At 47.9% G+C, this 288358-nt stretch overlaps 4 protein-coding genes across 7 annotated transcripts in view; 2 read left to right on the top strand and 2 right to left on the bottom strand.

The window, feature by feature from the left end:
- The window catches only part of LOC144504260 (cathepsin B-like), a 43944-nt gene extending 32410 nt beyond the window's left edge, over positions 1-11534 (top strand). The window contains exons 4-8 of the mRNA XM_078229352.1: positions 8220-8305; positions 10167-10310; positions 10531-10647; positions 10810-10938; positions 11046-11534. Of these exons, the coding sequence (XP_078085478.1) occupies positions 8220-8305; positions 10167-10310; positions 10531-10647; positions 10810-10938; positions 11046-11143 (574 nt within the window). The 3' untranslated portion in view covers positions 11144-11534. The remainder of the gene's footprint in view (positions 1-8219; positions 8306-10166; positions 10311-10530; positions 10648-10809; positions 10939-11045) is intronic.
- A 17670-nt stretch (positions 11535-29204) lies between these two features.
- fdft1 (farnesyl-diphosphate farnesyltransferase 1) lies at positions 29205-84056 on the bottom strand. 3 transcript variants are annotated; one of them, XM_078229345.1, is made up of 9 exons: positions 83810-84056; positions 67870-67967; positions 67406-67589; positions 59504-59632; positions 54039-54230; positions 53383-53559; positions 53060-53212; positions 30251-30447; positions 29205-29507 (listed from the first exon to the last, which is right to left on the bottom strand). In XM_078229345.1, the coding sequence occupies exons 1-9, from the start codon at positions 83900-83902 to the stop codon at positions 29456-29458; spliced, it is 1275 nt and encodes a 424-aa protein (XP_078085471.1). In that variant the 5' UTR covers positions 83903-84056; the 3' UTR covers positions 29205-29455. The 3 variants fall into 3 exon arrangements, with proteins under 3 accessions (XP_078085471.1, XP_078085469.1, XP_078085470.1); XM_078229343.1 differs by lacking the exon at positions 83810-84056 and adding an exon at positions 71360-71696; XM_078229344.1 differs by lacking the exon at positions 83810-84056 and adding an exon at positions 71360-71696 and having other exon boundaries at positions 29205-30447.
- Positions 84057-117697: 33641 nt separating this feature from the next.
- Positions 117698-134677, bottom strand: LOC144504261 (endonuclease 8-like 2). Its single transcript, XM_078229353.1, has 3 exons — positions 134337-134677; positions 125490-125686; positions 117698-118104 (listed from the first exon to the last, which is right to left on the bottom strand). Exons 1-3 carry the CDS (start codon positions 134615-134617, stop codon positions 117821-117823), a joined length of 762 nt encoding a protein of 253 aa, XP_078085479.1. The 5' UTR covers positions 134618-134677; the 3' UTR covers positions 117698-117820.
- A 13354-nt stretch (positions 134678-148031) lies between these two features.
- On the top strand, positions 148032-240778 carry gpn1 (GPN-loop GTPase 1). Of its 2 annotated transcripts, none has more exons than XM_078229320.1 (14): positions 148032-148175; positions 180161-180254; positions 180531-180570; positions 182135-182201; positions 182587-182624; positions 191386-191464; positions 208192-208286; positions 215181-215226; positions 216454-216600; positions 234872-234954; positions 236968-237007; positions 237139-237235; positions 239895-240008; positions 240317-240778. In XM_078229320.1, the coding sequence occupies exons 1-14, from the start codon at positions 148062-148064 to the stop codon at positions 240400-240402; spliced, it is 1140 nt and encodes a 379-aa protein (XP_078085446.1). In that variant the 5' UTR covers positions 148032-148061; the 3' UTR covers positions 240403-240778. The 2 variants fall into 2 exon arrangements, with proteins under 2 accessions (XP_078085446.1, XP_078085445.1); XM_078229319.1 differs by lacking the exon at positions 148032-148175 and adding an exon at positions 158499-158655.
- The last annotated feature ends 47580 nt before the right edge of the window (positions 240779-288358 follow it).

The following is a 288358-nucleotide window of genomic DNA, read 5'->3' as shown; positions in this document are numbered from 1 at the left end:
TGATAGTAAATATTCATCATGGAGTGCGGTTACAAGTGGTGTACCTCAGGGATCTGTTTTGGGGCCACTGCTGTTTGTAATATTTATTAATGATCTGGATGAGGGTATAGTTGGGTGGATTAGCAAATTTGCTGATGACACCAAAGTCGGTGGTGTGGTAGACAGTGAGGAAGGGTGTCGTAGTTTGCAGGAAGACTTAGACAGGTTGCAAAGTTGGGCCGAGAGGTGGCGGATGGAGTTTAATGCGGAGAAGTGTGAGGTAATTCACTTTGGTAGGAATAACAGATGTGTTGAGTATAGGGCTAACGGGAGGACTTTGAATAGTGTGGAGGAGCAGAGGGATCTAGGTGTATGTGTGCATAGATCCCTGAAAGTTGGGAATCAAGTAGATAAGGTTGTTAAGAAGGCATATGGTGTCTTGGCGTTTATTGGTAGGGGGATTGAATTTAGGAGTCGTAGCGTTATGTTGCAACTGTACACAACTCTGGTGCGGCCGCACTTGGAGTACTGTGTGCAGTTCTGGTCCCCACATTACAGGAAGGATGTGGAGGCTTTGGAGAGGGTGCAGAGGAGGTTTACCAGGATGTTGCCTGGTATGGAGGGGAGATCCTATGAGGAGAGGCTGAGGGATTTGGGATTGTTTTCGCTGGAAAGGCGGCGGCTAAGAGGGGATCTTATTGAAACATATAAGATGATTAGAGGTTTAGATAGGGTGGATAGTGATAGCCTTTTTCCTCTGATGGAGAAATCCAGCACGAGGGGGCATGGCTTTAAATTGAGGGGGGGTAGTTATAGAACCGATGTCAGGGGTAGGTTCTTTACCCAGAGGGTGGTGAGGGATTGGAATGCCCTGCCAGCATCAGTAGTAAATGCGCCTAGTTTGGGGGCGTTTAAGAGATCCGTAGATAGGTTCATGGACGAAAAGAAATTGGTTTAGGTTGGAGGGTCACAGTTTTTTTTTTTAACTGGTCGGTGCAACATCGTGGGCCGAAGGGCCTGTTCTGCGCTGTAATGTTCTATGTTCTATGTTCTAACACTCCCAGGACAGGTACAGCACGGGGTTAGATACAGAGTAAAGCTCCCTCTACACTGTCTCCCATCAAACACTCCCAGGACAGGTACAGCACGGGGTTAGATACAGAGTAAAGCTCCCTCTACACTGTCCCCCATCAAACACTCCCAGGACAGGTACAGCACGGGGTTAGATACAGAGTAAAGCTCCCTCTACACTGGCTCCACCAAACACTCTCAGAACAGGTACAGCACGGGGTTAGATACAGAGTAAAGTTCCCTCTACACTGTCCACACAAAACACTGTAAGAGTTTTAACAACACCAGGTTAAAGTCCAACGAGTTTATTTGGTAGCAAATACCATAAGCTTTCGGAGCGCTGCTCCTTCGTCAGATGGAGTGGAAATGTTTCCATTTCCACTCCATCTGACGAAGGAGCAGCGCTCCGAAAGCTTATGGTATTTGCTACCAAATAAACCTGTTGGACTTTAACCTGGTGTTGTTAAAACTCTTACTGTGTTCACCCCAGTCCAACGCCGGCATCTCCACATCATGACTGCCATCGACAGCGCAAACTGCCGGCTCCAAGTGGAGAGGACCTCCAAGAAGATCGCGCATATCGACACAGACATCAAGTTTCTACAAACATGCAAGAAAGCAGACAAGATACCAAAAGGACTATGGATCACGAACCCACTCAGGTCAACCTATAACACAGACTACGCTGAGAGACTTTGCCGTCGCACCTCTCTCACCCTCCTCAACCACCTCATACACCAACTCTACAGCAAACGCCGCAGCCTGGAAACCAAGATCGAATCCATATTCTCAACTTGCGCTCAGGACGCAGACCAGCTGCGAAACTCTGCCGAGCAGACGAGGCAAAGGAACTACACCATCTACATGCACACCAAGAACAGGAAACTTGAGAAACTCGGCATCACCACCAGCAGCAACCAAGCCTCCCCCGGTACCACAGTAGAAAACAGTACCACTGCAGGGAAGTCCATTGTCAACTTGTCGGACTACACACTTCAACCAGATGAAATCGAAGTTCTCAGCCGAGGGCTCAACTTTTGCCCCACTACCAAAATAGACCCCATCAGTCTCGCAGCAGACACAGAGGAATTCATCAGGCGGATGAGGCTGCGGGAGTTCTTCCACAAACCCCAAGAGGCCAACAGCGAACACAATAAGACAGCCAATGAACCGGAACAGCAGACAGAGAGACCCACAGTGCAACCGAAGAGGAAAGAGTCGAATTGGACTCCTCCGGAAGGCCGCTGCCCTCGACTTGACATGTATGCCCAAACCATCAGGAGGTGCGTCAACACCAAATTCATCAGCCACACTCACAAGACAGCACCGAACATCACCCAAGCACAACGCAACGCCATCCACGCTCTCAAGACCAACCGCAACATTGTCATCAAACCAGCAGACAAAGGAGGGGCCATCGTCATACTGAACAGAACGGATTACTGCAAAGAAGTGTACCGACAACTGAACACCGAGGAACACTACAGACAGTTACCCACAGATCCGACCAAAGAACACACCTGTCAACTCAACACTCTGATCAAAACCTTTGATCCGGACCTTCAAAACACCCTCCGTGCTCTCATCCCACGTACTCCACACGTTGGAGATCTCTACTGCCTCCCAAAGATACACAAGGCAAACACACCCGGCCGTCCCATCGTTTCAGGCAATGGAACCCTGTGCGAGAACCTCTCCGGCTATGTCGAGGGCATCCTGAAACCCATTGTACAAAGAACCCCCAGCTTTTGTCGCGACACTACGGACTTCCTACAGAAACTCAACACACATGGAGCAGTTGAACCAGGAGCACTCCTCATAACAATGGATGTCTCGGCACTCTACACCAGCATCCCCCATGATGATGGCATTGCTGCAACTGCCTCAGTACTCAACGCCGTCAACTGCCAGTTTCCAGATGCAATTTTACAACCCATCCGCTTCATCCTGGACCACAATGTCTTCACCTTCAACAACCAGTTCTTCATCCAGACACACGGAACAGCCATGGGGACCAAATTTGCACCTCAATATGCCAGCATCTTCATGCACAGGTTCGAACAAGACTTCTTCACCGCACAGGACCTTCAACCGATGCTATACACTAGATACATCGATGACATTTTCTTCCTTTGGAGTCATGGTGAACAATCACTGAAACAACTATATGATGACATCAACAAGTTCCATCCCACCATCAGACTCACCATGGACTACTCTCCGGAATCGGTTGCATTCTTGGACACACGCATCTCCATTAAGGACAGTCAGCTCAGCACCTCACTGTACCGCAAGCCCACGGATAACCTCACGATGCTCCACTTCTCCAGCTTCCACCCTAAACACGTTAAAGAACCATCCCCTACGGACAAGCCCTCCAAATACACAGGATCTGCTCGGATGAGGAGGATCGCAACAGACACCTCCAGACGCTGAAAGATGCCCTCATAAGAACAGGATATGGCGCTCGACTCATCGATCAACAGTTCCGACGCGCCACAGCGAAAAACCGCACCGACCTCCTCAGAAGACAAACACAGGACACGGTGGGCAGAGTACCCTTCGTCATCCAGTACTTCCCCGGAGCAGAGAAGCTACGGCATCTCCTCCGGAGCCTTCAACATGTCATTGATGAAGACGAACATCTCGCCAAGGCCATCCCCACACCCCCACTTCTTGCCTTCAAACAACCGCACAACCTCAAACAGACCATTGTCCGCAGCAAACTACCCAGCCTTCAGGAGAACAGTGACCACGACAGCACACAACCCTGCCACAGCAACCTCTGCAAGACGTGCCGGATCATCGACACGGATGCCATCATCTCGCGTGAGAACACCATCCACCAGGTACACGGTACCTACTCTTGCAACTCGGCCAACGTTGTCTACCTGATACGCTGCAGGAAAGGATGTCCTGAGGCATGGTACATTGGGGAAACCATGCAGACGCTACGACAACGGATGAATGGATGAATGAACACCGCTCGACAATCACCAGGCAAGACTGTTCTCTTCCTGTGGGGGAGCACTTCAGCGGTCACGGACATTCAGCCTTGGATCTTCAGGTAAGCATTCTCCAAGGCAGCCTTCACGACACACGACAGCGCAGAGTCGCTGAGCAGAAACTGATAGCCAAGTTCCGCACACATGAGGACGGCCTAAACCGGGATGTTGGATTTATGTCACATTATCAGTAACCCCCACAGCTTGCCTCCTGGACTTGCAGTCTGTCCTGTCTGGAGACAATACACATCTCTTTAACCTGTGCTTAATGCTCCCTCCACCCACATTGTCTGGATCTTTAAGACCTGGTTGACTGTAGAGATTCGCATTCTAATCAGTATTCTGTAACTTGATTTTGTGTCTCTGTGCCCTGTTTGAGAGCAGATTTCCACTCCATCGGACGAAGGAGCAGCGCTCCGAAAGCTAATGGCATTTGCTACCAAATAAACCTGTTGGACTTTAACCTGGTGTTGTTAAAACTCTTTCTATGATTGAGCCAGTTCTGTATCCACCATGCCAGCTCACCTCTGATCCCATGCGACTTCACCTTCTGCACCAGTCTGCCATGAGGGACCTTGTCAAAGGCCTTACTGAAGTCCATGTAGACAACATCCACTGCCCTACCCTCATCAATCATCTTCATCACTTCCTCGAAAAACACGATCAAGTTAGTGAGACATGACCTCCCCTTCACAAAACCATGTTGCCTCTCGCTAATACGTCCATTTATTTCCAAGTGGAAGCAAATCCTGTCTCGAAGAATCCTCTCCAATAATTTCCCTACCACTGATGTAAGGCTCACGGGCCTGTAATTACCTGGATTATTCTTGCTACACTTCTTAAACAAAGGAACAACATTGGCTATTCTCCAATCCTCTGGGCCCTCCCCTGTAGCCAGTGAGGATACAAAGATTTCCCTCAAGGCCCCAGCAATTTCCTCCCTTGCCTCTCTCAGTATTCTGGGGTATATCCCATCAGGCCCTGGGGACTTGTCTATCTTAATGTTTCTCAAGAACCCCAATATCTCCTCCTTTTTGATCTCAACATGACACAAACTATCTACATACCCTTTCCCAGACTCATCATCCACCAAGTCCTTCTCTTTGGTGAATACTGACGCAAAGTACTCATTTAATACCTCGCCCATTTCCTCTGGTTCCACGCATAGATTCCCTCCCCTGTCCTGGGCCAACCCTCTTCCTGGCTACCCCCTTTCTCTTTACATATGTATAAAAAGCCTTGGGATTTTCCTTAATCCTGCTGGCCAATTACTTTTCATGACCCCTTTTAGCCCTCCTTACTCCTTGCTTAAGTTTCTTTCTACTTTCCTTGTATTCCACACTTGCTTCGTGTGTTTCCAGCCTCCTGGCTTTGATAAATGTTTCCTTTTCCCCTTTGGCTAGGCTCACAATATCTCTCATTATCCAAGGTTCCCAAAACTTGCCATACTCATCCTTCATCCTTACGGGAATGTGCCGGTCCTGAATCCCTATCAACATACACTTGAAAGCCTCCCACATGCCAGATGTTGATTTGCCCTCAAACATCTGCCCCCAATCTACATTCTTCAGTTTCCGTCTCATATTGTTGTAATTAACCTTCCCCCAATCTAGCACCTTAACTTGAGGACTACACTTTTCTTTATCCATCAGTACCTTAAAGCTTACTGAATTGTGGTCACTGTTCCCGAACTGCTCCCCTACTGAAACGTCGACCACCTGGCCGGTCTCATTCCTCAATACCAGGTCCAGTACGGCCCCTTCCCTCGTTGGATTATCTACACACTGTTTCAAGAAGCCCTCCTGGATGCTCCTTACAAACTCTGCCCCATCCACGCCCTTAGCACTAAGTGAGTCCCAGTCAATATAGGGGAAGTGAAAATCACCCAGCACAACAACCCTGTTACTTTTACACTTTGCCAAAATCTGCCTACATCTCTGTTCCTCTATCTCCTGCTGGCAGTTGGGAGGCCTATAGTAAACCCCCAACATTGTGACTACACCCTTCCTGTTCCTGAGCTCTACCCATATTGCCTCGCTGTATGAGTCCTCCAAGGTGTCCTCCCGCAGTGCAGCTGTGATATTCCCCCTAACGAGTAGTGCAACTCCCCCACCCCTTTTACATCCCCCTCCATCCCACCTGAAACATCTGTATCCTGGAATGTTAAGCTGCCAATCCTGTCCTTCTCTTAACCAAGTCTCTGTAATGGCAACAACATCATAGTTCCAAGTACTAATCCAAGCTCTAAGTTCATCTGCCTTACCTGTTACACTTCTCGCATTGAAACAAATGCACTTCAGTCCACCAGACCCTCTCTGATTAATGTTATGCCGCTGTTTAAAAAAGGAAATAGACAAAAGGCGGGTAACTACAGGCCGGTTAGCTTAACGTCTGTAGTTGGGAAAATGCTGGAATCCACCATTAAAGACGAAATAGCAGGCCATCTGGATAAGAATGGTTTGATTAAGCAGACGCAGCATGGATTCATGAAGGGAAAGTCGTGCTTGACGAACTTGTTGGATTTTTATGAAGATGTGACTAGTGCGCTTGACGGAGGGGAACCAGTGGATGCGGTGTTTTTGGCTTTCCAAAAGGCGTTTGATAAGGTGCCTCACAAAAGGTTGCTGAAGAAGATTGGGTCACACGGAGTTGGGGGTAGGGTGATAGCATGGATTGGGGATTGGCTATCCGACAAGAAGCAGAGAGTCAGAATAAATGGGTGCTTTTCTGGTTGGCAGATGGTAACTAGTGGCGTGCCGCAGGGATCGGTACTGGGGCCTCAACTATTTACCATTTATATAGACGATCTGGAGGAGGGGACTGAGTGTAGGGTAACAAAGTTTGCAGACGACACAAAGATAAGTGGAAAAGTGAATCATGTGGAGGGCGTAGAAGGTCTGCAGAGAGATTTGGACAGGCTGAGTGAGTGGGCGAGGATCTGGCAGATGGAGTATAACGTTAACAAATGCGAGGTTATTCACTTTGGAAGAAATAATAGCAAATTGGATTATCTAAATGGAAAGAAATTACAACATGTTGCTGTGCAGAGGGACCTGGGGGTCCTTGTGCATGGGACGCAAAAACCCAGTCTGCAGGTGCAACAGGTGATCAAGAAGGCAAATGGGATGTTGGCCTACATTGCGAGGGGGATAGAATATAAAAGCAGAGGTGTCTTGCTGCATCTGTACAGGGCATTGGTGAGGCCGCATCTGGAATACTGTGTGCAGTATTGGTCCCCTTATTTGCGGAAGGATATATTGTTCTTATGATTAGCAACCCCACCATGCCTGCTGTTTCTCTGAGTCTTACTGGTCCTACTCTCTGGTTCCCCTTCAGTTCAGTCACCTTAGCTTTGGTTCCCACCCCCCTGCCACACTAGTTTAAATCCCCACGTTAACTCGGGCACCATTGTGTAGTGAGGAGGAGGAACTGAAGAACATGAAAGAATATCACATCCCCTGATCTCTGCACCCCCCAACTCTTCCAAATGTACAGAACATATCAGCGGGTGAAAGTATTGTGGGGTGATCTCTCCCCCCCCCCCCCCCCCCCCCCACCCCCCCCCCCCCATCCCATCCACCTCGAGTGATTTCCCCCCTCGAGTGATTTTCCCTCTCGAGTTGATTTCCCTCCTGAATCTCACTCCATATAAATTCCCCAATTCATTATCGTGATGCCACCTTGATCATGCTACTTCCGTCTTGCCAATCACCAATAAGATCATCTCTGAGCCTTTCCTGGTATCTCTGTCCCCTCCCTTTTTCCAATCCAATTTCCTTAAGTCCACCCTGGAAAATCTCTAATTCACTGTTAACTACACTTGCAAATTCTCAGCCTTCCAGTGTTTTGCTCTTTATTCCAAATGACATTTCTGCAGCTGTTGATTCACACAATATCACACTTACCACCACCTTTCACTTCCTGACATAATATTCACCATTCGGCCCATCAAGTCTGTACCAACCATAATCCTGTAACCCCCCATATTTACCCTGCTAATCCCCCTGACACTAGGGTCAATTTAGCATAGCCAATCCACCTAACCCGCACATCTTTGGACTTTTTGTTAACATTTCTATGAAGCACCGTAGAATGTTTTACCACGTTAAATGCACAATACAAATGCAGTTTACTGTTGTCTAACTTTGGTTCACTTTTCACCAGTTGCAACGGTGGCTATCCGTCTGGAGCCTGGGAATTCTGGACCGAAGATGGTCTGGTATCAGGAGGGCTTTACCAGTCACATATAGGTCAGTATCTGAGTTTAGGCATGGGGGTGGTTAGTCATGGGCAGTGCTCAATGTTAGGTGTGAGTCAATGCCTGGGGCTGAAAAGGGGTCAGTACTTGGTCATGGATTAGTGTCTGTAGTTAGATGTCGGAGCCTGGGGTCGAGGGGAGGCCGGGGCCTGGGGTCGAGGGGAGGCCGGGGCCTGGGGTCGAGGGGAGGCCGGGGCCTGGGGTCGAGGGGAGGCTGGGGTCGAGGGGAGGCCGGGGCCTGGGGTCGAGGGGAGGCCGGGGCCTGGGGTCGAGGGGAGGCTGGGGTCGAGGGGAGGCCGGGGCCTGGGGTCGAGGGGAGGCCGGGGCCTGGGGTCGAGGGGAGGCCGGGGCCTGGGGTCGAGGGGAGGCCGGGGCCTGGGGTCGAGGGGAGGCTGGGGCCTGGGGTCGAGGGGAGGCCGGGGCCTGGGGTCGAAGGGAGGCCGGGGCCTGGGGTCGAGGGGAGGCCGGGGCCTGGGGTCGAAGGGAGGCCGGGGCCTGGGGCCGAGGGGAGGTCGGGGTCAAGGGGAGGTCAGTGCCTGGGGCGAGGGGAGGTCGGGGTCAAGGGGAGGTCAGTGCCTGGGGTCAAGGGAAGGTCGGGGCCGAGGGGAGGTCGGTGTCTGGGGTGAAAGCATCTGCAGATGATACAAAGCTGTGTGGGAGGGTGAGCTGTGAGGAGGATGCAGAGATGCTTCAGTGTGATTTGGACAGGCTGAGTGAGTGGGCATCTGCATGGCAGATGCAGTAAAATGTGGATAAATGTGAGGTTATCCACTTTGGAAGCAAAAACAGGAAAGCAGATTATTAACTGATTGGCTGTAAATTGGGAGAGGGGAGTGTGCAGCGGGACCTGGGTGTCCTTGTGCACCAGTCACTGAAGGTAAGCATGCAGGTAGGGGAGTCTAAAACTAGAGGGCATAGGTTTAAGGTGAGAGGGGAGAGATACAAAAGTGTCCAGAGGGGCAATTCTTTCACACAGAGGGTGGTGAGTGTCTGGAACAAGCTGCCAGAGGTAGTAGTAGAGGCGGGTACAATTTTGTCTTTTAAAAAGCATTTAGACAGTTACATGGGTAAGATGGGTATAGAGGGATATGGGCCAAATGCGGGCAATTGGTATTAAAAAAAGGGACGGCATGGACAAGTTGGGCCAAAGGGCCTGTTTCCATGCTGTAAACCTCTATGACTCGAGGTGCAGCAGGCGGTAAAGAAGGCAAATGGAATGTTGGCCTTCATTGCGAGAGATTTCGAGTACAGGAGCAGGGATGTGTTGTTACAATTATACAGGGTCTTGGTGAGGCCACACCTAGAGTATTGTGTGCAGTTTGGGTCTCCTTTTCTGAGGAAGAACGTTCTTGCTCTCGAGGGAGTGCAGTGAAGGTTTACCAGGCTGATTCCGGGGATGGCGGGACTGATGAAGGAGCTGAGACTGATTCGGTTCGGATTGTATTTGCTGGAGTTTAGAAGAGTCAGAGGGGAATCTCATAGAAACCTATAAAATTCTAACAGGACCAGACAGGGTAGATGCAGTAAGGATGTTCCTGATGGTGGGGGGAGTCCAAAACCAGGGGTCACAGTCTAAGGATATGGGATAAACCATTTAGGACAGAGATGAGGAGAAATTTCTTCACCCAGAGAGTGGTGAACCGGTGGAATTCATTACCACAGAAAGCAGTTGAGGACAAAACATTGTATGTTGGATATGGGGGGGAAGGCAGAATCAGGCTATTGAGATGGATGATCAGCCATGATCATAATGAATGGAAGAACAGGCTTGAAGGGCCAAATGGCCTCTTCTATGTTTCTATGTGTACAAGATTTCATCATTGGTCTTGCTTTGACTCTCAACCCTTCTATAGGTTGTCGTCCATACTCAATTCCTCCGTGTGAACACCATGTTAATGGCTCTCGTCCAGAGTGCAGTGGAGAGATTGAGACTCCCAGATGTTCCAAGAAATGTGAGGCTGGTTACACCCCAAACTACAGCAGTGACAAACATTATGGTAAGTAGAGCCAGAAAAGAGACAGTAACAGTCACGGGATTGTCAGATACATCAGGATTAGAACGCACCAAGTGCGGGATGTTTGACTAGCGTTTGCATGTGTATTTGCACTAGTGTTTGCAGGGATATGCATGTCTATCTGTCTGTGTGTGTATTATTCTGGCTGTTCCAGATGCTGTTTTTGCAAGTCTGGAGTAATTGAGCAGACTCTCTTCTTTAGGCAGTACTTCGTACAGCGTTAGTTCGGATGTTACTAAGATTATGTCGGAGATCTACACGAACGGACCAGTGGAAGCTGCCCTCTTAGTCTACTCTGATTTCCTGCACTACAAATCAGGTAGGATTCTGCCCTTTAATGCTCTTTGCTAAAGAGGAAAGCGACCAATGTTCTTGGAAGGATCACTCTGCAGACTTCTGGTTTACTGAATGACCTATGATTCTATGATGGGCTAGATAGCCTTGTCCTGTCATTCACTGGATTGTTAATCTTCCTTTCCAGGTGTTTACCAACATAAGGTTGGGGAGTCGATTGGTGGTCACGCCATCAAAATTTTGGGCTGGGGTGAGGAGAATGGAACCCCCTATTGGTTGGTCGCCAACTCCTGGAACACAGACTGGGGGGATAATGGTGAGTGACATTTCATACTTTAGAGGTGCTCCACAACAAGAGGCACATTTGACTGATAGGCTCTCTGTTCACTCTCAATATGTTTCATTCGTGTCTTTGCTTTGCAGGTTTCTTCAAGATTTTGCGCGGCAGCAATGAGTGTGGAATCGAATCGGAGATTGTAACTGGAATCCCCCGCAGCTTCAGCCACACCAACTACTCCTGAGATGCTGCTCCCCTCACACATTCCTCACTAGTGAGGCTCTGAGCATGCACTCAATGCATCAATGGTGTTAACCAGGCTGTGGCGCAGGACTTAAATGGAATGCTCACAGTCCACTGCTGCCTAACTAACCAGGCGGGTTGCACCTCCGGGTCGGAGAACCTCAAAGCACAGAATCACCAATCTCAAATTATCTCAATCAGTCTGATTTTAACAAGCTCTCTAAAATACACAGGAACTGGATCTCAGCTGTGACAATCTCTTTTGCTTATCACTGTGTTTCTTTTACCATTTCTCTACTTAATATGCTTTTGGAAATGTGTTGATGCTCACTAACACACTATTTTAAACAAACTCAAAATACATTTCATCCAAGTAAAAACTTCTGAAATTTCTTGTCGCTTTGATTGAAATTATTTTGAAAAGTAACAGTTGTAAAAACCAGTAGCCAAGAAAAAATGCCCAAAGTACATTGGGTCAGACATGGTACATGGACTTAGACAGCATCATAATCCAAATTGACACAGTGACGCAGTGCATGTTGTGAGGCAGCATACTAACCACTGTGCCACCATGCCACAGAGTGACACAGTGGTTAGCACTGCTGCTTCACAGCGCCAGGGACCTGGGTTCAATTCCCGGCTCGGGTCACTGTCTGTATGGAGTTTGCACGTTCTCCCCGTGTCTGTGTGGGTTTCCTCCGGGTGCTCCGGTTTCCTCCCACACTCCAAAGATGTGCTGGTTAGGTGAATTGGCCATGCTAAATTACCCCTTAGTGTCCAAAGATGTGTAGGTTAGGGGGATTAGCAAGGTAAATAAGTGGAGTAAAGGGATAGGGGAGGAGAGTGGGCCTGAATAAGAGGCTCTGTCACAGATTTGGTGCAGACTCGATGGGCTGAATAGCCTCTTCTGCACTGTAGAGATTCTATGAAATACTGCTGAAATTGTGTTTAAATTGTTTAAATCCTTATTTTGAACACTAGGAATTTCAGTTATTGGGTGAAAAACAGACAGAATGAAAATTTCCAGAAAGCATTTTGGGTGGCAGCTAAACTGTAAAAGGAGCACCACCAATCAGGGACCCAAAAGGGAATTTACACACACACGGGCAAGGGGAGGCCACTCGGCCCCTCGAGCCTGCTCTGCTGTTCAGTAGATCATGGCTGCTCTGATTGTAACCTCAACCCCACATTCCTGTCGACCCCTGATAACCCCAACCCCTCATTAATCTGGAATCTATCTCGCTCCGTCTTTATAATATTCTGAGACTGTGTTTCCACTACCTTTTGAGGAACAGAGTTCCAGAGACTCATGACCCTCAGAGAGAAAGAAATTCTCCTCATCTCTGTCTTAAATGAGTGACCCATTTTTAAACAACCCCTGCTTCTAGATTCCCCAACGAAAGGAAACATCCACTCCACATCCACCCTGCCAATACCCCTCAGGTCTCAAAAGTTTCGATCAAGTCGCCTCTTATTCTTTTAAACTCTAGCAGATATAACCTTAACCTGTTTATATCTTATGTCCTCATAAGACAACCTGCCCATTTCACGTATTAGTCTCATAAATCAGCCATGATCTTATTGAATGGCGGAGCAGGCTCGAGGGGCCAGATGGCCCACTCCTGCTCCTCGTTCTTATGTTCTTAAATATTTTCTGAACTGTTTCTACCGCATTTACATCTTTCCTTAAATAAGGAAACCAATACTGTACACAATACTCCAGATGTGGTCTCACCAATACCTGATACAACTGGAGCATAACCTCCCTACTTTTATAATCAATTTCCCCTCACAAGAAACAATAGCTTTCTATCAGCTTTCCTAATTACTTGCTATACCTGCATACTTGCCTTTTGTGATTCATGCACTAGGACACCCAGATCCCTCTGCATCTCAGAGCTTTGCAATCCCTCACCATTCAGGTAATAAGCTTCTTTTTTATTTTGTCAAAATAGAAAAATTTTCATTTACCCACATTATACTCAATTTGTCAGATTTTTGCCCACTCACAACCTGTTAATGTCCCTTTGTAGCCTCCATGCACCCTCTTCACAATTTACTCTCCTACCTACCTTTGTGTTGTTGGCAAATTTAGCAACCATATCATCAGTGCCTTTATCCAAGTCATTTATATAAATTGTAAAAAGGCACTGATCCCTGTGACACACATCCTGCCAACCTGAAAAAGACCCATTTATGCCAACTCTGTTTCCTGTTAGCCAGCCAGTCTTCAATCCACATCAACATGTTACCCATATAACATAAGCTTTTTTTGCTGCAATAACTTGATGTGGCCTTCTAGAATTCTAAATTCAGTACATCCATTGGTTTCCCTTTATCCACAGCACTTGTGACTCCTTCAGAGAACTCTAATAAATTGGTTAAACACGATTTCCCTTTCACAAAACCATGTTGACTCTGCCTGATTACGTTGAATTTTTCTCAGTGCCCTGATATTACATCTTTAATAATGGCTTCTAACATTTTCCCTACAACAGATGTTAAGCTAACTGGCCTGTAGTTCCCTGCTTTCTGTCTCCCTCCCTTTCTGAATAAAGGAGTTACATTAGTTACATCTGGTGAACTGGTGCGATGACAATAATCTCTCCCTCAATGTCAACAAACGAAGGAGATTGTCATCGACTTCAGGAAGTGTAGAGGAGAACATGCCTCTGTCTACATCAAAGGGGATGAAGTAGAAAGGGTCGAGAGCTTCAGGTTTTTAGGGTCCAGATCACCAACAACTTGTCCTGGTCCCCCCATGCTGACACTATAGTTAAGAAAGACCACCAATGCCTCTACTTTCTCAGAAGACTAAGGAAATTTGGCATGTCAGCTACAGCTCTCACCAGCCTTTACAGATGCACCAAAGAAAGCATTCTTTCTGACTGTATCATAGCTTGGTATGGCTCCTGCTCTGCCCAAGACCGCAAGGAACTACAAAAGATCATGCATGTAGCCCAATCCATCACGCAAACCAGCCTCCCATCCATTGACTCTGTCTACACTTCCAGCTGTCTTGGCAAAGCAGCCAGCATAATTAAGGACCCCACGCATCCCAGACATTCTCCCTTCCACCACCTTCTACCGGGAATAAGATACAAAAGTCTGAGGTCACGTACCAACCCACTCAAAAACAGCTTCTTCCCTGCTGCCATCAGACCTTTGAATGGACCTACCTTGCATTAAGTTGATCTTTCTCTATACTAGCTATGACTGTAATACTACATTCTGCACTCTCCCATTTCCTTCTCTATGAACAGTATGCTCTGTCTGTATAGCGCTCAAGAAACAATACTTTTCACTGTATGCTAATACATGTGACAATAATAAATCAAATCAAATATCAGTTATCTTCCAATCTAATGGGACCTTCCCCAAATCTATGGGATTTTGGAAAATTAAAATCGATGCATCAACTATCTCACTCGTCACTTCTTTCAAGACCTGTGGGTGAAGTTCATCCGGACCCGGGGATTTGACAGCCGGCAGACCCAACAATTTGCTCAATGCCATTTCCATGCTGGTTGTAATTTTCCTGAGCTTCTCCCTCCATAGAATCCCTACAGTGCAGAAGGGGGCCTTTGGCCCATCGAGTCTGCACTAACAGTCTGAAAGGGCATATTACCCAGCCCACCTCCCACCTCCTGCCCTATCCCCATAACCCCATTCATTTACCAGTCTAATTCACCTAACCTACACATCTTTAGAGACCAAGGAGTAATTTAGCATGGCCAATCCACCGAACCTGAACATCTGTGGACTATGGAAGGATATAGGAGTACCTGGAGAAAACCCACACAGATGGAGAATGTGCAAAATCCACACAGTCACCCAGTGCCAGAATCGAACCTGGGTCCCTGGCGTTGAGGCAGCATTGCTCACTGCTCTCCTTCCTTTCCATTTCCTGATTTACATTCTGTGGTGTTACTTGTGTCCTCTATGGTGAAGACCGATGCAAAATATTTGTTTTCTTCATCTGCCATAGCTCTGCTTTCCATTATCAATCCCCCAGGGCCAACTTAACTTTTCTTATTTAAATATCAATGGAAACATTTACAATCCATCTTTATGTTACTAGCAAGCTTTCTCTCCTACTCTAGTTTTTCCATCCTTATCAATCTTTTTGTCATTGTTTGATTATTATATTCTTTCCAATCTCTCCCTCAATGTCAACAAAACTAAGGAGATAGTCATCGACTTCAGGAAGCGTAAGGGAGAACATGCCTCTACCTACATCAATAGGGATGAAGTAGAAAGGATCGAGAGCTTCAAGTTTTTAGGTGTCCAGATCACCAACAACCTGTCCTGGTCCCCCCATGCCGACACTGTAGTAAAGAAAGCCCACTAATGCCTCTGCTTTCTCAGAAGACTAAGGAAATTCGGCATGTCAGCTACAGCTCTCACCAACTTTTACAAATGCAGCATAGAAAGCATTCGTTCTGGTTGTATCACAGCTTGGTATGGCTCCTGCTCTGCCCAAGACCGATGTGGAGATGCCGGCGTTGGACTGGGGTAAACACAGTAAGAGTTTTAACAACACCAGGTTAAAGTCCAACAGGTTTATTTGGTAGCAAATGCATTTGCTACCAAATAAACCTGTTGGACTTTAACCTGGTGTTGCTAAAACTCTTACTGTCCACGACCGCCAGAAACTACAAAAGGTGCGAATGTAGCCCAATCCATCACACAAACCAACCTCCCATCCATTGATTCTGTCTACACTTGCCGCTGCCTCAGCAAAGCAGCCAACATAATTAAAGACCCCACGCACTCTGGACATCCTCTCTTCCATCTTCTTCCATCAGGAAAAAGATACAAAAGTCTGAGGTCACATACCAACCGACTCAAGAACAGCTTCTTCCCTGCTGCCATCAGACTTTTGAATGTACCTACTTTGCATTAAGTTGATCTTTCTCTACATGCTAGTTATGACTGTAACACTACATTCTAGGAGGGAGTGCAGAGAAGATTCACCAGGTTGATACCAGAGATGACGGGTGTAGATTATGAGGAGAGATTGAGCAGATTAGGTTGTACTCGTTGGAGTTTAGAAGGCTGAGGGGTGATCTTATAGAGGCATATAAGATAATGAAGGGGCTGGACGGGGTAGAAGTGGGGAGATTATTTCCACTTAGAAAGGAAACCAGAACTAGAGGGCACAGCCTCAAAATAAAGGGGGGTCAGTTTAGGATAGAGCTGAGGAGGAACTTCTTCTCTCAGAGGGTGGTGAATCTCTGGAATTCTCTGCCCGCTGAAGTGGTGGAGGCTACCTCGTTGAATATGTTTAAGTCACGGATAGATGGATTCCTGATCGGTAAGGGAATTAGGGGTTATAGGGATCAGGCGGGTAAGTGGAACTGATTCACTTCAGATCAGCCATGATCTTATTGAATGGCGCGGCAGGCTCGAGGGGCTAGATGGCCTACTCCTGCTCCTATTTCTTATGTTTTTATGTTCTTATGCACTCTCTCGTTTCCTTCTCGATGGATGGTATGCTTTGTCTGTATAGCACGCAAGAAACAATACTTTCCACTATACACAAATACATGTGACAATAATAAATCAAATAGAATCAAATCCTAGAAGGGTTCAAAATTGAAAAGGAGAAAGTGTTGAGTAGACTGTTGGTACTGAAAGTTGACAAGGCACTGGGACCTGATGAGATGCATCCAAAAATATTGAAGGGAGTGAGAACGGAAATTGCAGAGGCACTGGCCATAGTTTTCCAGTGGATGTCGTCAATGTGGATTTCAGTAAGGCATTTGACAAAGTCCCACATGGCAGGTTGGTTAAGAAGGTTAAGGCTCATGGGATACAAGGAGAAGTGGCTAGATGGGTGGAGAACTGGCTTGGCCATAGGAGACAGAGGGTAGTGGTCGAAGGGTCTTTTTCCGGCTGGAGGTCTGTGACCAGTGGTGTTCCGCAGGGCTCTGTACTGGGACCTCTGCTATTTGTGATATATATAAATGATTTGGAAGAAGGTGTAACTGGTGTAATCAGCAAGTTTGCGGATGACACGAAGATGGCTGGAATTGCGGATAGCGAAGAGCATTGTCGGGCAATACAGCAGGATATAGATAGGCTGGAAAATTGGGCGGAGAGGTGGCAGATGGAGTTTAATCCGGATAAATGCGAAGTGATGCATTTTGGAAGAAATAATGTAGGGAGGAGTTATACAATAAATGGCAGAGTCATCAGGAGTATAGAAACACAGAGGGACCTAGGTGTGCAAGTCCACAAATCCTTGAAGGTGGCAACACAGGTGGAGAAGGTGGTGAAGAAGGCATATGGTATGCTTGCCTTTATAGGACGGGGTATAGAGTATAAAAGCTGGAGTCTGATGATGCAGCTGTATAGAACGCTGGTTAGGCCACATTTGGAGTACTGCGTCCAGTTCTGGTCGCCGCACTACCAGAAGGACGTGGAGGCATTGGAGAGAGTGCAGAGAAGGTTTACCAGGATGTTGCCTGGTATGGAGGGTCTTAGCTATGAGGAGAGATTGGGTAGACTGGGGTTGTTCTCCTTGGAAAGACGGAGAATGAGGGGAGATCTAATAGAGGTGTACAAGATTATGAAGGGTATAGATAGGGTGAACAGTGGGAAGCTTTTTCCCAGGTCGGAGGTGACGATCACGAGGGGTCACGGGCTCAAGCTGAGAGGGGCGAAGTATAACTCAGATATTAGAGGGATGTTTTTTTACACAGAGGGTGGTGGGGGCCTGCAATGCGCTGCCAAGTAGGGTGGTGGAGGCAGGCACGCTGACATCGTTTAAGACTTACCTGGATAGTCACATGAGCAGCCTGGGAATGGAGGGATACAAACGATTGGTCTAGTTGGACCAAGGAGCGGCACAGGCTTGGAGGGCCGAAGGGCCTGTTTCCTGTGCTGTACTGTTCTTTGTTCTTTGTTCTTCTCTAGTTTCCGGGGGGGCAGAGGACTGGAGATTTGTAAATGTTACACCCTTGTTCAAAACATGTTGGAAGGATAGCCCCAGCAATTACAGGCCAGTCCATTTAACATCAGTGATGGGCAAGCTTTTAGAAAGTTATTTGGAATAGAGTTTGGTGGTCACATGGAAAAACGTGGGTTGATTAATGTGGATTGGACTTCTTACATTGATTAAAAAGAGCCAGCATGGATTTCTAAAGGGAAAATTGTGTTTAACTAATTTGCAGGAGTTTTTTGAGGAGATAATTGAGAGGGTAGATGAGGGTATTGATGTTGGTGTGGTGCACATGGACTTTCAGAAGACATTCAATACAGTGCCACACAACAGACTTGTGAGATAAATTATAGCTCATGAAATAATAGGAACAGTAGCAATGTGGATGCAAAATTGACTGGAAAATAGGGAGCAGAGAGTAATGGTCAATGGATGTTTTGTGGGCTGGAGGAAGGTTTGGTGTTCCCCAGGGGTCAGCATTGGGACCCTTGCTTTTTCTGATATATATTAATGATCTAGACCTTGGTGTTTACAGGACAATTTCAAAGTTTGCAGATGACACAAACCTTGGAGGTATTGTAAACTGTGAAGAAGACAGTGTAGAGCTTCAAAAAGACACAGACAAGTTGGTGGAGTGGGCAGATAGGTGGCAGATGAAGTTCAATGCGGAGAAATGTGAAGTGATGCATTTTGGTAGGAAGAACATAGAGAGACAATATAAAATAAAGGGTTAAATTCTAAAGAGCATGCAGGAGCAGAGCGACCTGGGTGTCTATATGCATAGGTCATTGAAAGAGGCAGGACAGGTGGAGAGAGCAGTTTTTAAATCATATAATATTCTGGACTTTGCCAATAGAGGCTGAGGGTGCAAGAGCAAGGAGATTATGCTGAACCTAAACAAGACACTAGATAAACTAGATAAACTTAAGATAGATAGAAAACTGGTTGGCACACAAAAAACAAAGATTAGGAATAAACGGGTCTTTTTCCAAATGGCTGGCAGCAACTAATGGGGTACAGCAGGATCTGTGCCGAGACCCTAGTTATTCACAACATATATCAATGATTTAGATGAGGGAACAAAAGGTAAAATCTCCAAATTTGCAGATGACACAAAGCTGGGTGAGAGTGTGAGCTGAGAGGAGGATACAGAGATCCTTCAGTGTGATTTAGACAAGTTGAGTGAGTGGGCAACTGCATGGCAGATACATTATGTGGATAAATGTGAGGTTATCCACTTCGGTCGCAAAAACAGGAAGGCAAAGGCTATAAATTGAGAGGGGAATTGCAATGAGACCTGGGTGATCTCGTACACCAGTCGCTGAAGGTAAGCATGCAGGTGGTAAAGAAGGCAAATGGTATGTTGGCCTTCATTGCGAGATGATTCGAGTACAGGAGCAGGGATGTCTTTCTGCAATTACGCAGGATCTTGGTGAGGCCACACCTGGAATAGTGTGTGCAGTTTCGGTCTCCTTATCGGAGGATGTTCTTGCTATGACGTGCAGCGAAGGTTTACCAGACTGAGATGGCGAGACTGACATATGAGAAGAGATTGAGTCAGTTAGGGTTCATAGAATCCCCACAGTGCAGAAAGAGGCCATTTGGCCCATCGAGTCTGCACCAACAACTATCCCACCTAGGCCCTATCCCCATAACCCAGCCTACTAATCCCTCTAACCAATGCATCCCAGGACACTAAGGGGCAATTTAGCATGGACAATGCACCTGACCCACACATCTTTGAAGTGTGGGAGGAAACCAGAGCACCCGGAGGAAACCCACGCAGACAGGGGGGAAACATGCAAACTCCACACAGAAAGTGAGCCCAAGCCAGGAATCGAACCCAGGTCCCTGGAGCTGCGAGGCAGCAGTGCTAGCTATTGCGCCATCGTGGTTATATTTGCTGGAGGGACATCTCATAGAAACTTACAAAGTTCTAATAGGACTAGAGAGGGTAGATGCAGGAAGGTTGGTGTGGGAGTCCTGAATCAGGATTAACACTCGGAGGATACAAATAGACCATTTAGGACTGAGATGGAGAGAAATTTCTTCACCCAGAGTGGTAAACCCATGGAATTCACTGTCGAAACATCATATGGTTTCAAGGAGTTACATATAACTCATGGGGCAAAAGAATCAAAGAACAAAGAACAGTACAGCACAGGAAACAGGCCCTTCGGCCCTCCAAGCCTGTGCCGCTCATTGGTCCAACTAGACCATTCGTTTGTATCCCTCCATTCCCAGGCTACTCATGTGACTATCCAGGTAAGTCTTAAACGATGTCAGCGTGTCTGCCTCCACCACCCTACTTGGCAGCGCATTCCAGGCCCCCACCACTCTCTGTGTAAAAAACGTCCCTCTGATATCTGAGTTATACCTCGCCCTTCACACCTTGAGCCCGCGACCCCTCGTGATCGTCAACTCCGACCTGGGAAAAAGCTTCCCACTGTTCACCCTATCTATACCCTTCATAATTTTGTGCACCTCTAATAGGTCTCCCCTCATTCTCCGTCTTTCCAGGGAGAACAAGCCCAGTTTACTCAATCTCTCCTCATAGTTAAGACCCTCCATACCAGGCAACATCCTGATAAGCCTTCTCTGCACTCTCTCTAAAGCCTCCACGTCCTCCTGGTAGTGCGGCGACCAGAACTGGACGCAGTACTCCAAATGTGGCCTAACCAGTGTTCTATACAGCCGCAACTCCAGTTTTTATACTCTATACCCCGTCCTATAAAGACAAGCATACCATATGTCTTCTTCCCCACCACCTCCACCTGTGCTGCCACCTTCAAGGATTTTTGGACTTTCACACCTAGGTCCCTCTGTGTTTCTATACTCTTGATGGCTCTGCCATTTATTGTATAACTCCCTCCTACATTAGTTCTTCCAAAGTGCATCACTTCGCATTTATCTGGATTAAATTCCATCTGCCATTTCTCCGCCCAATTTTCCAGCCTATCTATATCCTGCTGTATTGTCCGACAATGTTCATCACTATCCGCAAGTCCAGCCATCTTCGTGTCATCCGCAAACTTGCTGATAACACCAGTTCCACCTTCTTCCAAATCATTTATATATATCACAAATAGCAGAGGTCCCAGTACAGAGCCCTGCGGAAAACCACTGGTCACAGACCTCCAGCCGGAAAAAGACCCTTCGACTGTTACCCTCTGTCTCCTGTGGCCAAGCCAGTTTTCTACCCATCTAGCCATCTCTCCTTATATCCCATGAGCCTTACCTTCTTAACCAACCTGCCATGAGGGACTTTGTCAAATGCCTTACTGAAATCCATATAGACGACATCCACGGCCCTTCCTTCGTCAACCGTTTTTGTCACTTCCTCAAGAAACTCCACCAAATTTGTAAGGCACGACCTCCCTCTTACAAAACCATGCTGTCTGTCACTAATGAGATTGTTCCGTTCTAAATGCGCATACATCCTGTCTCTAAGAATCCTCTCCAACAACTTCCCTACCACGGATGTCAAGCTCACTGGCCTATAAGTACCCGGGTTATCCCTGCTACACTTCTTAAATAACGGTACCACATTCGCTGTCCTCCAATCCTCAGGGACCTCACCTGTGTCCAATGAAGAGACAAAGATTTCCGTCAGAGGCCCAGCAATTACATCTCTTGTCTTCCTGAGCAGTCTAGGATAGATGCCATCAGGCCCTGGGGATTTGTCAGTTTTAATGTTACCTAAAAAACCTAACACTTCCTCCCTTGTAATGGAGATTCTCTCTAATGGGTCAACACCTCCCTCTGAGACACTCCCAATCAACAAGTCCCTCTCCTTTGTGAATACCGCTGCAAAGTATTCATTTAGGATCTCCCCTATTCCGTTGGGTTCTAAGCATAATTCCCCTCCTTTGTCCCTGAGAGGTCCGACTTTTTCCCTGACAACTATTTTGTTCCTAACATATGAATAAAATGCCTTAGGATTCTCCTTAATCCTGTCTGCCAAGAACATTTCGTGACCTCTTTTTGCCCTTCTAACCCCCCGTTTGAGTTCTTTCCTACTCTCTCTGTATTCCTCCAGAGCTCCAGCTGTTTTCAGTTGCCTGGACCTAACGTACACCTCTCTTTTCTTTTTGATCAGATCCTCAATTTCCCTGGTTATCCACGGCTCTCGAATCCTACCAAAGGATGGAGGGCAGGGGCAGAGGTGCAGGAACAAACTATTGTGTTGGATGATCAGTCATGATCATAATAAGAACATAAGACCTAGGAGCAGGAATAGACCATCTATTAGGAGAGAATTAGGAAACATAGGTTGGACTAGGAGATTACAGGGACTGGGAACGTCCGACATGTGGAGTTTTTTCAAGGAGCAGCTACTGCGAGTCTGTGATAGGTATGTCCCTGTCAGGCAAGGAGGAATTGGTAGGGCTAGGGAACCGTGGTGCACCAAAAAAGTTTCTTTGTTGGTTAAAAAGAAAAAGGAGGCTTATGTTCGGATGAGACGTGAGCACTCGGGTAGTGCACTAGAAAGCTTTAGATTGGCTAAGAGGGAGTTGAAGAGCGAGCTTAGAAGGGCTAAAAGGGGACATGAGAAGACTTTGGCGGATAGGGTTAAAGAGAATCCTAAGGCGTTCTATAGGTATGTCAAGAACAGAAGGTTGGTTAGGGCAAGTTTAGGGCCAGTTATAGATGGCAGAGGGAAGTTATGTGTGGAACCGGAGGAGATTGGTGAAGCATTGAACCAATATTTCTCTTCGGTGTTCACGCAAGGGGACATGAATATAGCTGAGGAGGACACTGGGTTGCAGGGGAGTAGAATAGACAGTATTACAGTTGATAAGGAGGATGTGCAGGATATTCTGGAGGGTCTGAAAATAGATAAATCCCCTGGTCCGGATGGGATTTATCCAAGGATTCTCTGGGAGGCAAGAGAAGTGATTGCAGAGCCTCTGGCTCTGATCTTCAGGTCGTCGTTGGCCTCTGGTATAGTACCAGAAGATTGGAGGTTAGCGAATGTTGTCCCATTGTTTAAGAAGGGGAACAGAGACTTCCCCGGGAATTATAGACCGGTGAGTCTCACTTCTGTTGTCGGCAAGATGTTGGAAAAAATTATAAGGGATAGGATTTATAGTTATTTGGAGAGTAATGAATTGATAGGTGATAGTCAGCATGGTTTTGTGGCAGGTAGGTCGTGCCTTACTAACCTTATTGAGTTTTTTGAGAAAGTGACCAAGGAGGTGGATGGGGGCAAGGCAGTGGACGTGGTATATATGGATTTTAGTAAGGCGTTTGATAAGGTTCACCATGGTAGGCTTCTGCAGAAAATGCAGATGTATGGGATTGGGGGTGATCTAGGAAATTGGATCAGGAATTGGCTAGCGGATAGGAAACAGAGGGTGGTGGTTGATAGTAAATATTCATCATGGAGTGCGGTTACAAGTGGTGTACCTCAGGGATCTGTTTTGGGGCCACTGCTGTTTGTAATATTTATTAATGATCTGGATGAGGGTATAGTTGGGTGGATTAGCAAATTTGCTGATGACACCAAAGTCGGTGGTGTGGTAGACAGTGAGGAAGGGTGTCGTAGTTTGCAGGAAGACTTAGACAGGTTGCAAAGTTGGGCCGAGAGGTGGCGGATGGAGTTTAATGCGGAGAAGTGTGAGGTAATTCACTTTGGTAGGAATAACAGATGTGTTGAGTATAGGGCTAACGGGAGGACTTTGAATAGTGTGGAGGAGCAGAGGGATCTAGGTGTATGTGTGCATAGATCCCTGAAAGTTGGGAATCAAGTAGATAAGGTTGTTAAGAAGGCATATGGTGTCTTGGCGTTTATTGGTAGGGGGATTGAATTTAGGAGTCGTAGCGTTATGTTGCAACTGTACACAACTCTGGTGCGGCCGCACTTGGAGTACTGTGTGCAGTTCTGGTCCCCACATTACAGGAAGGATGTGGAGGCTTTGGAGAGGGTGCAGAGGAGGTTTACCAGGATGTTGCCTGGTATGGAGGGGAGATCCTATGAGGAGAGGCTGAGGGATTTGGGATTGTTTTCGCTGGAAAGGCGGCGGCTAAGAGGGGATCTTATTGAAACATATAAGATGATTAGAGGTTTAGATAGGGTGGATAGTGATAGCCTTTTTCCTCTGATGGAGAAATCCAGCACGAGGGGGCATGGCTTTAAATTGAGGGGGGGTAGTTATAGAACCGATGTCAGGGGTAGGTTCTTTACCCAGAGGGTGGTGAGGGATTGGAATGCCCTGCCAGCATCAGTAGTAAATGCGCCTAGTTTGGGGGCGTTTAAGAGATCCGTAGATAGGTTCATGGACGAAAAGAAATTGGTTTAGGTTGGAGGGTCACAGTTTTTTTTTAACTGGTCGGTGCAACATCGTGGGCCGAAGGGCCTGTTCTGCGCTGTAATGTTCTATGTTCTATGTTCTATGTTCATCTGGCCCCTCGAGCCTGCTCTGCCATTCAATAAGATCATGGCTGATCTTTTCGTGGATTCAGCTCCACTTACCCGCCCGCTCACCATAACCCTTAATTCCTTCACTGTTCAAAAATTTATCTATCCTTGCCTTAAAAACATTCAATGAGGTAGCCTCAACTGCTTCACTGGGCAGGGAATTCCACAGATTCACAACCCTTTGTGTGAAGAAGTTCCTCCCCAACTGAGTCCTAAATCTGCTCCCCCTTATTTTGAGACTATGCCCCCTAGTTCTAGTTTCAATAATGAATGGTAGAGCAAGCTCAAAGGGCCAAATGGCCTACGGCTGCTCCTATTTTCTGTTTCCAAACTTTAGCTAGAATATTGTGTACAGTCTGAGCACCATACTATAGGAAGGATGTGAACACATTGGAGAGAGTGCAGAAGAGGTTTACAAGATTGGTCCAGGAATGAAAAGCTTCATGTTTTGAGTATAGCTTGGAGAGGTTGGGGTTATTCTCCTTGGAGAGAAGGCTAAGAGATTTGATAGCGATGTTCAAAATCATGAAGGGGGCTGGACAGATCGGGAGAAACTGTTCCCATTTGTACAAGGATCAAGAACGAAAGGGTACAGATTTGAAGTGATGAGAAAAATCTTCTTCCACACAGTGATTCGGATCTGGAACGTTCTGCCTGGAAGCATAGTGGAGGCAGGTTCAATTGAGGCATTCAAGAAGGCTTGAATAATTGCCTGAATAGAAAGAATGTGCAGGGGTACAGGGAAAAGGCAGAGGAATGCCACTGAGCCGGTGCAGATATGATGGGCTCCTTCTGAGCAATAACAATTCTGTAATTCTGCTGGTGATGAAATAACTCAGCCCGAGTCAGAATGATCAGGGGATGGTTTTGCGTTATAACAGTGCTGTTTGTGGTGACATTCAGGATTTTATATCCCAACTGTTTGTTTCCTCTCACTATTTGGAGATGTTTCAGTTCCCTCTTAAGAGCAGGTGCAATCTATGAAGCTTAGTGTTGCTTCTGTGGCTCAGTCCAATTCAGTCTCCCTGGCACACAAACACTGCAAATTTTAAACTGTTGGCCCCTCAGCAACTCTCACTATTTTAATCACATACCATGTTTAAACAAATAGAGATGTTTCTGTTCATGAGACATGAGCATTGCTGGCAGTCTGGCATTTATTACTCATCCCAAGTTGCCCTTAAATGTTTTGCTCGGCCATTTCAAGGAGCAGTTAAGAGTCAGCCACATTGCTGTGGATCTGCAGTCAGATGTAGGCCAGACCAGGTAAGGATGGCAGATTTCCTTCCCTAAAAGGACATTGGTGAACCAGATGGGTTTTACAACAACCGATAACTTTCATAGTGATCATTACTGAAACGACTTTTATATTCCAAATTTACTCATTTAAATTTCACTGGCTGCCATGGTGGGATTTGAACTCATCTCACCAGAGCATTAGCCAGGGTCTCTGGATTACTACTCATCTCACCAGAGCATTAGCCAGGGTCTCTGGATTACTACTCATCTCACCAGAGCATTAGCCAGGGTCTCTGGATTACTACTCATCTCACCAGAGCATTAGCCAGGGTCTCTGGATTACTACTCATCTCACCAGAGCATTAGCCAGGGTCTCTGGATTACTACTCATCTCACCAGAGCATTAGCCAGGGTCTCTGGATTACTACTCATCTCACCAGAGCATTAGCCAGGGTCTCTGGATTACTACTCATCTCACCAGAGCATTAGCCAGGGTCTCTGGATTACTACTCATCTCACCAGAGCATTAGCCAGGGTCTCTGGATTACTACTCATCTCACCAGAGCATTAGCCAGGGTCTCTGGATTACTACTCATCTCACCAGAGCATTAGCCAGGGTCTCTGGATTACTACTCCCTCTATTTTAGGCAAATTTAGGAGTTTAGAAGAGTGCGAGGAGATCTCATAGAAACTTATAAAATTCAAACAGGGTTAGATAGGGTAGATTCAGGAAGAATGTTCCCAATGGTGGGGGAGTCCAGAACTAGGGGTCATAGTTTGAGGATAACGTGATGCCAGTGTTTAAAAAAGAAGGTAGACAAAAGGAGGTGAATATAGGTCGGTTAGCTTCACTTCTTGTGAGAGGGAAAATGCTTGAATCTATCAAGGAAGAAATAGCGAGTCATCTGGATATAAATTGTCCCATTGGTAAGATGCAGTATGGATTCATGAAGGGAAGGTCATGTTTGACTAACTTGGTGGAATTTTTTGAGAACATTATATGTGCAGTGGACAATGAGGAACCTGTGGATGTTGTGTATCTGAATTTCCAGCAGGCATTTGACAAGGTGCCGCACCAAAGACTGCTGCATAAGATAAAGGTGCACAGTGTTATGGGTAATGTATTAGCATGGATAGAGGATTGGTTAACTAACAGAAAGCAAAGAGTGGGGATAAATGGGTGTTTTTCTGGTTGGCGATCAGTGACCAGTGGTGTGCCTTAGGGATCAGTGTTGGGACCGCAATTGTTTACGATTTACATAGATGATTTGGAGTTGGGGACCAAGTGTACTGTATCAAAATTCGCAGATGACACTAAGATGGGTGGCAGAGCAAAGTGTGCAGAGGACACAAAGTCTGCAAAGGGATATAGATAATCTAAGTGAGTGGGCGAGGGTCTGGCAGATGGAGTACAATGTTGGTAAAAGTGAAGTCATCCATTTTGTAGGAATAACAGCAAAATGGAATATTATTTAAATAGTAAAAAATTGCAGCATGCTACTGTGCAGAGGGACCTGCGTGTCCTTGTACAGGAATCTCAAGGAGTTGATTTGCAGGTGCAGCAGGTAATTAAGAAGGCAAATGGAATTTTGTCCTTTATTGCTAGAGGGATGGAGTTTAAAAACAGCGAGGTTATGTTGTAGCTGTTTAAGGTGCTGGTGAGGCCACACCTGGAGTACTGTGTAGTTTTGGTCTCCTTACTTGAGAAAGGATATACTGGCACTGGAGAGGGTGCAGAGGAGATTCACTAGGTTGATTCCAGAGTTGAGAGGGTTGGCTTATGAGGAGAGACTGAGTAGACTGGGGCTATACTCATTGGAATTCAGAAGAATGAGGGGAGATCTTATAGAAACATAAACGATTATGAAGGGAATAGATAAGAAAGAAGCAGGGAAGTTGTTTCCACTGGCGGGTGAAACTAGAACTAGGGGGCATGGCCTCAAAATAAGGGGAAGCAGATTTAGGACTGAGTTGAGGAGGAACTTCTTCACACAAAGGGTTGTGAATCTGTGGAATTCCCTGCCCAGTGAAGCAGTTGAGGCTATCTCATTGAATGTTTTTAAGGCAAGGAGAGATACATTTTTGAACAGTAAAGGAATTAAGGGTTATGGTGAGCGGACAAGTGGAACCGAGTCCACAAAAAGACCAGCCATGATCTTATTGAATGGCGAAGCAGGCTCGAGGGGCCAGATGGCCGACTCCTGCTCCTAGTTCTTATAAAGGGTAAACCTTTTAGAACTGAGGTGAGGAGAAATTTCTTCACCCAGTCGGTGGTGAATGTGTGGAATTCACCACTACAGAATGTAGTTGAGGCCAAAATGTTGTCGGATTTCAAGAAATTAGATATAGCTCTTAGGGCTAAGGGAATCAAAGGATATGGGGGAGGGGGGGGAAGAGAGAAGAGGGAGAAATCAGGATATTGAATTCGATGATCAGCCATGGTCAAAATGAATGGCAGAGGAGGCTCATAGGGCCAAATGCTTCTAGTTTCTAAATCAAATAACCAATCAAAATAAATCAGTAGATTATGGGACAAATTAAAGAGGGATACTGGAGGGATACTGCTTTAAACAAATGAAACTGAAAACAAACTAAAGTGTGACGGAGAGGTTTGAGAAGGCACCCCTATCCCCACCAGGCATGGAAAGTCTCAGTTGTACTCATGGACTCCACATGCTCCCTCTCCAGGGACACCCGGCCCTGAATGTAGCCACGGTACAGGGGCAGACAGTCAGGTCAGACAACCCCCTGGATCACCCGCTGTCTGGACCTGTTGATGGCGAGTTTGGCCAGGCCAGCAGCAGGTTCACGGGGAGGTCCTCCCCCTTCCCCACGCCCCCTCCGCACTGGTGCCCGCAGATCAGGAGCGTGGGGCTGAAGTGCAAAACAAAACTGCAACAAAAGGTTTTTTTAAATAATTGAGAAGGGAATGCAGTCTGAAACAACCTCTGTAAACATAGTGCCCGCACTTCACAAAAACAGGCCGGTATTTTGAGAGTCTGTGAACCAAAGCAATCTGCAGTTGTGTGGGACTGCTGCGTGCAACACCCTCCACACCAGGTCGCCGATGTTAAGGGGGAGGGACCTCTACTGAGGACCTCCTCCTCCGGACAGCTCCAAGACATGTCTGGGCATGGGTATAATCTCAGAATCTTGCAGCACAAAGAGAGGCCATTTGGCCCATCATGTCTGCATTGGTCTATAACCTTGTACGCTAGGCTGTTTCAAGTGCTCATCTCAATGCTTCTTAAATGTTTTGCAGAAACTTTACCATCTGCCGTGAGGGGGATTCAAACCCAAATTCCCTAAGCATTACCCTGGGTCTCTGCAAAACTAGTCCAGCGACAGTACGACAATACCACTATACCACCATCGTTTAGCATTCCTCTTGGTTTTAAGAGTGGATGCAAGACACAAGGGGCAGTGACAGATAAAGGACAGTTACTGAAACAGACAGACATGTAAACTCATTTATTAAATTCTGAACAAAAATTTGACCATCAGCAAGGTTATGTAAAATGCCTAATCACCAGGAACGGAAGCTTCCCATAATCATGCTATCCATCATCCACCAAAACTGACAGCAGTTGGTGAGGTGAGGGCGTGGGCACAGACACTGAACTTCATAGAGGAGGTCCGCACACACACACACACACACACACACACACACATCTCGGGGGTTGGTTTCACCTCACAGACACGAACGATCATCGTGGGTCGAGAGGAGCCTCATGGTTGTGAACACCCAGCAAGCACTCCCTGGACAGGTACAGCACAGGGTTAGATACAGAGTAAAGCTCCCTCTACACTGTCCCCATCAAACACTCCCAGGACAGGTACAGCATGGGGTTAGATACAGAGTAAAGCTCCCTCTACACTGTCCCCATCAAACACTCCCAGGACAGGTACAGCACGGGGTTAGATACAGAGTAAAGCTCCCTCTACACTGTCCTCATCAAAAACTCCCAGGACAGGTACAGCATGGGGTTAGATACAGAGTAAAGCTCCCTCTACACTGTCCCCATCAAACACTCCCAGGACAGGTACAGCACGGGGTTAGATACAGAGTAAAGCTCCCTCTACACTGTCTCCGTCAAACACTCCCAGGACAGGTATAGAGTTTTCAATCTTGTGGCTAAGGGGCAGTCTTCTACAGAGTTTGCTCCAGCCGAGTCTGTGTAAACTCATCCCATTCGAAGTCTGACAGGAATGGAAAGATCCTGCATGCTCTTCCTTTGTCAATGTGCTCAGTTTGAACCGCAATGTGTGTCTGGCCACAGAACACAGCTGGGGTCCTGAGCTGGAGCTATCAGCTTGTAGTCAAGATGTGTAGATTTACTGCATTGATCGATCGAGAATGAATTCTTTTAGGAAACTGTTGGCCAAGTGTCCTCTTGAAGTGAGCGCGGCTGTGGTCACAAAGTCCTCTTGTTCCCCATGTAGAATGAGAATTAGCCCAAGATAGAAGCAGAAGAAAAACTTTTCATTGCCCATGCACGTACTTCTCTGAGCTGCAAGTCAGGGTCTGCCAGTACTGCCAGCTAACTGCAGCCAAGAACATGGCCAAGGAAAGGTAGATTGGTGAAAGGTGGCTGCGGGACATCAGTTCCCTGTCGCACTGACTCAGAGATTCCACCTTCACCACAATCTGCTGTGTCCTGGCTCCAGAGCTCCCCGCACCTGGGACTTTTTGTCCAATCTGAAACAAAACAAGAGGGGGCAGGTATTAAGACAAATATTCTTGACAAATATTAGACAAGGGCAGACAGGCACAACTACAAAGTTTGCAATGACACAAAACTTGAAGCATTGTGAACCGAGGGGAGGATCATGATACATTTCATGAGGAAATGGAGGTGCTTCCGGGAGCGGAGCCGGGCCGGGACAGATAGAGACACAGCCAGGTAACGGTAGGAGTATAAATACTTACCTCGGGGATTCGCGGCCTTCATTATGGGAGCGAAGCCGGGACGGACAGAGAGACAGGAAGCCGGGACGGACAGAGAGAGACAGGAAGCCGGGACGGACAGAGAGAGACAGGAAGCCGGGACGGACAGAGAGAGACAGGAAGCCGGGGCGGACAGAGAGAGACAGGAAGCCGGGGCGGACAGAGAGAGACAGGAAGCCGGGGCGGACAGAGAGAGACAGGAAGCCGGGGCGGACAGAGAGAGACAGGAAGCCGGGGCGGACAGAGAGAGACAGGAAGCCGGGACGGACAGAGAGAGACAGGAAGCCGGGGCGGACAGAGAGAGACAGGAAGCCGGGACGGACAGAGAGAGACAGGAAGCCGGGACGGACAGAGACAGGAAGCCGGGACGGACAGAGACAGGAAGCCGGGACGGACAGAGAGAGACAGGAAGCCGGGACGGACAGAGACAGGAAGCCGGGACGGACAGAGACAGGAAGCCGGGACGGACAGAGACAGGAAGCCGGGACGGACAGAGACAGGAAGCCGGGACGGACAGAGAGAGACAGGAAGCCGGGACGGACAGAGAGACAGGAAGCCGGGGCGGACAGAGAGAGACAGGAAGCCGGGGCGGACAGAGAGAGACAGGAAGCCGGGGCGGACAGAGAGAGACAGGAAGCCGGGGCGGACAGAGAGAGACAGGAAGCCGGGACGGACAGAGAGAGACAGGAAGCCGGGACGGACAGAGAGAGACAGGAAGCCGGGACGGACAGAGAGAGACAGGAAGCCGGGACGGACAGAGAGAGACAGGAAGCCGGGACGGACAGAGAGAGACAGGAAGCCGGGACGGACAGAGAGAGACAGGAAGCCGGGACGGACAGAGAGAGACAGGAAGCCGGGACGGACAGAGACAGGAAGCCGGGTCATGGTAAGACTTTGTTTGTTTCATAATTTGAAAAAAAAATGGTAAAGTAAGGTCACAGGAGACTGTGACCTGATTGGCTGGGCTAAATTTGAAAATCTGAGTTGTTGATTTAAATTACTGATTTTAATTTCATTTCAGATCAAGAGGAATAAATAATCAGTTTTGAAAAACTAATTAAATATTATAGGAGACGAGTGTATTGAGCTATTAATATTTGTAGTGGAAATCTAGCACCAGCGACTGTATAGCTAATTATAACCTATATGTTTTTTAAAGTGTTTTATTTGTAAATAAATTAATTAGTGGTATAAATGTCAACAATGGGGTAAAGTGCTTCGTCTGTGAGATGCGTTCAGGGCAACTACATCTGCAGGAAGTGGACCCAATTGCATCTCCTCACAGACTGCGTGGATAGGTTGGTCATGATGTGGAGATGCCGGCGTTGGACTGGGGCAAGACTGCTCTCTTCCTGTGGGGAAGCACTTCAGCAGTCACGGGCATTCAGCCTTGCATCTTCAGGTAAGCGTTCTCCAAGGTGGCCTTCACGACACACGACAGCGCAGAGTCGCTGAGCAGAAACTGATCGCCAAGTTCCGCACACATGAGGACGGCCTAAACCGGGATGTTGGATTTATGTCACATTATCAGTAACCCCCACAGCTTGCCCCCTGGGCTTGCAGAATCTCACCAGCTGTTCTGTCTGGAGACAATACACATTTCTTTAACCTGTGTTGAATGCTCCCTCCACCCACATTGTCTGTACCTTTAAGACCTGGCTGGCTGGAGAGTTTCGCATTCTAATTAATATTCTGTAATTTGATTTCTGTGTCTGTTTACACTGTTTGAGAGCACATTTCCACTCCATCTGACGAAGGAGCAGTGCTCCGAAAGCTTATGGTATTTGCTACCAAATAAACCTGTTGGACTTTAACCTGGTGTTGTGAGACTTCTTACTGGATAGGTTGGAGCAGCAGTTGGATGCACTTAGGAGCATGAAGGTGTCGAAAAGCATCATAGATAGGAGCGTTAGAGACATGGTCATACCCAAGGTGCAGGCAGAGAGATTGGTGATCGTTAGAAGGGGCAGGCAGTCAGTGCAGGAATGCCCTGTGGTCATCTCCCTTATGAACAGGTATACTGTTTTGGATATTGTTGGGGGGATGGTCTATCAGGGGAAAAAGCAGCAGCCAGGGCAGTGGCACCATGACTGGCTGTTGTTCAGCATTGAGGGACAAGGCGCAGAAGAGGCTTGTTACAGGGGACTCTCTAGTCAGGTGTGCAGACAGGCGTTTCTGTGACCGGGAAAGACTCCAGTATGGTATGTTGCCTCCCAGGCCAGGCCCAAGGATGTCTCTAAACAGGCATGGGACATTCTGAAAGGGGAGGGCGAACAGCCAGAGGTCGTGGTACACATTGATACTAACGAAATAGGCAGGAAGAGTGACAAGGTCCTGCAAGGAGGGTTTAAGGGAGTTAGGTAGTAAGTAAAAAAAAAAGGACCTGTGGGGCAGGTGGGACCTGTACAAAAGGACGGGTTAATATCCTGGCAGGTAGATTGGCTAGTCACTTGGGAGGGTATAAACTGGTATGGCAGGGGGGTGGGAACCAGAGCAGTAGGACACCAGGAGAAATAATTGAGCTAAGACAAAGGCCAGTAAGATAAAGAGGAAGAGCACTGGGACTCACTTAGTGCGAGGGGCATTTGACTGGGACTCACTCAGTGCTAGGGGCGTGGATGGGACAAAGTTTGTAAGGAGCATCCAGGAAGGGCTTAGAACCATAGAAAATTACAGCTCAGAAACAGGCCTTTTGGCCCTTCTTGTCTGTGCCGAACCATTTTATGCCTAGTCCCACTGACCTGCACTTGGACCATATCCCTCCACACCCCTCTCATCCATGAACCCGTCCAAGTTTTTCTTAAATGTTAAAAGTGACCCCGCATTTACCACTTTATCCGGCAGCTCATTCCACACTCCCACCACTCTCTGCGTGAAGAAGCCCCCCCTAATATTCCCTTTAAACTTTTCTCCTTTCACCCTTAACCCATGCCCTCTGGTTTTTTTCTCCCCTAGCCTCAGCGGAAAAAGCCTGCTTGCATTCACTCTATCTATACCCATCAAAATCTTATACATCTCTATCAAATCTCTCCTCAATCTTCTACGCTCCAGGGAATAAAGTCCCAACCTATTCAATCTCTCTCTGTAACTCAGCTTCTCAAGTCCCGGCAACATCCTTGTGAACCTTCTCTGCACTCTTTCAATCTTATTTACATCCTTCCTGTAACTAGGTGACCAAAACTGTACACAATACTCCAAATTCGGCCTCACCAATGCCTTATATAACCTTACCATAACACTCCAACTTTTATACTCGATACTCCGATTTATAAAGGCCAATGTACCAAAGGCACTCTTTACGACCCTATCCACCTGTGACGTCACTTTTAGGGAATTCTGTACCTGTATTCCCAGATCCCTCTGTTCAACTGCACTCTTCAGAGTCCTACCATTTACCCTGTACGTTCTTCTTTGGTTTGTCCTTCCAAAGTGCAATACCTCACACTTGTCTGCGTTAAATTCCATTTGCCATTTTTCAGCCCATTTTTCTAGTTGGTCCAAATCCCTCTGCAAGCTTTGAAAACCTTCCTCACAGTCCACTACACCTCCAATCTTTGTATCATCAGCAAACTTGCTGATCCAATTTACCACATTATCATCCAGATCATTGATATAGATGACAAACAACAATGGACCCAACACCGATCTCTGCTAGTCACAGGCCTCCACTCAGAGAAGCAATCCTCCATAACCACTCTCTGGCTTCTTCCATTGAGCCAGTGTCTTATCCAGTTTACTACCTCCCCGTGTATACCTAGCGACTGAACCTTCCTAACTAACCTCCCATGAGGGACCTTGTCAAAGGCCTTGCTGAAATCCAGGTAGACAACATCCACCACCTTCCCTTCATCCACTTTCCTGGTAACCTCCTCGAAAAACTCTAATAGATTGGTCAAACATGACCTACCACGCACAAAGCCATGTTGACTCTCCCTAATAAGTCCCTGTCTATCCAAATATTTGTAGATCCTATCCCTTATCACACCTTCCAATAACTTGCCCACCACCGACGTCAAACTTACAGGCCGATAATTTCCCGGATTTCTTTTGGAACCTTTTTAAACAACGGAACAACATGAGCCACCCTCCAATCATCCGGCACCTTCCCCGTGAATACTGACATTTTAAATATGTCTGCCAGGGCCCCTGCAAGTTCAACACTAGCTTCCCTCAAGGTCCGTGGGAATACCCTGTCCGGTCCTGGGGATTTATCCACTCTGATTTGCCTCAAGACAGCGAGCACCTCCTCCCCTTTAATCTGTAAAGGTTCCATGACCTCCCTACCAGTTTGCCCTATTTCCGTAGACTCCATGCCCGTTTCCTCAGTAAATACGGATGCAAAACAACCATTTAGTATCTCCCCCATCTCTTTTGGTTCCATACACAGTCTACCACTCTGGTCTTCAAGAGGACCAATTTTATCCCTCACTATCCTTTTGCTCCTAACATACCTATAGAAGCTCTTTGGATTTTCCTTCACTCTGTCTGCCAAAGCAACCTCATGTCTTCTTTTAGCCCTCCTGATTTCCCTCTTAAGTAGCTTCTTGCACTTTTTATACTCCTCGAGCATCTGATCTGTTCCTTGCTGCCTGTACATTTCATACAACTCTCTCTTCCTCTTAATCAGTGTTACAATCTCCCTCGAGAACCAAGGTTCCTTATTCCGATTTACTTTGCCTTTAATACTGACAGGAACATACAAACTCTGCACTCTCAAAATTTCTCCTTTGAAGGCCTCCCACTTTCCATTTACATCCTTACTAGAGAACAGCCTGTGCCAATCCACACTTCCCAGATCCCTTCTCATTTCATCAAATTTGGCCTTTTTCCAGTTCAGAACTTCAACCCGAGGACCAGATCTATCCTTATCCACGATCAGGTTGAAACTAATGGCATTATGATCACTGGATCCAAAGTGTTCCCTCACACTCACATCCATCACCTGCCCTAACTCATTTCCCAATCGGAGATCCAATATCGCATCCTCTCTAGTTGGCACCTCTATATACTGATGTAGAAAATTCTCCTGAACACATTTTACAAACTCTACCCCGTCTAAACCTTTAACAGTATGCGAGTCCCAATCTATATGTGGAAAATTAAAATCCCCTACTATCACAACTTTGTGTTTCTTGCAGTTGTCAGCTATCTCTCCGCTGATTTGCTCCTCCAATTCTCGCTGACTATTGGGTGGTCTATAATACAAGCCCATTAATGTGGTCATACCTTTCCTGTTTCTCAGCTCCCCCCATAGGGCCTCTGTAGACAAGCTCCCTAATCTATCCTGCCTGAGTACCGCTGTAACATTTTCCCTGACCAACAATGCCACCCCCCCACCTTTTATCCCTCTGCCTCTATCCCGCCTGAAACATTGGAACCCTGGAACATTGAGCTGCCAGTCCTGCCCCTCCTGTAGCCAAGTTTCTCTAATGGCTATAATGTCATATTTCCATGTGTCTATCCACGCCTTCAGCTCATCTGCCTTCCCCACAATACTCCTGGCATTGAAATAGACACACCTCAAAAAATTATTTCCACCACACTCTACCCTTTCATTTGTGATTTTGCTTGAACTAACCTGTCTTTTTATCCCTGCTCCACTATCTGCTCTGGCACTCTGGTTCCCATCCCCCTGCAAATCTAGTTGAAACAATATGTAGATAGTCCAACTAGGGAAGGGGCCATACTGGACCTGGTATTGGGGAGTGAGCCCGGCCAGATGGTCAATGTTTCAGTAGGAGAGCAGTTCGGGAACAGTGACCATAATTCGGTAAGCTTTGAGATACTGATGGATAAAGAAAGATAAGTGTAGTCCTCAAGTTAAGGTGCTAAATTGGGGGAAGGCTAATTACAACAATATTAGGCAGGAACTGATGAATGTAGATTGGGGGCAGATGTTTGAGGGCATGAGGGAGGCTTTCAAGTGTAAGTTGATAGGGATTCAGAACCGGCACATTCCTGTAACGATGAAGGATAGGTTTGGCAAGTTTTGGGAACCTTGGATAATGAGAGATATTGTGAGCCTAGTCAAAGAGGAAAAGAAAACATTTGTGAAAGCTCGGAGGCTGGGAACACACGAAGCAAGTGTGGAATACAAGGAAAGTAGAAAGAAAAACTTCAGCAAGGAGTAAGGAGGGCTAAAAGGGGTCACGAAAAAGTATTGGCCAGCAGGATTAAGGAAAATCCCAAGGCTTTTTATACCTATATAAAGAGCAAGAGGGTAGCCAGGGAGAGGGTTGGCCCACTCAAGGACAGGGGAGGGAATTTATGCATGAAGCCAGAGGAAATGGGCGAGGTATTAAATGAGTACTTTGCATCAGTATTCACCAAAGAGAAGGACTTGGTGGATGATGAATCTGGGAAAGGATGTGTAGATAGTTTGGGTCATATTGAGATCAAAAAGGAGTAGGTATTAGGGTTCTTGAGAAACATTAAGGTAGACAAGTCCCCAGGACCTGATGGGGTATACCCCAGAATAGTGAGAGAGGCAAGGGAGGAAATTGTTAGGGCCTTGAGAGAAATCTTTGTATCCTCACTGGCTACAGGGGAGGTCATGATGTACCCTCTCCAAAGTCTCCATATCCTTCTGGCGACCAGAATTGAACACTATATTCCAAGTGCAACCTAACTAAGGTTCCCCATGACTCACTTGATGAAGGGGCAGTGCTCCAAAAGCTTGTGCGACCAAATAAACCTGTTGGACTTTAACCTGGTGTTGTGAGATTTCTTACTGTACAGGGGAGGTCCCAGAGGATTGGAGAATAGCCAATGTTGTTCCTTTGTTTAAGAAGGGTAGCAAGAATAATCCAGGTAATTACAGGCCCGTGAGCCTTACATCAGTGGTCGGGAAATTATTGGAGAGGATTCTTCGAGACAGGATTTATTCCCACTCGGAAATAAGTGGACGTATTAGTGAGAGGCAACATGGTTTTGTGAAGGGGAGTTCATGTCTCTCAAACTTGATTGGGTTTTTCGAGGAAGTGACGAAGATGATTGATGAGGGTAGGGCAGTGGATGTTGTCTACATGGACTTCAGTAAAACCTTTGACAAGGTCGTTCATGACAGACTGGTGCAGAAGGTGAAGTCACATGGGATCAGAGGTGAGCTGGCAAGGTGGATACAAAACTGGCTCGGTCAAAGAAGACAGAGGGTAGCAGTGGAAGGGTGCGTTTCTGAATGGAAGGCTGTGACAAGTGGTGTTCCTCAGGGATCAGTGCTGGGACCTTTGCTGTTTGTAATATATATAAATGATTTGGAGGAAAATGTAACTTGTTTGATTAGTAAGTTTGCGGACGATACAAAGGTTGGTGGATTTGTGAATAGTGATGAGGACCATCAGAGGATACAGCAGGATGTAGATCAATTGGAGACTTGGGCGGAGAGATGGCAGAAGGAGTTTAATCCAGATAAATGTGGGGTAATGCATTTTGGAAGGTCTAATACAAATAGGAAATATACAGTAAATGGCAGAACCCTTAAGAATATTGATAGGCAGAGGGATCTGGGTGTACAGGTACACAGGTCACTGAAAGTGGCAATGCAGGTGGAGAAGGTAGTCAAGGCGGCATATGGCATGCTTGCCTTCATCGGCCGGGGCACTGAGTTTAAAAATTGGCATGTCATGTTGTAGCTTTATAGAACCTTTGTTAGGCCGCACTTGGAATATAGTGTTCAATTCTGGTCGCCACACTACCAGAAGGATGTGGAGGCTTTGGAGAGGGTACAGAAAATATTTACCAGGATGTTGCCTGGTATGGAGGACATTAGCTATGAGGAGAGGTTGGAGAAACTTGGTTTGTTCTCACTGGAACGACGGAGGTTGAGGGGCAACCTGATACAAGTCAAAGATTATGAGAGGCATGGATAGAGTGGATATGATGTGGAGATGCCGGCGTTGGACTGGGGTAAACACAGTCAGAGTTTTAACATGCGCAATGTTAACCTGGTGTTGTCAAAACTCTTAGAGTGGATAGTCAGAAGCTTTTTCCCAGGGTGGAAGAGTCAATTACTCGGGGGCACAGATTTAAGGTGCAAAGGGCAATGTTTAAAGGAGATGTACGAGGCAGATGTTTTACACAGAGGGTGGTGGGTGCCTGAAACTCGTTGCCGGGGGAGGTAGTGGAAGCGGATATGGTAGTGACTTTTAAGGGGCGTCTTGACAAAAACATGAATAGGATGGGAATGGAGGGATATGGTCCCTGGAAGGGTAGGGGGTTTTAATTAAGTCGGGCAGCATGGTCGGTGCAGGCTTGGAGGGCCGAAAGGCCTGTTTCTGTGGTGTAATTTTCTTTGTTCTTTTTAGCAGGCAGGGAGTAGATGTTGAACACAGCGGGTCTGGTGGTCTGAAGTGCATTTGTTTCAATGCAAGGTGCAAAACAGGTAAGACAGATGAACTTAGAGCTTGGATTAGTACTTGGGACGATGATGTTGTTGCTATTACAGAAACTTAGTTAAGGGAAGAACAGGATTGGCAGCTAAACATTCCAGGATACAAATGCTTCAGGTAGGATAGAGGGGGATGTAAAAGGGGTGGGGGAGTTGCATTACTGGTTAAGGAGAATATCACAGCTGTACTGCGGGAGGACACCTCGCAGGGCTCATACAGCGAGGCAACATGGGTAGAGCTCAGGAATAGGAAGGGTGTAGTCACAATGTTGGGGGTTCACTATAGGCCACCCAACTGCCAGCGGGAGATTGAGGAACAGATATGCAGACAGACTTTGGAACTATGCAAAAACAACAGGGTTGTTGTGGTGGCTGATTTTAACTTTCCCTATATCAACTGGGACTTACTTACTGCTAGGGGCTTGGATGGGGCAGAATTTGTAAAGAACGTCCAGGAGGATTTCCTGAAATAGTATGTAAATAGCCCACTCGGGAAGGAGCCATTTTAGACTTGGTATTGGGGAATGAGCCCGGCCAGGTGATCGAAGTTTCAGTAGAGCATTTCGGGAACAGGGATCATAATTTTATAAATTTTAAGGTGCCTGTGGACAAGAATAAGAGTGGTCCTCGGGCAAAGATGTTAAATATTGGGAAGGCAACAACATTAGGCAGGATCTGGAGTGTGTAGATTGGGGGAGGCTGTTTGAAGGTAAATCAACATCCAACATGTGGGAGTCTTTCAAGTGTCAGTTGATTGGAATTCAGGACTGGCACCTGCGAGGATGAAGGATAAGTATGACAAGTATCGAGAACCCTGGATAACGAGGGATATTATGAGCCTTGTCAAAAAGAAAAAGGAAGCATTCGTAAAAGGGTTAGGACAGATGGAGCTCTTGAAGAATAACGAAAGTAGGAAGGAACTTAAGGAAGGAGTTAGGAGGACTAAAAGGGGGTCATGAAAAGTCCTTGGCAAATAGGATTAAGGAAAATACCAAGGCATTTTCTACGTATGTAAAGAGCAAGAGGGTAGCCAGGGAAAGGGTTGGTCCATCAAGGATAGTGGAGGGAATCTATGCATGGAATCAGAGGAAACGGGCGAGATACTAAATGAATACTTTGCCTCCGTATTCATCAAAGAGAAGGACTTGGTGGATGAGGAGCATAAGGTAGGGTGTGTAGATATTCTGGGTCATCTCGATATCAAAATGGAGGTGGTATTAGGCATCTTAAAAAGCATTAAAGTAGATAAGTCCCCAGGGCCTGATGGGATCTACCCCAGAATACTGAGGGAGGCAAGGGCGGAAATTGCTGGGACCTTGACAGAAACCTTTGTATCCTCACTGGCTACAGGTGAAGTGATGTGGAGATGCCGGCATTGAACTGGGGTGAACAAAGTAAGAGTTTTAACAACACCAGGTTAAAGTCCAACAGGTTTATTTGGTAGCAAATACCATTAGCTTTCGGAGTGCTGCTCCTTCGTCAGATGGAGCGGAAATGGGCTCTCAAACAGGGCACAGAGACACAAAATCAAGTTACAGAATACTGATTAGAATGCGAATCCCTACAGCCAACCAGATCATAAAGATACAGACAATGTGGGTGGAGGGAGCATTAAGCACAGGTTAAAGAGATGTGTATTGTCTCCAGACAGGACAGCCCGGGAGGCAAGCTGTGGGGGTTACTGATAATATGACATAAATCCAACATCCCGGTTTAGGCCGTCCTCATGTGTGCGGAACTTGACTATCAGTTTCTGCTCAGCGACTCTGCGCTGTCGTGTGTCGTGAAGGCCGCCTTGGAGAGCACATTTCCACTCCATCTGACGAAGGAGCAGCGCTCCGAAAGCTAATGGTATTTGCTACCAAATAAACCTATTAGACTTTAACCTGGTGTTAGAAACATAGAAAAACTACAGCACAAACAGGCCCTTTGGCCCACAAGTTGTGCCGAACACATCCCTACCTTCTAGACCTACCTATAACCCTCCATCCTATTAAGCTCCATGTACTCATCCAGGAGTCTCTTAAAAGACCCTATTGAGTTTGCCTCCACCACCCCTGATGGTGGATGGAGCTATTACAAGGGGGCATAACTATAGGGTTCATGGTGGGAGATATAGGAAGGATATCAGAGGTAGGTTCTTTACGCAGAGAGTGGTTGGGGGGTGGAATGGACTGCCTGCAGTGATAGTGGACTCAGACACTTTAGGAACATTTAAGCGGTTATTGGATAGGCACATGGAGCACACCAGGATGATAGGGAGTGGGATAGCTTTATCTTGGTTTCAGATAAAGCTCGGCACAACATCGTGGGCCGAAGGGCCTATTCTGTGCTGTACTGTTCTATGTTCTATACGTTTGGCCTCAGCTACTTTCTGCCCTGCCGTACGGCCCTATCCCTCTCCATTGCAATAACAAAAGACACCGAATTGTGGTCACTATCTCCAAAGTGCTCTCCCACAACCAAATCTAACACTTGGCCCGGTTCATTTCCCAGTACCAAATCCAATGTGGCCTCACCTCTTGTCGGCCTATCCACATATTGTGTCAGGAAACCCTCCTGCACACACTGCACAAAAACTGCCCCATCCGAACTATTTGACCTACAAAGGTTCCAATCAATATTTGGAAAGTTAAAGTCCCCCATGACAACTACCCTGTGACCCCCACACCTATCCATAATCTGCTTAGCAATTTCTTCCTCCACATCTCTATTACTATTTGGGGGCCTATAGTAAACTCCTAACAACGTGACCGCCTCTTTCCTATTTCAAAATTCAGCCCATATTACCTCAGTGTGCAGATCCCCCTCGAAGTGCCTTTCCGCAGCCGTTAGACTATCCCTGATTAACAATGCCACTCCTCCACCTCTTATACCAGCTTCCCTACACTTACTGAAACATCTATACCCCGGAACGTCCAACAACCGTTCCTGTCCTTGTTCTACCCACGTCTCCGTAATGGCCACAACATCGTAGTCCCAAGTACCAATCCACGCCCCAAGTTCATCTACTTTGTTCCGGATGCTCCTTGCATTGAAGTAGACACACTTCAACCCACCTTCCTGTCTACCGGTACCCACCCTTGACCTTGATACCTTCCCCAATACCTCACCACCCTCAACACTGACTTCTGGACTACAACTCCTTTTCCCACTCCCCTGACAAATTAGTTTAAACCCCCCTGAAGAGTTGTAGCAAATTTCCCTCCTAGGATATTGGTGCCCCTCTGGTTCAGGTGCACCCCGTCCTGTTTGTACAGGTCCCACCTTCCCCAGAATGTGTTCCAATTATCCACATATCTGAAACCCTCCCTCCTACACCATCCCTGCAACCACATGTTTAACTGCACTCTCTCCCTGTTCCTCAACTCGCTATCACGTGGCACCGGTAACGTACCAGAGATGACCACGTTTTGTCTTGGCTTCCATCCCAGCTCCCGAAATTCCCGTTTTAAATCCCTGTCCCTTCTCTTACCTATGTCGTTGGTACCAATGTGTACCACGACTTGTGACTGTTTCCCCTGCCCCTTAAGAATCCGGAAGACACGGTCCGAGACGTCACGGACCCTGGCATCCGGTAGGCAACATACCATCCTCGAGTCTCTTTTGCTGCCACAGAACCTCCTATCTATCCCTCTAACTAACGAGTCCCCAATAACTATTGCCCTCCTGCTCTCCCCTTACCCTCCCGAGCCACAGAGACGGACACAGTGCTGGAGATCCTCTCACTGCGGCTCACCACTGGTATGTCGTCCCGCTCAACCGTATCCAAAGCGGAATACTTGTTGCTAAGGGGAACGACCACAGGGGATCCCTGCACTGACTGCTTCCTCCCAGCCCCTCTCAGCGTCACCCATCTATTTTCATTCCTCGGAGTAACTGTATTCCTAAAGCTTCTGTCTATGGCCACCTCTGCGTCCCTAATGATCCTAAGTTCATCCAACTCCAGCTCCAGTTCCCTAACATGGTTTTGGAGGAGCTGCAGATGGGTGCACTTCCCACAGGTGTAATCAGCAGGGACACTGACGGAGTCCCTCACCCCAAACATAGTGCAAGAGGAACATAGCACTGCCTGCACACCCATCCCCTCTAGATACCTTGCCAGTACCAGGTAGAAACAGCAAAAATGAATTAAACTCATCCCTGCTCGCCCTTTCCCCCGAAGCCCTGTGAGCCAAAGCCCTGACAGCTTTCACTCAGCTTCCCACTCACTCAAGCCCTGTGAGCCAAAGCCCTGACAGCTTTCACTCAGCTTCCCACTCACTCCGCAGCCCGCTCCCGACGCTGCCCGCTGTATAGAGTGACTTTTATACTAAAAAAACACAATCTCCCAGAATCCCCTGCAGCCGACTCCCACTTCCTCAGAGTTTAAACCTTTGAAAAAAGCCCACGAAAAAAACGGATTAAATAAATAAATAAATCACAGCACTTTACTCACCCTCAGACCTCCTGCTATTCTTAGGGACAGGATTTACTCACATTTGGAAACAAATGGCCTTATTAGTGATAGACAGCATGGTTTTGTGAAAGGGAGGTCGTGCCTCACTAACTTGTTTGTGTTTTTCAAGGAAGTGACGATGATGATAGACGAGGGAAAGACAGTGGATGTTGTCGACATGGACGTCAGTAAAGCCTTTGACAAGGTCCCTCATGGCAGACTGGTACAAAAGGTGAAGTCACACGGGATCAGAGGAGAGCTGGCAAGATGGATACAGAAGTGGCTTGGCCATAGAAGACAGAGGGATGCTTTTCTGAATGGAAGGCTGTGACTAGCGGTGTTCCACAGGGATCAGTTCTGGGAACTTTGTTGTTCGTAGCATATATAAATGATTTGGAGGAAAATGTAGTTGGTCTGATTAGTAAGTTCGCAGACGACACAAAAATTATGGAGTTGTGGATAGTGAAGAGGATTGTCAGAGGATACAGCAAGATATAGACCTGTTGCAGACTTGGGCGGAGAAGTGGCAGATGGCGTTTAATCCAGATAAGTGTGAGATAATGCATTTTGGAAGGTCCAATGCATGTCGGGATTATACAGTAAATGGTAGAACCCTTAGGAGTGTTGACAGGCAGAGAGATCTGGGCGTACATGTCCATCGATCACGGAAAGTGGCAACGCAGGTGGATAAGGTAGTCAATAAAGCATGCTTGCCTTCAGCGGCCGGGGCATTGAGCATAAAAATGCTGCAGCTGTACAGAGCCTTAGTTAGGCCTCATTTAGAATATTGTGTACAATTCTGGTCGCCACCCTACTAGAAGGATGTGGATGCTTTGGACAGGGTACAGAAGAGGTTTACCAGAATGTTGGCTGCATGGCCAAATTCCGCTCCAATTCGATTTTCAAGTTTGCTGATGACACCACCGTAGTGGGTTGGATCTCAAACAATGACGAGACACAGTACAGGAATAAGATAAAGAATCTGGTGAACTGGTGCGGCAACAATAACTTCTCCCTCAATGTCAACAAAACAAAGGAGATTGTCATCGAGTTCAGGAAGCGTAAGAGGAGAACATGCCCCCGTCTACATCAATGGGGACGAAGTAGAAAGAACATAACATAAGAACATAAGAACTAGGAGCAGTAGGCCATCTGGCCCCTCGAGCCTGCTCCGCCATTCAAGAAGATCATGGCTGATCTTTTTGTGGACCCAGCTCCACTTACCCGCCCGCTCACCATAACCCTTAATTCCTTTACTCTTCAAAAATTTATCTAACCTTACCTTAAAAACATTCAATGGAGGTAGCCTCAACTGCTTGAGGGTCGAGAGCTTCAGGTTTTTGGGTGTCCAGATCACCAACAACCTGTCCTGGTCCCCCCCATGCCGACTCTATAGTTAAGAAAGCCCCACCAACACCTCTACTTTCTCAGAAGACTAAGGAAATTTGGCATGTCAGCTATGGCTCTCACCAACTTTTACAGATGCTCCATAGAAAACATTTTTTCTGGTTGTATCACAGCTTGGTATGGCTTCTGCTCTGTCCAAGACCGCAAGGAACTACAAAAGGTCGTGAACGTACCCCAACCCATCACACAAACCAGCCTCCCATCTACTGACCGTCTACACTTCCCGCTGCCTCGGAAAAACAGCCAGCATGATTAAGGACCCCAGGCATTCTCTCTTCCACCTTCTTCCGTCGGGAAAAAGATACGAAAGTCTGAGGTCACGGACCAACCGACTCAAGAACAGCTTCTTCCCTGCTGCTGTCAGATTGTTGAATGGACTTGCCTTGCATTAAGTTGATCTTTCTCTACACCCTAGTGTAGACTGTAACACTACATTCTGTACTCTCTCGTTTCCTTCTCTATGAATGGTATGGTTTGTCTGCGCTTCGCGCAAGAGACAAAACATTTCACTGTAAATACATGTGACAATAAATCAAATCAAAAGTTTGGAGGGCCGAAGGGCCTGTTCCTGTGCTGTACTGTTCTTTGGTGGAGGAGGATGACATGTGGCAGATGAAATTTAATGCAGAGAAATAGAACATAGAACACAGAACATTACCGCGCAGTACAGGCTCTTCGGCCCTCGATGTTGCGCCGACCAGTGGAACCAATCTAAAGCCCCTCTAATCTACACTATTCCAATATTATCCATATGTTTATCCAATAACCACTTGAACGTTCTCAACGTTGATGAGTCCACCACTGCTGCAGGCAGGGCATTCCACGCCCTTAGTACTCTCTGAGTAAAGAACCTACCTCTAACATCTGTCCTATATCTCTCACCCCTCAATTTAAAGCTATGTCCCCTCGTGCTAGCCATCACCATCCGAGGAAAAAGGCTCTCACTATCCACCCTATCTAATCCTCTGATCATCTTGTATGCCTCTATTAAGTCACCTCTTAACCTTCTTCTCTCTAACGAAAACAACCTCAAGCCCCTCAGCCTTTCCTCATACGATTTTCCCACCATACCAGGCAACATCCTGGTAAATCTCCTCTGCACCCTTTCCAACACTCCCACATCTTTCCTATAATACGGCGACCAGAACTGTACGCAATACTCCAAATGCGGCCGCACCAGAGTTTTGTACAGTTGCAGCATGACCTCCTGGCTCCGAAACTCAATCCCTCTACCAATAAAAGCTAACACACCGTACGCCTCCTTAACAACCCTATCAACCTAGGTGCCAACTTTCAGGGATCTATGCACATGGACACCCAGATCCCTCTGTTCATCCACATTACCAAGTATCTTACCATTAGCCCAGTACTCTGTATTCCTGTTACTCCTTCCAAAGTGAATCACCTCACACTTTTCCGCATTAAACCCCATTTGCCACCTCTCAGCCCAGCTCTGCAGCTTATCTATGTCCCTCTGTAACCTGCCACTTCCCTCCGCACTGTCTACAACTCCACCGACTTTAGTGTCATCCGCAAATTTACTAATCCATCCTTCCACGCCCTCATTCAAGTCATTAATAAAAATGACAAACAGCAGTGGCCCCAAAACAGATCCTTGCGGTACACCACTAGTAACTGAACTCCAGGATGAATATTTCCCATCAACCACCACCCTTTGTTTTCTTACACCTAGCCAATTCCTGATCCAAACCACTAAATCACCCTCAATCCCATGTGTCCGTATTTTCTGCAAAAGCTTACCATGGGGTACCTTATCAAACGCTTTGCTGAAATCCATATACACCACATCAACCGCTTTACCCTCATCCACCTCTTTGGTCACCTTCTCAAAGAACTCAATAAGGTTTGTGAGGCACGACCTACCCTTCACAAAACCGTGCTGACTATCCCTAATCAAATTATTCCTTTCTAGGTGATTATAAATCCTATCTCTTATAATCCTTTCCAATACTTTGCCCACAACAGAAGTAAGGCTCACCGGTCTATAATTACCAGGGTTGTCCCTACTCCCCTTCTTGAACAAGGGGACAACATTTGCTATCCTCCAGTCTTCTGGCACTGTTCCTGTAGACAATGACGACACAAAGATCAAAGCCAAAGGCTTTGCAATCTCCTCTCTAGCCTCCCAGAGAATCCTAGGATAAATCCCATCCGGCCCAGGGGACTTATCTATTTTTACCCTTTCCAGAATTGCTAACACCTCCTCCTTATGGACATCAATCCCATCCAGTCCAACAGCCTGCATCTCAGTACTCCCCTCAACAACACTGTCCCTCTCCAGTGTGAGTACCGACGAAAAATATTCATTTGGTGCCTCTCCTATCTCTTCAGACTCCACGCACAACTTCCCACTACTGTCCTTGACTGGCCCTAATCTTACCCTAGTCATTCTTTTACTCCTGACATACCTATAGAAAGCTTTAGGGTTTTCCTTGATCCTACCCGCCAAAGACTTCTCATGTCCCCTCCTCGCTCTTCTTAACTCTTTCTTTAGGTCCTTCCTGGCTAACTTGTAACTCTCAAGCGCCCTAACTGAGCCTTCACGTCTCATCTTAACATAAGTCTCCTTCTTCCTCTTCACAAGAGATTCAACCTCCTTAGTAAACCACGGTTCCCTCACACGTCTGCTTCCTCCCTGCCTGACAGGTACATATTTATCAAGGACGCGTAGTAGCTGTTCCTTGAACAAGTTCCACATTACAATTGTGCCCATCCCCTGCAGCTTCTTTCCCCAACCTATGCCAGCTAAATCTCGCCTAATCGCATCATAATTTCCTTTCCCCCAGCTATAACTCTTGCCCTTTGGTATATACCTATCCCTTTCCATTGCTAAGGTAAACGTAATCGAATTGTGGTCACTGTCACCAAAGTGCTCACCTACCTCCAAATCTAACACCTGGCCTGGTTCATTCCCAGTACCAAATCCAATGTACAAAGAACAAAGAATAAAGAACAATACAGCACAGGAACAGGCCCTTCGGCCCTCCATGCCCGTGCCGCTCCCTGGTCCAAACTAGGCTGCCTTGGAGAACGCTTACCTGAAGATCCAAGGCTGAAGATCCAAGCGGTCATAGGCATTCAGCCTCGGATCTTCAGGTAAGCGTTCTCCAAGGCGGCCTTCACGACACACGACAGCGCAGAGTCACTGAGCAGAAACTGATAGCCAAGTTCCGCACACATGAGGACGGCCTAAACCAGGATGTTGGATTTATGTCACATTATCAGTAACCCCCACAGCTTGCCTCCTGGGCTTGCAGAATCTCTAGTTGTTCTGTCTGGAGACAATACACATCTCTTTAACCTGTGTTTAATGCTCCCTCCACCCACATTGTCTGTACCTTTAAGACCTGGCTGGCTTTAGGGATTTGCATTCTAATCAGTATTCTGTAACTTGATGTTGTGTCTCTGTGCACTGTTTGAGAGCACATTTCCACTCCATCTGACGAAGGAGCAGCGCTCCGAAAGCTTATGGTATTTGCCACCAAATAAACCTGTTGGACTTTAACCTGGTGTTGTGAGACTTCTTACGATATATTTCCAAGTCAGGATGGAGTGGCTTGGAGGGGAACCTCCCGGTGGTGCTGTAGGTATCTGCTGCTGTTGTCCTTCTAGATGGTAGTGGTCATGGATTTGGAAGGTGATGACTAAGGACCAGTGCATCTTGAAGATAGTGAGTTGGTGGCGGAGAGACTGAACGTCTGAGTGTTGAACAAGTGGGATGTTTGTCCTGGAATGTGCCAAGCTTCTTGAGTGTTGTTGGAGCTGCACTCATTCAGGAAAGGGGAGAGTATTCCATTACATTCCTGACTTTGGCGTTGCAGATTATAGACAGGCTTTGTGGAGTCAGGAGGCAAGTTACTTGCCACATAATTCCTAGCCTCCAACCTATTCTGATAGCCACAGTATTTATAGGGCTAGTTCAGTTCAGTTTCTGGTTAATGGCAACCCCCAGGATGTTGATAGTGGGAGATTCAGCAATGGTAATGCTCTTTTGTTGGAGAAGGTCATCACCTGGCACTTCTGTGGCACAAAGGTTTCTTGCCAATTTCAGCCCAAGCTTGGATCTTGCCCAGGTCTTGCTGCATTTGGACACAAACTGCTTCAGTATCTGAGGAGTCACAAATGGCGCTGAACGTGCAACCAGCAGACACCCCTACTTCTGACCTGAGGAACTCCTGCAATGATGTCCTGAAACGGAGTAAACTGATGTCCAATAACTATCATCTTTTTTTCCAGATGTCTCCAACCAATGGAGTTTTCCCCTGATTCCCATTGACTCCAAGTTTTCCCAAGCTCCTTGGTGCCATACTCGGTCAAATGCGACCTTGATGTCAAGGGCAGTCACACTCACCTCTGGCATTCAGCTCTTTTGTACATGTTTGAACCAAGGCTGTAATGAGGTCAGGAGCTGAGTAGGCCTGGCAGAACCCAAACTGAGCATCAGTGAGCAGGTTATTGCTGAGTTAGTGCTGCTTGATAGCACCATTAATAACCCCTTCCAACACTGTACTGATGGGGTGATAATTTTCCAGGTTGGATTTTTCATGCTTTCTGTGTACAGGACATACCTGGGCAATTTTCCACACTACCAGATAAATGGCAGTGTTGAAATTGTACTGGAACAGCTTGGCTAGAGACACAACAAGTTCTGGAGCATGTCTTCATAGCCTTTGCAGTATGCAGTGCCTTCAGCTGTTTATTGATATCATGTGGAGTGAATTGATTGGCTGAAGACTGACATTTGTGATGCTGAGGACCACCAGAGAAGGTTGAGATGGGTCATCCTCTCAGCACTTCTGGCTGGAGATTGTCTTGAGTGCTTCAGCCTTATCCTTTGCACTGGATTCCTGCATCGTTAAGGATAGGGATATTTGAGAAGACTCCCCCTGCGGCGAGTCGTTTAATTGTCCTCCACCATTCATGGCTGAATGTGGCAGGGCTGCAGAACTTAAATCTGATCTATTGGTTATGGAATTGCTTCTATTACTTATGCTGTTTGGTACACAAGTAGTCCTGTGTTGTTGCTTCACAAGGTTGACACCACATTTTTAGGGATGCCTGGTGTTGCTCCTGGCATGCCCTCCTGCATTCCTTGTTGAACCAGGGTTGGTGGTAATGGTAGAGTGGGGGATATGCCAGGCCATGAAGTTACTGATTTCTGTTGAGTACAATTCTGCTGCTGCTGATGGTCACAGCACCTCATCATTGTCCAGTCTTAAGCTATTAGATCTGTTCGAAGTCTATCCCATTTAGCACGAGGGCAGTGCCAAACACAATGGAGGGTATCCTCAATGTGAAAATGGGACTTTGTCTCCACAAGGACTGTGCGGCGCTCACTTGTACCGATATGGTCATGAACAGATGCATTCGTGGCAGGCAGTTTGGGGAGGACGAGATCAAGTATGTTTTTCCCGCTTGTTGGTTCTCTTACCACCTGCCGCAGTCACAGGCTAGCAGCGATGTCCTTTTGGACCCGGCCAGCTCAGTCTGGGGCTGTATTACCGAGCCACTCTTGATGACAGAGAGTGCAGAAGAGGTTTACAAGAATGATTCCAGGGATGAGAAACTTCAGTTACGAGGACAGATTGGAGAGGTTGGGACTGTTTTCCTTGGGGAGAATGTGGCTAAAAGGGGATTTGATAGAGGAGTTCAAAATCAGGAAGGGGCTGGACACAGTACATAGGGAGAAACTGTTCCTACTTGTAAAAGACCGAGAATGAGGGGGCACAGATTGAAAGTGATCTGTAAAGAAAAAGCAAATGTCATGCAAGAAAAACTTTTTCACAAGTGGTTAGAGTCTAGAATACGTTGCCTTGAAGTGTGGTGGTGGCAGGCTCAATTGAGGCACTCTTTTTAAAAAATATTTGTTCATGGGACATGGGCATCACTGGCTGGGCCAGCATTTGTTGCCCATCCCCGATGACATGTTTTTTTTTAAAAAAAGAGTTAACCACATTGCTGTGGCTCCGGAGTTACATATAGGCCAGACCAGGTAAGGATGACAGATTTCCTTCCCTACAACAAACAACAATGGTTTCCTTTTCATCATTAGACTTTTAATTCCAGATTGATATTCAATTCAAATCTCACCATCTGCCATGGCGGGTTTTGAACCTGGGTCCCAAGAGCATTACCCTTGGTCTCTGGATTACTAGTAGCTGACTGCACCAACTGCACCACTGCCTCCTCTAAAGAGATACCGGATGATTATTTAGTTGGAAACAATGTGCAGGCGTGCCGGGAAAATGGCACTAAGTCATAATGCTCATTTGGAGAGCATGCAGAGACATGAGGCAATGAATGGCCTCCTTTTGCACCGTAACAAGGCTGTGCTCCTGCTCCCGGCTTACAAGCAAAAACTGAAGTGGGAGAATCCGTTAAAGAAAGTTGTGCAATGTTGGTCTGAAGAATCAGATGATCTCCTACGAGACTGCTTAGAGTCAGTGGACTGGTCAATATTTAAGAACTCAGCGACCAACCAGTACGCCACTACAGTAACACACTTCATTAAGTGTGTAGAAGACTGTGTGCCAAAGGAGCAAATCTGTGTGTTCCCCAACCAGAAACCATGGATGAACAGGGATATTCACTGCTTGCTGAAGTCCAGGTCTGAGGTGTTCAAGTAAGGCGACTCTGACCTATACAAGAAAACCAGATGTGATCTGCATCAAGGATGCTAGAAGACAATACCGGACCTAAAATCCCAGGATAGCCACGGACTTCCACCAACTATAGTAAGGTCTGCACGACATAACAGACTACAAGGTGAAGGCATATAGAATTGCCGGCAACAATGCACCCTTCCCTGATGAGCTCAAGGCATTCTACACTCGTTTTGAGCAAGAGCCAGCAAGAGGACGTTCTCCGTCCCAGAAGCCTCAGCTGAACCGGAATCTGAGGTATTCATATCAAGATTCCGTTGCAATTGGAGATAACTTATGGAGGACATGCCGCTGTCTACATGGATGAAGTAGAAAGGGTCGAGAGCTTCAAGTTGCTCGGTGTCCAGATCACCAACAACCTGTCCTGGTCCCTCCATGCTGATGCTATAGTTAAGAAAGCCCACTAACACTTCTACTTTCTCAGGAAGCTAAAGAAATTTGGCATGTCCACTATAACTCTCACCAATTTTTACAGATGCACCATAGAAAGCATTCTTCTGGACGTATCACAGCTTGGTATGACTCCTGCTCTGACCAAGACCGCAAGGAACTTGGGCGAATGGGATCAAAGGTTATGGGGAAAAAGCAGGATTAGGCTATTGAGTTGGACGATCAGCCGTGATCGTGATGAATGGCGGAGCAGGCTCGAAGGGCCGAATGGCCTTCTCTTTACTCCTATCTTCTACGTTTCTACGTAAATGGTTGTGAACGAATCCCAGTCCATCACGTAATCCAGCCTCCCATCCACTGATTCCGTCTACACTTCCTGCTGCCTCAGAAAAGCAGCCAGCATAATCAAGGACTCAATGTATCCCGGACATACTGTCTTCCACCTTCTTCTGTCGAGAAACGATATAGAGGTCTCAGGTCACATACCTACCGACTCAAGAACAGCTTCTTCCCTGCTGCCATCAGACTTTTGAATGATCCTACCTTATATTAAAGTTGATCTTTCTCTACACCCTAGGTATGACTGTGACACGACATTCTGCACCCTCTCCTTTCCTTCTCCCCCTATGTACTTTATGAATGGTATGCTTCGTCTGTTGAGCGTGCAGGAAACAATACTTTTGACAATAATAAATCAAATCAATTCTGCAATTCTGTGCTGGAAGGCTCGAGAATCAGCAGACACTAATTTAAGGTAGTGAATTGTTTGGATCTGGAATGCACTCCCCTGGGGGCTTGGTGGAGGCAGGTTCATATCCTGACTTGGAAATGGGCAAAGTACCTGAAGAAAAAATAACATGCAAGGTTGCAGGGGAAGGGCCGGAGAATGAACCAGCTCTTAGAGAGAGCCAGCATGGTTTTGGCAAGTTGAATGGCTTCCTACATTGCAACGAGTTCTATTCAGCAAGATTCCTTCTCCGGTGTGGATCTAAGGGCATATTCAGTGAGATTACATTGCACCCCCCCAGTTGAAACCAGAGCATTTAGTCAGATTCTCACCACTTGAGTATACTGCCGAATCATCCCTTTCACAGCCTCCATATTGGTCGCCTCCAACATCAGAGTCACAGCCTGACCTTTCCGGATCTTCACCACACCACGGAAAATCTGTGGGTTGTTATAACAGGCAGCCAACGTGGCAATAGCCATCACCTGAAACATACAGGCAGACTGTCAGACATGTGCAGATCCAACATGTGAACATAACAGAGGGACAGAGACTCATGGAGATATATAGCACACAGGTGACAAAGACAAGAGTCAGGTAGATTCTGCAGGACTCTCTCCACTCACCAATCTGTATTTGATTGGAGAATCCCTACCTGTGGTATAGCACAGAAGTTGAAGACACTCTGATTGTGGAGCCGAGACAAGTACTTGATAACATCTGGGACATGTTGCAGGGCGTTGGTTATCAGCTCATTCAAGCACTGCAGCGCTGCCTGAATATTTGGGGGTTTGGTGAAGTCAGACAGTTTCTCTGCATACTTGCTCCAGACCTGAAACACACAACAGGCAGCAGTACCAGTAACATTGTGCCTAAACAAAAGGACAGCACAGGAAGCTGTGACAAAAGGTCACAAGGAATGTCTGGCCAGAAAGATTGGGGGAAGCAGGATTCAGCCAGCTTTAGAAAATATGAAGGAAATGAGTAAAGCCTAGCATCTGAGGGAAAGGGGGATGGGGGGGCTCAGTCAGTGAAAGGATTCTGGAGACAATGGCCTTCATCCTTGCTGTAAAATATGACTAGTTCAAAATTGCAGAATTGAGGTGGTGAAACTTGGACAGATCGGCTGCAGGGGGATAGATTTCAGTCCAACTTTCAGGGAGAAAAGCAAAACAGGGCTTTTCCCGCACCCCAAATCCAAAGGAACTGGTGCAGGAAGGGTATACTGGACAGATCGGTGTTTGGACTGCACCCCATGAAATCCTTGCCTGTCCTGCCCCTACCCTCCGACTGATAAGTTAACACACTCACCTCTTGCGGCCAGAACTCCCGACCTTCCTGCTGGTCCTCCAAGTAATCCCGAATGATGTTGGTTTTCTGCAGGAAAAGGCCCATGGAGTTGGCCAGCTCAGTGTCTTGCCCAACAACTGGATCCTCCAGCTCAGAGGCTGAGAAGAGACGAGATAAGCCGATTCCCACAAGCCCTGCCACATAGTGACAGTACTGAAAACAAAAATGCAAAAAGAACATTCGGGAGGGCTCACAGGAACAGAGTCAAACATGCCACTTCCATTATCCAGTGCACTCCACTGCTGGAGTATATGGCTGCATCATTATCCATGTTCAAACATTCAAACCTTCTGCAACAATCAGTTGATCTATCCAAGGCGCAGGCAGGAGCAACACAGAACTTATGAAACTGAGGCGACCATTTGGCCCTTTGAGTTTGCTCTGCCATTCAATAAGGTCAAGGCTAATTTCCACCTCAACTTCACCTTCCTGCACTATACCCATATTCCTCAATTCCCTCAGTATCTAAACAACTATTGAGCTACTGTCACACATACATACCTGTCACAGCCTGTGGTCTAACTGAAAACTCACCAGCAGATTGTGGCTTCGTGGTAATGTCACTGGACTAGTATCCAGAAGTCTAGGCTAATGTTCTGGGGACAAGGGCTCAAACCCCACTGCGAGTTCATTAATGCCTATTAGGGAAAGAAATCTGCCATTCTTATCTGGTCTGGCCTACATGTGATTCTGGACCCATAGAAAAGTGGTCAACTCTTTACGGCTGCCTGGAACGGTGCGGCAAGCCAACACAGCTCAAAGGAAAATTAGGGATGGACAACAAACGCTGTCCTTGTCAATGACACCCGCACCACATGAAAAAAAAGAAAGGCTGTACCTGAACACAAACTTCACTGAAACAAATCCTACCATCCTCACTCACCACACCCAACACTCCATATGATACACATAGAAACACAAAATAGGAGCAGGAGGAGGCCATTCAGCCCTTTGAGCCTGCTCCGCCATTCATTATGGATTATGGCTGACAGCCTGATTCCACCCCCCCCGCCCCCACAATATCCTTTGATCCCCTTCGCCTTAAGTGCTATATCTAGCTGCTTCTTGAAAACAAGAAACAAGGGCGAGCAGGGGTGAGTTTAATTCATTTTTGCTGTTTCTACCTGGTACTAGTAAGCTATCTAGAGGGGATGGGTGTGCAGGCAGTGCTATGTTCCTCTTGCACTATGTTTGGGGTGAGGGACTCCATCAGTGTCCCTGCTGATTACACCTGTGGGAAGTGCACCCATCTGCAGCTCCTCCAAAACTGTGTTAGGGAGCTGGAGCTGGAGTTGGATGAACTTAGGATCATTAGGGACGCAGAGGTGGCCATTGACAGAAGCTTTAGGAATACAGTTACTCCGAGGAATGAAAATAGATGGGTGACGGTGAGAGGGGCTGGGAGGAAGCAGTCAGTGCAGGGATCCCCTGTGGTCGTTCCCCTTAGCAACAAGTATTCCGCTTTGGATACGGTTGAGGGGGACGACATACCAGTGGTGAGCCGCAGTGAGAAGATCTCCAGCACTGTGTCCGTCTCTGTGGCTCGGGAGGGTAAGGGGAGAGCGGGAGGGCAATAGTTATTGGGGACTCGTTAGTTAGAGGGATAGATAGGAGGTTCTGTGGCAGCAAAAGAGACTCGAGGATGGTATGTTGCCTACCGGATGCCTGGGTCCGTGACTTCTCGGACCGTGTCTACTGGATTCTTAAGGGGGAGGGGAAACAGTCACAAGTCGTGGTACACATTGGTACCAACGACATAGGTAAGAGAAGGGACGGGGATTTAAAACAGGAATTTCGGGAGCTGGGATGGAAGCTGAGAGCCAAGACAAAACATGTGGTCATCTCTGGTACGTTACCGGTGCCACATGATAGCGAATTGAGGAACAGGGAGAGAGTGCAGTTAAACATGTGGTTGCAGGGATGGTGTAGGAGGGAGGGTTTCAGATACGTGGATAATTGGAACACATTCTGGGGAAGGTGGGACCTGTACAAACAGGACGGGGTGCACCTGAACCAGAGGGGCACCAATATCCTGGGAGGGAAATTTGATACGGCTCTTCAGGGGGGTTTAAACTAATTTGTCAGGGGAGTGGGAAAAGGAGTTGTAGTCCAGAAGTCAGTGTTGAGGGTGGTGAGGTATTGGGGAAGGTATCAAGGTCAAGGGTGGGTACCGGTAGACAGGAAGGTGGGTTGAAGTGTGTCTACTTCAATGCAAGGAGCATCCGGAACAAGGTAGATGAAATTGGGGCGTGGATTGGTACTTGGGACTACGATGTTGTGGCCATTACGGAGACGTGGGTAGAACAAGGACAGGAACGGTTGTTGGACGTTCCGGGGTATAGATGTTTCACTAAGTGTAGGGAAGCTGGTAAAAGAGGTGGAGGAGTGGCATTGTTAATCAAGGATAGTCTAACGGCTGCGGAAAGGCACTTCGAGGGGGATCTGCACACTGAGGTAATATGGGCTGAATTTTGAAATAGGAAAGAGGCGGTCACGTTGTTAGGAGTTTACTATAGGCCCCCAAATAGTAATAGAGATGTGGAGGAAGAAATTGCTAAGCAGATTATGGATATGTGTGGGAGTCACAGGGTAGTTGTCATGGGGGACTTTAACTTTCCAAATATTGATTGGAACCTTTGTAGGTCAAATAGTTTGGATGGGGCAGTTTTTGTGCAGTGTGTGCAGGAGGGTTTCCTGACACAATATGTGGATAGGCCGACAAGAGGTGAGGCCACATTGGATTTGGTACTGGGAAATGAACCGGGCCAAGTGTTAGATTTGGTTGTGGGAGAGCACTTTGGAGATAGTGACCACAATCCTGTGTCTTTTGTTATTGCAATGGAGAGGGATAGGGCCGTACGGCAGGGCAAGGTTTACAATTGGGGGAGAGGTAATTATGATGCGATTAGGCAAGAATTAGGGGGCATAAGATGGGAACAGAAACTGTCAGGGAAAGGCACTAATGAAAAGTGGAACTTTTTCAAGGAACAAATACTGTGTGTCCTTGATAGGTATGTCCCTGTCAGGCAGGGAGGAAATGGCCGAGTGAGGGAACCATGGTTCACGAAAGAGGTGGAATGTCTTGTGAAAAGGAAGAGGGAAGCTTATGTAGGGATGAGGAAACAAGGTTCAGATGGCTCGATTGAGGGTTACAAGTTAGCAAGGAATGAGCTGAAAAAGGGGCTTAGGAGAGCTAGGAGGGGACATGAGAAGTCCTTGGCGGGTCGGATCAAGGAAAACCCCAAGGCTTTTTACTCTTATGTGAGGAATAAAAGAATGACCAGGGTGAGGTTAGGGCCGGTCAAGGACAGTAGTGGGAACTTGTGTATGGAGTCAGTAGAGATAGGAGAGGTGATGAATGAATACTTTTCTTCAGTGTTCACCAAGGAGAGGGGCCATGTTTTTGAGGAAGAGAGGGTGTTACAGGCTAATAGGCTGGAGGAAATAGATGTTCGGAGGGAGGATGTACTGGCAGTTTTGAATAAACTGAAGGTCGATAAGTCCCCTGGGCCTGATGAAATATATCCTAGGATTCCTTGGGAGGCAAGGGATGAGATTGCAGAGCCTTTGGCTTTGATCTTTGGGTCCTCACTGTCCACGGGGATGGTGCCAGAGGACTGGAGAGTTTCGAATGTTGTTCGTCTGTTTAAGAAAGGGAATAGAAATGACCCTGGTAATTATAGACCGGTTAGTCTTACTTCGGTGGTTGGTAAATTGATGGAAAAGGTCCTTAGGGATGGGATTTACGACCATTTAGAAAGATGCGGATTAATCCGGGATAGTCAGCACGGATTCGTGAAGGGCAAGTCGTGCCTCACAAATTTGATAGAATTTTTTGAGGAGGTAACTAAGTGTGTTGATGAAGGTAGGGCAGTTGATGTCATATACATGGATTTTAGTAAGGCGTTTGATAAGGTCCCCCATGGTCGGCTTATGATGAAAGTAAGGAGGTGTGGGATAGAGGGAAAGTTGGCCGATTGGATAGGTAACTGGCTGTCTGATCGAAGACAGAGGGTGGTGGTGGATGGAAAATTTTCGGACTGGAGGCAGGTTGCTAGCGGAGTGCCACAGGGATCAGTGCTTGGTCCTCTGCTCTTTGTGATTTTTATTAATGACTTAGAGGAGGGGGCTGAAGGGTGGATCAGTAAATTTGCTGATGACACCAAGATTGGTGGAGTAGTGGATGAGGTGGAGGGCTGTTGTAGGCTGCAAAGTGACATAGATAGGATGCAAAGCTGGGCTGAAAAATGGCAAATGGAGTTTAACCCTGATAAATGTGAGGTGATTCATTTTGGTAGGACTAATTTAAATGTGGATTACAGGGTCAAAGGTAGGGTTCTGAAGACTGTGGAGGAACAGAGAGATCTTGGGGTCCATATCCACAGATCTCTAAAGGTTGCCACTCAAGTGGATAGAGCTGTGAAGAAGGCCTATAGTGTGTTAGCTTTTATTAACAGGGGGTTGGAGTTTACGAGCCGTGGGGTTATGCTGCAACTGTACAGGACCTTGGTGAGACCACATTTGGAATATTGTGTGCAGTTCTGGTCACCTCACTATAAGAAGGATGTGGGAGCGCTGGAAAGAGTGCAGAGGAGATTTACCAGGATGCTGCCTGGTTTGGAGGGTAGGTCTTATGAGGAAAGGTTGAGGGAGCTAGGGCTGTTCTCTCTGGAGCGGAGGAGGCTGAGGGGAGACTTAATAGAGGTTTATAAAATGATGAAGGGGATAGATAGAGTGAACGTTCAAAGACTATTTCCTCGGGTGGATGGAGCTATTACAAGGGGGCATAACTATAGGGTTGATGGTGGGAGATATAGGAAGGATGTCCGAGGTAGGTTCTTTACGCAGAGAGTGGTTGGGGTGTGGAATGGACTGCCTGCAGTGATAGTGGAGTCAGACACTTTAGGAACATTTAAGCGGTTATTGGATAGGCACATGGAGCACACCAGGATGATAGGGAGTGGGATAGCTTGACCTTGGTTTCAGATAAAGCTTGGCACAACATCGTGGGCCGAAGGGCCTGTTCTGTGCTGTACTGTTCTATACGTTTGGCCTCAGCTGCTTTCTGTGGTAGTTAATTCCACAGGCTGACCACTCTCTGGGTGAAGAAATTTCTCCTCATCTTAGTCCTTAATGATTTACCCCATATCCTTACACCCGCAACATCGGGAATATCTACCCTGTCTAGCCCTGTTAGAATTTTATAGGTTTCTATGAGATCCCCCTCATTCCTTTGAACTCCAGCGAATACACTAACCGACTTGCTATCTACTCATACATCAGCAAGAGCATCCTTCCTCAGATAAGGAGACCAAAACTGCGCACAATATTCCAGGTGTGGCCTCACCAAGGCCCCGTATAATTGCATCAAGACATCCCTGTTCCTGTACATAAAACTTACCAACAGCCAGACTGTTTTGCCTTACCATGTCCCATTCCTTGATAGATCCAACTTTTTTTTCCAAAAATTCAGCCATTCCAACTCCCATTTTCAGGCAGATATTTGCAATCACATCCTGATAGACCTTGGCCAATGAGCGGAACTCCAAGGATATCTAGGTCAGAGAGCAATAGTGGAAACCAGAATTAGAAGTGGCCTAGAGACAGAATCATAAAACGCAATGAGAGTCAGTGCATGTGGGACCCGTACCCCAGTGAGCGTCAGTGTGTGTGGGACCCGTTCCCCAGTGAGGGTCAGTGTGTGTGGGACCCGTTCCCCAGTGAGGGTCAGTGTGTGTGGGACACGTTCCCCAGTGAGTGTCAGTGTGTGTGGGACCCGTTCCCCAGTGAGTCAGATTATAAGAAAAAGCAGCAAAAGTAGGCCAACTGACCCACAGATTCTGCCCGGCCATTCAATAGAACATAGAACATAGAACATTACAGCGCAGAACAGGCCCTTCGGCCCACGATGTTGCACCGACCAGTTAAAAAAAAAAACTGATCATGACTGGCACCAGTATTGGGGAAGAGGGGACCTGTTCCGATAGGACGGTCTTCATCTGAATCAATGAATCATGCTGGGATCAGAGTCCTGGCGAATTTCATAACTAGGGCTGTAGATAGGGCTTTAAACTAAAGGCGGGGGGTATGGTTGTCAGGCTAATTATGAGGACTTTCAACTAGTAACACCGCTGTTTAAGAACAACAAAGAACAGTACAGCAGGGAGGCAGCAGGTGGGAAGTTATAGGCCAGTTAACCTGACTTCGGTCATTAGCAAGATTTTAGAGTCCATTGTTAAAGATGAGATCGCGGAGCACTTGGAAGTATATGATAAAATAGGACTGAGTCAGCACGGCTTTGTCAAGGGGGAGGTCATGTCTGACAAATCTGTTAGAGTTCTTTGAGGAGGTAACAAGGAAGTTAGATAAAGGAGAACCAGTGGACATGATTTATTTAGATTTCTAGAAGGCCTTTGACAAGGTGCTACATAGGAGACTGTTAAATAAGTTAAGAGCCCATGATATTAAAGGTGAGATCCTGGCATGGATAGAGGATTGGCTGACTAGCAGAAGGCAGGAGAGTGGGGATAAATGGGTCTTTTTCAGGATGGCGGCCAGTGACTAGTGGTGTGCCTCAGGGGTCAGTGCTGGGACCACAACTTTTCACAATATACATTAACGATTTGGAAGAAGGAACTGAAGGCACTGTTGCTAAGTTTGCTGATGATACAAAGATATGTAGAGGGACAGGTAGTATTGAGGAAGCAGGGGGGCTGCAGAAGGACTTGGACAGGTTAGGAGACTGGGCAAAGAAGTGGCAGATGGAATACAATGTGGAAAAGTGTGAGGTTATGCATTTTGGAAGGAGGAATGGAGACATCGACTATTTTCTAAATGGGGAAATGCTTAGGAAATCAGAAGTACAAAGGGACTTGGGAGTCATTGTTCAAGATTCTCTTAAAGTTACCGTGCAGGTTCAGTTGGCAGTTAGCAAGGCAAATGCAATGTCAGCGTTCATGTCGAGAGGGCTAGAATACAAGAGTAGAGATGTATTTCTGAGGCTGTATAAAGCTCTGGTCAAACCCCATTTGGATACTGAGAGCAGTAGGCCCTGTATCGAAGGAAGGATGTGCTGGCCTTGGAAAGGGTCCAGAGGAGGTTCACAAGAATGATCCCTGGAATGAAAAACGTGTCGTATGAGGAATGTTTGAGGTCTCTAGGTCTGTACTCGTTGGGAGTTTAGAAGGATGAGGGGGGGATCTTAATGGAGCTTACAGGATACTGCGAGGCCTGGATACAGTGGACGTGGAGATGTTTCTACTAGTAGGAAAAACTAGAACCAGAGGGCACAACCTCAGGCTAAAGGGACGATCCTTTAAAACAGAGATGAGGAGGAATTTCAGCCAGAGAGGTGAATCTGTGGAACTCTTTGCTGCAGAAGGCTGTGGAGGCCAGGTCATTGAGTGTCTTTAAGACAAAGATAGATAGGTTCTTGATTAATAAGGGGATCAGGGATTATGGGGAAAAGGCAGGAGAATGGGGATGAGAAAAATATCAGCCATGATAATCGTGGATAGTCTGGAGGGATGTCAGAAGTTACAGAGGGACATAGATAGGATGCAAGACTGGGCGGAGAAGTGGCAGATGGACTTCAACCCAGATAAATGTGTTGTGGTCCATTTTGGTAGGTCAAATGGGATGAAGGAGTACAATATAAAGGGAAAGACTTTTAGTACTGTAGAGGATCAGAAGGACCTTGGGGTCCGGGTCCATAGGACTCTAAAATCGGCCCCGCAGGTGGAGGAGGTGGTTAAGAAGGCGTATGGTGTGCTGGCCTTTATCAATCGAGGGATTGAGTTTAGGAGCCCGGGATTAATGATGCAGCTATATAAGACCCTCGTCAGACCCCACTTGGAGTACTGTGCTCAGTTCTGGTCGCCTCACTATAGGAAGGATGTGGAAAAGATTGAAAGGGTGCAGAGGAGATTTACAAGGATGTTGCCTGGATTGAGTGGCATGCCTTATGAGGATAGGCTGAGGGAGCTCGGTCTTTTCTCCTTGGAGAGACGAAGGATGAGAGGAGACCTAATAGAGGTGTATAAGATGTTGAGAGGCATAGATCGGGTGGACTCTCAGAGGCTTTTTCCCAGGGTGGAAATGTCTGCTACGAGAGGACACAGGTTTAGGGTGCTGGGGGGTAGGTACAGGGGAGATGTTAGGGGTAAGTTTTTCACACAGAGGGTGGTGGGCGAGTGGAATCGGCTGCCGTCAGTGGTGGTGGAGGCAAACTCAATAGGGTCTTTGAAGAGACTCCTGGATGAGTACATGGAGCATAATAGGATGGAGGGTTATAGGTAGGTCTAGAAGGTAGGGATGTGTTTGGCACAACTTGTGGGCCGAAGGCCTGTTTGTGCTGTAGTTTTTCTATGTTTCTGTGATGGAATGGCGGAGCAGACCCGATGGGCCGAGTGGCCTAAATCTGCTCCTAGGTCTTATGATGTGATTATCATCTTAACTCCACTTTCCTGCAAGTGCCCCATAATGCTCAAATACAGGAATTGGGACGTCTTGTTGAGTTGTACAAGACATTGGTAAGGCCACACTTGGAATACTGTGTACTGTCCTGGTCACCCTATTGTAGAAAAGATATTAAGCCAGAAAGAGTGCAGAAAAGATTTATTAGGATGCTACCGGAACTTGATGGTTTGAGTTATAAGGAGAGGCTGGATAGACTGGGACTTTTTTCTCTGGAGCGTAGAAGGCTGAGGGGTGATCTTATCGACGGTCTATAAAATAATGAGGAGCATAGATCAGCTATATAGTCAATATCTTTTCCCAAAGGTAGGGGAGTCTAAAACTAGAGGGCATAGGTTTGAGGTGAGTGGGGAGAGATACAAAAGTGTCATCGTTTAAGACTTACCTGGATAGTCACATGAGCAGCCTGGGAATGGAGGGATACAAACGATTGGTCTAGTTGGACCAAGGAGCGGCACAGACTTGGAGGGCCGAAGGGCCTGTTTCCTGTGCTGTACTGTTCTTTGTGTCCAGAGGGGCAATTTTTTCACAGAGGGTGGTGAGTGTCTGGAACAAGCTGCCAGAGGTAGTAGTAGTTGCGGGTACAATTTTGTCTTTTAAAAAGCATTTAGATAGTTACATGGGTACGATGGGTATGGAGGGATATGGGCCAAATGCGAGGTTGGTTGCTTTGGGGTGCTAAAAAAAAAGGGGTGGCATGGACAAGTTGGGCTGAAAAGCCTGTTTCCATGCTGTGAACCTCTATGACTCAATTGTGTCAAAAATCTACCGAACTCAGCTTTGAAGCTATTCAGTGTCACAGGTTCCACTGCTCCCAAAGAAAAGGAATTCTAAAGACTAACAAACCTCAGAAGTAGTTCTTCCTCATCTCCAACTCAAATGATATCCCATATTTGTAAACGGCACTTTAAATTTCCCATGAAGGAATATCCTCCCAACAGAGTCTGCCAAGCCCCCTCAGAACATTTAGAATCATGCAGCGCAGAAGAGGCCCATCGAGACAACACCAACACATTAGAAACATCTGAACTCCCACCTAATCCCATCTGCCAGCACTTGGCCCATAGCCCTGAATGTTATGACGTGCCAAGCGCTCATCCAGATATATTTTAAAGGATGTGAGGCAACCTGCTTCTACCACCCTCCCAGACAGCACATTCCAGACCTTCACCAGCCTCTGGGTAAAAAAGTTTTTCCTCACATCCCCCCAAACCTCCTGGCCCTCACTTTGAACCTATCTCTCTTCGTGACTGACCCTTCAACTGAGGGAATAGCTGCTCCTTATCCATTCTGTCCACGTCTCTCAATCTTGAACACCTCAATCAGGTCGCCCCCTCAGTCTTCTCTGCTCCAACGAAAACAAGCCTATCCAACCTCTCTTCATAATTTAAATGCTCCATCCCAGGCAGCATCCTAGTGAATCTCCTCTGCACCCCCTCCAGTGCAATCACATCCTTCTGATAATGTGGCGACCAGAACTGCACACAGTACTCTAACTATGGCCTCACTAAAGTTCTCAACAACTCCAACATGACCTCTCTGCTTTTGTAATCTATGCCTCGATTGATAAAGGCGAGTGTCCCAAATGGCTTTTTCACCACCCTAGTAAACACCCTTCCGCTTTCTGAGATCTATGGGCAAACACGCCAACGTCCCTTTGTTCCACAGAACTTCCTAGTATCCTATCATTGAATAATTTCTTGTCAAATTACTCCTTCCAAAGTGTATCACCTCACACTTTTCAGGGTTAAATTCCATCTGCCATTTATCCACCCATTTCACCATTCCGTCTATACCTTCTTGTAGCCCAAGACACTCTGCCTCACTGTTAACCACTCGTCCAATCTTTGTGTCATTTTATGTTTTAATAAGCTCACCTCTCATTCTTCTGAACTCCAATGTGTAAAGGCCCAGCCTGTTCAACCTTTGCACATAAGACAACCCCTTCCTGTCAGGAATCAGCCCAGTGAACTTTTTCTGAACTGCCTCCAATGCAAGTATATTCCTCTAAGTTGAACAAAAATGTACGTAGTGCTCCAGTGGTGCGGTCTTATACAGCTGTACCAAAACTTCACTACTTTTATACTCCACCAACCTTGCATTAAAACCCAACATTCCATTGTCCATAGAACCATAGAAAAGTTACAGCACAAAAGGAGGCCATTCGGCCCATCTTGCCCGTGCCAGCCCGAGGACACCCAAGTGCCCTTTCTAATACCACATTCCTGCACCTGGCACATAGCCCTGTAGCTTACAGTGCTTAAGGCGCAGATCCAGAAACTTTTTAAGAGTTTAGGGTCTCTGTCTCCACCATCAACTCGGGCAGCGAATTCTAGACACCTTCCTAATTATTTGTTTTACCTGTATGCTAACTTTGTACTACATGTTCTGCAATGCCCCTTCATTTAAATAATAAGAACAAAGAACAATACAGCACAGGAACAGGCCCTTCGGCCCTCCAAGCCCGTGCCACTCCCTGGTCCAAACCAGACCATTCTTTTGTATCCCTCCATTCCCACTCCATTCATGTGGCTATCTAGATAAGTCTTAAACGTTCCCCGTGTGTCCGCCTCCACCACTTTGCCTGGCAGCGCATTCCAGGCCCCCACCACCCTCTGTGTAAAATACGTCCTTCTGATATCTGTGTTAAACCTCCCCCCCTTCACCTTGAACCTATGACCCCTCGTGAACGTCACCACCGACCTGGGGAAAAGCTTCCCGCCATTCACCCTATCTATGCCTTTCATAATTTTATACACCTCTATTAAGTCTCCCCTCATCCTCCGTCTTTCCAGGGAGAACAACCCCAGTTTACCCAATCTCTCCTCATAACTAAGCCCCTCCATACCAGGCAACATCCTGGTAAACCTCCTCTGTACTCTCTCCAAAGCCTCCACGTCTTTCTGGTAGTGTGGCGACCAGAACTGGACGCAGTATTCCAAATGCGGCCGAACCAATGTTCTATACATCTGCAACATCAGACCCCAACTTTTATAGAACCATAGAAAATTACAGCTCAGAAACAGGCCTTTTGGCCCTTCTTGTCTGTGCCGAACCATTTTATGCCTAGTCCCACTGACCTGCACTTGGACCATATCCCTCCACACCCCTCTTATCCATGAACCCGTCCAAGTTTTTCTTAAATGTTAAAAGTGACCCCGCATTTACCACTTTATCCGGCAGCTCATTCCACACACCCACCACTCTCTGCGTGAAGAAGTCCCCTCTAATATTCCCTTTAAACTTTTCTCCTTTCACCCTTAACCCATGCCCTCTGGTTTTTTTCTCCCCTAGCCTCAGCGGAAAAAGCCTGCTTGCATTCACTCTATCTATACCCATCAAAATCTTATACATCTCTATCAAATCTCCCCTCAATCTTCTACGCTCCAGGGAATAAAGTCCCAACCTATTCAATCTCTCTCTGTAACTCAGCTTCTCAAGTCCCGGCAACATCATTGTGAACCTTCTGTGCACTCTTTCAATCTTATTTACATCCTTCCTGTAACTAGGTGACCAAAACTGTACACAATACAGTTATGCCCCGTCCTATAAGCATGCCTTCTTCACCACCTTCTCCACCTGTGACGTCACCTTCAAGGATCTGTGGACTTGCACACCCAGGTCCCTCTGAGTATCTACACCCTTTATGGTTCTGCCATTTATCGTATAGCTCCTCCCTACATTATTTCTACCAAAATGCATCACTTCGCATTTATCAGGATTGAATTCCATCTGCCATTTCTTTGCCCAAATTTCCAGCCTATCTATATCCTTCTGTAGCTTCTGACAATGCTCCTCACTATCTGCAAGTCCTGCCAATTTTGTGTCATCCGCAAACTTACTGATCACCCCAGTTACACCTTCTTCCAGATGGTTTATATAAATCACAAACAGCAGAGGTCCCAATACAGAGCCCTGCGGAACACCACTAGTCACAGGCCTCCAGCCGGAAAAAGACCCTTCCACTACCACCCTCTGTCTCTGTGACCAAGCCAGTTCTCCACCCATCTAGCCACCTCCCCCTTTATCTCGTTAGAATATTAATATTCTCGTTAGAATATTAATATTCTCATTTTCCATTACAGCTGCCAATTTTAACTCCAACTCAGTTATCCATCCCTCTACAGACTCTTTGCATCCTCTTCACAACTTGCTTTCCTGTCTATCTTTATCAGCAGCAAATTTGGCGACACTACAGCCTGCCTCTTCATCCAAGTTATTAGTACATATGGTAAATAGTCGAGGCCTCAATATCGATCGCTGTAGAGTTCCACTAGTTACAGTTCGTCAACCTGAAAATGACCCATTTACGCCAACTCTCAGTTTCCTGCAAAGTAGTAAATACTTTATCCATGCTCATATACAACATAAACATAAGAACTAAGAGCAGGAGTAGGCCATTTGGCCCTTCGAGTCTGCTCCGCCATTCAATAAGATCATGGCTGATCTTTTCATGGACTCAGCTCCACTTACCCACCCTCTCACCATAACCCTTAATTCCTTTACTGTTCAAAAATCTATCTAGATGTGTTATCTTGTGCAGCAACATTTTTATCACCAATTTATCCAAGGCCTTTTGGTATTCCAAATCTAGCACCTATAATATCCCAGAGAGAGTCAGCGCGCATGGGACCCGTTCCCCAGTGAGAGTCAGCGCGCGTGGGACCCGTCCCCCAGTGAGAGTCAATGCGCATGGGACCCGTTCCCCAGTGAGAGTCAGCGCGCGAGGAACCCATACCCCAGTGAAAGTCAGTGGAGAACCCGTACCCCAACGGTCAATGTCGCTGGGATCCATACCCCAACGAGAATTGAAATCATAGCCTCCATCACACTCCTGACACAAGGTTACGTACCGATGGGAAATCCTGTAGTACCTGACGATCCTTCTCCTGACTCTGGTTGTAGCTCCACTCAGGCTGGTACAGGTAGGTGTGGAAGTTCTGCAACATCGGGATCTTCACTTCCAAGGGAATGGACATGTCATCTTCCACTGTGTCCAGAGCCCGCAATACCAGGTAGAAGATGCACACGGCCTGACTGCAGTGAAAGCACAGCATGAATGCAGGCCACAGGCTAGGTCCCATCCTGGTTTCCTTCCTCCCAACTCCAGCAACCCTAACCCTCTTCACTTCACTCATAACCTAACCAACCCTCTCCTGCCCACGGCAACTGCTTCGTACCCCGAACTCACCAGAAGCCCAACAGCAATGCACCTTCCCCACCCCCAGAACCACTCCTTCCCCTTGCCAACAATTTAACATTTCCGTGGTGTCGCACTAACTGGTTGGGTCCATCCTATGGATAGAAGCTCTCTTACCGTAGGTCACCATCCAGTGCCTGAATGACAGCAGCAAAGCTGCGGCTCGTCTGGTTCAAATAAACGTAGCATTTTTTCAGAGTTTCACTCATCGAGTCCTGGAAAACAGGCACATCAGATTACTGACTCCATTCTGACTTCATCCAATCACTCCTCACACTCTCCAATCCAAGAGACACGGACACTTGCTCTACCAAACCAACAACCTGCATTTATGTAGCACCTTTCAAAGAGCAAAACATCCCAAAGAACATTGACGAAGGAAGAGCGGTGGATGTGGTCTATATGGACTTCAGCAAAGCGTTCGATAAGGTCCCCCATGCAAGACTTCTTGAGAAAGTGAGAGGGCATGGGATCCAAGGGGCTGTTGCCTTGTGGATCCAGAACTGGCTTGCCTGCAGAAGGCAGAGAGTGGCTGTGGAGGGGTCTTTCTCTGCATGGAGGTCAGTGACCAGTAGAGTGCCCCAGGGATCTGTTCTGGGACCCTTGCTGTTTGTCATTTTCATAAATGACCTGGATGAGGAAGTGGAGGGATGGGTTGGTAAGTTTGCTGACGACACCAAGGTAGGTGGTGTTGTGGATAGTTTGGAGGGATGTCAGAAGTTGCAGCGAGACATAGATAGAATGCAAGACTGGGCGGAGAAGTGGCAGATGGACTTCAACCCGGATAAGTGTGTAGTGATCCATTTTGGCAGATCCAATGGGATGGAGCAGCAGTATAAAATGAAGGGTACCATTCTTAGCAGTGTAGAGGATCAGAAGGACCTTGGGGTCCGGGTCCATAGGACTCTTAAATCGGCCTCGCAGGTGGAGGATGCGGTCAAGAAGGCGTATGGCGTACTAGCCTTCATTAATCGAGGGATTGAGTTTAGGAGTCGGGAGATAATGCTGCAGCTTTATAGGACCCTGGTTAGACCCCACTTGGAGTACTGCGCGCAGTTCTGGTCACCTCATTACAGGAAAGATGTTGAAGCCATTGAAAGGGTGCAGAGGAGATTTACAAGGATGTTGCCTGGATTGGGGGGCATGCCTTATGAGGATAGGTTGAGGGAGCTTGGTCTCTTCTCCCTGGAGAGACGAAGGATGAGAGGTGACCTGATAGAGGTTTACAAGATGTTGAGGGGTCTGGATAGGGTGGACTCTCAGAGGCTATTTCCAAGGGCTGAAATGGTTGCTACGAGAGGACACAGGTTTAAGGTGCTGGGGGGTAGGTACAGGGGGGATGTCAGGGGTAAGTTTTTCACTCAGAGGGTGGTGGGTGAGTGGAATCGGCTGACGTCGGTGGTGGTGGAGGCAAACTCGTTGGGGTCTTTTAAGAGACTTCTGGATGAGTACATGGGATTTAATGGGATTGAGGGCTATAGATAGGCCTAGAGGTGGGGATGTGATCGGCGCAACTTGTGGGCCGAAGGGCCTGTTTGTGCTGTGGCTTTCTATGTTCTATGTTCTAACCTCACAGGAGCAATAATCAGGCAAAGTCTGACACGAAGCACATCAAGGTAGTATTAGGTCAGATGACCAAAAGTTTGGTCAAAGAGATAGGTTTTAAGTAGCATCTTAAAGGAGGAGATTTTGATTTGATTTATTATTGTCACATGTATGAACAGTGAAAAGTATTGGTTTTTGCGTGCTATACAGACAAAATATACCGTTCATACAGAAGGAAACAAGAGAGTGCAGAATGTAGTGTTACAGTCATAGCTAGGCTATAGAGAAAGATCAACTTAATGCAAGGTAAGTCCATTCAAAAGTCTGATAGCAGCAGGGAAGAAGCTGTTCTTGAGTCGGTTGGTACGTGACCTCAGACATTTGTATCTTTTTCCCGAAGGAAGGAGGTGGAAGAGAGAATGTCTGGGGTACGTGGGGTCCTTAGTTATGCTGGCTGCGTTGCCAAGGCTGCAGGAAGTGTAGACAGAGTCAATGAATGGGAGGCTGGTTTGTGTGATGGATTGGGTTACATTCACGACCTTTTGTAGTTCCTTGCGGTCTTGGGTAGAGCAGGAGCTATATCAAGCTGTGATACAACCAGAAAGAATGCTTTCTATGGTGCATCTGTAAACGTTGGTGGGAGTCGCCGCTGACATGTCAAATTTCCTTAGCCTTCTGAGAAAGTAGAGGTGTTGGTGGGCTTTCTTAACTATAGCGCCGGCGGGGGGGGGGGGGGGGGGGGACCAGGACAGATTGTTGGTGATCTGGACATCTAAAAACCTGAAGCTCCCAACCATTTCTACTTTGTCCCCTTTGATGTAGACAGGGGCATGTTCTCCCTTACGCTTCCTGAACTCGATGACAATCCCCTTTGTTTTGTTGACATTGAGGGAGAGATTATTGTCACTGCACCAGTTCACCAGGTTCTTTATCTCATTCCTGTACTCTGTCTCGTCATTGTTTGAGATCTGACCCACTATGGTGGTGTTATCAGCAAACTTGAAAATCGAATTGGTGAGGAATTTAGCCACAGTCATAGGTGCACAAGGGGTATAGTAGGGGGCTGAGAATACAGCCTTGTGGGACACTGGTGTTGAGGATGATCGTGGAGGGAGTGTTGTTGCCGATCCCTACTGATTGTGGTCTGTGAGTTAGGAAGTTCAGGATCCAGTCACAGAGGGAGATGCAGTGAGGTTTAAAATAGGAATTCCAATGCTTAACATGTTTGAAGTTGAAGGAACATCCATAAAATGGTGGAGGGATTAAAACTGGCAAAATACAAGAGGTCAGAATTGGAGGGATGCAAGGCTGGACAATATTACAAAGATAAAGGCCATCGAGGATTTGAACACAAGGATGAGAATTTGAAGAATTGACACACAGGTAGAGCAGGAGCCTGTGTAGATCAGTGAACACAGTAAGAAGTCTCACAACACCAGGTTAAAGTCCAACAGGTTTATTTGGTAGCAAATACCATAAGCTTTCAGAACGCTGCTCCTTCGTCAGATGGAGTGGAAATCTCCAAAAGCTTATGGTATTTGCTACCAAATAAACCTGTTGGACTTTAACATGGTGTTGTGAGACTTCTTACTGTGTTCACCCCAGTCCAACACCGGCATCTCCACATCATGACTACCATAGATCAGTGAGCACATGGGGTGATGGGTGAATGGTGGGGTGAGATCAGAGTGTCTAGGGTGAGCTTGAACTAGGCAGAGAAGGCGAATGGCGAGCCAGGAAAACCTTGATATATTGAAGTACAGAGTACAAAGAGCCCGAATTAAAGGGCTGAGCTGAAGCAGGGGTAGAGACTGTGAGGGGCAGGTGGGAAGGGCAGCCCGCGTGAGGGGCAGGTGGGAAGGGCAGCCCGCGTGAGGGGCAGGTGGGAAGGGCAGCCCGCGTGAGGGGCAGGTGGGAAGGGCAGCCCGCGTGAGGGGCAGGTGGGAAGGGCAGTCCGCGTGAGGGCTCTAGTTTGTCAGCAGTGTTGTTGGGCCTGAGGGAGTGGCCTGGAGACACAGACCCCACCAAGCAGGAGGCAGGCTCCGGCTCAGGCCTCACCTACCAGGGAGGCGGCTGTGAAGAACTTTCTGGGAGTTGCCACATGCAGGAAGTGCCCACTGGCGATGTCCCGTCGGAGCCAACACGAGAGACAGGGCGAGCTCGGCCTGCAGCGAGACACTTGGCACGGGCAGACGGTGCAGAGTAGAGTGCGGGGCTGAGGTACAGCCGTGCGCCGGGAGTCACACTGCATGGCCCGCACCGCCAAGGGCCACACACTCCTGGCTGCACAGTACATGTCGCTCCCCGGGCTCAGCTCTCCACCGCTCCCCCCGGCTCATCCCCACCCCCAGGCCCTTCACTCCCAACACAACCCGCCAATCAGAGCACCGGCCCACAGCGGAGCCAATCAGAGCACCGGCCCAGAGAGAGCGGAGCCAATCAGAGCACCGGCCCACAGCGGAGCCAATCAGAGCACCGGCCCACAGCGGAGCCAATCAGAGCACCGGCCCACAGAGAGCGGAGCCAATCAGATCACCGGCCCACAGAGAGCGGAGCCAATCAGAGCACCGGCCCACAGAGAGCGGAGCCAATCAGATCACCGGCCCACAGAGAGCAGAGCCAATCAGAGCACCGGCCCACAGAGAGCGGAGCCAATCAGAGCACCGGCCCACAGAGAGCGGAGCCAATCAGAGCACCGGCCCACAGAGAGCGGAGCCAATCAGAGCACCGGCCCACAGAGAGCGGAGCCAATCAGAGCACCGGCCCACAGAGAGCGGAGCCAATCAGAGCACCGGCCCACAGAGAGCGGAGCCAATCAGAGAGCAGGCCCACAGAGAGCGGAGCCAATCAGAGCACCGGCCCAGAGAGAGCGGAGCCAATCAGAGCACCGGCCCAGAGAGAGCGGAGCCAATCAGAGCACCGGCCCACAGAGAGCGGAGCCAATCAGAGAGCAGGCCCACAGAGAGCGGAGCCAATCAGAGCACCGGCCCAGAGAGAGCGGAGCCAATCAGAGCACCGGCCCAGAGAGAGCGGAGCCAATCAGAGAGCAGGCCCAGAGAGAGCGGAGCCAATCAGAGCACCGGCCCAGAGAGAGCGGAGCCAATCAGAGCACCGGCCCAGAGAGAGCGGAGCCAATCAGAGCACCGGCCCAGAGAGAGCGGAGCCAATCAAAGCACCGGCCCAGAGAGAGCGGAGCCAATCAGAGCACCGGCCCAGAGAGAGCGGAGCCAATCAGAGCACCGGCCCAGAGAGAGCGGAGCCAATCAGAGCACCGGCCCAGAGAGAGCGGAGCCAATCAGAGAGCAGGCCCAGAGAGAGCGGAGCCAATCAAAGCACCGGCCCAGAGAGAGCGGAGCCAATCAGAGCACCGGCCCAGAGAGAGCGGAGCCAATCAGAGCACCGGCCCAGAGAGAGCGGAGCCAATCAGAGCACCGGCCCAGAGAGAGCGGAGCCAATCAGAGCACCGGCCCAGAGAGAGCGGAGCCAATCAGAGCACCGGCCCAGAGAGAGCGGAGCCAATCAAAGCACCGGCCCAGAGAGAGCGGAGCCAATCAGAGCACCGGCCCAGAGAGAGCGGAGCCAATCAGAGCACCGGCTCAGAGAGACCAGAGCCAATCAGAGCGCCGGCCTAGAGAGAGCGGAGCCAATCAGAGAGCAGGCCCAGAGAGAGCGGAACCAATCAGAGAGCAGGCCCAGAGATAGCGGAACCAATCAGAGAGCAGGCCCAGAGAGAGCGGAGCCAATCAGAGAGCAGGCCCAGAGAGAGCGGAGCCAATCAGCGCAGGCCAGGGAAGGAGAAGGTATTGGAGGTGTTGGCAGCCTTCACAATGGATAAATCTCCAGGTCTGGATAATTGTGTTCCAGGCTGCTGTGGGATTGCAGGGGCTGGGGTAAACACAGTAAGAGTTTTAACAACACCAGGTTAAAGTCCAACAGGTTTATTTGGTTGCAAATACCATTAGCTTTCGTTAGACGGAGTGGATATCTGCACATACCTTTCAGCAGATCAGCAGATATCCACTCCATCTGACGAAGGAGCAGTGCTCCGAAAGCTAACCTGGTGTTGTCAAAACTCTTACAGGGGAGGTGCCAGAGGACTGGAGAACAGCTAATGTGGTTCTGTGTTTTAATAAATATGATGTGGAGATGCCGATGTTGGACTGGGGTAAACACAGTAAGAGTTTTAACAACACCAGGTTCAAGTCCAACAGATTTATTTGGTAGCAAATGGCATTTGCTACCAAATAAACCTGTTGGACTTGAACCTGGTGTTGTTAAAACTCTTACTGTTTTAATAAATAAGCAGAAATAAGCCAGGGAACAAGAGGCCAGTGAATCTCATGTCTGAAGCGTCTGAAGGAGAGGCAAGGATTGATCAGGGATAGTCAGCATGGCTTCATCAGAGGGAGATCATGCGTAACAAATTTGAATGAATTTTTGGAAGTGGTGACTAGGTGTGTAGATGAGGGTAGTGCAGTCGATGTAGTTTATATGGATTTCAGCAAAGCCTTTGACAAGGTTTCACATGGGAGACTTGTAAAGAAGGTAAATTCACATGGTAATTTGGCTCAGTTGTCGGAGACAGAGGATGATTACAGAAAGCTGTTTTAGTGACTGGAAGCCAGTGGCGTACCACAGGGATCTGTGTTGGTATTCGTCATCTATATAAATTACATTGATGACTATGTGAGGAGTAGGATTAGTAAGTTTGCGGATGACACAAAGATTGGACGAGCGGTTAACAGTGAGGCAGAGTGTCTTGGACTATAAGAAGATATAGATGGAATGATCAAATGGGCAGATCAGTGGCAGATGGAATTTAACCCTGAAAAGTCTGAGCTGTCTGATCGAACCCTGAGCTGTCTGATCGAACCCTGAGCTGTCTGATCGAAGACAGAGGGTGGTGGTGGATGGAAAATTTTCGGACTGGAGGCAGGTTGCTAGCGGAGTGCCGCAGGGATCGGTGCTTGGTCCTCTGCTCTTTGTGATTTTTATTAATGACTTAGAGGAGGGGGCTGAAGGGTGGATCAGTAAATTTGCTGATGACACCAAGATTGGTGGAGTAGTGGATGAGGTGGAGGGCTGTTGTAGGCTGCAAAGAGACATAGATAGGATGCAAAGCTGGGCTGAAAAATGGCAAATGGAGTTTAACCCTGATAAATGTGAGGTGATTCATTTTGGTAGGACTAATTTAAATGTGGATTACAGGGTCAAAGGTAGGGTTCTGAAGACTGTGGAGGAACAGAGAGATCTTGGGGTCCATATCCACAGATCTCTAAAGGTTGCCACTCAAGTGGATAGAGCTGTGAAGAAGGCCTATAGTGTGTTAGCTTTTATTAACAGGGGGTTGGAGTTTAAGAGCCGTGGGGTTATGCTGCAACTGTACAGGACCTTGGTGAGACCGCATTTGGAATATTGCGTGCAGTTCTGGTCACCTCACTATAAGAAGGATGTGGAAGCGCTGGAAAGAGTGCAGAGGAGATTTACCAGGATGCTGCCTGGTTTGGAGTGTCGGTCTTATGAGGAAAGGTTGAGGGAGCTGGGGCTGTTCTCTCTGGAGCGGAGGAGATTGAGGGGAGACTTAATAGAGGTTTATAAAATGATGAAGGGGATAGATCGAGTGAACGTTCAAAGACTATTTCCTCGGGTGGATGGAGCTATTACAAGGGGGCATAACTATAGGGTTCATGGTGGGAGATATAGGAAGGATATCAGAGGTAGGTTCTTCACGCAGAGAGTGGTTGGGGTGTGGAATGGACTGCCTGCAGTGATAGTGCAGTCAGACACTTTAGGAACATTTAAGCGGTTATTGGATAGGCACATGGAGCACACCAGGATGGTAGGGAGTGGGATAGCTTGATCTTGGTTTCAGATGAAGGTCGGCACAACATCGTGGGCCGAAGGGCCTGTTCTGTGCTGTACTGTTCTATGTTCTATGTTCTAAGTGTGAGGTGATACACTTTGAAAGGAGTAATTTGACAAGAAGGTACTCAATGAATTGTAGGACACTGGAAAGTTGTGTGGAACAAAAGGGACCTTTGTGTGTTTCTCCACCGATCTCTGAAAGCAGAAAGGTATGTTCGTAGGGTGGTGAAAAAGGCATATGGCACACCTGCCTTTATCAATTGAGGCACAGATTATAAAAGCAGCGAAGTCATATTGGACCCAAACGAGAAAATGCTGGAAAATCTCAGCAGGTCTGGCAGCATCTGTAAGGAGAGAAAAGAGCTGACGTTGAGTCCAGATGACCCTTTATCAAAGCTAAAAGGCATAGAACGGGGGAGATATTTATATTGTGGGATGAGGGAATGAAAGATGAGTCATCATGTTGGAGTTAGAACAAAGAAAATTACAGCACAGGAATAAGCCCTTCGGCCCTCCAAGCCTGCACCGACCATGCAGTCCGACTTAACTAAAACCGCCTACCCGACCGGGGACCATATCCCTCTATTCCCATCCTATTCATGTACTTGTCAAGATGTCCCTTAAAAGCCACTACTGTATCCGCTTTCACTACCTCCCCCGGCAACAAGCTCCAGGCACCCGCTACCCTCCGTGTAGAAAATCTGCCTGGTACATCTCCTTTAAACCTTGCCCCTCGCACCTTAAACTTATGCCCCCTAGTAATTGACTCTTCCACCCTGGGAAAAAGTTTCTGACTATCCACTCTGTCCATGCCTCTCAATCTTGTAGACTTCTATCAGGTCTCCCCTCAACCTCCATCGCTCCAGTTTCTCCAACCTCTCCTCATAGCTAATGCCCTCCATACCAGGCAACATCCTGGTAAATCTTTTCTGTACCCTCTCCAAAGCCAACATGACTTGCTAATTTTTAAACTCAATACCCCGACCGATGAAGGCAGCATGCCGTATACCTTCTTGACTACCTCCTCCACCTGCATTGCCACTTTCAGTGACCTGTGTACCTGTACATCCAGATCCCTTTGCCTATCAATACTCTTAAGGCTTCTGCCATTTACAGCATATTTCCTATCTGTATTAGACATTCCAAAATGCAAATACTTGTCCGGATTAAACTCCATCTGCCATCTCTCTGCCCAAGTCTCCAACTGATCTATATCCTGCTGTATCCTCGGATGGTCCTCATCGCTATCCGCAAATCCACCAACCTTTGTGTCATCCGCAAACTTACTAATCAATCCAGTTACATTTTCCTCCAAATCATTTATATATATTACAAACAGCAAAGGTCCCAGCACTGATCCCTGAGGAATACCACTTGTTACAGCCCTCCATTCAGAAACGCACCCTTCCACTACTACCCTCTGTCTTCTTTGACCGAGCCAGTTTTGTGTCCACCTTGCCATCTCACCTCTGATCCCATGCAACTTCACCTTCTGCACCAGTCTGCCATGAGGGACCTTGTCAAAGGCCTTACTGAAGTCCATGTAGACAACATCCACTGCTCTAACCTCATCAATCATCTTCGTCACTTCCTCGTTGTATAGAACTTTGAGGCCACAACTATAGTGTGTGCAGTTACGATCGCCACATTTTCAGAAGCATTTATTTATTAGTCACAAGTAAGGCTTACATAAACACTGCAATGAAGATACTGTGAAATTCCCCTAGTTGTTACACTCTAGTGCCTGTTTGGGTCAATGCACCTAACCAGCACATCTTTCAGACTGTGGGAGGGTTTACCCCAGTCCAACGCCGGCATCTCCACATCAGGAGGAAACCCACACAGACACGGGGAGAACATGCAAACTCCACACAGTGACCCAAGCCGGGAATCGAACCCGGGCATCTAGCGCTGTGAGGCAGCGGTGCTAACCACTGTGCCACAGTGCCGCCCCATGTGATTGCACTGGAGGGGGTGTAGAGGAGATTTACCAGGATACTCCCTGGGATGGAACATTTACGTTATAAAGAGCGTAGGCTTGGGGGCTGTTTTCGTTGGAGCAAAGAAGGCTGAGGGGCGACCTGATCGAGGTGTAGAAGATTATGAGAGATATGGACAGAGTGGATAAGGAGCAGCTGTTCCCCTTAGTTGAAGGGTCAGTTACATGGAGACATAAGTTCAAGGTGAGGGGCAGGAGGTTTAGGGGGGGATGTGAGGGAAAACGTTTTTACCCAGAGGGTGGTGACAGTCTGGTAGAGGCAGGCGGGTTGCCTCACATCCTTTAAAAAGTACCTGGATGAGCACTTGCCACGTCATAACATTCAGGGCTATTGGCCAAGTGCTGGCAGATGGGATTTAGTGCGCGTTGAGTTTCTAATGTGTCAGTGCAGACTCGATGGGCCAAAGGGCCTCTTCTGCACTGTATGATTCTATGATTCAATCAGAGACCCCAGCTGGTGAGCCTAGGGAGCAAGGCCAGAGAGCCCAGAGCCAATCATAGAGTAGGGCCACAGTGCCCAGAAAGCAGGGCCAGGGAGCCCAGGGCCAGGGAGCCCAGGGCCAGGGAGCCCAGGGCCAGGGAGCCCAGGGCCAGGGAGCCCAGGGCCAGGGAGCCCAGGGCCAGGGAGCCCAGGGCCAGGGAGCCCAGGGAGCAGAGCCAGAGAACCTCAGAAGGATAGCTAGTTGTAGGGAGCTGACTTTTGTCACACTGCCCACATGATGTAAACATGATGTGAATGTGTAGTTAACTCTTAGTTAACTCTGCAGTTAACACTTTACACCATTAGACTGGATCTTCAACATTCATTGCAAACTTAATAATTCTGGATAATAGCAGCAAACAAAACAGGAACAACTTGAGGCACCATCAGCTACAGGGATACAGACCAAGAGCTGGAATATGGGATTTTCTGGAGCAGGCTTGATGGGCCGAATGATCTACTTCTGCTCCTAATTTGTATATTCGTAGGATTAACCTGGATAGCTCTTTTTCAGCCACCAAGAAACAACTTGTGTCATTAACCTTTCTTTGTTTTTAAAACTATAATTCAAAGTTTTTAAATGTTAATTGCTAACAGCAAGTCTCTTTTTTCAATGTTAGTATTGTTTGTGATCATAGAATCAGACTGCAGTTTGTGTCAAACATCCAAAATTATTGAAATTTGAAGTTGGACCAAGACTATAGATAGCTTTTAAAATCATTCAGCCCCAGGATGGCTCTTTGGTAAAGCTATCTAATTTGTCCCACTTCCCTGCTCTTTGCCCATAGTCCCGTTGAATCTGCTCCCACCACCCTGTCAGTCAGCCCATTCCAGATCACACAACCTGCTGTGAAAATAAGTGCCTCATGTTACCTCTTGTTGCTTTACCAATTATAATAAATCTGTATCCTCTGGTGACCGATCCTTCTGCCAATTTCTCCTTATTTAGTTTAGTAAAACTATTCATAGAACATAGATAGAACATAGAACAGTACAGCACAGAACAGGCCCTTCGGCCCACGATGTTGTGCCGAGCTTTATCTGAAACCAAGATCAAGCTATCCCACTCCCTATCATCCTGGTGTGCTCCATGTGCCTATCCAATAACCGCTTAAATGTTTCTAAAGTGTCTGACTCCACTATCACTGCAGGCAGTCCATTCCACACCCCAACCACTCTCTGCGTAAAGAACCTACCTCTGATATCCGTCCTGTATCTCCCACCACGAACGCTATAGTTATGCCCCCTTGTAATAGCTCCATCCACCCGAGGAAATAGTCTTTGAACGTTCACTCGATCTATCCCCTTCATCATTTTATACACCTCTATTAAGTCTCCCCTCAGCCTCCTCCGCTCCAGAGAGAACAGCCCTAGCTCCCTCAACCTTTCCTCATATGACCTACCCTCCAAACCAGGCAGCATCCTGGTAAATCTCCTCTGCACTCCTTCCAGCGCTTCCACATCCTTCTTATAGTGAGGTGACCAGAACTGCACACAATATTCCAAATGTGGTCTCACCAAGGTCCTGTACAGTTGCAGCATAACCCCACGGCTCTTAAACTCCAACCCCCTGTTAATAAAAGCTAACACACTATAGGCCTTCTTCACAGCTCTATCCACTTGACTGGCAACCTTTAGAGATCTGTGGATATGGACCCCAAGATCTCTCTGTTCCTCCACAGTCTTCAGAACCCTACCTTTGACCCTGTAATCCACATTTAAATTTGTCCTACCAAAATGAATCACCTCACATTTATCAGGGTTAAACTCCATTTGCCATTTTTCAGCCCAGCTTTGCATCCTATCTATGTCTCTTTGCAGCCTACAACAGCCCTCCACCTCATCCACTACTCCACCAATCTTGGTGTCATCAGCAAATTTACTGATCCACCCTTCAGCCCCCTCCTCTAAGTCATTAATAAAAATCACAAAGAGCAGAGGACCAAGCACTGATCCCTGCGGCACACCGCTAGCAACCTGCCTCCAATCCGAAAATTTTCCATCGACCACCACCCTCTGTCTTCGGTCAGACATGATGTGGAGATGCCGGCGTTGGACTGTCGCAGACGCTGCGACAACGGATGAATGAACACCGCTCGACAATCACCAGGCAAGACTGTTCTCTTCCTGTTGGGGAGCACTTCAGCGGTCACGGGCATTCGGCCTCTGATATTCGGGTAAGCGTTCTCCAAGGCGGCCTTCGCGACACACGACAGCGCAGAGTCGCGGAGCAGAAACTGATAGCCAGGTTCCGCACACACAAGGACGGCCTCAACCGGGATATTGGGTTTATGTCACACTATTTCACATAAATATTTCTGCTTTTTTCCTCCTGAGTCTTTATCATGCGATCCTAGAATCAGAATTTATGTCACACTATTTGTAACTCCCACAGTTGCGTGGACCTGCAGAGTTTCACTGGCTGTCTTGTCTGGAGACAATACACATCTTTTTAGCCTGTCTTGATGCTCTCTCCACTCCCATTGTTTTGTTTCTTAAAGACTGGATTAGTTGTAAGTATTCGCATTCCAACCATTATTCATGTAAATTGAGTCTGTGTCTTATAAGTTCTGTTTGTGAACAGAATTCCCACTCACCTGAAGAAGGGGCTCAGAGGACTTTAACCTGGTGTTGTTAAACTTCTTACTCGGTCAGACAGCCAGTTGCCTATCCAATCGGCCAACTTTCCCTCTATCCCACACCTCCTCACTTTCATCATAAGCCGACCATGGGGGACCTTATCAAACGCCTTACTAAAATCCAGGTATATGACATCAACTGCCCTACCTTCATCAACACACTTAGTTACCTCCTCAAAAAATTCTATCAAATTTGTGAGGCACGACTTGCCCTTCACGAATCCGTGCTGACTATCTCGGATTAATCCGCATCTTTCTAAATGGTCGTAAATCCCATCCCTAAGGACCTTTTCCATCAATTTACCAACCACCGAAGTAAGACTAACCGGTCTATAATTACCAGGGTCATTTCTATTCCCTTTCTTAAACAGAGGAACAATATTCGCCATTCTCCAGTCCTCTGGCACCATCCCCGTGGACAGCGAGGACCCAAAGATCAACGCCAAAGGCTCTGCAATCTCATCCCTTGCCTCCCAAAGAATCCTAGGATACATTTCATCAGGCCCAGCGGACTTATCGACCTTCAGTTTATTCAAAACTGCCAAGACATCCTCCCTCCGAACATCTATTTCCTCCAGCCTATTAGCCTGTAACACCTTCTCTTCCTCAAAAACATGGCCCCTCTCCTTGGTGAACACTGAAGAAAAGTATTCATTCATCACCTCGCCTATCTCTACTGACTCCATACACAAGTTCCCACTACTGTCCTTGACCGGCCCTAACCTCACCCTGGTCATTCTTTTATTCCTCACATAAGAGTAAAAAGCCTTGGGGTTTTCCTTGATCCGACCCGCCAAGGACTTCTCATGTCCCCTCCTAGCTCTCCTAAGCCCCTTTTTCAGCTCATTCCTTGCTAACTTGTAACCCTCAATCGAGCCATCTGAACCTTGTTTCCTCATCCCTACATAAGCTTCCCTCTTCCTTTTCACAAGACATTCCACCTCTTTTGTGAACCATGGTTCCCTCACTCGGCCATTTCCTCCCTGCCTGACAGGAACATACCTATCAAGGACATCCAGTATTTGTTCCTTGAAATAATTCCACTTTTCATTAGTTCCTTTCTCTGACAGTTTCTGTTCCCAACTTATGCCCCCTAATTCTTGCCTAATCGCATCATAATTACCCCTCCCCCAATTGTAAACCTTGCCCTGCCGTACGGCCCTATCCCTCTCCATTGCAATAACAAAAGACACCGAATTGTGGTCACTATCTCCAAATTGCTCTCCCACAACCAAATCTAACACTTGGCCCGGTTCATTTCCCAGTACCAAATCCAATGTGGCCTCACCTCTAGTCGGCCCATCCACATATTGTGTCAGGAAACCCTCCCGCACACACTGCACAAAAACTGCCCCATCCAAACTATTTGACCTACAAAGGTTCCAATCAATATTTGGAAAGTTAAAGTCCCCCATGACAACTACCCTGTGACCCCCACACATATCCATAATCTGCTTAGCAATTTCTTCCTCCACATCTCTATTACTATTTGGGGGCCTATAGTAAACTCCTAGCAACGTGACCGCTCCTTTCCTATTTCTAACTTCAGCCCATATTACCTCAGTGTGCAGGATATTCATGATTTTAAACACGTCCATCAATTCTATTTTTGCTTTAAGAATAGGTTTCCCAGTCTCTATATTACTATCTCCCCGAGTTACAGAGAGGGGGCCTGGCTGAGGGTAGAGGGTTGTTTTTCAAACTGGGGCCTGTGACCAGCGGTGTGCCTCAGGGATCAGTGCTGGGTCCACTGTTATTTGTCATTTATATTCATGATTTGGATGAGAACATAGGAGGCATGGTTAGGGAGTTTGCAGATGACACCAAGATTGGTGGCATAGTGGACAGTGAAGAAAGTTATCTCCAATTGCAACGGGATCTTGATCAATTGGGCCAGTGGGCTGACGAATGGCAGATGGAGTTTAATTTAGACAAATGCGAGGTGATGCATTTTGGTAGACTGAACCAGGGCAGGACTTACTCAGTTAATGGTGGGGCGTTGGGGAGAGTTACAGAACAAAGAGATCTAGGGGTACATGTTCACAGCTCCTTGAAAGTGGAGTCTCAAGTGGACAGAGTGGTGAAGAAGGCATTCGGCATGCTTGGTTTCATCGGTCAGAACATTGAATACAGGAGTTGGAATGTCTTGTTGAAGTTGTACAAGACATTGGTAAGGCCACACTTGGAATACTGTGTACAATTCAGGTCACCCTATTATAGAAAGGATATTATTAAACTAGAAAGAGTACAGAAAATATTTACTGGGATGCTACCGGGACTTGATGGATTGAGTTATAAGGAAAGGCTGGATAGACTGGGACTTTTTTCTCTGGAGCGTAGGAGGCTGAGGGGTGATCTTATAGGGGTCTTTAAAATAATGAGGGGCTTAGATCAGCTAGATAGTCAATATCTTTTCCCAAAGGTAGAGGAGTCTAAAACTAGAGGACATAGGTTTAAGGTGAGAGGGGAGAGATACAAAAAAGTGTCCAGGGGGCAATGTTTTCACACAGAGAGTGGTGAGTGTCTGGAACAAGCTGCCAGAGGTAGTAGTAGAGGCGGGTACAATTTTGTCTTTTAAAAGCATTTAGATAGTTACATGGGATAGAGGGATATGGGCCAAATGTGGGCAATTGGGATTAGCTTAGGGGTTTAAAAAAAAAGGGCGACATGGACAAGTTGGGCCGAAGGGCCTGTTTCCATGCTGTAAACCTCCAAGACTCTACAACTGAAGTTTCCCATCCCTGGAACCATTCTTGTAAACCTTTTCCTCACTCTCTCCAACACGTTCACATCCTTTATAGCATGGCATCCAGAAATGGGCACAATATTCCAGCCGAGGTCCAACTAGCATTTGTCACAAGTTCAACATAACCTCACTGCTCGTATATTCTATGCCCCATTAATAAAGTCCAGAATACTACATGCTTTATTAACTACTCTCACCAGCTGTCCTGCAATGATCTATGTTCATATACAACCAGGTCCCCCTGCTCCTGCTCTGGGGGCGGGGGGGGGGGGGGGGGGGGAGGATGACGACTGCGAGAGTGAGGAGGTTAAAATTTAGTTTAAGACTCTGAGGAGATGAGGATCACTTTCAGGCTGGAATTTTAACTTGGAGTGCTAAAGGGTTCAGTGCTGGGGCTCCAACTATTTACCATCTATATTGATGACTGATGAAGGGACAGAGGGTATTATAACCAAATTTGCTGATGATACAAAGGCAGGGAGAAGAACAAGTGGTGAGGAGGCTATAAAACGTCTGCAAAGGGACATGATTAGTTATGTGAGTGGCCAGAGAATTTGACAGATGGAGTATAAAGGGGGAAAATGCGAGGCTGCTCAATTAGGCCGGAAGAATAGAAAAGCAGATGATTTAAATGGAGCGAAGCTGCAGAACAGGAGGGACCTGGGGGTCCATGGACATGAATCACAAAACACGCAGGGACAGCGGCTGCAGGGTCTGGGTTACTCAGAGCGGAATCCGGGATGCGGCACCGACAGCCTGGAGCCCCCCATTCCCCTCCTCACCTGCGGACACCGGGAGCGGCTCCCCGGCCCCAGTTTGTATTTGATCAGATTCAGCAGCTCCTCCGGGTGCCCGAGAGATCGCAGGAAATCCATGTTGACCCCGGCTCTGCCTCTCTCTCTCCCCGGGCTCTGGGTCTCTCTCTCCCCGGGCTCTGGGTCTCTCTCCCCGGGCTCTGGGTCTCTCTCTCCCCGGGCTCTGGGTCTCTCTCTCCCCGGGCTCTGGGTCTCTCTCCCCGGGCTCTGGGTCTCTCTCCCCGGGCTCTGGGTCTCTCTCCCCGGGCTCTGCCTCTCTCTCCCCGGGCTCTGGGTCTCTCTCCCCGGGCTCTGCCTCTCTCTCTCCCCGGGCTCTGGGTCTCTCTCTCCCCGGGCTCTGGGTCTCTCTCCCCGGGCTCTGCCTCTCTCTCTCCCCGGGCTCTGGGTCTCTCTCTCCCCGGGCTCTGGGTCTCTCTCTCCCCGGGCTCTGGGTCTCTCTCTCCCCGGGCTCTGGGTCTCTCTCTCCCCGGGCTCTGGGTCTCTCTCTCCCCGGGCTCTGGGTCTCTCTCTCCCCGGGCTCTGGGTCTCTCTCTCCCCGGGCTCTGGGTCTCTCTCTCCCCGGGCTCTGGGTCTCTCTCCCCGGGCTCTGGGTCTCTCTCCCCGGGCTCTGGGTCTCTCTCTCCCCGGGCTCTGGGTCTCTCTCCCCGGGCTCTGGGTCTCTCTCCCCGGGCTCTGGGTCTCTCTCCCCGGGCTCTGCCTCTCTCTCTCTCCCCGGGCTCTGCCTCTCTCTCCCCGGGCTCTGGGTCTCTCTCCCCGGGCTCTGCCTCTCTCTCTCCCCGGGCTCTGGGTCTCTCTCTCTCCCCGGGCTCTGGGTCTCTCTCCCCGGGCTCTGGGTCTCTCTCCCCGGGCTCTGCCTCTCTCTCTCTCCCCGGGCTCTGCCTCTCTCTCCCCGGGCTCTGGGTCTCTCTCCCCGGGCTCTGCCTCTCTCTCTCCCCGGGCTCTGGGTCTCTCTCTCTCCCCGGGCTCTGGGTCTCTCTCCCCGGGCTCTGCCTCTCTCTCTCTCCCCGGGCTCTGCCTCTCTCTCCCCGGGCTCTGGGTCTCTCTCCCCGGGCTCTGCCTCTCTCTCTCTCCCCGGGCTCTGCCTCTCTCTCTCTCCCCGGGCTCTGCCTCTCTCTCTCTCCCCGGGCTCTGCCTCTCTCTCTCTCCCCGGGCTCTGCCTCTCTCTCCCCGGGCTCTGGGTCTCTCTCCCCGGGCTCTGCCTCTCTCTCTCTCCCCGGGCTCTGCCTCTCTCTCTCTCCCCGGGCTCTGGGTCTCTCTCCCCGGGCTCTGGGTCTCTCTCCCCGGGCTCTGGGTCTCTCTCGCGCTCCCGGTTACCCGGGTAACCGCTGCCTCGGACCAGCCAGCGACAACCAATCGGAGAGCGAGAGGAACGTGACGTGAGCCACCAGTGAGAGATTATAGCCAATCAACGAACAGCCCGAGTCACATCATCCCCGCCCATTCCAGTACCGTAACGAGTGGTGGAAACGCGCAACTACCGTAATCACTCCAGTACAAGCCCAGTCAGTCACAAGTCAGGCTAACATTAATACTGCAATGAAATTATTGTGAAATTCCCCTAATCGCCACAGTCTGGCGTCTGTTCAGGTCAATGTACTAACCAGCACGTCTTTCAGATTGTGGGGGAAACCGGAGCACCCGGAGGAAACCCATGCAGACAACATGCAAACTCCACACAGACTATGACCCAAGCAGGAATTAAACCCAGGTCCCTGGTGCTGTGAAGCAACAGTGCTAACCACTATGCTACCGTGCTGCCCTGGCAAGCCCAGTCAGTCAGCAGCCTGTTTCCCCTGTGAGAGATCAGATGGGAGCTCAGGAGGCGGTGGTGTAGTACTATTGTCGCTGGCCTAGTAATTACATCAGTGGTAGGGAAATTATTGGAGAGGATTCTTCGAGACAGGATTTGTTCCCACATGGAAATAAGTGGACGTATTAGTGAGAGGCAACATGGTTTTGTGAAGGGGAGTTCATGTCTCACGAACTTGATCACGTTTTCCGAGGAAGTGACGAAGATGATTGATGAGGGTAGGGCAGTGGATGTTGTCGACATGGACTTCAGTAAGGCCTTTGCCAAGGTCCTTCATGGCAGACTGGCGCAGAAGATGAAGTCGCATGGGATCAGAGGTGAGCTGGCAAGGTGGATACAAAAATAGCTCGGTCAAAGGAGCCATGAAGTGGAGATGCTGGCATTGGACTGGGGTAAACACAGTAAGAAGTCTCACAACACCAGGTTAAAGCCCAAGGCGCTTTCATGACACACGACAGCGCAGAGTTGCTGAGCAGAGACTGATAGCCAAGTTCCGCACATGAGGACGGCCTCAACCAGTATCTTGGGTTCATGTCGCACTATCTATATCTCCCACGACTTGCCTGGGCTTGCAAAATCTCACTAAATATCCTGGCTGGAGACAATACACATCTCTTTAACCTGTGCTTAACCCTCTCTCCACTCACATTGTCTGTACCTTTAAGACTTGATTACCTGTAAAGACTCGCATTCCAACCATTATTTTGTAAATTGAGTTTGTGTCTTTATATGCCCTGTTTGTGAACTGAAATCCCACTCACCTGATGAAGGAGCAGCGCTTCGAAAGCTAGTGGCTTTTGCTACCAAATAAACCTGTTGGGCTTTAACCTGGTGTTGTGAGACTTCTTACTCAGTCAAAGAAGACAGAGGGTAGCAGTGGAAGGGTCTGTTTCTGAATGAAGGGCTGCAACAAGTGGTGTTCCTCAGCGATCAGTGCTGGGACCTTTGCTGTTTGTAATATATATAAATGATTTGGAGGAAAACGTAACTGGTTTAATTAGTAAGTTTGCGGATGACACAAAGATTGGTGGATTTGCGGATAGCGATGAGGACCATCAGAGGATACACCAGGATATAGATCGGTTGGAGACTTGGGCGGAGAGATGGCAGATGGAGTTTAATCCGGACAAATGTGAGGAACGGCATTTTGGAAAGTCTAATACAGAAAGGAAATATGCAGTAAATGGCAGAACCCTTAAGAGTATTGATAGGCAAAGGGATCTGGGTGTACAGGTACACAGGTCACTGAAAGTGGCAATGCAGGTGGAGAAGGTAGTCAAGAAGGCATATGGCATGCTTGCCTTAATCGGCCGCGGTATTGAGTTTTAAAATTGGCAAGTCATTTTGGAGATAGTAATCATAATTCTATCTCCTTTACAATAGCATTGGAGAGAGATAGGATCAGACAAGTTAGAAAAGTGTTTAATTGGAGTAAGGGGAATTATGAGGCTATCAGGCAGGAAATTGGAGGCTTAAATTGGAAAGAGGTTTTCTCAGAGAAATGTACGGAAGAAATGTGGCAAATTTTCAAGGAATATTTGTCTGGAGTTCTGCATAGCAACATTCCAATGAGACAGTGAAGTTATGGTAAGTTACAGGAACCGTGGTATACAAAGGCTGTAATGAATCTAGTCAAGAAGAAAAGAAAAGCTTACAAAAGGTTCAGGCAGCTAGATAATGTTAGAGATCTAGAAGAGTATACAGCTAATAGGAAGGATCTTAAGAAGGAAATTAGGAGAGCCAGAAGGGGTCATGAGAAGGCCTTGGCAGGCAGGATTAAGGAAAACCCTAAGGCATTCTACAAGTATGTGAAGAGCAAGAGGATAAGACGTGAAAGAATAGGACCTATCAAGTGTGATGGTGGGAAAGTTTGTATGGAACCGGAAGAAATAGCAGAGGTACTTAATGAATACTTTACTTCAGTATTCACTATGGAAAAGGATCTTAGAACCATAGAAAATTACAGCTCAGAAACAGGCCTTTTGGCCCATCTTGTCTGTGCCGAACCATTTTATGCCTAGTCCCACTGACCTGCACTTGGACCATATCCCTCCACACCCCTCTCATCCATGAACCCGTCCAAGTTTTTCTTAAATGTTAAAAGCATTTACCACTTTATCCGGCAGCTCATTCCACACTCCCACCACTCTCTGCGTGAAGAAGCCCCCCCTAATATTCCCTTTAAACTTTTCTCCTTTCACCCTTAACCCATGCCCTCTGGTTTTTTTCTCCCCTAGCCTCAGCGGAAAAAGCCTGCTTGCATTCACTCTATCTATACCCATCAAAATCTTATACACCTCTATCAAATCTCCCCTCAATCTTCTACGCTCCAGGGAATAAAGTCCCAACCTATTCAATCTCTCTCTGTAACTCAGCTTCTCAAGTCCCGGCAACATCCTTGTGAACCTTCTCTGCACTCTTTCAATCTTATTTACATCCTTCCTGTAACTAGGTGACCAAAACTGTACACAATACTCCAAATTTGGCCTCACCAATGCCTTATATAACCTTACCATAACACTCCAACTTTTATACTCGATACTCCGATTTATAAAGGCCAATGTACCAAAGGCACTCTTTACGACCCTATCCACCTGTGACATCACTTTTAGGGAATTCTGTACCTGTATTCCCAGATCCCTCTGTTCGACTGCACTCTTCAGAGTCCTACCATTTACCCTGTACGTTCTTCTTTGGTTTGTCCTTCCAAAGTGCAATATCTCACACTTGTCTGCGTTAAATTCCATTTGCCATTTTTCAGCCCATTTTTCTAGTTGGTCCAAATCCCTCTGCAAGCTTTGAAAACCTTCCTCACTGTCCACTACACCTCCAATCTTTGTATCATCAGCAAACTTGCTGATCCAATTTACCACATTATCATCCAGATCATTGATATAGATGACAAACAACAATGGCCCCAACACCGATCCCTGCGGCACACCACTAGTCACAGGCCTCCACTCAGAGAAGCAATCCTCCACAACCACTCTCTGGCTTCTTCCATTGATGATGTGGAGATGCCGGCGTTGGACTGGGGTAAACACAGTAAGAAGTTTAACAACACCAGGTTAAAGTCCAACAGGTTTATTTGGTAGCAAAAGCCACACAAGCTTTCGAGGCTCTGAGCCCCTTCTTCAGGTGAGTGGGAATTCTGTTCACAAACAGAACTTATAAGACACAGACTCAATTTACATGAATAATGGTTGGAATGCGAATACTTACAACTAATCCAGTCTTTAAGAAACAAAACAATGGGAGTGGAGAGAGCATCAAGACAGGCTAAAAAGATGTGTATTGTCTCCAGACAAGACAGCCAGTGAAACTCTGCAGGTCCACGCAACTGTGGGAGTTACAAATAGTGTGACATAAATTCTGATTCTAGGATCGCATGATAAAGACTCAGGAGGAAAAAAGCAGAAATATTTATGTGAAATAGTGTGACATAAACCCAATATCCCGGTTGAGGCCGTCCTTGTGTGTGCGGAACCTGGCTATCAGTTTCTGCTCCGCGACTCTGCGCTGTCGTGTGTCGCGAAGGCCGCCTTGGAGAACGCTTACCCGAATATCAGAGGCCGAATGCCCGTGACCGCTGAAGTGCTCCCCAACAGGAAGAGAACAGTCTTGCCTGGTGATTGTCGAGCGGTGTTCATTCATCCGTTGTCGCAGCGTCTGCATAGTTTCCCCAATGTACCATGCCTCGGGACATCCTTTCTTGCAGCGTATCAGGTAGACAACGTTGGCCGAGTTGCAAGAGTATGTACCGTGTACCTGGTGGATGGTGTTCTCACGTGAGATGATGGCATCTGTGTCGATGATCCGGCACGTCTTGCAGAGGTTGCTGTGGCAGGGTTGTGTGGTGTCTTGGTCACTGTTCTCCTGAAGGCTGGGTAGTTTGCTGCGGACAATGGTCTGTTTGAGGTTGTGCGGTTGTTTGAAGGCAAGAAGTGGGGGTGTGGGGATGGCCTTGGCGAGATGTTCGTCTTCATCAATGACATGTTGAAGGCTCCGGAGGAGATGCCGTAGCTTCTCCGCTCCGGGGAAGTACTGGACAACGAAGGGTACTCTGTCCACTGTGTCCCGTGTTTGTCTTCTGAGGAGGTCGGTGCGGTTTTTCGCTGTGGCGCGTTGGAACTGTTGATCAATGAGTCTAGCGCCATATCCTGTTCTTATGAGGGCATCTTTCAGCGTCTGGAGGTGTCTGTTGCGATCCTCCTCATCCGAGCAGATCCTGTGTATACGGAGGGCTTGTCCGTAGGGGATGGCTTCTTTAACGTGTTTAGGGTGGAAGCTGGAGAAGTGGAGCATCGTGAGGTTATCCGTGGGCTTGCGGTACAGTGAGGTGCTGAGGTGACCGTCCTTAATGGAGATGCGCGTGTCCAAGAATGCAACCGATTCCGGAGAGTAGTCTATGGTGAGCCTGATGGTGGGATGGAACTTGTTGATGTCATCATAGAGTTGTTTCAGTGATTGTTCACCATGAGTCCAAAGGAAGAAAATGTCATCGATGTATCTAGTGTATAGCACCGGTTGAAGGTCCCGTGCGGTGAAGAAGTCTTGTTCGAACCTGTGCATGAAGATGTTGGCATATTGAGGTGCAAATTTGGTCCCCATGGCTGTTCCGTGTGTCTGGATGAAGAACTGGTTGTTGAAGGTGAAGATATTGTGGTCCAGGATGAAGCGGATGAGATGTAAAATTGCATCTGGAAACTGGCAGTTGTTGGCGCTGAGCACTGAGGCCGTTGCAGCAATGCCATCGTCATGGGGGATGCTGGTGTAGAGTGCTGAGACATCCATTGTGACGAGGAGCGCTCCTGGTTCAACTGCTCCATGTGTGCCGAGTTTCTGTAGGAAGTCCGTCGTGTCGCGACAAAAGCTGGGGGTTCTTTGTACAATGGGTTTCAGGATGCCCTCGACATAGCCGGAGAGGTTCTCGCACAGGGTCCCATTGCCCGATACGATGGGACGGCCGGGTGTGTTTGCCTTGTGTATCTTCGGGAGGCAGTAGAGATCTCCAACGCGGGGAGTACGTGGGATGAGAGCACGGAGGGTGTTCTGAAGGTCCGGATCAAAGGTCTTGATCAGAGTGTTGAGTTGACGGGTGTGTTCTTTGGTCGGATCTGCAGGTAACTGTCTGTAGTGTTCCTCGTTGTTGAGTTGTCGGTACACTTCTTTGCAGTAATCCGTTCTGTTCAGTATGACGATGGCCCCTCCTTTGTCTGCTGGTTTGATGACAATGTTGCGGTTGGTCTTGAGAGCGTGGATGGCGTTACGTTGTGCTTGGGTGATGTTCGGGGCTGTCTTGTGAGTGCGGCTGATGAATTTGGTGTTGACGCACCTCCTGACGGCTTGGGCATACATGTCAAGTCGAGGGCAGCGGCCTTCCGGAGGAGTCCAATTCGACTCTTTCCTCTTCGGATGCACTGCGGATCTCTCTGTCGGCTGTTCCAGTTCATTGGCTGTCTCATTGTGTTCGTTGTTGGCCTCTTGGGGTTTGTGGAAGAACTCCCTCAGCCTCATTCGCCTGATGAATTCCTCTGTGTCTGCTGCGAGACTGATGGGGTCTATTTTGGTGGTGGGGCAAAAATTAAGCCCTCGGCTGAGAACTTCGATTTCATCTGGTTGAAGTGTGTAGTCGGACAAGTTGACAATGGACTTCCCTGCAGTGGGACTGTTTCCTACTGTGGTACCGGGGGAGGCTTGGTTGCTGCTGGTGGTGATGCCGAGTTTCTCAAGTTTCCTGTTCTTGGTGTGCATGTAGATGGTGTAGTTCCTTTGTCTCGTCTGCTTGGCAGAGTTTCGCAGCTGGTCTGCGTCCTGAGCGCAAGTTGAGAATATGGATTCGATCTTGGTTTCCAGGCTGCGGCGTTTGCTGTAGAGTTGGTGTATGAGGTGGTTGAGGAGGGTGAGAGAGGTGCGACGGCAAAGTCTCTCAGCGTAGTCTGTGTTATAGGTTGACCTGAGTGGGTTCGTGATCTGTAGTCCTTTCGGTATCTTGTCTGCTTTCTTGCATCTTTGTAGAAACTTGATGTCTGTGTCGATATGCGCGATCTTCTTGGCGATCCTCAATATGCCAACATCTTCATGCACAGGTTCGAACAAGACTTCTTCACCGCACGGGACCTTCAACCGGTGCTATACACTAGATACATCGATGACATTTTCTTCCTTTGGACTCATGGTGAACAATCACTGAAACAACTCTATGATGACATCAACAAGTTCCATCCCACCATCAGGCTCACCATAGACTACTCTCCGGAATCGGTTGCATTCTTGGACACGCGCATCTCCATTAAGGACGGTCACCTCAGCACCTCACTGTACCGCAAGCCCACGGATAACCTCACGATGCTCCACTTCTCCAGCTTCCACCCTAAACACGTTAAAGAAGCCATCCCCTACGGACAAGCCCTCCGTATACACAGGATCTGCTCGGATGAGGAGGATCGCAACAGACACCTCCAGACGCTGAAAGATGCCCTCATAAGAACAGGATATGGCGCTAGACTCATTGATCAACAGTTCCAACGCGCCACAGCGAAAAACCGCACCGACCTCCTCAGAAGACAAACACGGGACACAGTGGACAGAGTACCCTTCGTTGTCCAGTACTTCCCCGGAGCGGAGAAGCTACGGCATCTCCTCCGGAGCCTTCAACATGTCATTGATGAAGACGAACATCTCGCCAAGGCCATCCCCACACCCCCACTTCTTGCCTTCAAACAACCGCACAACCTCAAACAGACCATTGTCCGCAGCAAACTACCCAGCCTTCAGGAGAACAGTGACCAAGACACCACACAACCCTGCCACAGCAACCTCTGCAAGACGTGCCGGATCATCGACACAGATGCCATCATCTCACGTGAGAACACCATCCACCAGGTACACGGTACATACTCTTGCAACTCGGCCAACGTTGTCTACCTGATACGCTGCAAGAAAGGATGTCCCGAGGCATGGTACATTGGGGAAACTATGCAGACGCTGCGACAACGGATGAATGAACACCGCTCGACAATCACCAGGCAAGACTGTTCTCTTCCTGTTGGGGAGCACTTCAGCGGTCACGGGCATTCGGCCTCTGATATTCGGGTAAGCGTTCTCCAAGGCGGCCTTCGCGACACACGACAGCGCAGAGTCGCGGAGCAGAAACTGATAGCCAGGTTCCGCACACACAAGGACGGCCTCAACCGGGATATTGGGTTTATGTCACACTATTTCACATAAATATTTCTGCTTTTTTCCTCCTGAGTCTTTATCATGCGATCCTAGAATCAGAATTTATGTCACACTATTTGTAACTCCCACAGTTGCGTGGACCTGCAGAGTTTCACTGGCTGTCTTGTCTGGAGACAATACACATCTTTTTAGCCTGTCTTGATGCTCTCTCCACTCCCATTGTTTTGTTTCTTAAAGACTGGATTAGTTGTAAGTATTCGCATTCCAACCATTATTCATGTAAATTGAGTCTGTGTCTTATAAGTTCTGTTTGTGAACAGAATTCCCACTCACCTGAAGAAGGGGCTCAGAGCCTCGAAAGCTTGTGTGGCTTTTGCTACCAAATAAACCTGTTGGACTTTAACCTGGTGTTGTTAAACTTCTTACTGTGTTCTTCCATTGAGCCAGTGTCTTATCCAATTTACTACCTCCCCATGTATACCTAGCGACTGAACCTTCCTAACTAACCTCCCATGAGGGACCTTGTCAAAGGTCTGACTGAAATCCAGGTAGACAACATCCACCACCTTCCCTTCATCCACTTTCCAGGTAACCTCCTCAAAAAACTCTAATAGATTGGTCAAACATGACCTACCACGCACAAAGCCATGTTGACTCTCCCTAATAAGTCCCTGTCTATCCAAATATTTGTAGATCCTATCCCTTATCACACCTTCCAATAACTTGCCCACCACCGATGTCAAACTTACAGGCCGATAATTTCCCGGATTTCTTTTGGAACCTTTTTTAAACAACGGAACAACATGAGCCACCCTCCAATCATCCGGCACCTCCCCCGTGAATACTGACATTTTAATCTTGGTGGTTGTAGTGCAGACTTGCAGGGGACTGAAAAGCTTGAGCATGTAGATATTAAGAAAGAGGATGTGTTGGAGCTTTTGAAAAGAATCAAGTTAGATAAGTCGCCGGGACCGGATGAGATGTACCCCAGGCTACTGTGGGAGGCGAGGGAGGAGATTCCTGAGCCTCTGGCAATGATCTTTGCATCATCAATGGAGACGGGAGAGGTTCTGGAGGATTGGAGGATTGCGGATGTTGTTCCTTTATTCAAGAAAGGGAGTAGAGATAGCCCTGGAAATTATAGACCAGTGAGTCTAACATCAGTGGTTGGTAAGTTGATGGAGAAGATCCTGAGAGGCAGGATTTATGAACATTTGGAGAGGTATAATATGATTAAGAATAGTCAGCATGGCTTTGTCAAAGGCAGATCATGCCTTAGGAGCCTGATTGAATTTTTTGAGGATGTGACTAAACACATTGATGAAGGAAGAGCAGTAGATGTAGTATATATGGACTTCAGCAAGGCATTTGATAAGGTGCCCCATGCAAGGCTTATTGAGAAAGTGAGGGGGCATGGGATCCAAGGGGACATTGCTTTGTGGATCCAGAACTGGCTTGCCCACAGAAGGCAAAGAGTGGTTATAGATGGGTCATATTCTGCATGGAGGTCGGTCACCCAGTGGAGTGCCCCAGGGATCTGTTCTGGGACCCTTACTCTTTGTGATTTTTATAAATGACCTGGATGAGGAAGTGGAGGGATGGTTTGGTAAGTTTGATGATGACACAAAGGTTGGAGGTGTTGTGGATATCATAGAAATCATAGAAACCGTACAGTGCAGAAGGAGGCCATTCGGCCCATCGAGTCTGCACCGACCACAATCCCACCCAGGCCCTACCCCCACATATTTTTACCCGCTAATCCCTCTAACCTACGCATCTCAGGACTCTAAGGGGCAATTTTTAACCTGGCCAATCAACCTAACCCGCACATTTTTGGACTGTGGGAGGAAACCGGAGCACCCGGAGGAAACCCACGCAGACACGAGGAGAATGTGCAAACTCCACACAGACAGTGACCCAATAGTGTGATAGTGTGGAGGGACGTCAGAAGTTGCAGCGAGACATTGATAGGATGCAAGACTGGATGGAGAAGTGGCAGATGGAGTTCAACCCAGGTAAGTGGATAGCGAATGTGGTCCCGTTGTTTAAGAAGGGTAGCAGGGATAACCCGGGTAATTATAGGTCGGTGAGCTTGACGTCTGTGGTAGGGAAGTTGTTGGAGAGGATTCTGAGAGACAGAATGTATGTGCATTTAGAATGGAACAATCTCATTAGTGACAGACAGCATGGTTTTGTAAGAGGGAGGTTGTGCCTTACAAATTTGGTGGAGTTCTTTGAGGAAGTGACAAAAACGGTTGACGAAGGAAGGCCGTGGATGTCGTCTATATGGATTTCAGTAAGGCATTTGACAAAGTCCCACGTGGCAGGTTGGTTAAGAAGGTTAAGGCTCATGGGATACAAGGAGAAGTGGCTAGATGGGTGGAGAATTGGCTTGGCCATAGGAGACAGAGGGTAGCGGTCGAAGGGTCTTTTTCCGGCTGGAGGTCTGTGACCAGTGGTGTTCACAGTAAGAAGTCTCACAACACCAGGTTAAAGTCCAACAGGTTTATTTGGTAGCAAATACCATAAGCTTTCGGAGCGCTGCTCCTTCATCAGATGGAGTGGAAATGTGCTGTCAAACAGTGCACAGAGACACAAAATCAAGTTACAGAATACTGATTAGAATGCGAATCCCTACAACCAGCCAGGTCTTAAAGGTACAGGCAATGTGGGTGGAGGGAGCATTAAACACAGGTTAAAGAGATGTGTATTGTCTCCAGACAGAACAGCCAGTGAGATTCTGCAAGTCCAGGGGGCAAGCTGTGGGGGTTACTGATAATGTGACATAAATCCAACACCCCGGTTTAGGCCGTCCTCATGTGTGCAGAACCTGGCTATCAGTTTCTGTTCAGCGACTCTGCGCTGTCGTGTGTCGTGAAGGCCGCCTTGGAGAACGCTTACCTGAAGATCCAAGGCTGAATGCCCGTGACTGCTGAAGTGCTCCCCCACAGGAAGAGAACAGTCTTGCCTGGTGATTGTCGAGCGGTGTTCATTCATCCGTTGTCGTAGCGTCTGCATGGGTTCCGCAGGGCTCTGTACTGGGATCTCTGCTATTTGTGATATATATAAATGATTTGGAAGAAGGTGTAACTGGTGTAATCAGCAAGTTTGTGGATGACACAAAGATGGCTGGACTTGCGGATAGCGAAGAGCATTGTCGGGCAATACAGCAAGATATAGAAAGGCTGGAAAACTGGGCGGAGAGGTGGCAGATGGAATTTTATCCGGATAAATGCGAAGTGATGCATTTTGGAAGAAATAATGTAGGAAGGAGTTATACAATAAATGGCAGTCATCAGGAGTATAGAAACACAGAGGGACCGAGGTGTGCAAGTCCACAAATTCTTGAAGGTGGCAACACAGGTGGAGAAGGTGGTGAAGAAGGCATATGGTATGCTTGCCTTTATAGGACGGGGTATAGAGTATAAAAGCTGGAGTCTGATGATGCAGCTGTATAGAACGCTGGTTAGGCCACATTTGGAGTACTGCGTCCAGTTCTGGTCGCACACTACCAGAAGGACGTGGAGGCGTTAGAGAGAGTGCAGAGAAGGTTTACCAGGATGTTGCCTGGTATGGAGGGTCTTAGCTATGAGGAGAGATTGGGTAAACTGGGGTTGTTCTCCCTGGAAAGACATAGTTGGGGACCCACTGTGCATAGTACGAGAAGAAACCCAGGCATCTTCTCAGTGCTTTGAGGCTAGTGGGGAGGGGAAGTTCCAGGAGGGGACGCATATGGTCGGGATCGGGGCCGATGACCCCATTCTCCACTACGTACCCGAGGATGGCGAGGTGGTGTGTACTGAATACACACTTCTCCTTATTGTAAGTCAGGTTAAGGAGACTAGCCGTGTGCAGGAATCTGTGGAGGTTGGCATCGTGGTCCTGCTGGTCATGGCCACAGATGGTGACGTTATCCAGGTACGGGAAGGTGGCCCGCAGCCTGTTCTGGTCTACCATTTGGTCCATTTCGCGCTGGAAGACCGAGACCCCGTTGGTGACGCCAAAAGGGACCCTAAGAAAGTGGTAAAGGCGACCATCCGCCTCGAACGCCATATATTGGCGGTCCTCCGGGCGGATAGGGAGCTGGTGGTACGCCGACTTCAAGTCAATAACAAAGAACAAAGAACAGTACAGCACAGGAAACAGGCCCTTCGGCCCTCCAAGCCTGTGCCGCTCCTTGGTCCAACTAGACCAATCGTTTGTATCCCTCCATTCCCAGGCTGCTCATGTGACTATCCAGGTAAGTCTTAAACGATGTCAGCGTGCCTGCCTCCACCACCCTACTTGGCAGCGCATTCCAGGCCCCCACCACCCTCTGTGTAAAAAACGTCCCTCTGATGTCTGAGTTATACTTCGCCCCTCTCAGCTTGAGCCCGTGACCCCTCGTGATCGTCACCTCCGACCTGGGAAAAAGCTTCCCATTGTTCACCCTATCTATAGAGGTTTACAAGATGTTGAGGGGTCTGGATAGGGTGGACTCTCAGAGGCTATTTCCAAGGGCTGAAATGGTTGCTACGAGAGGACACAGGTTTAAGGTGCTGGGGGGTAGGTACAGGGGGGATGTCAGGGGTAAGTTTTTCACTCAGAGGGTGGTGGGTGAGTGGAATCGGCTGACGTCGGTGGTGGTGGAGGCAAACTCGTTGGGGTCTTTTAAGAGACTTCTGGATGAGTACATGGGATTTAATGGGATTGAGGGCTATAGATAGGCCTAGAGGTGGGGATGTGATCGGCGCAACTTGTGGGCCGAAGGGCCTGTTTGTGCTGTGACTTTCTATGTTCTATGTTCTATACCCTTCATAATCTTGTATACCTCTATTAGATCTCCCCTCATTCTCCGTCTTTCCAAGGAGAACAACCCCAGTCTACCCAATCTCTCCTCATAGCTAAGACCCTCCATACCAGGCAACATCCTGGTAAACCTTCTCTGCACTCTCTCCAATGCCTCCACGTCCTTCTGGTAGTGCGGCGACCAGAACTGGACGCAGTACTCCAAATGTGGCCTAACCAGCGTTCTATACAGCTGCATCATCAGACTCCAGCTTTTGTACTCTATACCCTGTCCTATAAAGGCAAGCATACCATATGCCTTCTTCACCACCTTCTCCACCTGTGTTGCCAATGGTGGAGAACACCCGAAATTGTGCAATCTGGTTGACCATGTCAGATATGCGGGGAAGAGGGTACGCATCCAGCTGCGTGTATCGGTTAATGGTCTGACTGTAGTCAATGACCATTCTGTGTTTCTCCCCAGACTTAACGACTACCACTTGTGCTCTCCAGGGGCTGGTACCGTCCTCGATGATCCCTTCCCTGAGGAGCCGCTGGACTTCAGACCTGATAAAGGCCCTGTCTCCAGCACTGTACCGCCTGCTCTTGGTGGTGATGGGCTTGCAGTCGGGAGTGAGATTTGCAAACAAGGAGGGAGGGGCGATCTTAAGGGTCGAGAGGCTGCAGATGGTGCGCGGTGGTCAATTTAGGCGCTGCTGATTGCAGACGGAGAGCGGGGGAAAAGAGCCATTATACTGTATAGTGACACTCTTCAGATGGGTCATGAAGTCGAGCCCCAGGAGTACGGAAGCGCAGAGATGTGGCAGCACGAGGAGCCTGAAGTTATCGTATACTGTGCCCCGCACCTTCAGGGTCACCATGCAGCAGCCGAGGACATTTACAGAGTAGGACTGCGATGCCATGGAGATCGTTTACTTGACGGCCCGCACGGAAAAGGCGTATCGGCGTACCGTATCAGTGTGAATGAAGCTCTCCGTACTCCCGCTGTCAAACAAACAATGCACCCTTTGCCCGTTTACCTCAATGTCCATCATGGACTTGGCGAGACGATGAGGCTTGGTCTGGTCCTGGGTAACCGACGCCACCGTTGAATCTTGCAGATAGCCACAGGGGGCTGATGAGGTAGGAGATGGCGGCCCCTGCTGGTCGCACACGGCCGGAGTCGTCCAAGATGGCGGCCCCCGTGGGTCGCACGCGGCTGGGGTCGTCCAAGATGGCGGCCCCCGCAGGCCGCATGCGGCCGGGGTCGTCCAAGATGGCGGCCCCCGCGGGTCACACGCGGCGCTCGTGGATTTGGAGGCAGACTTACGGCAAACTTTGGCGTAGTGCCTCTTCTTCCCACACATGGAGCAGAACGACTCCCTCGCCGGGCAGCGTTGACAGGGGTGCTTACCCAGGCCGCAGAAGTAGTATTTCGGGCCTCCAGAGGTTGCTGCAGTGGTCAGGTCACCGGTGAGGTGTGGGGCGGCGTAGGTCTGTGGTCCTCCCGGTAGCGACGGCCGCGGTGTCCACGATGCGCCCACGTGGTCAGGTGAGTAGGCTTCGAGGTATTGTGAGGTCACCTCTAAGGATTCAGCCAGTTGCACCGTTTTCTTTAAGTCCAGCGCACCATGTTCCAGCAGCCGTTGCCGGGTATAAGTAGTTCCGATGCCCGTGACAAAGGCATCCCTGATTAAGTTGTCTGTATATTGGGTGGCAGTCACAGACCTACAGTTGCAGTTCCGGGAAGCAGTCGCAACGCGCGCAGGAACTGGTCAACTGATTCACCTGGCTGCCGTCTGCGCGTAGCGAGGAGGTGTCTCGCGTAGACTTCATTCGGCCGTTTATTATACTGGCCCTTTAAAACTTCGATAGCGGCCGTGTAATTTTCCGCGTCTCGGATCGTAGAATATACTACGTCGCTTACCCGGCCGCAGAGCACCAGTAGTTTGTCAGCATCTGTACGGACAGCAGTGGAGGCTTCAATGTAATCTTCGAAGCATTTCAGCCAGTGATCAAACGTGTTTGACGCTCCAGCAGTTTGAGGATCCAGATTCAGCCTTTCGGGTTTTAGTAACTGCTCCATTTAAAAAAAAACTTGCTAATAAAATTGATGCACTATCAATCGAGTCAAGGCTAGTTGTGAGCAAGACAAATAGGCTTTTATTAGCAAGAACTTGGAGCCATCCCTGTCGGTGATCTGGTCTGAACTGAAGTGATGTGGAGATGCCGGCGTTGGACTGGGGTAAACACAGTAAGAAGTTTAACAACACCAGGTTAAAGTCCAACAGGTTTATTTGGTAGCAAAAGCCACACAAGCTTTCGGAGCTCTAAGCCCCTTCTTCAGGTGAGTGGGAATTCTGTTCACAAACAGAATTTATAAAGACACAGACTCAATTTACATGAATAATGGTTGGAATGCGAATACTTACAACTAATCCAGTCTTTAAGAAACAAAACAATGGGAGTGGAGAGAGCATCAAGACAGGCTAAAAAGATGTGTATTGTCTCCAGACAAGACAGCCAGTGAAACTCTGCAGGTCCACGCAACTGTGGGAGTTACAAATAGTGTGACATAAACCCAATGTCCCGGTTGAGGCCGTCCTTGTGTGTGCGGAACTTGGCTATCAGTTTCTGCTCAGCGACTCTGCGCTGTCGTGTGTCGCGAAGGCCGCCTTGGAGAACGCTTACCCGAATATCAGAGGCCGAATGCCCGTGACCGCTGAAGTGCTCCCCAACAGGAAGAGAACAGTCTTGCCTGGTGATTGTCGAGCGGTGTTCATTCATCCGTTGTCGCAGCGTCTGCATAGTTTCCCCAATGTACCATGCCTCGGGACATCCTTTCTTGCAGCGTATCAGGTAGACAACGTTGGCCGAGTTGCAAGAGTATGTACCGTGTACCTGGTGGATGGTGTTCTCACGTGAGATGATGGCATCTGTGTCGATGATCCGGCACGTCTTGCAGAGGTTGCTGTGGCAGGGTTGTGTGGTGTCTTGGTCACTGTTCTCCTGAAGGCTGGGTAGCTTCAACAACCAGTTCTTCATCCAGACACACGGAACAGCCATGGGGACCAAATTTGCACCTCAATATGCCAACATCTTCATGCACAGGTTTGAACAAGACTTCTTCACCGCACGGGACCTTCAACCGATGCTATACACTAGATACATCGATGACATTTTCTTCCTTTGGACTCATGGTGAACAATCACTGAAACAACTCTATGATGACATCAACAAGTTCCATCCCACCATCAGACTCACCATGGACTACTCTCCGGAATCGGTTGCATTCTTGGACACGCGCATCTCCATTAAGGACGGTCACCTCAGCACCTCACTGTACCGCAAGCCCACGGATAACCTCACGATGCTCCACTTCTCCAGCTTCCACCCTAAACACGTTAAAGAAGCCATCCCCTACGGACAAGCCCTCCGTATACACAGGATCTGCTCGGATGAGGAGGATCGCAACAGACACCTCCAGACGCTGAAAGATGCCCTCATAAGAACAGGATATGGCGCTAGACTCATTGATCAACAGTTCCAACGCGCCACAGCGAAAAACCGCACCGACCTCCTCAGAAGACAAACACGGGACATGGTGGACAGAGTACCCTTCGTTGTCCAGTACTTCCCCGGAGCGGAGAAGCTACGGCATCTCCTCCGGAGCCTTCAACATGTCATTGATGAAGACGAACATCTCGCCAAGGCCATCCCCACACCCCCACTTCTTGCCTTCAAACAACCGCACAACCTCAAACAGACCATTGTCCGCAGCAAACTACCCAGCCTTCAGGAGAACAGTGACCATGACACCACACAACCCTGCCACAGCAACCTCTGCAAGACGTGCCGGATCATCGACGCAGATGCCATCATCTCACATGAGAACACCATCCACCAGGTACACGGTACATACTCTTGCAACTCGGCCAACGTTGTCTACCTGATACGCTGCAAGAAAGGATGTCCCGAGGCATGGTACATTGGGGAAACTATGCAGACGCTGCGACAACGGATGAATGAACACCGCTCGACAATCAACATGCAAGACTGTTCTCTTCCTGTTGGGGAGCACTTCAGCGGTCACGGGCATTCGGCCTCTGATATTCGGGTAAGCGTTCTCCAAGGCGGCCTTCGCGACACACGACAGCGCAGAGTCGCTGAGCAGAAACTGATAGCCAAGTTCCGCACACACAAGGACGGCCTCAACCGGGATATTGGGTTTATGTCACACTATTTGTAACTCCCACAGTTGCGTGGACCTGCAGAGTTTCACTGGCTGTCTTGTCTGGAGACAATACACATCTTTTTAGCCTGTCTTGATGCTCTCTCCACTCCCATTGTTTTGTTTCTTAAAGACTGGATTAGTTGTAAGTATTCGCATTCCAACCATTATTCATGTAAATTGAGTCTGTGTCTTTATAAGTTCTGTTTGTGAACAGAATTCCCACTCACCTGAAGAAGGGGCTTAGAGCTCCGAAAGCTTGTGTGGCTTTTGCTACCAAATAAACCTGTTGGACTTTAACCTGGTGTTGTTAAACTTCTTACTGAACTGAAGGGCAGGGGGAGGAGCCACCGCCTTTATACCCGGACCAGGGGGAGGAGTCTTGGGTGGAACCGACAGGGATGTGACACATATACAGGTAGTACAGGTAATAATAAATACTAACTAACAGTGGTAACCACCACAGATAACAGGTAACAGTGGTTTACCACAGTGTATAAGATGTTGAGAGGTATTGATCAAGTGGACAGTCAGAGGCTTTTTCCCAGGGCTGAAATGGTTGCCACAAGAGGACACAGGTTTAAGGTGCTGGGGAGTAGGTACAGAGGAGATGTCAGGGGTAAGTTTTTCACTCAGAGGGTGGTGGGTGCGTGGAATGGACTGCCAGCAGCGGTGGTGGAGGCGGATCCGATAGGGTCTTTTAAGAGACTTTTAGATAAGTACATGGAACTTAGTAAGATAGAGGGTGATAGGTAAGCCTAGTAATCGCTAAGGTAGGGATATGTTCGGCACAACTTTGTGGGCTGAAGGGCCTGTATTGTGCTGTAGTTTTTCTATGTTCTATGTTTCTATGTCATGTTGCAGCTTTATAGAAACTTAATTAGGCTGCACTTGGAATATAATGTTCAATTCTGGTCGCCACACTACCAGAAGGATGTGGAGGCTTTGGAGAAGGTACAGAAAAGAATTACCAGGATGTTGCCTGGTATGGAGGGCATTAGCTATGAAGAGAGGTTGGAGAAACTTGGTTTGTTCTCACTGGAGCAACGGAGGTTGAGGCCCACTGGCCCAATTGATCAAGATCCCGTTGCAATTGGAGATAACTTTCTTCACTGTCCACTATGCCACCAATCTTGGTGTCATCTGCAAACTTACTAACCATGCCCCCTATATTCTCATCCAAACTATTGATATAAATGACAAATAACAGTGGGCCCAGCACTGATCCCTGAGGCACACCGCTGGTCACAGGCCTCCAGTTTGAAAAACAACTCTTTACAACCACCCTCTGGCTTCTGTCAAGAAGCCAATTTTGTATCCATTTAGATACCTCACCCTGGATCCCGTGAGATTGAACTTCATGCAACAACCTACCATGCGGTACCTTGTCAAAGGCCTTGCTAAAGTCCATGTAGACAACATCAACTGCACTGCCCTCATCTACCTTCTTGGTTACCCCTTCAAAAAACTCAATTAAATTTGTGAGACATGATTTTCCACTCACAAAGCTATGCTGACTGTTCCTAATCAGTCCTTGCATCTCTAAATGCCTGTAGATCCTCGGTGGTCGAACCCTCGGATATATCCCCTCTCAGTACGGCCGTGATGCTTTCCCTAATCAAAAGTGCAACTCCCCCTCCTCTCTTACCTCCTGTTCTATCTTTCCTATAGCACCTGTACCCTGGAACATTAAGCTGCCAGTCCTGTCCCTCCCTTAGCCATGTTTCAGTAATTGCTATAATATCCTAGTCCCACGTTCCTATCAATGCCCTGAGTTCACCTGCCTTGCCCGTCAGGCCTCTTGCATTGAAATAAATGCAGTTTAATCTGGACTTCCCTTGCTCTCTGTCTTGCTTCTGTTTGATCTGCCTGGTACTAGGATTACTGACACTGCCTTTACTACTTAATGTGCTCTCTTTAACTTCCGTGCTGTCCTCAAACTTATCTTCTGTCTCCCTACTGCTTTGGATCCCACCCCCCTGCCAAACTAGTTTAAACCCTCCCGAGTGGTTTTAGCAAATCTCCCCGCCAGGATGTTAGTCCCCCTCCAGTTCAGGTGTAACCCATCGCTCTTGAAATGACTCGATAGGGGCACAGACAGGTGTTTCTGTGGCCACAAACAAGCCTCCCTGGTGCCAGGGTCCTGGATGTCTCTGAGGGGGCACAGGGCATCCTGAAACAGGAGGATAAATAGACACATGTCATTGTCCACATTGGCACTAACGACATCGGTGGGAAGAGATCCTGCGAAGACAATTCAGGGAGTTAGATCAGGAGCTAAAAAGCAGGACCTCTGGGGAGTATTCTCAGGATTATTCCTCATGCCACATGCCAGTGAGGCTTGGAATAGGGAAATAGTACAGTTGAACACGTGGCGAAGAGCTGGTGTAGGAGAGAGAGCTTTAGATATATGGATCACTAGGATGTCTTCTGGGGAAGGTGGGACCTGCATAAGAAGGATGGGTTGCACCTGAATTGGAGGGGCACCAATATCCTTTTTGGTGGGGCGGGGTGGGGGGAGGGGGGGGAGCTAGTGCTGTTTGGGAGGATTTAAACTAGTGTGGCAGAGGGTGGGAACCAGAACAGCAGGCCAGTAAGTATAAGGTAGGGGAAAAATGTGAGACTGAGATAAGCATAGCGCAGAGTAAGAGCAGGCAGAGGGAGGCCACAGGACTGGGGATCTGGAGTGTGTTTGCTTCAATGCAAGTAGTACAGCAGGTAAGAGGGATGAACTGAGAGCCTGGATTACTGCATGGGATTATGATGCTATTGCAGTTACGGAGACACGGTTAAAGGAGGGACACGACTGGCAGAAGGGGAAACAAAAGGGGTGGGGGAGTTGCATTGCTGATTAGAGAGCAGATCACAGCTGTGTTGAGGTAGGACACATTGGAAGGATCTTGTAGTGAGGCATTATGGGTTGAGCTCAGGAACAGGAAGGGTAAAATCACAATGTTGGAAGTGTACTACAGACTCCCCAACAGCCCGCAGGAGATAACGAAGCAGTTGTGTAGTCAGATACTGAATAGGTGTGAAAAATGCAGGATAGTTGTGGTGGGTGACTTTAACTTCCCCCATATTGACTGGGACTCCCTTACAGCCAGGGGCTTGGATGGAGGACAATTTGTTAGATGTGTCCAGGAGGGCTTTCCAACATAGTATGTTGACAATCCAACCAGAGAGGGAGCCATACTAGACTTGGCATTGGGGAATGAACACAGTAAGAAGTCTCACAACACCAGGTTAAAGTCCAACAGGTTTATTTGGTAGCAAATACCATAAGCTTTCGGAGCACTGCTCTTTCGTCAGATGGAGTGGAAATGTGCTCTCAAACAGTGCACAGAGACACAAAATCAAGTTACAGAGTACTGATTAGAACGTGAATCCCTACAGCCAGCCAGGTCTTAAAGATACAGACAATGTGGGTGGAGGGAGCATTAAGCACAGGTTAAAGAGATGTGTATTGTCTCCAGACAGGACAGCCTGCAAGTCCAGGAGGCAAGCTGTGGGGGTTACTGATAATGTGACATAAATCCAACATCCCGGTTTAGGCCGTCCTCATGTGTGCGGAACTTGGCTATCAGTTTGTGCTCAGCGACTCTGCGCTGTCGTGTGTCGTGAAGGCCGCCTTGGAGAACGCTTACCTGAAGATCGGAGACTGAATGCCCGTGACTGCTGAAGTGCTCCCCCACAGGAAGAGAACAGTCTTGCCTGGTGATTGTCGAGCGGTGTTCATTCATCCATTGTCGTAGCGTCTGCATGGTTTCCCCAATGTACCATGCCTCGGGACATCCTTTCCTGCAGCGTATCAGCTAGACAACGTTGGCCGAGTTGCAAGAGTAGGTACCGTGTACCTGGTAGATGGTGTTCTCACGTGAGATGATGGCATCCGTGTCGATGATCCGGCACGTCTTGCAGAGGTTGCTGTGGCAGGGTTGTGTGGTGTCGTGGTCACTGTTCTCCTGAAGGCTGGGTAGTTTGCTGTGGACAATGGTCTGTTTGAGGTTGCGCGGTTGTTTGAAGGCAAGAAGTGGGGGTTTGGGGATGGCCTTGGAGAGATGTTCGTCTTCATCAATGACATGTTGAAGGCTCCGGAGGAGATGCAGTAGCTTCTCCGCTCCGGGGAAGTACTGGACAACGTGTCCTGTGTTTGTCTTCTGAGGAGGTCGGTGCGGTTTTTCGCTGTGGCGCGTCGGAACTGTTGATCGATGAGTCGAGCGCCATATCCTGTTCTTATGAGGGCATCTTTCAGCGTCTGGAGGTGTCTGTTGCGATCCTCCTCATCTGAGCAGATCCTGTGTATTCGGAGGGCTTGTCCGTAGGGGATGGCTTCTTTAACGTGTTTAGGGTGCAACAGACACCTCCAGACGCTGAAAGATACCCTCATAAGAACAGGATATGGCGCTCGACTCATCGATCAACAGTTCCGACGCGCCACAGCGAAAAACCGCACCGACCTCCTCAGAAGACAAACACGGGACACGGTGGACAGAGTACCCTTCTTTGTCCAGTACTTCCCCGGAGCGGAGAAGCTACGGCATCTCCTCCGGAGCCTTCAACATGTCATTGATGAAGACGAACATCTCGCCAAGGCCATCCCCACACCCCCACTTCTTGCCTTCAAACAACCATGCAACCTCAAACAGACCATTGTCCACAGCAAACTACCCAGCCTTCAGGAGAACAGTGACCACGACACCACACAACCCTGCCACAGCAACCTCTGCAAGACGTGCCGGATCATCGACACGGATGCCATCATCTCACGTGAGAACACCATCTACCAGGTACACGGTACCTACTCTTGCAACTCGGCCAACGTTGTCTAGCTGATACGCTGCAGGAAAGGATGTCCCGAGGCATGGTACATTGGGGAAACCATGCAGACGCTACGTCAACGGATGAATGAACACCGCTCGACAATCACCAGGCAAGACTTTTCTCTTCCTGTGGGGGAGCACTTCAGCAGTCACGGGCATTCAGTCTCCGATCTTCAGGTAAGCGTTCTCCAAGGCGGTCTTCACGACACACGACAGTGCAGAGTCACTGAGCAGAAACTGATAGCCAAGTTCTGCACACATGAGGACGGCCTAAACCGGGATGTTGGATTTATGTCACATTATCAGTAACCCCCACAGCTTGCCCCCTGGACTTGCAGGCTGTTCTGTCTGGAGACAATACACATCTCTTTAACCTGTGCTTAATGCTCCCTCCACCCACATTGTCTGTATCTTTAAGACCTGGCTGGCTGTAGGGATTCACATTCTAATCAGTATTCTGTAACTTGATTTTGTGTCTCTGTGCACTGTTTGAGGGCACATTTCCACTCCATCTGACGAAGGAGCAGTGCTCCGAAAGCTTATGGTATTTGCTACCAAATAAACCTGTTGGACTTTAACCTGGTATTGTGAGACGTCTTACTGTGTTCACCCCAGTCCAACGCCGACATCTCCACATCATTGGGGAATGAGCCAGGCCAGGTGATCGATATTTCAGTGGGGGAACATCTTGGGCTTAGCGACCATAATTCCAGAAGATTTTAGGTAGTCATGGAGAAGACATGACTTCGGGTAGTCATGCACAAGACATTAGTAAGGCCACACTTGGAATACTGTGTCCTGTTCTGGTCACCCGATCATAGAAAGGATATTATTAAACTAGAAAGAGTACAGAAGAGATTTACTAGGATGCGGCTGGGACCTGATGGTTTGAACTATAAGGAGAGGCTGGATAGACTGGGACCTTTTTCTCTGGAATGTAGGAGGCTTAGGCGTGATCTTAGAGGTCTATAAAATAATGAGGGGCATAGATCACCTAGATAGTCAATATCTTTTCCCAAAGGTTGGGGAGTCTAAAACTAAGGGGTATAGGTTTAACGTAAGAGGGGAGATACAAAAGGGTCCAGAGGGGCAATTGTTTTCCACACAGAGGGTTGTGAGTGTCAGGAACAAGCTGCCAGAGGTAGTAGTAGAGGCAGATACAATTTTGTCTTTTAAAAAGTATTTGGACAGTTACATGGGTAAGATGGCTATAGAGGGAAATGGCCAGACGCAGGAAATTGGGATTAGCTTAGTGGTTAAAGCAAAAAAGGGGCGGCATGGATAAGTTGGGCAGAAGGGCCAGTTTCCATGCTGTATACCTCTATGACTCTAAGGACCAGAATGGCCCTCGGGTGAGGGCGCTTAATTGGGCGAGGACCAATTACATTCAAATTAGACATGAACTGGGGAATGTGGATTGGGAGCGGCTATTTGAGGACAAATCCACGTCTGGAATGTGGGAGCCTTTTGAAGGCCGGTTGATTGAAGTGCAGGCATGTTCCCGCAAAAATGAAGGATAGAAATGGCAGGATTTAAGAACCATGGATGACAAGGGAAATTGTAAGCTTAGTCAAAAGGACCTCTCAGGGACAAAGGAAGGGAATTATGCTTCGAACCCAAGGGAATAGGGGAGATCCTAAATGAATACTTTGCATCGGTATTCACGAAGGAGAGGGGCGTGTTAACCGGGAGTGTCTCGGAGGGAGGTGTTGACCCGTTAGAGAAAATCTCCATTACAAGAGAGGAAGTGTTAGGTTTTTTAGGGAACATTAAAACTGACAAAGCCCCAGGGCCTGATGGCATCTATCCTCGACTGCTCAGGGAGACGAGAGATGAAATTGCTGGGCCTCTGACGGAAATCTTTGTCGCTTCTTTGGACACGGGTGAGGTCCCCGAGGATTGGAGGATAGCGAATGTGGTCCCGTTGTTTAAGAAGGGTAGCAGGGATAACCCAGGAAATTATAGGCCGGTGAGCTTGACGTCCGTGGTAGGGAAGTTGTTGGAGAGGATTCTTAGAGACAGGATGTATGTGCATTTAGAACGGAACAATCTCATTAGTGACAGACAGCATGGTTTTGTAAGAGGGAGGTCGTGCCTTACAAATTTGGTGGAGTTTTTTGAGGAAGTGACAAAAACGGTTGATGAAGGAAGGGCCGTGGATGTCGTCTATATGGATTTCAGTAAGGCATTTGACAAAGTCCCACATGGCAGGTTGGTTAAGAAGGTTAAGGCTCATGGGATACAAGGAGAAGTGGCTAGATGGGTGGAGAACTGGCTTGGCCATAGGAGACAGAGGGTAGTGGTCGAAGGGTCTTTTTCCGGCTGGAGGTCTGTGACCAGTGGTGTTGTGGAGATGCCGGCGTTGGACTGGGGTAAACACAGTAAGAAGTTTAACAACACCAGGTTAAAGTCCAACAGGTTTATTTGGTAGCAAAAGCCACACAAGCTTTCGGAGCTCTAAGCCCCTTCTTCAGGTGAGTGGGAATTCTGTTCACAAACAGAGCTTATAAAGACACAGACTCAAATTACATGAATAATGGTTGGAATGCAAATACTTACAACTAATCAAGTCTTTAAGAGACGAAACAATGTGAGTGGAGAGAGCATCAAGACAGGCTAAAAAGATGTGTATTGTCTCCAGACAAGACAGCCAGTGAAACTCTGCAGGTCCACGCAACTGTGGGAGTTACAAATAGTGTGACATGAACTCAATATCCCGGTTGAGGCCGTCCTCGTGTGTGCGGAACTTGGCTATCAGTTTCTGCTCAGCGACTCTGCGCTGTCGTGTGTCGCGAAGGCCGCCTTGGAGAACGCTTACCCGAATATCAGAGGCCGAATGCCCGTGACCGCTGAAGTGCTCCCCAACAGGAAGAGAACAGTCTTGCCTGGTGATTGTCGAGCGGTGTTCATTCATCCGTTGTCGCAGCGTCTGCATAGTTTCCCCAATGTACCATGCCTCGGGACATCCTTTCTTGCAGCGTATCAGGTAGACAACGTTGGCCGAATTGCAAGAGTATGTACCGTGTACCTGGTGGATGGTGTTCTCACGTGAGATGATGGCATCTGTGTCGATGATCCGGCACGTCTTGCAGAGGTTGCTGTGGCAGGGTTGTGTGGTGTCATGGTCACTGTTCTCCTGAAGGCTGGGTAGTTTGCTGCGGACAATGGTCTGTTTGAGGTTGTGCGGTTGTTTGAAGGCAAGAAGTGGGGGTGTGGGGATGGCCTTGGCGAGATGTTCGTCTTCATCAATGACATGTTGAAGTGGTGTTCTGCAGGGCTCTGTACTGGGACCTCTGCTATTTGTGATATATATAAATGATTTGGAAGAAGGTGTAACTGGTGTAATCAGCAAGTTTGCGGATGTCACGAAGATGGCTGGACTTGCGGATAGCGAAGAGCATTGTCGGGCAATACAGCAGGATATAGATAGGCTGGAAAGTTGGGCGGAGATGTGGCAGATGGAGTTTAATCCGGATAAATGCGAAGTGATGCATTTTGGAAGAAATAATGTAGGAAGGAGTTATACAATAAATGGCAGAGTCATCAGGAGTATAGAAACACAGAGGGACCTAGGTGTGCAAGTCCACAAATCCTTGAAGGTGGCAACACAGGTGGAGAAGGTGGTGAAGAAGGCATATGGTATGCTTGCCTTTATAGGACAGGGTATAGAGTATAAAAGCTGGAGTCTGATGATGCAGCTGTATAGAACGCTGGTTAGGCCACATTTGGAGTACTGCGTCCAGTTCTGGTCGCCGCACTACCAGAAGGACGTGGAGGCGTTCGAGAGAGTGCAGAGAAGGTTTACCAGGATGTTGCCTGGTATGGAGGGTCTTAGCTATGAGGAGAGATTGGGTAGACTGGGGTTGTTCTCCTTGGAAAGACGGAGAATGAGGGGAGATCTAATAGAGGTGTACAAGATTATGAAGGGTATAGATAGCGTTAACAGTGGGAAGCTTTTTCCCAGGTCGGAGGTGACGATCACGAGGGGTCACGGGCTCAAGGTGAGAGGGGCGAAGTATAACTCAGATATCAGAGGGACGTTTTTTATACAGAGGGTGGTGGGGGCCTGGATTGCGCTGCCAAGTAGGGTGGTGGAGGCAGGCACGCTGACATCGTTTAAGACTTACCTGGATAGTCACATGAGCAGTCTGGGAATGGAGGGATACAAACGATTGGTCTAGTTGGACCAAGGAGCGGCACAGGCTTGGAGGGCCGAAGGGCCTGTTTCCTGTGCTGTACTGTTCTTTGTTCCTTGTTGAAAAAGGATACATATGATCGATCTAAGCATCTAAAAACTGACAAGTCCTTGAGGAGTACAGTGAAAGTACGAAAGAACTTAAATATGGAATTAGAAGGGCTGAAAGGGCCAATGAAATGTCTTTAGCAAACAGCGTCAAGGTGAACCCCAAGGCTTTTTATGTATATATTAGGAGCAAGAGGGTAGCATGAGAAAGAGTAGGCCCACTCAAGGACAATGGAGGGTAGTTATGCGTGGAGCCACTGGAAATGGGCCAGATTCTTAATGAGTACTTTGTATCGGTATTCATCAAGGAGAAGGGCATGATGGATGTTGAAGTCAGGGATCTGTGCGAATGCCCTCGAGAATGTCACTCTATCGAAGGAAGAAGTGTTGAGCATCCTAAATTGCATTAAGATAGACAAGTCCCCGGGGCTGGATGGGATCGATCCCAGGTTACTGCGGGAGGCAAGGGGAGAAATAGCTGGGGCCTCAACAGATTTCTTCACATCCTCTTTGACCACAGGCGAGGTTCCAGAGGACTGGGGAATAGCCAATCTTGTTCCCTTGTTTTAGAAAGAAAGCAGGGGTAATCTAGGAAATTATAGGCTGGTGAGCCTGACGTCAGTTGTAGGGAAGCTTTTGGAGAAGATACTGAGGGGCAGGATATATGCACATTTGGAAGAAAATGGACGAGTTAGTGACAGGCAGCATGGTTTTGTACGGGGAAGGTCAGGTCCCACCAACTCGATTGAGTTTTTTGAAGAGGTGACAAAGAGAATTGATGAGCGAAGGATGTAGTTTATTTGGACTTTCGGAAGGCGTTTGACGAGGTCCCACATGGCAGACTGGTAAAAAAAACTAAAATCACAAGGGATTTAGGGTGGGCTGAATAGATGGATACAGAACTGGCTTGGTTATAGATGTGGAGACGTGAGTTACCCCCAGAGCTTTCCTCCTGATCTTGCAGAATCTCACTAGCTGTCCTGTCTGGAGACAATACACATCTCTTTAACCTGTGTTGAATACTCCCTCCACCCACATTGTCTGTACCTTTAAGACCTGGCTGGCTGTAGAGATTTGCATTCTAATTAGTATTCTGTAACTTGATTTCTGTGTCTGTGCACTGTTGGAGAACAGATATAAGAACATAAGAAAGAAATAGGAGCAGGAGTAGGCCATCTGGCCCTTCGAGCCTGCCCCGCCATTCAACAAGATCATGGCTGATCTGAAGCGAATCAGTTCCACTTACCCGCCTGCTCCCCATATCCCCTAATTCCCTTATCAATCAGAAAACTATCTACCCGTGATTTAAACATATTCAACGAGGAAGCCTCCACCACTTCAATGGGCAGAGAATTCCAGAGATTCACTACCCTCTGAGAGAAGAAGTTCCCCCTCAACTCTGTTCTGAACCGGCCCCCCCTTATTTTGAGGCTGTGCCCTCTAGTTCTGGTTTCCCTTCTAAGTGGAAAGAATCTCTCCACCTCTACCCTATCCAGCCCCTTCATTATCTTATATGTCTCTATAAGATCACCCCTCATCCTTCTAAACTCCGAGTACAGACCCAATCTGTTTAATCTCTCCTCATAAGCTACACCCCTCATCTCTGGTATCAACCTGGTGAACCTTCTCTGCACTCCCTCCAAGGCCAATATATCCTTTTGCAAATAAGGGGACCAAAACTGCACACAGTACTCCAGTTGCGGCCTCACCAGTGCCTTGTACAGTTGCAGCAAGACCTCCCTGCTTTTATATTCTATCCCCCTCGCGATAAAGGCCAACACTCCATTCGCCTTCTTGATCACCTGCTGCACCTGCAGACTGAGTTTTTGCGATTCGTGCACAAGGACCCCCAGGTCCCTCTGCACAGTCGCACAATGTAATTTTTCTCCATTTAAATAATATTCCAATTTACTATTATTTCTTCCAAAGTGGATAACCCCACTCCATCTGATGAAGGAGCTGTGCTCCGAAAGCTTATGGTATTTGCTACCAAATAAACCTGTTGGACTTTAACCTGGTGTTGTGAGACTTCTTACCTTGGTTATAGAAGACGGAGAGTAGCAATGGAAGGGTGTTTTTCAAGAATGGAGATCTGTAGCTAGTGGTGTTCTGCAGGGATCAGTGCTGGGACCTCTGTTGTTTATAGTATATAGAACATAGAACATAGAAGAAATACAGCACAAACAGGCCCTTCAGTCCACAAGTTGCGCCGGTCATGTCCCTACCTACCTTGGCTTATATATAGGCTTACCTATAACACTCAATCCTATTAAGTCCCATGTACTCATCCAGAAGTCTCTTAAAAGACCCTATCGAGTTTGCTTCCACCACCACTGACGGCAGCCGATTCCACTCACCCACCACCCTCTCAGTGAAAAACTTACCCCTGACATCTCCTCTGTACCTACTCCCCAGCACCTTAAACCTGTGTCCTCTCGTAGCAGCCATTTCAGCCCTGGGAAAAAGCCTCCGATCTATACCTCTCATCATCTTGTACACCTCTATCAGGTCACCTCTCATCCTTCGTCTCTCCACGGAGAAAAGACCGAGCTCCCTCAACCTATCCTCATAAGGCATGCCAACCAATCCAGGCAACATCCTTGTAAATCTTCTCTGCACCCTTTCAATCATTTCCACATCCCTCCTGTAATGAGGCGACCAGAATTGAGCACAGTACTCCAAGTGGGGTCTGACGAGGGTCTTATAAAGCTGCATCATTATCTCCCGACTCCTAAACTCAATCCCTCGATTGATGAAGGCCAGCACACCATACGCCTTCTTAATCACCTCCTCTACCTGCGAGGCCGATTTAAGAGTCCTATGGACCCGGACCCCAAGGTCCTTCTGATCCTCTACACTGCTAAGAGTCTTACCCTTGACATTATACTCCTTCATCCCATTTGACCTGCCAAAATGGACCACTACACATTTATCCGGGTCGAAGTCCATCTGCCACTTCTCCACCCAGTCTTGCATCCTATCTAGGTCACGTTGCAGCTTCTGACGTCTCTCCAAACTATCCACAACACCACCAACCTTCGTGTCGTCGGCAAACTTACCAACCCATCCCTCCACTTCCTCATCCAGGTCATTTATGAAAATGACAAACATCAAGGGTCCCAGAACAGATTCCTGGGGCACTCCACTGGTGACCGACCTCCATTCAGAAATGGATCCACAAGGCAACAGCCCCTTGGATCCCATGCCCTCTCACTTTCTCGAGAAGTCTTGCCTGGGGGACCTTATCGAACGCCTTGCTGAAGTCCATGTAAACCACATCTACCGCTTTTCCTTCGTCAATGTGTTTAGTCACATTTTCAAAGAACTCCACCAGGTTTGTAAGGCACGATTTGACTTTGACAAAGCTATGCTGACTACTTTTGAGCATTCTCAACTTCTCTAAATGTTCATAAATCCTGTCCCTCAGGATCTTCTCCATCAATTTACCAACCACTGAGGTTAGACTCACCGGTCGGTAATTTCCTGGGCTATCCCTATTCCCTTTCTTGAATATAGGAACCACATCCGCAATCCTCCGGAACCTTCGGAATCTCTCCCGTCTCCATCGATGACGCAAAGATCATCGCCAGAGGCTCTGCAATCTCTTCCCTTGCCTCCCACAGTAACCTGGGGTACATCCCATCCAGACCCGGCGACTTATCTATCTTGATGCTATTCAAAATCTCCAGCACAACCTCTTTCTTAATGTCCACATACTCAATCTCTTCAGTCTGCCTCAATCCTGTAGTACAACCACCCAGGTCTTTTTCCACCGTGAATACCGAGGTAAAGTATTCATTAAGCACCTCTGCTATTTTTTCTGGTTCTGTACATACTTTCTCATCTTCACATTTTATCGGTCCGATTCCTTCACATCTCATCCTTTTACTCTTCACATATTTATAGAACATCTTAGGGTTCTCCTTAATCTTACCTGCCAAGGCCTTCTCGTGACCCCTTCTGGCTCTACTAATTTCCTTCTTAAGTCCCTTCCTACAAGCCGTATACTCATCTAGATCCCCATCATCGCCTAGCTCTCTGAACCTTTTGTGCACTTTCGTTTTCTTTTTGACTAGGTTCAGCGCAGCTTTCCATAGAACCATAGAAAATTATAGCTCAGAAACAGGCCTTTTGGCCCTTCTTGTCTGTGCCGAACCATTTTTTGCCTAGTCCCACTGACCTGCACTTGGACCATATCCCTCCACACCCCTCTCATCCATGAACCCGTCCAAGTTTTTCTTAAATGTTAAAAGTGACCCCGCATTTACCACTTTATCCAGCAGCTCATTCCACACTCCCACCACTCTCTGCGTGAAGAAGCCCCCTCTAATATTCCCTTTAAACTTTTCTCCTTTCACCCTTAACCCATGCCCTCTGGTTTTTTTCTCCCCTAGCCTCAGCGGAAAAAGCCTGCTTGCATTCACTCTATCTATACCCATCAAAATCTTATACACCTCTATCAAATCTCCCCTCAATCTTCTATGCTCCAGGGAATAAAGTCCCAACCTATTCAATCTCTCTTTGTAACTCAGCTTCTCAAGTCCCGGCAACATCCTTGTGACCCTTCTCTGCAGTCTTTCAACCTTATTTACATCCTTCCTGTAATTAGATGACCAAAACTGTACACAATACTCTAAATTCGGCCTCACCAATGCCTTATATAACCTTACCATAACACTCCAACTTTTATACTCGATACTCCGATTTATAAAGGCCAATGTACCAAAGGCACTCTTTACGACCCTATCCACCTGTGACGTCACTTTTAGGGAATTCTGTACCTGTATTCCCAGATCCCTCTGTTCAACTGCACTCTTCAGAGTCCTACCATTTACCCTGTACGTCCTACTTTGGTTTGTCCTTCCAAAGTGCAATATCTCACACTTGTCTGCGTTAAATTCCATTTGCCATTTTTCAGCCCATTTTTCTAGTTGGTCCAAATCCCTCTGCAAGCTTTGAAAACCTTCCTCACTGTCCACTACACCTCCAATCTTTGTATCATCAGCAAACTTGCTGATCCAATTTACCACATTATCATCCAGATCATTGATATAGATGACAAACAACAATGGCCCCAACACCGATCCCTGCGGCACACCACTAGTCACAGGCCTCCACTCAGAGAAGCAATCCTCCACAACCACTCTCTGGCTTATTCCATTGATGTGGAGATGCCGGCGTTGGACTGGGGTAAACACAGTAAGAAGTTTAACAACACCAGGTTAAAGTCCAACAGGTTTATTTGGTAGCAAAAGCCACACAAGCTTTCGAGGCTCTAAGCCCCTTCTTCAGGTGAGTGGGAATTCTGTTCACAAACAGAATTTATAAAGACACAGACTCAATTTACATGAATAATGGTTGGAATGCGAATACTTACAACTAATCCAGTCTTTAAGAAACAAAACAATGGGAGTGGAGAGAGCATCAAGACAGGCTAAAAAGATGTGTATTGTCTCCAGACAAGACAGCCAGTGAAACTCTGCAGGTCCACGCAACTGTGGGAGTTACAAATATTGTGACATGAACCCAATATCCCGGTTGAGGCCGTCCTTGTGTGTGCGGAACTTGGCTATCAGTTTCTGCTCAGCGACTCTGTGCTGTCGTGTGTCGCGAAGGCCGCCTTGGAGAACGCTTACCCGAATATCAGAGGCCGAAAAGTGTCTAATCCAATTTACTACCTCCCCATGTATACCTAGCGACTGAACCTTCCTAACTAACCTCCCATGAGGGACCTTGTCAAAGGCCTTGCTGAAATCCAGGTAGACAACATCCACCGCCTTCCCTTCAGCCACTTTCCTGGTAACCTCCTCGAAAAACTCTAATAGATTGGTCAAACATGACCTACCACGCACAAAGCCATGTTGACTCTCCCTAATAAGTCCCTGTCTATCCAAATATTTGTAGATCCTATCCCTTATCACACTTTCCAATAACTTGGCCACCACCGATGTCAAACTTACTGGCCTATAATTTCCCGGATTTCTTTTGGAACCTTTTTTAAACAACGGAACAACATGAGCCACCCTCCAATCATTTGGCACCTCCCCCGTGAATCCCGAGATCCCCCCAACCTTTCTAGTTTAAAGTCTCTCCAGTCGCCTTAGCCAACCTTCCTGCCAGGATATTGGTCCCCCTGGGATTCAAGTGCCACCCGTCTTTTTTGTACAGGTCACACCTGCCCCTAAAGAGGTCCCAATGATCCAGGAACCTGAATCCCTGCCCCCTGCTCCAGTCCCTCAGCCACGCATTCATCCTCCACCTCACTCCATTCCTGCTCTCACTTTTAAATGATCTGGAGGAAAACGTGGGGGAGGGGGAAGAGGAGGAGTTTAAGGGAAATGTGCGGGGGAAGTTTTTCACGCAGAGAGCAGTGGGTGCCTGGAACGCGCTGCCAGAGGAGGTGATGGAAGCAGGCACATTAGCAACATTTAAGAGGTATCTAGATGGACACGTGAATAGGGAGGGAAAAGGAGGATATGGATCGAGTAAGGGCAGAAGGTTTTTGTTTAATCAGGGCATTGGGTAAATGTTGTTTAAAGAAAACTTACAAGTCCACAAGGGTAGGGTGGATAGACTAATTGTTCTGTCAAAGATCCTCTACTTCCATGTCTCCCAGTGTTGTTCTGTGAGCCATCCAGTCAAATTATTGCTTCAAAGCTGTAATGGACATGATGCAATACTTAAGCCACAAACTGTGCCTCGAGAATTTGACACAAAGAATGTCTCCTCCCACCAAAAAGAGCCAGTTCTCGTGATCTATACACAGTGTGTCAGGTCCCACAGAAGAACAGGACAATTGGAGAAAATACCTTTTTATTTAAAGATAAAGAACAACAATCACAAACTGACAAGGTGCAAAATAAATGCCATAAGAGACCCCGCTATCTAGACAAGGTGAACAAACAGCACTGTTTAAGCCAGTAGCTCACTGCACTGCAGGCTGGCACATAGGGCACCACCAGGTGGCTCTTTGGAGACAATGAGGTGGTCCAACCTCTGCCCGTTCCACAGCATGGCCCTTAGGGCACTGCGTCTGTTGATAAATGTGGTATTTTAAGCCCTTTCCCTTCAACTTGTTGTCCAGCCATCCATAACTGAACTGGATCACCTGGTCCAAGAGAGTCTGTAGTTTCTCGACACTGAGCAGGCAGCCCAGAGACATGGGGTGAATCGCAGACAGATACAGCACCTCATTCTTAATAATATTGCCTGCAAATAGAAATTAAAGGCAAAGATTAATTTTTTTAAAAAAAAATCACTGAACCAAACTGAAAACAAACAGCAGGATAAAAGATCAGAGTACAGGATTCAGGTAATTACAGGCCGGTGAGCCTTATGTCAGTGATAGGGTAATTATTAGAGAGGATCCTTCGAGACAGGATTTATTCCCACTTGGAAATAAGTGGACGTATTAGTGAGAGGGAACATGGTTTTGTGAAGGGGAGGACATGCCTCACTAACTTGATAGAGTTTTTCAAAGAAATGACGAAGATAATTGATGAGGGTAGGGCAGTGGATGTTGTCTACATGGACTTCAGTAAGGCCTTTGACAAGATCCTTCATGGCAGACTAGTGCAGAAGGTGAAGTCGCATGGGATCAGAGGTGAGCTGGCAAGGTGGATACAAAACTGGCTCGGTCAAAGGTGGTAAGAAGTCTCACAACACCAGGATTATTTGGTAGCAAAAGCCACTAGCTTTGAGCACTGCCCCTTCATCAGGTGAGTGGGAGTTCTGTTCACAAACAGGGCATATAAAGACCAACTCAATTTACAAAATAATGGTTGGAATGCGAGTCTTTACAGGTAATCAAGTCTTAAAGGCACAGACAATGTGAGTGGAGAGAGAGTTAAGCACAGGTTAAAGAGATGTGTATTGTCTCCAGCCAGGACAGTTAGTGAGATTTTGCAAGCCCAGGCAAGTCGTGGGGGTTACAGATAGTGTGACATGAACCCAAGATCCCGGTTGAGGCCGTCCTCATGTGTGTGGAACTTCGCTATCAGTCTCTGCTCAGCGACTCTGCATTGTGTGTTGTGAACCTGATAGAACTCCCACTCGCCTGATGAAGGGGCATCGCTCCGAAAGCTAGTGGCTTGTGCTACCAAATAAACCTGTTGGACTTTAACCTGGTGTTTGGAGACTTCTTACTGTGTTTACCCCCGTCCAACGCCGGCATCTCCACATCATCGGTCAAAGAAGACAGAGGGTAGCAGTGGAAGGGTGCGTTTCTGAATAGAGGGCTGTGACAAGTGGCGTTCCTCAAGGACCAGGGCTGGGACCTTTGCTGTATATAAATAAATGATTTGGAGGAAAATGTAACTGGATTGATTAGTAAGTTTGCAGACAACACAAAGGTTGGTGGATTTGCAGATAGCGATGAGGACCATCAGAGGATACAGATCAGTTCGAGACTTGTGCGGAGAGGTGGAAGATGGAGTTTAATCCGGACAAATGTGAGGAACTGCATTTTGGAAGGTCTAATACAGATAGGAAATATACAGTAAATGACAGAACCCTTAAGAGTATTGATAGGCAAAGGGATCTGGGTGTACAGATACACAGGTCACTGAAAGTGGCAACGCAGGTGGAGAAGGTAGTCAAGAAGGCATACGGCATGCTTGCCTTCATCGGCTGGGGTATTGAGTTTAAAAATTGGCAAGTCATGTTGCAGCTTTATAGAAACTTAGTTAGGCTGCATTTGGAATATAGTGTTCAATTCTGGAGGCTTTGGAGAGGGTACAGAAAAGATTTACCAGGATGTTGCCTGGTATGGAGGGCATTAACTATGAGGAGAGGTTGGAGAAACTTGGTTTGTTTTCAATGGAACAACAGAGGTTGAGGGGCGACCTGATAGAAGTCTACAAGATTATAAGCGGCATGGACAGAGTGGATAGTCAGAAGCTTTTTCCCAGGGTGGAAGAGTCAATTACTAGGAGGCATAGGTTTAAGGTATGAGGGGCAAGGTTTAAAGAAGATGTACGAGGCAGATTTTTTTAAAAACACAGAGGGTGGTGGGTGCCTGGAACTTGTTGCCGGGGGAGGTAGTGGAAGCAGATATGATAGTGACTTTTAATGGGTGTCTTGACAAATACATGAATAGGATGGGAATAGAGGGATATGGTCTCCGGAAGAGTAGGGGGTTTTAGTTAAGTCGGGTAGCATGGCCGGTGCAGGCTTGGAGGGCCGAAGGGCCTGTTCCTGCGCCGTAATTTTCTTTGTTCCCTGACCTTTTGCTTTCTGTTCTGTACAAAGAACAGAGGGTAAGGCAGACCCCCTTTTTGAGTGGAACATTTCATCTTTGGAAGTAGGGAGCAGGAAGGAGAAGATAACAGGCGCAAGTAGATGCACAGACACACTAAATAGAACTATTTTATATGTGAGAAGGTTTTTCAAAATACATGAAACTTCTAAAAGCATTAGTGTTCAGAGAAACTTGGGTGTACACATGCAAAGAACAAAAAAATATGCAGGCATAGCAAGCATTAGGAAGGCAAACAGCAGATTTGCTTTTATTGCAAACCAGATGGAGTCCACGAATAAGGAAATCTTGCTACATTTGGAAGGAGTTTTGAAGAGACCACACTTTGAGTATTGTGTGCATGTTTGCTCTCCAAATGCAAGTGACAACTTCCATTGAAGGCAGCTGTTGTCAGCTTTTCCACAGTTCAAGGATGGCATCTATCTAGAATGGAGAGTTTCTCCCATGGTCTTCAAGTGACTGAACAAATTGACTACAATAGATGGGACAGTAAGTTGCAATGAAGAAATAAGAAATTTACAAATGGATACAGATAGGTTTGGTGAGTGAGCCAAAGTGTGGCAGATGGAGTTTAACATGGATAAGTGTTGGTCAGAGAAATGGAAGAGCAACTTATCTAAACGGAGAGAGACTTTGCGGTGCTTTGTTGCAAAGGGATCTAGGTGTCTGTGTGCAAGTCGCAGAAAATCCCAAAGGATTGGAGAATAGCCATTTGTGTTCCTTTGTTTAAGGGTAGCAAGAATAATCCAGGTAATTACAGGCCGGTGAGCCTTACATCAATGGTAGAGGAAATTATTGGAGAAGATTCTTCGAGACAGTCGTGTACAGTTTTGGTCACCTAGTTACAGGAAGGATGTAAATAAGGTTGAAAGAGTGCAGAGAAGGTTCACAAGGATGTTGCCGGGACTTGAGAAGCTGAGTTACAGAGAGAGATTGAATAGGTTGGGGCTTTATTCCCTGGAGCGTAGAAGATTGAGGGGAGATTTGATAGAGGTGTATAAGATTTTGATGGGTATAGATAGAGTGAATGCAAGCAGGCTTTTTCCGCTGAGGCTAGGGGAGAAAAAAACCAGAGGGCATGGGTTAAGGGTGAAAGGAGAAAAGTTTAAAGGGAATATTAGGGGGGACTTCTTCACGCAGAGAGTGGTGGGAGTGTGGAATGAGCTGCCGGATAAAGTGGTAAATGCGGGGTCACTTTTAACATTTAAGAAAAACTTGGACGGGTTCATGGATGAGAGGGGTGTGGAGGGATATGGTCCAAGTGCAGGTCAGTGGGACTAGGCATAAAATGGTTCGGCACAGACAAGAAGGGCCAAAAGGCCTGTTTCTGAGCTGTAATTTTCTATGGTTCTACAGGATTTACTCCCACTTGGAAATAAGTGGATGTATTAACGAGAAGCAACATGGTTTTGTGAAGGGAAGGCCGTGTCTCACTAACTTGATCGAGTTTTTCTTGGAGGAAAATGTAACTGGTTTGATTAGTAAGTTTGCGGATGACACAAAAGTTGATGGATTTGCGGATAGCGATGAGCATTGTCGGGCTCGAAAATTGGGCGGAGAGGTGGCAGATGGAATTTAATCCAGATAAATGCGAAGTGATGCATTTTGGAAGAAATAATGCAGGGAGGAGTTATACAATAAATGGCAGAGCCATCAAGAGTACAGAAACACAGAGGGACCTAGGTGTGAAAGTCCACAAATCCTTGAAGGTGGCAACACAGGTGGAGGTGGTGGTGAAGGCATATGGTATGCTTGCCTTTATAGGACGGGGTACAGAGTATAAAAGCTGGAGTCTGATGATGCAGCTGCATAGAACGCTGATTAGGCCACGTTTGGAGTACTGCGTCCAGTTCTGGTCGCCGCACTACCAGAAGGACGTGGAGGCATTAGAGAGAGTGCAGAGAAGGTTTACCAGGATGCTGCCTGGTATGGAGAGTCTTAGCTATGAGGAGAGATTGGGTAGACTGGGGTTGTTCTCCCTGGAAAGACAGAGAATGAGGGGAGATCTAATAGAGGTGTACAAGATTATGAAGGGGATAGATAGGGTGAACGGTGGGAAGCTTTTTCCCAGATCAGAAGTGACGATCACGAGGGGTCACGGGCTCAAGGTGAGAGGGGCGAAGTATAACTCAGATATTAGAGGGATGTTTTTTTTTTTTTACACAGAGGGTGGTGGGGGCCTGGAATGCGCTGCCAAGTAGGGTGTTGGAGGCAGACACGCTGACATCGTTTAAGACTTACCTGGATAGTCACATGAGCAGCCTGGGAATGGAGGGATACAAACGATTGGTCTAGTTGGACCAAGGAGCGGCACAGGCTTGGCGGGCTGAAGGGCCTGTTTCCTGTGCTGTACTGTTCTTTGGGTGGATTCTCAGAGGCTTTTTCCCAGGGCTGAAATGGCTGCTACGAGAGGACACAGGTTTAAGGTGCTGGGGAGTAGGTACAGAGGAGATGTCAGGGGGACGTTTTTCACTCGGAGGGTGGTGGGTGAGTGGAATCGGCTGCCATCAGTGGTGGTGGAGGCAAACTCGATAGGGTCTTTTTAGAGACTTCTGGATGAGTACATGGGACTTAATAGGATTGAGGGTTATAGGCAAGCCTAGATAGGTAGGGGCATGACCGGCGCAACTTGTGGGCCGAAGGGCCTGTTTAGGCTGGGTTTTTTTTTACATGTTCTATGTTCTATTAATCAAGTCTTAAAGGTACAGACAATGTGAGTGGAGAGAGTGTTAAGCACAGGTTAAAGAGATGTGTATTGTCTCCAGACAGGACAGTTCGTGAAATTTTGCAAGCCCAGGCAAGTCGTGGGGGTTACAGATACAGCCTTCATGACACACGACAACACAGAGTCGCTGAGCAGAGACTGATAGCCAAGTTCCACACACGAGGACAGCCTCAACCAGGATCTTGGGTTCATGTCACACTATCTGTAATCCCCACGACTTGCCTGGGCTTGCAAAATCTCACTAACTGTCCTGGCTGGAGACAATACACATCTCTTTAACCTGTGCTTAACTCTCTCTCCACTCGCATTGTCTGTGCCTTAAAGACTTGATTACCTGTAAAGACTCGCATTCCAACCATTATTTTGTAAATTGAGTTTGTGTCTTTATATGCCCTGTTTGTGAACAGAACTCCCACTTACCTGACGAAGGGGCAGCGCTCCCAAAGCTAGTGGCTTTTGCTACCAAATAAACCTGTTGGACTTTAACCTGGTGTTGAGACTTCTTACTGTGTTTACCCCAGTCCAACGCCGGCATCTCCACTTCTTGACAGAAGCCAGAGAGTGGTTGTAGAGGGTTGTTTTTCAAACTGGAGGCCTGTGACCAGCGGTGTGCTTCAGGGATCAGTGCTGGGTCCACTGTTATTTGTCATTGATATTAATGATTTGGATGAGAATATAGGAGGCATGGTTAGGAAGTTTCCAGATGACACCAAGATTGGTGGCATAGTGGACAGTGAAGAAAGTTATCTCCAATTGCAACGGGATCTTGATCAATTGGGCCAGTGGGCTGACGAATGGCAGATGGAGTTTAATTTGTCAAATGCGAGGTGATGCATTCTGGTAGATTGAACCAGGGGAGGACTTACTCAGTTAATGGTAAGGCATTGGGGAGAGTTACAGAACAAAGAGATTTAGGGTTACAGGTTCATAGCTCCTTGAAAGTGGAGTCACAGGTGGACAGAGTGGTGAAGAAGGCATTCGGCATGCTTGATTTCATCGGTCAGAACATTGAATACAGGAGTTGGGACGTCTTGTTAAAGTTGTACAAGACATTGTTAAGGCCACACTTGGAATACTGTGTGCAGTTCTGGTCACCATATTATAGAAAGGATATTATTAAACTAGAAAGAGTGCAGAAAAGATTTAATGGGATGCTATTGGGACTGGATGGTACGAATTATAAGGAGAGGCTGGATAGACTGGAACCTTTTTCTCTGGAGTGTAGGAGGCTGAGGAGCGATCTTATAGAGGTCTATAAAATAATGAGGGGCATAGACAAGGTAGATAGTCAATATCTTTTCCCAAAGGTAGGGGAGTCTAAAACTAGAGGGCATAGGTTTAAGGTGAGAGGGGAGAGATACAAAAGTGTCCAGAGGGGCAATCTATTCACACAGAGGGTGGTGAGTGTCTGGAACAAGCTGCCAGAGGTGGTAGTAGAGGCAGGTACAATTTTGGCTTTTAAAAAGCATTTAGATAGTTACATGAGCAAGATGTGTATAGAGGGATATGGGCTAAATGCGGGCAATTGGGATTAGCTTAGGGGTTTTAAAAAAAAAAGGGTGGCATGGACAAGTTGGGCCAAAGGGCCTGTTTACATGCTGTAAACCTCTATTACTCTCAGATGTACAAGGCAAGTTTTTTTTTTAAAGAGGGTGGTGGATGCCTGGAACTCACTGCCCGGGGTAGGTCGTGGAAGCGGATACGATAGTGACTTTTAAGGGGCATCTTGACAAATACATGAATAAGATGGGAATAGAGGGATATGGACCCTGGAAGGGCAGGGGCATTAGTTCAGTCGGGCAGCATGGTCGGTGCAGGCTTGGAGGGCTGAAGGGCCTGTTCCTGTGCTGTAATTTTCATTGTTCTAAAATTGGTATGCAGATTAAATTTATTTATTAGTGTCACAAGTAGGCTTATAATGAAGCTACTGTGAAAATCCCCTAGTTGCCACACTCCGGTGCCTGTTCAGGTACACTGAGGGAGAATTTAGCATGGTCAATGCACCTAGCTAGCACATCTTTTGGACTGTGGGAGGAAACCGGAGCAACTGGAGGAAATCCACGTAGACACAGGGAGAACATGCAGACTGTGCACAGTCACCCAAGACCAGAATCAAACCCAGGTCCCTGGCACTGTGAGGCAGCAGCGCTAACCACTGTGCCACCCTAGCAGATAATAAGGAAAGCAAATGGAATTTTGGAATTTATAGCTAAAGGAATAGAGTATAAAAGTTAGGAAGTATTGCTACAACTATACAAGGCATTGGTGAGGCTGTACCTGGAGTATTGTGCATAGTTTTGGTCCCCTTATTTGAGGAAGGATGTAGTGGCATTGGAGGCAGTTCAGAGGTGGTTCACTGGATTGATTCCAGAGATGAGGGGTTCGTCTTATGGAGAGAGATTGAGCAATTTAGTCCTAAACACACTGCAGTTTACAAGAATGAGAGGAGATCTAATTGAAGTATATAAGATGATAAAAGTTATTGACAAAATAGATGTAGACTGGATTAGAGTGCTAAGCATATCATTAATATTTAAATCAGCCTCATGCTCTTCTCATTTGCTCCCCCTTCCCCAATCCTCATTTCTTTCTATGCTGGAGTGTATTACTGACCCAGGCCAGAGAAGAGGTGCTGGTTGAGCAGGGTATAGCAGATAGGCTGAGCTCGTTGCAATGCTTGCAGCGCCAGATTCCTGTTAAACTCTGGGCAGAGGATGTCCGAGGTGTGGCTAGAGGGAGGGCTGCCACACGGATAGATCCGGCAGTTATAGAATACAAGGAACTGCCCTCCTGGGAAATACAGAACCAACCTGTGGAGAGGAAGGAGGAGAGCAATTGGTACATTTGCTCACAGAGCCCCATTTAAAATTTCAACCTTCTCACAATCCCACCGCCACCCCCCCCCCCCCCGCCTCACCCCCATGATTTTGCCCCCAATCTGACATTCACCTGGGTGCAATTGTCGAGGTGCTCAGTGCAAGAGACGGTTCTGCCTGTCAGTCTAAACAATGAATGTCAGTGTGCCGTTTCACCATGGGAGGGGGCCATTCACATCAAAGTGTAATACATCCCTAACCCGATCCACTACCCTGAACTCCCACTCTCTTACTCGAAGTCTGGACCCCTCTGTAACTCAGAGAGACCAAGTCCAACTGCATTTCTAACTGCTATCCCAGATTAGAACATGCAGGATTATAGGGAGAAAACGGCAGAATGGCACCAAGAGAATTGCTCATTTGGAGAGCTGGCGCAGACACTATGGACCATTGTCGGGCAATACAGCAGGATATAGATAGGCTGGAAAATTGGGCGGAGAGGTGGCAGATGGAGTTTAATCCGGATAAATGCGAAGTGATGCATTTTGGAAGAAATAATGTAGGGAGGAGTTATACAATAAATGGCAGAGTCATCAGGAGTATAGAAACACAGAGGGACCTAGGTGTGCAAGTCCACAAATCCTTGAAGGTGGCAACACAGGTGGAGAAGGTGGTGAAGAAGGCATATGGTATGCTTGCCTTTATAGGACAGAGTATAGAGTATAAAAGCTGGAGTCTGATGATGCAGCTGTATAGAACGCTGGTTAGGCCACATTTGGAGTACTGCGTCCAGTTCTGGTCGCCGCACTACCAGAAGGACGTGGAGGCATTGGAGAGAGTGCAGAGAAGGTTTACCAAGATGTTGCCTGGTATGGAGGGTCTTAGCTATGAGGAGAGATTGGGTAGACTGGGGTTGTTCTCCTTGGAAAGACGGAGAATGAGGGGAGATCTAATAGAGGTATACAAGATTATGAAGGGTATAGATAGGGTGAACAGTGGGAAGCTTTTTCCCAGGTCGGAGGTGACGATCACGAGGGGTCACGGGCTCAAGCTGAGAGGGGCGAAGTATAACTCAGACATCAGAGGGACGTTTTTTACACAGAGGGTGGTGGGGGCCTGGAATGCGCTGCCAAGTAGGGTGGTGGAGGCAGGCACGCCGACATCGTTTAAGACTCACCTGGATAGTCACATGAGCAGCCTGGGAATGGAGGGATACAAACGATTGGTCTAGTTGGACCAAGGAGCGGCACAGGCTTGGAGGGCCGAAGGGCCTGTTTCCTGTGCTGTACTGTTCTTTGTTCTCGACCAAGTGGCTTCCCTCTGTGCTGTAATTGTGATTCTGTTTGATTAGGGCAATGGTGGAAATGTAAATAAAAAGGATCTACATTGAGAAATAAAATCTCAAATGGTAAAAGAGAGTGATCAATGGCTGAAGAGATTAAGGATAGTATTTAATTGAAAGTGCTCAGGATAGTCATCCTTCTCAATATTATTTAAATAGAGATTGCAGAACTTGGCAGTAGAGCAAGTGATTGGGGAACAAATGGAATGTTGGTATTTATTGCAAGAGCAATCGGGTACAAGGGGAGAAATGTTTCTCTCCAGCCATTCAGGGCCTTAGTCAGACCAATCTGGAGTACTGTGTACAGCTTTGGTCGTCTTCATTACAAGAAGCTGAGAGAACATTCACTTGACTGATTCCTGTGATGAAGGGAATGTCTTATGAGGAAAAGTTGGGCCTATACATTGGACTATACCCAGAGTTTAGAAGGAGGAGAGCTGATTTTATTGAAACACAAGATCCTGAGGGGACATGACCGAGTGGATACTGAGAGAATGTGGGAGAAGAAGAACAAGGAGACACAGTTTAAAAATAAAAGGGTCTCCCATTTAAGATAGAGATTTTTTCATTAGGGTCATGAGTCTTTTTTATTCATTTATGGGATGTGGGCGTCACTGGCTTGGCCAGCATTGATTGTCCATCCCTAGCTGCCCTAGAGAAGGTGACGGTGGTGAGTTGCCTCCTTGAAACCACTGCAATCCATGTGGTGTAGGTACACCCACAGTGCTGTTAGGGAGGGAGTTCCAGGATTTTGATCCAATGGTAGTGAAGGAAGAGCGATATATTTCCAAGGAAGGGTGGTAAATAACTTGGGACGGTGGGATTCCCAAATATCTGCTGCCCTTGTCCTTCTATATGGTACTGGTTGTGGGTTTGCAAGGTGCTGCCAAAGGAACCTTGATGAATTCCTGCAGTGCATCTTGTAGATGGTACACATGGCTGCTGCTGTTTGTCAGTGGTGGAGGGAGTGAATGTTTGTGGAAGGGGTAGCAATCAAGTGGGTTGCTTTGTCCTGGTAGTGGTAATATTGGGAAAAGCATTAATCAGGAAATCAGAGATGCACATGTTAAAGGAACATCTATGATTATAGAACATAGAACAGTACAGTACAGGCCCTTCAGCCCATGATGTTGTGCCGAACCTTTTCCGAAACCAAGATCAAGCTATCCCACTCCCCATCATTCTAGTGTGCTCCATGTGCCTATCCAATAACCGCTTGAAAGTTCCAAAAGTGTCCGACTCCAGTATCACAGCTGGCAATCCATTCCACACCCCAACCACTCTCTGCGTAAAGAACCTGTCTTGTACATCCCTCCTATATCTCCCACCATGAACCTTATAGTTATGCCCCCTAGTAACAGCTACATCCACCCGAGGAAATAGTCTTTGAACATCCACTCTATCTATCCCCCTCATCATCTTATAAATCTCTAATAAGTCGCCTCTCAGCCTCCTCCGCTCCAGAGAGAACAGCCCTAGCTCCCTCAACCTTTCCTCATAAGACCTACCCTCCAAACCAGGCAGCATCCTGGTAAATCTCCTTTGCACTCTTTCCAGTGCTTCCACATCCTTCTTATAGTGAGGTGACCAGAACTGCACACAGTATTCCAAATTTGGTCTCACCAAGTACAGTTGCAGCATAACCCCACGGCTCTTAAACTCAAACCCCGTCAATAAACGCTAACACACTATAGGCCTTCACGGCTCTATCCACTTGAATGGCAACCTTCAGAGATCTGTGGATATGAACCCCAAGATCTCGCTGTTCCTCCACATTTCTCAGAACCCTACCTTTGACCCTGTAATCTGCATTCAAATTTGTCCTACCAAAATGATTATGGGTGACTTTAATCGGCATATAGATTGGGTGAGTCAAATTAGTCACAGTACAAATGTGGAGGAATTTCTGGCATGCATACGGGATGGTTTTCTGGAGCAACAAGGGAGCAGGCCATATTGGACTGGGTGTTGTGCAATGAGAAAGGATTAGTTGGCAATCTAGTTGCGAGAGAACCCTTGGGGACGAGTAATCATAATGCAGTAGAATTCTTTGTCAAGTTGGATAGTGATGGAGTTGATTCTGAGACCAGGATCCTGAATCTCAATAAAGGTAACTATTATTTAACGCAGACAAGTGTGAGATATTGCACTTTGGAAGGACAAACCAAAGTAGGATGTACAGGGTAAATGGTAGGACTCTGAAGAGTGCAGTTGAACAGAGGGATCTGGGAATACAGGTACAGAATTCCCTAAAAGTGACGTCACAGGTGGATAGGGTCGTAAAGAGTGCCTTTGGTACATTGGCCTCTATAAATCGGAGTATCGAGTATAAAAGTTGGAGTGTTATGGTAAGGTTATATAAGGCATTGGTGAGGCCGAATTTGGAGTATTGTGTACAGTTTTGGTCACCTAGTTACAGGAAGGATGTAAATAAGATTGAAAGAGTGCAGAGAAGGTTCACAAGGATGTTGCCGGGACTTGAGAAGCTGAGTTACAGAGAGAGATTGAATAGGTTGGGACTTTATTCCCTGGAGCGTAGAAGATTGAGGGGAGATTTGATAGAGGTGTATAAGATTTTGATGGGTATAGATAGAGTGAATGCAAGCAGGCTTTTTCCGCTGAGGCTAGGGGAGAAAAAAACCAGAGGGCATGGGTTAAGGGTGAAAGGAGAAAAGTTTAAAGGGAATATTAGAGGGGGCTTCTTCACGCAGAGAGTGGTGGGAGTGTGGAATGAGCTGCCGGATAAAGTGGTAAATGCCGGATAAAGTGGTAAACTTTTAACATTTAAGAAAAACTTGGACGGGTTCATGGAAGAGAGGGGTGTGGAGGGATATGGTCCAAGTGCAGGTCGGACTAGGCAAAAAATGGTTCGGCACAGACAAGAAGGGCCAAAAGGCCTGTTTCTGAGCCGTAATTTTCTATGGTTCTATGGTATGAGGCATGAATTGGCCATGATGGACTGGGAAACATTGCTGAAAGGAAAGACAGTGGACAGGCAATGGCAGGCATTTAAATAACGAATAGGTGAACTCCAGAAGTTGTTTATTCCTGTTTGGCGCAAGAGTGGTAAGGGAATTGTGGCCAAACCATGGCTTCCAAGGGAAATTAGAGATAGTATCAGATTCAAGGAAGAAGCATATAAATTGGCAAGAAAAAGCAATAGGCCTGAGGATTCAGCAAAGGAGGACCAAGACATTGATTAAGAAGAGAAAAATGGAGTATGAAAGTAAGCTGGCGGGAAACATAAAAACTGACTGTAAAAGTTTCTATAGATATGTAAAGAGAAAAAGATTGACACAAACAACTGTAGGCCTCTTAGTCAGAAACGAGAGAATACATAATGGGAAATAAAGAAATGGCTGAGGAATTAAATTTGTACTTTGCTTCAGTCTTCACAAAGGAAGACATGAATAACTTGCCAGAAGTGTTCAGAGAAACATGTTTTAGTGAGGAGCTGAAAAGAAAAATCAGCATTAGTAGAGAAATGGTTTTGGGGAAATTGATGGGATCGAAGGTGGATAAATCTCCAGGGCCTGATAATCTTCATCCCAGAGTACTTAAGGAAGTGACACTGGAAACAATAGATCCATTGGTGGTTATTTTCCAAAATTCTTTGGACTCTGGAATAGTTCCTACAGATTGGAGGGTAGCTAATGTAAGCCCGCTATTCAAAAAGGGAGGTAGAGAGAAAACAGGGAACTATAGACCAGTGAGACTAACGTCAGTACTGGGGAAGTTGCTAGAGTCTATTATCAAGGATTTCATAACTCAGCATTTGGAAGGCAGTGGTATAATCAGACAAAGTCAGCAAGGATTTACGAAAGGGAAATCATGCTTGACAAATCTATTGGAATTCTTTGAGGATGTAACTAGTAGAGGTGACCGAGGAGAACCAGTGGATGTGGTTTATTTAGACTTTCAGAAGGCTTTCGACAAGGTCTCACATAACAGACTACTATGTAAAGTTAAAGCACAGGGGATTGCAGGTAACGTCTTGAGATGGATAGAAAGCTGCTTAGCAGATCGGAAGCAAAGATTTGGCATAAATGGGTCTTTTTCTGATTGGCAGTCAGTGACTAGTGGGGTTCCGCAGGGATCTGTGGTAGGACCCCAACTGTTCTCATTATATATTCATGATTTGGAAGAGGGAACTGAATGTATTATCTCCAAATTTGCAGATGATACAAAGTTGGGTGGGAGGGTGAGCTGTGAGAGGATGCAGAGGGTCTTAGCTATGAGGAGAGATTGGGTAGACTGGGGTTGTTCTCCTTGGAAAGACGGAGAATGAGGGGAGATCTAATAGAGGTATACAAGATTATGAAGGGTATAGATAGGGTGAACAGTGGGAAGCTTTTTCCCAGGTCGGAGGTGACGATCACGAGGGGTCACGGGCTCAAGGTGAGAGGGGCGAAGTATAACTCAGACATCAGAGGGACGTTTTTTACACAGAGGGTGGTGGGGGCCTGGAATGCGCTGCCAAGTAGGGTGGTGGAGGCAGGCACGCTGACATCGTTTAAGACTTACCTGGATAGTCACATGAGCAGCCTGGGAATGGAGGGATACAAACGATTGGTCTAGTTGGACCAAAGGAGCGGCACAGGCTTGGAGGGCCGAAGGGCCTGTTTCCTGTGCTGTTCTTTGTTCTTTGTTCTTTGTTCAGAGATGCTTCAGCGTGATTTGGACAGGCCGAAGGTGTGTGCATGGCAGATGCAGCATAATGTGGATAAATGTGAGGTTATCCACTTTGGTAGTAATAATAGAAAGACAGATTATTACTTGAATGGGTGTAAATCGAGAGAGGTGGATACTCAACGAGACCTTGGAGCCTCATGCATCAGTCGCTGAAAATAAGTGCGCAGGTACAGCAGGCAGTAAAGAAGGCAAATGGTATGTTGGCCTTCATAGAAAGAGTTGAGTAAAGGGACAGAGATGTTTTGCTCCAATTGTATAGGGCTTTGGTGAGGCCACACAAAGAACAAAGAAAATTACAGCACAGGACCAGGCCCTTCGGCCCTCCAAACCTGCACCGACCATGCTGCCCGACTTAACTAAAACCCCCTACCCTTCCAGGGACCATATCCCTCTATCCCCATCCTATTCATGTATTTGTCAAGATGCCCCTTAAAAGCCATTACTGTATCCGCTTCCACTACCTCCCCCAGCAGCGAGTTCCAGGCACCCAACACCCTCTGTAAAAAATCTGCCTCGTACATCTCCTTTAAACCTTGCCCCTCGCACCTTAAACCTATGCCCCCTAGTAATTGACACTTCCACCTGGGAAAAAGTTTCTGACTATCCACTCTGTCCATGCCTCTCAATCTTGTAGACTTCTATCAGGTCGCCCCTCAACCTCTGTCGCTCCAGTGAGAACAAACCAAGTTTCTCCAACCTCTCTTCATAGCTAATGCCCTCCATACCAGGCAACATCCTGGTAAATCTTTTCTGTAACCTCTCCAAAGCCTCCACATCTTTCGGTTACTGTGGCAACCAGAATTGAACACCATATTCCAAGTGCGGCCTAACTAAGGTTCTATAAAGCTGCAACATGACTTGCCAATTTTTAAACTCAATGCCCCGGCCGATGAAGGCAAGCATGCCATATGCCTTCATGACTACCTTCTCCACCTGCGTTGCCACTTTGTGACCTGTGTATCTGCGCATCCAGATCCCTCTGCCTATCAATACTCTTGGTTCTGCCATTTACTGTATATTTCCTATCTGTATTAGACCTTCCAAAATGCATTACCTCACATTTGTCCTGGAGTATTGTGTGCAGTTTTGGTGTTCTTATCTGAGGAAGGGTGTCTTTGCTATAGAGGGGGTACAATGAAGATTTACCAGGCTGATTCCTGGGATGGCAGGCATTTCATATGAGGAGAGACTAAATCGGTTAGGATTATATTCATTGGAGTTTGGAAGAGTGAGAGGGGATCTCATAGAAACTTATAAAATTCTAACAGGGTTAGACAGGGTAGATTCAGAAAGAACGTTCCCAATGGTGGGGGAGTCAAGAACTTGGGGTCATAGCTTGAGGATAAGGGGTAAATCTTTTAGAAGTGAGGAGAGGAGAAATTTCTTCACCCAGTGGGTGGTGAATGTATGGAATTCGCTATCACAGAATGTAGTTGAGGCCAAAACATTGTGTAATTTCAAGAAGAAATTAGTTATAGCTCTTGGGGCTAAAGGGATCAGGATATTGAATTCAATAATCAGCCATGATCAAAATGAATGGCAGAGCAGGTTTGAAGGGCCGAATGGCCTACTCCTGCTTCTAGTTTCTATGTTCTGGATGGTGTCGAGATGCTTGAGTGTTGTTGGAGCTACACTCAACCAGGCAAGTGGAGAGTATTCCATCACACTCCTGATTTGTGCCTTGTAGATGGTGGACAAGCTTTGGGGAGTCATGAGTGAGTTACCGGCCACAGGGTTCCGAACCTTTGACCTGCTCTGATAGTTACAGTATTTGTTGGCTAGTCCGGTTCAGTTTCTAGCTAATGGTGACCCCCAGGATATTGAAAGTGGGAGAAACAACAATGGTAATGTCATTGAACATCAAGGGGCGATGTTAGATTTTCTCTTGTTGGAGATGGTCATTGCCTGGCACTTGTATGGTGTGAATGTTTCTTGTCAGCTCAAGTCTGGATATTGTCCAGGTCTTGCTGCATTTGGACATGGACTGCTTCAGTATCTGAGGAGTTGCAAATGATACTGAACAGCACAGTCATCAGCAAACATCCCCACTTCTGACCTGATGATGAATTTTCTTCCCCAAAGTGTGGTAGAGGTAGAGTCATTGAATGTTGTTAAGGCGGAGTTAAATCGATTCTTGATCAACTAGGGCACCAAGTTTAAAGGGGTTAACAGGAAAGTCGTTGATGTCAGAATCAGTTCAGCCTTGGTTGGATCAAATGGCAGAACAGGCTCAATGTGCCAAATGGTCTCTTCCTCTTAATTCATATATAAGCCTGATGATTGAAAGAGTTTTAGATATTAGGAAAGGACATCAACAATTGGTAGAAAAAAAACAATGATAGCACCACCAAGGGCCAAGCCCTAATCTGCTCTACATAATGGGCTGTCTTGCTCCACCCTCCAAGCTGGACTTCCCAAGGTTGCACCTTCTTGCTCTCTCCCTACTGCTCATCTTAAAACTAGCCTTCTGAAACCCTGTCGCCCAAGGTTCAGTCACCCCCAACTCCCAAACCCTCTTGTAATGGGATGATGTCACTGTATCACCACTCCTCCCAGGCTTGAGAGCCTCAACAATGATTCCTTGCTCTCATCAGTTCCCTTTGCACACACCTGGGTGATGGATCCTGCCAGTTGCCCCTCTTATTAGCACGATTTGCCCGTGAGAACTCATTGGCCCGGACACTTCCAAACATCCCAAAGTGAAATTGCAGCCATTTCCTCTCTCGCTGGGGAGTCAATAGGCCTTGTCCAAGGGACAGAGAGCTGCTTCCCAAAGCCTCCTCCTGCTCTCCTCCCTGGGGACCAGCATCCATCACTTGCTGCCTGCTGGAGGAGTCCAGTATCGGCACACTGGCTGGATCAGATATGCTCTGGGTTGGTGCAGTAATCATTCCTGGACCCTTGCATTCCCATCTGTCACCAGAAGTGAACCCCAGGTACAGCTTTTTGCCATGGACCTAGAGCAGAGAGAGAGATAATTATTAACCAGAGAGAGTGTGACAAATGTGGCGAGCGAATGAGACAGTGAGTTACAGCAAGCAAATGAAGCAGAGACCCAGAATGAGAGACAGCCCGAGAAAATAAACAAGAGAATGTGTGTCAGACAGCCAAAAAGACACAAGTGTGACAGACAGGAATGTAGAAAGGAACAAAGTGAGAGAGGTTAGGAGGGAAAGAAACCCATCATTGCCACCATTAAGCTCATCACTCCTCTCAAACTTACTTGACACTGCTGCAGCTTCAGGCCCACCAACTGTTCTAGACGCATTTGCCTTGTGCTACCTGTAGCCTTCTGCACAACTCCCCCAACAAACAAGCAAGTCACAGAGTGAAACATTCTCACTAAGGGACCTTCTGGCATCTTTCTAATACACAGAGATATCACTCCCTCCACTGGCTGTGAGACAAGCTCTTAGTGATTAATACACCCTGTCTCTCTCCCAGACTCAGCAAGGCAACAAATGATTGATCATCCACCTGAATTCCATATTTCTAATTGGCTCAGGGTGGGGCAAATGAGAGCCAATTGGGATCAGTGCATAATGATTCCAACCCAAAACAATCAGAGAGGGAGCAAAGCATTGTTCGAGGGATGCTACCGAGGGACAGGGCACTGTCCGTGAGCAACAGTATTGAGGGAGTGTCATGCTGTCTTAGCATCACTATCAAGGAACAGGGCACTGTCCAAGAGACAGTATTGAGGGAGTGCCAAGCTGTCTGAGTGTCGGTATTAAATGAATGCTGCACTGCCAGATGGTCAGTACTGAGGGACTGTTGCATTGTTAGAATTTGATTTTATTATTGTCACATGTATTAACATACAGTGGAAAGTATTGTTTCTTGCGCGCTATACAGACAAAGCTTACCATTCATAGAGAAGGAAACAAGAGAGTGCAGAACGTAAAAGAGTTAGAATAAAGTTTTAGAAGCATAGAATGAGAGTAAAAGATAGAATTAGAAGGTATGCTGGACACAGCTTGCAAGATGTCGCCTCTCTCAGGCGCCATCTTGAGACAAAAAAAGAGGGTTGTTGTAGAGGTTTGTTGCTGATGGACTGCTGCACTGTCAGAGGGTTGTTACAGAGGGAGTACTGAGGGAGTGCTGTATTGTTGGAAGGTCATCATTGAGGGAGTTCTGCACTACCAGAGGGTTGTTACTGAGTGCTGCAGTGTCAATGCTGAGGGAGTGCAGCATTGTAAGAAGTTTAACAACACCAGGTTAAAGTCCAACAGGTTTATTTGGTAGCAAAAGCCACACAAGCTTTCGGAGCCCCAAGCCCCTTCTTCAGGTGAGTGGGAATTCTGTTCACAAACAGGGCATATAAAGACACAAACTCAATTTACATGAATAATGGTTGGAATGCGAATACTTACAACTGATCAAGTCTTTAAGATACAAACAATGTGAGTGGAGAGAGCATCAAGACAGGCTAAAGAGATGTGTATTGTCTCCAGACAGGACAGCCAGAGAAACTCTGCAGGTCCAGGCAGGCTGTGGGGGTTACAAATAGTGTGACATGAACCCAATATCCCGGTTGAGGCCGTCCTCATGTGTGTGGAACTTGGTTATCAGTTTCTGCTCAGCGACTCTGCGCCGTTGTGTGTCGTGAAGGCCGCCTTGGAGAACGCTTACCCGAATATCAGAGGCCGAATGCCCGTGACCGCTGAAGTGCTCCCCAACAGGAAGAGAACACTCTTGCCTGGTGATTGTCGAGTGGTGTTCATTCATCCATTGTCGCAGCGTCTGCATGGTTTCCCCAATGTACCATGCCTCGGGACATCCTTTCCTGCATCGTATCAGGTAGACAACGTTGGCCGAGTTGCAAGAGTATGTACCGTGTACCTGGTGGATGGTGTTCTCACGTGAGATGATGGCATCTGTGTCGATGATCCGGCACATCTTGCAGAGGTTGCTGTGGCAGGGTTGTGTGGTGTCGTGGTCACTGTTCTCCTGAAGGCTGGGTAGTTTGCTGTGGACAATGGTCTGTTTGAGGTTGTGCGGTTGTTTGAAGGCAAGAAGTGGGGGTGTGGGGGTGTGGGGATGGCCTTGGCGAGATGTTTGTCTTCATCAATGACATGTTGAAGGCTCCGGAGGAGATGCCGTAGCTTCTCCGCTCCGGGAAAGTACTGGACGACGAAGGGTACTCTGTCCACCGTGTCCTGTGTTTGTCATCTGAGGAGGTCGGTGCGGTTTTTCGCTGTGGTGCGTCGGAACTGTTGATCGATGAGTCGAGCGCCATATCCTGTTCTTGATACTCTCTCCACTCACATTGTTTGTATCTTAAAGACTTGATTAGCTGTAAGTATTCGCATTTCAACCATTATTCATGTAAATTGAGTCTGTGTCTTTATATGCCCTGTTTGTGAACAGAATTCCCACTCACCTGAAGAAGGGGCTTGGGGCTCCGAAAGCTTGTGTGGCTTTTGGTACCAAATAAACCTGTTGGACTTTAACCTGGTGTTGTTAAACTTCTTACTGTGTTTACCCCAGTCCAACGCCAGCATCTCCACATCATGACTACCATCGGAGTGCAGCATTGTCAGATGGTTGTTATGAAGGGAGTGTTATACTATCGGAGGTTCGATTCTGAGGGAGTGCTGCATTGTTGCAGGTTCATGACTGAGGCACTGTCAGATTGTCAATGTGTGGAGTTGCCGGCGTTGGACTGGGGTAAGCACAGTAAGACGTCTCACAACACCAGGTTAAAGTCCAACAGGCTTATTTGGTAGCAAATACCATAAGCCTTTGGAGCACTGCTCCTTCGTCAGATGGAGTGGAAATGTGCTCTCAAACAGTGCAAACAGACAAAATCAAGTTGCAGAATACTGATTAGAATGCGAATCCTACAGCCAGCCAGGTCTTAAAGGTACAGACAATGTGGGTGGAGGGAACATTAAATACAGGTTAAAGAGATGTGTATTGTCTCCAGACAGAACAGCTAGTGAGATTCTGCAAGCCCAGGAGGCAAGCTGTGGGTGTTACTGATAATGCGACATAAATCCAACATCCCGGTTTAGGCCGTCCTCATGTGTGCGGAACTTTCAGTTTCTGCTCAGCGACTCTGCGCTGTCGTGTGTCGTGAAGGCCGCCTTGGAGAACGCTTACCTGAAGATCCAAGGCTGAATGCCCGTGACTGCTGAAGTGCTCCCCCACAGGAAGAGCAGTCTTGCCTGGTGATTGTCGAGCGGTGTTCATTCATCCGTTGTCGTAGCGTCTGCATGGTTTCCCCAATGTACCATGCCTCGGGACATCCTTTCCTGCAGCGTATCAGGTAGACAATGTTGGCCGAGTTGCAAGAGTAGGTACCGTGTACCTGGTAGATGGTGTTCTCACGTGAGATGATGGCATCCGTGTCGATGATCCGGCATGTCTTGCAGAGGTTGCTGTGGCAGGGTTGTGTGGTGTCGTGGTCACTGTTCTCCTGAAGGCTGGGTAGTTTGCTGTGGACAATGGTCTGTTTGAGGTTGCGTGGTTGTTTGAAGGCAAGAAGTGGGGGTGTGGGGATGGCCTTGGCGAGATGTTCGTCTTCATCAATGACATGTTGAAGGCTCCGGAGGAGATGCCGTAGCTTCTCTGCTCCGGGGAAGTACTGGACGACGAAGGGTACTCTGTCCACCGTGTCCCGTGTTTGTCTTCTGAGGAGGTCGGTGCGGTTTTTCGCTGTGGCACGCGGAACTGTTGATCGATGAGTCGAGCGCCATATCCTGTTCTTATGAGGGCATCTTTCAGCGTCTGGAGGTGTCTGTTGCGATCCTCCTCATCCGAGCAGATCCTGTGTATTCGGAGGGCTTGTCCGTAGGGGATGGCTTCTTTAACGTGTTTAGGGTGGAAGCTGGGGAAGTGGTGCATCATGAGGTTATCCGTGGGCTTGCGGTACAGTGAGGTGCTGAGGTGACCGTCCTTAATGGAGATGCGTGTGTCCAAGAATGCAACCGATTCCGGAGAGTAGTCCGTGGTGAGTCTGATGGTGGGATGAAACTTGTTGATGTCATCATATAGTTGTTTCAGTGATTGCTCACCATGAGTCCAAAGGAAGAAAATATCATCGATGTATCTAGTGTATAGCATCGGTTGAAGGTCCTGTGCGGTGAAGAAGTCTTGTTCGAACCTGTGCATGAAGATGTTGGCATATTGAGGTGCGAATTTGGTCCCCATGGTTGTTCCGTGTGTCTGGATGAAGAACTGGTTGTTGAAGGTGAAGACATTGTGGTCCAGGATGTGTAAGGGAAATTGTACTGGATATTGTATGAGTTAGGTATGGAATTCAGATTCATAGGTCTTAGTGAAATGATAAAGTAGATTTAGGTCTTAGTGAAATGATAAAGCAGATTTAGGTGAGTAGTGAGATGGGTATGTAACCTATGTGACCTAATGTAACCTAAAGTAACCTCGTGTGACCTAACGTAATCAAACCTAGAATGGATGACCTAATGTAATCAAGTATAGTTGATATGATCAAAGCAGAGAAGTAGTATAGCAGTCACTAATTAACGAAAGCAAACAGTAGTCACTTGGGAGAACAATGAATACTGCTCAGTGGTTCAACTTAATGTTGGTCCATAATAAAAAGAGAGAATAAAGTGAGCATGTTTTTTCTAACACATTCGGCCTAAGTCAGCAAAACCACGATTATTGTACAAACAGAAAAGTTCAGATAAAAGCAAGAGTCATAACCACCATGGTTTAAGAAACAAAGAGATATAACAGGGAGCGACCAATTGCAAATAAAACAGATAAAGGGTCAACTAAAACAATGGTGGCCAAAGAAAGGTCGGGCTGTGAAGTAAGATAACAACCAAGGACAGGCTGTAAAAGTGAGATAAGGATCTTGAGATATGAGGCTGAAATGTACATAAAAGACTGTAAGCCCAAGGGCTCTTTGGATTGTTCCGGACATCCCGACTTTATTCTGTTGTGCTGCGAAATAAAGTCTACTGCTTGGAAGATCGCTGCTCAGACTCTCTGTTTTAATCGATGTGAATAAATTGTCGTCCTGGGGAACCACGACAGATGAAGCGGATGAGTTGTAAAATTGCATCTGGAAACTGGCAGTTGAAGGCATTGAGTACTGAGGCCGTTGCAGCAATGCCATCATTGTGGGGGATGCTGGTGTAGAGTGCCGAGACATCCATTGTGACGAGGAGTGCTCCTGGTTCAACTGCTCCATGTGCGCTGAGTTGCTGTAGGAAGTCTGTAGTGTCGCGACAAAAGCTGGGGGTTCTTTGTATAATGGGTTTCAAGATGCCCTCGACATAGCCGGAGAGGATCTCGCACAGGGTTCTATTGCCTGAAACGATGGGACGGCCGGGTGTGTTTGCCTTGTGTATCTTTGGGAGGCAGTAGAGATCTCCAACGCGTGGAGTATGTGGGATGAGAGCACGGAGGGTGTTTTGAAGGTCCGGATCAAAGGTTTTGATCAGAGTGTTGAGTTGACAGGTGTGTTCTTTGGTCGGATCTGTGGGTAACTGTCTGTAGTGTTCCTCGTTGTTCAGTTGTCGGTACACTTCTTTGCAGTAATCCATTCTGTTCAGTATGACGATGGCCCCTCCTTTGTCTGCTGCTTTGATGACAATGTTGCGGTTGGTCTTGAGAGCGTGAATGGCGTTGCGTTGTGCTTGGGTGATGTTCGGGGCTGTCTTGTGAGTGTGGCTGATGAATTTGGTGTTGACGCACCTCCTGATGGCTTGGACATACATGTCAAGTCGAGGGCAGCGGCCTTCCGGAGGAGTCCAATTCGACTCGTTCCTCTTTGGTTGCACTACGGATCTCTCTGTCTGCTGTTCCGGTTCATTGGCTGTCTCATTGTGTTCACTGTTGGCCTCTTGGGGTTTGTGGAAGAACTCCCGCAGCCTCATTCGTCTGATGAATTCCTCTGTGTCCGCTGCGAGACTGATGGGGTCTATTTTGGTAGTGGGACAAAAGTTGAGCCCTCGGCTGAGAACTTCGATTTCATCTGGCTGAAGTGTGTAGTCCGATAAGTTGACAATGGACTTTCCTGCAGTGGTACTGTTTTCTACTGTGGTACCGGGGGAGGCTTGGTTGCTGCTGGTGGTGATGCCGAGTTTCTCAAGTTTCCTGTTCTTGGTGTGCATGTAGATGGCGTAGTTCCTTTGTCTCGTCTGCTCGGCAGAGTTTCGCAGCAGGTCTGCGTCCTGAGCGCAAGTTGAGAATATGGATTCGATCTTGGTTTCCAGGCTGCGGCGTTTGCTGTAGAGCTGGTGTATGAGGTGTTTGAAGAGTGTGAGAGAGGTGCGACGGCAAAGTCTCTCAGCGTAGTCTGTGTTATAGGTTGACCTGAGTGGGTTCGTGATCCGTAGTCCTTTCGGCATCTCCTCCGGAGCCTTCAACATGTCATTGATGAAGACGAACATCTCGCCAAGGCCATCCCCACACCCCCACTTCTTGCCTTCAAACAACCACGCAACCTCAAACAGACCATTGTCCGCAGGAAACTACCCAGCCTTCAGAAGTGACCACGACACCACACAACCCTGCCACAGCAACCTCTGCAAGATGTGCCGGATCATCGACACGGATGCCATCATCTCACGTGAGAACACCATCTACCAGGTACACGGTACCTACTCTTGCAACTCGGCCAACGTTGTCTACCTGATACGCTGCAGGAAAGGATGTCCCGAGGCATGGTACATTGGCGAAACCATGCAGACGCTACGACAACGGATGAATGAACACCGCTCGACAATCACCAGGCAAGACTGTTCTCTTCCTGTGGGGAAGCACTTCAGCAGTCACGGGCATTCAGCCTTGGACCTTCAGGTAAGCGTTCTCCAAGGCGGCCTTCACGACACACGACAGCGCAGAGTCGCTGAGCAGAAACTGATCGCCAAGTTCCGCACACATGAGGACGGCCTCAACCGGGATGTTGGATTTATGTCACATTATCAGTAACCCCCACAGCTTGCCGCCTGGACTTGCAGGCTGTCCTGTCTGGAGACAATACACATCTCTTTAACCTGTGCTTAATGCTCCCTCCACCCACATTGTCTGTACCTTTAAGACCTGGTTGGCTGTAGGATTCGCATTCTAATCAGTATTCTGCAACTTGATTCTGTCTGTTTGCACTTTGAGAGCACATTTCCACTCCATCTGACGAAGGAGCAGTGCTCCGAAAGCTTATGGTATTTGCTACCAAATAAACCTGTTGGACTTTAACCTGGTGTTGTGAGACTTCTTACTAGATTGTCAATACTCAGGGAACGCCACAATATTGCAGAGTTGGCACTGAGGGAGGACTGCATTGTCAGAGGGGAAGAAATAGAGAAGATGGGATAAAATTGTTTCCCTTAGTGAAGAAATCCAGAACCAGGGGACATGGATTCAGGATAAGTGTCAGCAGGTGTAGAGAGGACATTTCGATGAATTTTTTATGCAGAGGGTGCTGGTGCCTGGAATTCGCTGCCCGAGTTGATGGTAGAGGCTGAGATCCTAAACTCTTTTAAAAAGTACCTGTGTCTGCACCTTAAGTGTTGTACGCCACAGTGCTATGGGCTGGGTACAGTAAAGTTGGATTAGAAAGGGCACCTCGGTGTGCTCAGGCTAGCATGGACAAGATGGGTCGAATGGCCTTCTTGTGTGCTGTAACTTTTCTATGGTCCTATGGTCGTTACGGAGCGAGTGTTGCACCATCTGAGATTCAGTACCAAGGGAGCACTATACTGTCAGAGGGTCAGTGCTGAGGGAGTGCTGCACTGTCAGAGGGTCAGTGCTGAGGGAGTGCTGCACTGTCAGAGGGTCAGTGCTGAGGGAGTGCTGCACTGTCAGAGGGTCAGTGCTGAGGGAGTGCCGCACTGTCAGAGGGTCAGTGCTGAGGGAGTGCCGCACTGTCAGAGGGTCAGTACTGAGGGAGTGCCGCACTGTCAGAGGGTCAGTACTGAGGGAGTGCCGCACTGTCAGAGGGTCAGTACTGAGGGAGTGCCACACTGTCAGAGGGTCAGTGCTGAGGGAGTGCTGCACTGTCAGAGGGTCAGTACTGAGGGAGTGCCGCACTGTCAGAGGGTCAGTGCTGAGGGAGTGCCGCACTGTCAGAGGGTCAGTGCTGAGGGAGTGCCGCACTGTCAGAGCAAAGAACAAAGAAAATTACAGCACAGGAACAGGCCCTTCAGCCCTCCATGCCTGCACCGAACATGCTACCCGACTGAACTAAAACCCCCTACCCTTCCTGGGACCATATCTCAGTATTCCCATCCTATTCATGTATTTGTCAAGACGCCCCTTAAAAGTCACTACCGTATCCGCTTCCACTACCTCCCCCGGCAACGAGTTCCAGGCACCCACTACTCTCAGTGTAAAAAATCTGCCTCGTGCATCTCCATTAAACCTTGCCGCTCGCACCTTAACCTGGTGCCCTTGTAATTGACTCTTCCACCCTGGGAAAAAGGTTCTGACTATCCACTCTGTCCATGCCTCTCATAATCTGGTAGACATCTATCAGGTCTCCCCTCAACCTCCGTCGTTCCAGTGAGAACAAAGTGAGAGCATCAGTGCTGAGGGAGTGCCGCACTGTCAGAGGGTCAGTGCTGAGGGAGTGCCGCACTGTTAGAGGGTCAGTGCCGAGGGAGTGCCGCACTGTCAGAGGGTCAGTGCTGAGGGAGTGCCGCACTGTCAGAGGGTCAGTGCTGAGGGAGTGCCGCACTGTCAGAGGGTCAGTGCTGAGGGAGTGCCGCACTGTCAGAGGGTCAGTACTGAGGGAGTGCCGCACTGTCAGAGGGTCAGTACTGAGGGAGTGCCGCACTGTCAGAGGGTCAGTACTGAGGGAGTGCCGCACTGTCAGAGGGTCAGTACTGAGGGAGTGCCGCACTGCCAGAGGGTCAGTACTGAGAGAGTGCCGCACTGTCAGATGGTAAGTGCTAAGGGAGTGCTGCACTGTCGGAGGGTCAGTACTGAGGGAGTGCCACACTGTCAGAGGGTCAGTATTGAGGGAGTGCCGCACTGTCAGAGGGTCAGTACTGAGGGACTGCCACACTGTCAGAGGGTCAGTACTGAGAGAGTGCTGCACTGTCAGATGGTCAGTGCTAAGGGAGTGCTGTACTGTCGGAGGGTCAGTACTGAGGGAGTGCCACACTGTCAGAGGGTCAGTACTGAGAGAGTGCCACACTGTCAGAGGGTCAGTACTGAGGGAGTGCCACACTGTCAGAGGGTCAGTACTGAGAGAGTGCCACACTGTCAGAGGGTCAGTACTGAGAGAGTGCTGCACTGTCAGATGGTCAGTGCTAAGGGAGTGCCGCACTGTCGGAGGGTCAGTACTGAGGGAGTGCCGCACTGTCGGAGGGTCAGTACTGAGGGAGTGCCGCACTGTCAGAGGGTCAGTACTGAGGGAGTGCCGCACTGCCAGAGGGTCAGTACTGAGAGAGTGCCGCACTGTCAGATGGTAAGTGCTAAGGGAGTGCTGCACTGTCGGAGGGTCAGTACTGAGGGAGTGCCACACTGTCAGAGGGTCAGTACTTGGGGAGTGCCACACTGTCAGAGGGTCAGTACTGAGAGAGTGCTGTACTGTCAGATGGTCAGTGCTAAGGGAGTGCTGTACTGTCGGAGGGTCAGTACTGAGGGAGTGCCACACTGTCAGAGGGTCAGTACTGAGGGAGTGCCACACTGTCAGAGGGTCAGTACTGAGAGAGTGCCACACTGTCAGAGGGTCAGTACTGAGAGAGTGCCGCACTGTCAGATGGTCAGTGCGAAGGGAGTGCCGCACTGTCGGAGGGTCAGTACTGAGGGAGTGCCGCACTGTCGGAGGGTCAGTACTGAGGGAGTGCCGCACTGTCGGAGGGTCAGTACTGAGGGAGTGCCGCACTGTCGGAGGGTCAGTACTGAGGGAGTGCCGCACTGTCGGAGGGTCAGTTCTGAGGGAGTGCCGCACGGTCAGAGGGTCAGTTCTGAGGGAGTGCCGCACGGTCAGAGGGTCAGTTCTGAGGGAGTGCCGCACGGTCAGAGGGTCAGTGCTGAGGGAGTGCCGCACTGTCAGAGGGTCAGTACTGAGGGAGTGCCGCACTGTCAGAGGGTCAGTACTGAGGGAGTGCCGCACTGTCAGAGGGTCAGTGCCGAGGGAGTGCCGCACTGTCGGAGGGTCAGTGCCGCGGGAGTGCCGCACTGTCGGAGGGTCAGTGCCGAGGGAGTGCCGCACTGTCAGAGGGTCAGTGCCGAGGGAGTGCCGCACTGTCAGAGGGTCAGTGCCGAGGGAGTGCCGCACTGTCGGAGGGTCAGTGCCGAGGGAGTGCCGCACTGTCGGAGGGTCAGTGCCGAGGGAGTGCCGCACTGTCGGAGGGTCAGTGCCGAGGGAGTGCCGCACTGTCGGAGGGTCAGTGCCGAGGGAGTGCCGCACTGTCGGAGGGTCAGTGCCGAGGGAGTGCCGCACTGTCGGAGGGTCAGTGCCGAGGGAGTGCCGCACTGTCGGAGGGTCAGTGCCGAGGGAGTGCCGCACTGTCGGAGGGTCAGTGCCGAGGGAGTGCCGCACTGTCGGAGGGTCAGTGCCGAGGGAGTGCCGCACTGTCGGAGGGTCAGTGCCGAGGGAGTGCCGCACTGTCGGAGGGTCAGTGCCGAGGGAGTGCCGCACTGTCGGAGGGTCAGTGCCGAGGGAGTGCCGCACTGTCGGAGGGTCAGTGCCGAGGGAGTGCCGCACTGTCGGAGGGTCAGTGCCGAGGGAGTGCCGCACTGTCGGAGGGTCAGTGCCGAGGGAGTGCCGCACTGTCGGAGGGTCAGTGCCGAGGGAGTGCCGCACTGTCGGAGGGTCAGTGCCGAGGGAGTGCCGCACTGTCGGAGGGTCAGTGCCGAGGGAGTGCCGCACTGTCGGAGGGTCAGTGCCGAGGGAGTGCCGCACTGTCGGAGGGTCAGTGCCGAGGGAGTGCCGCACTGTCGGTGGGTCAGTGCCGAGGGAGTGCCGCACTGTCAGAGGGTCAGTGCCGAGGGAGTGCCGCACTGTCAGAGGGTCAGTGCCGAGGGAGTGCCGCACTGTCAGAGGGTCAGTGCCGAGGGAGTGCCGCACTGTCAGAGGGTCAGTGCCGAGGGAGTGCCGCACTGTCAGAGGGTCAGTGCCGAGGGAGTGCCGCACTGTCAGAGGGTCAATGCCGAGGGAGTGCCGCACTGTCAGAGGGTCAGTACTGAGAGAGTGCCGCACTGTCAGAGGGTCAGTACTGAGGGAGTGCCACACTGTCAGTGGGTCAGTGCTGAGGGAGTGCCGCACTGTCAGAGGGTCAGTGCCGAGGGAGTGCCGCACTGTCAGAGGGTCAATGCCGAGGGAGTGCCACACTGTCGGAGGGTCAGTACTGAGGGAGTGCCGCACTGTCTGATGGTCAGTACTGAGGGAGTGCTGCACTGTCAGAGGGTCAATGCTGACGGAGTGCCGCACTGTCAGTGGGTCAGTGCTGAGGGAGTGCTGCACTGTCAGAGGGTCAGTGCCGAGGGAGTGCCGCACTGTCAGAGGGTCAGTGCCGAGGGAGTGCCGCACTCTCAGAGGGTCAGTACTGAGGGAGTGCTGCACTGTCAGAGGGTCAATGCTGACGGAGTGCCGCACTGTCAGTGGGTCAGTGCTGAGGGAGTGCCGCACTGTCAGAGGGTCAGTGCCGAGGGAGTGCCGCACTGTCAGAGGGTCAGTGCCGAGGGAGTGCCGCACTCTCAGAGGGTCAGTACCGAGGGAGTGCCGCACTGTCAGAGGGTCAGTGCTGAGGGAGTGCCGCACTGTCAGAGGGTCAGTACTGAGGGAGTGCCGCACTGTCAGAGGGTCAGTACTGAGGGAGTGCCGCACTGTCAGAGGGTCAGTACTGAGGGAGTGCCGCACTGTCAGAGGGTCAGTACTGAGGGAGTGCCGCACTGTCAGAGGGTCAGTACTGAGGGAGTGCCGCACTGTCAGAGGGTCAGTGCTGAGGGAGTGCCGCACTGTCAGAGGGTCAGTACTGAGGGAGTGCCGCACTGTCAGAGGGACAGTACTGAGGGAGTGCCGCACTGTCAGAGGGTCAGTACTGAGGGAGTGCCGCACTGTCAGAGGGTCAGTACTGAGGGAGTGCCGCACTGTCAGAGGGACAGTGCTGAGGGAGTGCCGCACTGTCAGAGGGTCAGTACTGAGGGAGTGCCGCACTGTCAGAGGGTCAGTGCTGAGGGAGTGCCGCACTGTCAGAGGGTCAGTGCTGAGGGAGTGCCGCACTGTCAGAGGGTCAGTGCTGAGGGAGTGCCGCACTGTCAGAGGGTCAGTGCTGAGGGAGTGCCGCACTGTCAGAGGGTCAGTACTGAGGGAGTGCCGCACTGTCAGAGGGACAGTACTGAGGGAGTGCCGCACTGTCAGAGGGTCAGTGCTGAGGGAGTGCCGCACTGTCAGAGGGTCAGTACTGAGGGAGTGCCGCACTGTCAGAGGGTCAGTACTGAGGGAGTGCCGCACTGTCAGAGGGACAGTGCTGAGGGAGTGCCGCACTGTCAGAGGGTCAGTACTGAGGGAGTGCCGCACTGTCAGAGGGACAGTACTGAGGGAGTGCCGCACTGTCAGAGGGTCAGTGCTGAGGGAGTGCCACACTGTCAGAGGGTCAGTGCTGAGGGAGTGCCGCACTGTCAGAGGGTCAGTGCTGAGGGAGTGCCGCACTGTCAGAGGGTCAGTGCTGAGGGAGTGCCGCACTGTCAGAGGGTCAGTGCTGAGGGAGTGCCGCACTGTCAGAGGGTCAGTACTGAGGGAGCGCCGCACTGTCAGAGGGTCAGTACTGAGGGAGTGCTGCACTGTCAGAGAGTCAGTGCTGAGGGAGTGCCGCACTGTCAGAGGGTCAGTACTGAGGGAGTGCCGCACTGTCAGAGAGTCAGTGCTGAGGGAGTGCCGCACTGTCAGAGGGTCAGTACTGAGGGAGTGCCGCACTGTCAGAGGGTCAGTGCTGAGGGAGTGCCGCACTGTCAGAGAGTCAGTGCTGAGGGAGTGCCGCACTGTCAGAGGGTCAGTACTGAGGGAGTGCCGCACTGTCAGAGGGTCAGTGCTGAGGGAGTGCCGCACTGTCAGAGGGTCAGTGCTGAGGGAGTGCCGCACTGTCAGAGGGTCAGTGCTGAGGGAGTGCCGCACTGTCAGAGGGTCAGTACTGAGGGAGTGCCGCACTGTCAGAGGGTCAGTGCTGAGGGAGTGCCACACTGTCGGAGGATCAGCGTTCGATGCGCTGAAGATCCGGCTGGTTTTCCTGCTGGTGAGCACATCGTGGATCAATGTGGCGGATATAAGGAAAAAAACAAAACAAATCTGGCCACGTGACCGCAAGTGGAAGGGGCGGGGTCTCGAAGGGTGGAGTCGCGTTAGGCCCCGCCCCATGTGACACGTTGGTTGCAGCCCGATGGCGTCATTGCAGCGCCGCAGCTGCCATGGAGCCGGCGCGAGCGGAGAGCGGCTCGGAGCCGGGGCCCGGGCCCAGGCCCAGCGCTGTCTGCCTGATCGTGCTCGGCATGGCGGGCTCGGGGAAAACCACCCTGGTCCAGGTACTGTACTGTGTGAAATCCTTGGCTTTGATCCGGTTTCTGCACCGTCTGTTCTAGAATCTGGATCATTCTGTCTTTGTACACAGGCCATTTGGCCCATTGTGTCGGTACTGGCTCTCTACTCAGTGCCGGCCTTCCCCACGTTTCCATCATTATCCAGTTTCATTTGGAAATCTGCCTTTACTTTCAGGCCCATCATTTCAAATCCTAACCACCGGATATGTGAAAGATTTTCCTCTCATTGCCTGTCATTAACCCCCTTAACTCAATGTCTTCTGGTGCTGGGCCCTTCCTGGAGTGGAACAGTTTCTCTCTATTCGGTCTGGAGTACAAATTCAATTGGATATTGAGGCTCACCAAACTTGTGGTGATCAGCTCATCATATTTGCCACCTGGTGTAAAATATAGGGCGATAAGTCCCCTGGGCCTGATGAAATATATCCTAGGATTCTTTGGGAGGCGAGGGATGAGATTGCAGAGCCTTTGGGATTGATCTTTGCGTCTTCACTGTCCACAGGGATGGTGCCAGAGGACTGGAGAATGGCGAATGTTGTTCCTCTGTTTAAGAAAGGGAATAGAAATGACCCTGGTAATTATAGACCGGTTAGTCTTACTTTGGTGGTTGGTAAGTTGATGGAAAAGGTCCTTAGGGATGGGATTTACGACCATTTAGAAAGATGCGGATTAATCCGGGATAGTCAGCACGGATTGGTGAAGGGCAAGTCGTGTTTCACAAATTTGATAGAATTTTTTGAGGAGGTAACTAAGTGTGTTGATGAAGGTAGAGCAGTTGATGTCATATACATGGATTTTAGTAAGGCGTTTGATAAGGTCCCCCATGGTCGGCTTATGATGAAAGTAAGGAGGTGTGGGATAGCGGGAAAGTTGGCCGATTGGATAGGTAACTGGCTATCTGATCGAAATGATGTGGAGATGTGGAAATGATGTGCTGTAGCTTCTCCGCTCCGGGGAAGTACTGGACGACGAAGGGTACTCTGTCCACCGTGTCCCGTGTTTGTCTTCTGAGGAGGTCGGTGCGGTTTTTCGCTGTGGCGCGTCGGAACTGTTGATCGATGAGTCGAGCGCCATATCCTGTTCTTATGAGGGCATCTTTCAGCGTCTGGAGGTGTCTGTTGCGATCCTCCTCATCCGAGCAGATCCTGTGTATTCGGAGGGCTTGTCCGTAGGGGATGGCTTCTTTAACGTGTTTAGGGTGGAAGCTGGGGAAGTGGTGCATCATGAGGTTATCCGTGGGCTTGCGGTACAGTGAGGTGCTGAGGTGACCGTCCTTAATGGAGATGCGTGTGTCCAAGAATGCAACCGATTCCGGAGAGTAGTCCGTGGTGAGTCTGATGGTGGGATGAAACTTGTTGATGTCATCATATAGTTGTTTCAGTGATTGCTCACCATGAGTCCAAAGGAAGAAAATATCATCGATGTATCTAGTGTATAGCATCGGTTGAAGGTCCTGTGCGGTGAAGAAGTCTTGTTCGAACCTGTGCATGAAGATGTTGGCATATTGAGGTGCGAATTTGGTCCCCATGGTTGTTCCGTGTGTCTGGATGAAGAACTGGTTGTTGAAGGTGAAGACATTGTGGTCCAGGATGTGTAAGGGAAATTGTACTGGATATTGTATGAGTTAGGTATGGAATTCAGATTCATAGGTCTTAGTGAAATGATAAAGTAGATTTAGGTCTTAGTGAAATGATAAAGCAGATTTAGGTGAGTAGTGAGATGGGTATGTAACCTATGTGACCTAATGTAACCTAAAGTAACCTCGTGTGACCTAACGTAATCAAACCTAGAATGGATGACCTAATGTAATCAAGTATAGTTGATATGATCAAAGCAGAGAAGTAGTATAGCAGTCACTAATTAACGAAAGCAAACAGTAGTCACTTGGGAGAACAATGAATACTGCTCAGTGGTTCAACTTAATGTTGGTCCATAATAAAAAGAGAGAATAAAGTGAGCATGTTTTTTCTAACACATTCGGCCTAAGTCAGCAAAACCACGATTATTGTACAAACAGAAAAGTTCAGATAAAAGCAAGAGTCATAACCACCATGGTTTAAGAAACAAAGAGATATAACAGGGAGCGACCAATTGCAAATAAAACAGATAAAGGGTCAACTAAAACAATGGTGGCCAAAGAAAGGTCGGGCTGTGAAGTAAGATAACAACCAAGGACAGGCTGTAAAAGTGAGATAAGGATCTTGAGATATGAGGCTGAAATGTACATAAAAGACTGTAAGCCCAAGGGCTCTTTGGATTGTTCCGGACATCCCGACTTTATTCTGTTGTGCTGCGAAATAAAGTCTACTGCTTGGAAGATCGCTGCTCAGACTCTCTGTTTTAATCGATGTGAATAAATTGTCGTCCTGGGGAACCACGACAGATGAAGCGGATGAGTTGTAAAATTGCATCTGGAAACTGGCAGTTGAAGGCATTGAGTACTGAGGCCGTTGCAGCAATGCCATCATTGTGGGGGATGCTGGTGTAGAGTGCCGAGACATCCATTGTGACGAGGAGTGCTCCTGGTTCAACTGCTCCATGTGCGCTGAGTTGCTGTAGGAAGTCTGTAGTGTCGCGACAAAAGCTGGGGGTTCTTTGTATAATGGGTTTCAAGATGCCCTCGACATAGCCGGAGAGGATCTCGCACAGGGTTCTATTGCCTGAAACGATGGGACGGCCGGGTGTGTTTGCCTTGTGTATCTTTGGGAGGCAGTAGAGATCTCCAACGCGTGGAGTATGTGGGATGAGAGCACGGAGGGTGTTTTGAAGGTCCGGATCAAAGGTTTTGATCAGAGTGTTGAGTTGACAGGTGTGTTCTTTGGTCGGATCTGTGGGTAACTGTCTGTAGTGTTCCTCGTTGTTCAGTTGTCGGTACACTTCTTTGCAGTAATCCATTCTGTTCAGTATGACGATGGCCCCTCCTTTGTCTGCTGCTTTGATGACAATGTTGCGGTTGGTCTTGAGAGCGTGAATGGCGTTGCGTTGTGCTTGGGTGATGTTCGGGGCTGTCTTGTGAGTGTGGCTGATGAATTTGGTGTTGACGCACCTCCTGATGGCTTGGACATACATGTCAAGTCGAGGGCAGCGGCCTTCCGGAGGAGTCCAATTCGACTCGTTCCTCTTTGGTTGCACTACGGATCTCTCTGTCTGCTGTTCCGGTTCATTGGCTGTCTCATTGTGTTCACTGTTGGCCTCTTGGGGTTTGTGGAAGAACTCCCGCAGCCTCATTCGTCTGATGAATTCCTCTGTGTCCGCTGCGAGACTGATGGGGTCTATTTTGGTAGTGGGACAAAAGTTGAGCCCTCGGCTGAGAACTTCGATTTCATCTGGCTGAAGTGTGTAGTCCGATAAGTTGACAATGGACTTTCCTGCAGTGGTACTGTTTTCTACTGTGGTACCGGGGGAGGCTTGGTTGCTGCTGGTGGTGATGCCGAGTTTCTCAAGTTTCCTGTTCTTGGTGTGCATGTAGATGGCGTAGTTCCTTTGTCTCGTCTGCTCGGCAGAGTTTCGCAGCAGGTCTGCGTCCTGAGCGCAAGTTGAGAATATGGATTCGATCTTGGTTTCCAGGCTGCGGCGTTTGCTGTAGAGCTGGTGTATGAGGTGTTTGAAGAGTGTGAGAGAGGTGCGACGGCAAAGTCTCTCAGCGTAGTCTGTGTTATAGGTTGACCTGAGTGGGTTCGTGATCCGTAGTCCTTTCGGCATCTCCTCCGGAGCCTTCAACATGTCATTGATGAAGACGAACATCTCGCCAAGGCCATCCCCACACCCCCACTTCTTGCCTTCAAACAACCACGCAACCTCAAACAGACCATTGTCCGCAGGAAACTACCCAGCCTTCAGAAGTGACCACGACACCACACAACCCTGCCACAGCAACCTCTGCAAGATGTGCCGGATCATCGACACGGATGCCATCATCTCACGTGAGAACACCATCTACCAGGTACACGGTACCTACTCTTGCAACTCGGCCAACGTTGTCTACCTGATACGCTGCAGGAAAGGATGTCCCGAGGCATGGTACATTGGCGAAACCATGCAGACGCTACGACAACGGATGAATGAACACCGCTCGACAATCACCAGGCAAGACTGTTCTCTTCCTGTGGGGAAGCACTTCAGCAGTCACGGGCATTCAGCCTTGGACCTTCAGGTAAGCGTTCTCCAAGGCGGCCTTCACGACACACGACAGCGCAGAGTCGCTGAGCAGAAACTGATCGCCAAGTTCCGCACACATGAGGACGGCCTCAACCGGGATGTTGGATTTATGTCACATTATCAGTAACCCCCACAGCTTGCCTCCTGGACTTGCAGGCTGTCCTGTCTGGAGACAATACACATCTCTTTAACCTGTGCTTAATGCTCCCTCCACCCACATTGTCTGTACCTTTAAGACCTGGTTGGCTGTAGGATTCGCATTCTAATCAGTATTCTGCAACTTGATTCTGTCTGTTTGCACTTTGAGAGCACATTTCCACTCCATCTGACGAAGGAGCAGTGCTCCGAAAGCTTATGGTATTTGCTACCAAATAAACCTGTTGGACTTTAACCTGGTGTTGTGAGACTTCTTACTAGATTGTCAATACTCAGGGAACGCCACAATATTGCAGAGTTGGCACTGAGGGAGGACTGCATTGTCAGAGGGGAAGAAATAGAGAAGATGGGATAAAATTGTTTCCCTTAGTGAAGAAATCCAGAACCAGGGGACATGGATTCAGGATAAGTGTCAGCAGGTGTAGAGAGGACATTTCGATGAATTTTTTATGCAGAGGGTGCTGGTGCCTGGAATTCGCTGCCCGAGTTGATGGTAGAGGCTGAGATCCTAAACTCTTTTAAAAAGTACCTGTGTCTGCACCTTAAGTGTTGTACGCCACAGTGCTATGGGCTGGGTACAGTAAAGTTGGATTAGAAAGGGCACCTCGGTGTGCTCAGGCTAGCATGGACAAGATGGGTCGAATGGCCTTCTTGTGTGCTGTAACTTTTCTATGGTCCTATGGTCGTTACGGAGCGAGTGTTGCACCATCTGAGATTCAGTACCAAGGGAGCACTATACTGTCAGAGGGTCAGTGCTGAGGGAGTGCTGCACTGTCAGAGGGTCAGTGCTGAGGGAGTGCTGCACTGTCAGAGGGTCAGTGCTGAGGGAGTGCTGCACTGTCAGAGGGTCAGTGCTGAGGGAGTGCCGCACTGTCAGAGGGTCAGTGCTGAGGGAGTGCCGCACTGTCAGAGGGTCAGTACTGAGGGAGTGCCGCACTGTCAGAGGGTCAGTACTGAGGGAGTGCCACACTGTCAGAGGGTCAGTGCTGAGGGAGTGCTGCACTGTCAGAGGGTCAGTACTGAGGGAGTGCCGCACTGTCAGAGGGTCAGTACTGAGGGAGTGCCGCACTGTCAGAGGGTCAGTACTGAGGGAGTGCCGCACTGTCAGAGGGTCAGTGCTGAGGGAGTGCCGCACTGTCAGAGCAAAGAACAAAGAAAATTACAGCACAGGAACAGGCCCTTCAGCCCTCCATGCCTGCACCGAACATGCTACCCGACTGAACTAAAACCCCCTACCCTTCCTGGGACCATATCTCAGTATTCCCATCCTATTCATGTATTTGTCAAGACGCCCCTTAAAAGTCACTACCGTATCCGCTTCCACTACCTCCCCCGGCAACGAGTTCCAGGCACCCACTACTCTCAGTGTAAAAAATCTGCCTCGTGCATCTCCATTAAACCTTGCCGCTCGCACCTTAACCTGGTGCCCTTGTAATTGACTCTTCCACCCTGGGAAAAAGGTTCTGACTATCCACTCTGTCCATGCCTCTCATAATCTGGTAGACATCTATCAGGTCTCCCCTCAACCTCCGTCGTTCCAGTGAGAACAAAGTGAGAGCATCAGTGCTGAGGGAGTGCCGCACTGTCAGAGGGTCAGTGCTGAGGGAGTGCCGCACTGTTAGAGGGTCAGTGCCGAGGGAGTGCCGCACTGTCAGAGGGTCAGTGCTGAGGGAGTGCCGCACTGTCAGAGGGTCAGTGCTGAGGGAGTGCCGCACTGTCAGAGGGTCAGTGCTGAGGGAGTGCCGCACTGTCAGAGGGTCAGTACTGAGGGAGTGCCGCACTGTCAGAGGGTCAGTACTGAGGGAGTGCCGCACTGTCAGAGGGTCAGTACTGAGGGAGTGCCGCACTGTCAGAGGGTCAGTACTGAGGGAGTGCCGCACTGCCAGAGGGTCAGTACTGAGAGAGTGCCGCACTGTCAGATGGTAAGTGCTAAGGGAGTGCTGCACTGTCGGAGGGTCAGTACTGAGGGAGTGCCACACTGTCAGAGGGTCAGTATTGAGGGAGTGCCGCACTGTCAGAGGGTCAGTACTTGGGGAGTGCCACACTGTCAGAGGGTCAGTACTGAGAGAGTGCTGTACTGTCAGATGGTCAGTGCTAAGGGAGTGCTGTACTGTCGGAGGGTCAGTACTGAGGGAGTGCCACACTGTCAGAGGGTCAGTACTGAGGGAGTGCCGCACTGTCAGAGGGTCAGTACTGAGGGAGTGCCACACTGTCAGAGGGTCAGTACTGAGAGAGTGCCACACTGTCAGAGGGTCAGTACTGAGAGAGTGCCGCACTGTCAGATGGTCTGTGCTAAGGGAGTGCCGCACTGTCGGAGGGTCAGTACTGAGGGAGTGCCGCACTGTCGGAGGGTCAGTACTGAGGGAGTGCCGCACTGTCGGAGGGTCAGTACTGAGGGAGTGCCGCACTGTCGGAGGGTCAGTACTGAGGGAGTGCCGCACTGTCGGAGGGTCAGTTCTGAGGGAGTGCCGCACGGTCAGAGGGTCAGTTCTGAGGGAGTGCCGCACGGTCAGAGGGTCAGTTCTGAGGGAGTGCCGCACGGTCAGAGGGTCAGTGCTGAGGGAGTGCCGCACTGTCAGAGGGTCAGTACTGAGGGAGTGCCGCACTGTCAGAGGGTCAGTACTGAGGGAGTGCCGCACTGTCAGAGGGTCAGTGCCGAGGGAGTGCCGCACTGTCGGAGGGTCAGTGCCGCGGGAGTGCCGCACTGTCGGAGGGTCAGTGCCGAGGGAGTGCCGCACTGTCAGAGGGTCAGTGCCGAGGGAGTGCCGCACTGTCAGAGGGTCAGTGCCGAGGGAGTGCCGCACTGTCGGAGGGTCAGTGCCGAGGGAGTGCCGCACTGTCGGAGGGTCAGTGCCGAGGGAGTGCCGCACTGTCGGAGGGTCAGTGCCGAGGGAGTGCCGCACTGTCGGAGGGTCAGTGCCGAGGGAGTGCCGCACTGTCGGAGGGTCAGTGCCGAGGGAGTGCCGCACTGTCGGAGGGTCAGTGCCGAGGGAGTGCCGCACTGTCGGAGGGTCAGTGCCGAGGGAGTGCCGCACTGTCGGAGGGTCAGTGCCGAGGGAGTGCCGCACTGTCGGAGGGTCAGTGCCGAGGGAGTGCCGCACTGTCGGAGGGTCAGTGCCGAGGGAGTGCCGCACTGTCGGAGGGTCAGTGCCGAGGGAGTGCCGCACTGTCGGAGGGTCAGTGCCGAGGGAGTGCCGCACTGTCGGAGGGTCAGTGCCGAGGGAGTGCCGCACTGTCGGAGGGTCAGTGCCGAGGGAGTGCCGCACTGTCGGAGGGTCAGTGCCGAGGGAGTGCCGCACTGTCGGAGGGTCAGTGCCGAGGGAGTGCCGCACTGTCGGAGGGTCAGTGCCGAGGGAGTGCCGCACTGTCGGAGGGTCAGTGCCGAGGGAGTGCCGCACTGTCGGAGGGTCAGTGCCGAGGGAGTGCCGCACTGTCGGAGGGTCAGTGCCGAGGGAGTGCCGCACTGTCGGTGGGTCAGTGCCGAGGGAGTGCCGCACTGTCAGAGGGTCAGTGCCGAGGGAGTGCCGCACTGTCAGAGGGTCAGTGCCGAGGGAGTGCCGCACTGTCAGAGGGTCAGTGCCGAGGGAGTGCCGCACTGTCAGAGGGTCAGTGCCGAGGGAGTGCCGCACTGTCAGAGGGTCAGTGCCGAGGGAGTGCCGCACTGTCAGAGGGTCAATGCCGAGGGAGTGCCGCACTGTCAGAGGGTCAGTACTGAGAGAGTGCCGCACTGTCAGAGGGTCAGTACTGAGGGAGTGCCACACTGTCAGTGGGTCAGTGCTGAGGGAGTGCCGCACTGTCAGAGGGTCAGTGCCGAGGGAGTGCCGCACTGTCAGAGGGTCAATGCTGAGGGAGTGCCACACTGTCGGAGGGTCAGTACTGAGGGAGTGCCGCACTGTCTGATGGTCAGTACTGAGGGAGTGCTGCACTGTCAGAGGGTCAATGCTGACGGAGTGCCGCACTGTCAGTGGGTCAGTGCCGAGGGAGTGCCGCACTGTCAGAGGGTCAGTGCCGAGGGAGTGCCGCACTGTCAGAGGGTCAGTGCCGAGGGAGTGCCGCACTGTCAGAGGGTCAGTGCCGAGGGAGTGCCGCACTGTCAGAGGGTCAGTGCCGAGGGAGTGCCGCACTGTCAGAGGGTCAGTGCCGAGGGAGTGCCGCACTGTCAGAGGGTCAATGCTGAGGGAGTGCCACACTGTCGGAGGGTCAGTACTGAGGGAGTGCCGCACTGTCTGATGGTCAGTACTGAGGGAGTGCTGCACTGTCAGAGGGTCAATGCTGACGGAGTGCCGCACTGTCAGTGGGTCAGTGCTGAGGGAGTGCTGCACTGTCAGAGGGTCAGTGCCGAGGGAGTGCCGCACTGTCAGAGGGTCAGTGCCGAGGGAGTGCCGCACTCTCAGAGGGTCAGTACTGAGGGAGTGCCACACTGTCAGTGGGTCAGTGCTGAGGGAGTGCCACACTGTCAGTGGGTCAGTGCTGAGGGAGTGCCGCACTGTCAGAGGGTCAGTGCCGAGGGAGTGCCGCACTGTCGGAGGGTCAATGCTGAGGGAGTGCCACACTGTCGGAGGGTCAGTACTGAGGGAGTGCCGCACTGTCTGATGGTCAGTACTGAGGGAGTGCTGCACTGTCAGAGGGTCAATGCTGACGGAGTGCCGCACTGTCAGTGGGTCAGTGCTGAGGGAGTGCTGCACTGTCAGAGGGTCAGTGCCGAGGGAGTGCCGCACTGTCAGAGGGTCAGTGCCGAGGGAGTGCCGCACTCTCAGAGGGTCAGTACTGAGGGAGTGCTGCACTGTCAGAGGGTCAATGCTGACGGAGTGCCGCACTGTCAGTGGGTCAGTGCTGAGGGAGTGCCGCACTGTCAGAGGGTCAGTGCCGAGGGAGTGCCGCACTGTCAGAGGGTCAGTGCCGAGGGAGTGCCGCACTCTCAGAGGGTCAGTACTGAGGGAGTGCCGCACTGTCAGAGGGTCAGTGCTGAGGGAGTGCCGCACTGTCAGAGGGTCAGTGCTGAGGGAGTGCCGCACTGTCAGAGGGTCAGTACTGAGGGAGTGCCGCACTGTCAGAGGGTCAGTACTGAGGGAGTGCCGCACTGTCAGAGGGTCAGTACTGAGGGAGTGCCGCACTGTCAGAGGGTCAGTACTGAGGGAGTGCCGCACTGTCAGAGGGTCAGTGCTGAGGGAGTGCCGCACTGTCAGAGGGTCAGTACTGAGGGAGTGCCGCACTGTCAGAGGGACAGTACTGAGGGAGTGCCGCACTGTCAGAGGGTCAGTACTGAGGGAGTGCCGCACTGTCAGAGGGTCAGTACTGAGGGAGTGCCGCACTGTCAGAGGGACAGTGCTGAGGGAGTGCCGCACTGTCAGAGGGTCAGTACTGAGGGAGTGCCGCACTGTCAGAGGGTCAGTGCTGAGGGAGTGCCGCACTGTCAGAGGGTCAGTACTGAGGGAGTGTCGCACTGTCAGAGGGTCAGTGCTGAGGGAGTGCCGCACTGTCAGAGGGACAGTACTGAGGGAGTGTCGCACTGTCAGAGGGTCAGTGCTGAGGGAGTGCCGCACTGTCAGAGGGTCAGTACTGAGGGAGTGCCGCATTGTCAGAGGGTCAGTGCTGAGGGAGTGCCACACTGTCAGAGGGTCAGTGCTGAGGGAGTGCCGCACTGTCAGAGGGTCAGTACTGAGGGAGTGCCGCATTGTCAGAGGGTCAGTGCTGAGGGAGTGCCGCACTGTCAGAGGGTCAGTACTGAGGGAGTGCCGCACTGTCAGAGGGTCAGTACTGAGGGAGTGCCGCACTGTCAGAGGGTCAGTGCTGAGGGAGTGCCACACTGTCGGAGGATCAGCGTTCGATGCGCTGAAGATCCGGCTGGTTTTCCTGCTGGTGAGCACATCGTGGATCAATGTGGCGGATATAAGGAAAAAAACAAAACAAATCTGGCCACGTGACCGCAAGTGGAAGGGGCGGGGTCTCGAAGGGTGGAGTCGCGTTAGGCCCCGCCCCATGTGACACGTTGGTTGCAGCCCGATGGCGTCATTGCAGCGCCGCAGCTTCCATGGAGCCGGCGCGAGCGGAGAGCGGCTCGGAGCCGGGGCCCGGGCCCAGGCCCAGGCCCAGCGCTGTCTGCCTGATCGTGCTCGGCATGGCGGGCTCGGGGAAAACCACCCTGGTCCAGGTACTGTACTGTGTGAAATCCTTGGCTTTGATCCGGTTTCTGCACCGTCTGTTCTAGAATCTGGATCATTCTGTCTTTGTACACAGGCCATTTGGCCCATTGTGTCGGTACTGGCTCTCTACTCAGTGCCGGCCTTCCCCACGTTTCCATCATTATCCAGTTTCATTTGAAAATCTGCCTTTACTTTCAGGCCCATCATTTCAAATCCTAACCACCGGATATGTGAAAGATTTTCCTCTCATTGCCTGTCATTAACCCCCTTAACTCAATGTCTTCTGGTGCTGGGCCCTTCCTGGAGTGGAACAGTTTCTCTCTATTCGGTCTGGAGTACAAATTCAATTGGATATTGAGGCTCACCAAACTTGTGGTGATCAGCTCATCATATTTGCCACCTGGTGTAAAATATAGGGCGATAAGTCCCCTGGGCCTGATGAAATATATCCTAGGATTCTTTGGGAGGCGAGGGATGAGATTGCAGAGCCTTTGGGATTGATCTTTGCGTCTTCACTGTCCACAGGGATGGTGCCAGAGGACTGGAGAATGGCGAATGTTGTTCCTCTGTTTAAGAAAGGGAATAGAAATGACCCTGGTAATTATAGACCGGTTAGTCTTACTTTGGTGGTTGGTAAGTTGATGGAAAAGGTCCTTAGGGATGGGATTTACGACCATTTAGAAAGATGCGGATTAATCCGGGATAGTCAGCACGGATTGGTGAAGGGCAAGTCGTGTTTCACAAATTTGATAGAATTTTTTGAGGAGGTAACTAAGTGTGTTGATGAAGGTAGAGCAGTTGATGTCATATACATGGATTTTAGTAAGGCGTTTGATAAGGTCCCCCATGGTCGGCTTATGATGAAAGTAAGGAGGTGTGGGATAGCGGGAAAGTTGGCCGATTGGATAGGTAACTGGCTATCTGATCGAAATGATGTGGAGATGTGGAAATGATGTGCTGTAGCTTCTCCGCTCCGGGGAAGTACTGGACGACGAAGGGTAGTCTGTCCACCATGTCCCGTGTTTGTCTTCTGAGGAGGTCGGTGCGGTTTTTCGCTGTGGCGCGTCGGAACTGTTGATCGATGAGTCGAGCACCATATCCTGTTCTTATGAGGGCATCTTTCAGCGTCTGGAGGTGTCTGTTGCGATCCTCCTCATCCGAGCAGATCCTGTGTATTCGGAGGGCTTGTCCGTAGGGGATGGCTTCTTTTACGTGTTTAGGGTGGAAGCTGGATCGAAGACAGAGGGTGGTGGTGGTGGATGGAAAATTTTCAGACTGGAGGCAGGTTGCTAGCCGAGTGCCACAGGGATCAGTGCTTGGTCCTCTGTTATTTGTGGTTTTTATTAATGACTTGGAGGAGGGGGCTGAAGGGTGGATCAGTAAATTTGCTGATGACACCAAGATTGGTGGAGTCGTGGATGAGGTGGGGGACTGTTGTAGACTGCAAAGAGACATTGATAGGATGCAAAGCTGGGCTGAAAAATGGCAGATGGAGTTTAACCCTGATGAATGTGAGGTGATTCATTTTGGTAGGACAAATTTAAATGTGGATTACAGGGTCAAAGGTAGGGTTCTGAAGACTGTGGAGGAACAGAGAGATGTTGGGGTTCATATCCACAGATCTCTAAAGGTTGCCACTCAAGTGGATAGAGCTGTGAAGAAGGCCTATAGTGTGTTAGCTTTTATTAACAGGGGGTTGGAGTTTAAGAGCCGTGGGGTTATGCTGCAACTGTACAGGACCTTGGTGAGACCACATTTGGAATATTGTGTGCAGTTCTGGTCACCTCACTATAAGAAGGATGTGGAAGCGCTGGAAAGAGTGCAGAAGAGATTTACCAGGATGCTGCCTGGTTTGGAGGGTAGGTCTTATGAGGAAAGGTTGAGGGAGCTCGGGCTGTTCTCTCTGGAGCGGAGGAGGCTGAGGGGAGACTTAATAGAGGTTTATAAAATGATGAAGGGGATAGATAGAGTGAACGTTCAAAGACTATTTCCTCGGGTGGATGGAGCTATTACAAGGGGGCATAACTATAGGGTTCATGGTGGGAGATACAGGAAGGATATCAGAGGTAGGTTCTTTACGCAGAGAGTGGTTGGGGTGTGGAATGGACTGCCTGCAGTGATAGTGGAGTCAGACACTTTAGGAACATTTAAGCGGTTATTGGATAGGCACATGGAGCACACCAGGATGATAGGGAGTGGGATAGCTTGATCTTGGTTTCAGATAAAGCTCGGCACAACATCGTGGGCCGAAGGGCCTGTTCTGTGCTGTACTGTTCTATGTTCTATTTTCATATGCAAAGGATTTGGTGAATCTTGTAACAATCTCCTGAAGATGATCTGGGATTTGGGCACTGGACTCAACCTACACGTCTTTGGAATGTTGTGCAATGGTGCACTAAAGTGTAGTAGGGGCGCTGTCAAAGAATATTTTTAATCATAGTAACTAATGACTACAAGCAACTAGTTGTGTTGTAGTAATTAAAATATTCAAACATGCTTTTACTTTCTTCAATTTACCACAGGGATTATAGCCTAGCCCCATTAATGTTGAGGCTTGTTTTCCCTGCAGAACCTTGTTTACTTTGATGTGGCCGTGGATTGTGTCAGACTGAATCGATAACTGTGTTCCCAGTCTAATGGGGCTGCTGCAGACTCTTGATGTCTGTCTGAACCATTTTTACAAATATTTAAAGTTTATTTATTATTGTCATAAGTCGGCTTACATTAACACTGCAATGAAGTTACTGTGAAAATCCCCTAGTTGCCACACTCCGACGCCTGTTTGGGTACACTGAGGAGAATTTAGCATGGCCAATCCATCTATCCAGCACGTCTTTCAGACTGTGGGAGGAAACTGGAGCAAGCAGACACCGGGAGAATGTGCAGACTCCACACAGACAATAACCCAAGTCGGGAATTGAACCTGGGTTCCTGGTGCTGTGAGGCAGCAGTGCTAATCACTGTGCTGTGCCGCCCCATGTGATATTCACCATAACATCCTTACTTTTCTACTCTGTGCCTCTTTTTATGAAGCCCAGGATCCTGAATGCCGATTTAACCACTTTCTCCACCTGCCTTGCCACCTTCAACGATTTGTGTGCATTCATCCCGAGGTGTCTCTGCTTCTGCAATCACTTCAGAGTTGTATTCCTGATTTTAAACTGCCACTGCAGTGAAGGAGATAGTCATCGACTTCAGGAAGCGTAGTGGAGGGAATGCCCGTGTCTACATCAATGGGGACGAAGCAAGTTTTTAGGTGTCCAGATCACCAACCACCTGTCCTGGGTCCTCCATGCAGACACTATAGTTTAGAAAGCCCACCAACATCTCTACTTTCTCAGTAGACTAAGGAAATTTGGCATGTCTGCTACAAGTCTCTCCAACTTCTACAGATGGAGCATAGGAGGTTTAGGGGTGATCTTATAGAGGTCTATAAAATAATGAGGGGCACAGATCAGCTCGATAGTCAATATCTTTTCCCAAAAGTAGGGGCGTCTAAAACTAGAGGGTATAGGTTTAAAGTGAGAGGTGAGAGATACAAAAGGGTCCAGAGGGTGGTGAGTGTCTGGAACAAGCTGCCAGAGGTGGTAGGAGAGGCGGGTACAATTTTGTCTTTTAAAAAGCGTTTAAACAGTTACATGAGTAAGATGGCTATCGAGGGACATGGGCCAAATGTGGGCAATTGGGATGAGCTGAGTCGTTTTTTTAAAAAAAAGAATGGCATGGACAAGTTGGGCCGAAGGGCCTGTTTCCACCTCAATGACTATGCACCATAGAAAGCATTCTTTCTGGATGTATCACAGCTTGGTATGGCTCCTGCTCTATCCAAGACCACAAGAAACTACAAAGGGTCGTGAATGTAGCCCAGTCCATCACTCAAACCAGCCTCCCATCCATTGACACTGTCTACATTTCCCGCTGCCTCAGAAAAGCAGCATAATCAAACACCCCACGCACCCCAGACATACTCTCTTCCACCTTCTGCCATCGGGAAAAATTTACAAAAGTTTGAGGTCACGTACCAACCGACTCGAGAACAGCTTCTTCCCTGCTGCCATCAGACTTTTGAATGGACCTACCCTGTATTAAATTGATCTTTCTCTACACCCTAGCTATGACTGTAACACCACATTCTGCACTCTCATTTCCGGTCCAAAACCAGGGATTCGGGGTAGACCATTTAGGACGGAGGTGAGGAGACATTTCTTCACCCAAAGAGTGGTGAGCCTGTGGAATTCATGACCACAGGAAGTAGTTGGTGCCAAAACATTGAATGTATTCACGAGGTGGCTGGATATAGCACTTGGAGCAAATGGGATCAACAGTTCATAGAAATCATAGAAACCCTACAATACAGAAAGAGGCCATTCGGCCCATCGAGTCTGCACCGACCACAATCCCACCCAGGCCCTACCCCCATATCCCTACATATTTTACCCACTAATACCTCTAACCTATGCATCTCAGGACACTAAGGGGCAATTTTAGCATGGCCAATCAACCTAACCCGCACATCTTTGGACTGTGGGAGGAAACCGGAGCACCCGGAGGAAACCCACGCAGACACGAGGAGAATGTGCAAACTCCACACAGACAGTGACCCAAGCCGGGAATTGAACCCAGGTCCCTGGAGCTGTGAAGCAGCAGTGCTAACCACTGTGCTACCGTGGGGAAAAAGCAGGATTAGAATCATAGAAACCCTACAGTGCAGAAGGAGGCCATTCGGCCCATCGAGTCTGCACCGACCACAATCCCACCCAGGCCCTACCCCCACACATTTACCCGCTAACCCCTCTAACCTACGCATCTCAGGACTCTAAGGGACAATTTTTAACCTGGCCAATCAACCTAACCCGCACATCTTTGGACTGTGGGAGGAAACCGGAGCACCCGGAGGAAACCCACGCAGACACGAGGAGAATGTGCAAACTCCACACAGACAGTGACCCGAGCCGGGAATCGAACCCGGGACCCTGGAGCTGTGAAGCAGCAGTGCTAACCACTGTGCTACCGTGCCGCCCCTGTGCTACCGTGCCGCCAATAGGCTATTGAGTTGGATGATCAGCCATGATCGTAATGAACGGCGGAGCAGGCTCGAAAGGCCAAATGGCCGCCTCCTGTTCTGATCTTTTATGTTTCTATGTTTCCTTCTCTATGTACGGTATGTTTTGTCTGTATAAGAACATAAGAACTAGGAGCAGGAATAAGTCATCTGGCCCTTCGAGCCTGCTCCGCCATTCAATAAGATCATGGCTGATCTTTTTGTGGACTCCGCTCCACTTACCCGCCCACTCACCATAACCCTTAATTCCTTTACTGTTCAAAAATTATCTATCCTTGCATTAAAAACATTTAATGAGATAGCCTCAACTGCTGCACTGGGCAGGGAATTCCACAGATTCACAACCCTTTGTGTGAAGAAGTTTCTCCTCAACTCAGTCCTAAATCTGCTTCCCCTTATTTTGAGGCTATGCCCCCTAGTTCTAGTTTCACCCGCCAGTGGAAACAACTTCCCTGCTTCTATCTTATCTATTCCCTTCATAATCTTACATGTTTCTATAAGATCTCCCCTCATAGTATAGCCCCAGTCTATTCAGTCTCTCCTCATAAGCCAACCCTCTCAACTCCAGGATCAACCTAGTGAATCTCCTCTGCACCCCCTCCAGTGCCAGTATATCCTTTCTCAAGTAAGGAGATCAAAACTGTACACAGTACTCCAGGTATGGCCTCACCAGCACCTTATACAGCGGCAACATAACCTTGCTGTTTTTAAACTCCATCCCTCTAGCAATGAAGGAATTTGCCGCCTTAATTACCTGCAAACCAACTCCTTGAGATTCTTGCACAAGGACACCCAGGTCCCTCTGCACAACAACATGCTGCAATTTTTTTACCATTTTAAATAATAGTCCATTTTGCTGTTTTTCCTACCAAAATGAATGACCTCGCATTTACCAACATTGTACTCCATCTGCCAGACCCTCGCCCACTCACTTAGACTATCTATATCCCTTTGCAGACTTTCAGCGACCTCTGGACACTTTGCTCTGCCACCCATCTTAATATCATCTGCGAATTTTGACACACTACACTTGGTCCCCAACTCCAAATCGTCTATGTGAATCGTAAACGATCGTATGGTGCGCAAGAAACAATACTTTTCACTGTATCCCAATACATGTGACAATAAATCAAATGCAAGTGACTCGTCAAAGTCTGTCCATCATCTACAAGGTGCAGGTCAAGAGTGTGATGGAATACTCTCCACTTGCCTGCAGGAGTATAGCTTCAAGAGCACTCCAGAAACTCAAAACCATCCAGGACAAAGTGCAGCCCACTTGCGTGGTGCCCCATCCACAAACATTCACTCCCTCAATTCGTGGCATCAGTGTGTAACATCTACAAGATGCAACAACTTACCAAGCTTAATTGGACAGCACCCTCCGAATCCACAACTACTGCCATCCAGAAGGACAAGAGCAGCAGATACTTGGGGACACCACCACCTGGAAGTTCCCCTGCAAGCCACACACCATCCTGACTTGGAAACATGTCACCATTCCTTCACTCTAGCTGGATAAATTCCTGGAACTCCCTCCCTATTAGCACAGTGAGTGTACCTACACCACGTGGACGGCAGCAGGTTCAAGAAAACAGCTCACCATCACTTTCTTAAGGGCAACTAGGGATGGGCAATAACATAGAAACTAGAAGCAGGAGTAGGCCATTCGGCCCTTCGAGCCTGTTCCGCCATTCATCTTGATCATGGCTGACCATATTCAATATCCTGACCACCCCCCCCCCCTCTCCTCCCATATCCCTTGATCCCTTTAGCCCCAAGAGCTATATATAATTTCTTCTTAAAAACACACAATGTTTTAGCCTCAACTACATTCACTACCCTCTGGGTACAGAAATTTCTCCTCACCTCAGTTCTAAAAGGTTTACCCCTTATCCTCAAACTATGACTCCGAGTACTGGACTCCCCCACCATTGGGAACATCTTTTCTTTCTGAATCCACTCTGTCTAACGCTGTTAGAATTTTATAAATTTCTGAGTTCCTCCCTCACTCTTCTAAACTGCAGTGAATATAATCATAACCAACTTAGTCTCTCCTCATATGAAAGACCTGCTATCTCAATGATCAGCCTGGTAAACCTTTGCTGTACTCCCCTTTTAGCATGGACATTCTTCCTCAGATAAGGACACCAAAACTGCACAAGGTACTCTAGGTGTGGCCTTACCAACACCCTATACAATTGCAGCAAAACATCCCTGTCCCTATACTCAAATCCTCTCACTATGAAGGCCAACATACCATTTGCCGCTTTTACTGCCTGCTGTACCTGAGCGCTTACTTTCAGCAACTGATGCACGAGGACTCCAAGGTCTCACTGATTATCCACCTTTCTCAATTTACACCCATTCAAGTAATAATCTGCCTTCCTATTATTGCAACCAAAATGGATAACCTCACATTTATCCACATTATACTGCATCTGCCATGCAGATGTCCACACACTCGGCCCGTCCAAATCACGCTGAAGCATCTCTGCATCCTCCTCACAGCTCACCCTCCCACGCAACTTTGTATCATCTGCAAACTTGGAGATAATACATTCAGTTCCCTCTTCCAAATCATTAATATATAATGTGAACAGTTGGGGTCCTACCACAGATCTCTGCGGAATCCCACTCGTCACTGACTGCCAATCAGAAAAAGACCCATTTATGCCAACTCTTTGCTTCCTATCTGCTAACCAGCTTTCTATCCATCTCGAGACATTACCTGCAATCCCCTGTGCTTTAACTTTACACAATAGTCTGTTATATGAGACCTAGTCGAAAGTCTTTTGAAAGTCTAAATAAACCACATCCACTGGTTCTCCTCAGTCAACTCTACCATAAATGTTCGTCAAGTCAGCGACGCTCACATCCCATAAATGAATTTTAAAAAGTTTTGTCATCTGCAGATCTTGAAATTCCTCTGCACACCCAAGTCGAAGTCAGTAATGTAGATAGAGAAAAGCAGTGATCATGTACTCGCCCTGCGGAACCCCATTATATACCATCTTCTAGTCCGAAAACAAACACTAACTACTTCTCTCTGCTTCTTGTTATTCCATGGGCCTCAAATTTGGTGATGAGCAGATTATGTGGCACTTTATCAAATGCTTTTCAGGAAAGTGCAGCTTTAAAGTTGTTTGATTATTAAATCCAAGTGACTGTTAATTTTGTCCCTGACTATTGTTTCTAAAAGTTGGATCTGTATTGTGATCCACTTAGGAATAAACAACATATAGAACTAAATGTTGAGAACTAGATGAGACTAGAACTAAGAACATTCTAGGGTATACAATGTTCCAAAAGGACAGGCCAAAGGGGAAAGGAGGTGGGGTAGCATTGTTAATCAAGGAAGGTTTCAGAGCTGAGTTGTGATAAAGGCAATGGATAGTGATGTAGAATCGGTTTGGTTTGTAATCAGGAAAAGCAGGGGAAGCAGGGCGGGAGTAGTCTATGGATCCCCAAAATGTGACCTCTCAAGAAGTCAGAGCATATCACGGTGAGGCTGCACCTGGAGCATTGTGTTCAGTTTTGGTCACTTTGCTATAGGAAAGATGTTATTAACTGGAGAGAGTGCAGAAGAGATTTACAAGAATGTTGCCAGGACTCAAGGGACTGAGTTATAGGGAGAGATTAGACAGGACTTCTTTCTTTGGAACGCAGGAGACTGAGGAGTGATATTGAAGAGGTGCATAAGATCATGAGAGGCATGGATAGGGTGAATGCACTCGGTCTTTTTCCCAGGGTTAGGGAATTGAGAACTAGAGGGTATAGGTTTAAGAGGGGAAAGAATTAATGGGAAACTGAGGGTACCACAGAGGGTGGTACGTATGTGGAATGAGCTGCCGGACGAAGTGGTTGAGGCAGGGACATTGACAACATTTAAAAGGAATTTGGACAGATACATGGATAGAGGTTTAGAACCATAGAAAATTACAGCTCAGAAACAGGCCTTTTGGCCCTTCTTGTCTGTGCCGAACCATTTTTTGCCTCGTCCCACTGACCTGCACTTGGACCATATCCCTCCACACCCCTCTCATCCATGAACCTGTCCAAATTTTTCTTAAATGTTAAAAGTTTACCTATTATGTTTACCTATTTACCTATAAAAGTTTACCTATTATTTACCATTTACCACTTTATCCGGCAGCTCATTCCACACTCCCGCCACTCTCTGCGTGAAGAATCCCCCCCTAATATTCCCTTTAAACTTTCCTCCTTTCGCCCTTAACCCATGCCCTCTGGTTTTTTTTCTCTCCTAGCCTCAGTGGAAAAAGCCTGCTTGCATTCACTTTATACCCATCAAAATCTTATACGCCTCTATCAAATCTCCCCTCAATCTTCTACGCTCCAGGGAATAAAGTCCCAACCTATTCAATCTCTCTCTGTAACTCAGCTTCTCAAGTCCCGGCAACATCCTTGTGAACCTGTTCTGCACTCTTTCAACCTTATTTACATCCTTCCTGTAACTAGGTGACCAAAACTGTACACAATACTCTGTAACTTTACCATAACACTCCAACTTTTATACTCGATACTCCAATTTATAAAGGCCAATGTACCAAAGGCACTCTTTACGCCCTATCCACCTGTGACGTCACTTTTAGGGAATTCTGTACCTGTATTCCCAGATCCCTCTGTTCAACTGCACTCTTCAGAGTCCTACCATTTACCCTGTATGTTCTACTTTGGTTTGTCCTTCTAAAGTGCGATATCTCACACTTTTCTGCGTTAAATTCCATTTGCCATTTTTCAGCCCATTTTTCTAGTTGGTCCAAATCCCTCTGCAAGCTTTGAAAGCCTTCCTCACTGTCCACTACACCTCCAATCTCTGTATCATCAGCAAATTTAGCTGATCCAATTTACCACATTATCATCCAGATCATTGATATAGATGACAAACAACAATGGACCCAACACTGATCCCTGCGGCACACCACTAGTCACAGGCCTCCACTCAGAGAAGCAATCCTCCATAACCACTCTCTGGCTTCTTCCATTGAGCCAGTGTCGAATCCAATTTACTACCTCCCCATGTATACCCGGTGACTGAACCTTCCTAACTAACCTCCCATGAGGGACCTTGTCAAAGGCCTTGCTGAAATCCAGGTAGACAACATCCACCGCCTTCCCTTCATCCACTTTCCTGGTAACCTCCTCGAAAAACTCTAATAGATTGGTCAAACATGACCTACCACGCACAAAGCCATGTTGACTCTCCCTAATAAGTCCTTGTCTATCCAAATATTTGTAGATCCTATCCCTTATCACACTTTCCAATAACTTGGCCACCACCGACGTCAAACTTACTGGCCTATTATTTCCCGGATTTCTTTTGGGACCTTTTTTAAACAACGGAACAACATGAGCCACCCTCCAATCATTTGGCACCTCCCCCGTGAATACTGACATTTTAAATATATCTGCCAGGGCCCCTGTAAGTTCAACACTAGCTTCCCTCAAGGTCCGTAGGAATACCCTGTCCGGTCCTGGGGATTTATCCACTCTGATTTGCCTCAAGACAGCAAGCACTTCCTCCCCTTTAATCTGCAAAGGTTCCATGACTTCCCTACCTGTTTGCCCTATTTCTGTAGACTCCATGCCAGTTTCCTCAGTAAATACGGATGCAAAACAACCATTTAGTATCTCCCCCATCTCTTTTGGTTCCATACACAGTCTACCACTCTGGTCTTCAAGAGGACCAATTTTATCCCTCACTATCCTTTTGCTCCTAACATACCTATAGAAGCTCTTTGGATTTTCCTTCACTCTGTCTGCCAAAGCAACCTCATGCCTCCTGATTTCCCTCTTGAATAGCTACTTGCACTTTTGATACTCCTCGAGCATCTGATCTGTTCCTTGCTGCCTGTACATTTCATACAACTCTCTCTTCCTCTTAATCAGTGTTACAATCTCCCTCGAGAACCAAGGTTCCTTATCCTATTTACCTTGCCTTTAATCCTGACAGGAACATACAAACTCTGCACTCTCAAAATTTCTTCTTTGAAGGCCTCCCACTTTCCATTTACATTCTTACCAGAGAACAGCCTGTGCCAATCCACACTTCCCAGATCTCTTCTCATTTCATCAAATTTGGCCTTTTTCCAGTTCAGAGGGAACCTGCAGATGTAGAGTATTCAGATTTCCAAAAGGCATTTGACAAGGTACCACATAAGAGCCTGATGCATAAAGTAACGCTCATGGAATTGGAGGATATGTGTTAGCGTGGATTGAAAACTAGCTGCCATACAGAAAACATCCTCCCTGCATCTACCCTGACTAGTCCTGTTCGAATCTTTTAAGTCTCTATGAAATCCCCCCTCATTCATCTGAACTCCAGCGCAAACAATCCTAACCTAGTCAATCTCTCTTCATACGTCAGTCCCGCTATCCCAGGAATCAGCCTGGTAAACCTTTACTGCACTCCCTCGAGAGCAAGAACATCCTTCCTCTGAAAAGGAGACCAAAACGGTACACAATACTCTAGCTGTGGCCTCACCAAGGCCCTGTATAATCACAACACATCCCTGCTCCTGTACTCAACCTCTCGCAATGGAGGCCAACCTACCATTTGCCGCCTTTACCGCCTGCTGCACCTGCATGCGTACCTTCAGTGACTGGTGCACAAGGACACCCAGGTCCCCGCTGCACACTCCCCTCTCCCAATTTACAGCCATTCAGGTAGTAATCTGCCTTCTTGTTTTTGCTTCCAAAGTGAATAACCTCACACTTATCCAAATTATACTGCATCTGGCACTGATTTGCCCACTCACCCAACCTGTCCAGATCATTCTGAAGGATCCCTGCATCCTCCCACCCAAATTAGTATCATCTGCAAACTTTGAGATGTTACATTTTGTTCCCTCATCCAAATCATTAATATATATAGTGAATAGCTAGGGTCCCAGCACTGATCCCTTTGGCACCCCACTAGTTACTGCCTGCCAATTTGAAAAGCATCCATTAATTCCTACTCTTTGTTTCCTCTCTGCCAACCAGTTTTCTATCCATCTTAATACACATCCCCCAATCCCATGTACTTTAATCTTGCACGATCATCTCTTGTGCGGGACTTTGTCAAATCACCTAATGCCCTCTCGAATGTCTCAATTGAACCTGCCTCCATCACATTTCCAGGCAGCGCGTTTCAGACCTGAACCAAAAGTCAATGCTCTTAGAAAATCGTTGCAATGTTTGACATGGTTTTTCAAAAGAGAAATCATCTTTGAATTTTTCAGGATGCAACCAGTAAAGTAGGCAAAGAGGAACTAGTAGATGTAATATACTTGGATTTCTAAAAGGTATTCAATAAAGATGCCACAAAAATTTAATATGCAAGATGTGGGCTTATGAAGTTGCGATTGCTGTATTGGCAGAGTTGGCTTTGGACACAGTGTGGAGGTTTGGTGAGGAGAGGGAAATTTAAAATATCTTTCTAAAAACCTAATAATTTTTGTATTTGTGTTTAACATTTAATTGCGAGTATTGTTTACCTTGTAAGTCTTATCCAGGAGTCCAAGGGGAGAGAAACCGTCTACTAGCAACAGGGCAGCATGGTGGCACACTGCTGTCTCACAGCGCCAGGGACCCGGGTTCGATTCCCGGCTTGGGTCACTGTGTGGAGTTTGCACGTTTTCCTCATGTCTGCGTGGGTTTCCTTCCACAGTCCAAAGATGTGCAGGTCAGGTGGATGGCCATGCTAAATTGTCCCTTAGTGACAGGGGTACTACCAGCTAAGGTTTTTCCTGACAATTGACAATGTTTTCATGGTCATCAGTAGATTTTTAATTCGGGATATTTTTCATTGAGTTCAAATTCCACCATCTGCTGTGGTAGGATTTGAACCCGGGTCCCCAGAGCATTAGCTGAGTTTCTGGATGAATAGTGTAGTGATAACACCACTAGCCCAATGTCTCCCCATTGTCGTAATGCCCTTTACCATGATGCTTTGCAGCAATCTGCCTTTGGCTAAAGTGAGCAATGATTCTTAAAAATACACTAATATATTCAAATTATCAGTGTATGTGTTTTTAAATCATAATCACTTCTTTAAATCTCTTACTGCGTTTCATATGTGTGTAAATTGCTTTCTTGTTAGCTTAAATTGTTTTAGTCATTTAACTCAATGCTGGTAGTTCTGTTAGTGTCTTAATGTTTAATGGTTTAAAAATCTTTACTAGCCTATAAGGATTTCCCTCCCTTGTATCTCTAGAAACATTTAGAGTCAGTTTTTATATTCCCAACTATCTTACTTTTGTACTCTATTTTCCCTTTCTTAATCATTCCCTTGGTCTGCCTTTGCTGAATTTTAATTTGCTCCCAATCCTCAGGTCTATAGTATTTTCCTGCCAATTTATAACCACCTTCTTTGAATCTACTACTATCTCTAATATCCTTTGTAAGCTATGGTTTGGCCACAGTTCCCTTTCCACTCTTGCGCCAAATAGGAATAAATAATTTTTGGAGTTCACCTATTTATTCCTTGAATGTCTGCCATTGCCTGTCCATTGTCTTTCCTTTCAGCGATGTTTTCCAGTCTGTCGTAGCCAACTCATGCTTCAAACCATCAGAGTTACCTTTATTGAGATTCAGGACCCTCGTCTCAGAATCAACCACCTCACTATCTACCTTAATCATCCCAAGGGTTCCCTCTCAACTAGATTGCCAACTAATCTTTTCTTATTCCACAATACCCAGTCCAGGATGGCGGAGAGGGAGGTGCACACGGAAAGATGGGGAGGGAGAAGCATTAAGGGATGGGTTGTGGGGCTGGGGGGGGGGGGGGCAAAGCAGGAGGAGGTGGTGGTGGGGAGGGAGAGAGTATGAGGTGGGGTATGGTTGGTTAAGTTGTGGAGGGGGCGGTGAGAAGGAAGGGAAAGAAGCAGACTGGGGATATGGAGAGAAAAAAATCTTGAGAGGGAGTCAGAGCGACAAGAGAAGTTGTGGGAAAATAGTGAGAGAAATCGAGGGATAAGGAATGGATACAGAACATAAGAACTAGGAGCAGGAGTAGGCCACCTGGCCCCTCGAGCCTGCTCCGCTATTCAATAAGATCATGGCTGATCTTTTTGTGGACTCAGCACCACTTACCCGCCCGCTCACCATAACCCTTAATTCCTTTACTGTTCAAAAAATTATCTATCCTTGCCTTAAAAACATTCAATGAGATAGCCTCAACTGCTTCACTGGGCAGGGAATTCCACAGATTCACAATCCTTTGGGTGAAGAAGTTCCTCATCAACTCAGTCCTAAATCTGCTTCCCCTTATTTTGAGGCTATGTCCCCTAGTTCTAGTTTCACCCGCCAGTGGAAATAACTTCCCTGCTTCTATCTTATCTATTCCCTTCATAATCTTATATCTTTCTATAAGATCTCTCCTCATTCTTCTGAATTCCAAAGAGTTCAGTCAGTCGACTCAGTAGACTCCGTCTACAAGAGATGTAATTGCTGGGCCTCTGCCGGAAATCTCTGTCTCTTCATTGGACACGTGAGGTCCCTGAGGATTGGAGGATAGAGAATGTGGTACCATTATTTAAGAAGGGTAGCAGGGATAACCCGGGTAATTATAGGCCAGAGAGCTTGACGTCCGTGGTAGGGAAGTTGTTGGAGAGGATTCTTAGAGACAGGATGTATGCGCATTTAGAACGGAACAATCTCATTAGTGACAGACAGCATGGTTTTGTAAGAGGGAGGTCGTGCCTTACAAATTTGGTGGAGTTTTTTGAGGAAGTGACAAAAACGGTTGACGAAGGAAGGGCCGTGGATGTCGTCTATATGGATTTCAGTAAGGCATTTGACAAAGTCCTTCATGGCAGGTTGGTTAAGAAGGTTAAGGCTCATGGGATACAAGGAGAGGTGGCTAGATGGGTAGAAAACTGGCTTGGCCACAGGAGACAGAGGGTAACAGTCGAAGGGTCTTTTTCCGGCTGGAGGTCTGTGACCAGTGGTGTTCCGCAGGGCTCTGTACTGGGACCTCTGCTATTTGTGATATATATAAATGATTTGGAAGAAGGTGGAACTGGTGTTATCAGCAAGTTTGCGGATGACACGAAGATGGCTGGACTTGCGGATAGCGATGAACATTGTCGGACAATACGGCAGGATATAGATAGGCTGGAAAATTGGGCGGAGAAATGGCAGATGGAATTTAATCCAGATATATGCGAAGTGATGCATTTTGGAAGAACTAATGTAGGGGGGAGTTATACAATAAATGGCAGAGCCATCAAGAATATAGAAACACAGAGGGACCTAGTTGTGCAAGTCCACAAATCCTTGAAGGTGGCAGCACAGGTGGAGGTGGTGGTGAAGAAGGCATATGGTATGCTTGCCTTTATAGGACGGGGTATAGAGTATAAAAGCTGGAGTATGATGTTGCAGCTGTATAGAACGCTGGTTAGGCCACATTTGGAGTACTGCGTCCAGTTCTGGTCGCCGCACTACCAGAAGGACGTGGAGGCTTTGGAGAGAGTGCAGAGAAGGTTTACCAGGATGTTGCCTGTTATGGAGGGTCTTAGCTATGAGGAGAGATTGGGTAAACTGGGGTTGTTCTCCCTGGAAAGACGGAGAATGAGGGGAGATCTAATAGAGGTGTACAAAATTATAAAGGGCATAGATAAGGTGAACGGAGGGAAGCTTTTTCCCAGGTCGGAGGTGACGATCACGAGGGGTCACGGGCTCAAGGTGAGAGGGGTGAAGTATAACTCAGATATCAGAGGGACGTTTTTTACACAGAGTGGTGGGGACCTGGAATGCGCTGCCAAGTAGGGTGGTGAAGGCAGACACGCTGGCATCGTTTATACCTGTATAGTCACATGAGCAGTCTGGGAATGGAGGGGTACAAACGAATGGTCTAGTTGGACCAATGAGCGGCACAGGCTTGGAGGGCCGAAGGGCCTGTTTCCTGTGCTGTACTGTTCTTTCTTTCTTTGTTCTTTGTTCAGTCTCTCCTCATAAACCAACCCCCTTAACTCCGGAATCAACCTAGTGAATCTCCTATGCACCCCCTCCAGTGCCAGTATATCGTTTCTCAAGTAAGGAGACCAAAACTGTACACAGTACTCCAGGTGTGGCCTCACCAGCACCTTATACAGCTGCAACATAATCTCGCTGTTTTTAAACTCCATCCCATGAGAAATGAAGGACAAAATTCCATTTGCCGCCTTAATTACCTGCTGCTCCTGCAAGCCAACTCCTTGGTTTGCAGGAGCAGCTGGTAATCTCCTTTCAAGAGAGGAGGGCACCTGTACAAGAAGGATGGGTCACAACTAAATTGGAAGGGCACGAATATCCTGGCTGGGAGTTTTGCTACTGCAGTTCGGGTGGGTTTAAACTAACATGGCAGGGGGGTGGGGATCAAAAAATTATGTCTACAAGTGTAGAGGCTGCGGACGAGCTTGGGGCTAGGACAAGGCTGGCAAAGAAGAAGAGCACTCTGGGGGAGGATGACCTCACTGGGCCTGGAGGTCTAGAGTGCATCTATTTCAATGCAAGGAGGTAGCAGGTAAGACAGACGAACTTAGGGCCTTAATGCTTACGAGGAATTTGGATGTGGTTGCGGTGACGGAGACTTGGTAGAAAGAGGGACAGGACTGGCAACTGAATATTCTGTGGTGCAAGTGTTTTAGGCGAGACAGAGGAGTGGCCAAAAGAGGTGGGGGAGTAGCAGTATTAGAGAGCATATTACAGCGGTGCAGAGGGAGGACAATTCAGAGGGGTCGTGTAACGAGTCACTGTGGGTGGAGCTCAGAAACAGGAAGGGCGCAGTCACTATGTTGGGGGTATATGACAGGCCCCCCAACAGCCCAAGGGAAGTGGAAGAACAGATATGTCAGGAGATAATGTAAAGGTGCAGGAAAAATAGGGTTGTTGTCGTGAGAGACTTCAATTTCCCTGGTATAGACTGGAAATCGCGTAGGGCTGGGAGTCTGAATGGGGAGGAATTTGTAAAATGCGTACAGGAAGGTTCTTTGGAACAATATGTAGATAGCCCGACTAGAGAGGGGGCTATACTGGACCTAGTACTGGGGAATGAGCCCGGTCAGGTCTTCAAAGTTTCGGTAGGGGAACATGTGGCAAATAGTGACCACAATTCTGTTAGCTTTAGGATAGTGATGGAAAAGGATGAGTGGTGTCCCAAGGATAAGGTGTTGGATTGGGGGAAGGCTAACTTTAGTGGGATTAGGCAGAAATTGGCAGCTGTTGATTGGAAGAGGCTGTTTGAGGGTAAATCCACATCTGGCATGTGGGAGTCTTTTAAGGAACAGTTGTTAGGGCTGAAGGATAGGCATGTGCCTGTAAAAAAGGATAGGAAGGGTAGGATTCGAGAACCGTGGATAACCAGGGAAATTGAGGGATTGGTCAAAAAGAAAAGAGAGGCGTACGTTAGGTCCAGGCAGCTAAAAACTGGGAGCTCTGGAGGAATACAAAGGAAGTAGGAAAGAACTCAAACGAGGAATTAGAAGGGCAAAAAGGGGTCACGAAATGTCCTTGGCAGACAGGATTAAGGAGAATCCCAAGGCATTTTATTCATATGTTAGGAACAAATGGGTTGTCAGAGAAAAAATTGGACCTCTCAGGGACAAAAGTGAGGAATTATGCTTGGAGCCCAAAGAAGTAGGGGAGATCCTAAATGAATACTTTGCGTCGGGATTCACAAAGGAGAGGGATGTGTTGACTGGGAGTGTCTCGGAGGGGAGTGTTGACCCGTTAGAGAAAATCTCCATTACAAGGGAGGAAGTGTTAGGCCTCTGACGCAAATCTTTGTCTCGTCACTGGACACAGGTGAGGTCCCAGAGGATTGGAGGATAGCTAATGTGGTCCCGTTATTTAAGAAGGGTAGGAATGATAACCCGTAAAATTATAGGCCGGTGAGCTTGACGTCCGTGGTAGGGAAGTTGTAGGAGAGGATTCTTAGAGATAGGATGTATGCGCATTTAGAAAGGAATAAACTCATTAACGATAGTCAGCATGGTTTTGTGAGAGGGAGATCATGCCTCACTAACCTGGTGGAGTTTTTTGAAGAAGTGACTAGAATGGTTGACGAGGGAAGGGCCGTGGATGTCGTCTATATGGACTTTAGTAAAGCGTTTGACAAAGTCCCTCATGGTAGGTTGGTGCAAAAGGTAGGATCTCATGGGATAAAGGGAGAGGTGGCTAGATGGGTGGAGAACTGGCTTGGTCACAGAATTATAGATAGACTGCCGTCCCATCGTATCGGGCAATGGGACCCTGTGCGAGAACCTCTCCGGCTATGTCGAGGGCATCCTGAAACCACTACGGACTACCTACAGAAACTCAACGCACATGGAGCAGTTGAACCAGGAGCACTCCTCGTCACAATGGACGTCTCGGCACTCTACACCAGCATCCCCCACGATGATGGCATTGCTGCAACGGCCTCAGTACTCAACACCGACAACTGCCAGTTTCCAGATGCAATTTTACAACTCATCCGCTTCATCCTGGACCACAATGTCTTCACCTTCAACAACCAGTTCTTCATCCAGACACACGGAACAGCCATGGGGACCAAATTCGCACCTCAATATGCCAACATCTTCATGCGCAGGTTCGAACAAGACTTCTTCACTGCACAGGACCTTCAACCGATGCTATACACTAGATACATCGATGACATTTTCTTCCTTTGGAGTCATGGTGAGCAATCACTGAAACAACTATATGATGACATCAACAAGTTCCATCCCGCCATCAGACTCACCATGGACTACTCTCCGGAATCGGTGACGTTCTTGGACACACTCATCTCCATTTAAGGACGGTCACCTCAGCACTTCACTGTACTGCAAGCCCACGGATAATCTCACGATGCTCCACTTCTCCAGCTTCCACCCTAAACACGTTAAAGAAGCCATCCCCTACGGACAAGCCCTCCGTATACACAGGATCTGCTCAGATGAGGAGGATCGCAACAGACACCTCCAGACGCTGAAAGATGCCCTCATAAGAACAGGATATGGCGCTCGACTCATCGATCGACAGTTCCGACACGCCACAGCGAAAAACCGCACCGACCTCCTCAGAAGACAAACACGGGACACGGTGGACAGAGTACCCTTCGTCGTCCAGTACTTCCCCGGAGTGGAGAAGCTACGGCATCTCCTCCGGAGCCTTCAACATGTCATTGATGAAGACGAACATCTCGCCAAGGCCATCCCCACACCCCCACTTCTTGCCTTCAAACAACCGCACAACCTCAAACAGACCGTTGTCCGCAGCAAACTACCCAGCCTTCAAGAGAACAGTGACTAGGCCACAGCAACCTCTGCAAGACGTGCCAGATCATCAACACGGATACCATCATCTCACGTGAGAACAGCATCTACCAGGTACACGGTACCTACTCTTGCAACTCGGCCAACGTTGTCTACCTGATACGCTGCAGGAAAGGATGTCCCGAGGCATGGTACATTGGGGAAACCATGCAGACGCTACGACAACGGATGAATGAACACCGCTCGACAATCACCAGGCAAGACTGTTCTCTTCCTGTGGGGAAGCACTTCAGCGGTCACGGACATTCAGCCTCTGATCTTCGGGTAAGCGTTCTCCAAGGCAGCCTTCACGACACACCACAGCGCAGAGTCGCTGAGCAGAAACTGATAACCAAGTTCCGCACACATGAGGACGGCCTAAACCGGGATGTTGGGTTTATGTCACACTATCAGTAACCCCCACAGCTTGCCTCCTGGACTTGCAGAATCTCACTGGCTGTCCTGTCTGGAGACAATACACATCTCTTTAACCTGTGCTAATGCTCCCTGCACTCACATTGTCTGTATCTTTAAGACCTGGTTGGCTGCAGAGATTTGCATTCTAATCAGTATTCTGTAACTTGATTTTGTGTCTCTGTTCCCTGTTTGAGAGCAGATTTCCACTCCATCTGACGAAGGAGCAGCGCTCCGAAAGCTTATGGTATTTGCTACCAAATAAACCTGGTGTTGTTAAAACTCCTTCTGTGTTTACCCCAGTCCAACGCCGGCATCTCCACATCTTGGTCACAGAAGACAGAGGGTGGTAGTGGAAGGGTCGTTTTCCCGCTGGATGCCTGTGACTTGTGGTGTTCCGCAGGGCTCTGTATTGGGACCTCTGCTGTTTGTGATTTATATAAAAAATCTGGAAGAAGGTGTAACTGGGGTGATCAGTAAGTTTGCGGACGACACGAAAATGGCTGGACTTGCAGATAGTGAGGAACATTGTCAGAGGCTACAGAAGGATATAGATAGGCTGGAAATTTGGGCAAAGAAATGGCAGATGGAGTTCAATCCAGATAAATGCGAAGTGATGCATTTTGGTAGAACTAACGTAGGGGGGAGCTATACGATAAATGGCAGAACCATAAAGGGTGTAGATACGCAGAGGGACCTGGGTGTGCAAGTCCACAGATCCTTGAAGGTGACGTCACAGGTGGAGAAGGTAGTGAATAAGGCACATGGCATGCTTGCCTTTATAGGACGGGGCATAGAGTATAAAAGTTGGGGTCTGATGTTGCAGTTGTATAGAACGTTGGTTCGCCCGCATTTGGAATACTGCATCCAGTTCTGTCGCCACACTACCAGAAGGACGTGGTGGCTTTGGAGAGAGTGCAGAGGAGGTTTACCAGGATGTTGCCTGCTATGGAGGGGCTTAGTTATGAGGAGAGATTGGGTAAACTGGGGTTGTTCTCCCTGGAAAGACGGAGGATGAGGGGAGACTTAATAGAGGTGTATAAAATTATGAAAGGCATAGATAGGGTGAACGGTGGGAAGCTTTTCCCCAGGTCGGTGGTGATGTTCATGAGGGGTCATAGGTTCAAGGTGAGGGGGGGGAGGTTTAACACGGATATCAGAAGGACATATTTTACACAGAGGGTAGTGGGGGCCTGGAATGCGCTGCTGGGCAAGGTGGTGGAGGCGGACACACTGGGAACGTTTAAGACTTATCTAGATAGCCACATGAACGGAGTGGGAATGGTGGGATACAAAAGAATGGTCTAGTTTGGACCAGGGAGTGGCGTGGGCTTAGAGGGCCAAAGGGCCTGTTCCTGTGCTGTATTGTTCTTTGTTTGAGATTCCTGCACAAGGACACCCAGATCCCTCTGCACAGCAGCATGCTGCAATTTTTTACCATCTAAATAATAGTCCATTTTGCTGTTATTCCTACCAAAATGGATGACTTCACATTTACCAACATTGTACTCCATCTGCCAGACCCTCGCCCATTCACTTAGATTATCTATAGCCCTTTGCAGACTTTCAGCATCGTTTGCACACTTTCCTCTTCCACCCATACGAATGGAGAGAAATGAGTAGCGAGGTCGAGAGAGTAACATGATTAAAAAGAGAGGGATGGAGAATGGAACAAGGATATGGGGGGCGTGGTCTGTAGTTTGTGTGTCACCTGAAGATCGCCATGTGATTCTTTTCTGTATTTTTCTTTTCCTACAGAGACTGACTGGCCATCTCCATAGTAAAGGAGCTCCTCCTTACCTTATAAACCTGGACCCAGCAGTACATGAGATTCCTTTTCCAGCCAACATAGGTAAGTGTCCTGGAACTGGAGGGGAGGGGCTAAATGTGGGTCAGGGAGCAGATTTTTGATCTTTCTGGGATGTGGGAGCTGGACAGGTGGGTCAAATGGGGATCAAGCTGGGGTTTCAGTGGGGAGGTGTGGTTGGGATTTTGGTGGGAGGGATTGTAGTATTAGGATGGTGCAAAGGTCCTGGGTCATGGCTGGGTTGTATCCACTTTCCCTTGGGGCCAGGTCTTTGGAAGTTGGTCGGAATGAACCATGGACTGACAGGTCTCTATTTTGCAGATATTCGGGACACCGTGAACTATAAGGAAGTGATGAAGCAGTATCCTTCTCATGGAGGGCTATGACTGGGCACTGTGAAGCATAATGGCAAATATGTGCATGAGGTGGAGGGTATGTTACGTCTAAACAAAGAACAATACAGCACAGGAACAGGCCCTTCGGCCCTCCAAGCCCGTGCCGCTCCCTGGTCCAAACTAGACCATTCTTTTGTATCCCTCCATTCCCACTCCGTTCATATGGCTATCTAGATAAGTCTTAAACGTTCCCTGTGTGTCCGCCTCCACCACCTTGCCTGGCAGCGCATTCCAGGCCCCCACCACCCTCTGTGTAAAATATGTCCTTCTGATATCTGTGTTAAACCTCCCCCCCCTTCACCTTGAACCTATGACCCCTCGTGAACGTCACCACCGACCTGGGGAAAAGCTTCCACCGTTCACCCTATCTGTGCCTTTCATAATTTTATACACCTCTATTAAGTCTCCCCTCATCCTCCGTCTTTCCAGGGAGAACAACCCCAGTTTACCCAATCTCTCCTCATAACTAAGCCCCTCCATAGCAGGCAACATCCTGGTAAACCTCCTCTGTACTCTCTCCAAAGCCTCCACGTCCTTCTGGTAGTGTGGCGACCAGAACTGGACGCAATATTCCAGATGCGGCCGAACCAACGTTCTATACAACTGCAACATCAGACCCCAACTTTTATACTCTATGCCCCGTCCTATAAAGGCAAGCATGCCATATGCCTTCTTCACCACCTTCTCCACCTGTGACGTCACCTTCAAGGATCTGTGGACTTGCACACCCAGGTCCCTCTGCGTATCTAAACATTGTGGCACAACATTGTGGGCCGAAGGGCCTGTTCTGTGCTGTACTGTTCTATGCTCTATGTTCTATCTACACCCTTTATGGTTCTGCCATTTATCGTATAGCTCCTCCCTATATTATATTATTTCTACCAAATGTACTAATGTACAGAAATTGGCCTTTTGGCTCCATAAGAACCCCCCCCACCCTTTTTTGTCTAACCTCAGTCTAACTACATTAACTTGCATATGGACTGCAGCGATTCAAGAAGGCTGCTCACCACCACCTTCTCAATGGCAACTAGGGATGGGCAATAAATGCTGACCAGCCAGCGACGCCCATGTCCCACGAATGCATTTTTAAAAAAAACTTATCCTTCCATTTCTTTTTCCCTCAAGTTTATCTAGCTTCCCCTTAAATGCATCAAAGCTCCTTACTTCAACTACTGTTGCCACACAATTGGTAAAGAAGTTATTCTGAGAATTTCCAAGTACATTTATTAGTGACTTGATGTCTATTCTATAGAATTCTTGAATAATAATTCAGTCTTTCTGATGCGTATAACCTCAGTTTCTGGTGTCATCATGGTAAATATTTTTGTACATTCTCTCGTGCCTCTATGCCCTTGTTGGAATATGGAGATCAAAACTCTTCACTCCCAAGTAAGGTTTAACAAAATCACAACTCTACACTGTGAAATCAACTTCAGTGCTTTGTTTACTCTTTATGACTGGCCAGCCTGAGCCAGCCCCTGACCTCGGGTCTGCGAGCTGATTTGTTTTCCTGAACTGCTGCTCCAGGTATGGTCTTGGACCAAATGGTGGCATCGTCACTGCTTTGAATTTATTTGCCACGCGGTTTGATCAGGTGAGAGATAATTCATTGTAGTCTGAAGTGGGGGAGGATGGGGGCGCAAAACGGCGGGGGGGGGGGTGCGCGCGTGGCCTCCACCGCTAATACCCTGGCTGGACTCTTTCATTTTCTCCCTCCCGCTGGCCTCTAGGCATACCCCTTCCCTTGACCCCCATCTCCCTTTGTCTCCCTCTCTCCTCTGTCAACTTTACCAGTTCTTTCTCTCTTTTCCCCCACTCCCCTCCCCTCCCCTCCACAGTTGTGCTGCACCCCTGCTCCATGATTCACTGACTTTCTAACCCTTCCTGCATTCATCCTCTGCTGTAACCACTTTGAGGAAAGGGTTATTTTATGTATCTTTTGTTGTTAATGCTGTTCCTCTTCACTTTGTCTGCTGCAGGTTATGAAATTTATTGAGAAGAGGCAGCAGGACTGTCGGTGAGTGCATTTACAGCACAGATGGAGCTCGCTGGACCATTGCTGTATCTGTTCCTATCTCCCTGTGAAGTGATTTCCCAGTCTCTGGGAAACTGCCCCTAAGCTTAAAACATTCTCAATTGCAATAACCAAAATTCTTTAGATTGTTGGTTGCGCGTCTTCATGAAGTTGTTCAGATGGAATCCATATAGAGAGAACTGAAATGGGCAAATAAATAATGGAAGCAATCTAGTGAATGCAGTACAGCTAGGTGGAATGAAAGAACAATGGAGTAGATCAGAATCAAAGATAATGCCCTGGGCTACAAAAAGACAACGTTCAGTGAGATAGGGGATCTGGGTTGAAAAGTTGAACAGGTCAATGGACCAACATATGAATAAACTTCAAATCGAGTAGAGTCAATGGGTGAATTCTCCATGTTTGTTTCTAAGTGCAGTGGCAGGTGGTTCTGGTAGCACCATTTCCACTGGTCAGAATGGCATGGAGTCACACCTGATTAATTAGGTACCAGTGAGTATCTCTCCAAATCATCTGATGGGTCGGGAGTTGATTCATCCACCCACCGTCAGCTGGCAGATTTGAAGTCCCTTATAGAATCACAGAACATTTACAGCACAGAGCAAGGCCACTGGCTGTTGTGTCTGCGCTGACTGAAAAACAAACCAAGCAACCTAATCCTACTTTCCATCATTTGGTCCAGAGCTATGCAGGTTACGGTATTTCAGGTGCATATCCAGACACCTTTTAAATGAGTTTAGGATTTCTGCCTCTAATGCCCTTTCCAGCAATGAGTTGCCCCTGAACCCACTGAAAGACTTTCTCTCATCTCCCCTCCAATCTTTCTACCAATCACTTTACATCTATGTCTGATTCATCCAGACTTAAAACGTTGCCTCTCCAAGTGGAGATAGATTCTCTGCTTCAGAATTTTCTCCAATAGTTTCCCTACTACTGATGTGAGACTCAAAGAATAGTAAAGCACAGGAACAGGCCCTTTGGCCCACCATATCTGTGCCGACATAGATGCCTCTCTAATCTAATATTTTCTTGCCTCTACTTGGTCTATATCCCTCTATTCCCTGCCTATTCATGTATCTACAGTATGAGTTTTAACAACACCAGGTTAAAGTCCAACAGGTTTATTTGGTAGCAAATACCATTAGCTTTTGGAGCTCTGAAAGCTAATGGTATTTGCTACCAAATAAACCTGTTGGACTTTAACCTGGTGTTGTTAAAACTCTTACTATGTTTACCCCAGTCCAACGCCGGCATCTCCACATCATGATATTCATGTATCTATTCAGGTTCCTCTTGAACATTGTTATAGAATCTGCTTCCACCACCTGCTCTGGCAGCGCATTCCAGGCGGTCACCACCCTCTGTGTGGAAAAACTTGCCCCATACATCTCTTTTAAACTTCACCCCCCCCCCCCCCCCCCCCCCCTCACTTTCAACCTATGTCCCCGAGTAATTGACCCTTCGACCCTGGGAAAACGACTCAGGCTTTGACAGAGTGGATAGTCAGTCATAATCTTGTAAACCTCAATTGGGTCCCCCCTCACCCTCTGACGTTCCAATGAAAATCCAAGTTTGTTCATCCTTTCTTCATAATCTATATACTCCAAACCAGGCAACATCTTGGTAAATCTCTTCTGCACCGTTTCCAATGCGTCAGCATCCTTCCTGTAGCATGGCGACCAGAATTGTACACAATGCGGCCTAACCAAAGTCTTCTACAGCTGCAACATGATTTTCCAATTCCTATACTCAACGTCCAGACTGATGAAGGCCAGCAAGCCATATGCCGCCTTGACCACCTTGTCTACCTGAGTTGCCACCTTCAGGGAACTGTGGATCTGCATGCCTAGATCCCTCTGTATGCTGATATTTCTAAGGGCTCTACCATTTACTGTATACTTTTGTTCTGCAGTAGATCTTCCAAATTGCATCACCTCACATTTGTCCAGGTTAAATTCCATCTACCATCTTTCGGCCCACGTCTCCAGCCAATTTATATCCTGTTGTATCCTCTGACAATCCTCCTCACTATCCGCTACTCTCCCAATTTTTGTATCATCTGTAAATTTACTAATTGGACCACCTACGGACCTAGGATACCTGACACTAAAATGCCGCCCCTACTACCTTCCATGGGTGTTCACCTCCATTATCCTGATGGCAGTTTACATCCCATCCCATGCGGACATGAAGATCGCGCTGTACGAAATATACGCCATTACAAATAGCCTTGAGATGAAACATCCCAAGGCCTTGTTCATCGTGGCCGGGGACTTCAATCAGGCCAAACTCCAAGAGTGTCCTATCAAGTTACCATCAACACGACTCCTGTTCCATCAGATGCCCAAACATTCTAGACCACTGCTACACAAGTATCAAACATGCCTACCGCTCTATCGCCTGCCCACACTTTGGCAAATCAGACCACAAGGCTGTGCTCCTGCTCCCGGCTTACAAGCAAAAACTGAAGCGGGAGAATCCATCAAAGAGAGTTGTGCAATGTTGGTCTGAGGAATCGGATGATCTCCTACGGGGCTGTTTGGTGTCAGTAGACTGGTCAGTATTTAAAAACTCTGCAACCAGCCTGAACGGGTACGCCACTACAGTAACTGAGTTCATTAGTAAGTGTGTAGAAGACTGTGTGCCAAAGAAGCAAATCCGTGTGTTCCCCAACCGGAAACCCGCAGATGCCACACCCCAGGGTCCCACCCCCACCTTCCCCACCGGCCGCGGGGAACCAACCACGAGAAAGAGAGGGTGGGCTTGAAAGAAGCCAAACCTCACCCACAGAGGAAAAAAAAGATACAGCAAAGACACAAAAACACTCTCACAGACCAAACCCGCAAACACAGTGTCTCCCCCCCCACACACATGCCCTCCCAAACGGGCCGCCTGTGCCTCCAACACCTTATCACGGCGCCTTCGCAACACAGCCGCATGGTTCACGATCTCCACCTCCATTCCCATCACAGTCACAGGTGTTATAACCTGAAAAGGACTGTAGAAATACCAAACACTTAACCTAACAGTCGCAAAACACGTGACCCTTTCCTGGCTGACAATTTGATCAGGATACAGCATGCAGGTTCATAAAAAAACAAATATCAGTTTATATCCACCGTGCGGTCACCCAATTCAAAAATCTGCTCCACAAATTTCATCGCTGCCGCCGGATCCATGAACTTGTGCTCAGTTCCATTGTTGAGAGTAATCCTCAAGCAGGCTGGAAAGCAAAGACCAAACCTGACCCCAGGACAGTCATGATGTGGAGATGCCGGCGTTGGACTGGGGTAAACACAGTAAGAAGTTTAACAACTCCAGGTTAAAGTCCAACAGGTTTATTTGGTAGCAAAAGCCACACAAGCTTTCGGAGCTCCAAGCCCCAGGACAGTCATGCAGAAGTCGTTTGGCATCAGCAAAGGTTGCCCTTCTAGCCACCACCGGGGTAAAATCTGGAAATATCAACAGCTTATTTTCCTGGTACCCTCAGAGTGGTCACCTGTGCTACTTGCCGCAGGATTGTGATATATATAAATGATTTGGAAGAAGGTGTAACTGGTGTAATCAGAAAGTTTGCGGATGACACGAAGATGGCTGGACTTGCGGATAGCGAAGAGCATTGTCGGGCAATACAGCAGGATATAGATAGGCTGGAAAATAAATTGGGCGGAGAGGTGGCAGATGGAGTTTAATCCGGATAAATGCGAAGTGATGCATTTTGGAAGAAATAATGTAGGGAGGAGTTATACAATAAATGGCAGAGTCATCAGGAGTATAGAAACACAGAGGGACCTAGGTGTGTAGTCCACAAATCCTTGAAGGTGGCAACACAGGTGGAGAAGATGGTGAAGAAGGCATATGGTATGCTTGCCTTTATAGGACGGGGTATAGAGTATAAAAGCTGGAGTCTGATGATGCAGCTGTATAGAACGTTGGTTAGGCCACATTTGGAGTACTGCGTCCAGGTCTGGTCGCCGCACTACCAGAAGGACGTGGAGGCGTTAGAGAGAGTGCAGAGAAGGTTTACCAGGATGTTGCCTGGTATGGAGGGTCTTAGCTATGAGGAGAGATTGGGTAAACTGGGGTTCTTCCCTCTGGAAAGACGGAGAATGAGGGGAGATCTAATAGAGGTGTACAAGATTATGAAGGGTATAGATAGGGTGAATAGTGGGAAGCTTTTTCCCAGGTCGGAGGTGACGATCACGAGGGGTCACGGGCTCAAGGTGAGAGGGGCGAAGTATAACTCAGATATCAGAGGGACGTTTTTTACACAGAGGGTGGTGGGGGCCTGGAATGCGCTGCCAAGTAGGGTGGTGGAGGCAGGCACACTGACATCGTTTAAGACTTAGCTGGATAGTCACATGAGCAGCCTGGGAATGGAGGGATACAAACGATTGGTCTAGTTGGAGCAATGAGCGGCACAGGCTTGGAGGGCCGAAGGGCCTGTTTCCTGTGCTGTACTGTTCTTTGTTCTTTGTTCTTTTGATTCTGTCTACATTTGTGAGGTGTAATGTACTCGTGCAATAATGGGCCGAGGAGCTTCTCCCGGTCTGGGCTTTACCAGTAATACTCTGTGCGCGATCCAGAAGCGGCTCATCCTCAAGTTCCAGTACATTCTTAATAGCCAGGCGACAAAGTCTGTGATATTTGGGCCCTCGATTCCCTCCGGAAGGCCCATCAAACGGATGTTATTTCATCTTTGGCATCCTTCCATTAGGGACTCTGATGTCAAATGAGTAACTTGGCTCTTCAGCTCGGAGATAGTGTTTCCACTAAATGCCTCCGAGCCCTCAAGCTCCTTCAAGCGGTTCTTATGGGCGATGGTGACATCTTGGAGAGATTTAACAGATGACCCGAGCTCCTCTCTCAGCTTGTCTATCTTGGCCTGCAACTCAGTGGCCCACCGGTCCAACTTATAGTCCAATCTTTGCATGGCCTCCATAATAGCTTCCCCTCTCCTTTTGCTCAGCATACTCTGTTCAGGGATCCCTCCAGGACACCCGTGATGGGGGACCCCCCTGCCCCGCCCTATGGTCCCATTCTTCGATGTTGGTTTGCCTCCTGCTATTTTGCCAGCACCTGTGGGCTTACCCATTTCCTCCAGCCTGGAGCGCTATTTCTTAGTGCACGTGTCAAGCTGTCTCGCTGTTCGATCTACCAGAGTTCTTACATGGATTGCTTTTCACCTTACTTCAGCCTTAACTGGGTAAACAGAAGCAGCAAAGGGTTCCCAGCCGAGCTGCAAGTTGCAACTCTTCTCCCTCACTTTAATTCACCCATGCTTGGATGAAAAAAGAAACAGCGCAGCGTCCCCAGGCTGATCTAATCGTTGCAGTTTTTATGAAACAGGAGTTCTTCCCTGGGCTGCCCCCCACCCTTGACTGAGTGGAAAAAACTACAAGATGGTTCCAGGCTGAACTGCAAGTCCCAACATGCCCCTCATAGAGCTCTAGCTGCAAAACAAATCCAAAAGTAGAAATAGCAGCTTGCAATTTGCAGCAAGACCTCTGTCTCCTGCTTCCCACTTTAATTCACCCTTTCTTGGGTGAAAAAGAGCAGAGGGTTTGCACAGAGCTGCAATCCACAGGCCCTCCTCCGCTGAGAGCACACAGTAAATTCCAACCACCAGGAAGGAATCTAAAAATAACTCTTTTCAACTAGACTTTTGAAGTTCTCTCTTTGCAACTGCCCTCCAGGTATATTTAAAGCTTGCTTTGTGTACATTAACCTCTCTCCAGACCTCAACCAACAGCCAGATTTCAAGAAGGATCTTGCCACCTGTGGATCATGCTTCCTCTCACACCAGCGCCATCTTTGATTCCCCATTTTCTCTTTTTTTTATTTCAAAATTTATAGCAGTCTCATTTGAAAAACCCTTTCTCAACAATAAGTTTGTTTCTTAAAAGGAAATATTGAGGAATCCTTGGCCTTATAAATAGAGCCATAAAAGTTGGGATGGTTTGCCAAACCTGTATAATAAACTGGTTATGCCTCAGCTGGAGTATTGTTCTATTTTAAGAAAGTGAGGCAGTGAGTGATAGAACTGGAGCTGAAGATTTAAACATGAGAACTAGGAGCAGGAGTAGGCCATCTGGCCCCTCGAGTCTGCTTCGCCATTCAATAAGATCATGGCTGATCTTTTTGTGGACTCAGCTCCACTTACCCGCCCGCTCACCATAACCCTTAATTCCTTCATTGTTCAAAAATGCATCCATCCATCTATCCTTGCCTTAAAAAAAACACACTATAAGCTTTTATTTAGAAAAAATATTATAAGCATGCACTCCCAATCAAACAACCATACTTGAAGTCTTCTATATAAATATGTCAGCTCACCCAAGCCTGCCACACAATGATTTACCATCTACCATCGTGGGATTCAAGCCAAGGACCCCAGCACATTGCTCTAGGTTTGTGGATTCTCAGTTCAGTGACCTAGACTAATAAGCCACACTCTGCTCCTATGGGGGCACAAGTGAATCTCCAGTTAGTGCCCACCACCTGAATATAATTAAACATGCAATTAATATACAGTTAACTATTGTGTCCCACATTTTAGGAAGACTATCAGAGCTTGGTGAGGGCTCAGGAGATTTACGAGAATTATATCAAAAATGAGAAATATCTATGACAAAGAGAGACTGAAGAAGTTGGGATTATTCTTCTTAGACTACTGAGTTCTGAGCAGACAGGGAGGAGTTGGTAGGTTAAAGGAACCGTGGTGCACGAAAGCTGTGCGGGACCAAGTCGAGAAGAAAAGGAAAGCGTACAAAAGGTTCAGAGAGCTTGACGAAGATAGGGATCTAGATGAGTATACGGCTTGTAGGAAGGGACTAAAGAAGGAAATTAGGAGAGCCAGAAGGGGTCACGAGAAGGCCTTGGCAGGTAGGATTAAGGAAAACCCTAAGGCGTTCTATAAATATCTGAAGAGTAAAAAGATGAGACGTGAAGGAATAGGGCCTATAAAAGGTGAAGGTGGGAAAATCTGTACGGAACCAGTAGAAATGGCAGAGGTGCTCAATGAGTATTTTGCCTCGGTTTTGACAGAGGAGAAGGACCTGGGTGGATGTACTGGGGGCTTGCGGTGGACTGAAAAGATTGAGTATGTGGACTTTAACAAAGAGGTTGTGCTGGAATCTTTGAATGGTATCAAGATAGATAAGTCGCCGGGTCCGGATGGGATGTACCCCAGGTTACTGTGGGAGGCGAGGGAAGAGATTGCAGAGCCTCTGGCGATGATCTTTGTGTCGTCGATGGAGACGGAGGAGGTGCCGGAGGATTGGAGGATTGCGGATGTGGTTCCTATTTTCAAGAAGGGGAATAGGGATAGCCCAGGAAATTACTGACCGGTGAGTCTAACCTCAGTGGTTGGTAAGCTGATGGAGAAGATCCTGAGGGACAAGATTTATGAGCATTTAGAGAGGTTTACTATGCTCAAGAATACTCAGCATAGCTTTGTCAAAGGCAGATCGTGCCTGACGAGCCTGGTGGAGTTCTTCGAAAATGTGACGAAACACATTGACGAAGGGAAAGCGGTAGATGTGGTTTATATGGATTTTAGCAAGGCATTTGATAAGGTTCCCCATGCAAGGCTTCTAGAAAAAGTGAGAGGGCATGGGATCCAAGGGGCTGCTGCCCTGTGGATCCAGAACTGGCTTGACCAAAGGAGGCAGAGAGAGTGTGTATAGATGGGTCTTTTTCTAAATAGAGGTCGGTCACCAGTGGTGTGCCCCAGGGATCTGTTCTGGGACCCTTGCTGTTTGTCATTTTCATAAATGACCTGGATGAGGAAGTGGAGGGATGGGTTGGTAAGTTTGCCGACGGCACAAAGGTTGGTGGGGTTGTGGATAGTCTGGAGGGATGTCAGAAGTTACAGAGGGACATAGATAGGATGCAAGACTGGGCGGAGAAGTGGCAGATGGACTTCAACCCAGATAAATATGTAGTGGTCCATTTTGGCAGGTCAAATGGTATGAAGGAGTACAATATAAAGGGAAAGACTCTTAGTACTGTTGAGGATCAGAAGGACCTTGGGGTCCGGGTCCATTGGACTCTGAAATCGGCCCCGCAGGTGGAGGAGGTGGTTGAGAAGGCGTATGGTGTGCTGGCCTTTATCAATCGAGGGATTGAGTTTAGGAGTCCGGGGATAATGATGCAGCTATATAAGACCCTCGTCTGACCCCACTTGGAGTACTGTGCTCAGTTCTGGTCGCCTCATTACAGGAAGGATGTGGAAAAGATTGAAAGGGTGCAGAGGAGATTTACAAGGATGTTGCCTGGATTGAGTGGCATGCCTTATGAGGATAGGCTGAGGGAGCTCGGTCTTTTCTCCTTGGAGAGACGAAGGATGAGAGGAGACCTAATAGAGGTATATAAGATGCTGAGAGGCATAGATCGGGTGGACTCTCAGAGGCTTTTTCCCAGGGTGGAAATAGCTGCTACAAGAGGACACAGGTTTAAGGTGCTGGGGAGTAGGTACAGGGGAAATGTTAGGGGGAAGTTTTTCACAGAGGGTGGTGGGCGAGTGGAATCGACTGCCGTCAGTGGTGGTGGAGGCAAACTCAATAGGGTCTTTTAAGAGACTCCTGGATGAGTACATGGGACTTAATAGGATGGAGGGTTATAGGTAGGCCTAGAAGGTAGGGATATGTTCGGCACAACTTGTGGGGCCGAAGGGCCTGTTTTGTGCTGCAGTTTTTCTATGTTCTATGTTTCTATGAGTTGTATCATCTTTTATTTGAAGGTTTGTTCTGATAGACACTCCTGGACAGATTGAGGTATTTACCTGGTCGGCATCTGGAACCATCATCACAGAAGCTTTGGTAGGTATTAAAAACTGGAATGAAGCTTTTAAATCTTGTTACAAATCCTGAGAGCTCATGTCCAACTAGTTCTTATCCCAAAGGAATCCTCTCTCAGCTCGTCTGAACTGCCTGGAATATGTATTTGATGGGGACAGTTTAGAAACATAGAAAACTACAGCACAAAACAGGCCCTTCGGCCCCACAAGTTGTGCCAAACATATCCCTACCTTCTAGGCCTACCTATAACCCTCCATCCTATTAAGTCCCATGTACTCATCCAGGAGTCTCTTAAAAGACCCTATTGAGTTTGCCTCCACCACCACTGACGGCAGCCGATTCCACTCGCCCACCACCCTCTGTGTGAAAAACTTCCCCCTAACATTTCCCCTGTACCTACACCCCAGCACCTTAAACCTGTGTCCTCTCGTAGCAGCCATTTCCACCCTGGGAAAAAGCCTCTGAGAGTCCATCCGATCTATGCGTCTCAACATCTTATATACCTCTCGTCCTACGTCTCTCCAAAGAGAAAAGACCGAGCTCCCTCAGCCTATCCTCATAAGGCATGCCACTCAATCCAGGCAACATCCTTGTAAGTCTCCTCTGCACCCTTTCAATCTTTTCCACATCCTTCCTGTAATGAGGCGACCAGAACTGAGCACAGTACTCCAAGTGGGGTCTGACGAGGGTCTTATATAGCTGCATCATTATCCCCGGACTCCTAAACTCAATCTCTCGATTGATAAAGGCCAGCACACCATACGCATTCTTAACCACCTCCTCCACCTGCGGGGCCGATTTCAGAGTCCTATGGACTCAGACCCCAAGGTCTTTCTGATCCTCCACAGTACTAAGAGTCTTTCCCTTAATATTATACTCCTTCATCCCGTTTGACCTGCCAAAATGGACCACTACGCATTTATCTGGGTTGAGGTCCATCTGCCACTTCTCCGCCCAGTCTTGCATCCTATCTATGTCCCTCTGTAACTTCTGACATCCCTCCAGACTATCCACAACCCCACCAACCTTCGTGTCGTCGCAAACTTACCAACCATCCCTCCACTTCCTCATCCAGGTCATTTATGAAAATGACAAACAGCAAGGGTCCCAGAACAGATCCCTGGGGCATACCAGTGGTGACCGACCTCTATTTAGAAAAAGACCCATCTATACACACTCTCTGCCACCTTTGGGCAAACACAGTAAGACGTTTAACAACACCAGGTTAAAGTCCAACAGGTTTATTTGGTAGCAAAAGCCACACAAGCTTTCGGAGCTCCAAGCCCCTTCTTCAGGTGAGTGGGAATTCTGTTCACAAACAGAACTCACTCACCTGAAGGAGGGGCTTGGAGCTCCGAAAGCTTGTGTGGCTTTTGCTACCAAGTAAACCTATTGGACTTTAACCTGGTGTTGTTAAACTTCTTACTGTGTGTACCCCAGTCCAACGCCGGCATCTCCACATCACCTTTGGGCAACCCAGTTCTGGATCCACAGGGCAGCAGCCCCTTGGATCCCATGCCCTCTCACTTTTTCTAGAAGCCTTGCATGGGGGATCTTATCGAACGCCTTGCTAAAATCCATATAAACCACATCTACCGCTTTCCCTTCATCAATGTGTTTAGTCACATTTTCGAAGAACTCCACCAGGCTCGTTGGGCACGATCTGCCTTTGACAAAGCCTTGCTGAGTATTCTTGAGCATACTAAACCTCTCTAAATGCTCATAAATCCTGTCCCTCAGGATCTTCTCCATCAGCTTACCAACCACTGAGGTTAGACTCACCGGTCGGTAATTTCCTGGGTTATCCCTATTCCCCTTCTTGAAAATAGGAACCACATCCGCAATCCTCCGGCACCTCCCCCGTCCCCATCGACGACGCAAAGATCATCGCCAGAGGCTCTGCAATCTCTTCCCTTGCCTCCCACAGTAATCTGGGGTACATCCCATCCGGACCCGGCGACTTATCTATCTTGATGCCATTCAAAGATTCCAGCACAACCTCTTTGTTAGAGGGAGCTTTATTCTGTATCTAACCCCATGGGGGACCAATATCTGTAATATACTTGGATTAAAAGCATTTCATAAGGAACCTCACAAAGGCTACTTAAGATGGCCCAAGGTGTTGGGGGTAGTTAGTATGGATTGACTAACTATTGGTAGATAAGAGGGGCATTTTCAGGGTGGCAACTTGTAACTAGTGGAGTACCACAGGAACTGGTGCTGAGTCCATAATTATTTACAATATATATTAATGACTTGGACGAGGGAAGTGAATATACTATTGCCAAGTTTTCGGTTGACACAAAAATAGATGGAAAGGCAAGTGGTGAGGATAATGCAGAGTCTACAGAGGGATATAGATGGGTTAAGTAAGTGGGCAAAAACTTGGCAGCTGGAATATGATGTAGGAAAATGTGAAATTATGTACTTTGGTAGGACGAATAAAGGAGCTGAATATTTTTAAATGGAGAAAGACAGCAGAAAGCTGCATTCATTGATGGAATGGTAGAGAATTCCACTATTGACAACACTTTTTGAGGGAAGAAGATTCTCCTCATTGCGATCCCCAGTGATCCTCTCCTTATCATGGCCAATCAACCTAACATGCACATCTTTGGACCATGGGAAGAAATCTGAACACCCAGAGGAAACCTACGTAGACATGGGGAGAATGTGCATATTCCACATAGACAGTCACCCAATGCTGGAATCAAACCTGGATCCCTGGTACTGTGAGGCAGCAGTGTTAACCACTGTGTCTCCATGCTGCCCCAAATCCATAGAATCCCTCCAGTGCAGAAGGGGGCCATTCAGCCCTTCGAATCTGCACTGATTTTCTGAAAGAGCATCTTACACTTGCCCACCAAAACCCCCCCCCCCCCCCCCCCCCCCCCATCGTTGTAACTCCGCATTCTGAGTCTATGTCCTATATTTTAGATTCCCCAATCAATGAAAACCATGGGCTGAATGTTATAGGCCACCCACAGGTTGATGAAGTTAGGACATGGTGCCACCTCTTGTCCACTTGCCCTTGTCCCCTTCATGACTTTATAGATGGCAGGGGAGGTGTTGGTTGGTCTCCTGCCCATGGTTTAATTGAGGTCCTTAAGTGCCAATCAACATGAAATTAACGTCCTTATCTGCACTGCTCCGATGTAGCAAGTGCTGGGAGAGACCTGCACCCAATATGTAGCCCAGCAAGTTTAACTCTGCAGGCTGTGATCAACGAAATGGTGGGGAATAGCTCCTCCCTGGGCTTCTGTTAGACGCTTGACTCCCATTGTTTTGCAGTCCCAAGTCCACCCTCTTCTGACAAAAGCAAAATACTGCGGATGCTGGAATCTGAAACAAAAATGGAAAATGCTGGAAAATCTCAGCAGGTCTGACAGCATCTGTGGGGAGAGAATAGAGCCAACGAGTCTGGATGACCCTTTATCAGATTCCAAAATGCCCCCTTCTGGGGCTTGTCAGCTTGTCCCAGCAAGATCTCTGACTGACTTGACTGTCCATTGCTGAATGACCCTTCCTTGGCATACCTTCATTACCAGCAGTGGTCACTCCTCCTGCCAATGTCAGAGCTGCTGGTCTCTGATTGGCGAGCAGATCTATGAAGTGGGACTTCCTCCTGAAGATGTTCTGAAGTCTTGCCTCATATTAATTAAAGGCCCATTGCATGAAAAATTAAAGCAGGGTGAATCAGCTAAACTGAATTGGGGTCACTCCTGAAATTTATGCTGGGATGTGGGGATCCTGCCCTCAGCTTAAATTCCAACCCAACCTCTGACTCTACCCTTTCAAGCCCATTCAGAATCTTTTACATTACAATGAGAAGCTTTACTCTTTATCTCTAGTTTATGCTGTACCTGCCCTAGAATCGCTGATAGGACAGCTTGGCAGGTCTGGATGGGGCCACAGGGGGAAGGTGTGATGGTGGAGATGGATTTATGTGGAGAGCTGGGAAGGTGCTGCTGGGAAAGTGTTTTGTTTGGAATGGTGATTCCACTTGAGCCTCCTCGCACCTTTTCTTATCTCAATCTATCATGTAGTCATCTGTTCCCTTCTCCTTCATTTGCTTGTTTCAGAGGCCTGTATCCAATGTGTAGCCAAGCCTATGTTTCCCCTTAAATGCATTTATACTATCCGCTTGTAGTAGTCATAGAGGTATTCTGAGGTAGCAAGTTCCATCTTTTTATAAGTCTTTGGGTGGGGAAGTTTCTTTTGATTTGCATATTGGATTTAGAGTCAGAGGTTTACAGCATGGAAACAGGCCCTTCGGCCCAACTTGTCCATGCCGCCCTTTTTCTTAAAAACCCCTAAACTAATCCCAATTGCCTGCATTTGGCCCATATCCCTCTATACCCATCATACCCATGTAACTATCTAAATGCTTTTTAACAGACAAAATTGTACCTGCCTCTACTACTACCTCTGGCACTTGCTCCAGACACTCACCATCCTCTGTGTGAAAAAATTGCCCCTCTGAACACTTTTATATTTCTCCCCTCTTACCTTAAACCTATGCCCTCTAGTTTTGGACTCCCCTACCTTTGGGAAAAGATATTGACTATCTACCTTGTCTATGCCCCTCATTATTTTATAGACCTCTACAAGGTCACCCCTCAGCCTCCTACGCTCCAGAGAAAAATGTCCCAGTCTATTCAGCCTCTCCTTATAACTCAAACCATCAAGTCCCGGTAGCATCCTAGTAAATCTTTTCTGCACTCTTTCTAGTTTAATAATATCCTTTCTATAATAGGGTGACCAGAATTGCACACAGTATTCCAAGTGTGGCCGTGCCAATGTCTTGTACAACTTCAACAAGACGTCCCAACTCCTGTATTTAATGTTCTGACCGATGAAACCAAGCATGCCAAATGCTGCCTTCACCACTCTGTCCACCTGTGACTCCACTTTCAAGGAGCTATGAACATGTACCTCTAGGTCTCATTGTTCTGTAACTCTCCCCAACGCCCTACCATGAACTGAGTAAGTCCTGCCCTGGTTCAATCTACCAAAATGCATTACCTCGCATTTGTCTAAATTAAACTCCATCTGCCATTCGTCAGCCCACTGGCCCAATTGATCAAGATCCCGTTGCAATTGGAGATAACCTTCCTCACTGTCCACCATGCCACTAATCTTGGTGTCATCTGCAAACTTACTAACCATGCCCCCTATATGCTCATCCAAATAATTAATATAAATGACAAATATCAGTGGACCCAGCACTGATCCCTGAGGCACACCGCTGGTCACAGACCTCCAGTTTGAAAAACAACTCTCTACAACCACCCTCTGGCTTCTGTCAAGAAGCCAATTTTGTATCCATTTCGATACCTCATCCTGGATCCCGAGAGATTTAACTTTATGCAGCAACCTACCATGCGGTACCTTGTCAAAGGCCTTGCTAAAGTCCATGTAGACAACATCAATTGCGCTGTCCTCATCTACCTTCTTGGTTACCCCTTCAAAAACTCAATTAAATTTGAGACATGATTTTCCACTCACAAAGCTATGCTGACTGTCCCTAATCAGTCCTTGCATCTCTAAATGCCTGTAGATCCTGTCTCTCAAAATACCTTCCAACAATTTACCCACCAAGATGTGAGGCTCACTGGCCTGTAGTTCCCAGGCTTTTCCCTGCAGCCCTTTTTAAACAAAGGCACAACATTTGCCACTCTCCAATCTTCAGGCACCTCACCCGTGACTATCGATGATTCAAATATCTCGGCGAGGGGACCCGCAATTTCCTCCCTAGCCTCCCATAACGTCCTGGGATATACCTCATCAGGTCCCGCAGATTTATCTATCATGATGCGCTTTAAGACTTCCAGCACCTCCTTCTCTGTAATATGTGCACTCCTCAAGACATCACTATTTATTTCCCCAAGTTCCCTAACATCCATGCTTTTCTCGACAGTAAATTTATTTTAGGATCTCACCCATCTCTTGTGGATCCGCACATAGATGACCTTGTTGATCCTTAAGCGGCCCTACTCTCTCCCTTGTTACTCTTTTGCCCTTTGTGTATTTGTAGAAACTCTTTGGATTCTCCTTTGCCTTATCTGCCAAAACAATTTTGTGTCTCCTTTTTACCCTCCTGATTTCTCTCTTAATTCTACTCCTACACCCTCTATATTCCAAGAGGCTCACTTGATCCCAGCTGCCTATGCAAGTCATGTGTCTCTTTCTTCCTCAATATCCCAAGTCATCCAGGGTTCCCGACTTTTGCCAGCCTTGCCCTTCACTCTAAGAGGAACGTGTTTACCCTGAACCCTGGTTAACACACTTTTGAAAGCATGCCACTTACCAGACGTCCCTTTTGTTGGTGACTGCCTTATATTGATGGTCTCTTTCATGCTCTTCCCCACAAGAGGAAACATTCTCTCGTCTTCATTCTATCACAACAATTAATTATTTTAAAGACCTCTTGGGTCACCTCACTGCTTTCTTTTCAAGAAAGAAGAGACCCAGCCTGTTAATCCTTTCCTGAGATGGGTAAGTGGCTAAGTTGTAAGAAGGAGAGACAGGATCTACAGGCATTTAGAGACTCGAGGACTGACTGATTAGTCAGCATGAGGGTGTCATCCAGGTAGCACTGGACTCAGCTCAGGATCTGATCCATTGCCTTTGAAACATTGCAGGAGTAGATATGAAACCTAACGGCAATCTTCGGTACTGGAACAAGCCTTTGTGTCACGATTGTCAGAAATTCCTGTGACTTTTTATCTGTGTTCATTTGCCAGCAGGCTTGGCTCAGATCAATTTTGCTAAACATTTGGCCTGTTGCCAATCCCACAAAAAGGTCTTCAATGTGAGGTAATGGGTACAGTTCAGCACATAACACTGGATTTATGGTGACCTTGAATTCCTGCAAATCTTTGCAAATCCATCTTTCTTGATGACTGGAATCATAGGAATGGCCCAATCATTGATGCTGACAGGTTCCAGATCTCCAGTCTTCAACAGTAGGCCAAACAGCATATGGTCAAACTTTGCCTTCAAGGATTTTGCTTGGCTTCCATCTTGAACTGTTTCAGTGCCTCTATCGTTTCATTATTTGGTGATCAGAACTGTGTGGTCTAACCAAGGTTTGATGCATAACTTACCTACTTTTCAATTCTATCCTTCTACAAATAAAATCCAATGCTTGGTTTGCTTTTTATGGCTTTGCAACCTTAAGCAATTTGTGTATTTGTACTCCAAGATCCCTATTTTCCTCGATCACACCTACACTTCCACCTTCCAAGTAATAAGTAATCACATGAAACTTCCTACAAAACTGTACTACCTCACATTTATGAAATACATTTGCCAATTATTTGCCAGTTCTGCAAGTTTATTAATGTTCTGTTGTTTTTTGCTTTCCTCTTCAATATTGACAATTCTCCCCAATTTGGTGTCATCCACAAACTTAGAAATTGTGTTTTTGATTCCAAAGTTTAAATTGTTAATGTAAATTATGCGCAGCAGTAACAGTTACACCTTAACTGGAAGGGCACAAATATCTGGGAGTTTTGCTAGAGTGTTTCGGCAGGGTTTAAACTAGTGTTGCAGGGGGGTGGGGATCAAAACAGTAGGTCAGTAAGTACTGAGGCTGGGGTCGAGCTGGGGGCCAGGGCAAGGCTAGATAAGAAGAGCAGCATTCTGGAGCAGGATGACCTGAGTGGGCCTGGAGTGCATCTGCTTCAGTGCGAGGAGCGTAACGGGTAAGACAGACGAACTTAGGGCCTTAATGCTTATGCAGAATTTGGATGTGGTTGCGGTGACGGAGACATGGTTAAAAGAAGGACAGGACTGGCAGCTGAATATTCCGGGGTATAAGTGTTTTAGGCGAGACACAGGAGGGGCTAAAAAAGGTGGGGGAGTAGCAGTATTAGTTCGGGAGCATATTACAGCGGTGCAGAGAGTGGACAATTTAGAGGGGTCGTGTAATGAGTCGCTGTGGGTGGAGCTTAGAAACAGGAAAGGTGCAATCACTATGCTGGGGGTATACTACAGGCCACCAAACAGCCCACGGGAAGTGGAGGAACGGATATGTCAGGAGATTCTGGATATATGCAGAAAAAATAGGGTTGTTGTAGTGGGAGACTTCAATTTCCCTGGTATAGACTGGAAAGTGCTTAGGGCTGGGGGTCTGGATGGGGAGGAATTTGTAAAATGCGTACAGGAAGGTTCTTTGGAACAATATGTAGATAGCACAACTAGAGAGGGGGCTATACAGGATCTAGTTCTGGGAAATGAGTCCGGTCAGGTCTTCAAAGTTTTGGTAGGGGAACATGTGGCAAATAGTGACCACAACTCTGTTAACTTTAGGATAGTAATGGAGAAGGACGAGTGTTGTCCTCAGGGTAGGGTGCTAAATTGGGGGAAGGCTAACTATAGCCGGATTAGGCAGGAATTGGTGGCCGTTGATTGGGAGAGGATGTTCGGGGGTAAGTCCACGTCTAGCATGTGGGAGTCTTTTAAGGAACAGTTGATAAGGCTGCAGGACAGGCATGTGCCTGTAAAAAGGAAGGATAGGAAAGGTAGGATTCGAGAGCCGTGGATAACCAGGGAAATTGAGGATCTGATCAAAAAGAAAAGAGGCGTACGTTAGGTCCAGGCAACAGAAAACAGATGGAGCTCTGGAGGAATACAGAGAGAGTAGGAAAGAACTCAAACGGGGAGTTAGAAGGGCAGAAAGAGATCACGAAATGTTCTTGGCAGACAGGATTAAGGAGAATCCTAAGGCATTTTATTCATATGTTAGGGACAAAAGGGTTGTCAGGGAAAAAGTCGGACCTGTCAGGGACAAAGGAGGGGAATTATGCTTCGAACCCAAGGAAATAGGGGAGATCCTAAATTAATACTTTGCATCGGTATTCACAAAGGAGAGGGACTTGTTGATTGGGAGTGTCTCGGAGGGAGGTGTTGACCTGTTAGAGAGAATCTCCATGATTTTTTAGGTAACATTAAAACTGACAAATCCCCAGGGCCTGATGGCATCTATCCTAGACTGCTCAGGGAGACAAGAGATGTAATTGCTGGGCCTCTGACGGAAATCTTTGTCTCTTCATTGGACACAGGTGAGGTCCCTGAGGATTGGAGGATAGTGAATGTGGTACCGTTATTTAAGAAGGGTAGCAGGGATAACCCGGGTAATTATAGGCCAGAGAGCTTGACGTCCGTGGTAGGAAAGTTGTTGGAGAGGATTCTTAGAGACAGGATGTATGTGCATTTTGAACGGACCAATCTCATTAGTGACAGACAGCATGGTTTTGTAAGAGGGAGGTCGTGCCTTACAAATTTAATGGCGTTTTTTGAGGAAGTGACAAAAACGGTTGACGAAGGAAGGGCTGTGGATGTCGTCTATATGGATTTCAGTAAGGCATTTGACAAAGTCCCTCATGGCAGGTTGGATAAGAAGGTTAAGGCTCATGGGATACAAGGAGAAGTGGCTAGATGGGTAGAAAACTGGCTTGGCCACAGGAGACAGAGGGTAGCATTCGAAGGGTCTTTTTCCGGCTGGAGGTCTGTGACCAGTAGTGTTCCAAAGAACAATACAGCACAGGAACAGGCCCTTCGGCCCTCCAAGCCCGTGCCGCTCCCTGGTCCAAACTAGACCATTCTTTTGTATCCCTCCATTCCCACTCCGTTCATATGGCTGTCTAGATAAGTCTTAAACATTCCCAGTGTGTCTGCCTCCACCACCTTGCCTGGCAGCGCATTCCAGGCCCCCACCACCCTCTGTGTAAAATATGTCCTTCTGATATGTGTTAAACCTCCCCCACTTCACCTTGAACCTATGAGACCCCTCGTGATCGTCACCACCGACCTGGGGAAAAGCTCCCCACCGTTCACCCTATCTATGCCTTTCATAATTTTATACACCTCTATTAAGTCTCCCCTCATCCTCCGTCTTTCCAGGGAGAACAACCCCAGTTTACCCAATCTCTCCTCATAACTAAGCCCCTCCATGCCAGGCAACATCCTGGTAAACCTCCTCTGTACTCTCTCCAAAGCCTCCACATCCTTCTGGTAGTGTGGCGACCAGAACTGGACGCAGTATTCCAAATGCGGCCGAACCAACGTTCTATACATCTGCAACATCAGACCCCAACTTCTATACTCTATGCCCTGTCCTATAAAGGCAAGCATGCCATATGCCTTCTTCACCACCTTCTCCACCTGTGACGTCACCTTCAAGGATCTGTGGACTTGCACACCCAGGTCCCTCTGCGTATCTACACCCTTTATGGTTCTGCCATTTATCGTATAGCTCCTCCCTACATTATTTCTATCAAAATGCATCACTTCGCATTTATCAGGATTGAACTCCATCTGCCATTTCTTTGCCCACATTTCCAGCCTATCTATATCCTTCTGTAGCTTCTGACAATGCTCCTCACTATCTGCAAGTCCTGCCAATTTTGTGTCGTCCGCAAACTTACTGTTCACCCCAGTTACACCTTCTTCCAGATGGTTTATATAAATCACAAACAGCAGAGGTCCCAATACAGAGCCCTGCGGAACACCACTAGTCACAGGCCTCCAGCCGGAAAACGACCCTTCCACTACCACCCTCTGTCTTCTGTGACCAAGCCAGTTCTCCACCCATCTAGCCACCTCCCCCTTTATCCCATGAGATCAAACCTTTTGCACCAGCCTACCATGAGGGACTTTGTCAAAAGCTTTACTAAAGTCCATATAGACGACATCCACGGCCCTTCCCTCGTCAACCATTCTAGTCACTTCTTCAAAAAACACCACCAGGTTAGTGAGGCAGGACCTCCCTCTCACAAAACCATGCTGACTATCGTTAATGAGTTTATTCCTTTCTAAATGCGCATACATCCTATCTCTAAGAATCTTCTCCAACAACTTCCCCACCACGGACATCAAGCTCACCGGCCTATAATTACCCGGGTTATCCTTCCTACCCTTCTTAAATAACGGGACCACATTAGCTATCCTCCAATCCTCTGGGACCTCACCTGTGTCCAGTGACGAGACAAAGATTTGCGTCAGAGGCCCAGCGATTTCATCTCTCGTCTCCCTGAGCAGCCTTGGATAGATTCCATCAGGCCCTGGGGATTTGTCAGTCTTTATATTCTCTAACAAACCTAACGCTTCCTCCCTTGTAATGGAGATTTTCTCCAATGGTTCAACACTCCCCTCTGAGACACTCCCAGTCAATACATCCCTCTCCTTTGTGAGTACCGACGCAAAGTATTCATTTAGGATCTCCCCAACTTCTTTGGGCTCCAAGCATAATTCCCCACTTTTGTCCCTGAGAGGTCCGATTTTTTCCCTGACAACCCTTTTGTTCCTAACGTATGAATAAAATGCCTTGGGATTCTCCTTAATCCTGTCTGCCAAGGACATTTCGTGACCCCTTTTTGCCCTTCTAATTCCCCGTTTGAGTTCTTTCCTACTTTCTTTGTACTCCTCCAGAACTCCCTCCGTTTTTAGCTGCCTGGACCTAACATACGCCTCTCTTTTCTTTTAGACCAGTCCCTCAATTTCCCTGGTTATCCACGGTTCTCGAATCCTACCCTTCCTATCTTTCTTTTTGACAGGCACATGCCTATCCTGCAGCCCTAACAACTGTTCCTTTAAAGACTCCCACATGCCAGATGTGGATTTACCCTCAAACAGCCTCTCCCAATCAACAGCTGCCAATTTCTGCCTAATCCCACTAAAGTTAGCCTTCCCCCAATCCAACACCTTACCCTTGGGACACCACTCATCCTTTTCCATCACTATCCTAAAGCTAACAGAATTGTGGTCACTATTTGCCACATGTTCCCCTACTGAAACTTTGAAGACCTGACCGGGCTCATTCCCCAGTACTAGGTCCAGTATAGCCCCCTCTCTAGTCGGGCTATCTAGATATTGTTCCAAAGAACCCTCCTGTCCGCATTTTACAAATTCCTCCCCATTCAGAGTCCCTGCCCTCAGCGATTTCCAGTCTATACCAGGGAAATTGAAGTCTCCCACGACAACAACCCTATTTTTCCTGCACCTATCCAGTATCTCCTGACATATCCGTTCTTCCACTTCCCTTGGGCTGTTGGGGGGCCTGTAGTACACCCCCAACATAGTGACTGCGCCCTTCCTGTTTCTAAGTACCAGAAGATTGGAGGTTAGCGAATGTTGTCCCATTGTTTAAGAAGGGGAACAGAGACTTCCCCGGGAATTATAGACCGGTGAGTCTCACTTCTGTTGTCGGCAAGATGTTGGAAAAAATTATAAGGGATAGGATTTATAGTTATTTGGAGAGTAATGAATTGATAGGTGATAGTCAGCATGGTTTTGTGGCAGGTAGGTCGTGCCTTACTAACCTTATTGAGTTTTTTGAGAAAGTGACCAAGGAGGTGGATGGGGGCAAGGCAGTGGACGTGGTATATATGGATTTTAGTAAGGCGTTTGATAAGGTTCACCATGGTAGGCTTCTGCAGAAAATGCAGATGTATGGGATTGGGGGTGATCTAGGAAATTGGATCAGGAATTGGCTAGCGGATAGGAAACAGAGGGTGGTGGTTGATAGTAAATATTCATCATGGAGTGCGGTTACAAGTGGTGTACCTCAGGGATCTGTTTTGGGGCCACTGCTGTTTGTAATATTTATTAATGATCTGGATGAGGGTATAGTTGGGTGGATTAGCAAATTTGCTGATGACACCAAAGTCGGTGGTGTGGTAGACAGTGAGGAAGGGTGTCGTAGTTTGCAGGAAGACTTAGACAGGTTGCAAAGTTGGGCCGAGAGGTGGCGGATGGAGTTTAATGCGGAGAAGTGTGAGGTAATTCACTTTGGTAGGAATAACAGATGTGTTGAGTATAGGGCTAACGGGAGGACTTTGAATAGTGTGGAGGAGCAGAGGGATCTAGGTGTATGTGTGCATAGATCCCTGAAAGTTGGGAATCAAGTAGATAAGGTTGTTAAGAAGGCATATGGTGTCTTGGCGTTTATTGGTAGGGGGATTGAATTTAGGAGTCGTAGCGTTATGTTGCAACTGTACACAACTCTGGTGCGGCCGCACTTGGAGTACTGTGTGCAGTTCTGGTCCCCACATTACAGGAAGGATGTGGAGGCTTTGGAGAGGGTGCAGAGGAGGTTTACCAGGATGTTGCCTGGTATGGAGGGGAGATCCTATGAGGAGAGGCTGAGGGATTTGGGATTGTTTTCGCTGGAAAGGCGGCGGCTAAGAGGGGATCTTATTGAAACATATAAGATGATTAGAGGTTTAGATAGGGTGGATAGTGATAGCCTTTTTCCTCTGATGGAGAAATCCAGCACGAGGGGGCATGGCTTTAAATTGAGGGGGGGTAGTTATAGAACCGATGTCAGGGGTAGGTTCTTTACCCAGAGGGTGGTGAGGGATTGGAATGCCCTGCCAGCATCAGTAGTAAATGCGCCTAGTTTGGGGGCGTTTAAGAGATCCGTAGATAGGTTCATGGACGAAAAGAAATTGGTTTAGGTTGGAGGGTCACAGTTTTTTTTTAACTGGTCGGTGCAACATCGTGGGCCGAAGGGCCTGTTCTGCGCTGTAATGTTCTATGTTCTATGTTCTAGAGTGACTCGTTACACGACCCCTCTGAGTTGTCCTCCCTCTGCAATGCTGTAATATGCTCTCCAACTAATACTGCTACTCCCCCACCTCTTTTGGCCCCTCCTCTGTCTCGCCTAAAACACTTGTACCCTGGAATATTCAGCTGCCAGTCTTGTCCCTCTTTCAACCAATTTCTCTGTCACCGCAACCACATCCAAATTCCTCGTAAGCATTAGGGCCCTAAGTTCGTCTGTCTTACCTGCTACGCTCCTTGCATTGAAGTATAAGCACTCCAGACCTCCAGGCCCAGTGAGGTCATCCTCCCCAGAGTGCTCTTCTTTGCCAGCCTTGTCCCAGCCCCAAGCTCGTCCCCAGCCTCTACACTTGTAGACCTAATATTTTGTTCCGCAGGGCTCTGTACTGGGACCTCTGCTATTTGTGATATATATAAATGATTTGGAAGAAGGTGTAACTGGCGTTATCAGCAAGTTTGCGGATGACATGAAGATGGCTGGACTTGCGGATAGCGATGAACATTGTCGGACAGTACAGCAGGATATAGATAGGCTGGAAAATTGGGCGGAGAAATGGCAGATGGAATTTAATCCAGATATATGCGAAGTGATGCATTTTGGAAGAACTAATGTAGGGGGGAGTTATACAATAAATGGCAGAGCCATCAAGAGTATAGAAACAGAGGGACCTAGCTGTGCAAGTCCACAAATCCTTGAAGATGGCAGCACAGGTGGAGAAGGTGGTGAAGAATGCATATGGTATGCTTGCCTTTATACGACGGGGTATAGAGTATAAAAGCTGGAGTCTGATGATGCAGCTGTATAGAATGCTGGTTAGGCCACATTTGGAGTACTGCGTCCAGTTCTGGTCGCCGCACTACCAGAAGGACGTGGAGGCTTTAGAGAGAATGCAGAGAAGGTTTACCAGGATGTTGCCTGGTATGGAGGCTCTTAGCTATGAGGAGGGATTGGATAAACTGGGCTTGTTCTCCCTGGAAAGACGGAGAATGAGGGGAGACCTAATAGAGGTGTACAAAATTATGAAGGGTATAGATAGGGTGAACAGTGGGAAGCTTTTTCCCAGGTTGGAGGTGACGATCACGAGGGCTCAAGGTGAGAGAGGCGAGGTATAACTCCGATATCAGAGGGACGTTTTTTACACAGAGGGTGGTGGGGGCCTGGAATGCGCTGCCAAGTAGGGTGATGGAGGCAGACACGCTGGCATCGTTTAAGACTCAAATGGATAGTCACATGAGGAGTCTGGGAATGGAGGGATACAAACGATTGGTCTAGTTGGACCAATGAGCGGCACAGGCTTGGAGGGCCGAAGGGCCTGTTTCCTGTGCTGTATTGTTCTTTGGTCCCAGTACTGATCCTTGTAGAACACCAATGTCCCCTGACCTCATTTTCTGACCATATTCAATTCTTCTGTTCTGGGCCTTTTTGAAAATCCAGATTAGTTACAGTTACAGCATTACAGTTGTCTACCTACCCTGTTGTGAAACCATAAAATCCCTACTGTGCAGAAAGAAGCCATTTGGCCCATCAAGTCTGCATCAGTTCTCTATAGAGCATCTTACCCAGCCCCCACCCCTCCATTTGCCATGGTTATAGAACATAGAACAGTACAGCACAGAACAGGCCCTTCGGCCCATGATGTTGTGCCGAACTTTATCTGGAACCAAGATCAAGCTATCCCACTCCCTATCATGCTGGTGTGCTCCATGTGCCTATCCAATATCCGCTTAAATGTTCCTAAAGTGTCTGACTCCGCTATCACTGCAGGCAGTCCATTCCACACCCCAACCACTCTCTGCGTAAAGAGCCTACCTCGGACATCCTTCCTATAGCTCCCACCATGAACCCTATAGTTATGCCCCCTTGTAATAGCTCCATCCACCTGAGGAAATAGTCTTTGAACGTTCACTCTATCTATCCCCTACTTCATTTTGTAAACTTCTATTAAGTCTCCCCTCAACCTCCTCCGCTCCAGAGAGAACAGTCCTAGCTCCCTCAATCTTTCCTCATAAGACCTACCCTCCAAACTAGGCAGCATCCTGGTAAATCTCCTTTGCATTCTTTCCAGCACTTCCACATCCTTCTTATAGTGAGGTGACCAGAACTGCACACAATATTCCAAATGTGGTCTCACCAAGGTCCTGTACAGTTGCAGCATAACCCCACGGCTCTTAAACTCCAACCCCCTGTTAATAAAAGCTAACACACTATCGGCCTTCTTCACAGCTCTATCCACTTGAGTGGCAACCTTCAGAGATCTGTGGATATGCTCTCTCTTCCTCCTTATATCCTCAAAAAATTCAATAAGTTTGGTCATGCAAGATTTTTCCTTTTAGAATCCATAGTAACTCTTCATAGTTCATTTCCCAATTTCTAGATGGTCTTTGGTTCTGTTAGTAAGAATTCCATTACTTTTCTTATCACTGATGTCAAACTGTCTGCTCTATGATTCCCTGAACACAGTCTGTCCCTCTTAATTATAGAAATTGCATTAGCTATCTGCCAGTCCTCTGGTACAAGACCATTTTTAAACAAACTATCAAATGTGGAGGAGAATGTAGGTAGGTGGGGTTGGGGATTTTGGGGACAGATGTGTAGATGGATTTATGGGGTGAAGTGTACAGGTGGGGCTGAGGATAGTGAGGCAAAAGGCATGTAGATGGGGAAGAATATATGGTGGGAAGAAATTAGGAGGAATTTCTTCAGCCAGAGAGTGGTGAATCTGTGGAATTCTTTGCCGCAGAAGGCTTTGGAGGCTAGGTCATTGAGTATCTTTAAGACAGAGATAGATCGGTTCTTGATTAATAAGGAGATCAGGGGTCATGGCGAAAATGCAGGAGAATGGGGATGAGAAAAATATCAGCCGTGATTGAATGGCGGAGCAGATGCGATGGGCCGAGTGGCCTAATTCTGTTCCTATGTCTTATGGTCTCATGGTGAATGGTGGGTAGTTGGTGGCTGGGGACATTAGTTGGCAGTGAAGGTGGGTGTGTGGGATTTGGGTATATTGAGGATAATATCCCAGCCCCCACCTCCCCGCCATGTTCCCAGCCCCACCTATGCATCTGTCCATATTTAGTGCCAGTTTAAAGGCCAAATGTCCTCGCAGCCTTTCTGTAGGTTTTTTGTTGTAGCCTGATCATACTCCTGTATCTTACATTAACACTGATCTTCCTCACAGGCCTCCACCTTCTCCACAGTTGTCGTCTATGTGATGGACACATCGCGCAGCACAAACCCAGTTACCTTCATGTCTAACATGCTGTACGCATGCAGGTATGGTCCCAGGCTCTGTGAGAAACTTGTCACTCTGATTTGAGTGATTTGGATATTGGGTATGTTTGTAGATAATTGTAAAATGGAAGGGATAATAAATAACTGAGAACCAAAGGAAGCTGCAAAGGAACATTAATACAATGATGTGGGGAACCTGTGGATGTGGTAGATCTGGACTTCCAGAAGGTGTTTGACAAGGTGCCACATAAAAGACTGATCCTGAACTTGAGATCATAGATGATTGGGGGTAGAGTACTGGATTGGATTGAAGATTGGCTGACTGACAGAAAGCTGAGGTTTGGGATAAATGGGTCCTTCTCTGGCTGGCAAAATGTAACTAGCGGGGTGCCGCAGGGGTCAGTCCTCGGACCTCAACTGTTTACAATCTACATAAATGATCTGCAAGCAGGGACAGAGTGTAACGTAGCAAAGTTTGTGGATGATTCTAAAATAGGTGGGAAAGCAGTCAGCGAAGAGAATATAAAGATTTTACAGACGGATATAGATAGGCTAGGAGAATGGGTGAAAATTTAGCAGATGGAGTTTAATGTGGATAAGCATGAGGTTGTCCATTTTGGCAGAAAGTATAGGCAAATTATTACCTAAATGGAAAGCAGATTCAAAATGTGTCCGGGCAGAGGAATCTGGGTGTCTATGTTCATGAATTGCAGAAAGTCAGTATGCAGGTGCAGCATGCAATAAAAAAGGCAAATGGGATGTTGACATTTATTGCAAAAGGACTGGAGTATAAAAGTAGAGAAGTGTTGTTGCAATTGTATAGGGTGTTGGTGAGACCACATCTGGAGTATTGTGTCCAGTTTTGGTCTCCTTATTTGAGGAAGGATGTTGTGGCATTGGAGGCCGTTCAGAGGAGGTTCACCAGATTGATTCCGGGGATGAAAGGGATGACGTATGAGGAGAGATTAAACAGTTTGTGCTTATACTTGCTGGAATTTAGAAGGATAAGATGGGATCTGATCAAGGTATATAAAATTTTAAAAGGGATTGATAGTGTAAATGTAGACCAAATGTTTCCTCTTATGGGGCAATCTGGAACAAGAGGTGATAGATTTTAAACTGAGATGAGGAAGAACTACTTCTCGCAGACAGTGGTGAATTTGTGGAACTCGCTGCCCCATAGCACGGAGTCTGAATTGTTGAATGGTTTCAAGAAGGAGATAGATATATTTCTAATAAAGGGATGATGAGATATGGGGAAAAGGTGGAGAGGTGTATTTGAGACCAGGGAGAGGTCAGCCATGATCTGATTGAATGGCGGAGCAGGCTAGTAGGGCTGAATTTGTCTACCTCTGCTCCTAATTCCTATGTTCCACTGTAGGAGCTCCTCAGGGCAGTGTCCTAGGCCCAGTCATCTTCAGCTGCTTCATCAATGACCTTCTTTCCATCAGGCTCTGTGGCCCGGAAAGGAAAGAGAGGGATTAGGAGAGCAATAGTGGTGGGGGACGCGTCGGTTAGAGGCATGGACAGGCGATTCTGTGGGTGCGAACAGGACTCCAGGATGGTATTCTGCCTACCTAGTGCTGGGGTACTGGATGTCTCCGAGCGGATAGGAGGCATATTAAAAGGGGAGGATAAAGAAACAGATGTCATTGTACACATTGGTGCAAATGACGTAGATAGGAAGATCAGGGGGATCCTACGAGAGCAATTCAGGGAGTTGGGAAGTAGGCTAAAAAGTAGGGCCTCCAGGGTGGCAATCTCTGGGCTGCTCCCAATGCCTAGGGCCAGAGAGGCTAGGAATAGGGAGATAGTACAATTGAACGCTTGGCTAAAGGACTGGTCCAGGAGGGAGGGCTTCATATTCCTGGATCACTGGGAAATTTTCAAGAGAGGATTGCACCTGTACAAGAAGGACGGGTCACAACTAAATTGGAAGGGCACGAATATCCTGGCTGGGAGTTTTGCTAGTGCAGTTCGGGTGGGTTTAAACTAATATGGCAGGGGAGTGGGGATCAAAAAATTATGTCTACATGTGTAGAGGCTGGGGACGAGCTTGGGGCTGGGACAAGGCTGGCAAAGAAGAAGAGCACTTTGGGGGAGGATGACCTCACTGGGCCTGGAGGTCTGGAGTGCATCTACTTCAATGCAAGGAGCGTAGCAGGTAAGACGGATGAACTTAGGGCCTTAATGCTTACGAGGAATTTGGATGTGGTTGCGGTGACAGAGACTTGGTTGAAAGAGGGACAGAACTGGCAACTAAATATTCCGGGGTGCAAGTGTTTTAGGCGAGACAGAGGAGGGGCCAAAAGAGGTTGGGGAGTAGCAGTATTAGTTGGAGAGCATATTACAGTGGTGCAGAGGGAGGACAATTCAGAAGGGTTGTGTAACGAGAATCACTGTGGGTGGAGCTCAGAAACAGGAAGGGCGCAGTCACTATGTTGGGGGTGTACTACAGGCCCCCCCAACAGCTCAAGGGAAGTGGAAGAACGGATATGTCAGGAGATAATGGGTAGGTGCAGGAAAAATAGGGTTGCTGTCGTGGGAGACTTCAATTTCCCTGGTATAGACTGGAAATCGCGTAGGGCTGGGAGTCTGAATGGGGAGGAATTTGTAAAATGCGTACAGGAAGGTTCTTTGGAACAATATGTAGATAGCCCGACTAGAGAGGGGGCTATACTGGACCTAGTACTGGGGAATGAGCCCGGTCAGGTCTTCAAAGTTTCGGTAGGGGAACACAATTCTGTTAGCTTTAGGATAGTGATGGAAAAGGATGAGTGGTGTCCCAAGGGTAAGGTGTTGGATTGGGGGAAGGCTAACTTTAGTGGGATTAGGCAGAAATTGGCAGCTGTTGATTGGAAGAGGCTGTTTGAGGGTAAATCCACATCTGGCATGTGGGAGTCTTTTAAGGAACAGTTGTTAGGGCTGCAGGATAGGCATGTGCCTGTAAAAAAGAAGGATAGGAAGGGTAGGATTCGAGAACCGTGGATAACCAGGCAAATTGAGGGATTGGTCAAAAAGAAAAGAGAGGCGTACGTTAGGTCCAGGCAGCTAAAAACAGAGGGAGCTCTGGAGGAATACAAAGAAAGTAGGAAAGAACTCAAACGAGGAATTAGAAGGGCAAAAAGGGGTCACGAAATGTCCTTGGCAGACAGGATTAAGGAGAATCCCAAGGCATTTTATTCATACGTTAGGAACAAAAGGGTTGTCAGGGAAAAAATTGGACCTCTCGGGGACAAAAGTGGGGAATTATGCTTAGAGCCCAAAGAAGTAGGGGAGATCCTAAATGAGGGGTGTTGATTATGAGGAGAGACTGAGCAGATTGGGATTGTACTCGTTGGAATTTAGAAGGCTGAGGGGGGATCTTATAGAGACCTATAAGATAATGAAGGGGCTGGATAGGGTAGAGGTGGAGAGATTCCACTTAGAAAGGAAACTAGAACTAGAGGGCACAGCCTCAAAATAAAGGGGGGTCAGTTTAGGACAAAGTTGAGGAGGAACTTCTTCTCTCAGAGGGTGGTGAATCTCTGGAATTCTCTGCCCACTGAGGTAGGGGAGGCTACCTCGTTGAATATGATTAAATCACGGATAGATGGATTCCTGATCGGTAAGGGAATTAGGGGTTATGGGGATCAGGCGGGCAAGTGGAACTGATCCACTTCAGATCAGCCATGATCTTGTTGAATGGCGGGGCAGGCTCGAGGGGCTAGATGGCCTACTCCTGCTCCTATTTCTTATGTTCTTAATACTTTGCGTCGGTATTCACAAAGGAGAGGGATGTGTTGACTGGGAGTGTCTCGGAGGGGAATGTTGACCCTTTCGAGAAAATCTCCATTACAAGGGAGGAAGTGTCAGGTTTTTTAGGGAATATAAAGACTGACAAATCCCCAAAGCCTGATGGAATCTATCCAAGGCTGCTCAGGGAGACGAGAGATGAAATCGCTGGGCCTCTGACGCAAATCTTTGTCTCGTCACTGGACACAGGTGAGGTCCCAGAGGATTGGAGGATAGCTAATGTGGTCCCGTTATTTAAGAAGGGTAGGAAGGATAACCTGGGAAATTGTAGGCCGGTGAGCTTGACGTCCGTGGTAGGGAAGTTGTAGAAGAGGATTCTTAGAGATAGGATGTATGCGCATTTAGAAAGGAATAAACTCATTAACGATAGTCAGCATGGTTTTGTGAGAGGGAGATCATGCCTCACTAACCTGGTGGAGTTTTTTGAAGAAGTGACTAGAATGGTTGACGAGGGAAGGGCTGTGGATGTCGTCTATATGGACTTTAGTAAAGCGTTTGACCAAAGTCCCTCATGGTAGGTTGGTGCAAATGGTAGGATCTCATGGGATAAAGGGGGAGGTGGCTAGATGTGTGGAGAACTGGCTTGGTCACAGAAGACAGAGGGTGGTCGTGGAAGGGTCTTTTTCCGGCTGGAGGCCTGTGACTAGTGGTGTTCCGCAGGGCTCTGTATTGGGACCTCTGCTGTTGTGATTTATATAAACCATCTGGAAGAAGGTGTAACTGGGGTGATCAGTAAGTACAGATAGTGAGGAACGTTGTCAGAGGCTACAGAAGGATATAGATAGGCTGGAAATGTGGGCAAAGAAATAGCAGATGGAGTTCAATCCAGATAAATGCGAAGTGATGCATTTTGGTCGAACTAATGTAGGGGGGAGCTATACGATAAATGGCAGAACCATAAAGGGTGTAGATACGCAGAGGGACCTGGGTGTGCAAGTCCATAGATCCTTGAAGGTGACGTCACAGGTGGAGAAGGTGGTGAAGAAGGCATATGGCATGCTTGCCTTTATAGGACGGGGCATAGAATATAAAAGTTGGGGTCTGATGTTGCAGTTGTAGAGAAAGTTGGTTCGGCCGCATTTGGAATACTGCGTCCAGTTCTGGTTGCCACACTACCAGAAGGACGTGGAGGCTTTAGAGAGAGTGCAGAGGAGGTTTACCAGGATGTTGCCTGGTATGGAGGGTCTTAGTTATGAGGAGAGATTGGGTAAACTGGGGTGGTTCTCACTGGAAAGACGGAGGATGAGGGGTGACCTAATAGAGGTGTATAAAATTATGAAAGGCATAGGGTGAACAGTGGAAGCTTTTTCCCAGGTCGGTGGTTACGTTCACGAGGGGTCATAGGTTCAAGGTGAAGGGGGGGAGGTTTAACACGGATCTCAGAAGGACGTATTTTACACAGAGGGTGGTGGGGGCCTGGAATGTGCTGCCGGGCAAGGTGGTGGAGGCGGACACACTGGGAACGTTTAAGACTTCTCTAGATAGACACATGAACGGAGTGGGAATGGAGGGATACAAAAGAATGGTCTAGTTTGGACCAGGGAGCGGCACGGGCTTGGAGGGCTGAAGGGCCTGTTCCTGTGCTGTTCTTTGTTCTTTTTGTTCTTAAGATCAGAAATGGCGTTCGCTGCTGATTGTGCAATGTTCAGCGCGATTAGTGACTCCTCAGATACTGAAGCAATCTGTGTCCAAATGCAGAAAGACCTGGACAATATGCAGGCTTGGGCTGACAAGTGGCAAATAATATTTGTGCCACACAAGTGCCAGGCAATGACCATCTCCAACAAGAGAGATCTAACTATCACCCCTTGATTTTCATTGGCATTGCCATCACTGATTCCCCCAATATCAACATCCTGTGGGTTACCATTGATCAGAAACTGAACTGGATTAGCCATATAAGTAATGTGGCTCCAAGCACAGGTCAAAGACGAGAAATCCTGCAATGAGTAACTCAGCTCCTGACTCCCCGAAGCCTGTCCACAAGTCGGGAGAGTGATGGAACACTCTCTCCAGTTGCCTGGATGAGTACAGCTCCAACAACAAATGTGAGGTCATCCATTTTGGTAGGAATAACAGCAAAATGGATTATTATTTAAATGGTAAAAAATTGCAACATGCTGCTGTGCAGACGGACCTGGGTGTCCTTATGCAAGAATCTCAAGGTGTTGGTTTGCAGGTGCAGCAGGTAATTAAGATGGCAAATGGAATTTTGTCCTTTATTGCTCGAGGGATGGAGTTTAAAAACAGTGAGGTTATGTTACAGCTATATAAGGCGCTGGTGAGGCCACACCTGGAGTACTGTGTACAGTTTTGTTCTCCTTACTTGAGAAAGGATATACTGGCACTGGAAGGGGTGCAGAGGAGATTCACTAGGTTGATTCCGGAGTTGAGAGGGTTGGTTTATGAAGAGAGACTGAGGCTATGCTCATTGGAATTCAGAAGAATGAGGAGTGATCTTATAGAAACATAAACGATTATGAAGGGAATAGATAAGATAGAAGCAGGGAAGTTGTTTTCACTGACGGGTGAAACTAGAACTCGGGTGCATAGCCTCAAAATAAGGGAAAGCAGATTTAGGACTGAGTTGAGGAGGAACTTCTTCACACACAGGGTTGTGAATCTGTGGAATTCCCTGCCCAGTGAAGCAGTTGAGGCTACCTCATTGAATGTTTTTAAGGCAAGGATAGATAAACTTTTGAACAGTGAAGGAATTAAGGGTTTTGGTGAGCGGGCGGGTAAGTGGAGCTGAGTCCACAAAAAGATCAGCCATGATCTTATTGAATGGCAGAGCAGGCTCGAGGGGCCAGATGGCCTACTCCTGCTCCTAGTTCTTATGTTCTAACACTCAAGAAACTCAACATCCAGGACAAATCAGCCCCACTTGATTGCTATCCCTTCCACAAACATTCAATCCCTCCACCACTGACAAACATTAGTAACCGTGTGTACCATATACAAGATGCACTGCAGGAACTAACTAGGTTCCTTAGTGCTTTCCAAACCCACAGCCACAACCATCTAGAAGGACAAAGGCAGCAGATACCTGGGAACATCCCTTTAGTAAGTGCATTGGATTGTCCGTTTATGGATATGCAATAACACTGAGTTAAATTGTAATGTCACTCTCTCCCCTTTTAGTATTCTCTACAAGACCAGACTGCCATTCATCGTCGTCATGAATAAGGTAAGAATTACCTTCACCCAGTTGGGTCCATGTAGGGGTGACCTCTTTCACCCCTTGGCTTGTGTTCAGAGGTGTCCCAGCCAGAAAGAGTTAAAGCCTTCTGCTGGTTATAAAGGAGCAATAGTGACTGGGTCCAATGGAGTCTCACCCCAGTTAATAAGGCTACAAAATGGCTGGAGTGGATAACCGGAAATACTGAGCTGGATGGTAGTAGATCAGCCTTCGAAAGGTGGGTGTTGGGTATACTTAGGGGCAGGGTAAAGGGGAGCCTTGCTTTGGATCTAATCACAAGTAGTTGGATCTAACTACTTGCCCTGGGAGTGTTTGATGGGGCAATGTTGTTGGGGTAGATGAAGGATATGGGAAGAAAGTTAAGTGAGCATGGGCAGTGGGTGGATAAATGTGATTAAAGAATATGTTGAGAGGTTGGGTTAAGGAATGTGATGCAGTGAGCAGTTGATGTGTGCATGTGTGACTGGTTTGTTAGACTAGAAAGCCGTCTGTTCCCAATCTCAGCAGAAGAAGCTCAGATAGAGCTGTGAAGAAGGCCTATAGTGTGTTAGCTTTTATTAACAGGGGGTTGGAGTTTAAGAGCCGTGGGGTTATGCTGCAACTGTACAGGACCTTGGTGAGACCACATTTGGAATATTGTGTGCAGTTCTGGTCACCTCACTATAAGAAGGATGAGGAAGCGCTGGAAAGAGTGCAGAGGAGATTTACCAGGATGCTGCCTGGTTTGGAGGGTAGGTCTTATGAGGAAAGGTTGAGGGAGCTAGGGCTGTTCTCTCTGGAGCGGAGGAGGCTGAGGGGAGACTTAATAGAGGTTTATAAAATGATGATGGGGATAGACAGAGTGAACGTTCAAAGACTATTTCCTCGGGTGGATGGAGCTATTACAAGGGGGCATAACTATAGGGTTCATGGTGGGAGATACAGGAAGGATATCAGAGGTAGGTTCTTTACGCAGAGAGTGGTTGGGGTGTGGAATGGACTGCCTGCAGTGATAGTGGAGTCAGACACTTTCGGAACATTTAAGCGGTTATTGGATAGGCACATGGAGCACACCAGGATGATAGGGAGTGGGATAGCTTGATCTTGGTTTCAGATAAAGCTCGGCACAACATCGTGGGCCGAAGGGCCTGTTCTGTGCTGTACTGTTCTATGTTCTATAAGAAAGCCTAATGCTGTGATTGTAGATTGATAAATACTTTGTTGCTGTGATTGTAGGTTGACATTGTGGACCATTGCTTTGCCGTGGAATGGATGAAAGATTTTGAAACTTTTCAGGATGCACTGAACCAGGAGACGACATTTGCCAGCAATCTGACACGCTCCATGAGCTTGGTCCTGGATGAATTCTACAGCAAACTGCGGGTGAATTGTGTTCTATATTTAAGTGCATTCTTAGTCTTCATTCTATTTTCCTCATCTTTTGTTTTCTCTGCCTTATTGCCAGTGTTAGTTGGAGAGTTGAGACCACTCTCTTTCTTGATCATTCTGTAAAAGAGGCTTATAACTGTCAAGTTCACGATACAGTCATGAACCAAGATAAATGTAAAATGCTAAAGGAGAACTGAAGGACAGAGAGAAAGGTGGGAACAGTAGCTAATATAACAGGGAACCCAAAAGTCTAGTAATGGAAATAATAAATGGGTTTTCAAAGGAGTGGCAATATGTGCTCAGTATGATTACAGCTAGTGGAGAGTTTCACCCTTGTTTTTTGCACTGATATCCTGGGTACCTGCGTCATTGAGGATGGGGCTGCTTGTGGAACTTTTTCCCATAATTAGTTTAATTGTCTGCCGCAATTCATAGAAATCATAGAAATCCTACAGGGCAGAAGAAGGCCATTTGGCCCACTGAGTCGGCACCGACTCTTCGACAGAGCATCCCACCCAGGCCCTATCCCCACATATTTACCCTGCTGATCCCCCTAACCCCCACATCTGGGACACTTAAGGGGCAACTTAGCATGGCCATTCCACTTAAACTGCACATCTTTGGACAATGGTTGGAAACTGGAGCACCCGGAGGAAACCCACACAGACGCGGGGAGAATGTACAAACTCCACACAGACAGTGACCCAAGGTTGGAATTGAACTCAGATGCCTTGCGCTGTGAGGCAGCAGTGCTAACCACTGTGTCACCGTGCGGCCATCATATTGGATGTGGCATCACTTTGATCCATTGGTGTGGGATTGCTTGCCTCTGCCCATCCTTAAATGTTGTTTAGCATTCATGGAATCTTTTGTTATACATTCACCAGGTTGACACCTAACTTTTAGCTTCTCGCATGCTCTTCCACACTCCATTGATGGAAAAGGTTTTCACCCTGACTTTTTGGTAATGGTAAAGTGAAGAAAATGCTGACCCGTGAGGTTACGGATTATGGTGAAATGGTAACTGCTGCTGATTGCCCACAGTATCTCATAGGTGCGCAACTTGATGTGGAGATGCCGGCGTTGGACTGGGGTAGGCACAATAAGAAGTCTCTCAACACCAGGTTAAAGTCCAACAGGTTTATTTGGTAGCACGAGCTTTCGGATCACTGCCCCATCACCAGTGTCTGTGTGATGATCACCAATCCTGTCTTGGACAGATGGACCTGTGTCAGGTAGATTAGGGTAAGAATGAGATTAAGTACTTTTTTCTTCCTCCTGTTGGTGTTCTCACCATCTGCCATAGACCCAGTTTGGCAAATTTGTCCTTGAGGACTCAGCCAGCTTGACCAGTAATAGTGCTATCAGGCCACCTTTGGTGGTGGACATTGTATTTCTCCACTCCTGCAACAGTGATATATTGAGTCCGGAATCTGTGACTTGCAGTTGGAGTGTCCACGAACTGCCACCTTTGTCCTTTAGGTGGTAGGGGTTGCTGGTTTGGGAGGTGCTGTTGAAGAAGCCTTGGCAAGTTGTTGCAGTGTAACCACCCAAAAAGTTGCAGGGCAGATTTGTTAGAAATTTACTAGAGATAAGTGAGTTCAGTAATATGGAGAAGCTGGAGTTCTACAAACATACAAATTAGGAGCAGAAGTAGACCAGATTTAATAGAGTTGTTTTAAATCATGACAGGGTTTGATAGAGTAAAGAAAGGTTTTCAACACTCGGAAGGATTGGTAACCAGAGAGCACAGATGCATTTAAGAAAATTGAAAAAAGAATCAAGGTCAGCATGAGGAAGCATTGTTTTTACAGAATTATGATGATCAGAAAGGGTGGTGGAAGCAGATTCAATACGAACTTTCAAAGTGAAATTGGATATCTGTTTGGAGAGCAAAGGTTTGCAGAGCGATGAATGAGCAAGGGAGTGTGGCGAGGAGTGAGAGTTAAATCAGGGTTCTAGTACGGGTAGGGAATCTCTGGTAAGTTTTTCCCGAGCTGTAATTTAGATTAACAGTCAAACTCTGATTTGGAATTTTAAAATTCCCACAAAACTCATCTCTAAACGCCATGGCCTGAGCCTCGGCTCCTCCCTCTGCGATTGGATCCTGAACTTCCTAACTCTCAGTCCACCGTCAGTAAGGATAGGCAACACCTCCACCACGATCATCCTCAACACCAGTGCCCCACAAGGCTGTGTTCTCAGCCCCCTACTCCACTCCTTAGACCTACGACCGTGTGGCCAAATTCCTCTCCAACTCGATTTTCAAGTTTGCTGATGACACCACCATAGTGGGTCGGATCTCAAACAATGACGAGACAGAGTACAGGAATGAGGTAGAGAATCTGGTAAGCTGGTGCGACAACAATAATCTCCTTTGATATCAGTAAAACAAAGGAGATTGTCATTGACTTCAGGAAGCGTAAAGGAGAACATGCCCCTGTCTACATCAACAGAGACGAAGTAGAAAGGGCCGAGAGCTTCAAGTTCTTAGACGTCCAGATCACCAACAACCTGTCCTGGTCCACCCACGCTGATGCTATGGTTAAGAAAGCCCACCAATGCCTCTACTTTCTCAGGAGGCGAAGGAAATTTGGCGTTTCCACTACGACTCTTGTCAATTTTTATAGATGCACCATAGAAAGTATTCTTTCTGGTTGTATCACAGCTTGGTATGGCTTCTGCTCTATCCAAAAGCGCAAGAAACTACAAAGGGTCATGAACTAAGCCCAGTCCATCACGCAACCAGCCTCCCATCCATTGACTCCGTCTACACCTCCCGCTGCCTCGGAAAAGCAGCCAGCATAATTAAGGGCCCCATGCACCCCGGACGTTCTGTCTTCCATCTTCTTCCTTCGGGAAAAAGATACAAAAGTCTGAGGCTACATACCAACCGACTCGAGAACAGCTTCTTCCCTGCTGCCATCAGACTTTTGAATGGACCTACCTTGCATTAAGCTGATCTTTTTCTGCACCCCAGCTATGACTGTAACACTACATTCTGCACTCTCTCCTTTCCTTCTCTATGAACGGTATGCTGTGTCTATATATCGCGCAAGAAACAATACTTTTCACTAAAGTAATACATGTGACAATAATATATCAAATCATAAAAATCTTCACATAGTTTCATAGAAACTACCTGGTAATGATGATTATCTGTCAACTAATTGAAAGTGATCGCTAATAGGTGTTAATTACTTTTTAAAAATTCTTGATTCATTTGTGGGACATGGGCGTCGCTGGCTGGCCAGCATTTATTGCCCATCCCTAGTTGCCCTTGAGAAGGTGCTGGTGAGCTGCCTTCTTGAAATGCTGTAGTCCATGTTCTGTGGGTTGATCCACAATGCCGTTAGGGAGGGAATTCCAGGATTTTGACCCAGCAACTGTGAAGGAATGGCGATATATTTCCAAGTCAGGATGGTGAGTGGCTTGGAGGGGAACTTGCAGGTGGTGGGGTTCCCATTTATCTGCTGCCCTTGTCCTTTGAGATGGAAGTGGTCGTGGGTTTGGAAGGTGCTGTCTAAGGATTTTTGGTGAATTGCTGCAGTGCATCTTGTAGACAGTACACACTGCTGCTCCTGAGCGTCGGTGGTGGAGGGATTGGATGTTTATAGATGTGGTGCCAATCAAGCAGACTACTTTGTCCTGGATGGTGTTCAGCTTCTTGAGTGTTGTTGGAATTGCACCCACCCAGGCAAGTGGGGAGTATTCCATCACACTCCTGACTTGTGCCTTGTAGATGGTGGACAGGCTTTGGGGAGTCAGGAGGTGAGTTACTCACCGCAGTATTCATAGTCTCTGACCTGCTCTGGTAGCCACTGTGTTTATGTGATGAGTTCAATTGAGTTTCTGGTCAATGATAACCCCAAGGATGTTGACAGTGGGGGATTCAGTAATGGTCAATGCCTGGCATTTGTGTGGCACGAATGTTACTTGCCACTTGCCAACCCAAGCCTGGATATTATCCAGATCTTATTGCATTTGAACATGGACTATTTCAGTATCTGAGAAGTTGCGAATGGTGCTGAACATTGCACAATCATCGGCGAACACCCCCACTTCTGAACTTATGACGGAGGGAAGGTCATTGATGAAGCAATGGGCCTAAGACGCTCCACTCAGGGACTCCTGCAGAGATGTCCTGGAGCTGAGGTGACTGACCATCCACAGCCACCTTCCCATGTGCCAAGTATAGAAACATAGAAAAACTACAGCACAAACAGGCCCTTCGGCCCACAAGTTGTGCCAAACACATCCCTACCTTCTAGACCTACCTTTTACCCTCCATCCTATTAAGCTCCATGTACTCATCCAGGAGTCTCTTAAAAGACCCTATTGAGTTCGCCTCCACCACCACTGACGGCAGCCGATTCCACTCGCCCACCACCCTCTGTGTGAAAAACTTACCCCTAACATCTCCCCTGTACCTACCCCCCAGCACCTTAAACCTGTGTCCTCTCGTAGCAGCCATTTCTACCCTGGGAAAAAGCCTCTGAGGGTCCACCCAATCTATGCCTCTCAACATCTTATATACCTCTATTAGGTCTCCCCTCATGCTTCGTCTCTCCAAGGAGAAAAGACCGAGCTCCCTCAGCCTATCCTCATAAGGCATGCCACTCAATCCAGGCAACATCCTTGTAAATCTCCTCTGCACCCTTTCAATCTTTTCCACATCCTTCCTGTAATGAGGCGACCAGAACTGAGCACAGTACTCCAAGTGGGGTCAGACGAGGGTCTTATATAGCTGCATCATTATCCCCGGACTCCTAAACTCAATCCCTCGATTGATATACGCCTTCTTAACCACCTCCTCCACCTGCGGGGCCGATTTTAGAGTCCTATGGACCCGGACCCCAAGGTCCTTCTGATCCTCTACCGTACTAAGTGTCTTTCCCTTTATATTGTACTCCTTCATCCCATTTGTCCTACCAAAATGGACCACGACGCATTTATCTGGGTTAAAGTCCATCTGCCACTTCTCCGCCCAGTCTTGCATCCTATCTATGTCCCTCTGTAACTTCTGACATCCCTCCAGACTATCCACAACCCCACCAACCTTCGTGTCGTCGGCAAACTTACCAACTCATCCCTCCACTTCCTCATCCAGGTCATTTATGAAAATGACAAAAGGAAGGGTCCCAGAACAGATCCCTGGGGCACACCACTGGCGACCAACCTCCATTTAGAAAAAGACCCATCTATACACACTCTCTGCCTCCTTTGGGCTAGAAGTCTCACAACACCAGGTTAAAGTCCAACAGGTTTATTTGGTAGCAAATACCATAAGCTTTCGGAGCACTGCTCCTTCGTCAGATGGAGTGGAAATGTGCTCTCAAACAGTGCAAACTGTTTGCACTGTTTGAGAGCACATTTCCACTCCATCTGATGAAGGAGCAGTGCTCCGAAAGCTTATAGAACATAGAACATAGAACATAGAACATTACAGCGCAGAACAGGCCCTTCGGCCCACGATGTTGCACCGACCAGTTAAAAAAAAAACTGTATGGTATTTGCTACCAAATAAACCTGTTGGACTTTAACCTGGTGTTGTGAGACTTCTTACCGTGTTCACCCCAGTCCAACGCCCACATCTCCACATCCTTTGGGCAAGCCAGTTCTGGATCCACCGGGCAGCAGCCCCTTGGATCCCATGCCCTCTCACTTTTTCTAGAAGCCTTGCATGGGGGACCTTATTGAACGCCTTGCTAAAATCCATATAAACCACATCTACCGCTTTCCCTTCGTCAATGTGTTTAGTCACATTTTCGAAGAACTCCACCAGGCTCGTAAGGCACGATCCGCCTTTGACAAAGCCATGCTGAGTATTCTTGAGCATACTAAACCTCTCTAAATGCTCATATATCCTGTCCCTCAGGATCTTCTCCATCAGTTTACCAACCACTGAGGTTAGACTCACCGGTCAGTAATTTCCTGGGCTATCCCTATTCCCCTTCTTGAAAATAGGAACCACATCCGCAATCCTCCGGCACCTCTCCCGTCTCCATCGACAACGGAAAAATCATTGCCAGAGGCTCTGCAATCTCCTCTCTCGCCTCCCACAGTAACCTGGGGTAATCCCATCCGGACCCGGTGACTTATCTATCTTGATGCCATTCAAAGATTCCAGCACAACCTCTTTCTTAAAGTATGACTCCAACCAGCAGAGAGTTTGCCCTCTGATAGCCATTGAGTGCAGTTTCGCTCGGGCTCCTTGATGCCACACTCGGTCGAATGCGGCCTTGATATCAAGGGCTGTCACTCTCACCTCCCCTCTGGAGTTCAGCTCTTTTGTCCATGTTTGAACCAAGGCTGTAATGAGGTCAGGAGCTGAGTGACCCTGGCGAAACCCAAATTGGGCATCACTGAGCAGGCTATTGCTGAGCAAGTGCTGCTTGATAGGGCTGTTGATGACCCCTTCCATCACTTTACTGATGATCGAGAGTAGACTGGGCGTTAATTGGCCAGGTTAGATTTGTCCTGCTTTTTGTGTACAGGACATAACTGGGCAATTTTCCATATTGTTGGGTAAGTGCCTGTACTGGAAGAGCTTGGCTAGGGGAGTGGCAAGTTCTGGAACACACGTCTTCAATACTATTGCTGGAATGTTATCAGGGCCCATTGCCTTTGCAGTATCCAGTACCATCAGCTGTTTCTTGATATCCATAAGACATAGGAGCGGAAGTAAGGCCATTCGGCCCATCGAGTCCACTCCACCATTCAATCATGGTTGATTTCAACTCCATTTACCCGCTCTCTCCCCATAGCCCTTAATTCCTCGAGAAATCAAGAATTTATCAATTTCTGTCTTGAAGACGCTCAACGTCTCGGCCTCCACAGCCCTCTGTGGCAATGAATTCCACAGACCCACCACTCTCTGGCTGAAGAAATTTCTCCTCATCTCTGTTCTAAAGTGACTCCCTTTTATTCTAAGGCTGTGCCCCCGCGTCCTAGTCTCCCCTGTTAATGGAAACAACTTCCCTACGTCCATCCTATCTAAGCCGTTCATTATCTTGTAAGTTTCTATCAGATCTCCCCTCAACCTCCTAAACTCCAATGAATATAATCCCACGATCCTCAGACGTTCATCGTATGTCAGGCCTACCATTCCTGGGATCATCCGTGTGAATCTCCGCTGGACCCGCTCCAGTGCCAGTATGTCCTTCCTGAGGTGTGGGGCCCAAAATTGCTCACAGTACTCCAAATGGGGCCTAACCAGTGCTTTATAAAGCCTCAGAAGTACATCCCTGCTTTTGTATTCCAAGCCTCTTGAGATAAATGACAACATTATATTTGCTTTCTTAATTACGTGGTGTGAATCGAATTGGCTGGAGACTGGCATCTTGAGATGCAGGGGACCACTGGAGGAGGCCGAGATGGATCATCCACTCGGCAATTCTGGTTGAAGATTGCTACAAATACTTCTGCTTTATCTTTTGCACTGATGTGCAGGGCTCCTCCGTCATTGAGGATGGGGATATTTGTGGAACCACCTCCTCCAGTGAGTTGTTTTAATTGTCCACCACCATTCCCGACTGGATGTGGAAGGACTGCAGAGTTTGGATCTGATCCGTTGGTTGTGGGATCGCTTAGCTCTGTCTATCACTTGCTGTTTTTGCCGTTTGGCATGCAAGTCGTCCTGTTTGGTAGCTTCATCAGGTTGACACCTCATTTTTAGGTATGCCTGGTGCTGCTCCTGGCATCCTCTCCTGCACTGTCCATTGAACCAGGGTTGATCCCCTGGCTTGATGGTAATGGTTGAGTGGGGGATATGCTGGGCCATGAGATTGCAGATTGTGCTGGAATACAATTCCGCTGCTGTTGATGGCCCACAGTGCCTCATGGATGCCCAGTCTTGAGTTGCTAGATCAGTTTTGAAGTCTGTCCCATTTAGCACGGTGATAGTGCTACACAACACGATGGAGGCTATTTTCAATGTGAAGGCGGGACTTCGTATCCACAAGGAGTGTGCGGTGGTCACTCTTACCGATACTGTCATGGACAGATGCATCTGCAGCCAGTAGATTGGTAAGGATGAGGTCAAGTATGTTATTTCCTCTTGTTGGTTCCTTCACCACATGCTGCAGACCCAGTCTAGCAGTTATATCCTTTGGTGGTGGACATTGAAATTCTCCATCCAGAGTACATCAAGGACCCCACGCACCCCAGGCATACTCTCTTCCACCTTCTTCCGTCGAGAAAAAGGTACAGAAGTCTGAGATGACCTACCAACTAACTCAACAACAGCTCCTTCCCTGCTGCCGTCAGACTTTTGAATGGACCTACCTCGCATTAAATTGATCTTTCTCTACACCCTAGTTATGACTGTAACACTACATTCTGCACTCTCTCCTTTAGAACATAGAAAAGCTACAGCACAAACAGGCCCCTCGGCACAAGTTGCGTTGAACATGTCCCTACCTACTAGGCTTACCTATAACCCTCTATCTTACTAACTTCCATGAACTTATCCAAAAGTCGCTTAAAAGACCCTATCGAATCCGCCTCCACCACCACCACTGGCAATCAATTCCACGCATCCACCACCCTCTGAGTGAAAAACTTACCCCTAACATCTCCTCTGTACCTACTCCCCAGCACCCTAAACCTGTGATCTCTTGTGGCAACCATTTCAGCCCTAAGTAAAAGCCTCTGAGAATCCACTCTATCAATACCCTTCAACATCTTCTACACCTCTATCAGGTCACCTCTCATCCTTCGCCTCTCCAAGGAGAAAAGACCTAGCTCTCTCATAAGGCATGCCACCTAATCCAGGCAACATCCTTGTAAATCTCCTCTGCACCCTTTCTATGGCTTCCACATCCTTTCTGTAATGAGGCGACCAGAACTGGGCATAGTACTCCAGGTGGGGTCTGACCAGGGTCCTATACAGCTGCAGCATTATCTCCTGATTTCTGAGCTCAATTCCTCTATTGATGAAGGCGATCCTTCTCTATGTACGGTATGCTTTGTATATTGCGCAAGAAACAATAATTTTCACTGTATACTAATACATGTGACAATAATGAATCAAATCAAAAACTCCACATAGTTTAATAGAAACTGCCTGGTAATGATAGTTATCTGTCAATTAATTGAAAGTGATCCCTAATAAGTGTTCATTATTGTAGCCGAAAGCTCATTTAACAGTTGGAATTCTTCTACAAAACAGGTAGGTTTTGCTACCACACAGCGTGAGCAGAATGAGTTGAGCCCGAGTACAATAAGGAACAAGGGTCCTTGCAGGTTATGTACATGCCATAATTAAATATAATTAAGGCTTGATGGACAGATTTCTGATTTCTCAGGGAATCCTGCGAAATGGGGAGCAGGTGGGAAGGTGGAGTTAAAACCCAAGGCCAGCCATGATTAAATTGAATGGTGAAGCAGCCTTAACAGCCCATGATCTACTCTTGGTCCAATATCTTGTGCTCTTATGAATCGGCCTAATTGGATAGCTCTTCCAAAAAACTAGTACAGGCACAATGGGCCAAATGATGTAGGGACTGAAGGATTGGTTGCTAAATTTGCTGATGACTCAAGATAAGTAGGAAAGTAAATTGTGAAGAGGACTTAAGGAGGCTACAAAGGAATATAGATAGGTTAAGTGAGTGGGCAAAAATCTCCCAAATGCAGTTTAATGTGGGCATATATGAAATTGTCCATTTTGTCATAAGAATTAAAAAGAAGCTTATCTAAACGGTGAGAGATTGCACAGCTCTTGAGGTACAGAGGGATCTGGGTGTCCTCATCCTTGAATCACAAAAGGCTGCTATACAGTTCATAGAAATCATAGAAACCCTACAGTACAGAAAGAGGCCATTCGGCCCATCGAGTCTGCACCGACCACAATCCCACCCAGGCCCTACCCCGATATTCCTACAGCCAGTTACAGCCAGTAATTAGGAAACCCTAGAATGTTATCGTTTATTGTGAGGGAGAATTGATTGCACAAGTTGGCAAGTTGTAATGCTTCAGTTGTACGGGGCATTGATGAGATCCATCTCGAGTATTATGTGCAGTATTGGTCTCTCTATTTGAGGAAAGATGTAAATGCATTAGAAGGAGTTCAGAGAAGGTTATGAGACGAGTACCAGGAATGGGCAGGTTGTCTTATGAGGACAGATTGAAAGGTTAGGTTTGTATCCACTAGAGTTTAGAAGAGTAAGAGGCGACTTAATCAAAACCTTTAAGATCCTGAGAGGTATTGCCAGGGTAGATATGGAGAAGATGTTTCCACTTGTTGAATCTAGAATTAGGGCTCACTGTTTAAAAATAAAGATGACAGATGAGGTGTTCGAGATTATGAGGGGCATGGAGAGGGTGGATAGGGAGCAGCTGTTCCCCTTAGCTGAAGGGTCAGTTACGAGGGGACACAAGTTAATAGGATGGGAGGTTTAGAAACATAGAAAAACTACAGCACAATACAGGCCCTTCAGCCCACAAAGTTGTGCCGGACATGTCCCTACCTTAGCGATTACTAGGCTTACCTATAACCGTCTATCTTACTAAGTTCCATGTACTTATCTAAAAGTCTCTTAAAAGACCCTATCGAATCCGCCTCCACCACCGTTGCTGGCAGCCCATTCCACGCACCCACCACCCTCTGAGTGAAAAACTTACCCCTGACATCTCCTCTGTACCTACTCCCCAGCACCTTAAACCTGTGTCCTCTTGTGGCAACCATTTCAGCCCTGGGAAAAAGACTTTAGGGGGGGATTTGAGGAAAACCCTTTTTACCCAGAGGGTGGTGATGGTCTGGAATGCCTGAGAGGGTGGTGGAGGCGGGATGCCTCACATCCTTTATAAAGTACCTGGATGAGTACTTGGCATGCCATAAGTCCAAAGATGTGCGGGTTAGGTTGATTGGCCGTGCTAAAATTGCCCCTTAGTGTCTTGAGATGGGTCGGTTAGAGGGATTAGTGGGTAAATATGTAGGGATATGGGGGTAGGGCCTGGGTGGGATTGTGGTTGGTGTAGACTCGATGGGCCAAATGGCCTCTTTCTACACTGTAGGGTTTCTATGATTCTATGATAACATTCAAGGCTATGGCCCAAGTGGAATTAGGTGGGCAGGTTCGGGCATTTCATGCGTCGGTGCAGACTCGATGGGCCAAAGGGCCTCTTCTGCACTGTAATATTCTGTGATTCTGAGAGTAAATCTTTTCTCTGAGGGTTTAGTGTCTCTGGAACTTTTTCTCAAAAGGCAGAGGAAGCATTATTTGAATATTTTTAAGGCAGAATTAGATAGGTTCTTGATTAACAAGGGGATGGTGTTATCAGGAATAGGTGGGAATGTGGTGTTGAAGTTACAAGCAGATCACCCACAATCTTTTGTTATATCAAGCTGCTTTAAGAGCTGGTCACATGATTTGATGGTGATATCATTAGGGTGTTTGCAGAGCCTGCTGTTTTACTTTACGTTTTGTATTCTGCAGCGCATAGAATATTTCTTTCAATAAAACCTGCTGTGTTTGAACCTACATGTGTAAAACCATATTCATTTTCTTTCCTTTAAAACTCCCAATCCCGAACAGGGCAATTACTGAAAGAAAATTGGCGGTGAAGATTGGATTTTGTTTCTTAGAGAACATTGAAAAAAGATCCTCAGTAGAGGAAAGAAAATCATTGTGGGTCCTCTCACTTAGAATATTCGAAGAACATAAGAACTAGGAGTAGGAGGAGGCCATCTGGCCCCTCAAGCCTGCTCCGCCATTCAATAAGATCATGGCTGACCTTTTCATGCACTCAGCTCCACTTACCCTGGATTGAGTGGCATGCCTTATGAGGATAGGCTGAGGAAGCTCTGTCTTTTCTCCTTGGAGAGACGTAGGATGAGAGGAGACCTAATAGAGGTATATAAGATGCTGAGAGGCATGGATCGGGTGGACTCAGGCTTTTTCCCAGGGTGGAAATGGCTGCTACGAGAGGACACAGGTTTAAGGTGCTGGGGGGTAGGTACAGGGGAGATGTTAGGGTTAAGTTTTTCACACACAGGGTGGTGGGTGAGTGGAATCGGCTGCTGTCAGTGGTGGTGGAGGCAAACTCAATAGGGTCTTTTAAGAGACTCCTGGATGAGTACATGGGACTTAATAGGATGGAGGGTTATAGGTAGGCCTAAAAGGTAGGGATATGTTCGGCACAACTTGTGGGGTCAAAGGGCCTGTTTTGTGCTGTAGTTTTCTATGTTTCTACCCGCCCGCTCACCATAACCGGTAATTCCTTTACTTTTCAAACCGGCACGGTAGCACAGTGGTTAGCACTGCTGCTTCACAGCTCCACGGACCTGGGTTCGATTCCCGGCTTGGGTCACTGTCTGTGTGGAGTTTGCACATTCTCCTCGTGCCTGCGTGGGTTTCCTCCGGGTGCTCCGGTTTCCTCCCACAGTCCAAAGATGTGCGGGTTATCAATATAGAAACCCTACAGTGCAGAAGGAGGCCATTCAGCCCATCGAGTCTGCACCGACCACAATCCCACCCAGGCCCTACCCCCACATATTTACCCGCTAATCCCTCTAACCTACGCATCTTAGGATTCTAAGGGGCAATTTTTAACCTGGCCAATCAACCTAACCCGCACATCTTTGGACTGTGGGAGGAAACCGGAGCACCTGGAGGAAACCCACGCAGACACGAGGAGAATGTGCAAACTCCACACAGACAATGACCTGAGCCGGGAATCGAACCCGGGACCCTGGAGCTGTGAAGCAGCTGTGCTAACCACTGCGCTACCGTGCCGCCCCAGGTTAGGTTGATTGGCTATGCTAAAAATTGCCCTTAGTGTCCTGAGATGCGTAGGTTAGAGGGATTAGTGGGTAAATTATATAGGGGTATGGGGGTAGGGCCTGGGTGGGATTGTGGTCGGTGCAGACTCGATGGGCCGAACGGCCTCTTTCTGTGCTGTAGGATTTCTATGATTATCTATTTTTGCCTTAAAATCATTCAACAAGGTTGTCTCAACTGCTTCACTGGGCAGGGAATACCACAGATTCACAACCCTTTGGGTGAAGAAGTTCCTCCTCAACTCAGTCCTAAATCTGCTTCCCCTTATTTTGAGGCCATGTCCCTTAGTTCTAGTTTCACCCGCCAGTGGAAACAACTTCCCTGCTTCTATCTTATCTATTCCCTTCATAATCTTGCATGTTTCTATAAGGTCTCTCCTCATTCTTCGGAATTCCAATGAGTATAGCCCCAGTCTATTCAGTCTCTCCTCATAAGCCAACCCTCTCAACTCCGGAATCAACCTAGTGAATCTCCTCTGCACCCCCTCCAGTGCCAGTATATCCTTTCTCAAGTAAGGAGACCAAAACTGTACACAGTACTCCAGGTGTGGCCTCACCAGCACCTTATACAGCTGCAAAATAACCTCGCTGTTTTTAAACTCCATCCCTCTAGCAATGAAGAACAAAATTCCATTTGCCTTCTTAATAACTTGCTGCACCTGCAAACCAACTTTTTGTGATGCATAAAGACACCCAGGCCCCTCTGCACAGCAGCATGCTGCATTTTTTTACCATTTAAATAAGAGTCCATTTTGCTGTTATTCCTACCAAAATGGATGACCTCACATTTACCAACTTTATACTCCATCTGCCAGACCTTTGCTCGCTCACTTAGACTATCTATATCCCTTTGCAGTGTCCTCTTCACACTTTGCTCTACCACTCAAGGCCTGATTCATAAGTTCATAAGATATAGGAGCAGAATTAGGCCATTTGGCCCATCAAGCCCGCTCCGCCATTTGATCATGGCTGATATGTTCCTCATCCCCATTTTTCTGCCTTCTCCCCATAACCTTTCAACTCATTACCAATTAAAAATCTGTCTAACTCCCCAAATTTACTCATTGTCCCAGCATCCACCACACTTTGGGGTAGTGAATTCCACAGATTCACAACCCTTTGGGAGAAGTAGTTTCTCCTCAACTCTGTTTTAAATTTGCTCCCCCTTATCCTAAGACTGTGCAGGAAGGTTTTTTGACTCAGTATGTAGACAGGCCAACTAGAGGTGAGGCTATATTGGATCTGGTGCTGGGAAATGAGCCAGACCAGGTGCTAGACTTGGAAGTTGGTGTGCATTTTGGTGATAGTGACCACAATTCGGTTACGTTCACCTTAGTGATGGAAAGGGATAGGCATGAACCTCGGGCCAGTGGTTTTAGCTGGGGGAAGGGTAATTATGAGGCTATTAGGAGAGAATTAGGAAACATAGGTTGGACTAGGAGATTACAGGGACTGGGAACGTCCGACATGTGGAGTTTTTTCAAGGAGCAGCTACTGCGAGTCTGTGATAGGTATGTCCCTGTCAGGCAAGGAGGAATTGGTAGGGCTAGGGAACCGTGGTGCACCAAAAAAGTTTCTTTGTTGGTTAAAAAGAAAAAGGAGGCTTATGTTCGGATGAGACGTGAGCACTCGGGTAGTGCACTAGAAAGCTTTAGATTGGCTAAGAGGGAGTTGAAGAGCGAGCTTAGAAGGGCTAAAAGGGGACATGAGAAGACTTTGGCGGATAGGGTTAAAGTGAATCCTAAGGCGTTCTATAGGTATGTCAAGAACAGAAGGTTGGTTAGGGCAAGTTTAGGGCCAGTTATAGATGGCAGAGGGAAGTTATGTGTGGAACCGGAGGAGATTGGTGAAGCATTGAACCAATATTTCTCTTCGGTGTTCACGCAAGGGGACATGAATATAGCTGAGGAGGACACTGGGTTGCAAGGGAGTAGAATAGACAGTATTACAGTTGATAAGGAGGATGTGCAGGATATTCTGGAGGGTCTGAAAATAGATAAATCCCCTGGTCCGGATGGGATTTATCCAAGGATTCTCTGGGAGGCAAGAGAAGTGATTGCAGAGCCTCTGGCTCTGATCTTCAGGTCGTCGTTGGCCTCTGGTATAGTACCAGAAGATTGGAGGTTAGCGAATGTTGTCCCATTGTTTAAGAAGGGGAACAGAGACTTCCCCGGGAATTATAGACCGGTGAGTCTCACTTCTGTTGTCGGCAAGATGTTGGAAAAAATTATAAGGGATAGGATTTATAGTTATTTGGAGAGTAATGAATTGATAGGTGATAGTCAGCATGGTTTTGTGGCAGGTAGGTCGTGCCTTACTAACCTTATTGAGTTTTTTGAGAAAGTGACCAAGGAGGTGGATGGGGGCAAGGCAGTGGACGTGGTATATATGGATTTTAGTAAGGCGTTTGATAAGGTTCACCATGGTAGGCTTCTGCAGAAAATGCAGATGTATGGGATTGGGGGTGATCTAGGAAATTGGATCAGGAATTGGCTAGCGGATAGGAAACAGAGGGTGGTGGTTGATAGTAAATATTCATCATGGAGTGCGGTTACAAGTGGTGTACCTCAGGGATCTGTTTTGGGGCCACTGCTGTTTGTAATATTTATTAATGATCTGGATGAGGGTATAGTTGGGTGGATTAGCAAATTTGCTGATGACACCAAAGTCGGTGGTGTGGTAGACAGTGAGGAAGGGTGTCGTAGTTTGCAGGAAGACTTAGACAGATTGCAAAGTTGGGCCGAGAGGTGGCGGATGGAGTTTAATGCGGAGAAGTGTGAGGTAATTCACTTTGGTAGGAATAACAGATGTGTTGAGTATAGGGCTAACGGGAGGACTTTGAATAGTGTGGAGGAGCAGAGGGATCTAGGTATATGTGTGCATAGATCCCTGAAAGTTGGGAATCAAGTAGATAAGGTTGTTAAGAAGGCATATGGTGTCTTGGCGTTTATTGGTAGGGGGATTGAATTTAGGAGTCGTAGCGTTATGTTGCAACTGTACACAACTCTGGTGCGGCCGCACTTGGAGTACTGTGTGCAGTTCTGGTCCCCACATTACAGGAAGGATGTGGAGGCTTTGGAGAGGGTGCAGAGGAGGTTTACCAGGATGTTGCCTGGTATGGAGGGGAGATCCTATGAGGAGAGGCTGAGGGATTTGGGATTGTTTTCGCTGGAAAGGCGGCGGCTAAGAGGGGATCTTATTGAAACATATAAGATGATTAGAGGTTTAGATAGGGTGGATAGTGATAGCCTTTTTCCTCTGATGGAGAAATCCAGCACGAGGGGGCATGGCTTTAAATTGAGGGGGGGTAGTTATAGAACCGATGTCAGGGGTAGGTTCTTTACCCAGAGGGTGGTGAGGGATTGGAATGCCCTGCCAGCATCAGTAGTAAATGCGCCTAGTTTGGGGGCGTTTAAGAGATCCGTAGATAGGTTCATGGACGAAAAGAAATTGGTTTAGGTTGGAGGGTCACAGTTTTTTTTTTTTTTTAACTGGTCGGTGCAACATCGTGGGCCGAAGGGCCTGTTCTGCGCTGTAATGTTCTATGTTCTATGTTCTATGTTCTATGACTATGATCTCTCGTCCTAGAATGTCCCACCAGCGGAAGCATCCGCTCCACATCTATTTTATCCATACCTTTTACCACCTTGAATACCTCAATTTGACCTCCCCTCATTCTTCTAAATTCCAGAGAGTATCGGCCTAAACTGTTCAATCTCTCTTCATACGACAAACCCCTCATCTCTGGAATCAATCTAGTGAACCTACTCTGAACTGCCTCCAATGCCGCTACATCTTTCCTCAAATACGGGGACCAAAACTGTGCACAATACTCCAGGTGCGGCCTCACCAATGCCTTGTATAGTTGCAGCAATACTTCCTCACCTTTATATTCTATTCCTTTAGCTATAAATGCCAACATTCCATTCGCTTTCTTTATTGTCTGCTGTAGCTGCATGCTAGTTTTCTGTGACTATGAACGAGGACACCCAGATCCCTCTGCACCGGAGCTCCCCAAAGTCTCTTCCCATTTAGATAATAAGTCGCCTTCCCATTTTTGTGAGAAATATGCATGACCTCACACTTATTCACGTTAAACTCCATCTGCCACATTTTGACCCACTCTCCTAACCGATCTATATCCATTTGTAAGGTTCTTATTTCCTCATTGCAACTTACTGTCTCACCTATTTTTGTGTCATATGCAAATTTAGCTATAGAGCCTTTTATCCCTGTATCCAAGTCATTAATATAGATTGTAAATAGCATGAATAAATGAAGGAGCAGCGCTCCGAAAGTTCGTGATTCCAAATAAACCTGTTGGACTTTAACCTGGTGTTGTGAGACTTCTTACTGTGCCTTGCCTGAGATGTGGTGACGCTCAGGTTAAATCGCCACAAGTTGGCTCTGCCCCTCAAAGGGGAGAGCAGCCTATGGTCATCTAGGACTATGGTGACTTTACTTACTTACGATGCCAAAACAGACCTATAGCACCATCTGGATAAATACAAGAGTATATTCGAAGAGACGCTTGCCTGAATGAAGGGAGTTCAAGTGAAGCCTAATAGTAAATCAAAAAGTTTCAAAGCAAGAGTATGGCTGACGAATGGCAGATGGAGTTTAATTTAGACAAATGCGAGGTGATACATTTTGGTCGATTGAACCAGGGCAGGACTTTTTCAGTTAATGGTAGGGCGTTGGGAAGAATTACAGAACAAAGAGATCTAGGGGTACATGTTCATAGCTCCTTGAAAGTGGAGTCACAGGTAGACAGAGTGGTGAAGAAGGCATTCGGCATGCTTGGTTTCATCGGTCAGAACACTGAATACAGGAGTTGGGACGTCTTGTTGAAATTGTACAAGACATTGGTAAGGCCACACTTGGAATACTGTGTGCAATTCTGGTCACCCTATTATAGAAAGGATATTATTAAACTAGAAAGAGTGCAGAAAAGATTTATTAGGATGCTACCGGGACTTGATGGATTGAGTTATCAGGAGAGGCTGGATAGACTGGGACTTTTTTCTCTGGAGCGTAGGAGGCTGAGGGGTGATCTTATAGAGGTCTTTAAAATAATGAGGGACACAGATCAGCTAGATAGTCAATATCTTTTCCCAAAGGTAGGGGAGTCTAAAACTAGAGGACATAGGTTTGAGGTGAGAGGGGAGAGATACAAAAGTGTCCACGGGGGCAATTGTTTCACACACAGCGTGGTGAGTGTCTGGAACAAGCTGCCAGAGGTAGTAGTAGAGGCGGGTACAATTTTGTCTTTTAAAAAGCATTTAGATAGTTACATGGGTATGATGGGTACAGAGGGATATGGGCCAAATGCGGGCAATTGGGATTAGCTTAGGGGCTTTTTAAAAAATTGGGTGGCATGGACAAGTTGGGCCGAAGGGCCTGTTTCCATGCTGTACCTCTATGACTCGATAATAGTGACATTGGGTTTTTTCAGATTGCTCTAATGCCTGCTGTTTCTGTCAGGTGGTTGGAGTATCGGCAATGGATGGCAGTGGGATGGATAGCTTTCTCCAGCAAGTCGCTGATGCAGCAGCTGAGTATGAAACGTGAGCATGGCAACTGATGTCTGGAATGATAGATAAGATTTTTTTAAAATTATTCGTTCCTGGGATGTGGATTTCGCTGCACCCCAGCATTTGTTGCCCGTCCCTAATTGCCTGTGAACTGAGCAGCCTGTCGCACCATTCCAGGGAGCAGTTAAGAGTCGGCCACATTGCTGTGGGTCTGGAGTAGGCCAGACCAAGTATAGATGGCAGATTTCCCAGAAGACATTAGTGAACCAGATGGGCTTTTACAACAATCGTCTATTACTGAGGCTAGTTTTCAGCTCCAGATTTATTAGTTGAATTTATATTCCACCAGCTGCTATGGTGGGATTTGAACCCTTGTCCCCAGAACATTAGCTGAGATCTCTGGATTACCAGTTTATCTCAACTGTTTTCTGCCAGTTAACCAATCCTTAATCCATGTCACAACTGGGGATTGACTAGCCTCTGTTTCATAGAAACATAGAAAATAGGTACAGGAGGAGGCCATTCGGCCCTTCGAGCCTGCTCCACCATTCAATATGATCATGGCTGATCAAGCACTTTCAGTATCCCACTCCTGCTTTCTCTCCATACCCCTTGATCCCTTTAGCCACAAGGGCCACGTCCAGCTTCCTCTTGAACATATCTAACAAAATGGCCCCAGCTTTCTGTGGTAGAGAATTCCACAGGTTCACAACACTGAGTGAAGAAGTGCTTCCTCATCTAAGTCCTGAATGGCTTACCCCTTATTCTTAGACTGTGACCCTGAGTTCTGCACTTCCCCAACATCGGGAACATTCTTCCCACATCTAGCCTGTCCAATCCCATCAGGATTTTATGTTTCTATGAGATCCTCTCTCATTCTTCTAAATTCCAATGAGTACAAGCCCAGTGAATCCAGCCTTTCTCCATATGTCAGTCCTGCCATCCTGGAAATCATTTAGTGAATCTCCACACCTGGACTGCAACTAGACCTTGGAACCGCACCGCACTCCCCCAAACCTGGGAAGGGACTTGACACAAACCTGAGAATGCTGGGATATGGGAGTGTCACAGTGTGTTGGATGGGCTATGGGTTGAGTCACTGTTTGGTTGGGTTATAGGTGGAGTCACTGTGTTCATAGAATCCTCGAATCCCTACAGTGCAGAAGGACGCCATTTGGCCCATCGAGCCTGCAACAACAACCGTCCCATCCAGGCCCTAACCCTGTAACCCCACGTATTTACCCTGCTAATCCCCCGACACTAAGGGGCAATTTACCATGGCCAATCTACCTAACCACATCTTTGGAGTGTGGGAGGAAACCGGAGGAAACCCACGTAAACACGGGGAGAATGTGAAAACTCCACACACAGTCACCCGAGGCTGGAACTGAATCCAGGTCCCTGGCGTTGTGGGGTCAGGGTAGGGTGGGGTCAGTGTTGGGTGGTATCACTGGGTGAGGTGGCTACATGGCATGTTGCTATTGGGGTGTCGCACCGTTGAGTTACAGGGGCTACCTATGTGTGGCAGGTTATGGGAAGGGGACACTGACTTGGGATGTGAGATGGATTTGGGGAGGCTTACTGTGAATGAGTGGAGGGGGAGTGTGTAGAAGTTTAGGTGTGTGGCAGGCAGCTACCGGGCTGATACAAGTGTGGGATGGGTCATAGGTCAGCTAGATAGTCACCATCTTTCCCAAAGGTAGGGCAGTCTAAAACTAGAGGGCATAGGTTTAAGGTGAGAGGGGAGAGATACAAAAGGGTCCAGAGGGGCAATTTTTTTCAGAGGATGGGCAGTGTCTGGAACAAGCTGCCAGAGATAGTACTAGAGGCGGGTACAATTTTGTCTTTTAGAAAGCATTTAGACAGTTACATGGCTAAGATGGGTATTAGAGGGATATGGGCCAAATGCAGGCAATTGGGACTAGCTTAGTGGTAAAAACTGAGCAGCATGGACAAATTGGGCCGAAGAACCTGTTTCCATGCTGTAAACCTCTATGACTCTTATGTTGGTACTGGCTTTATTAGGCTCTGTTCATCTCTCCACAGTGAATATCGACCACATTATGAGAGACTGCGACAGGATCTGGTAAGTTAATCTTTACAGATCGAGTCTGGGGCCTTTCCCCTTTGCTCAGCTCCGCTCCTCCCCCACTCCTTTCCTTTCCCTTCCCATTTTCTGGAACTGCTTAATCCCTTGTTCTCTCCCGTATATTCCAGGCTGAGGCAGAGGTAAAGAAGAGAGAGGAACAGCTGGAGCAGTTACAGAGGGACATGGGGGATATTGCCATGGATTCGAGCCATGTTCACGCTAGTGGTAAGTAAGAATAGGACCGATGATGTGGTCAACAATGTTAAAGATTGAGAGGATGCGGAGGAGTCGTTTACCCAAGTAATCCTTTTGTGTCTTTGATAAGAGCCCATTGTGGCAAGGACAGAAACCTGACTGGAGGGATTCAAACATGGAGTTCTGGGAAAGATGAACATGGATTTGGACCAACACATTCAAAGAAACATAGAAAATAGGTGCAGGAGGAGGCCATTTGGCCCTTCGAGCCTGCACCACCATTCAATATGATCATGGCTGATCATGCACTTTCAATATCCCACTCCCACATTCCCTCCATACCCTAGATCCCTTTAACCACAAGGGCCACAAGCAGCTCCCTCTTGAATATATCTAACGAGCTGATCCCAACAGCTTTCTGTGGCAGCGACTTCCACAGGTCAAGCGATAATACCACTAGGCCACCATCTCCCCAAATACTGCAAAGATCAGTACTTGGGGTCCAGCTATTCATAATCTATATCAGTGATTTGGATGCGAGTACCAAATGGAATATTTCCAAGTTTGCAGATGGTACAAAACTAGGTGGGAATATGTGTTGAGGAAGATGCAAAGTGGCTTCAAGGGGATTTGAACAGATTTAGTGATTGGACAAGAACATGGCAGATGGAATATAACATAAAAATGTGAGATTATCCATTAGTAAGAGGAACAGATATGGAGAGTATTTTTTAAATGGTAAGTGATTAGAAAATGTAGATATACAATAGGACCTGGATGCCCTTGTCAATAAATTACTGAAATCTAACAAGGAGGTGCAGCAAGCACTAATGGTATGCTCACCTTTATCGCAAGAGGATTTGAGTACAGGAATAGCAAAGTCTTCAATTGTATCAAACCTTAGTTAGACTGGACCTGGAGTAGTGTGTGCAGTTTTGGTCCCCTTGTATTAGAAAAGCTATCGTTGCCACAAAGGAAGTGCAATGAATGTTCATTACGCTTGTTCACAGGTTGGTGAGACTGTCCTATGAAGAGAGATTGGGGCAACAGGACCTGTTGAAGAATGAAAGTTGATCTTATTAAAACCTACAAAATTCTTAAATGGATAGACAAGATAGATGTGGTTCCTCTGGTTGGGGAGTTCAGAACTAGGGGGACATAATTTCAAAATAAGGTGTACCTTAAGGCGAGATGAGAATTTCTTTTGCTAAGAGGGAATTCCTCTACCCAAGATGTGGAGATGCCAGCGTTTGACTGGGGTGGGCACAGCAAGAAGTCTCTCAACACCAGGTTAGAGTCCAATAGGTTTATTTGGAATCACGAGCTTTCGGAGCACTGCTCCTTCATCAAATGAGTGGAGAGGTGGGCTCACAAACATGGCATATATAGGCAAAGACACAATTGCAAGATAGTGGTTGGAATGTGAGTCTTTACAGGTAATCAAGTCTTTACAGGTACAGACAGTGCGAGTTCATCAGTAGATCAGGAGAGGGATAATCACAGGTTCAAGAGGTGTGAATTGTCGGATTTTGCAAGCCCAGGCCAAGTGGTGGGGGTTACATGTAGTATGACATGAACCCAAGATCCTGGTTGAGGCCGTCCTCATGCGTGCAGAACTTGGCCATCAGTTTCTGCTCTTCAATTCTGCGTTGTCATGTGGCTTGGAGGCTGCCTTGGAGAATGCTTACCCAAAGATCAGAGGCTGAATGCTGCAATTTTGAATTCAATAAATATATTCATAGAATCCCCACAATGCATAAGGATGCCAATTGGCCCATCAAGCATGTACTGACAACAATCCCACCCAGGGCCCTATCCCTGTATTTACCCCCGACACCAAGGATCAATTTAGCATGGCAAATCCACCTAGCTGCACATCTTTCGGACTGTGGGAGGAAACCAGAGCACCCGGTGGGAACCCACGCAGACATGGGGAGAACATGCAAACTCCACACAGACAGTGAGCCGAGGCCGGAATTGAATCCGGGTCTCTGGCGCTGTGAGGCAGTAATGTTAGGCACTGTGCTACCTTCTGGAATTAAAAGTCTAAAGATGACCTGAAACCTTTGTCGATTGTCATAAAAACCCTCCTGGTTCACTGATGTCATTTAGGGAAGGAAATCTGCCTTCCTTACCTGGTCTGGCCTACATCTGACTGCAGATCTACAGCAATGCGGTTGACTCTCAACTCCCCTTTGAAATGGCTGAGCAAGCCACTCAGTTCTAGGGCAAATAGGAATTGGCAATAAATCCTGGCCCAGTCCGTGACACCCACATCCCAAGAATGAATAAAAAATGTGCCCAAGTCCTGAGCTGTTCTAACTCCCATTCCTCCTTTAATTCACTAATTAAAGCACACCTTTCTTATTACCTGCCTAATATCTATTTGTGGCTCAATATTTTACACCTGGGAAACCAACTTGTCAGCATGTTCATAAAATGTTTGTAGCTTGATAATAGAAGTTATTGCTGCCCCATCGCTCGCTCAATGCTGGCTGCCAGACCCTCCCCCTCACTTGGCTGCCAGACCCTCCCCCTCACTTGGCTGCCAGACCCTCCCCCTCACTTGGCCGCCAACACCTCCCTCACCCTCCTTTCATCATTGGTGTTGTGTGGGGATGTTTCGGGGTGGGGGGGCGGGTAGTTTCAAGTCCTGGGACTGATTGTGTCTCTTGCCTATTGCCCCAAGTGGACATTGAGCACGATGAGGAGCCAGGACCCTCTGCCCTGATCCTGACCCGTGGAATCGCCGATGAGTGTGATGAGGAAGTGGATTCAGATACAGATGACCTGGATCATAACAGTAAGAAACGCAAGCCGGGGAGAATTTATCAGGGGTACGGGTGATGTGTTGGTGTAATGGGCTTGGGAATAGGAGGTGGTGGGATCTGGTTGGGCAAGGGGGAGGGGGGGGGGGGGGGGTGATGGGCAAGGGGGGGGGGGGGGAGTTGATGGGCATGCGTGGGGGTTGTAGTGAGGGTGGGGGTTCTCAGTGGGGTGCCAGGCTGGAATTGTGTTCACATTCAGATCTGAGGTTTGTGTTCAGGTCTGGGCTAAGCATGCTAATTGTCTGTAATGAAGTTGGTCTGAATGTTTACTTTTGATGAGCAGAGGCAGAAGAACAGAGTGAGGAACCTGCATTCCAAAGATACCTGGAAAAGAGAAAGTGCAGAGTCCACAGTGCAGCCAATGAGTGAGAGAAAGTGAACCAGTACTCCAGACAAGAGGAGCTATCCTGACTGGATCTGATCTCCCAGCAGCCCGTGTACCCTTGCTGGGACCTCTGTGTTCACCAATGGGACCTTGCGGGTTCTGGCTCAGGATCAAGCTGGAGGTGCTGTCGTCCATTGACATTCTGCTCCTCAGACTCTAATGGTCAGACTACCTGGACCCAACTTGGGACACTGAGTGAATGAATGGGCCATCATCCCCTGTGTCTACCACCCCATCCTCGAGCTGGACACCATCTTGCCTCGTTCTCTCCAATATTTGAGCCTTCTCTTGCTTGTAACTTCAGGAATCACGGATTATGGGATATTTATTTTAGAAATAAAGCTTTAATTTCTGTTAAAACTCAGGCATCTCCTTTCTCTGTGTGTGAAGGTGTGTATGTGACTCAAAGGTGTGTATGTGACTCAAAGACTATTTCCTCGGGTGGATGGAGCTATTACAAGGGGGCATAACTATAGGGTTCGTGGTGGGAGATATAGGAAGGATATCAGAGGTAGGTTCTTTACGCAGAGAGTGGTTGGGGTGTGGAATGGACTGCCTGCAGTGATAGTGGAGTCAGACACTTTCGGAACATTTAAGCAGTTATTGGATAGGCACATGGAGCACACCAGGATGATAGGGAGTGGGATAGCTTGATCTTGGTTTCAGATAAAGCTCGGCACAACATCATGGGCCGAAGGGCCTGTTCTGTGCTGTACTGTTCTATGTGCAATGGGGAGAGATGCGCTCTTCTCAGTACCTCAGTGAAGTATTCTGTGTAGGTCCTGGAATTACCAGCAAATGTGGAGGAGATTCTGAGCCAGACTTTTGTTTAGTGTATCTTCATACGTGCACTAATTTTCCTTTTGGAGAATGGTGGTGAAATGGTGGAAGGATTCCTGAGCTGATGACCAGCCCATTGAACTGCATTAAGAAAGCTCCTTGCATAGCCAACAGCTACTGGTGTTGGACTTGAACCCAGAGGTTCTTGCTCATGGGTAGGGGTGCTATCACTGCAACAAGTCCTTAATACAGTAATACTGTCGAATGACAACAACGCATTGCATGTAAGCACCATAAGTTCAGAAGGTGGGTAGGGTTTTTAATTTATTTGTAGGATAATAGTGTCCCTGACAAGCCAGCATTTGTTGCCCATTCCTAATTGCCCTTGAGAAGGCAGTGGTGAGCTGCCATCTTGAAGCTCGTAAGAGTTTTAACACCAGGTTAAAGTCCAACAGGTTTATTTGGTAGCAAATGCCATTAGCTTTCGGAGCGCTGCTCCTTTGTCAGATGGAGTGGATATCTGCTCTCAAACAGGGCACAGAGACACAAAATCAAGTTACAGAATACTGATTAGAATGCGAATCTCTACAGCCAACCAGGTCTTAAAGATACAGACAATGTGGGTGGAGGGAGCATTAAGCACAGGTTAAAGAGATGTGTATTGACTCCAGACAGGACAGCCAGTGAGATTCTGCAAGTCCCGGAGGCAAGTTGTGGGGGTTACAGATAGTGTGACATAAACCCAAGATCCCGGTTTAGGCCGTCCTCGTGTGCGGAACTTGGCTATCAGTTTCTGCTCAGCAACTCTGCGCTGTCGTGTGTCGTGAAGACCGCCTTGGAGAACGCTTACCCGAAGATCAGAGGCTGAAATCCCGTGACCGTTGAAGTGCCCCCCCCCCCCCCCACACACACAGGAAGAGAACAGTCTTGTCTGTTGATTGTCGAGTGGTGTTCATTCATCCGTTGTCGTAGCGTCTGCATGGTTTCCCCAATGTACCATGCCTCGGGACATCCTTTCCTGCAGCGTATCAGGTAGACAACGTTGGCCGAGTTGCAAGAGTAGGTACCGTGTACCTGGTAGATGGTGTTCTCACGTGAGATGATGGCATCCGTGTCGATGATTCGCATTCTAATCAGTATTCTGTAACTTGATTTTGTGTCTCTGTATGCCCTGTTTGAGAGCAGATATCCACTCCATCTGACGAAGGAGCAGCGCTCCAAAGGCTAATGGCATTTGCTACCAAATAAACCTGTTGGACTTTAACCTGGTGTTGTTAAAACTCTTACTGTGTTTACCCCAGTCCAACGCCAGCATCTCCACATCTTGAACCTCAGCAGTCCGTGTTCTGCAGGTGCACCCACAGTGCTGTTAGGGAAGCAATTCCAGGATTTTGACAGTGAAGGAACGGTGGTATAGTTCCAAGTCTGGATCGTGTGTTGCTTGAAGAGGAACTTGCATGTGGTAAATCCATCTATCTGCTGTCCTGGTTTCTATTGATGGTAAATGTTGTGGATTTGGAAGGAGACTTGGTGAGTTGCTGCAATGAACCTTGTAGATGGTACACACTCTGGTACAATGCACTGATGATGGAGGTAAGAGTGAATATCGAAGGTGGTGGATAGGGTAGCGAGCAAGCTGCTTTTTTTCCTGGGGTGTTGAATTTGAAGTGTTGTTGGAGCTGCACTGATCCTCCTTAGGCCCTTGGATTTGAGGGTGAGTTCTCAGGTGATTGAGGAGTCCAGTGTGCAACCTACAGTCTCTGTCACAGGTGGGGCAGATGGTGGTTAGAGGGGTGAGTGGGTGGGTGCCTAGGTGGCCAGGCGTTCTTTTCACTGTCAACGCTTGACTTTGGCTTGCTCTCAGCGATGAAGCTCGAAGGATGTCCTTGCTATAGAGTTAAAGTTTAAAGTTTATTTATTAGTCACAAGTAGGCTTACATTAATACTGCAATGAAGTCACTGAAAATCCTCCAGACGCCACACTCCGGCACCTGTTTGGGTACATTGAGGGAGAATTTAGCATGGCCAATGCACCTAACCAGCACCTCTTTCGGACTGTGGGAGGAAACTGGAGCACCCGGAGGAAACCCATGCAGAGATGAGGAGAATGTGCAGACTCCGCACAGACAGTGACCCAAGCCGGAAATCGAACCCGGGTCCCTGGAGTTGTGCGGCAGCAATGCTAACCACTGTGCCACCATGCCATGCAGTGAAGGTTTACCAGGCTAAATCCTGGGATGGCAGGACTGTCATATGAGGAGAGACAAAGTCGGTTAGGATTATATTCATTGGAGTTTAGGAGATTCAGAGGGAATCTCATAGAAACTTTAAAATTCTGACACCAAGATTGGTGGCGTAGTGGACAGTGAAGAAGATTGCAATGGGATCTTGATCAATTGAGCATGAAGTGGAGTTACCGGTGTTGGACTGGGGTAGGCACAGTAAGTAGTCTCTCAACACCAGGTTAAAATCTAGCAAGTTTATTTGGTAGCACGAGCTTTCGGAGCACTGCTTCTTCATCAGATGACTCACTTGATGAAGGGGCAGCGCTCCAAAAGCTTGTGCTACCAAATAAACCTGTTGGACTTTAACCTGGTCTTGATCAATTGGGCCAGTGGGCTGACGAATGACAGATGGAGTTTAATTTCGATAAATGCGAGGTGATGCATTTTGATAGATTGAACCAGGGCAGGACTTACTCAGTTAATGGTAGGGTGTTGGGGAAAGTTATAGAACAAGAGATTTAGGGGTACAGGTTCGTAGCTCCTTGAAAGTGGAGTCACAGGTGGACTGAGTGGTGAAGAAGGCATTCGGCATGCTTGGTTTCATCGGTCAGAATATTGAATACAGGAGTTGGGACGTCTTGTTGAAGTTGTACAAGACATTGGTAAGGCCACACTTGGAATACTGTGTACAATTCTGATCACCCTATTATAGAAAGGATATTATTAAATTAGAAAGAGTGCAGAAGAGATTTACTAGTGTGGTGATATAAACAGGGCCTAATTTTAAGGCTGATGAAATTGGATATCCTAAATTAAAGAATTGGGCATATTGAAATCAAACAGTCAAACCTCAGGCAGGCCAATTATACAAATACACAGACGTGTCTGTGCCTGACCCATCAACCACCCATCAAAGGTCATTTGCACTCTACTGAGACTTAGCAGGAGACCATGGCACCGGCCTATTGTTAGAAGCACAGATCGGGCCAGACTTTGTCACCAAGAGTTCCTGTAGATACCTTATCTGATAACAAGTTCAACAACATGGAGATGGACACCTGGGGGGCGGACCCTGGTGTCCTGTCAGGCAGACATCAAGAAACCAACTGGGTATTGGAACCCCCTCCTGGGACCTCATTGGCCGGAAGCCAGAGAAGTTTCTGGAAAGGCAAGCAGGCAGGGGGATAAAGGGACACACTTTGAGTCAACCAGTAAATTGAGCCATAAACCCGGTGTCTGTAACACAAGGTGGACAAACTGTGTAGTTAGAACTAGAACAGTCTCGGGAATTTGGGTAAAATCTACGGGAGGGAATTTAGTGAAAACCGGACCCCTACCCCGATCCCTTACCTATACTCAAGTGACGAATCCTAAAAGGAAATAATTATGGCCAGTCATGCTCAATGGGAGGACCTCTGGGATTGGGGTTCAAATGTCCAAATCCACCGATGGGTCCACATTCTGTCACAACTGGCCGTAATAGGATTCCTACTTATGGCAGTGTACCTAACCATCCTCACATTTAAGTTCGCCCGCCAGGTAGAGGAAGTTAAACGTAAATGCAGCGACCTACAGGCTGCAGTAAACGTTTTGCACCAAGCAGGAAAAGTAAAAACAGCCCGCGCAACAGACCACTCCAAATGCCTGCGCGAGATTGAAGATTTAAAAGTACAACTAGCCATAAAAAGGGGTGTAATGTATGCATACACGACCGAAACAGGGGATAGTGACCCGGGGTAGAGTGGGGGGATTTAGAAGAGAATGCCTGCCATTATGCAACAGCTAGCGTCGCTGCCGACTGGGGACCCCCACTTCCCTTCCCAGGAGTGGAACCAATGGCACGACTGAATCTGGCCCCCATCTGGGGAAACACAGTCTCAGCTCCTAGTCCTTTTACCATCCCAATAAGCCCAGTCACTAATCCGGCTCCTGTACCGATGAATCCGGTCACCACCCAACGACAGGACGGACAGAACCACAATGTGACTTATGTAACTCCATACACCATGACACAGCTCACTGACATAGCTAAAGTGATTGGAACAAAGAACAGTACAACACAGGAAACAGGCCCTTCGGCCCTCCAAGCCTGTGCCGCTCCTTGGTCCAACTAGACCAATCGTTTGTATCCCTCCATTCCCAGGCTGCTCATGTGACTATCCAGGTAAGTCTTAAACGATGTCAGCGTGCCTGCCTCCACCACCCTACTTGGCAGCGCATTCCAGGCCCCCACCACCCTCTGTGTAAAAAAACATCCCTCTAATATCTGAGTTATACTTCGCCCCTCTCACCTTGAGCCCGTGACCCCTCGTGAACGTCACTTCTGATCTGGGAAAAAGCTTCCCACCGTTCACCCTATCTATCCCCTTCATAATCTTGTACACCTCTATTAGATCTCCCCTCATTCTCCATCTTTCCAGGGAGAACAACCCCAGTTTACCCAATCTCTCCTCATAGCTAAGACCCTCCATACCAGGCAACATCCTGGTAAACCTTCTCTGCACTCTCTCTAACGCCTCCACGTCCTTCTGGTAGTGCGGCGACCAGAACTGGACGCAGTACTCCAAATGTGGCCTAACCAGCGTTCTATACATCTGCAACATCAGACTCCAGCTTTTATACTCTATACCCCGTCCTATAAAGGCAAGCATACCATATGCCTTCTTCACCACCTTCTCCACCTGTGTTGCCACCTTCAAGGATTTGTGGACTTGCACACCTAGGTCCCTCTGTGTTATAGGTCTCTATAAGATCCCCCAGCATCGACTCGGACCAGGGCACGCACTTCACTGCCCAGGTAATGCAACGTGTAATGGAATTGTTCGAGATAAAGCAACAATTCCACATTGCTTACCACCCCCAATCTAGCGGTGTAGTAGAGAGGATGAACCGTACCCTCAAAGATATGATCCGTAAGACTGTTCAGCAGAACAATCACTCCTGGAACAAAGTCCTCCCCTTCATATTAATGATAGTGCGCAATTCCGTATCTAGTTCCACTGGATTCACCCCCCATGTCCTCATGACCGGGCGACCTATGCGAGGAATTGAACCTTTGCTCGGGCTGGATCTGTCCGGGCCCGAAGTCACGGCCCTCACCCACGAAAATGCCGTGAGAGCCATCCTAGAAAACATACAGGCCACACAACAGGCTGCAGCCGTTAAGATAGGCAAACGGAAGCAGCAAAGTAAGGCCTATTTTGATGGTAAGGTAAAACCCATCGAATATGAGGTTGGGCAACAGATAATGCTCAGAGTCTTCCAGCCAGGAACGTTCTTGTCCCCCAAATATGCCGGACCCTATCCAGTGGTAGATAAGGCCAGCCCCTCGGTTTACAAGGTCATGGTAAACCACAAGAAAGCCGGGTGGTATCATGTGAACCAAATGGAGGCATTCGGCTCCCAGCAAAATTTTCACCAATACCATGTCACCCTGGAAGGAGTCTTTGAGTCACAAGGAAGTCCCAACCCTCACCCCACAGCACCGGACCTAAACCACGGTCCACAACCTGTACCCCAGGTTATCAACCCCCACCCAGTATCCCCAGGAACAGCACACGCAACCTCGGTCCCCACCCCAATTTACAGGGCTTCAGGAATAAAACCCCAACCCAGGGGACCCCGACGGAAAGGATGGGGAACCCAGAAACCTTACCCCCTGTGGCGCCCCTGGTACCAGGACTCCCAGAACCGTTTGACCCGGCAAGCAGGCTGGGGGATAAAGGGACACACTTCGAGTCACACAGGAGCGAAGACTCGACAGGGGAGACGGTCTTGCCCATTCGGAAGACTGACCGAAGAAGGGAGGAAGGAAGAAGCTGCCATCGAGACTCACCTTCGTGACGACGGACCAGAAGGACTCAGAGAATCAGGCTTGCAGTTCAACCAAACCATCTTTACAGGTAGGATACTTGAATCTGCTGGGGTATCCTCTTGTTTTATGTGGGTAATTTAAGGGTTAATAGTGTTATTATTAATAAATTTGTTGAACCTTTACTTGTGTTTGTCCTTTGTCCATCTTGCAAATAAGGGCACCGTGGTAAAACCTTGGAGTAAGTTCAACATTGAAAGTATCTGAGAATTAACAGTTACAACACTAGGATGCCACCAGGACTTGATGGTTTGAGTTCTAAGGTGAGGCTGGATAGACTGGGACTTTTTTCTCTGGAACGTAGAAGGCTGAGGGGTGATCTTATAGAGGTCTATAGAATAATGAGGGGCACAGATCAGCTAGATAGTCAATATCTTTTCCCAAAGGTAGGGAGTCTAAAACTAGAGGGCATAGGTTTAAGGTGAGAGGGGAAAGATACAAAAAGATTCAGAGGGGCAATTTTTTCATAGAGGGTGGTGAGTGTCTGGAACAAGCTGCCAGAGATGGTAGTAGTAGAGGCGGGTACAATTTTGTCTTTTAAAACGTTTAGACAGTTACATGGGTAAGATGGGTAGAGAGGGATATGGGCCAAATGCGGGCAATTGGAACTAGCTTAGGGGTTTTTAAAAAAAGAAGGGCGGCATGGACAAGTTGGGCCGAAAGGCCTGTTTCCATGCTGTAAACCTCTATAACTCTCTGAGTTAGACAGGGTAGTTCAGAAAAAATGCATCACCTCGCATTTATCTAAATTAAACTCTATCTACCATTCATCAGCCCACTGGCCCATTTGATCCAGAACCCGTTGCAATCCTAGATAACCTTCTTCACTATCCACTCTGCCACCAATCTTGGTGTCATTTGCAAACTTATTAACCATGCCTCCTAAATTCTCTACCATGTGGTACCTTGTCAAAGGCCTTGCTAAAGTCCATGTAGACAACATCAGCTGCGCTGCCCTCATCTACCTTCTTGGTTACCCCTTCAAAAAACTCAATCAAATTTGTGAGACATGATTTTCCACTCACAAAGCCATGCTGACTGTCCCTAATCAGTCCTTGCCTCTCTAAATGCTGTAGATCCTGTCTCTCAGAATACCTTCTAACAATTTAGCGGCACGGTAGCACAGTGGTTAGCACTGCTGCTTCACAGCTCCAGGGATCTGCGTTCGATTCCCAGCTCTCCGTGTCTGCGTGGGTTTCCTCCGGGTGCTCTGGTTTCCTCCCACAGTCCAAATATGTGCGGGTTAGGTTGATTGACCATGCTAAAATTGCCCCTTAGTGTCCTGAGATGTGTAGGTTAGAGGGATTAGCGGGTAAAATATGTAGGGATATGGGGGTAGGGCCTGGGTGGGATTCTGGTTGGTGCAGTTTCGATGGGCCGAATGGCCTCTTTCTGCGCTGTCGGGTTCTATGATTCTATGAATTTACTCACTGCAGATGTTCGGCCCACTGGCCTGTAGTTCCCAGGCTTTTCCCTGCAGCCCATCTTAAACAAAGGCACATATGCCACCCTCCAATCTTCAGGCACCTCACCTGTAGCTGTCAATGATTCAAATATCTCTGCTAGGTGACTCGCAATTTCCTCCCTAGCCTCCCACAAAGTCCTGGGTTACACTTCATCAGGTCCCGGGGATTTATTTACCTTGATGCGCTTTAAGACTTCCAGCACCTCCTTTTCTGTTTTGTGTACATTCTTCAAAATCACTATTTATTTCCCCAATTTCTCTAACATCCATGCTTTTCTCAACAGTAAATACGGATGAGAAATATTCATTTAGGATCTCACCCATCTCTTGTGGATCCCCACATAGACGACCTTGTTGATCCTTAAGAGGTCCTACTCTCCCCCTAGTTACTCTTTTGCCCTTTATGTATTTGTGAAAGCTCTTTGGATTCTCCTTTGCCTTATCTGCCAAAGCAATCTCGTGTCCCCTTTTTGCCCTCCTGATTTCTCTCTTAATTGTACTCCTGCACCCTTTGTGCTGTTCAAGGGATCCACTTGATCCCAGCTGCCTATGCAGGTCATGTGCCTCTTCTTCCAGACCAGGGCCTCAATATCCCGAGTCATCCAGGGTTCCAGCGTGTGGGCATATGTATGGCAGATGCAGTGTACTGTGGATAAATGTGAGGCAATAATAGGAAGATAGATTATTACTTGAATGGATGTAAATAGAGAGAGGTGGATACTCAGCAAGATCTTGGTATTCTCGTGTACCAGTCGCTGAAAGTAAGCGCGCAGGTACAGCAGGCAGTAAAGAAGGCAAATGGTATGTTGGTCTTCATAGTGAGAGGGTTTGAGTATTGTGTTGTACCTGTGAATTCTCAGATACTTTCGACCAGTTTGCTTACTCTAAGGTTTTACCCTGGTGCCCTTATTTGCAAGTAGGACAAACACAAGTAAAGGTTTAATAAGTTTATTAATAATAACACTATTAACCTTTAAATTACCCACATAAAACAAGAGGATACCCCAGATTCAAGTATACTACCCGCAAAGATGGTTTGGTTAAACTGCAGGCCCGATTCTCTGAGTCTCTCTGGTCAGTCATCACGAAGGTGAATCTTGATGGCAGCTTTTTCCTTCCTTCCTTCCTTCTCTGGTCAGTCTTCCAGATGGTCAATGTCACCTCCCTCATCGAGTCTTCGCTGCTGGTGTGTCTGAGATGTGTACCTTTATCCCCTGCCTGCCTGCCTTTCCAGAAACTTCTCTGGTTTCTGGCCAATGAGTTCCCAGGAGGGGTTCCAATACCCAGTGGGTTTCTTGATGTCTGCCTGACAGGACATTGGGGCCCGCCCCCAGGTGTCCATCTCCATGCTGTTGTTTGCATGTAACCTGTTAGAAGTCTCACAACACCAAGTTAAAGCCCAACACGTTTATTTGGTAGCAAAGTGCTCGCTGCTCCTTCGTCAGGTGAGTGGGAGTTCTGTTCACAAACAGGGGGGCATATGAAGACACAAACTCAATTTACAAAATAATGGTTGGAATGCGAGTCTTTACAGGTAATCAAGTCTTAAAGATACAGACAATGTGAGTGGAGAGAGCGTTAAGCACAGGTTAAAGAGATGTGTATTGTCTCCAGACAGGACAGTTAGTGAGATTTTGCAAGCCCAGGCAAGTCGTCGGGGTTACAGATAGTGTGACATGAACCCAATATCCCGGTTGAGGCCGTCCTCATGTGTGCGGAACTTGGCTATCAGTTTCTGCTCAGCGACTCTGTGCTGTCGTGTGTCGTGAAGACCGCCTTGGAGAACGCTTACCCGAAGATCAGAGGCCGAATGCCCGTGACCCTTGCTCTTTGTGATTTTTATAAATGACCTGGATGAGGAAGTGGAAGGATGGGTTGGCAAGTTTGCTGATGACACAAAGGTTGCTGGTGTTGTGGATAGTATAGAGGGATGTCAGCAGTTGCAACGAGACATAGATAAGATGCAAGACTGGGCGGAGAAGTGGCAGATGGACTTCAACCCAGATAAGTGTGTGGTGGTTCATTTTGGCAGGTCGAATAGGATGAAAGAATAAAATATTAAGGGTAAGACGCTTGGCAGTGTGGAAGATCAGAAGGATCTTGGGGTCCGGGTTCATAGGATGCTCAAAGCAGCGTCGCAGGTAGAGGCTGTGGTTAAGAAGGCGTATGGAATACTGGCCTTCATCAATAGAGGAATTGAGTTTAGAAATCGGGAGATAATGTTGCAGCTGTATAGGACCCTGGTCAGACCCCACCTGGAGTACTGTGCCCAGTTCTGGTCGCCTCATTACAGAAAGGATGTGGAAGCCATAGAAAGGGTGCAGAGGAGATTTACAAGGATGTTGCCTGGGTTGGGGAGCATGCCTTATGAGGATAGGTTGACAGAGCTAGGTCTTTTCTCCTTGGAGAAGCAAAGGATGAGAGGTGACCTGATAGAGGTGTATAAGATGTTGAGGGGTATTGATAGAGTGGATTCTCAGAGGCTTTTACCTCGGGCTGAACTGGTTGCCACAAGAGGTCACAGGTTTCGGGTGCTGGGGAGTAGGTACAGAGGAGATGTTAGGGGTAAGTTTTTCACTCAGAGGGTGGTGGGTGCGTGGAATCGGCTGCCAGTAGTGGTGGTGGAGGCGGATTCGATAGGGTCTTTTAAGAGACTTTTGGATAAGTTCAAGGAAGTTAGTAAGATGGAGGGTTATAGGTAAGCCTAGTAGGTAGGGGGCATGTTCGGCGCAACTTGTGGGCCGAAGGGCCTGTTTGTGCTGTAGCTTTTCTATGTTCTATGTTCTAATCCACAACCTCATCACCCTTGTCTGTAAGAAGAGAGCACGTTGGGAGATCTCAGAGATGCCTTAATTGTGACCATCTTCAGAAAGGAGACAGTTCTGACTGCGGAAATTACAGAAGGATTTCTCTACTCTCCGCCACGGGAAAGGTCACCCTCCAAAGCAAGCACACCTTCCTCAGATAAGCACACCAAAACTGCACACAGTACTCCAGATGTGGCCTTACCAACGCCCTATACAATTGCAGCAAAATACCCCTCTCCCTATTGAATCCTTCTCAACCACCTCTTCCTCATGGCTGAAGAGCTCCTCCCTGAGTCTCAGTGCAGCTGATTGCCACCTATGCCCGCTCCACCTCTCTCTTTAAATAGCTTTGACTCACTATCTCAAGGCTATCCTGGTCCACGGTTTGATTTAATGCTTTGTCTCATCTGATGTTTCAACAAAGAAATTTTAACTTCCTTTCAACTGTCAAAGATCACAAGCTTCAACTCAAAGATATCAACATGCCTCTTTATCCTTTTATCCCTTCACTTCCCTCTGACCCCATCCCTTCTTGCTACATATTCACAATACCATCCACATTTGCCCTCTCTGAATGATCAGTTGTTAGCAAATGCCTCAGCTTCACCATCCACACTTCAATGAACTTCAAGCTCGGCACAATGCTGAGCTCTCCTGCGGTTGACTTCATGCCTATTTCTTTAGTCAGGAGTCTCTCCCTTGCTGAGTGGACCCTTTTGCACATATACAGTGTTCACAGAATCACAGAATTATTGTAGCGCAAAATATAGCCATTCAGCCCATTGTGTCTGCTCTCTGAAGGAACTATTCACATACTGCCGCTCTTCCGACTTCTCCCTGTAACCCTGCATGGAAACTAGAAGGAGTAGGCCTTTCAACCTTTTGAGCCTGCTCCACCATTTTGATCATGGTCGATCATTAAATTCAATATCCTGATCCCCCCTTCCCCCCCATATCCCTTGATCCCTTTAGCCCCAAGAGCTATAACTAATTTCTTCTTGAAAACACACAACGTTTTGGCCTCTGTTGCTTTCTGTGGTAGTGAATTCCACACATTCACCATCCTCTGGGTGAAGAAATTTCTCCTCACCTCAGTTCTAAAAGGTTTACCCCTTATCCTCAAACTATGACCCTTAGTTCTGGACACACCCACCATCGGGAACATTCTTTCTGAATCTACCCTGTCTAACCCCTTGTTAGAATTTTGTACGTTTCTATGAGATCCCCTCATTATTCTAAACTCCAGTAATTATAATCCTAACCGACTTAGTCTCTCCTCAGACCTGCCATCCCAGGAATCAGCCTGGTAAACCTTCGCCGTAAACCCTCCAAAGCAAGCACACCTTCCTCAGATAAGCAGACCAAAACTGCACACAGTACTCCAGATGTGGCATTACCAACGCCCGATACAATTGCAGCAAAATACCCCTCTCCCTATTGTGGTAATATAATCAGGGCCTAGTTTTAAGGCTGATTAAATTACATATCCTAAATTAAAGAATTGGGCATATTAAAATCAAACACAGTCAAACCTCGGACAGGCCAATTATACAAATACACAAACATGTCTGGGCCTGGCCCATCAACCACCCATCAAAAATCATTGCACTCGACTGACTCCCAGCAGGGGATCATCGCACCCCATTGAAATGCACCGGCCTATTGTTAGAAGCCCAGATCGGGCCAGACTTTCTGTCACCTCGAGTTCCTGCAATTACCTTGTTGGCAACAGTTTACATGATGTGGAGATGCCGGTGTTGGATTGGGGTAAACACAGTAAGAAGTCTCACAACACCAGGTTAAAGTCCAACAGGTTTATTTGGTAGCAAAAGCCACTAGCTTTCGGAGCGCTCGCTGCTTCTTCGTCAGGTGAGTGGGAGTTGTGTTCACAAACAGTGCTTATAAAGACACAAACTCAATTTACAAAATAATGGTTGGAATGCGAGTCTTTACAGGTAATCAAGTCTTAAAGATATAGACAATGTGAGTGGAGAGAGCGTTAAGCGCAGGTTAAAGAGATGTGTATTGTCTCCAGACAGGATAGTTATCATAGAATATCATAGAATATCACAGTTAGAAACATAGAACATTGAAAAACTACAGCACAAAACAGGCCCTCCGGCCCCACAAGTTGTGCCGAACATATCCCTACCTTTTAGGCCTACCTATAACCCTCCATCCTATTAAGTCCCATGTACTCATCCAGGAGTCTCTTAAAATACCCTATTGAGTTTGCCTCCACCACCACTGACGGCAGCCGATTCCACTCGCCCACCACCCTCTGAGTGAAAAACTTCCCCCTAACATCTCCCCTGTACCTACCCCCCAGCACTTTAAACCTGTGTCCTCTCGTAGCAGCCATTTCCACCCTGGGAAAAAGCCTCTGAGAGTCCACCCAATCTATGCCTCTCAACATCTTATATACCTCTATTAGGTCTCCTCTCATCCTATGTCTCTCCAACGAGAAAAGACCGAGCTCCCTCAGCCTATCCTCATAAGGCATGCCACTCAATCCAGGCAACATCCTTGTAAATCGCCCCTGCACCCTTTCAATCTTTTCCACATCCTTCCTGTAATGAGGTGACTTGAACTGAGCACAGTACTCCAAGTGGGGTCTGACGAGGGTCTTATATAGCTGCATCATTATCCCCGGACTCCTAAACTCAATCCCTCGATTGATAAAGGCCAGCACACCATACGCCTTCTTAACCACCTCCTCCACCTGCGGGGCCGATTTTAGAGTCCTATGGACCTGGACCCCAAGGTCCTTCTGATCCTCTACAGTACTAAGAGTCTTTCATAAGAACATAAGAACATAAGAAATAGGAGCAGGAGTAGGCCATCTAGCCCCTCTAGCCTGCCCCGCCATTCAATAAGATCATGGCTGACCTGACGTGGATCAGTACCACTTACCCGTCTGATCCCCATAACCCTTAATTCCCTTACCGATCAGGAATCCATCCATCCGCGCTTTAAACATATTCAGCGAGGTAGCCTCCACCACCTCAGTGGGCAGAGAATTCCAGAGATTCACCACCCTCTGGGAGAAGAAGTTCCTCCTCAACTCTGTCTTAAATCGACCCCCCTTTATTTTGAGGCTGTGTCCTCTAGTTTTAACTTCCTTACTAAGTGGAAAGAATCTCTCCGCCTCCACCCTATCCAGCCCCCGCATTATCTTATAAGTCTCCATAAGATCCCCCCTCACCCTTCTAAACTCCAACGAGTACAAACCCAATCTCCTCAGCCTCTCCTCATAATCCAAACCCCTCATCTCCGGTATCAACCTGGTGAACCTTCTCTGCACTCCCTCCAATGCCAATATATCCTTCCTCATATAAGGGGACCAATACTGCACACAGTATTCCAGCTGCGGCCTCACCAATGCCCTGTACAGGTGCATCAAGACATCCCTGCTTTTATATTCTATCCCCCTCGCGATATAGGCCAACATCCCATTTGCCTTCTTGATCACCTGTTGTACCTGCAGACTGGGCTTTTGCGTCTCATGCACAAGGACCCCCAGGTCCCTTTGCACGGTAGCATGTTTTAATTTGTTTCCATTGAGATAGTAATCCCATTTGTTATTATTTCCTCCAAAGTGTATAACCTCGCATTTCTCAACGTTATACTCCATTTGCCATATCCTCGCCCACTCACTCAGCCTGTCCAAATCTCTCTGCAGATCTTCTCCGTCCTCCACACGATTCACTTTTCCACTTATCTTTGTGTCGTCTGCAAACTTCGTTACCCTACACTCCGACCCCTCCTCCAGATCATCTATATAAATGGTAAATAGTTGCGGCCCGAGTACCGATCCCTGCGGCACGCCACTAGTTACCTTCCTCCAACCGGAAAAACCCATTTATTCCGACTCTTTGCTTCCTGTCGGATAGCCAGTCCCCAATCCACTTTAACACACTACCCCCAACTCCGTGTGCCCTAATCTTCTTCAGCAGCCTTTTATGGGGCACCTTATCAAACGCCTTTTGGAAATCCAAAAACACCGCATCCACCGGTTCTCCTCCATCAACCGCCCTAGTCACATCTTCATAAAAATCCAACATGTTCGTCAAGCACGACTTTCCCCTCATGAATCCATGCTGCGTCTGATTGATCGAACCATTTCTATCCAGATGCCCTGCTATCTCCTCTTTAATAATGGATTCCAGCATTTTCCCTACTACAGACGTTAAGCTGACCGGCCTATAGTTACCCGCCTTTTGTCTCCTTCCTTTTTTAAACAGCGGCGTAACATTAGCCGTTTTCCAATCAACTGGCACTACCCCAGAATGCAACGAGTTTTGATAAATAATCACTAACGCATCCACTATTACCTCTGACATTTCTTTCAATACCCTGGGATGCATTCCATCCGGACCCGGGGACTTGTCCACCTTCAGTCCCATTAGTCTACCCAGCACTGCCTCTCTGGTAACATTAATTGTATTAAGTATTTCTCCTGCTGCCAACCCTCTATCGTTAATATTTGGCAAACTATTTGTGTCCTCCACCGTGAAGACCGACACAAAAAACTTATTTAAAGACTCAGCCATATCCTCATTTCCCACTATTAACTCCCCCCTCTCGTCCTCCAAGGGTCCAACATTCACTCTAGCCACTCTATTCCTTTTTATATATTTATAAAAACTTTTACTATCATTTTTTATATTAATTGCTAGCCTAGCTTCATAGTCTATCCTTCCTTTCTTTATCGCTTTCTTAGTCTCTCTTTGTTGTTTCTTAAATTTTTCCCAATCACTTGTTTCTCCACTATTTTTGGCCACTCTATACGCAGCTGTTTTTATTTTAATACTCTCCTTTATTTCCTTCGTTATCCACGGCTGGTTCTCCCTTTTCTTACAATCCTTGTTTTTTGCTGGAATATATTTTTGCTGAGAACTGAAAAGGATCTCCTTAAAAATCCTCCACTGTTCCTCAGCTATCCTACCTGCCAGCCTGCTCTCCCAGTCTACCTTAGCCAATTCATCCCTCATCCTATCATATTTCCCTCTGTTCAAACAGAGGACACTGGTTTGGGACCAAACTTTCTCCTCTTCCATCTGAATCAGAAATTCAACCATATTGTGGTCACTAGACCCAAGAGGGTCCTTCACAATAAGATCCTTAATTCTACCTACCTCGTTACACAATACCAGATCCAAAATAGCTCGTTCCCTCGTCGGTTCCGTAACATGCTGTTCAAGGAAACTATCCCGACAGCATTCTAAGAACTCTTCCTCCATTCCACCCTTACCGACTTGAGTCTGCCAGTCAATGTGCATGTTGAAGTCCCCCATGATTATTGCCGTTCCGTTTTTACACGCATCCCTTATCTGCTTGTTTATAGCCCTCCCTACCTCAACATTATTATTTGGGGGCCTATATACCACACCGACTAGTTTCTTTCTCCCTCTACTATTCCTCATCTCTACCCATAATGATTCCACGTTTTGTTCCTCAGAGCCTATGTCATCCCTCAGTACTACCCTGATATTATCTCTTATTAATAGCGCGACCCCACCACCTTTTCCTTCCTGTCTATTCTTCCTAAACGCCTGATACCCCTGGATATTCATCTCCCAGTCCTGGTCACTTTTCAGCCACGTTTCTGTAATGGCCACTAGATCGTACCCACTTGTGCTGATTTGCACCATCAACTCATTTACCTTGTTCCGAATGCTTCGTGCATTCAGGCAAAGTGTCCTTATTCCAGCTTTTATCTGGACCCGCTTTGATGAGTCGCGAACACCCTCTCCCTCTACTCCCTTATCTAAATTACCGCCTTCATTCACTTGCACCCTCTCCTCTACCATTAATTTTGTAATTCCCCTTACCCCTGCATCCTCCCCCCCATCAATTAGTTCCTTGATCCTAGTCAACTCTTCTAGCTCCCCTCCCCCCAATCTATCTAGTTTAAATTCTCCCCAGTAGCCTTAGCCAACCTACCGGCCAGGATATTGGTCCCCCTGTGATTCAAGTTCCACCCGTTTTTTGTATACAGATCACCCCTGCCCCTAAAGAGGTCCCAATGGTCCAGGAACCTGAATCCCTGCCCCCTGCACCAGTCCCTCAGCCACACATTCATCTTCCACCTCACTCCATTCCTGCCCTCACCTTCCCGTGGCACAGGCAGTAATCCTGAGATTACTACCTTTGCTTTCCTCTTTCTCAGCTGTCTCCCTAATTCCCTGTACTCCCTTTTCATGACCCCTTCTCCCTTCCTACCCACATCAGCGGTACCAATATGTGCTGCTACCTCAGGCTCCTCTCCTTCCCACCTCAGGATTTCCGGGACGCGACTAGCGACATCCTGGATCCCGGCCCCAGGGAGGCAGACCACCATGCGAGACTCCCGCCTACCTCCGCAGAAACGCCTGTCTGTCCCCTTCACCATCGAGTCCCCGATTAATACCGCCTTCCTCCTCTTTTCCTTAGCCCTCTGAGTTACAGGGCTGGACTCCACTCCGGAGACACGGCCACTGCTGCTTCCCCCAGGCGGGCTGTCCCCCCCAGCAGTACTCAGGCAGGAGTACTTGTTGTGCAGGGGCAAATCCACCGGGGTGCTCTCAACCACCCTAGCCTTACCCTTCCTGGCCGTCACCCACTTGGCCTCCTCCCGTGGCCCTGGTGTGACCACCTGATGATAGCTCTTGTCTATCACCTCCTCATTCTCCCTCATCAGCCTAAGATCCTCGAGCTGCAGTTCCAGCTCCCTAACACGGTCCCTCAGGAACCGCAGCTCGACACACCCCTCACAGATGTGGATGTCCGGGAGGCCAGATGCCTCCAGGACCTCCCACATCCTACACTGGGAACAACACACTGGTTTCACACTCATACTGGACACTTTATGTCAAGTAAGACAGTGAAAAGTTAATAAGAATGTAAGGAAACAAAAACTCACCCCTGCTCGTCCAAGCCCTGTGAGTCAAAGCCCTGACAGCTCACTCAACTTCCCGCTCACTCAACTTCCCACTCACTCTGCTGCCTGCTACGATGCTGCCCGCTGTATACTTTGGTGCGCTTTTAAACCCTCCAAAAACTTCCCCAGGCCTCTCCTGGGCCTACTTCCGGTTTTGAAAAAAACCTCCGATTTTAAACCCAAAATTAACTGAAAAAATAAATAATTAATTAAAGTCAGAAAACCAACTCTCTTACCCTCAGCCTGCTCCCTTTATATTGTACTCCTTCATCCCATTTGACCTGCCAAAATGGACCACGACGCATTTATCTGGGTTGAAGTCCATCTGCCACTTGTCCGCCCAGTCTTGCATCCTATCTATGTCCCTCTGTAACTTCTGACATCCCTCCAGACTATCCACAACCCCACCAACCTTCGTGTCGTCGGCAAACTTACCAACCCATCCCTCCACTTCCTCATCCAGGTCATTTATGAAAATGACAAACAGCAAGGGTCCCAGAACAGATCCCTGGGGCACACCACTGGTGACCGACCTCCATTTAGAAAAAGACCCATCTATACCCACTCTCTGCCTCCTTTGGGCAAGCCAGTTCTGGATCCACAGGACAGCAGCCCCTTGGATCCCATGCGCTCTCACTTTTTCGAGAAGCCTTGCATGGGGAACCTTATCAAATGCCTTGCTAAAATCCATATAAACCACATCTACCGCTTTCCCTTCGTCAATGTGTTTAGTCACATTTTCGAAGAACTCCACCAGGCTCGTAAGGCACGATCTGCCTTTGACAAAGCCATGCTGAGTATTCTTGAGCATACTAAACCTCTCTAAGTGCTCATAAATCTTGTCCCTCAGGATCTTCTCCATCAGCTTACCAACCACTGAGGTTAGACTCACCGGTCGGTAATTTCCTGGGCTATCCCTATTCCCCTTCTTGAAAATAGGAACCACATCCGCAATCCTCCGGCACCTCTCCCGTCTCCATCGTTTGACGCAAAGATCATCGCCAGAGGCTCTGCAATCTCTTCCCTCGCCTCCCACAGTAACCTGGGGTACATCCCATCCGGACCCGGCAACTTATCTATCTTGATGCCATTCAAAGATTCCAGCACAACGTCTTTGTTAAAGTCCACATACTCAATCTTTTCAGTCCACCGCAAGCCCGCAGTACATCCACCCAGGTCCTTCTCCTCTGTGAAAACCGAGGCAAAATACTCATAAAGCACCTCTGCCATTTCTACTGGTTCCGTACAGATTTTCCCGCCTTCACCTTTTATAGGCCCTATTCCTTCACGTCTCATCCTTTTACTTTTCACATATTTATAGTACGCCTTAGGGTTTTCCTGAACCCTACCTGCCAAGGCCTTCTCGTGACCCCTTCTGGCTCTCCTAATTTCTTTCTTTAGTCCCTTCCTACAAGCCGTATACTCATCTAGATCCCTATCTTTGCCAAGCTCTCTGAACCTTTTGTACGCTTTCCTTTTCTTCACAACTAGGTCTCGCACAGCTTTCGTGCACCACGGTTCCTTTAACCGACCAACACCTCCCTGTCTGCTCGGAACATTGTCCTGTAGAACTCTAGACAGACATTCCTTGAAAAACTGCCACCGCTCTTCAGTACATTTCCCTCAGAATACCTCCTTCCAATTTACTCCTCTAATTTGCTGCCTTATGTCTTCATATTTCCCCTTACTCCATCTAAACGCTTTCCTAGCTTGCTTGATCCTCTCTTTTTCCAAATCAAGCATCAAGGAGATAGAGTTATGATCGCTATCCCCAAGATGCTCTCCCACTGAGAGATCTGACACCTGTCCAGGTTCATTGGTCAGTATCAGATCAAGTACTGCCTCTCCTCTTGTAGGCTTGTCCACATGCTGTGTCAGGAAACCCTCCTGAACACACCTAACAAACTCTTCCCCATCCAATCCCCTTACCCTAGGGATATTCCAATCTATGTTTGGGAAATTATCTCCCATCACAACAACTCTGCTATTACTGCATCTCTCCAGGATCTGTTTCCCTATCCGCTCCTCCATCTCCCTGTTACTATTGGGCGGCCTATAGAAAACTCCCAGCAAAGTGATCGACCCCTTCCCACTCCGAACTTCCACCCACAGAGACTCTGTAGACAATCCCTCCACAGCATACACCTTCTCCACTGCTGTGACAGTATCCCTGATCAGCAGTGCCACTCCACCCCCTCTCTTGCCTCCCTCCCTGTCCTTCCTGAAACATCTGAATCCCAGCACCTGGAGTATCAAGTCCTGTCCCTGAGACATCCAAGTCTCCGTAATGGCCACCACATCAAAGTTCGAGGCATCGATCCACGCTCTGAGCTCATCCCCTTTATTCACTATACTCCTGGCATTAAAGCAAACACATCTCAATCCTTTGGTCTGGGCTCTCCCCTTCTCTATCCCCCGCCCATCCTCCCTCTTGCACTGTCTATAACCCTTCTCTTTTTGCGAGCTAACTTCCTCGCTCCCAGTCACCTCGTCTCGATCCCCTCCCCCCAACCTATCTAGTTAGTGAGATTTTCCAAGCCCAGGCAGGTCATGGGCGTTACAGATAGTGTGACATGAACCCAAGATCCCGGTTGAGGCCATCCTCATGTGTGCGGGACTTGGCTATCAGTCTCTGCTCAGGGACTCTGCGCTGTCGTGTGTCATGAAGGCCGCCTTGGAGAACGCTTACTCGAAGATCAGAGGCCGAATGCCCGTGACCGCTGAAGTGTTCCCCAACAGGAAGAGAACACTCTTGCCTGGTGATTGTCAAGCGGTGTTCATTCATCCATTGTCTTAGCGTCTGCATGGTTTCCCCAATGTACCATGCCTTGGGACATCCTTTCCTACAGCGTATCAGGTAGACAATGTTGGCCGAGTTGCAAGAGTATGTACCGTGTACCTGGTGGATGGTGTTCTCACGTGAGCTGATGGCATCTCTGTAGATGATCCAGCACGTCTTGCAGAGGTTGCTGTGGCAGGGTTGTGTGGTGTCGTGGTCACTGTTCTCCTGAAGGCTGGGTAGTTTGCTGCGGACAATGGTCTGTTTGAGGTTGTGCGGTTGTTTGAAGGCGATAAGTGGGGGTGTGGGGATGGCCTTGGCGAGATGTTCGTCTTCATCAATGACATGTTGAAGGCTCCGGAGAATATGTTGTAGCTTCTCCGCTCCGGGGAAGTACTGGACGACGAAGGGTACTCTGTCCACCGTGTCCCGTGTTTGGCTTCTGAGGAGGTCGGTGCGGTTTTTCGCTGTGGCGCGTCGGAACTGTCGATCGATGAGTCTAGCGCCATATCCTGTTCATATGAGGGCATCTTTCAGCGTCTGGAGGTGTCTGTTGCGATCCTCCTCATCTGAGCAGATCCTGTGTATACGGAGGGCTTGTCCAACGATCCGACCAAAGAACACACCCGTCAACTCAACAGACTGATCAAGACCTTTGACCCGGACCATCAGAGCACCCTCCGTGCTCTCATCGCATGTACTCCCCGCGTTTGAGATCTCTACTGCCTCCCGAAGATGCACAAGGCAAACACACTTGGCCGTCCCATCATATCGGTCAATGGGACCCTGTGCGAGAACCTCTCCGGCCACGTCGAGGGCATCCTAAAACCCATTGTACAAAGAACCCCCAGCTTTTGTCGCGACACTACGGACTTCCTACAGAAACTCAGCACACATGGAGCAGTTGAACCAGGAGCACTCCTCATCACAATGGATGTCTCGGCACTCTACACCAGCATCCCCCACGGCGATGGCATTGCTGCAACTGCCTCAGTACTCAACGCCGAAAACTGCCAGTCTCCAGATGCTATTTTACAACTCATCCGCTTCATCCTGGACCACAATTTCTTCACCTTCAACAACCAGTTCTTCATCCAGATACACGGAACAGCCATGGGGACCAAATTGGCACCTCAATATGCCAACATCTTCATGCACAGGTTCAAACAAGACCTCTTCACCGCACAGGACCTTCAACCGATGCTAGATACATCGATGACATTTTCTTCCTTTGGACTCATGGTGAACAATCATTGAAACAACTATATGATGACGTCAACAAGTTCCACCTCACCATCAGACTCACCATGGACTACTCTCCGGAATCGGTTGCATTCTTGGACACACGCATCTCCATCAAGGATGGTCACCTCAGCACTTCACTGTACCGCAAGCCCACGGATAACCTCACGATGCTCCACTTCTCCAGCTTCCACCCTAAACACGTTAAAGAAGCCATCCCCTACGGACAAGCCCTCCGAATACACAGGATCTGCTCAGATGAGGAGGTTCGCAACAGACACCTCCAGATGCTGAAAGATGCCCTCAAAAGAACAGGATGTGGCGCTTGACTCATCGATCGACAGTTCCAATGTGCCACAGCGAAAAACCGCACCGACCTCCTCAGAAGACAAACATGGGACATGGCGGACAGAGTACCTTCGTCGTCCAGTACTTCCCCGGAGTAGAGAAGCTACAACATATTCTCCGGAGCCTTCAACATGTCATTGATGAAGACGAACATCTTGCCAAGGCCATCCCCACATCCCCACTTCTCGCCTTCAAACAACCGCACAACCTCAAACAGACCATTGTCCGCAGCAAACTACCCAGCCTTCAGGAGAACAGTGACCACGGCACCACACAACCCTGCCGCAGCAACCTCTGCAAGACGTGCCGGTTCATCGACACAGATGCCATAATTTCATGTGAGAACACCATCCACCAGGTGCACGGTACATATTCTTGCAACTTGTCCAACGTTGTCTACCTGATACGCTGCAGGAAAGGATGTCCCGAGGCATGGTACATTGGGGAAACCATGCAGACGCTACGACAACGGATGAATGAACACCGCTCGACAATCACCAGGCAAGAGTGTTCTCTTCCTGTTGGGGAACACTTCAGCGGTCACGGGCATTCGGCCTCTGATCTTCGGGTAAGCATTCTCCAAGGCAGTCTTCACGACACACGACAGCGCAGAGTCGCTGAGCAGAGACTGATAGCCAAGTCCCGCACACATGAGGACGGCCTAAACCGGGATCTTGGGTTAATGTCACACTATCTGTAACCCCCACGACTTGCCTGGGCTTGCAAAATCTCACTAACTGTCCTGTCTGGAGACAATACACATCTCTTTAACCTGCGCTTAACGCTCTCTCCACTCACATTGTCTGTATCTTTAAGACTTGATTACCTGTAAAGACTCGCATTCCAACCATTATTTTGTAAATTGAGTTTGTGTCTTTATAAGCACTGTTTGTGAACACAACTCCCACTCACCTGACGAAGAAGCAGCGAGCGCTCCGAAAGCTAGTGGCTTTTGCTACCAAATAAACCTGTTGGACTTTAACCTGGTGTTGTGAGACTTCTTACTATGTTTACCCCAATCCAACGCCGGCATCTCCACATCATGTAAACTGTTGCCAACAAGGTAATTGCAGGAACTCGAGGTGACAGAAAGTCTGGCCCGATCTGGGCTTCTAACAATAGGCCGGTGCATTTCAATGGGGTGCCATGATCTCCTGCTGGGAGTCAGTAGAGTGCAATGATTTTTGATGGGTGGTTGATGGGCCAGGCCCAGACATGTTTGTGTATTTGTATAATTGGCCTGTCCGAGGTTTGACTGTGTTTGATTTTAATATGCCCAATTCTTTAATTTAGGATATGTAATTTAATCAGCCTTAAAACTAGGCCCTGATTATATTACCACAATAGGGAGAGGGGTATTTTGCTGCAATTGTATCGGGCGTTGGTAAGGCCACATCTGGAGTACTGTGTGCAGTTTTGGTCTGCTTATCTGAGGAAGGTGTGCTTGCTTTGGAGGGTTTACGGCGAAGGTTTACCAGGCTGATTCCTGGGATGGCAGGTCTGAGGAGAGACTAAGTCGGTTAGGATTATAATTACTGGAGTTTAGAATAATGAGGGGATCTCATAGAAACGTACAAAATTCTAACAAGGGGTTAGACAGGGTAGATTCAGAAAAAATGTTCCCGATGGTGGGGGTGTCCAGAACTAAAGGTCATAGTTTGAGGATAAGGGGTAAACCTTTTAGAACTGAGGTGAGGAGAAATTTCTTCACCCAGAGGGTGGTGAATGTGTGGAATTCACTACCACAGAAAGCAACAGAGGCCAAAACGTTGTGTGTTTTCAAGAAGAAATTAGTTATAGCTCTTGGGGCTAAAGGGATCAAGGGATATGGGGGGGAAGGGGGGATCAGGATATTGAATTTAATGATCAACCATGATCAAAATGGTGGAGCAGGCTCAAAAGGTTGAAAGGCCTACTCCTTCTAGTTTCCATGCAGGGTTACAGGGAGAAGTCGGAAGAGCGGCAGTATGTGAATAGTTCCTTCAGAGAGCAGACACAATGGGCTGAATGGCTATATTTTGCGCTATAATAATTCTGTGATTCTGTGAACACTGTATATGTGCAAAAGGGTCCACTCAGCAAGGGAGAGACTCCTGACTAAAGAAATAGGCATGAAGTCAACCGCAGGAGAGCTCAGCATTGTGCCGAGCTTGAAGTTCATTGAAGTGTGGATGGTGAAGCTGAGGCATTTGCTAACAACTGATCATTCAGAGAGGGCAAATGTGGATGGTATTGTGAATATGTAGCAAGAAGGGATGGGGTCAGAGGGAAGTGAAGGGATAAAAGGATAAAGAGACATGTTGATATCTTTGAGTTGAAGCTTGTGATATTTGACAGTTGAAAGGACGTTAAAATTTCTTTGTGGAAACATCAGATGAGACAAAGCATTAAATCAAACCGTGGACCAGGATAGCCTTGAGATAGTGAGTCAAAGCTATTTAAAGAGAGAGGTGGAGCGGGCATAGGTGGCAATCAGCTGCACTGAGACTCAGGGAGGAGCTCTTCAGCCATGAGGAAGAGGTGGTTGAGAAGGATTCAATAGGGAGAGGGGTATTTTGCTGCAATTGTATAGGGCGTTGGTAAGGCCACATCTGGAGTACTGTGTGCAGTTTTGGTGTGCTTATCTGAGGAAGGTGTGCTTGCTTTGGAGGGTGACCTTTCCCGTGGCGGAGAGTAGAGAAATCCTTCTGTAATTTCCGCAGTCAGAACTGTCTCCTTTCTGAAGATGGTCACAATTAAGGCATCTCTGAGATCTCCCAACGTGCTCTCTTCTTACAGACAAGGGTGATGAGGTTGTGGATTAGAACATAGAACATAGAAAAGCTACAGCTCAAACAGGCCCTTTGGCCCACAAGTTGCGCCGAACATGTCCCTACCTACTAGGCTTACCTATAACCCTCTATCTTACTAACTTCCTTGAACTTATCCAAAAGTCTCTTAAAAGACCCTATCGAATCCACCTCCACCACCACGACCGGCAGCCGATTCCACGCATCCACCACCCTCTGAGTGAAAAACTTACCCCTAACATCTCCTCTGTACCTACTCTCCAGCACCCGAAACCTGTGACCTCTTGTGGCAGCCATTTCAGCCCTAGGTAAAAGCCTCTGAGAATCCACTCTATCAATACCCCTCAACATCTTATACACCTCTATCAGGTCACCCCTCATCCTTTGCTTCTCCAAGGAGAAAAGACCTAGCTCTGTCAACCTATCCTCATAAGGCATGCTCCCCAACCCAGGCAACATCCTTGTAAATCTCCTCTGCACCCTTTCTATGGCTTCCACATCCTTTCTGTAATGAGGCGACCAGAACTGGGCACAGTACCCCAGGTGGGGTCTGACCAGGGTCCTATACAGCTGCAACATTATCTCCCGATTTCTAAACTCAATTCCTCTATTGATGAAGGCCAGTATTCCATACGCCTTCTTAACCACAGCCTCTACCTGCGACGCTGCTTTGAGCATCCTATGAACCCAGACCCCAAGATCCTTCTGATCTTCCACAATGCCAAGCGTCTTACCCTTAATATTATATTCTTCCATCCTATTCGACCTGCCAAAATGAACCACCACACACTTATCTGGGTTGAAGTCCATCTGCCACTTCTCCGCCCAGTCTTGCATCTTATCTATGTCTCGTTGCAACTGCTGACATCCCTCTACACTATCCACAACATCACCAACCTTTGTGTCATCAGCAAACTTGCCAACCCATCCTTCCACTTCCTCATCCAGGTCATTTATAAAAATCACAAAGAGCAAGGGTCCCAGAACAGATCCCTGGGGCACTCCACTGGTGACCGACCTCCATGCCGAAAAAGACCCATCTACAACCACTCTTTGCCTTCTGTGAGCAAGCCAGTTCTGAATCCACAAGGCAATGTCCCCTTGGATCCCATGCCCCTTCACTTTCTCAATGAGCCTTGCATGGGGCACCTTATCAAACGCCTTGCTGAAATCCATATAAACTACATCTACCGCTCTTCCCTCGTCTATGTGTCTAGTTACATCTTCAAAAAATTCAATCAGGCTCGTAAGGCATGATCTGCCTTGGACAAAGCCATGCTTGCTATTTCTGATCATACTATTCCTCTCCAGATGTTCATAAATCCTGCCTCTCAGGATCTTCTCCAACAACTTACCAACCACTGAGGTTAGACTCACTGGTCTATAATTTCCCGGGCTACCTCTTCTCCCTTTTTTGAATAACGGAACCACATCCGCGATCCTCCAATTCTCCGGAACCTCTCCCATCTCATGACATGAGAAGTCCTTGGCGGGTCGGATCAAGGAAAACCCCAAGGCTTTTTACTCTTATGTGAGGAATAAAAGAATGACCAGGGTGAGGTTAGGGCCGGTCAAGGACAGTAGTGGGAACTTGTGTATGGAGTAGGTAGAGATAGGCGAGGTGATGAATGAATACTTTTCTTCAGTGTTCACCAAGGAGAGGGGCCATGTTTTTGAGGAAGAGAAGGTGTTACAGGCTAATAGGCTGGAGGAAATAGATGTTCGGAGGGAGGATGTCCTGGCAGTTTTGAATAAACTGAAGGTCGATAAGTCCCCTGGGCCTGATGAAATATATCCTAGGATTCTTTGGGAGGCAAGGGATGAGATTGCAGAGCCTTTGGCTTTGATCTTTGGGTCCTCACTGTCCACGGGGATAGTGCCAGAGGACTGGAGAATGGCGAATGTTGTTCCTCTGTTTAAGAAAGGGAATAGAAATGACCCTGGTAATTATAGACCGGTTAGTCTTACTTCGGTGGTTGGTAAATTGATGGAAAAGGTCCTTAGGTATGGGATTTACGACCATTTAGAAAGATGCGGATTAATCCGGGATAGTCAGCACGGATTTGTGAAGGGTAAGTCGTGCCTCACAAATTTGATTGAATTTTTTGAGGAGGTAACTAAGTGTGTTGATGAAGGTAGGGCAGTTGATGTCATATGCATGGATTTTAGTAAGGCGTTTGATAAGGTCCCCCATGGTCGGCTTATGATGAAAGTGAGGAGGTGTGGGATAGAGGGAAAGTTGGCCGATTGGATAGGTAACTGGCTGTCTGATCGAAGACAGAGGGTGGTGGTGGATGGAAAATTTTCGGATTGGAGGCAGGTTGCTAGCGGAGTGCCACAGGGATCAGTGCTTGGTCCTCTGCTCTTTGTGATTTTAATTAATGACTTAGAGGAGGGGGCTGAAGGGTGGATCAGTAAATTTGCTGATGACACCAAGATTGGTGGAGTAGTGGATGAGGTGGAGGGCTGTTGTAGGCTGCAAAGAGACATAGATAGGATGCAAAGCTGGGCTGAAAAATGGCAGATGGAGTTTAACCCTGATAAATGTGAGGTGATTCATTTTGGTAGGACTAATTTAAATGTGGATTACAGGGTCAAAGGTAGGGTTCTGAAGATTGTAGAGGAACAGAGAGATCTTGGGGTCCATATCCACAGATCTCTAAAGGTTGCCACTCAAGTAGATAGAGCTGTGAAGAAGGCCTATAGTGTGTTAGCTTTTATTAACAGGGGGTTGGAGTTTAAGGGCCGTGGGGTTCTGCTGCAACTGTACAGGAGCTTGGTGAGACCACATTTGGAATATTGTGTGCAGTTCTGGTCACCTCACTATAAGCAGGATGTGGAAGCACTGGAAAGAGTGCAGAGGAGATTTACCAGGATGCTGCCTGGTTTGGAGGGTAGGTCTTATGAGGAAAGGTTGAGGGAGCTCGGGCTGTTCTCTCTGGAGCGGAGGAGGCTGAGGGGAGACTTAATAGAGGTTTATAAAATGGTGAAGGGGATAGATAGAGTGAACGTTCAAAGACTATTTCCTTGGGTGGATGGAGCTATTACAAGGGGGCATAACTATAGGGTTCGTGGTGGGAGATATAGGAAGGATATCAGAGGTAGGTTCTTTACACAGAGGGTGGTTGGGGTGTGGAATGGACTGCCTGCAGTGATAGTGGAGTCAGACACTTTAGGAACATTTAAGCGGTTATTGGATAGGCACATGGAGCACACCAGGATGATAGGGAGTGGGATAGCTTGATCTTGGTTTCAGATAAAGCTCGGCACAACATCGTGGGCCGAAGGGCCTGTTCTGTGCTGTACTGTTCTATGTTCTATGTTTCATCTCCATTGATGACGCAAAGATCATCGCCAGAGGCTCAGCAATCTCTTCCCTCGCCTCCCACAGTAACCTGGGGTACATCCCATCCGGTCCCGGCGATTTATCTAACTTGATGCTTTTCAAAAGCTCCAACACATCCTCTTTCCTAATGTCCACATGCTCAATCTTCTCAGTCCACTGCAAGTCTGCACTGCAACTACCAAGATCCTTTTCCACTGTGAATACTGAAGTAAAGTATTCATTGAGTACCTCTGCCATTTCTGCCGGTTCTATACAGACTTTCCCACCGTCACATTTGATAGGTCCTACTCCTTCACATCTTATCCTCTTGCTCTTAACATACTTGTAGAATGCCTTTGGGTTTTCCTTTATCCTGTCTTCCAAGGCCTTCTCATGTCCCCTTCTTGCTCTTCTAATTTCCCTCTTATGTTCCTTCCTACTAGTCGTATACTCTTCTAGATTTCTAACATTACCTCACTCCCTGAACCTTTTGTTGACTTTTCTTCTTGACTAAATTCGTTACAGCTTTCGTGCACCATGGTTCCTGTGACCTACCATAACTCCCCTGTCTCATTGGACTGTTGCTGTGCAGAGCTCCAGACAAATTTTCCTTGAAAATTTGCCACATTTCTTCTGTACATTTCCCTGAGAAAACCTCCTTCCAATTTATGCCTCTAATTTCCTGCCTAATAGCCTCATAATTGCCCTTACTCCAAATAAACACTTTCCTAGCTTGACTGATCCTATCTCTCTCCAATGCTAATGTAAAGGAGATAGAATTATGATCACTATCCCCAAAATGCTCTCCCACTGAGAGATCTGACACCTGCCCAGGTTCATTCCCTCATACCAAATCAAGTACAGCCTCTCCTCTTGTAGGCTTATCCACATACTGTGTCAGGAAGCCCTCCTGAACACACTTAACAAACTCCTCCCCATCTAAACCCCTTACCCTAAGGATATTCCAATCGATATTTGGGAAATTAAAATCTCCCATCACGTCTACTCTGTTATTCTCACATCTCTCCAGGATCTGCTTCCCAATCTGCTCCTCCACATCCCTGCTACTATTGGGCGGCCTATAGAAAACACCCAGTAAAGTTATTGACCCCTTCCTGTTGCAAACCTCCACCCACAGAGATTCCGTAGACAATCCCTCTGTGGCGTCCATCTTTTCTACAGCTGTGACACTATCCCTGATCAACAGTGCCACTCCCCCACCTCTTTTGCCTCCTTCCCTGTCCCTCCTGAAACACCTGAAACCCGGCACTTGAAGTATCCAGTCCTGTCCCTGAGATAACCAAGTCTCTGTAATGGCCACCACATCACACTTCCAAGTAACGATCCACGCTCTAAGCTCATCCATTTTGTTCACTACACTCCTTGCGTTAAAATAAACACATCTCAACCCTTCAGTCTGAGCGCTCCCCTTCTTTGTCACCTGCGTATCCTCCCTCTCACACTGTCTACAAGCCCCTTTTATTTTTAAGCTAACCTCCTCTCTCCCAGTCACCTCATTTTGATTCCTACCCCCCAACCATTCTAGTTTAAACACTCCGCAGTAGCCTTAGCAAACCTTCCCGATTCTTGTCAAGAATGCTTCTCTGCTGCATTTTAATCCTTCAGTGAACCTGGGCAGGTGCATCCTCCAGATGCTCCGGAGGCCTTGTTAGTTTTCAGCTGTCGGATAGGTTTTCCAATCTCACAGCAAGCTGGCGTTGCGCTGAAATGATGGTGGGTAATATGTTGCAGGATGGTGTTGAGGAGGTTCTCGATGTGCTCTCTCCAATGGGTGATGACTGCCTCTCTGCTCTTTGGCTCTCAGTGGGGTGGATCCCTGGGTACATGGACCATCGATGGTTTTAATTATGCTGAAGAAGCTCCACACATCGTGGTTGTCAGGGAATTGCTGAGTCTCCTGCACTCTCCACCCACCATGTGTTCTTTGGGTCGCGGGTTCCTTGTTGCATCTTGGCCTTCAGTTTCCTCGAGGCTTATTTCCTCTCACTCGAGTTTTGGTGGAGCTGCCAGTTCAGGAATGTCCTGCGTTTGTGGTCAGGGAGACCCTGGATTTCTTGTTCAACCAGTCTGGGTGTTTCCGGGCCTAGCGGCTGAGTGTCTCCGTGCAGTTGCTGAACGTGGTGGGTTTGAAGGCGGACCAGATGCTGTGGGCACTTTGCGGCTCTGGCTCATTGGTCGACACCATGTTAGCTGTGAGGCGCCGACTGAGTGGCTCTTTCTTCTCAGGGTCCAGCGATATTGAGTCTCCTGTGGCAGAGTTTTATCTGCCTCTGCCGGTTTGGAGCCAGGGTGATGGAGATGGGCGAGTGGGTTAGTCTGTGGTCAATCCAGCAGTCGTCAGAACCGACGAGGGAACGAGCTATTTTGGATCTGGTATTGTGTAACGAGGTAGGTAGAATTAAGGATCTTATTGTGAAGGACCCTCTTGGGTCTAGTGACCACAATATGGTTGAATTTCTGATTCAGATGGAAGAGGAGAAAGTTTGGTCCCAAACCAGTGTCCTCTGTTTGAACAGAGGGAAATATGATAGGATGAGGGATGAATTGGCTAAGGTAGACTGGGAGAGCAGGCTGGCAGGTAGGATAGCTGAGGAACAGTGGAGGATTTTTAAGGAGATCCTTTTCAGTTCTCAGCAAAAATATATTCCAGCAAAAAACAAGGATTGTAAGAAAAGGGAGAACCAGCCGTGGATAACGAAGGAAATAAAGGAGAGTATTAAAATAAAAACAGCTGCGTACAGAGTGGCCAAAAATAGTGGAGAAACAAGTGATTGGGAAAAATTTAAGAAACAACAAAGAGAGACTAAGAAAGCGATAAAGAAAGGAACGATAGACTATGAAGCTAGGCTAGCAATTAATATAAAAAATGATAGTAAAAGTTTTTATAAATATATAAAAAGGAATAGAGTGGCTAGAGTGAATGTTGGACCCTTGGAGGACGAGAAGGGGGAGTTAATAGTGGGAAATGAGGATATGGCTGAGTCTTTAAATAAGTTTTTTGTGTCGGTCTTCACGGTGGAGGACACAAATAGTTTGCCAAATATTAACGATAGAGGGTTGGCAGCAGGAGAAATACTTAATACAATTAATGTTACCAGAGAGGCAGTGCTGGGTAGACTAATGGGACTGAAGGTGGACAAGTCCCCGGGTCCGGATGGAATGCATCCCAGGGTATTGAAAGAAATGTCAGAGGTAATAGTGGATGCGTTAGTGATTATTTATCAAAACTCGTTGCATTCTGGGGTAGTGCCGGTTGATTGGAAAACGGCTAATGTTACGCCGCTGTTTAAAAAAGGAAGGAGACAAAAGGCGGGTAATTATAGGCCGGTCAGCTTAACGTCTGTAGTAGGGAAAATGCTGGAATCCATTATTAAAGAGGAGATAGCAGGGCATCTGGATAGAAATGGTTCGATCAATCAGACGCAGCATGGATTCATGAGGGGAAAGTCGTGCTTGACGAACATGTTGGATTTTTATGAAGATGTGACTAGGGCGGTTGATGGAGGAGAACCGGTGGATGCGGTGTTTTTGGATTTCCAAAAGGCGTTTGATAAGGTGCCCCATAAAAGGCTGCTGAAGAAGATTAGGGCACACGGAGTTGGGGGTAGTGTGTTAAAGTGGATTGGGGACTGGCTATCCGACAGGAAGCAAAGAGTCGGAATAAATGGGTGTTTTTCCGGTTGGAGGAAGGTAACTAGTGGCGTGCCGCAGGGATCGGTACTCGGGCCGCAACTGTTTACCATTTATATAGATGATCTGGAGGAGGGGACGGAGTGTAGGGTAACGAAGTTTGCAGACGACACAAAGATAAGTGGAAAAGTGAATCGTGTGGAGGACGGAGAAGATCTGCAGAGAGATTTGGACAGGCTGAGTGAGTGGGCAAGGATATGGCAAATGGAGTATAACGTTGAGAAATGCGAGGTTATACACTTTGGAGGAAATAATAACAAATGGGATTACTATCTCAATGGAAACAAATTAAAACATGCTACCGTGCAAAGGGACCTGGGGGTCCTTGTGCATGAGACGCAAAAGCCCAGTCTGCAGGTACAACAGGTGATCAAGAAGGCAAATGGGATGTTGGCCTATATTGCGAGGGGGATAGAATATAAAAGCAGGGATGTCTTGATGCACCTGTACAGGCCATTGGTGAGGCCGCAGCTGGAATACTGTGTGCAGTATTGGTCCCCTTATATGAGGAAGGATATATTGGCATTGGAGGGAGTGCAGAGAAGGTTCACCAGGTTGATACCGGAGATGAGGGGTTTGGATTCTGAGGAGAGGCTGAGGAGATTGGGTTTGTACTCGTTGGAGTTTAGAAGGATGAGGGGGGATCTTATGGAGACTTATAAGATAATGCGGGGGCTGGATAGGGTGGAGGCGGAGAGATTCTTTCCACTTAGTAAGGAAGTTAAAACTAGAGGACACAGCCTCAAAATAAAGGGGGGTCGGTTTAAGACAGAGTTGAGGAGGAACTTCTTCTCCCAGAGGGTGGTGAATCTCTGGAATTCTCTGCCCACTGAGGTGGTGGAGGCTACCTCGCTGAATATGTTTAAAGCGCGGATGGATGGATTCCTGAGCGGTAAGGGAATTAAGGGTTATGGGGATCAGGCGGGTAAGTGGTACTGATCCACGTCAGATCAGCCATGATCTTATTGAATGGCGGGGCAGGCTCGAGGGGCTAGATGGCCTACTCCTGCTCCTATTTCTTATGTTCTTATGTCAGCTCTGGTTGTGGTGTGGGTGACGCAGACATCTTTGCAGTCCCTCATTTGGATGATGATAGAGTCAGTTAGGTGCCAGTGCTTTGAGCAGGGGTGTTGCCATGAGGTCTTCTGCTTGTTCTTCTGGCAGAACAGAGTGTTTGTAATGATCAGGTCATGTTCTAGACGTTTTATCAGGAGGAAGATTCTATTGGCGTTTGTTTTTCCCATGCCTTCCCTGCCTAACACACCTTTCCAAAGGTTGATATCCCTCCCGACTCTCGCATTCAAGTTGCAGAGGAGAGTCAACTCGTCTCCTTTTGGAATGCGGGACAGTGATTGGTTGAGGCTGGAGTAGAATGCCTCTTTTGTCTTGTCCATTGCATGTACAGTTGGGGCGTAGGGACTGACGGCTGTGAGGTGCTGCTTCTGGGGCAGGGTGAGTCGTAGGGTTATGAGGCGTTCGCTCACCCCGCAGGGGGGGTTCATTGAGACGTCCAACCAATTTGTTTTTTAAGTTGAAGCCGACCCTCTAGAGACAACGTTCTTCTCCTGGTTTGCCTTTCCAGAAGAAGGATTATCCACCACCTTGTTCTTTACACTGGCCATCTCCTACAACTTGTGTGTCGTTCAGGTTGGTGATGTCAGTGTTGTGGCACCGGAGCTCCCAGGGTGCAATTGGCAGTGCGGCATTCAGTCTGTTGCTGTTGGGATTGTCCATAGGGTCCTGACGTTCCATGAACTGAAATTAATATGGGTGGGTGATGCGCGATATAACTCACGAGGCTAGAGATGCTCAAGGAAATAAAGGCTTTTCTTTACTATTACAATGAAGCTACCATATATAGTACACGATCCCAGACTGAGGGGTCCCAGACAGAGCAGTGACCTTTATACCTCTCCCAGGAGGCGGAGCCCAACTGGGATGTACCATAATAACTATAATACAGGTAGAACAGCCCAACCCTAACCCCAACAGTAACATATATACAGACTCATAGTACTGGCCAGACCCTGGCTCAGTACTACCTGGTGGGAACCAACGATGGTTCACCACATTCACCCCCCCTTTGAAGACATAGGCCGGCGGGGTCCAAAAAAAAACACAGAATAATTTGTCATCAGTCTATAAGTTCAGACGGTCAGGGGGACCGCACCGTCGTTGTGACCTCCTCAACACCGGCGATGACACCGGAGTAGGCTCTCGCGGTGGCGTTCTCCCCAAGGTTGTGTCCAACGGTTCCTCCACTGTCTCACGGGCCGGTTGACCCCGAGGTGATGACAATCCGTTGAGTTCAGACCCGCCTGGAAGTGGCGACCATCTCCTGGACTCAGGCAAGCTGTACACGGGAGTAAAAGGGTTAAGTGATGGTCCCGATGCTGCCCGCGCCGTGTCAGGAGGGGAAACAATAGTTGGGGGGTCTCTAACAGGAGGTATGGGAGCGACAGGGGTTTCCAAGTCCCCTGCTGGCGCCAGGTCTCGAATCGAGACCGTGTCCTCTCGCCCGTCAGGGTATGCCACATAGGCATACTGAGGGTTGGCGTGGTGGAGATGGACCTGTTCAACCAAAGGGTCGGACTTGCGGGCCCTAACATGTCGCCGCAGGAGGACCGGTCCTGAGTACGTCAACCAAGACGGTAATGAGGTCCCAGAGGAAGACTTCCGAGGGAATGAAAACAGCCTCTCATGGGGAGTAGCGTTAGTTGCCGTACACAGGAGTGAGCGTATGGAGTGGAGTGCATCAGGGAGCACCTCTTGCCAACGGGAGATTGGAAGGCTTTTTGACTTCAACGCCAGTAAGACAGCCTTTCAGACTGTAGCATTCTTACGTTCCACCTGTCCGTTACCCCTAGGGTTGTAGCTCGTGGTTCTACTAGAGGCAATCCCGTATGAGAGCAGGTATTCCTCAAGTCATCGCTCATGAACGACGAGCCCCTATCGCTGTGGATGTAGCAGGGGTACCCGAACAGGGTGAAAAGATCACAAAATGCCTTGATAACCGTGGCAGCGGTTGTGTCAGAGCAGGGAATGACAAAAGGGAATCTCGAGTACTCATCAATGATGTTGAGGAAGTACACATTCCGATCTGTCGAGGGAAGGGGGTCCTTAAAGTCCACACTCAGTCTTTCGAAGGGACGAGTGGCCTTGACGAGTTGTGCCCTGTCAGGTCGGTAAAAGTGCGGTTTGCATTCCGCGCATACCCGACAGCTTCTCGTTATGGACCTGACATCCTCCACCGAGTAGGGTAGATTCCGGGCTTTTACGAAGTGGTAGAGCCGAGTGACCCATAGAACCATAGAACCATAGAAAATTACAGCTCAGAAACAGGCCTTTTGGCCCTTCTTGTCTGTGCCGAACCATTTTATGCCTAGTCCCACTGACCTGCACTTGGACTATATCCCTCCACACCCCTCTCATCCATGAACCCGTCCAAGTTTTTCTTAAATGTTAAAAGTGACCTCGCATTTACCACTTTATCCGGCAGCTCATTCCACACTCCCACCACTCTCTGCGTGAAGAAGCCCCCCCTAATATTCCCTGGATGGCAGAGGTCATTGTGGAGAACCTGCAAACGGTCCTCCTGCATACTGGCGCATGTTCCACGCGACAGGGCATCCGAGGGCTCGTTGAGTTTCGCTGGACGATACATGATGTCGTAATTATAGGTGGAGAGTTCGATTCTCCACCTCAAGATCTTGTCGTTCTTGATCTTGCCCCGTAACGTGTTGTTGAACATGAATGCCACGGACCGCTGGTCGGTGATCAGGGTGAACCGTTTTCCCGCCAAGTAATGGCGCCAATGCCGGACAGCCTCCACAATGGCCTGGGCCTCCTTTTCCACCGCTGAATGTCGAATTTCGGGGCCTTGGAGGGTGCGAGAAAAAAAGGCGACGGGCCTGCCCGCCTATTTAAGTGTGGCGGCCAGGGCGAAATCAGATGCATCGCTCTCCACCTGAAAGGGGATGGACTCATCGACAGCGTGCATCGTGGCTTTCGCGATGTCGGCTTTTAGTTTATCAAAGGCCAAACGAGCCTCTGGTGCTAGGGGAAAAGAGGTAGACTTGATGAGCGGACGGGCTTTGTCCGCGTAATTGGGAACCCACTGTGCGTAGTAAGAGAAGAAGCCTAAGCGTCTTCTCACTGCTTTTGCGCTAGTGGGCAGGGGAAGTTCAAGGAGGGGACGCATACGGTCTGGATCAGGGCCAATGACCCCATTTTCCACTACGTATCCGAGGATAGCTAGGCGGCGCGTGCGAAATACACACTTCTCCCTGTTGTAGGTCAGATTCAGGCGAGATGCAGTGCATAGGAATCTAAGGAGATTGGTATCGTGGTCCTGCTGGTCATGGCTGCAGATGGTGACATTATCCAGGTACGGGAAGGTAGCCCGCAGTCCGTTATGGTCCACCATTCGGTCCATAGCACGCTGGAAGACCGAGACCCCATTGGTGACACCAAAGGGAACCCTTAGAAAGTGGTACGAGCGACCATCCGCCTCAAAAGCCATGTACTGTCGGTCCTCTGGGCGAATGGGGAGCTGGTGGTAGGCAGACTTTAGGTCTATGGTGGAGAACACCCGGTACTGCGCAATCTGATTGACCATGTCAGAAATGCGCGGGAGGGGATACGCATCCAGCTGCGTGTATCTATTAATGGTCTGACTGTAGTCAATGACCATCCGGGGTTTGTTCCCACTCTTGACCACCACGACCTGCGCTCTCCAAGGACTAGCGCTAGATTGTATGATCCCTTCCTTGAGGAGCCGCTGAACCTCAGATCGAATGAAGATCCGATCCTCAGCGCTGTAACGCCTACTCTTAGTCGCGATGGGCTTGCAGCCTGGCACAAGATTCTGGAATAGGGAGGGTGTGGTAATCTTCAGCGTCGAGAGGTGCAGGCGGGGCGCGTTGGGCAATTTGGAGGCTGCTGTTCTCCCAGTGAAAGCGGAGGGAGTGGCCCACCGTACTGTAGGGTTACACTCTTCAAGTGGACCATGAAATTTAGTCCAAGGAGTATTGGCGTGCAAAGGTGCGGTAACACCAGGAACTTGAAGCTCTCGTAAACCGTGCCCTGCACCGTTAAATTTACCACGCAATTCCCTAGCACGGTGACAGACCGGGACCTTGATGCCATCGAAATTGTCTGCTTGACAGGTTGGATCTGGAGGCCACACCGCTTCACAGCGTCTGGGTGAATAAAACTCTCCGTGCTCCCGCTGTCAAACAGACAATAAATCAAGCGTTTGTTTACCTGTATGTCCATCATGGACTTGTCGAGTCTGTGAGGCTTTGCCTGGTCCAGGATGATCGACGCCACCGTTGGTTCGTGAGCGCCACTGCAGGCAGCTGAGATGGATAAAGATGACCCCTGCTGGTCGTTCGCGGTCGGTGCCGACCAAAATGGCTGCTCCCATAGGTCGCACGTGGGTGATGGCGCCAAAATCAGCGACCGCTGGTGGTCGCGCGTCTCTTGCGACTCCGTCGTCTGTAATGGCGACGTCCTGGCCTCGCACGTGGAAGAAACCCTCGACGATGCCGACGATGAGGAACCCGGCTCCGGGAAGTCGCAGGCCGCACTGCTGTTCCTGGAAGTAAGTTTGGATCGACATACCTTCGAATAATGCTCCTTCTTGCCGCAGGTGGAGCACAACACCGCTTTAGCGGGGCATCGCTGCCGCGTGTGCTTCACTCCCCCACAGAAGTAACACCGTGGGCCGCCTGGAGCTGCTGCCGTCGTCAGGCCCGAGTGTGGGCACGCCATCACGCAGCTTTTCGGACCCGAGGGACGAGGTGGGATCTGCGACTGCTCCTGCCACGCTGTCTCCACGTGGTCTTCAGGATATAACGCTAGGCTTTTGGAGGCCATCTCCAACGTGTCCGCTAGTTCTATCGACTTAGTGAGATCGAGATTACCTTGCTCCAACAGTCGAAGTCGGATATAAGATGATCCGATTCCCGCCACAAACGCATCTCGAGCGAGGTCATTCATGTTCTGGTCTGCCGACACTGCTTTGCAGTTACAGCCCCTGGCTAGCTGTAGGAGCTCGCACGCGTACTGTTCCGTCGTTTCGCCGGGCTGCCGTCGTCGAGTGGCTAAAAGATATCGAGCATGCATCTCGTTTGGCGGTTTAATGTAGCGCTTCTTAAGAAGCTCGAGGGCCCCTTTGTAGTCGGTGGCCGCACGGATCGCTAGATATACGACGTCGCTTACCCTCGCGTGGAGGACCCGGAGTCTGTCGTCGTCTGTGGTGACCGCTGCGGAGGCTGCCAGGTAGTCCTGAAAACATTTCAACCAGTGGTCGAAGGTGTTGGAGGCGCCCGCCGCACGTGGGTCCAGTGTAAGACGTTCAGGTTTTAACATTTGCTCCATACTCTCTGTATCGTTTTCCTTTTTTTTAACGACGAGAGTTCAATTAATAGTAAACAAAATTGATGCGCGATATAACTCACGAGGCTAGAGATGTTCAAGGAAATAAAGGCTTTTATTTACTATTACAATGAAGCTACCATATATAATACACGATCCCAGACTGAGGGGTCCCAGACAGAGCAGTGACCTTTATACCTCTCCCAGGAGGCGGAGCCCGACTGGGATGTACCATAATAACTATAATACAGGTAGAACAGCCCAACCCTAACCCCAACAGCAACATATATACAGACTCATAGTACTGGCCAGACCCTGGCTCAGTACTACCTGGTGGGAACCAACGATGGTTCACCACAGTGGGGGAGTGTGGTGGGTGTGGAAGATGCCTGTGCGTGAATTCAGTTACCGTGGGGTGGTTGCTACACATCAAACACCACACTGTCCCAGCGGAGCGAGGTCTTGGTCCAGTTGCAGGGAAATTAAGATGCCTGAGGACCAGGCTCTGTTGTTGTAGAATGTTGGAACAGCATAGACAGAGTTCTGAGGCATAAGCCTTCAGTCTTACAACTGGTATAGTGTTGAGCTGTTTAAGAAAGGAGGGAGGCAGCAAACTGGAAATTATAGGCCAGTTAGCCTGACTTCGGTCATTAGCAAGATTTTAGAGTCCATTATTAAAGATGACATCGTGATGTACTTAGAAGTGCATGATAGGAAGGAAATTAGGAGAGCCAGAAGGGGTCATGAGAAGGCCTTGGCAGGGAGGATTAAGGAAAACCCCAAGGCATTCTACAAGTATGTGAAAAGCAAGAGGATAAGACGTGAAAGAATAGGACCTATCAAGTGTGACGGTGGGAAAGTTTGTATGGAACCGGAAGAAATAGCAGAGGTACTTAATGAATACTTTACTTCAGTATTCACTATGGAAAAGGATCTTGGTGGTTGTAGTGCAGACTTGCAGCGGACTGAAAAGCTTGAGCATGTAGATATTAAGAAAGAGGATGTGTTGGAGCTTTTGAAAAGCATCAAGTTAGATAAGTCACCGGGACCGGATGAGATGGACCCCAGGCTACTGTGGGAGGCGAGGGAGGAGATTGCTGAGCCTCTGGCAATGATCTTTGCATCATCAATGGAGACGGGAGAGGTTCCGGAGGATTGCGGATGTTGTTCCTTTATTCAAGAAAGGGAGTAGAGATAGCCCTGGAAATGATAGACCAGTGAGTCTAACCTCAGTGGTTGGTAAGTTGATGGAGAAGATCCTGAGAGGCAGGATTTATGAACATTTGGAGAGGTATAATATGCTTAAGAATAGTCAGCATGGCTTTGTCAAAGGCAGATCATGCCTTACGAGCTTGAATGAATTTTTTGAGGATGTGACTAAACACATTGATGAAGGAAGAGCAGTAGATGTAGTATATATGGACTTCAGCAAGGCATTTGATAAGGTGCCCTATGCAAGGCTTATTGAGAAAGTGAGGGGGCATGTGATCCAAGGGGACATTGCTTTGTGGATCCAGAACTGGCTTGCCCACAGAAGGCAAAGAGTGGTTATAGATGGGTCATATTCTGCATGGAGGTCGGTCACCAGTGGAGTGCCCCAGGGATCTGTTCTGGGACCCTTACTCTTTGTGATTTTTATAAATGACCTGGATGAAGAAGTGGAGGGATGGGTTGGTAAGTTTGCTGATGACACAAAGGTTGGAGGTATTGTGGATAGTGTGGAGGGATGTCAGAAGTTGCAGCGAGTCATTGATAGGATGCAAGACAGGGCGGAGAAGTGGCAGATGGAGTTCAACCCAGATAAGTGTGAAGTGGTTCATTTTGGCAGGTCAAATAGGATGGCAGAATATAATATTAATGGTAGGACTCTTGGCAGAGTGGAAGATCAGAAGGACCTTGGGGTCCGAGTTCATAGGACGCTCAAAGCAGCTGTGCATGTTGAGGCTGTGGTTAAGAAGGCGTATGGTGTACAGCTGAGGAATTGAGTTAATGTTGCAGCTATATAAGACCCTGGTCAGACCACACTTGGAGTACTGTGTACAAGATTAGGTGTACAAGATTATGAAGGGTATAGATAGGGTGAACAGTGGGAAGCTTTTTCCCAGGTCGGAGGTGACGATCACGAGAGGTCACGGGCTCAAGGTGAGAGGGGCGAAGTATAACTCAGATGTCAGAGGGACGTTTTTTACACAGAGGGTGGTGGGGGCCTGGAATGCGCTGCCAAGTAGGGTGGTGGAGGCAGGCACGCTGACATCGTTTAAGACTTACCTGGATAGTCACATGAGCAGCCTGGGAATGGAGGGATACAAACGATTGGTCTAGTTGGACCAAGGAGCGGCACAGGCTTGGAGGGCCGAAGGGCCTGTTTCCTGTGCTGTACTGTTCTTTGTTCTTTGTTCTGTGCTCAGTTCTGGTCGCCTCATTACAGGAAGGATGTGGAAGCCATAGAAAGGGTGCAGAGGAGATTTACAAGGATGTTGCCTGGGTTGGGGAGCATGCCTTATGAGGATAGGTTGAGTGAGCTCGTTCTTTTCTCCTTGGAGAGGCGAAGGATGAGGGGTGGCCTGATAGAGGTGTATAAGATGTTGAGAGGTATTGATTGAATGGATAGTCAGAGGCTTTTTCCCAGGGCTGATTCTATGATTCTATAAAGGAGAACCAGTGGACATGATTTATTTAGATTTTCAGAAGGCCTTTGACAAGGTGCTGCATAGTAGACGGTTAAATAAGTTAAGTCCATGGTGTGAAGGGTAAGATCCTGGCATGGATAGAGGATTGGCTGACTGGCAGAAGGTAGAGAGTGGGGATAAAGGGGTTTTTTTCAGGATGGCAGCCGGTGACTAGTGATGTGCCTCAAGGGTCAGTGCTGGGACCACAACTCTTCACAATATACATTAATGATTTGGAGGAAGGAACTGAAGGCACTGTTGCTAAGTTTGCAGATGATACAAAGATATATAGAGGGACAGGTAGTATTGAGGAAGCGGGGGTCTGCAGAAGGACTTGGACAGACTAAGAGAGTGGGCAAAGAAGTGGCAGATGGAATACAATGTGGAAAGGTGTGAGGTTACGCACTTTGGAAGGCGGAATGGAGACATAGACTATTTTCTAAATGGGGAAATGCTTAGGAAATCAGAAACACAAAGGGATTGGGAGTCATTGTTCAAGATTCTTTTAAAGTTACCGTGCTGGTTCAGTCGGCAGTTAGGAAGGCAAATGCAATGTCAGCATTCATGTCGAGAGAGCTAGAATATAAGAGTAGAGATGTATTTCTGAGGCTGTATAAAGCTCTGGTCAGACCCCATTTGGAGTATTGTGAGCAGTTTTGGGCCCCGTATCTCAGGAAGGATGTGCTGGCCTTGGAAAAGGTCCAGAGGAGGTTCACAAGAATGATCCCAAGAATGAAGAGCTTGTCGTATGAGGAACGGTTGAGGACTCTGGGTCTGTACTCTTTGGTGTTTAGAAGGATAAGGGGGGATCTTATTGCAACTTACAGGATACTGCGAGGCCTGGATAGAGTGGATGTGGAGAGGATGTTTCCACTATTAGGAAAAACTAGAACCAGAGGGCACAACCTCAGGCTAAAGGAACGATCCTTTAAAACAGAGATGACGAGGAATTTCTTCAGCCAGAGAGTGGTGAATCTGTGGAACTCTTTGCCGCAGAAGGCTGTGGAGGCCGGGTCATTGAGTGTCTTTAAGACAGAGATAGATAGGTTCTTGATTAATAAGGAGATCAGGGGTTATGGGGAAAAAGCAGGAGAATGGGGATGAGAAAAAAATCAGCCATGATGGAATGGCGGAGCAGACTCGATGGGCTGAGTGGCCTAATTCTGCTCCACATCTTCTGGTCTTATTGTCTTGAACTCAATAGTCTTTGTATCCACGGGCACTGATATCGCCAAGTATATCCAAATTGTCTGTGTATTGACTTCTGTAATGCTGGGGACCTCAAGTCGAGACAGAGATGATCATCCATTTGAATCCCACATGTAACTGAAGATAATTGTGAATAGTTGAGAAAGGTAAGTCTGCTGAATGTGTAATGACTGGTTGAGCCCAGCAGATGTTGCTCTCAGCCTTTATCACTGGAAGCTTTGGAACTGCAAAGCAGAATATTTAGGAGAGTTGGACATGACCCCCATCTATTTTGGAGTTTAAGGGAATAATTTCTTATGTAATTTGAGGTTTGGCGAAATAATCCCCATGTGGTTTAGGGGATACCTGTCTTCAACCAATCCAATTCACCCCATGCGACATCAAGAAACAGTTGAAGACATTGGATATTGCAAAGGCTATGTGTCCCATCAACACTTCAGTAATAGTACTGAACACCTGTGCTCCAGAAGGGCTGCAGTCTCAGCCAAGCTGTTCCAGTACAGCTACAACATTGGCATCTACCCAGTAATGGGGAAATTGCCCAGGTATGTCCTGTACACAAACAGGACAACTCCAACCTAGCCAATTACTGCCCATCACCAGTCTACTCTTGATCATCAGTAAAGTGATGGAATGGGTCGATGACCGTTCTATCAAGCGGCACTTATTCAGCAATAACTTGCTCACTGATGCTCAGTTTTGGATATGCCAGGACCACTCCACTCCTGACCTCATTACACTCTTGGTTTAAACATGGACAAAAGAGCTGAATTCAAAAGGTGAGGTAAAAGTGACTACCCTTGATATCAAGATAGCGTTTGGCTGGATATGGCATTCAGGAACCCTAGCAAAACTGGAGTCAATGGGGGACAGGATGGGACGGGACAGGGGAGGGACACACAACTCCCTTCTGGTTTTGTTGGTTGGAGGTCAATCATCTTGGCTCCAGGATATCACTGCAGGAGCTCCTCAGGGTTAGTGTCCTAGGCCCAACCATCTTCAGCTGCTTTGTCAATGACCTTCCTTCCTAAAGGTCAAAAATGGGAATGTTCACTGATGTTCAGCACCCACTCATAACTCCTCAGATACTGAAGCAGTCTGTGTCCAAATGCAGCAAAACCTGGACAACATTCAGGCTTGAGATGATAAGAGTCATAGAATCATAGAAACCCTACAGTGCAGAAAGAGGCCATTTGGCCCATCGTGTCTGCACCGACCACAATCCCACCCAGGCCCTACCCCCATATCCCTACATATTTACCCACTAATCCCTCTAACCTGCGCACCTCAGGACACTAAGGGGCAATTTTTAGCATGGCCAATCAACCTAACCCGCACATCTTTGGACTTGGTCAAGTAACATTCATGCCGTATAAGTGCCAGGCAATTACCACCTCCAATAAGAATGAATCCAACCATCAGCCTTGACATTCAATAGCACGACTATCACTGAATTCCACATTATCAACATCCTGGGGGTTACCATTAATTAGAAACTGAATTGGACTAGCCATATAAATATTGTGGCTACCAGAGCAGGTCAGAGGTTAGAAATCCTGCGACGAGTAACTCACCTCCTGATTTCCCAAAGTCCGTCCACCATATACAAGGCCACAAGTCAGGAGTGTGAGGAATACTGTCCTTCTCTGGATGAGTTCTGGGACCCTTGCTGTTTGTCATTTTCATAAATGACCTGGATGAGGAAGTGGAGGGATGGGTTGGTAAGTTTGCTGACGACACCAAGGTAGGTGGTGTTGTGGATAGTTTGGAGGGATGTCAGAAGTTGCAGCGAGACATAGATAGAATGCAAGACTGGGCGGAGAAGTGGCAGATGGACTTCAACCCGGATAAGTGTGTAGTGATCCATTTTGGCAGATCCAATGGGATGGAGCAGCAGTATAAAATGAAGGGTACCATTCTTAGCAGTGTAGAGGATCAGAAGGACCTTGGGGTCCGGGTCCATAGGACTCTTAAATCGGCCTCGCAGGTGGAGGATGCGGTCAAGAAGGCGTATGGCGTACTAGCCTTCATTAATCGAGGGATTGAGTTTAGGAGTCGGGAGATAATGCTGCAGCTTTATAGGACCCTGGTTAGACCCCACTTGGAGTACTGCGCGCAGTTCTGGTCACCTCATTACAGGAAAGATGTTGAAGCCATTGAAAGGGTGCAGAGGAGATTTACAAGGATGTTGCCTGGATTGGGGGGCATGCCTTATGAGGATAGGTTGAGGGAGCTTGGTCTCTTCTCCCTGGAGAGACGAAGGATGAGAGGTGACCTGATAGAGGTTTACAAGATGTTGAGGGGTCTGGATAGGGTGGACTCTCAGAGGCTATTTCCAAGGGCTGAAATGGTTGCTACGAGAGGACACAGGTTTAAGGTGCTGGGGGGTAGGTACAGGGGGGATGTCAGGGGTAAGTTTTTCACTCAGAGGGTGGTGGGTGAGTGGAATCGGCTGACGTCGGTGGTGGTGGAGGCAAACTCGTTGGGGTCTTTTAAGAGACTTCTGGATGAGTACATGGGATTTAATGGGATTGAGGGCTATAGATAGGCCTAGAGGTGGGGATGTGATCGGCGCAACTTGTGGGCCGAAGGGCCTGTTTGTGCTGTGACTTTCTATGTTCTATGTTCTATGAGTCCAGCTCCATCAACTCTCAAGAAGTATCACACCATTCAAGACAAGGCAGCCTGCTGATTGCACCCCATCCACCATCTTAAACATCTACCCCTTCAACTAGGGTCGCACAGGGGCAGCAGTGTGTACCATCTACAAGATGCATTGCAGCATCTCACCAAGGCTTCTTCCAAACATGTGACCTCTACCACCAACAAAGTCATGATGTGGCAGCAGCCTCAGTACTCAACAGCCAATCTTCAGACGCCACACTACAACTCATCCACTTCACCCTTGACCACAATGTCTTCACCTTTGATAACCAGTTCAATGGAGAGTGCAGGAGGGCGTGCCAGGAGCAGCACCAGGCATACCTAAAAATGAGGTGTCAACTTGGTGAAGCTACCAAACAGGACTACTTGTATGCCAAATAGCATAAATAGCAAGTAATAGACAGAGCTAAGCGATCCCACAACGAATGGATCAGATCTAAGCTCCAGAGCCCTACCACATCCAGTTGTGAATGGTGGTGGACAATTAAACAACTCTCTGGAGGAGGAGGCTCCACAAATATCCGCATCCTTAACGATGGAGGAGTCTAGCAAAAGATAAGGTTGAAGTATTCGCAACAATCTTCAGCCAGAAGTGCTGAGTGGATGATCCATCTCGGCCTCCTCCAGTGGTCCACAGCATCACATGCCAATCTCCAGCCAATTCAATTCACTCCACGTGATATCAAGAAATGGTTGGAGGCACTGGATACTGCAAAGGCAATGGGCTCTGATAACATTCCAGCAATAGTACTAAAGACTTCTGCATTTTCTGTTTTTGTTATGGCACCATACAACACTGCCACGGTAACCCCTGCAGGACATACCAGATCATCGACACGGATACTACCATCATATGGGGGAACATCACCCACCAGGTACACGGTACATACTCATGCAACTCATAGAATCCCTATGGTGCAGAAGGATGCCATTCAGTCCATCGAGTCTGCATATAACCATAGAACCATAGAAAATTACAGCTCAGAAACAGGCCTTTTGGCCCTTCTTGTCTGTGCCAAACCATTTTTTGCCTCGTCCCACTGACCTGCACTTGGACCATATCCCTCCACACCTCTCTCATTATGTATCTGTATTCCCAGATCCCTCTGTTCTACTGCACTCTTCAGTGTCCTACCATTTACCTTGTATGTTCTACCTTGGTTTGTCCTTCCAAAGTGCAATACCTCACACTTGTCTGCATTAAACTCCATCAGGGCTTAGGCAGAAAGGGCGAGCAGGGGTGAGTTGAATTCATTTTTGCACTTTCTACCTGGTACTGGCAAGGTATCTAGAGGGGATGGGTGTGCAGGCAGTGCAATGTTCCTCTTGCACTATGTTTGAGGTGAGGGACGACGACAGTGTCCCTACTGATTACACCTGTGGGAAGTGCACCCATCTGCAGCTCCTCCAAAACCGTGTTAGGGAACTGGAGCTGGAGTTGGATGAACTTAGGATCATTAGGGATGCAGAGATGGCCATAGACACAAGCTTTAGGAATACAGTTACTCCGAGGATTGAAAACAGATGGGTGACGGTGAGAGGGGCTGGGAGGAAGCAGTCCGTGCAGGGATCCCCGGTGGTCGTTCCCCTTAGCAACAAGTATTCCGCTTTGGATACGGTTGAGGGGGATGACATACCAGGGGGGAGCCGCAGTGAGAAGATCTCCAGCACTGTGTCCGTCTCTGTGGCTCGGGAGGGAAAGGGGGAGAGCGGGAGGGCGATAGTTATTGGGGACTCGTTAGTTAGAGGGATAGATAGGAGGTTCTGTGGCAGCAAAAGAGACTCACGGATGGTATGTTGCCTACCAGATGCCAAGGTCCGTGATGTCTCAGACCGTGTTTTCCAGATTCTGAAGGGGGAGGGGAAACAGTCACAAGTCGTGGTGCACATTGGTACCAATGACATAGGTAAGAGAAGGGACGGGGATTTAAAGCAGGAATTTCTGGAGCTGGGCTGGAAGCTGAGAGCCAAGACGAAACATGTGGTCATCTCTGGTACGTTGCCGGTACCACGTGATAGCGAGTTGAGGAACAGGGAGAGAGTGCAGTTAAATATGTGGTTGCAGGGATGGTGTAGGAGGGAGGGTTTCAGATACGTGGATAATTGGAACACGTTCTGGGGAAGGTGGGACCTGTACAAACAGGACGGGGTGCACCTGAACCAGAGGGGCACCAATATCCTTGGAGGGAAATTTGTTACGGCTCTTCAGGGGGGTTTAAACTAATTTGTCAGGGGAGTGGGAAAAGGAGTTGTAGTCCAGAAGTCAGTGAGGGTGGTGAGGTATTGGGGAAGGTATCAGGGTCAAGGGTGGGTACTGGTAGACAGGAAGGTGGGTTGAAGTGTGTCTACTTCAATGCAAGGAGCATCCGGAACAAGGTAGATGAACTTGGGGCGTGGATTGGTACTTGGGACTACGATGTTGTGGCCATTACGGAGACGTGGGTAGAACAAGGACAGGAATGGTTGTTGGACGTTCCGGGGTATAGATGTTTCACTAAGTGTAGGGAAGCTGGTAAAAGAGGTGGAGGAGTGGCATTGTTAATCAAGGATAGTTTAACGGCTGCGGAAAGGCACTTCGTGGGGGATCTGCACACTGAGGTAATATGGGCTGAAGTTAGAAATAGGAAAGGAGCGGTCACGTTGCTAGGAGTTTACTATAGGCCCCCAAATAGTAATAGAGATGTGGAGGAAGAAATTGCTAAGCAGATTATGGATATGTGTGGGGGTCACAGGGTAGTTGTCATGGGGGACTT

This window comes from Mustelus asterias, chromosome 15 (genome assembly GCF_964213995.1).
Source record: "Mustelus asterias chromosome 15, sMusAst1.hap1.1, whole genome shotgun sequence".
Lineage (NCBI taxonomy): Eukaryota > Metazoa > Chordata > Chondrichthyes > Carcharhiniformes > Triakidae > Mustelus > Mustelus asterias.
Note: the sequence above shows the minus strand (reverse complement) of the source record. Positions and strands in the feature narration are given on the sequence as shown.

Coding starts and splice junctions, on each gene's coding strand:
- fdft1 (XM_078229343.1), bottom strand. CDS start 71,593: ATGTACTGTGCAGCCAGGAGTGTGTGGCCCTTGGCGGTGCGGGCCATG. Junction 67,968..71,359: donor TCTTCACAGCCGCCTCCCTG/GTAGGTGAGGCC, acceptor CCTGTTTTCCAG/GACTCGATGAGTGAAACTCT. Junction 53,560..54,038: donor GGGAGTTCTGGCCGCAAGAG/GTGAGTGTGTTA, acceptor TGTGTGTTTCAG/GTCTGGAGCAAGTATGCAGA.
- LOC144504261 (XM_078229353.1), bottom strand. CDS start 134,617: ATGATTACTGCACCAACCCAGAGCATATCTGATCCAGCCAGTGTGCCG. Junction 125,687..134,336: donor TGGCAGGATCCATCACCCAG/GTGTGTGCAAAG, acceptor TCCTCTCCACAG/GTTGGTTCTGTATTTCCCAG. Junction 118,105..125,489: donor GCACCTCTTCTCTGGCCTGG/GTCAGTAATACA, acceptor TTCTATTTGCAG/GCAATATTATTAAGAATGAG.
- gpn1 (XM_078229319.1), top strand. CDS start 158,536: ATGGAGCCGGCGCGAGCGGAGAGCGGCTCGGAGCCGGGGCCCGGGCCC. Junction 208,287..215,180: donor AACATGCTGTACGCATGCAG/GTATGGTCCCAG, acceptor CTCCCCTTTTAG/TATTCTCTACAAGACCAGAC. Junction 237,008..237,138: donor AGAGACTGCGACAGGATCTG/GTAAGTTAATCT, acceptor CGTATATTCCAG/GCTGAGGCAGAGGTAAAGAA.